This window comes from Aquarana catesbeiana, linkage group LG11 (assembly GCF_042186555.1).
Source record: "Aquarana catesbeiana isolate 2022-GZ linkage group LG11, ASM4218655v1, whole genome shotgun sequence".
Taxonomy (NCBI): Eukaryota; Metazoa; Chordata; class Amphibia; order Anura; family Ranidae; genus Aquarana; species Aquarana catesbeiana.
In genome coordinates this window covers 102467688-102692862 of record NC_133334.1, presented here as the reverse complement: position 1 = coordinate 102692862, position 225175 = coordinate 102467688, and the positions used below count along the sequence as shown (strand labels likewise).

At 40.7% G+C, this 225175-nt stretch overlaps 1 protein-coding gene across 1 annotated transcript; it reads left to right on the top strand.

Moving 5' to 3' along the window:
- The first annotated feature begins 60852 nt into the window (after nt 1–60852).
- On the top strand, nt 60853–209705 carry LOC141112208 (uncharacterized). The gene is made up of 50 exons (XM_073604803.1): nt 60853–60955; nt 63614–63875; nt 65932–66046; nt 69400–69490; nt 72793–72908; nt 74872–75088; nt 78250–78375; nt 79560–79677; nt 81427–81565; nt 85829–85939; nt 87467–87536; nt 88928–89065; nt 91659–91823; nt 93180–93274; nt 94047–94173; nt 95455–95710; nt 99024–99073; nt 99249–99337; nt 100215–100366; nt 101144–101282; nt 103649–103759; nt 110868–111047; nt 113856–114095; nt 115410–115566; nt 118515–118643; nt 120718–120865; nt 125320–125366; nt 125502–125699; nt 130140–130178; nt 139341–139949; nt 147859–149679; nt 157390–157560; nt 162965–165510; nt 174727–174901; nt 175730–175977; nt 177367–177550; nt 181436–181634; nt 184326–184501; nt 186168–186237; nt 186339–186451; nt 188497–188528; nt 193173–193350; nt 195377–195481; nt 196821–196861; nt 199545–199664; nt 199787–199882; nt 201162–201290; nt 203046–203085; nt 206704–206827; nt 209354–209705. The coding sequence occupies exons 1-50, from the start codon at nt 60880–60882 to the stop codon at nt 209589–209591; spliced, it is 11316 nt and encodes a 3771-aa protein (XP_073460904.1). The 5' UTR covers nt 60853–60879; the 3' UTR covers nt 209592–209705.
- Nucleotides 209706–225175: the final 15470 nt, after the last annotated feature.

The window sequence follows — 225175 nt, the reverse complement described above, 5'->3', positions numbered from 1 at the left end:
CTAAGTCACAAAATGAAAGCCTCTCTTCCATATTGATGTTCAAGGTTAGATAATTATATGTAACTGGTAGGATGTGTTCTGGGAACATGTGGCTGGATGTCATTCAAAGTTCAATAAGGGATCCTCTAATGCAGGGGTGTCAAACTGGCGGCCCTCTAGCTGTTGCAGAACTACAAGTCCCATCATGCCTCTGCCTGTGGGAGTCATGCTTTTAACTGTCAACTTGCAATGCCTCATGGGACTTGTAGATCTGCAATAGTAGTTGAAAAAAAGTAGTTGACACCTGTTTTCTAATGGAATATAAAGTGAGACCAACCCACATATAAGCAGCTGAAGGTTCTGATAAAGCACACTAGTCATGTGAAATTAATCACCTGCTTCCCCCTTTGTCAGTGCCATTGTTTTGATCTTTCTGGAATAAATCATAATTGCATTGTGTATGGCCGCGTGGCCATCCTTCGTCTTTATACACATGTTTCTGCTGCAGTGACAGGGCGTGCACCCCTACCCATCAGCTTTTTACCTTGATTGCAGTCTTGCCTACCCACTTGGAGCAGCTGAACTTGTTAGCCCACATATAAGCAGCGTGGAGCGAGAGTGAATTATGGCATATACAGCATATCAAGCATCAAGCATAACTGGAAATCTCCATGGGAGAGGTTCTCATATCATCACGTATAGCCTTCATATAGTTTGTAACGTGACACCCTATACCTTCCCTTTGTTGGCAGCTAGATCCACATACGAAAGTTCATCCAACTGTTTAGTATGTAACTCATAATTGCCCAGTGTGTGAGCCATCAGTTTTGATTTGGAAAAGTTTACAAGCCATATAACATTCAAATAGCTAAAGTAGTACTTAGCCATCATGTGGGTTTTGGAATATCCAAGCTGTTCTTATAGAAAGTGATGGTCTATAGGTCCATATCCAGAGGAGCCATGGTCCCTTAAATGGATGGAGGAGATAGGGGAGGAGGTATCTCAAAAGCTGTCATAGGAGCAAGACTGGAAGCCTGACCAGTTTCGCCAGTCACACTTCAGAGGCAAATGTCACCCATGCATGTGAGAAATGTTTGTAAATGTGCTTAAAATGGCCGCCATTGGCACAAAACAGACAAAAAACTTAAATTCTTTCTTCCCTCATGTATGTATGAACCGACAGTTCCCTCAGAATACAATTTAATTTTTTTTCTTTTTCTGTCTTGAGGACACATTTTATTTGTTCCTTTCCAGCCAGACTAACCCAAAACCCCATCACACTGCATGGGTAAACCCCTGAGTACTCAACAGTGCCTTCAAACCCTTCCCTTTAAAGGACCACAACTCAAATAGTGGGGAAATATACTTGTCATCCAGGACACACACCTGGTGTACTGTACAACACATACACACAGACTTTATTGAACTTTATGGAATGCTGTCTTTATTCTACCTTACCAACTGTGTATAGTGATAAATACCATATATATTAAGAATTTTGTACTATCTATTTTACATATTTTATGATTGTGAAAACAATTGCAGATTACCAAAAGTGCACTGTTCCATACCATAAAAATGATGGCAGCGCAGTGTCATAAATCAAAACAGTGTAACAATCAACAATAATAAATATACTGATAATAATACTAAACCCTCCACACAATAAAATAAACTTCTACAGTGAAAAAGTATATCTGTGAAAAGTCCCTTAAATTGAAAAGCTTCCATAAATCAACCTTCTATATTCTTCAACCTCTTGAAAATGTAACAAACTTCAGCACTGTGTCCACTTACCAGAAGTATGTGACCTTACTACTATTTCAGGTCTCTTAGCGGGGTATCATCCCACTATTGGTTTGGTTCTTTCTCCAACTCACTGCCGTAAAACAACATCTTTCTATATGCCAACTCAGAGTTGATCCTAATTATTGCAGTTTTTAGAATTTGCAGCCATATTGTAAAACTTGCAGTAATAGTAGTAAGACTTACCTGAATCTGGTGAATATATCAGAAAGGTTTGCAAAACTGTTACAAGGCTTTCCTGAATTGAGAACAGGCCATTTTAAAAGAGCTTACTTTCAAAAAAGGTTTTGTATCTGCTTCTCTGAATTCTGCCCAGAAACTGTTTCATTATTCCATCAACGCTTCCCACTTCTCCCTACTGCCACTTTGCACTGTTGCCAATTTGCAGGAAATTACAGAAAGTGATGAAAAATCTGCAACAGGGACATATACAACAATAAAAAGCTGTTCTTGCCTTCTCATATTCTTTTATTTCTGTCTCTGTTGTTCTAGGAGGTCTCCCTCACTTTCTGTCTGATGAAACAGTTGCCTTTGAGGGGGGGCGTGGCCGGCCGTGGAGGTGAATGGGCGCACACTAGCTAAGCTCCAGGACACTGATGCTCCCTGACGCGACTAGCAGCGACCCAAACGTGCCAAAGACACAGCACAAACCTGGAAGGTGAAGGTAACAAATCTCTCTCCATGGGGAAGCGCAAATCGCAGGAGAAACCCCCCAAATTAGGGGCTTTTCTCAGTCCGGCCGGATCTCCCAGGACAGAAAATGGTGCTGGCTCCTCCTCCTTCCCACACACAGGCAAGCAGGCAGCTCACTCTGAGGTAAGGGAGAGAGGAGAGATTACTCTCCAGCAGCAACAGCATGATAATGAAGCATTCCAGTCTGATGTATCCAGCCTTGTGAGACAAAGAAAAAGGCTGTCTGAATCAGAGGAACATGTAAGTCATATTAACATTGACTGTGACTCTGTAGTATCTAACAATCCTTATGAGGAAAAACTAGATTCCTTCCCAACCTCAGGCAAAGCAACTCTAGACACAGATATGAAAGAAATGTTAAAGTCCCTAAGAGGTGCAATTCAGTATGACATGAAAGCCTTTATGCAAAAATCCAAATTGAAAATGGATGAAGTGGGGGAAAGAGTAGACTATATAGAGAACAAAATAACTGATTTTACTGAAGCACATAACGACCATTTTGAACTTGAAGATGAACCTAAACGACTAAAATATAAAGTGGCAGACCTGGAAGACAGATCTAGACGCAACAACATCAGATTTTGTGGTAGTCCTGAAAATGTCAAAAATAATGACCTGAAACAATTCTTGCAAAAAATTATCCTAGATCTCATCCTCACACTACCAAACTAAGAATTAGTGATCCATAGGGCCCACAGGCTGCCGAAACCACCGCGTTACCTGAAAAATTGCAGAGGGACGTGATTGCCAAGATCCATTTTTTCCATGTAAAATATATGCTCATGCAGTTTGCAAGACATCATGCACCGCTCCCTGATCCCTATGCAGGGATAATTTTATACTCTGACCTCTCCCAGGCAACCATTCTGGCGTGAAAAAACCTGAAATCGATCACTAAAATATTGCGCAACCACAAGATAATATGCAAGTGGGACTTCCCCACTAAACGAATGATAGACAGAAACAACATATCCTACTCAGTCTACAAGATCGAAGACGGCCTTAAGCCTTTGAAATCATAGGGCCTGCTCCTCAATGACAAAAAAATCACTTCCAATAAAAACCCTCCTGAAAAAATTACATTCCAATGAAATATTAGCCATGGATGAATTAACTTCTTTTTGACCTCAAAAGGAAACCCTCATGATCCCTATCCCTCCAAAGTTGTCATTCATTGACCACCTCAGGTTTTACGTTAATCAGGGATACCTCATGTTCCCCAGCTCCAGGCTAACCTATGCCCCACAATAAAAGTGCAATTTGTGATGCACACAAAAGTTGCTTGACAACTCATTAGTTCTTACATGTTCTATCACGTTGTGGACCATGAGTCTCGTTTTCTCACTATCTAACTTTACAAGAATCTTCTGCTGGCCTTTCCTTGGTATGGAAGTTACACCACCCTTGGATCTCGTATTAACTTTATGGTTCTACTACTTTTAGGATTTAAGCTGTACACTGTAACTACATGAGAAATATCTCCAACATGGCTAATCTCAACCTTTTGTCACTGAATGTAAAAGGTATTAATATCCACTTTAAGAGGAAAGCTCTATGGAGTGACACTTTAAAACTTGGCAGTGATATCCCAAATTCTCCCATCCTAAATTCCCTCACATATTTTCATCTAATAACCGCAGGAAGAAAAAAGGAGTTGTCATGATCATTAAGGATTCTGTTTCTTTTCAGCTTATCGATTCCAAAATATATTCTCAAGGAAGATATGTCATATTGGTTGTAAATATTGAAAACTCGATACTGACAATTGCTAATGTCTATGCTCCCAACAAAAGTCTGCAACAATTCCTCCAAAAGGTCCTTAGAATAACGAAAAAAATCCAGAAAGGTAACGTTGTAATATGCGGAGACTTTAATGTCTCGATGGATCCCCTTATGGACACCACTAAGGGGATTCAATCCATGAGGACAGGATTGAAAGACATCTTCTCCCACGGAGATCTCCATGAACCATGGAGAAGTCTTCACTCAACTGAAAAGGACTATACCTTTTATTCAAATGTTCATAAGTCCTACAGTATACTTGATTTTTGATTTTTTTCATCACTGACAGAATTCTTCAACAAAAAATTACAGACGCCCATATTCATAGTATAACATGGTCCAACCATGCCCCAATTTCAATGATTGTTGACCTAGGGCAACAAACTTCTAACTCCTCGCTTTGGAGAAACAATACTTAAATCCTATCTCAGGGGGAAATTCTGACGGTGATGAAAGAAAGACTAGAAGAATTTTTTTAACTCAATGATAACGACTCCATGTTTCCAGTGTATGGTGTGCTCATAAAGCATATGCCAGAAGATTACTGATCCAAATGGCCTCTAGGGAAAAGAAATGAAGAACATATGCGGTAAACAACCTGCTAACTACCATTTCTAAACTTGAAAAAGAACATAAAGCCTCTTCTTAACAATCTCCCCTTCTCCAACAACTTAACAATACAAGGCATGAACTTCGAGTGATACTAATCTCCAACACTGAAAAATATCTTAAATAACTTTAAACAAAATCATTACTCACAAGGGAACAAAGCGGGTAAATGTCTAGCTTTTCAATTATGCCATAGACAGAATAAGCAAAAAATACAGAAATTAGTCCACCACAACTCAGGGAAAGTCATATACAACCCACAGAACATAGCAGACATGTTTGCAGAATATTATGAAGCCTTATATAACCTAAAGATGATAAAAGCACTCCCTAACCTCAAACATTGGCTATAGCTCAATTCCTAAATGAGATTAACCTCCCTACTATAGACTCTTGTACCCTGGAAAGGTTAAACGAACCAATATCTGTAGATGAAATTAACAAAGTCATCCAATTCTTCCCAATGAATAAAGCTCCTGGGGCAGACTGATTGTCCCGCGAATGTTTTAAGGCATTTGATAAAATTCTGTCACCTATGTAAATTATTTAACTATGCTGCGAATAGGCACTCATTCCGCAAAGAGATGCTTGAAGCTGTTATTATTATGATTCCAAAAGGATTAAACGCAATTTTGCGGAACTCCTCCAGTTTCCTTCTGAGTATGTCCTTCAACCACCGTCGTCAAAGTGTGACTCAGACTCACAGCATTTTCTATGCTCTGAAATCTAATATGCTTTCTACCTGAATGCCCTACAACAACCATTTCAAAAATCAAATGGCTGAACTTCCATCTGCAGATGAATGAATTGTAAACAAAACAGTTGCGGTGTTGCCCTGTTTTTTCCTATGAGTCCCATTGGACCTGGGAAGCCCTTCATCTTTTGCTGTTACATGCCTATCACCCCTGCAGGGGTACAAGGAGCTGGTTAGTGGGAATCCTTGAGGGGGATCACGGAAGTCACCGGATATTGATTTTAGCACAAGAGTCACGTATTCTTATGAACACTTTGCCAATCTGGAGCTTCACTTCTATTTTTAGTTCCTAATATTTTTTACATTTTATATGGAATTGTTGTTCACATTTATATTTGATATTCCATATAATATTGCTTTTTATTTTCACTGGAGTCGACACTTATCACGTGGATTTTTTACTACACGCTTTTATATTATCATTGTCAAAAATTTTTTTGTTTATATATTTTTCTGTTTACTTACTGTGGGTCAGCAGGGGAAGATTTTGATGGTTACATTTTCTCTCACTGCAATTAGACCTTTTATGTCACTCCTATATACACTTTTCAATTATGTGTAGTGTTATTATGTTTATCCGAATAGGTACTGAGACACATATATTTTCATAGTTTTGTTTCACTTTTATTATGAGGTTCAGGTTTCACATGGTTTCAACACTATACTTTTAGGTGTCTAGGACACATACCCTATAGCAGTGATGGCAAACCTTGGCACCCCAGATGTTTTGGAACTACATTTCCCATGATACTCAACTACACTGCAGAGTGCATGAGCATCATGGGAAATGTAGTTCCAAAACATCTGGGGTGCCAAGGTTCGCCATCACTGCCCTATAGGATACCCCGTCTTAGGGAGCGCCACTTACCCCAACCTTTTTTTACAATTATCACATTTCACCCTCCTAAGGAGGTGTGACCCAGGGGAGGCTGCATACCGGTTCTGTCTTAAGCACGGGAATTTTATTGTTTTTCCATCTAATGTTGTATGACACTAGTAATAATTATATTTATTAATTATTATTACTAGTCAACCAACATTACAATTCTTCTATAGCCTATGGGCGGAGCATTTGACCATAAATGTCCGCTCACGGCGACTGCTTCCTCGAATCTTTATGTCAAATCTTTTCTCTATGTCGAGTAATCTTGGACTAATAGAGTTAGGTTAGGCACATTTAACCTTTTTTGCTATATTCTCTATAATGTCGAATCTTTTCTCTCTATGTCAAATCTTTTCTCTCTATGTCGAATAATCTTGGACTAATTGAGTTAGGTTAGGCACATTTGACCTTTTTTGCTATTGTCTCTATAATGTCGAATCTTTTCTCTCTATGTCAAATCTTTTCTCTCTATGTAGAATAATCTTGGACTAATAGAGCTAAGGTTAGGCACATTCGACCACAGGTTCGATGGACACAGATCGCTATTGTCAGTGTCATGTCGAATCTCCTATCTATATTGAACTGTTGTCACAACGAAAACGAAAAGAAAGCATTTGTTTATGTCGGATCTTTTGGTTTTCGGATTCTGCACGTTCGTTATCGTTTGTTAAAACGATAACGAAAATACCCAAATTCGGACGAAAATGCATTCGGATGAAAACAAATGCACATGTCTACTACTAACTACAGGCCCATTTCATTACTTAATTCTGACCTAAAAATGTATGCTAAAGTTCTAACCAACCGATTACTGGAGTTAACACCCTATGTTATTGAACCAGACCAAGTAGGGTTCGTTAAAGGATGACAAGGCCCTGATAGTACCAGACGAGTGATTGACTTGATCATTCATATAGAACACAACCTAATTCCTTCTCTGCTCCTAGTTGTGGAAGCAGAGAAGGCATTTGATAGGGTTCATTGGGGCTACATTGCGGAGAACCTTAGGAAGTTTGGATTCTCCGGTTTCATTTACGAAGCCATAATGTCACTTCATGTGGCAAAGTCAGCCAGAGTATTCACATCAGGCAACATTTCCAAAAGTATAACTTTGACTAATGGAACCAGACAAGGCTGTCCCTTATCACCCATTATTTTTTCATTAGTAATCAAACCCCTTGTGATATCTATAAGATCTAACCAATATCACTGGACAATGAGGTCATAAATAAGGTCTATTCACAGACGACATCATCTTAACATTATCCACCCCTAACACCTTCCTAAGTGAGCTTAGAAATACCCTAGATGCCTTTGGATCAGTTTCCTATTATAAGATAAACCCTAATAAATGTTAAGCCTTACCTATGAATGTTCCACCAGATCAAGTTAAAGATTTGCGGCAAGAATTTATGTACAACTGGGATAATCCTTCTATTTCTTATCTGGAAATCCAACTTACCTACCCCCCAACTAAACTGTATGAGGTTAATTACCCCAACCCTTTAGACCAAATCAACCAAGATATCCAATCAATCCAAAAAAGTCACTATCCTGGATGCAAACATTTATACTACTTTCCGATTCCAATACAAGCAACAGAATTCACACAGGTTAACTCAAAATTAACCAACTTGATCTGGAAGAGAAAAAAAACAGGATTGCTCTATCGATTATGACTATGGCCAAAACTAAAGGGGGTATGAATCTCCCCGATGTTCGTCTCTATTATTACACTTCACTATTAGATCAAATGAAATACTGGTTTGTACACTCTAATGATAAATTGTGGTTGAATATTGAACATGAGATAACTGGCCAGACTGCTGGTTGGAAGCTAAACAGTGAGGACCTTGAGTGGAGAGTGAACAGGTTTTGCTTTTTGACTGCTGCTGATTGCTGGGTTGCATTTTTAGGTTCTTTTTGGGGCTTTCCTTGTAGCTTTTTAACACCTTTTAATGACACTTTTTAAACAGCTTTTTTTTTCTTTGCTTCCTTCAGCCTACTAATTAAGGGGAGTGGTTAATTGGTCATAGGTGCTTGAGGCCTATATAACCTTGTGTAGAGAACATCTGAAATTGCCAGACTGCTGGTTGGAAGCTAAACAGTGGGGACCTTGAGTGGAGAGTGAACAAGTTTTGCTTTTTGACTGCTGGTGATTGCTGGGTTGCATTTTTAGTTTTTTTTGGGGGGCTTTTCCTTGTAGCTTTGTAACACCTTTTTCTGACACTTTTGAAACAGTTTTTTGAAGACAGATTCTGGTGGTAGAGGACTCAATTATTAGAAGGACAAAGAGGGCAATCTGTAACAAAGACCTGAAGCGCCGAACTGTATGTTGTCTACCAGGTACTCGGGTTTGGCCCATCACGGATCTTGTGGACAGATTACTGGGAGGGGCTGGGGAAGACCCAGCTGTTATGTTGCACGTTGGCACCAATGACAAAATCAAAGGCAGATGGAATGTCCTTAAGAACAATTTTAGGGACTTGGGAGCTAAATTGAGGAACAGACCTCCAAGGTAGTATTCTCAGGAATACTACCGGTACATAGAGCCACACCAGAAAGGCAGAGGGAGATTAGGGAAGTAAACAAGTGGCTGAAGAGCTGGTGTGGTAAGGAGGGATTTGGGTTCCTGGAGGACTGGGCCTACTTCTCAGTCGATAACCAGTACTATAGAAGGGATGGACTGCACCTAAATGAGGAGGATGCAGATCAGCTGGGAATGAAGATGACCAAAAAGTTAGAGTGTTTTTTAAACTAGGCGACAGGGGGGAGGGTCCAGAGGTAGAGATAGTCAGTGCGGAACATATTCCAGAGGGTAGTATTGGGGGCATTAGTGATAGGCTGACCAAATCACATAAACCCAAGGTAAGTATAGTAGCAACTCCTAGTTGCAATCTCAGAACACCCATTAAGAGGATAATATGCGACTGGTCTAAACTAAGTGGAATGGGATTTTGTGGGGATTTCAGAGACCTGGTTCAACAGCTCTCATGATTGGCTGCAACCATTCAAGGGTATACCCTTTATCGCAAGGATAGAGAGGGTCAAAAAGGGGGAGGGACATGCCTATATATCAAGAATAATGTACAATGAATGTGAGAGATGACATCACTAAGGGAGCTAGGGAGGAGGTGGAATCCCTATGGGTAGAGGTCCAAAGGGATGAAGCTAAGGGGAAAATAATACTGGGAGTATGCTATAGGCCCCCTAACCTGAGGGAGGAAGGGGAGACAGATCTCCTATTACAAATTGGATTAGCAGCAAGGATGGGAAGTGTTATCATAATGGGGGATTTTAATTATCCAGTTATAGACTGGGTGGAGGGAACCACACATTCATCTAAGGCTCCTCAGTTCCTAAATGTCTTGCAGGTCAATTTTATGGCTCAGATGGTAGACGCACCAACTAGAAATAAAGCGTTACTGGATCTACTGATTACAAACAATACAGACCTGATCACGGATGTGGAAATACGGGGCAATTTAGGTAACAGCGATCACAGGTCAATTGGCTTCAGTATAAATCACACAAATAGGAATCATAAGGGGAATACAAAGACACTGGATTTCAAAAGCGCCAACTTCCCTAAACTAGGAACCTTGCTAGAAGGCATAAATTGAGATAAAATCTTAGGAACAAAGAACAAGGAGGAGAGATGGGTTTGCTTTCAGAGCATATTAAATAAGGGCATTAGCCAATGCATCCAGTCGGGTAATACATTTAAAAGAGCAAACAAAAGTCCTGGATGGCTTAACCCCAATGTAAAAATGCATATAAAAGCAAAGGAGAAGGAGGCCTTCAAAAAATACAAGGTTGAGGGATCATCATCAGCATTCAGACTTTATAAAGAATGCAACAAGAAATGTAAGGGTGCAATAAGGACGACAATAAGGACGGCTAAGATAGAACATGAAAGACACATAGCAGAGGAGAGCAAAAAAAAAATCCCAAGAAATTCTTTAAGTATGTAAACAGTAAAAAAGGGAGGACAGACCATATTGGCCCCATAAAGAATGAGGAAGGACATCTGGTTACAAAGGATGGGGAGATGGTGAAGGTATTGAATTTATTCTTCTCCTCAGTCTTCACAAGGGAATAGGGGGGCTTCAGTAACCAAAACTGCAGTGTTTATCCTCATGACACATCACAGGAAGCATCTCCATGGTTAACAGAGGACAGAATTAAAATTAGACTTGGGAAATTTAACTTTAATAAATCACTGGGACCAGATGGCTTGCACCCGAGAGTACTTAGGGAACTCAGTCATGTAATTGCCAGACCATTGTTGCTAATTTTTACTGATAGTCTTCTGACTGGAATGGTACCAGCTGATTGGAGAAAAGCCAATGTAGCATCAATATTTAAAAAGGTCCCAAAATACATCCCTGGGAATTACAGACCAGTTAGCCTAACATCAATAGTATGTAAACTCTTGGAGGGGATGATAAGGGACTATATACAAGATTTTAGTAATGAGAACAGTATCATTAGCAGTAATCAGCATGGATTCACGAAGAATCGTTCTTGCCAAACCAATTTAGATAAAGGAAGGCCCGTAGACATCTGGGTTTTGCAAAAGTATTTGACACAGTTGGCATGGACCACAGGGTGAGTACTAGACATGTGCACACTGAAATATTTTGTTTCGGAATTTCGTTTTCGTCTGAAAAAAAAATTTATTTAGTTACTCCCGAAATTCGTTTTAATTTATTTTGTTTTCGTTAAAAATTGCATTCGTCCGAAAATGCAAATTAAGGGTCGAATCTGTCATTGAAGGCTTATGGTGTCTGTCGAATGTTCAAAGAAGATTCGACGGAGCAGCTAAACTGTACGACGCCGTATAGTTTACCTGCTCCGTCGAATCTTCTTAGAACTTTCAACAGACATCATAAGCCAAAGTACGTGTGTACTTAGTTCTAGCTATTTTACTGCTCCTCCTCTTTAGTTACAATCAGCCAATAACATTCATCATCATCATTATTTTTATTTATCTTTTTTCCCCTACATCGAATCTTTTCTCTCCTACGTCAAATCTTTTCTCCCCTACGTCAAATCTTTTCTCTCTTTGTAGAATAATCTTGGACTAACAGAGTTAAGGTTGGGCACATTCGACCACAGGTTTGATGGACACGGATTGTTATTGTCATCATCATGTGGAATCTCCTATCTATATCGAACTGTTGTAGCTACGAAAACGAAAATAAAGCATTTGTTTATGTCAGATCTTTCGTTTTTCGGATTCTGCACTTTCGTTATCGTTTGTTAAAACGATAATGAAAATACCTGAAATTCGGACGAAAATGCATTCGGACGAAAACAAATGCACATGTCTAGTGAGTACATGGATTGAAAACTGGCTACAAGGGCGAGTTCAGAGGGTGGTGATAAATGGGGAGTACTCGGAATGGTCAGGGGTGGGTAGTGGGGTCTCCCAGGGTTCTGTGCTGGGACCAATCCTGTTCAAGTCAAGTCAAGCTATATTATCATTCCACTACACGTAAGAACATACAGTAGAATGAAATGTCGTATCTCACAGGGCCACAGTGCTACATACAAATTAAACATAATTATAACTAGATGTACAAAGAATAAAAACACAGTGAGGAATACACATCTGGGAACTACGCAACTGTAAATATACTATATGTTTCCAAAAGTCTTTGTAGCAGCAAGTGTTTATAAAAGTGTCTAGTGCATATTCAAGAGTAAAAAGGAGGGGACGTGAAACGTTCCTGATCACAAGATATAGGAACAGAAGAGGTTTCAAAGAGGATTGGAGTTGAAGGCTCTCACAGCCTGGGGGAAAAAACCTGTTGGACAGTCTGACAGTCCTGGTTTTGATACTCCGGTACCTTCTACCTGGTGGCAAGAGCTGAAAGAGACTGTGGGAGGGATGGGTAGGATCCCTCACGATACTGGTAGCTTTTCTAGAGCATCGTGTATGGAAAATGTCCAGGATGGAGGGGAGAGAGACACCAATAATCTTTTCAGCCGTCTTCACTAGCTGCTGCAGGGTCTTGCAGTCAGCAGAACTGCAGTTCCCATACCAGACAATGATGCAGCTGGTCAGCACGCTTTCAAAATGTAGTAAGGACGGGTGGAGGGAGACTGGCTTTTTTAATGCGGCGGAGAAAATATAGGCACTGTTGTGTCTTCTTGGTTAGTGACGTGATGCTGGTTGTCCAGGTAAGATCCTCTGAGATGTGCACTCCCAGGAATTTAATGCTGCTTTCTCCACAGTCAAGCTGTCGATGGTCAGTGGGGAGTGATCAACAGAATTTCTCCTGAAATCCATCACAACCTCCTTTGTTTTATTTACATTAAGGAACAGGTTGTTTGTACTACACCATTTAACCAGTTGTTCCACTTCCTCTCTGTAGAGCGTTTCATCATTGTTGCTAATGAGACCTACCACAGTTATGTCTTCCACAAACTTGATGATATGGTTGGAGCTGAACTTGGCAGTACAGTCGTGGGTCAGCAGTGTGAAGAGCAGCGGGCTGAGCAGACATCCCTGTGGGGCACCCGAGCTCAGTGTAGTAGTGCTCAACGCGCTGTAGCCAACATGGACTGACTGAGGTCTTCCGGTTAAAAAGTCCAGGATCCAATTACAGAGGGGCAGGTTGAGGCCCAGCTAGTTCAATTCAGTGATATGTTGCTGAGGAATTATTCTAACATAAGAGTCTTTCTGTTCTAAGTGGGTAAGGGCCAAGTGAATAGTAAAAGATACTGCATCGTCCGTGGAATGGTTTGGATGGTATGCAAACTGATATGGGTCCAGCGTGTTTGAAAGACTGGACCTAATGTGATACATGACTAACCTCTCAAAGCACTTCATCATTATTGGAGTTAGTGCTATAGGACGATAGTCATTCAAACAGGACACATGTGTCTTTTTTGGCACTGGAATTATGATGGTGGATTTAAGACATGTAGGGACAACCGCCTGGCTCAGCGAAATGTTAAAGATATCTGTAAGGACATCTGTAAGCTGTACAACACGGTCTCTCAGGACACGTAGCCTTCCGTTGGTTAAACCAGGACAGGGTCTTCCTTACGTTGGCTGGAGAAAAGCAGAGCACCCCGTCGTTTCGGGATATGAGTAGTTTTTGTGAAGGTGTTTGGTTCTGCATTTCAAACCGTGCATAAAAGTGGTTGAGTGCATCCGGGAGAGAAATATCATTATCATTGGCCTGTGGCAGGGGCTTGTAGTTAGTGATGGTCTGGATGGCTTGCCACAGGGCCCATGTGTCTTTGCTGTCACTAAAGTGTTTATTAATTTTTTTAGCATATTGTTGTTTTGCCTTCTTGATGCCATGAGACAGATTGGCTCTTGCTGTTTTGAGAGCTGTTTTATCTCCTGTTTTATCTCCTGATTAGGGATGAGCTTCGTCTCGAACATCATGTGTTCGGTCGTTCGCCGAATTATGAACGCTATGGGCCGTTCGCGCCAAATTCGAGTGGCGCGTCACGGCCCATAATTCACTGCGGCATCAACCCGCATGCTTGGCCAATCACAGCGCCGTGTGTACAGAGAACCGTAATTGGCCAAAGCAAGGGAAGCTTTGGCCAATTATCGCTCAGGGGGTTTAGTACATGCCCCACACTATATAAGGCCGCCTGCACGTCAGCCCTATGTAGTGTGTAGCAATGAAGAGAGATAGATAGACAGAGAGACAGAGTCATTTGATTTAATTTAGATTAGGCAGGTCGAGTCAGTTAGCTGCACTTAGTGTATCTATATGCATCCCAGGTGTTGTGTATATATATAGATAGATAGATAGATAGATAGATAGATAGATAGATAGATAGATATACACTGTATTCAGTTTAGCTAGATCCGTTCCTGTTATTCTCTTCCTAATATACTGACAGACAGGCAGGTGTTTTTACAGTATTTCCAGTTAGTGTACTGTGTACCCTGCACAGTTGCACCTACAGTATAGTTACCTGAAGCCAGGTGCTTGTGTGCTTCTTCTGATACTATTAATAGCACGGGCAGGCTCTTGAAGTATTTCCAGTTAGTGTACTTTGTACCCTGCACAGTTGCACCTACAGTATAGCTACCTGAAGCCAGGTGCTTGTGTGCTTCTTCTGATACTATTAATAGCACAGGCAGGCTCTTGAAGTATTTCCAGTTAGTGTACTGTGTAACCCTGCACAGTTGCACCTACAGTATAGCTACCTGAAGCCAGGTGTTTGTGTGCTTCTTCTGATACTATTAATAGCACAGACAGGCTCTTAAAGTATTTCCAATTAGTGTACTGTGTAACCCTGCACAGTTGCACCTACAGTATAGCTACCTGAAGCCAGGTGCTTGTGTGATTCTTCTATACTATTAACAGCACAGGCATGCTCTTGAAGTATTTCCAGTTAGTGTACTGTGTAACCCTGCACAGTTGCACCTACAGTATAGCTACCTGAAGCCAGGTGCTTGTGTGCTTCTTCTGATACTATTTATAGCACAGGCAGGCTCTTGAAGTATTTCCAGTTAGTGTACTGTGTAACCCTGCACTGTTGCACCTACAGTATAGCTACCTGAAGCCAGGTGCTTGTGTGCTTCTTCTGATACTATTAATAGCACAGGCAGGCTCTTGAAGTATTTCCAGTTAGTGTACTGTGTAACCCTGCACAGTTACACCTACAGTATAGCTACCTGAAGCCAGGTGTTTGTGTACTTCTTCTGATACTATTAATAGCACAGACAGGCTCTTGAAGTATTTCCAGTTAGTGTACTGTGTAACCCTGCACAGTTGCACCTACAGTATAGCTACCTGAAGCCAGGTGCTTGTGTGATTCTTCTGATACTATTAACAGCACAGGTATGCTCTTGAAGTATTTCCAGTTAGAGTACTGTGTAACCCTGCACAGTTGCACCTACAGTATAGCTACCTGAAGCCAGGTGCTTGTGTGCTTCTTCTGATACTATTTATAGCACAGGCAGGCTCTTGAAGTACCGTATTTATCGGCGTATAACACGCGCCGGCGTATAACACGCACCCCAAGTTTAGGAGGGCATTATAAGGAAAAAAATTTTTAAGGAAAAAAAACTTACATTTAAATGTTCATCAATGCAGCCTTGCACAGCGTCCATCTGCATGCTTGTCCAGTGTCATTTGCAGCCTTGCAGTCATTTGCAGCCTTGCAGTCAGCAGCCTTGGTGTCATTTGCAGCCTTGCAGTCATTTGCAGCCTTGCAGTCAGCATCCTTGGTGTCATTTGCAGCCTTGCAGTCAGCATTCTTGGTGTCATTTGCAGCCTTATCAGTGTTCATGTGATGCCTTGCAGCTTTTACAGTGATGATCTGCAGCTTTCTGTGTCCATTTGCAGCCTTGCTCAGGCTGCAGTTAAACTGCAGTGACTTTTCATTGACACTGCAGTTTGAAAATGGCACCGCCGGCACCGAAATACACAGAGCCGGTCCTCGGCTCTTCTCGGCGGCTCTCGTTCACTTTCGGCTCCACTCGTAGTCCCGCCCGGGATGGGCGTGAATGTGAGCGGAACTATCCGAACCTAGCCGAGTACACTCGGCTAGGTTCGGGCGGCGCTCGAGTGAAGCCGAAAGAGGCCGAGAAGAGCTGAGGACCAGCTCTGCGTATTTCGGGGCCGGCGGCGCCATTTTCAAATCGCGGTCGGCGATTTTGAAGATCAGTCAGTGGGGGATCGCAGGGGATCGGCGTATAAAACGCACCCGCGATTTTCCCCTGATTTTAAGGGGAAAAAGTGTGTGTTATACGCCGATAAATACGGTATTTCCAGTTAGTGCACTTACTGTGTAACTCTGCACAGTTGCACCTACAGTATAGCTACCTGAAGCCAGGTGCTTGTGTGCTTCTTCTGATGCTATTAATAGCACAGGCAGGCTCTTGAAGTATTTCCAGTTAGTGTACTGTGTAACCCTGCACAGTTGCACCTACAGTATACAGTAGCTACCTGAAGACAAGTGCAGGTGTTCTCATACTAATAATACTACAGGCAGGCAGTTGATTCTGCTAGCTGCAGTATAATCGGTATATATATATACATCCCAGTTTTGTGCAGCTACATCTCACTGCAGGCCAATAGTATGTCTGGAAGGCCAACAAGGAGAGGCAGACAGTTACAAGCCAATAAAAGAGGGCAAGCAGGCTCTGTGTCTAGAGGCAACAGTGCTGGTCGTGGACACGGTGCATCCTCATCAGCACATGGCCGTGGGACACGCTTGGCCTTTTTTTGAGCTGCAACATGTGGAAGACTTGGTCGAGTGGATGACCAAGCCATCCTCATCCTCCTCATCCTCTCTCACCCAGGCTCAGGGTACTTTGTCTGGCAAAGCAGATGCCAACGCGGCCTCTTCCCTCAGCTCAATGGCATCAGTCACTCCTTCCCTAGCCCCACCATGTCCTCCTGAGGAGTCCCCCGAACTGTTTGACCACAGTGTTGGGTACATGCTCCAGGAGGATGCCCAGCGTTTTGAAGGCTCCAATGATGGTACTCAGCTAGAGGAAGGCAGTAACATGAGCCCAGACAGAGGGGGTGCCCAAGAAGGACAGCAATCTGGCAGTCATGTTCCCCCTGCTGCAGCATACTGCCAGGTTTGCTCCAGTGATGAGGAGGGAGGGGATGATGAGGTCACTGGGTGCCTGATAGGAGAGAGGAGGAGGAGGCACATCACCAACGAGGCATCACACCGCAGAGCTCTGCATGTGCAGGGCGCTGCTGTCTCTGCGCGTTATTCCAAAAGTTCTTTGGTGTCGGCATTTTTTGAGACGAGTGAGTGCATCAGATTGCACCGCTGCTATTTGCAACATATGTCTCAAGCGTATCTCGCGTGGCCAAAACATCTCCCGCTTGGGCACCACATGCTTGACCAGACATATGTTGACCTGCCATGCAGTTCGTTGGCAAGCATACCTAAAAGACCCACACCAAAGAACAAAGAGGACCTCTCCTTGCTCCTCATCAGCTGGGATCTCCAACCCCACTATACCTTCAGTCCTCTCTGAGACCTGCACTGAGAGGAATGAAGGTGTAGAATTAGGTGTGTCACAGCCAAGTACTTGCGGGCAATCTGCTATCAGTACACCGTCAGATTGTACCAGGCAAATTTCCCTGCCCCAGCTGCTGCACCGCAGAAAGAAGTTCGCTCCAAGCCATCCACATGCCCAGCTGTTGAATGCTAGCTTGGCTAAATTGCTAGCACTTCAACTGCTACCTTTTCAGTTGGTAGACTCTGCCCCCTTCCGTGAGTTTGTGGAATGTGCGGTTCCTCAGTGGCAGGTTTCCAAACGCCACTTTTTCTCACGGAAGGCGATTCCAGCTCTCTACCGACATGTGGAAGGCAATGTCTTGGCCTCGCTGGACAGGGCGGTCAGCGGTAGGGTGCATATTACCGCTGACTCATGGTCCAGCAGGCATGGACAGGGACGTTACCTAAGTTTCATGGCGCATTGGGTGACTCTGCTGGCAGCTCGGAAGGATGCAGGACAAGGTGCAGTAGTGTTGGAGGTTGTTCCGCCACCACACCTCCAAAATGCTACTACTGGTGATTCTGACACACCTCTCTCCTCCACCCCCTCCTCTTTTTCTTCCTCCATGGCCTCTTCCTGTGCTTTGTCCTCGGAACCAGCGGTGCTCCGTAGGCGTTCAAGGGGCTACGCAAGTACGCAGGCCAAAAGATGCCATGTGGTGCTTGAGCTGGTGTGCTTGGGGGACAGGAGCCACACTGGGGCAGAGATTCTGTCAGCTCTGCAGGGGCAGGTCCAGAGGTGGTTGACACCATGCCAGCTTAAGCAAGGAATGGTGGTTTGCGACAATGGCACCAACCTCCTCTCCGCCCTCCGACAGGGACAACTGACCCATGTGTCCTGTTTGGCTCACGTCCTTAACTTGGTGGTGCAGCGGTTCTTGGGAAGGTACCCGGGCTTACAGGATGTCCTGAGGCAGGCCAGGAAAGTCTGTGTGCATTTCCGCTGGTCATATAATGCCAGTGCTCAGCTGGCTGACCTCCAAAAGGAATTTAACCTGCCCAAGAACCGCTTAATCCGTGACATGCCTACCAGGTGGAACTCAACGTTGGCCATGCTGCAGCGGCTGCACATGCAGCAGAGGGCCATCAATGAGTACCTGTGCGACTATGGCACCAGGACAGGGTCAGGGGAGCTTGGGTTTTTTTCCCCACACCAGTGGGCCATGATCAGGGATGCATGCACTGTCCTGTCACCATTTGAGGAGGCCACGAGGATGGTGAGCAGTGACAGTGCATGCATTGGTGACACTGTCCCCCTTGTCCACCTGTTGGAGCACACGCTGCGTGGAATAATGGACAGGGCACTTGAGGCAGAACAGAGGCAGGAAGAGGAGGACTTCCTTAGCTTTCAAGGCCCCCTTTATCCAGACAGTGTTCCTGCGTGCCCGCCGATCACACAGGAAGAAAACGAGGAGGAGGAGGATTGTGTCAGCATGGAGGTGGAGCCTGGCACTCAGCATCAGCAGCAGTCTTTAAGTGATCATTTACAGTCCCAAGAAACCCATGGACTTGTACATGGCTGGGAGGAGGTGGCTGCGGATCATGTCGTCCTTAGTGACCCAGAGGACTCCGGACCGAATGCCTCAGCAAACCTACGCTGCATGGCCTCCCTGATCCTGCAAAGCCTGCGTAAGGATCCTCGTATTCGTGGTATCAAGGTGAGGGATCGTTACTGGCTGGCAACCCTCCTTGATCCACGTTACAAGGGTAAGGTTGCGGACCTTATCTTGCTGTCGCAGAGGGAGCAGAGGATGAAACATCTTTGGGAGGCCTTGCAGAAAGGTCTGTGCAACGCGTTCCCAGAGACTGGGAGGTTACAAACCCCTGTTCCTGGACAAGGTGTTGCTGAGGCTTCGGTCAGTCAAAGAAGGAGCGGTGGAGAAGGTGGCCATCTGACCGATGCGTTCAGACAATTTTTTAGTCCGCATCCCCAAGGTATGATCGGTTCCAGCAACCACCAGCGTCTGTTTTACATGGTGCAGGAAAACCTAGGGGCAAGATCTGACTTGGACACCATTCCCACCGAAAATCCTCTGGGTTACTGGGTCTTGAGGATGGATCACTGGCCAGAGCTTGCACAGTATGCAATTGAGCTACTGGCCTGTCCTGCATCCAGTGTTCTTTCGGAACGCACATTCAGTGCTGCTGGAGGCTTTGTAACCGATCACAGGGTGCGCCTGTCCACAGACTCGGTCGATCGGCTGACCTTCATAAAAATGAATCCGTCTTGGATCACCACCAGATACCAAGCACCTGATGCTGATGTAACAGAATAATTTTTTTTGAAATGTCAGATTCCTTCAAGACTCCCTATGCTGATGCTGACTGACTATCCTGTTATAGTAAAAAGTGGATTACGCTAACTTTTGTGTATAATAACCACCATAAAGTGTGCAAACTGTGTAAAGTAAACAATATTTCTATATTGATCCTATAATGAAGTGTTTTTCTCTGCCATGTATATTGGTATATTGATGTTTTTCTCTTTTTTTGGTTTTATATCAAAATACTTATCTTTCACATATATTATGTCTGATAAAAATGTATCTAGGTGAAATATCTTATAGTGTTACCAATCACTGTATAAAGTGCTAGTGCTAACAAAATATTAAAAATATATAGGTATATATATAAGTGAGAAATAAACTGAAAACTAAAATCATACAATGTGCCAATATTACTTCATTCATTACTTCATTCATTTTTCAAAAAAAAAAAAAAATTCTGAAAATTTTCTTGCACTGTGCAGCACATATATACATTGATATGGGAATTTTATGAATGAAGTAATATTGGCACATTGTATGATTTTAGTTTTCAGTTTATTTCTCACTTATATATATACCTATATATTTTTAATACTTTGTTAGCACTAGCACGTTATACAGTGATTGGTAACACTATAAGATATTTCACCTAGATACATTTTTATCAGAAATAATTAGGGTTGTCCCGATACCACTTTTTTAAGACAAGTACCGATACTTTTTTTCAAGTACTCACCGATACCGATTACCAATACTTTTTTTTAATGTCACATGACAGTTTTTTTGGGGGTTTTTTTTTTACAATTTTTTTACAATTTTGTTTTTTGTTTTTTTACAATGCTTTCTTTTTTTTTCTTTTTTTAGGGAGGAAGGGGGTGGATGGTGTCTGTGTGTTTTTTATTAAAATTTTTATTATTTTTTACAATAATTTTTTTTTATTATTTATTGCAATAATTTTTTTTTTTAATCAGCCCTGTTGGGGGGCTTTGTGAGATATCAGGGGTCTTAATAGACCCCTGAAATCTCCCCCTTGAGACAGAGAAAGAAACCAAGGATAAAGATTCCCCAGTTCCTTACTCCGCAGCCTCAGCTGCACTGAAAATAAATGGAGAGAAGACAGCGGCTCCTCTCCATTCATAAACTGAGACATTGTAATCACAGGAGATTACAATGTTTCAGTTATGTGAATGGACAGAGTCAGTGATCACTGACTGTTCATACATCAAAGGATGGATGACATGGAGAGCAGCAGAACGGAGGGGGACATGGAGGAAAACTGGAGGGGGACAGCTGCAGAACGGTGAGGGAAAGCAGCAGAACGGCGGGGGACACGGAGGAAGAAAGGAGGGGGACAGCAGAATGGCGGGGGACACGGAAGAAGAAAGGAGGGGGACAGCAGAACGGAGGGGGACATGGAGGAAGAAAGAAGGGGGACAGCAGAACAGAGGGGGCATGGAGGTGGACTGGAGGAGGATGCAGTGACAGTCAGCGGTGATCGTGTGTGGGGGGAGTTACAAGCACCGATGTATAGATTTCACTAAAGCAGCTGAAAGGGGGAGGGGAGAAGCTTGTAACTTCCCCACTCACCAATCACTGCTGACTGTCCAGGTATCGGGTGAAGTATCGGGAGCATTTGCCCGAGTACAAGTACTCGGGCAAATGCTTGGTATCGGTGCAGATACCGATACTAGTATCAGTATCGGGACAACCCTAGAAATAATATATGGGAAAGATAAGTTTTTTGATATAAAGCCAAAAAAAGAGAAAAATATCAATATACCAATATAGATGACAGAGAAAAACACTTCATTATAGGATCAATATAGAAATATTTTTTACTTTGCACAATTTGCACACTTTATGGTGGTTATTATACACAAAAGTTAGCGCAATCCACTTTTTACTATAATTGCATTCCACTATTTCTTGGGTGGACCCACATGATTGCAGCAAACTAGATTGATAGGTTATTAAAACTGAGTTTTGCGCCAGTAACACATCTTATTGGACAACTATCCTGTTATGCTGAGTGACTATCCTCTTCCTCCTCAATGATCATGCCGATAGCTTGTAAGAATATTTTTGGTTCTGGTCGCCACCACCAGTGGCTAAGGCCCTTTTTTTCTGCCCCTGTTTAACAGGGACGTGTATTTACAGTTTTTGATGCAATACTTTGCAGCAGGGCTCATTTCTGCGCTCCAACTAGAGTATCTGTGAGGGGTTGCAGTGTTGTGGCACCAGCACTAGTGCCTAAGGCCCAATTTTTCAGCCCCTGTTTAACAGGGGCGTGTAATTACAATTTTTGATGCAATACTTTGCAGCAGGGCTCGTTCCTGCGCTCCAACTAGAGTATCTGTGAGGGGTTGCAGTGTTGTGGCACCAGCACCAGTGCCTAAGGCCCAATTTTTCAGCCCCTGTTTAACAGGGGCGTGTAATTAAAATTTTTGATGCAATACTTTGCAGCAGGGCTCGTTCCTGCGCTCCAACTAGAGTATCTGTGAGGGGTTGCAGTGTTGTGGCACCAGCACCAGTGCCTAAGGCCCAATTTTTCAGCCCCTGTTTAACAGGGGCGTGTAATTACAATTTTTGATGCAATATTTTGCAGGAGGGCTCATTCCTGCACTCCAACTAGAGTATCTGTGAGGGGTTGCAGTGTTGTGGCACCAGTGCCTAAGGCCCAATTTTTCTGCCCCTGTTCAACAGGGACATGTAATTACAATTCTTGATCTAATATTTCACAGCAGGACCTGTTTCTGCGCCCACCAAGAATAACTGTGAGGACTTACAGTGTTGTGGCACCAGTACCACCAACACCACCACCAAAGGACCAATTTTTCTGCCCCTGTTCAACAGGTGCATGTAATTACAATTCTTGATCTAATATTTCACAGCAGGGCCCGTTCCAGTGCCCACCAAGAGTAACTGTGAGGACTTACAGTGTTGTGGCATCAGCACCACCACCACCATCACCAAAGGTCCAATTTTTCTGACCCTGTTCAACAGTGGCATGTAATTACAATTCTTGATCTAATATTTCACAGCAGGGCCCTGTGAGGGCTTACAGTGTTGTGGCAACACCAACACCTAAGGCCCCAATTTCTGTAGAGTATATAGGGCAGGCCCTTACTTTCAAACATCCAACTTACAAATGACTCCTACTTGCAAACGGAAGGAGACAACAGGAAGTGAGATGAAATCTACCCCTAGGAAGGGAAATTCTCTCCTGTAAGAGTTAATATGGGAAAAGCGTTTCTCCTCTCCACAGATGCTTTATCACCAATCCTTGTTTCACTAAAAACCCCACATTGTCAAAAAAAATTTGTCATTGGGACAGAAAGTGAGGTGAAATCTTCTGAAGAGGTGTACAGACAGCAAAACAAATGTCACAGGGGTGATAACCCTTCCCTATATTTTCCAAAAAGCTTAAAATAGATTTTTTTGGCTGGAGCTACACTTTAAAAATGTACCAGTTCAAAATTACAAACAGATTCTACTTAACAACAAACCTACAGTCCCTGTCTTGTTTGCACCGCCTGTATACTGCTGTTCAGACTATATAGGGCCTGGGGGCCCCACACCTTTCCTTTTTTTAATTTGGGTGCGGGGTTCCCCTTAATATCCATAAAAGACCCAAAGGGCCTGGTAATGGACTGGGGGGTGGGGGGTACCCATGCCGTTTATCTTACTGATTTTCATCCATATTGCTGGGACCCGACATTACATTAAAGCCGCAAGCAGTTTTAAATGACTTTTTTTCCTTTAAAATAGTCATTTTGTGCAGGGACTGTTCTAAGCACGGGAAACACGCGCCACTTTACAGGCATACTATAGACACCCCCAGGTACGATATTTAAAGGAATATTTCACTTTTTTTTCACTTTATGCATCATTAAAATCACTGCTCCTGAAAAAACGGCCGTTTTTAAAACTTTTTTTTGCATTGATACATGTCCCCTGGGGCAGGACCCGGGTCTCCAAACCCTTTTTAGGACAATACCATGCAAATTAGCCTTTAAAATGAGCACTTTTGATTTTGAACGTTCGAGTCCCATAGACTTCAATGGGGTTCTAACGTTTGTGCAAAGTTTTGGTCCGTTCGCAAGTTCTGGTGCGAACCGAACAGGGGGGTGTTCGGCTCATCCCTACTCCTGATCTGAATACCTCATCTCTACTGTCATCCATGGCTTCTGGTTGGCACGTGTGGTAATAATCTTGGTGACTGTCACATCATCTATGCAATTTTTGGATGTAAGCAGTCACTCTTTCAGTGTACTCTTGTAAGTCTGTATGATTGTTGTAAGTGGCTGCCTCTTTAAACATGTTCCAATCTGTGTGCTGAAAGCAGTCCTGCAGTACTGGGGTAGCATTGTCTGGCCATACTGTAATTTCTTTTTGAACCGGTTTTGCAAGTGTAAGCAATAGTTTGTATGCTGGAATTAGCATAATAGAGATGTGATCTGAATACTCAAGGTGGGGGTGGCGTTCAGTCTTGTATGCATTTTTCTCTGTTGTATAAACACAGTTCAATATGTTGTTTCCCCTTGTTGCAAAATTCACGTTGGTAGAACTTTGGCAAAACTGTCTTTAAGTTTGCATGATTGAAGTCCCCAGCAATAATGAAAAAGCCGTCAGGGTTGTTTGTTTGATGTTCGCTGATAGAGCTGTAAATTTTGCAAAGCGCGTCCTTAGCGTTTGCATATGGGGGAATGTAAACTGTGACAATAACAATGGCTGTGAACTCCCTCGGCAGATAGAATGGTCGACACTTCACAAAGTTGATGTTTGTGTATATGGCCGTTACCCAAAAGACTTTGGCAATCGTAGTTATGTTTTAAAGTAGTTTCCAGATGACTTTGTGATAAGGTAAGACTTCAATTTACAAATACCGTACTGGTGACCCCACAATAGGGATAAAACTTTTTTGTGGAAGGGAGTTTAACAAGACTTGTGGCCACTCATTAAAATTAGAAGAAAAGAGGTTTAACCTTAAACTACGTAGAGGGTTCTTTACTGTAAGAGCGGCAAGGATGTGGAATTCCCTTCCACAGGCGGTGGTATCAGCGGGGAGCATCGATAGTTTAAAGAAACTATTAGATAAGCACCTGAACAACCACAACATACAGGGATATACAAGGTAATACTGACATATAATCACACACATAGGTTGGACTTGATGGACTTAGTAGTTTACTACCTAATACCAAAGGTGAATATACCCAATTTCCTAACACTCAAATCTACCTTATCAGCCTGGAAGTTTGTTCTAGCCAAATTACAACCAATAAGTGACCCAGCCTACATTCCAATACCATTAAGGGTTATTGAATATTGCAAAGCGCGCCTTAATGTAACATCTTGGGTTAAACAGGGAAACAACTTTTTCATAACTTGCCTGATGCTCATAAGACCCGAATTTCGAATAAGCTTAGTACTAAAACTTACCTCAAGAACTTTAATCCAGAAAGGTACAGTATATGGAAATTCCTTGCGAAATCTGGGAATTCTTCACTTCTAACAAAGGCAGGAATAGAAGAGGCATCTCTCTTTTTTATAAACTCCTCTCATCCTTTCCTCACCAAATCAAAACTACCAATATGATTAAATGGGAGAAAGACCTTTCTCAAACCTCACCATGGAAAGCATGGCGGAAAGCCGTAATGATTAACAGCTCAGCAACATCATGCATTGAGCACTGGGAAAACTCCCAAAAAACATTAAACGGTTGGTATTTGACCCCGGACAGACTTTCCAAGATATTCCCCTCCTCACTCTCCACATGCTGTAGGTGTAATACTCATACTGGCAATTTAATACATACACTATGGGGTTGTAAAGCTCTATCTATTTTTTGGAAGATAATTTCCTCCTTTATCGCATCCTTTACAGGAAATGTAACTGCACTCACACCAGAAATGGCATTATTAGGATTAAACTTATGCCGCGTACACACGGTCGGACTTTTCGTCTACAAAAGTCCGACAGCCTGTCCGACAGACTTCCGGCGGACTTCCGGCGGACTTTCGGCGGACTTGCAGCAGACTTTCTAACGAACGGACTTGCCTACACACGACCACACAAAAGTCCGACGGATTCGTACGTGATGACGTACACCGGACTAAAATAAGGAAGTTCATAGCCAGTAGCCAATAGCTGCCCTAGCATGGGTTTTTGTCCGTCGGACTAGCACACAGACGAGCGGATTTCAGGGTCCGTCGTAGTTACGACGTAAAGATTTGAAGCATGTTTCAAATCTAAAGTCCGTCGGATTTGAGGCTGAAAAAGTCTGCTGAAAGTCCGGAGAAGCCCACACACGATCGGATTACCAGCCAGCTTTAGTCCGTCGGCGTCCGTTGGACTTTTGTAGACGAAAAGTCCGACCGTGTGTACGCGGCATTAGACCTGTACCTGCTACTTTGTAGGACTATTGTTGCCAATATCTTAATAGCCGCAAGACTCACTATAACTAAATTATGGAAATCCACCTTAGCTACTAATCTGTCTGATGTTATTTTGAGACTGAATTCTCAAGCTCACTATGAGCTATTGTTAGCGCATATAAATTGCTCCACAGCTAATTTTACAAAAGTTTGGCAAGCTTAAAATTTTCAGAAAAATACTAAGAACTATTAAAGGTACTGTAATTGGTAAAGGTATCTTCCAACCACTCTTCTTTCTTTTTCTTTCTATTATATTAAGCTACAATCCCTTGTTTACAGTAAGTTCCCTTAGGGGTAAACAGGGAATTAATTAATGTCTAAATACCCTAATAGTTCTCAGTTTGATTACAGTAAATTATAGTAGATGAAAAACTGTATTTTACCTTCTACTGGCATGATCAGACTCGGATCATCACTTCCGGTTTGATGTCAGATGTCACAGCTGGTTGCCGTATGCCACGCTCCAACGCGTTTCGTCATCACAACTTATTCTTGAATAAGTCTCATGAATAAGTCATGATGGGGCCTGGCTGTACGGCAACCAGCTGTGACATCTGACGTCAAACTGGAAGTGACGATCCGAGTCTGATGAATCAGTGAGGATGAGATACAGATCGTACACCGTGTGTCCGCTGTGACCACAATTTACCACCACTTGCTGATAACAGGAGAATTGTTTTTATGCTTACTTTTCCTAGCAGAACATTGCCTAAAGAATCACACTGCCTTCTTCCCACAGTGCATCCTGGTGCCATATCTTTACCAATTAAGCGACGCACATGCACCTGGCCATCCAAATGGTGTAAACATGATTCATCAGACCAGAATACCTTCTTCCATTGTTCGATGGTCAAGTTCTGATGATCACATGCCAATTGTAGAGGCTTTTGGTTGTGAACAAGGGTCAGCATGGGCACCCTGACTAGTCTGCGGCCACTTAGCCCCATACGCAATAAACTGCGATGCCCATTTTTGTTTGCTTCCAACATAACTTCATGGACAACATGTTCATTTGCTGCCTAATACATCACACCAACTTTCAGATGTCATTGTATCAATGGTATTCACATAATCTGTCAGTGGTCATAAAGTTATAACTGATCAGTATATACAGTGCTTGAAAAAGTTTTCATGGCCCTTGACATATTCCACATTTTGTCATGTTACAACTAATAAGAAAATTTATTTTATTGGGATTTTATGTGATAGACCAACACAAAGTGGCACATAATTGTGAAGTGGAAGGAAAATGATAAATGGTTTTCCAAATTTTTACAAATAAATACCTGGAAAGAATGGCGTGCATTTGTATTCAGCCCCCTTTACTCTGATACCCCTAACTAAGATCTAGTGGAACCAATAGCCTTCAGAATTCACCTAATTAGTAAATAGAGTCCATCTGTGTGTAATTTAATCTCAGTATAAATACAGCTGTTTTGTGAAGCCCTCAGAGGTTTGTTAGAGGGCCTTAGTGAACAAACAGCATCATTAAGGCCAAGGAACACACCAGACAGGTCAGGGATAAAGTTGAGGAGAAGTTTAAAGCAAGGTTAGGTTATAAAAAAATATCCAAAGCTTTGAGCATCTCATAGAGTACTGTACAATGTATCATCTGAAAATGGAAAGGGTATGGCACAATGGCTAACCTACCAAGACATGGCCAGTGTCCATCTAAACTGACAGGCCGGGCAAGGAGAGCATAAATCAGAGTTGCAGCCAAGTGGCCCATCATAACTATGGAGGAGCTGCAGAGATCCACAGCTCAGGTGGGAGAATCTGTCTACTGGACAACTATTAGTCGTGCACTCCACAAATCTGGCCTTTATGGAAGAGTGGCAAGAAGAAAGCCATTTTTGAAAGAAGTCTCATTTTCAGTTTATGAGAAGACTTGTGGGGGACACAGCAAACATGTGGAAGAAGATGGTCAGATGAGACCAAAATTTAAATTTTTGGCCTAAAAGCAAAATGCTGTGTGGTGGAAAACTAACAGTGCACATCACTCTGAACACACCATCCCCACCGCGAAACAAGGTGGTGGCAGCATCATGTTGTGGGGATGCTTTTCTTCAGCAGGGACAGGGAAGCTGGTCAGAGTTAATGGGAAGATGGATGGAGCCACTGAGATGAGACTGGGGCGGAGGTTCACCTTCCAGCAGGACAACGACCCTAAACATACAGCCAGAGCTACAATGGAACGGTTTAGATCAAAGCATATTCATATGTTAGAATGGCCCAGTCAAAGTCTAGACCTAAATCCAATTGAGAACCTGTGGCAAGACTTGAAATATGCTGTTCACAGATGCTCTCCATCCAATCTGATGGCGCTTGAGCTATTTTACAAAGAAGAATGAGCAAAAATGTCACTCTCTAGATGTGCAAAGCTGGTAGAGACATACCCTAAAAGACTTGCAACTGTAATTGCATCAAAAGGTGGTTCTACAAAATATTAACTCGGGGGGCTGAATACAAAATACACTCCATACTTTTTAGATATTTATTTGTAAGAAAATGTGAAAATCTTTTATCATTTTTCTTCCACTTCACAATTATGTGCTACTTTGTGTTTGTGTGTCACATAAAATCCCAATAAAATACATTTATGTTTCTGGCTGTAACATGACATATTGTGGAAAATTTCAAGGGGTGTGAGTACTTTTTCAAGGCACTGTAGAAATATATGTATTCAACCTTAAGATAAGTGCATATAACTATGTGCATCATCAGTGCACAAGAGTCAGTGTGACAAAATATACCATCATTACAATTCTTCATTCAAACAATTCATTTTATTTAGTTCTAAATATGGAATGAAACTCTGCCAATCTTTGTAATCATTCATCTACAAAAGTGCTTTTTTTTGCTCCACCAAACCACGGTATCTTTCAGGTAGAACAAACTTACCAGTTTTTATGGACTTTTACCACTAAACATGTCATATACACCTAAACATACTGGTTAGGTTACACATTTACTGCTCCAGATTATCCAGCCTTCTAAACATTTCATATACAGCTCTGAATATATCTATATAACAATCAAAAAAATTATATGATTTCATACCATAAAGTGAGGTGCTAACTCGGAAGAATCCACAATGTAGGTATACCAAATGCCAAAGACTTCCAGCCCTTCATATACATCCGTGTGAGATGACTTTATATCACCTTTCACCACCAGGATCACCAGACCGCAATAAAAACATAAAAAACATTATTCTAACCTTTTCCCACTTTATCAAAAGTTAAAGAAGGAAAGTTTGACTGGACATACAGTAAACAATATCTGCTAAAAAATATTATATTATACCATCATGAAGGCTGTGCAAAATTACGCCTAGTCTTCTCTCCCCTACAGTACTCCACATTATAGCCTCAATTCTCAAAGTTGTAAAGTGTGTGCTATTTGCCTTAATGGCTGTTATTTTTAGCCATATGGCTATCATTTTCATCCCTCGTTGGTTTTATTTGCTGGAGATAGTAGTCATTGTGGGAAATAACTGTGTTTATAGCTTAGTGACTGGAGCTTTATTTCTTCAAATTCCAACTCCAGAACCGGAAAAGCCACTAATTTAATTTTTTTCATTGCATCGTCACACCCAACAACATGTAACTAAAAACACTGTCTGACCACAGCTCCATATAAAACTAGTTCATGCTGTCACCATTACAAGGATAAATAGTGCACCAGATAGCGCACGTAACTCCTTAGTTGAAGGAAAATAAAAGTACTAAGTTTACATTATACTACATGGGGAATGCTTGCAAGAGGGTACCAACATTGTCCTAGTCCAAAGTGGCCCACAAATGTCTCCAATTTTGTGACAGCTACCTCCAACAAGGTTCTGAGGAAGGGTTAGAACCACTTAACGCATCAGAGAGTAGCAGTTAGCCCAGTTCCCCCATTGTAGATTTTGTGGAAGCAATGATGAATCGTCAGAATCTTGTAGAGAACTTGATTATTTCCAGCCAGCAGTGAACAGCATGTAAACCTTTTTTTAGTTTCACTTCATAACTTCGTACTTCCTGTTCTCACCCTAGGTCCTCACACATCTGTGTAAATCTGCAACATATAGATATTCTACACCCATGACACTACTTATTCATAAAATGATATCAATACTTGGAACTTGATATCCTCTTTGTGGTTTTTTTTATCTTGATCAGTCTTGCATTAGCCTGGGCAGCAGGACAAACCACAAGGATCAGTGTCTACAGTAGATACACTCACTGCCACTTTATTAGGTACACCTGTTCTACTGCTTGGTAACATAAATTGCTAATCAGCCAGTCACATGGCAGCAACCCAATGCATTTGGTCATCTAGATGTGGTGAAGACAACTTGTTCAACCTGAGCATCGGAATGGGGAAGAAAGGGTATTTAAGTGACTTTGAACGTGTCATTGTTGTTGGTGCCAGACGGGCTGGTCTGAGTATTTCAAAAACTGCTGATCTTCTGGGATTTTCATGCACAACCATCTCTAGGGTTTACAGAAAATGGTCTGAAAAAGAGAAAATTACAGTGAGCGGCAGTTGTGTGGACGAAAATGCCTTGTTGAACTCAGAGGTCAGAGGAGAATGGGCAGACTGGTTCGAGATGATAGAAAGGCAACAGTAACTCAAAAAAACACTTGTTACAACCAAGGCATGCAGAATACCATCTCTGAATGCACAACGCATCAAACCTTGAAGCAGATGGGCTACAGCAGCAGCAGACTACAGCGTGTGCCACTCCTGTCAGTTAAGAACAAGAAACTGAGGCTACGATTTGCACAGACTCACCAAAAATGGACAATAGAAGATTGGAAAAACATTGCCTGGTCTGATGAGTCTCGATTTCAGCTGCGACATTCAGATGGTAGGGTGAGAAGTTGGTGTAAACAACATGAAAGCATGGATACATCCTGCCTTGTATCAATGATTCAGACTGGTGGTGGTGGTGTTATTGTGTGGGAGATACTTTCTCGATTTGGGACTTTAGATGAGGCACATATGCGGTGTGCCTCCATCCCTAAAATGTATGCAAAAAAGAAGAATATGGCAATATTAAAACCACATATACAGTCAGTACAATAATTCATATTAGCTCCACCCACACATAAAATACAGGTGTGGCATGGGTAAAAGATTGCATAAGTATGATATTTCTAAAACAGTTCAATAATACATTGCATGGGGTAAATTCATATATATACATGTGACATATAGACAGCACCAGCAGCAGGAGTATGGATGTAGGAAATAAAACCATAATTGATAAATAAATGAATGTCAGAATTAATAATCTACTGCAGACCAGGATCAATGTGTCCATTGTGTCCATTACAGACACAGGTCAGCATCACTTGTGCCCAACACGTTTCGTGTAGAGACACTCCTCAGGGGCAGATGCTCAAATATGTCTGCAGAGTATAAAGAAAAAAATGATGACATAGGTCTGGTTCAAATTGGTAATATAGAGATAAGGCAAATTAGCCCGTCTTAAATACTTACAAAGGGTCCAATACGGTAAAATGCTGCGGCCATGTGATCAGAGTCCCAAAACAGTCTCCCCTGGGAACTGAGGCAAATGCAGCCGCGCACAGCAGGGAGCATGCAACAAATCCTCCCGATGACCCAAGACACAAAATGCTGGTGCATGAGTGGAAAGCTGCGGTGGCCTGTGAGGGCAACCTAGAGTGATCTGTAAAAGTGTAAAATAGAATAATGTGTAAATGATGTGAAAAAAAAAAAAAAAAATATATATATATATAAAAATATAAAATAAATGTAAAAAAGGGTGTGTATTGACTCAATAAGTGAGCTTAATAATAATAATGTGAGCATTACTAAAGTTACATAAATGGGTGAAAAAAAATACTAATGAATAGTGAAAGCAAATGTTGAAACAAACAAAAAAATTGGCAACAGTGATAACCAAAAGAGGAAAGAAACACCAAACAAAAGTGACAAACGAATGTGGATGACCTAATAGGTGACTTACGTGTTGGAACAAGGCTGGAAACGGGGGAGTGCTGAAATGCGATGTGGTATCTGGGAAGTGTAACAGCAAGATTGTGACAAAGGAGGCAGCTTATATGCACCACGCACACGTGCACGCCGGCTTTTATCAGCGTCACAATAGCGTGATATAGGCAGGAAGGGGCTCCGGCGAAGGTGGTAGGCACCGCCCTCCGCAGAAGCCTATATTCACTGCCAGATCAGCTGGAATGGGAATCACGTGCGCTGCGTGTTGACGTCAATCATGATGCCACACGCAGGGCAGGATGCATGGCGCCGATGCTCTGTAAGCATACACCCACTACCCCATACTGCTCCCCACTCTAGGTTGCCCTCACAGGCCACCGCAGCTTTCCACTCATGCACCTGCATTTTTTTCGACGGTTTAGCAACTGGGGTAGGGAAATTTGACTGCTACAATCGGATTTAGGTATACCGCTAGCAGATTGCCCACAAGTGCTTGGGACACCTAATTCTACACCTTCATTCCTCTCAGTGCAGGTCTCTGAGAGGACTGAAAGTATAGTGGGGTTGGAGATCCCAGCTGATGAGGAGCAAGGAGAGGTCCGCCTTGTTCTTTGGTGTGGGTCTTTTAAGTACTGTTGCCAAGGGACTGCATGGGAGAATAGAATAAGGCTTACCTATAGGTAGTGGAAATATCTCCTAAACGTGCGCCTTTTAGGAGATATTTCACTTGTAGTGCGTCAATGTCATCATCGGCACATGCACTGTGAAGAAATGGAGCACCATGCCGTTTCTTCCTCCAGCGCGTGCAGTGACTGACGGCTCCCGCACGCATGCGTGGGAGTGACGTTACGCAGCTCCGGCCAGTCACAGAGCCAGAGTCCTTGGCCCCGGAAGGATGAGGGGTGAAGATGGACGCAGCCTGCTCAGGGGACAGCGCGGGCTTCATTTGCAGGTAAGTATCGTATAATGGGCTAGTATACTAGCCCATTATGCTTTTCATTTGCAGACCTTGTGGGGAGAAAAAGAGGAAGTAAAACCCATCGGGGTTTACTTCCTCTGTAATAGCTGGTTTTGTTCAGGTTTTGTTCAGGGGAGAGGAAAAACAGTTTGACATACCTGATGCTCCGCTCCCCCAATATATATGCTCCCCCAGGCTCAAGAGGTGGACTTTCCAGTGGTATTATTAGGCTATGGACCCTGCTTTGGTATGATATCAGGACCCTAGACTGCTGGAATGTGGGGAAGAAGAAGCTTTAGGGACTGGTCTAGCTTCAGGGAGGAGTGGAGTATTGGGTAAGTAAATCTTCTTTTTTGGTTCCCTAAGACCAAATTGAGCAATTAAGCCTTGCAGTGCAGGCACTGCCCCACTTCATGGGATCATTTTTTAGTTGAGTTGGACTTTAAGGGTTTAACCCTTTTAATTTCTTGAACATTTAAAATCCTATTTTCTGCATTATAACACTCATTAAAATGTCTGGTCACATTTTCTGGGGTGATTTTTAGCTGATTGTTCCTTTAAATGGCACCTTGACCCTTGTGTGGTCCAACTAATAATATGAGGCGGAAAAAAATTTGCATGTAATTACATAAATATCAACACTGATTACAATTATTAAATGTTCTATCTAGGTACCTTTTATCATCTACAATCAATCTAATCTTGCTTCCTCTTAACATATATGTAGTGCTGGTAGATTTTTAATCTACTACTGATAGGTAAATTTAGTGGGTTACTTGTTAGGTGAAGTTAGATTTGCCTCTGTTCCAGCTTGGCTGAGTTGCATGTAGTTCCACACTGCGCCAGTGGGTGTCGTTGTCCCCAGGGGCCGGTGTTGGAAAGGCAACGTGTTGAAGCGTATGAATGCTCCTCTGTCCCAGAGACAACTTGGTTGAGGTGGTCCTCCGAGTTGCATTCTGGGAGAGGGTATTTATGGGGCAGACGCCATGTTTAGGGATTCGTTTTCAGCCACCTGCTGGCCCTCCTGGCCGACAGGTATGCATTAGGAATACCTCCTCGTGGTCCTCCGTTCCAGAGGCCCATGTCGCTGCAGCGAGTGGGTGGGCCCAGAAGCCTGTCTGGGGCCTACCACAGCGGCAGAGGAATGGTCCTGAGCTGTCTATTCTGAGAGAAGAATCTGGACAACTGAGGAGATCCCAGGGGAGGACCCGTCATGGAAAGATCATGCAGAGTGCTGGTCTGGAGAGGGGCCTGGTGACTCAGTTGGAGGACGTATCCTGAAGTATTCTTACTGCATAGTACTGCCGGGTTGGCTTAAAGGTTCAAGTGCTGTGTCTAATATTCATCGTAAACCATTACATCCTGTGGCAGAGGATGGTACAGTTTTGTTCCAAACAAGTCTGTGGCAGAGACTTTTGTTCGTGCTACGTACTGGCTGCTAGACAAGTGAGAGAGGCCTATCCAGGCGGGCAAAGATTTAATCCCACAAGGGGAGTGCATTCAACTACAAGTGTTCAATTCCTAACAATGTACTAAAGAATACTACGAAAAGGTATTTGAGCTTCCCTACAACTTTCCTTCTACCTCTTTCCTGCTACTTCCTTTATTACCTGTTCATTAAAGCATTGGAAAAAGATACCCAAGTGTTTGGTGCCTACATTGTCCGGAGGTAAACTCAACGGGACCCTAGACCTGGTGCCGGTGAAACAGAGGTTGCGAGAGTGAAGGTAACAGCCTGCTTTAAACCAGCAGCTCCACCGTGAGTTATTGCTACATATACACACAAGGGCATTCTTTTACCACACTTAAAATTACCCTTAAATTCTTGTCAGACTCAAATAACTAGGGAATAGATACCTACAGTACCTGTCGGGGGTGCCCTTCTAGACACAATTCAAATCTTTTTTTCAAAATGTTAGAATAAACATCATTATTATGTAATATTGGAAGGTATCTTTCAATATTCCTCCTATTTTTTTCTAAAATAGTAGAATTTATTCTGTAGAACACAATCCTGCCTTTTACAACCCCAATTCCAAATAAGTCAGAATGCTCTGTAAAATGAAGGGCTTTTTTTCTGCGGGAAAGCAAGGGGGAATGCAGTTCCGGCACCTCTGGCATTGAATGTATGTAATGTCTGGCAGGTGCTGGAGGGTCTATTGCTGGCTGCTGGGGGATCTGTTATCTCTGGAGGGGATCTATTGTTGCAGGGGGACTCCTGTTGCTGGTGGGGGATATAATGAGGGAGGAGTCTATTGATGCTAGCTGCTTGGAGAAGTATTGTTGCTGGGGGGAGGTATTGCTTTTTACGGGAGGTCTATTGTTGCTGGGGGGATCTATTTCTGCTGGGGGATCTATTGTTGTTGGGGGATCTATTGTTTGTGGGGTATATTACTACTGACTGCAGGGAATCTATTTTACTGCTTTCCTTGTTATCATTAAAGGGGTTGTAAAGGTAAAATTATTTTTTTTTTAAAATAACAAACATGTTATACTTACCTTCACTGTGCAGCTCGTTCTGCACAGAGTGGCCCCGAACCTGGTCTTCTGGGGTCCCTCAGCTGCTGTTTCAGCTCCTCCCCGCAAGCATTCACCACCTTAATGCGAGCTCCCTCGCATGGTGGTGAGTGCTTGCGGGCGCGCTCCCGTGATACAGCCGGCGGCTATAGCCGCTCGCTGTATCACTCGGCCCCGCCCCCCGGCGCGCCGCGTCATCGGATGTGATTGACAGCAGCGCGAGCCAATGGCTGCGCTGCTTTCAATCCATCCACTGCAGCCAATCAGCGACCAGGCTGAGCTGCAGTGGAGATGACGAGAACGAGCAGCGAAGATTCGAGGCATCAGGTAAGTAAAACGGGGGGGCTGGGGGCGGCGGTATTGTCAAAAGTTTTTTCACCTTAATGCATAGAATGCATTAAGGTGAAAAAATTTTTACCTTTACAACCCCTTTAACAAATTCCATACAATTAAAATAGCACCACAAAATGATACTTTGTTCTGTATTTTCCAAAAGTGGTGATACTGGGAGGTGGGTAGGGGGTGGAACTAAGGGACAGTGCTCAAAGGTGGGTAGGGGGTGTAACCAAGGGACAGTGCTCAGAGGTGGGTAGGGGGCGGAGAAAAGTGGTGACTCAGAAGGGGGGAGTACCTGCACCTATTCTCTGAGAAAAAACCCTGGTAAAATCTATATAGAAATAGAATACTTTGCAAATCTCATAAACCCATATTTTATTCACAATAGAAAACACATTAAATGTTTTAACTGAGAAAATGTACCATTTTAGGAAAAAAATAAGGTAATTTTGAATTTATTGGCAACAACACGTCTCAAAAAAGCTGGGACAGGGCCCTGTTTACCAGAGTGTAGCAACCCCTCTCCTTTTAAAAACACTCTGTAAACATCTGGGAACTGAGGAGACCAGTTGCTGGAGTTTTGGGAGAGGAATGTTGTCCCATTCTTGCCCAATATAGGATTTAAACTGCTCAACAGTTCTGGACCTTCTTTGTCACATTTTTCATTTAAAGGTGTGCCAAAAATGTTTAACTGATAAAAGGTTTGGACTGCAGGCAGGCCAGTTAAGCACCCAGACTCTTCTACTGTGAAGCCTTGCTGTTGTCAAGGATGCAGTATGCAGTTTAGCATTGTTCTGCTGAAATACGCAAGGCCTTCCCTGAAAAAGACCTTGTCTGGATGAGAGCACAGGCTGCTCTAGAATCTGGATATATTTTCAGCATTGATGGTGTCTTTCCAGATGTGCAATCTGCTCATTCCATATGCACTATTGCACCCCCATACCACGAGAGATGCAGGCTTTTGAACTGAGCTCTGATCTGGCAGACATGGCACCTATGGTTGCCAAAAAAATGTTAAATCTTTGGCCAAATTCATCTGACCACAGAACAGTTTTACAAGAGACAATTTTAACCATTTGACCTTTTGACCATTTGACATTTGACATTCGTGATACGGCACTGCATTACTTTAACTGACAATTGCGTCATGAGACACTGTACCCAAAAAATATTATGACATTTTTCCCCACAAATATAGCTTTCTTTTGGTGGTATTCGATCACTGATGCTTCTTTTTTTTTTTTTTGCCTTATAAACAAAAAGGTCTACAATTTAAAAAAAGCAAAAAACAATATTTTTTATCTTCTGCTATAAAACATATCCAATAAAAATAATTAAAACTGATTTCTTCATAAGTTTAAGCCAATATTTATTCTGCTACATGTTTTTGGTAAAACAAAGACTCAATAAGCGTATATTGATTTGTTTATGCAAACTTTATAGCGTCTACAAACTATGGGATTTAGTTATGGAATTTGCATTTATTTATTTTTTTACTAATAGTGGCGGCGATCAGCGACTTATAGTGGGACCATGATATTGCACAAACTTACACTTTTGACACTTTGCGGGAACCAGTGACACTAATACAGTGATCAGTACTCTAAATATACACTGTCACTGTACTAATGACACTGGCTGGGAAGGGGTTAAACATCTAGGGCAATCAAAGGGTTAATTGTGTGTCTAGCCAGCGTTTTTGTGTACTGTATGTGCTGTTTTGCAGGAACACAGAATCCATCACTCCCCCTGTCAGAAGGGAACTCTGCCTTGTTTACAGATCCCCGTTCTGTGTAGTTTACAGAGGATCGGCAGACATTGAGTGCCTGGCACCCGCGGATTGGCTTCTACTGTGAATTATCACAGAAGAAGCGACCCACCACGCAGGTGGAAGTGCAGTATCACATATATACAGTATCTCACAAAAGTGAGTACACCCCTTACATTTTTGCAAATATTTTATTATATCTTTTCATGTGACAACACTGAAGAAATGACACTTTGCTATAATGTAAAGTAGTGAAGGTACAGCTTGTATAACAGTGTACATTTGCTGTCCCCTCAAAATAACTCAACACACAGCCATTAATGTCTAAACTGCTGGCAACAAAAGTGAGTACACCCCTAAGTGAAAATGTCCAAATTGGGCCCAAAGTGTCAATATTTTGTGTGGCCACCATTATTTTCCAGCACTGCCTTAACCCTCTTGGGCATGGAGTCCTCCTCCACTTCTCCACGACGACATCACAGAGCAGGTGGATGTTGGAGACCTTGCGCTCCTCCACCTTCTGTTTGAGGATGTCCCACAGATGCTCAATAGGGTTTAGCTCTGGAGACATGTTTGGCCAGACCATCATCTTTACCCTCAGCTTCTTTAGCAAGGCAGTGGTTGTCTTGGAGGTGTGTTTGGGGTCGTTATTATGTTGGAATACTACCCTGTGGCCCAGTCCCTGAAGGGAGGGGATCATGCTCTGCTTCAATATGTCACAGTACATGTTGGCATTCATGGTTCCCTTAATGAACTGTAGCTCCCCAGTGCCGGCAGCATTATGCAACCCCAGACCATGACACTCCCAGCACCATGCCTAACTGTAGGCAACACACACTTGTCTTTGTACTCCTCACCTGGTTGCCGCCACACACGCCTGACACTATCTGAACCAAATAAGTTTATTTTGGTCTCATCAGACCACAGGACATGGTTCCAGTAATTCATGTCCTTAGTCTGCTTGTCGTCAGCAAACTGTTTGCAGATTTTCTTGTGCATCATCTTTAGAAGAGGCTTCCTTCTGGGAAGACAACCATGTAGACCAATTTGATGCAATATTGACCAATATGGTCTGAGCACTGATAGGCTGACCCCCCCACCCCTTCAACCTCTGCAGCAATAGTGTCAGCACTCATACATCTGTTTCCCAAAGACAACCTCTGAATATGACTCTAAGTACATGCACTCAATTTCTTTGGTCGACCATGGCGAGGTCTATTCTGAGTGGAACCTGTCCTGTTGAACCACAATATGGCAATCTTCTTATAGCCTAGCCCACATTTATGTAGAGCAGCCATTATTTTTTCAGATCCTCAGAGAGTTCTTTATCATGAGGTGCCAAGTTGAACTTCCAGTGACCAGTATGAGAGAGTGAGATTGATAACAGCAAATTTAACACACCTGCTCCCTATTCACACCTGAGACCTTGTGACACTAACGAGTCACATGACACCGGGGAGGGAAAATGACAAATTGGGCCCAATTTGGACATTTTTACTTAGGGGTGTACTCACTTTTGTTGCCAGCAGTTTAAAAAATAATGGCTGTGTGATGAGTTATTTTGACAGCAAATTTATACTGTTATACAAGCTGTAGACTCACTAATTTATATTGTAGCAAAGTGTAATTTCTTCACTGTTGTCACATGAAAAGATGTAATAAAACATTTACAAAAATATATGATTGGCCCAGAGAAGATGGCAGCATTTCTGGATCTGAACAGAAGGAGGGAACTAATGCGCAAAACCAAAGTGAGCTGAAGCAATTATAAATAAAGAGAACAAAGAAGCCACCAAACATAAAAAAAGTGTTCCCTTATTTTTTTAATATTTCTTGATATAAACCCTGTTTTGTTATATAGACATAGCAGGAAACCATTATATTTTGTTCTCACTTAACTCTGTGAAAAATCTGTCACTGGACCGTACCGCATATTTTATCCCTGAAAATTGTTATAACACAATCCCCACAGGGGTATTAATGTACAATGACAAACCCAATTATGTGACATATGTATTGCCTGTTAAACCTTATGTCTTACTCTCAATAAAAAAGTTTGTAAAGGAAAAAAAAAAAGTGTTCCCACACAGAAAAAACAATATGATTATAAAAGATATGTGACGCTAACTAAAGTGCATGAAAAGATCATAAATAATGTGATATGATTAAACATAAAAATAATGACAATTCTTCGGTGTGACATCAATACACTAACAAAATCAAAGTGATAAAAGAATCCAATAAGAGTACATAAGTCCAATAATACTCTAAAAGTGCATAAAGATGAAAAAAATCACAAAAAACAAAAAAATGTAAAAAGTCGCACAAACTGAAAAAAAGTTGCATATAATGAATAAAATCGCATAAAGTGCAAAAAAGATCCAATATGAATGCATAAGTCCAATACTACTCTAAAAGTGCATAAGAGTGAAAGAAATCACAAAAAAACAAAAAAATTGGAAAAAAATTGCATAAAGGGAAAAAAGTCGCATATAATGAAAAAAATTGCATAAAGTGCAAAATAGTGAAAAAATGCTATAAAAATAGACAAAAGTGCATAATCCAACAAGTGCAAAAAGATTCCAACGTGGGTGAAGTAAATCTTCATATAACAGTTTGTGCAAAGAACAAAAAGTGCATGTACAGAAAATTCAGATTCTTCCAATTATCAGCAATGTTCAGATATGGCTTCTTTGCATGATAGAGCTTTACTTTGCATTTTTGGATGGCATGGGAACTGTGTTTGCAGTCCGTGATATTTAGAAGTATTCCTGAGCCCAGGCAGTGATGTCAATCACAGAATCATACCTGTTTATAATGCAGTGCCATCTGAGGACAGGAAGTTCACACTGTGCACAGAGATTTCTCCAAATTCTCAGAATCCTTTGATTAAAAAAAAGCATTTATATCATAAAGTGTATCAGAACTAATAAACAAGAAATCATCTATATAGCATGTAAACAATTTAATGTGTTCTAAATTGGTTACTAGCTCCAAATATGTGGTGCACTTCCACCAACCAATGTATAATTTGAACAAAGAGGGAGAAAATGTCAAATGTGACAAAATTACGAGTGAGCAAATAATTCAAAACTTTAATGGTAGACTCCTTGTGTACATTAGAGTCGATTGATTGATTTTTTGATCAATTTTCTAAAGTCTGAGAGAGAAGAATTTTGTCAGCTTCATTCATCACTATCACTGATTGTCACTTTATGTATACTTTGCAAAGTACAGCAAAAGTTTATAATTTAATACTATTTAAATCAATAACAACAACAACATTGTACACAGGATTTTTAACATGGCCTAGGTATTATGTAGATGTGGCAAGCATAAAGATTGTTCTGTTTTAGTGACAGTGTCATCCACTTTACAAGGGATTTCCTAAAACGTGTAGGAGTTTTACTAGGCACATTTTTTAATGCAAAAAGCTGCTGCAGTTAGCAGATGGCTTGACCTGTACTCTGTAAAGGTAGCTGTTCAGCAGGGATGATGAGTAAGCTTACAGATATATAGAGAGGTGTGCCGGTAAGGCAGTATTATAAAATGATCATAGCAAAATTACACTATACGTGCAGACAACCACAATACAGTATGACATTTTTTTTAATGCATGATAGAATCCCTGACAACAACTCTTCAATTTACTCCACTAGTCCCCTCTAGAATCTATACACGTTTCAGTGATCTTGTTTCATGATGATTAACCACTTCAGCCCCCGGAAGGATTTACCCCCTTAATGAGGCCATTTTTTGCGACACGACACTGCGTCGCTTTAACCACTTCAGCCCCGGACCATTTGGATGGCAAAAGACCAGAGCACTTTTTGCGATTCGGCACTGCGTCGCTTTAACTGACAATTGCGCGGTCATGTGATGTGGCTCCCAAATAGAGCTCAATTTTGGTGGTATTTGATCACCTCTGCGTTTTTTATTTTTTGCGCTATAAACAAAAAAAGAGCGACAATTTCAAAAAAACGCATGATTTTTACTTTACTTTTACTACTGCTATAATAAATATCCCCAAAAAATATATAACAAAAACATTTTTTTCCTCAGTTTAGGCCGATACGTATTCTTCTACATATTTTTGGTAAAAAAAATTGCAATTAGCCTTTATTGATTGGTTTGCGCAAAAGTTATAGCGTCTACAAAATATGGGATAGTTTTATGGCATTTTTATTAATAATTTTTTTAGTAATGACGGCGATCAGCGATTTTTATTGTGACTGCGACATTATGGCGGACAGATCGAACACTTTTGGTGCTATTTTGGGACCATTCACATTTATACAGCGATCAGTGCGATTAAAAATGCATTGATTACTGTGTAAATGTGACTGGCAGTGAAGGGGTTAACCACTAGGGTGCGCTGTAGGGGTTAAGTGTGTCCTAGGGAGTGATTCTAACTGTGGGGGGGATGGGCTATGTGTGACTTACAGGGAGCTGTGATCAGTGTCAGTGTCACTAGGCAGAACGGGGAGATGCTTGTTTACATCAGCATTTTCCCGTTCTTCCTCTCCGTGAGACGATCACGGGTATCCCCGTGGACATTGAATTCACAGGACCCGCAATCACACTCACGGAGCTTGCGGTGGGCGCGCGCGCCTGCAAGCCGCTTCTTAAAGGGCAACGTACAGGTACGTTAATATGCCTATACGTGCCCGGTTAACTGACAATTGCGCGGTCATGTATTTCTGTACACAAACAAAATTGATGTCATTTTTTTTCCCACAAATAGAGCTTTCTTTTGGTGGTGTTTGATTACCTCTGTGGTTTTTATTTTTTGCGCTATAAACAAAAAAAGAGCGTCAATTTTGGAAAAAATAACAATATTTTTTATTTTTTGCTATAATAAATATTCCAAAATTTAAAAAAAGAAACAAATTTCTTCATCAGTTTAGGTCAATATGTATTCTTCTACATATTTTTGGTAAAAAAAATCGCAATAAGCGTATATTGATTGGTTTGCCCAAAAGTTATAGCATCTACAAAATAGGGAATATATTTATGGCATTTTTATTATTAATGTTTTTTTTACTAGACGGTGATCAGGAATTTTTAGCAGGACTGTGACATTGTGGCGGACAGATCGGACACTTTTGACACTTTTTTTGGGACCAGTGACATTATTACAGTGATCAGAGCTAAAAATAGCCACCGATTACTGTATAAATGGCACTGGCAGGGAAGGGGTTAACACTAGGGGGCAATCAAGGGGTTAAGTGTTCCCTAGAGAGTGATTCTAACTATGGGGGGAGTGTACTGATAGGGAGTAGAGAGACAGATCGCTGTTCCTGATCACTAGGAACAGATTATCTCTTTCTACTCCCCTGTCAGAACAGGGATCTGTTTGTTCACATTGACAGATGCTCGTTTTGTCTCTGTGGAGCGATCGCAGATGGCCGACGGACATCGCGGCCACCGGCCATGTGCATCAGCTTCGGCGCCTGCTATAGCTGTCAAAGGGACCACCGTACAGCTACAGCGATTCGTGCAGTTGAGCCAACCTGCATAGTATAACTGCGACGGCTGGTTGACAAGCGTTTAACCACTTGCTTACTTGGCACTTATACCCCCTTCCTGCCCAGACCAATTTATAGATTTCATCGCTGTCACACTTTGAATGACAATATGTGCGGTCATGCTACACTGTACCCATATGAAATTGTTATCATTTTTTTCACACAAATAGGGCTTTCTTTTTACCACTGGAATTTAAATTTGTTGCTAAATAAACGAAAAAAAGACCAAAAATTTTGAAAAAACCCCCAAAAAGGTAATTTTTCTCCTTCACTGATGTGCTCTGATGAGGCTGCACTGATGGGCACTGATAGGCTGCATTGATGGGTACTGATGAGGCAGGACTGATGGACACTTATGCTGTCAGAGAACTCACACAGCAAGCACCCGTCTCCGTACAGCAGCTGCCAACCCTCGTTCCGCTAATGCCAATGTGCATGCACGGAACCGTAGCCAGAGACAAATGAGATCCAGAGTGGGCGTGCACAATGGCACCTCCATGTGAATGCGCGCGCCAATGTGCTAAGGCGCTAATGCGCATGCACGCACTCACGTACGCTGCCGCAAATCCTGGCACATAGCACCCTATATAAACAGAGAGTCTGCCTAGCATCAGTGCTGGATCGTCTTCAGCTTGTTCCTGTGTTACTGTTGTTACTCTGCCTGATTGACCTTGTTCCTGAAAACCCGGCTATCTCCTGACCATTGTCTTGGATCTCCCCTGCCTGCTGAACCTGCCTCTACCTGCAATACTGACCTTGGCTTGACTTATGATTACAGCTCTGCCTTCTGATTCTGTACCCCGATGCCCCTCTGTTGCCAACCTCTGCCTGTTCCTGACTACGGTTTTGCCTTCTGATTCGGTACCCCGCTGCCAGCCTGTTGCTGACTCCTGCCTGTTCCTGATTCTGCAGTTGATCCTGATCTGGCTCCTGCTGAACAAGTCTGGTGATCAGTTTCCACATCTCCTCAGCAGAGGTTCCTGTATCTCCAAGTTCCAGCCTCCTGCCTGCAGGCACCTGCACCCTTTCGTTGCCCTCGCACTCCCTGTACCCACCACCAGGGGTGCTTGGACCGGAACCATGCAAGAGGCCACCCTCATCAATTTGGGCTCCGCTGTAAGGTACGTGACAGCTGCACAGATGGGCACTGATGAGGTGGAACTGGTGGGCACTAATGAGAAGACACTGATTAGGCGGCACTGGTGGGCACTGTTGGGACTGCACTAATAATGTGTAGATATCCCTTTTACACAAGCCAGTTATCAGCTCTCCTCCGAGGAAAGGAAAGCCGATAACTGACTTGTGTTCACATCGTGATCAGCTGTGATTGGACACAACTGATCACATGGTAAAAAGCCACTGATTGGCTCTTTGCCTCGATCTGAGAACAACTGAGGACACAACGATCACAGAGCTCGCTGCCTGCGAGCTGTAGTCGGCACAATCGCAATAGGATGACATAAGATGCCCTCCCAGAATTGGCTGGCTGGCTGTAGCCTTCATTCGCTTATAGCTTGGTCGGCAAGTGTTTAAAGGACGTAAGCCCAAGAACAAAAATTTAATATATTGCAGCTTAGATGTGTTAGCTACATTAGTTTATGTTTTAGGGCTACAGCCATTATCAGCAAATACCAAGAATACCTGTTGATCTTAAGTGAATGCTGTGTCTTCGTCACTTTCTGTGAGTTTAAATGAAAGCTCAAACGATGTTGTCTTTCTTCTGTCAACTTCTAATCCCTCTCATCCACATTTCATAGAAATGAAGAGAGAAAGACATGCATGTTTGAAGTTCAGGCTTGGCAACAACCATGACTTCCTCCATAGATACAAAGGATTGATTGACGTAGACACCCAAGGACAAGAATTGAGGTTTGTGCTGTTGCTTTCCTTATTTAGGATTGTATATTATGTCTTTCAGTATTGAAAAGGTAGTAGTACTATGTTTAGAAAAAGGTTTAGTTAAGCCACAGGTAATAAAAGTAATGCATTTGTCCTCTCAGTTGTGTACTATCCATGAATGCAATATGTGTGGTGCACACAGGTCCCAAGGATGGGGGGCACTGTGCCCTCACACATTGCACAATATGGGGAGATGCCGGATCCCTGTCTTTTTTTTTTGGGGGGGGAGAGTTGAGTAGGCCACACATTACAGTTAATCCTGCATTGTGCTGGAGGTGTAGCCCAGTGGGAGCCGAACGCCTCAGCTGCCAGGCATCTATACTATACTACCAAAGTTACTTAACAGCTGTCAACTAGAGCTGAAGGGATGTCTCATCTGATCCTCTCCCCCTGCCACTCCCCCAGCACCCAATCTTTTTAGTAGCACCCGCTGGTTACGTAGTATAGACATAGCCGGCAACTATAAGGTTTCATTCTCATTGGTCTCCTTCCCCAGCAGACATGCTATTAACTGTGATGTAACCGAACTTCAAGAAAAAAAAATCTGATTAGAGTTTCACGAACCCCCCAACTTTCTATTCATAATACATGGAATCTAAAGAATGAGGGTGCTGTGACCATTGAAATATAGCATATTCACTTTATTAACACATTTTTTTTTTTAAATAAATTGCATGTATACTGTATATTGCTCCTTAATTTGTACCTATAGAAAAGTATGCTTTTTACATATCATGTGGATATAGTTGGGGCTCTTATTTCACCAATAATGTGTTTTTAAGAATGGGTATATTACTAATGTGTATATACAATATTTCAATAATCACAGCAGCCTCATTCTTTATATGCCGTTGCCGTGTATTAAGAATATCATTTTTTTTTGTGGGGGGTTTAAGCTCTAATTAGGCTTTTTGTAGTTGGTTTACATATTAGTCTTTACCAGGAGCTTCTACCCCACTTACTACTGATCTCTAACCTCTGCGTCACTCAACTCTGACCTTTGTCTCACTTAAGCCTTGTACTGATGATTGGATTTTCCGCAAACTAAACCTTAGACTTTTGTCCGAAGGTGTGTGCCTGGATTTTGTCTTGCATACAAACGGCAAGGAATTGTCGGCCAACAAACACGAACATATTGACGTACTACGTGTTTTTTCAGCTCTTTAGCTCCACCCTTTAGACTCCTTCTGCTAATTTCATGTTAGTAAATGTTTGGTGAGTGTTGATTCGTGCTTTTCATTTTGTGTTTTTCATTTTGCGCTTTTCATTTCGCACTTTTCATTTCGTGCTTTTCGTTTCTGCAGTTCGTTTCTGCAGTTCGTTTCTGAACGGCCGTTCGTCAACCAGACATGTTGCGGAATTGGAGGAGATAATGTGTTATTTATTATTGGCTTTGGAGTTATTGCTTTGACCCAAGTCCAGTCCAGGAACTGGAGGAGGAGGAGTTCTTGGACCAAAAATTGGTTTCTTTATTAATCGTGACCAATTCTATCATATGCCTTTGCTGCGGGAGCTCCAGGAGAATAATCCAGATGATTTTCAGAATTATCTCCAGATGACGGACCCCTGCTTTCAACAACTCTTGGCATTGTTGACGCCCTATATAAGGAAGCAGGACACATGCATGAGGCTGTTATTTTATTTTTCGGTTGAATAATAATGATTTGATTTGGTATATTTTCTATATTTTTGCATAGAATGCAGTTTTTGGTTAAGTTCTATTGGCAAATAGTATGTCTAATTTTATTTGTTTTCTTTTTTTAATGCACAATAAAAAAATTGTGTAGAATAATACTTGGCTATGTGTTTTACTTCAAATGACAGTTTGGGAGTAGGCAGTTACATTTAAAAAAATGCAATGTAAAATTGATAAGGGACACCAACATAGTTGTATCTTTGATCTTAAAAACTACGGGATAATGGTGTTGTGATAACTTGCCCAAATAAAATAAAAAAAGCATAATAATAATATTCTTGATATCGCTAGAAAAAAAAAGCCTTTGAAAATTCGTTTGCAATAACTCCATCAGTATCACCAGCAAAGCAGATTCATTATTATCCCATTAAAGAAGAAGAGAATTGTGCGCTGCATTTCGAGATTTCATAATTTGCCACGTCACGAATGTTAATTCTCCAGTCCAAACGCTAGTTTACAAGACCGACAGCATCTGGCTCGTCCTTGCTTCCGAGCATGCGTGTTTGTACTTTGGACTTTTGTCCGACGGACTTGTGTAAACACGCTCGGAGAATCCGAAACAGACATTTGTCCGCGGAAAATTTTAAAACCTGCTATCCAACATTTGTCCTCGGAAAATCCGACAACAATTGTCCGATGGAGCATACACACAGTTGGATTTTCCACCAACAGCCTGTCATCACACATTTCCTGTCGGAAAGTCACAACAAAATCCGACCATGTGTACGAGGCTTTACTTATGATCTCTGACCTCTGCCTCACTTATTACAGATCTCAGAACTCTGCATCACTTACTATTGACCTGTGAACTCTGCATCACTTACTACTGACCTGTGAATTCTGTATCACTTACTACTGACCTGTGAACTCTGTATCACTTACTATTGACCTGTGAATTACTTACTACTGACCTCTGAACTCTGCGTCACTTACTACTGCTGCTTACTATCCTGCTTTCTGCTTCTATTTTAACAATTGCCAATATTCAGTACAATAAAACCCACACCAAATTTTTACTGCGGCATGCGCAGCTTTCTTTCCTGCATACAAGCCCCATTACTTTCTATGTCACTGCTACCCCATATTTTACTGTGGGATAGAATGCTACATGTTTAAGTGCAGTGTCCTGCACCCTCTGCTCTCCCAACGCCCGCCCCCCAGGGGGTGCAATTTGTCAGTGCCAGGTTAAGGTCATTCAGTGCCCAGGGTGAAAATGCCAGAGTGACATGGATGCGTCGGAGTTTCAGGCTGCACCAGATCTCTGTTACAGCCAGATCATGACACAGGAACCAGACACAGGAACAATGTGGTCCATGTTAGGAGAAAGAGGCGGATTCAGGGTATAAACCAAGATAACAGTTGGGCAAACAAGGCAGAAGGTGGTAAACAGGGTCCAGAAGGCAGACCAAAATCACAACAAAGAAGCAAAAGTCCAGAGGCAGGTCAATAGGTATGCTGGGTTATACGGTGAGGCAGATTTAGCAGGTCGGGTCTCAGGTAAGCAAGGGCAAGCTGATAAAAGCTCAGTAACTTTCTTGTGCACTGTTTCAGTAATTTAAGCCCTAGGTGCCAATATTAGTGTTGCATGTGCACTCTAATTTTTGCTCTGGCACATACTAATGCATGCGCCTACTTGCTTGTTCACACGTGCATAAGCCCAAACTAGTTTCATTCTACTGATGTAAATTCAACCTTCTTTACAGCAGGGCTGGAGTGTGAGAGGAAGAAGCAGTACAAGCAGCCCGTTTGTGTGATGACAAGAAGCATGTTGATATGGAGAGAAAGAGTGATAGAAAGATGAGCTCATTGAATGATAACATTCTGATGCACAGTGGTGTAGTGGATAGCACTCTCGCCTGGCAGTAAAAAGGGTCGCTGGTTTGAATCCCAACCACAACACTACCTGCCTGGAGTTTGCATGTTCTCCCTGTGCCTGCGTGGGTTTCCTCCGGGTACTCTGGTTTCCTCCCACACTCCAAAGACATGCTGGTAGGCTAATTGGCATCTGTCCAAAAACTGGCCCTGGGTTGGGTATTGGGTATATGAATGTGAGTTGGGGACCTTAGATTGTGGGCTCCTTGAGGGTAGGAACCAATGTGAGTGTGCGATGTATGTGTGGAGCACTGCGTAAATTGATGGCGCTATATGGGTACCTTAAATAAATAATAATATAATAGATGCACATCTTAATGAGACACAATGTAGAGGGATAGGGACAATTGTAGACATGCACCCACACTCACTCAGGATGGACTGGCGTCTTTATTCAACCTTACTAACTATGTAACATCTGTAGCAGAGTACCTCTTTATTCAGCATGCTCAGATGAAGGTGTAGGCTTCTTTTACTCCTTTTCACATAATACTCTGGACTGCCACTAGCTCCTGGATTCCTGGACATGGCCAAGGAATATACAGTATACAGTAAATGGCCCTGTTTCCTAAAATCTGCAGCTCAACCCCCCCCGGTCGGTTGGTGGCACCCCCCACACACCCCCGCTCCCCGTTGGGTCACTCGCACTACCCATCTCCCCCCCGCACACGGGCGGTGTTGATTGGTCAGTTATCCAGCCACGCACTTACCCCATCTAGTTTGCGGACGGGGAGCACTCCGGTGGGTGGCAGCTTCCATCGGGTCTTCTCCTCCTCTGCATCACGGTGGCTTCTGCCATGCATCTCCTCCCTCCTCCTCCTAGGTGTTCAATAGGATCGCCTGTCCTTTCAGCCAATCGGGTAATATATATTCGCTATTGTCACACAACTGGGTGGGCTCGGAGCGGAGTGCTCTGTGCCCCGAGCCCACTATTTTTTGAAGCGTATTATAGCCACCGGTGCCAAAAATTTAAATTAGGGGGCCGGAAGCATGGATGGGGGGGGCGCCCATGGACAGGCCGTCGCCGATTTTTACCTGGTAATCCAAACAGTAGGTCTGTTGTTTTTCAAAAGAAAAAGCTCTCTTGCAGTTTGTATCATTTACAGGGATGCGGTAAATCATTTAGCACTGGCAGGGGTGCTTATAATGATCAGTTTGTAATGGGGCATGTTATTGGCTGAGTGTTGGTGCCAAAGAATATAAGTCCCTGCCCCGCTTCTTCTTTCATAGAACAACAACAACCCACCTGCTGGTATCCCTCTACCTCCGCCATGTTGTGCCTACCTCAATGCTAGAGGCCTTCCATTTCCATGACACCCCCAGCCATTAGTATTTATATTCAAAAGAACGGAATGTCCACAAAATAGATATAAATTCCACACTTTACTGATGTTACTTCGAATGGCGGCAGGGACAAGTCACGTCACATAGACATACTATCCGGGGACATTTGACATTGCTTTGTCAATAACATATAGTGGATGAACTGCAGTGGTTATTATGTGAAAGCTGCATATAGCTCATCACCCTTAAGCCAGCTTCACCATTTGCATAGTCTCATACCTTCCCTGGGTCATTAGTACTCACTCAGAGGGCTCTGACTTGCCATAGGCTCTATGTATCCAGCTCATGAGTTACAGAGACAGGATCACTGCAGTTCTACCTCTATCTTCCATACTTTTCTTCCAGGGGCTCCAGGGGGATAGAACTCACTGTAAGGAACACTTGGACTGGCCTGAAAGGCCTTTTGCAACCTGCTCTATCCTCCACCAATCATAAGAGACAGGATGACTACAGGTGGCTCTTCTGGGTGCAGAACTATCTCCCTTTGCCCTCTCTAGGGCCTTTACACTAGCTTTTGACAACTGCATGCCGGCGGGGTATCTGGCCCCCATGCCCCAACTGCACTAACGCTCCTCCCAACCTGACTTATATATGGGAATTGACTCATTCATGACATCTTTACATGATGGATCCTGCTAACAGGGGCCTAGCACCTGACTACACTAGTCTCTGTCAACACACACTGTTGTGAGACAGAGCCACCTAGTGGCAGACTAGCTAACTGCACCTGCTTACAAGTTTTTTTTTAAATTTATGTGAAACCTTTATACCAAAAGAAAAAAAAATCTGTTTGTTGCAATTGCTTATAAAATGTTAGCTGGATTTTAACACTGTCCACACCGCAGGGGGATAATACAACAGCAAAAGAGGAAGAAGTTCAGCAGCATTTATCAGCTACAGTTCAGGTTACACGTGGTTTTTGTGAATACATTTCATTTTTTTTTTAATGAATACACGGATGCATTCATTGGCGAATATTTATACATGGTTGGAGTTTGGCTTTAAACGTTACAAAAAAGACTGTGGTGCTATAAAGATATTTAATGAGGAAACTACTTGGAATAATAAAACCATATTGATAGGATAATGGGATGAGGCTCCATTTGTCACGCTGTACACTGAGTTATATAGAAATGGGGATATATGACAAGTAAATAGATTTTGAAGTTTACGCACTGAACAAACAGCAGCTGTGAATGCTTTGAAACGTAATATTATATTTGCTTAAGATGTTGTATTATAACCAGTCAATTCCAATAGAATACCCATGTCTGTTTTAGACTGATTATAATGAATGCTGAAAAAAAACCCAAAAACTTGTTTATCAGGTTTGGCATTGAATTTATATATCAAATCACAGGTATTAAAGAGGTCATCAACAATTATATGTTCCTGGCATTGTATAATCGTATTTCTACAGAATTATAGGTATTTTACCTGATCCATTTATTTATTTATTTAAGAAATGGGTGGCACCAGGATATACAGATAATAATGATAACCTTGCCTGACGATTAAAATAACTATGATGACTCTAATGAAAACATAGAAACGATATAGAATATGGGGCACATTTATAATTGAGACTGAATAACGCTAAACAGGACTGCACACATTACGGCTCGCATTTTACAGCCCCTTTATAAAATGTAGACTGCAGTGTGCAGCAATGAGAGCTCAGTGACTGGAGGAGAGCTGGTCATATGTCTTTTACAGGTCATATTTAAGGCTCTTCTCCTGACATATTTATCTTAGGGACAGAATCATTTTAAAGCCAAAAAGCAAACAATATGCAGTCCCATAAGTGGAATCCGGGTATCAAAATGACTCATATTGTATACTAATGTAGATTATTTACAGAAACTATAATTATAAAAAGTTGAATCTTCAACACATTCAGGTGACAAGATGTCTAGGCCTTTCAAATGCATTTGGGAAAATGTGTCATTAGGCTCCCAAGGGCCATTTGAAAGTCCTATATAACTTGTAGCAGATGCTGGGATTTTTTTATTTATTATTTTCCTTCACGATAGCCAACTTAGTACCGGACACTTTCACCCTCTTCCTGCCCAGGCAAATTATCTATTGTCTATCTCATTTCATGAGGCCCTAAAATGTGAGGATGGTACAAATACCTCCCAAATGACCCCTTTTTGGAAAGCAGACAGTCCAGTGTATTTAGTAAGAGGCATGGTGAGTTTTTTGAAGTTGTATATTTTTTAGTACAATTTTGTAGAAAATTAAAAAGTTGTCAGTTTAACAAGTTATTTCTCACACACAGCATAGGCATACTTATAATTACACCTCAAAACAAATTCTGCTATGTCTCCTGAGTATGGGGATATCACATCTCGGAGACTTTTTCACAGTCTAGGTACAAAGAGGGACCCAAAATCCAAGGAGTGCCTTTGGGTTTTAAAGAAGGAAAAATTGTGCATCTAATTTCCTGACTACCTAACACATGACTTTGGCGACATCATCACATGCAACGTGCGGGGGGACATGGAATCCATTTGAATCCTTTGGATACATAGCCTCTAACTGTGCATAGACATTCCACTACTTACTATATAATCTAAGGAATGTCAGGAAACTACACACAACTAACTATTAAATAATAGTGACACTCTGGCTCAGATTGGTCCACATACTCTAGGGCACATTAACCACTTGCCGTCCAGCCTCTGTCATTATACAGCGGCAGGTCGGCACGATCCCGCGAACCGTCGTAGCTGTATGTCGGCTCCTTTAAGCGAGATAGCAGGCACGCACACGCTGCATTGCGGGGGTGCCGATGCTCGTGGCTGGCGGTCGTGATGCACGAGAGGCAGAACAGGGACGTGTGTGTGTAAACACACAAATCCCTGTTCTGTGAGGAGAGGCAGATCGTGATTTCCTAATAGCTAGGAACCATGATCTGTCATCTCCTATAGTCAGTCCCTTCCCCCCACAGTTAGAACACACAGTCAGGGAACACAGTTAACCCCTTGATCGCCCCCTAGTGTTAACCCCCTCCCTGCCAGTGACATTTACACAGTAATCAGTGCATTTTTATAGCACTGATCGCTGTATAATTGTCAATGGTTTAAAAAATGTGTCAAAAGTGTCCGATGTGTCCGCCACAATGTCGCAGTCCAGATAAAAATCGCAGATCACCGCCATTACTAGTAAAAAAAAAAATAAATAATAATAAAAAAGCCATAAATCTATCCTCTATTTTGTAGATGCTATAACTTTTGCCCGAACCAATCAATATACGCTTATTGCAATTTTTATTACCAAAAATATGTAGAAGAATACATATTGGCCTAAACTAAGGAAAAAATTTGCTTTTTTTAATATTTATTATAGCAAAAAGTACAAAATATTGTGTTTTCTTCTAAATTGTCGCTATTTTTTTGTTTATAGAGCAAAAATAAAAAACGCAGAGATGACCACCATGGTGGTCACAGCGATCACATGGTACCAGGGCGGTGCATCACCGTTCCGTACTCAGATGGGATGACACCAATTCACACCCCAGGGGGCTTACACGAGGAGCCGATCTGGGAGGACGAACAGGTACGTCCTCCCAGATCAACGCTTGTCCCATCCAACCATTTATGAACAGTGGCTGGGTGGGAAGTGGTTAAAGACATTTTTGCACAATCACTTTTGTTTTAAAATGGACCTGAACTCAAAACTGAAGATCTGCTATGTTGTATGGAACATCTAGAAATGATAATTGTTTCTAAGTAGTGACCAGAAAAATCTACTTTTCCTTTGTATATGAACACTTCATAACTGTATAACTGTAGTGTAAGATAATTTTAGATCCTATGTACCTGACTGCTTGTCTCATGAGATTTGGTGATGGAACTACTGCTCACTGCCTACTGTTTAGAGAACTTGCAGGAGAAGAAGCTGTACCTGAGAGCCTGCAGTGTACTTGAGAAAGGAGTGCGCATGCACCTCACAGACTTTGTGCATGCTCCGAAACTTGTTGTGTTCCCTTGCCAAGCGCTGATGTCACATGCTGTTTCCACGAGTCCCTCGTTACCTCTCCCTTACAGGATACAGCTGGCTTACTCTCCGGCTCCTTGTGGCTCACGGAGCTGGGACTTGGTACCTCCTGGAAGTATGCCTCTGACGTTCATTACTCTTTGCTTCACTGTTTAAAACACTTCACTCAGAGTCGCTTTTCTTTTTTTGCTTTTCTATGTTGATGTTGACAATTTCATGCTCCCAACTTTATGGGAACAGTTTGGGGATGGCCCCTTCCTGTTCCAACATTAATGCGCGCCAGTGCACAAACAAGGTCCATAAAGACATGGATGAGCGAATTTGAGGTAGAGGAACTTGACTGGCCTGCACACAGTCCTGACCTCAACCCGATAGAACACCTTTGGGATGAATTAGAGTGGAGACTGCGAGCCAGGCCTTCTTGTCCACATCAGTGCCTGACCTCACAAAATGCACTTCTGGAAGAATAGTCAGACAATCCCATAGACACACTCCTAAACCTTGTGGACAGCCTTCCCTGAAGAGTTGAAGTTGTTAAAGCTGTAAAGGATGGGCCGACTCAATATTGAACTCTACGGACTTATGCCCTGTACACACGGTCGGATTTTCCGACGGAAAATGTGTGATAGCACCTTGTTGTCGGAAATTCCGACCGTGTGTGGGCTCCATCACACATTTTCCATTGGAATTTCCGACACACAAAGTTAGAGAGCTTGCTATAAAATTTTCCGACAACAAAATCCGTTGTTGGAAATTCCAATCGTGTGTACACAAATCCGACGCACAAAGTGCCACGCATGCTCAGAATAAATTAAGAGACAAAAGCTATTGGCTACTGCCCCGTTTATAGTCCCGACGTACGTGTTTTACGTCACCGCGTTCAGAACGATTGGATTTTCCGACAACTTTGTGTGACCGTGTGTATGCAAGACAAGTTTGAGCCAACATCCGTCGGAAAAAACCCATGGATTTTGATGTCGGAATGTCTGATCAATGTCCGACCGTGTGTACAGGGCATAAGACTAGGATGGCATTAAAGTTCATGTGTGTGTAAAGGTAGGCGTCACAAAACTTTAGCTAATTTCGTGTATACACATTCAAAGCATAAAACATCTAAAGCATCAGTATAACATTAACCTCATTAATCTTTTCATATATAGTATGAAGGTACAGAAATACTATAATGTGAGCCAGTCACTATCATTTATCAAACAAACACTAATCTTTATGCCCACTAAATATGTCCTGTGTCTCTGAATTCATGAAGTAGGAGCAGAAAGGTTACATTCTCTAAAACATGCAGTAGTAAGTAATCTAGTCTTTGTACCTCTATTAGGAATACTGAGTTTTATTAATGTTTCCCCTGTGTGGAAGATGAGAGCAACTAATATTTTATATAAATTCACACGTAAATAGGAACAGCATGTTAATTGTGAATAGTAGTGGCTTTTTGTTTTTCCACTTTTTTGTGTCATAACAAACAAAACAAACAACACAAACATAAGAAATAAACATGAGAATGCCTAAATATTTGTAATTGAAACAATTTTCTGGGCACAGTGGTGCATTATCTGACAGAAATGCAGGGGTGCCAATATTTTTGGCCATGACTGTAAGTCATAATTCAGTATTACATTTTGTATAATGACAACGCACAGAGCATCATTAATATGTTTCAATAAAGCAGTGGGTTGATTTACAGTTTTAAGGACATGATCTGATTTGAGTGTTGTGTGAGGTTTTAACCCTTATATATAATCAGTTATGCTGTGATGGGCTGGTGCCACTATATATAGTTACAGTATTATAATCTTGATGTTTTATAGAATTAATTAAATTTCCACTTAATCCACCAAGAGGGATGCTCATACCAAATTAAGTGCCATGGTAGAGTGAAGGACTATGTAAAGTATGAGCCCTTATCTAGAATCAACTAATATGACAGAATAATTTGTAGGGAAGGGTAAATACAATATCTCACAAAAGTGAGTACACCTCTCACATGTTTGTAAACATTTAATTGTATCTTTTCATGTGACAACACTGAAGAAATGACACTTTGCTACAATGTAAAGTAGTGAGTGTACAGCTTGTATAACAGTGTAAACTTGCTGTCCCCTCAAAATAACTCAACACACAGCCATTAATGTCTAAACCGCTGGCAACAAAAGTGAGTACACTCCTAAGTGAAAATGTCCAAATTGGGCCCAAAGTGTCAATATTTTGTGTGGCCACCATTATTTTCCAGCACTGCCTTAACCTTTTTGGGCATGGAGTTCACCAGAGCTTCACAGGTTGCCACTGGAGTCTTCTTCCACTCCTCCATGATGACATCACAGAGCTTGCTCTCCTCGACCTTTTGTTTGAGGATGCCCCACAGATGCTCAATAGGGTTTAGATCTGGAGACATGCTTGGCCAGTCCATCACCTTTACCCTCATCATAGGTGTGCACAGCCTATTGCATTAGGGTGTGCACCTCAAAGCTCAAACCTGTGTGCATGTGTATATACTGTATACTGATGGTGTCAGTAGAGCAGTGTACAGTGTCAGTAGGGCAGTGCATGGTGTCAGTCATTTTTATTTTTGTTATTTTATTTTTTTATTATATTTTACATACATTTTTTATAGTTTTTTTTTTTTATTTACAATTTTTTGTGGAAGCACTTCTAAGGGGTTTTGGTGAAATATCAGGGGTTTAAATAGGGGGAATTTGCACCACACAGGGTGATTAGGGTGTGCCCAGGCACACCTGGCACACCCTGTGTGCACGCCTATGTCCCTCATCTTCTTTAGCAAGGCAGTGGTCATCTTGGAGGTGTGTTTGGGGTCATTATCATGTTGGAGTACTGCTCTGTGGCCCTGTCTCCAAAGGGAGAGAATCATGCCCTGCTTCAGTATGTCACAGTACATTTTGGCATTCATGGTTCCCTCAATGAACTGTAGCTCCCCAGTGCAGGAAGCACTCATGCAGCCCCAGACCATGACTCTCCCAACACCATGCTTGACTGTAGGCAAGACACACTTGTCTTTGTACTCCTCACATGGTGTCCGCTACACACGCTTGACACCATCTGAACCAAATAAATTTATCTTGGTCTCACTCACTCACTCACTCACTCTCCCACAGGTCATAGTTTCAGTAATCCATGTCCTTAGTCTGCTTGTCTTTAGCAAACTATCTGCTGGCTTTCTTGTGCATTATCTTTAGAAAAGGCTTCCTTACGGGACAACAGCCATGGAGACCTATTTGATGCAGTGTGCATCGTACGGTCTGAGCACTGACAGACTGATCCCCCTCCCCTTCAACCTCTGCAGCAATGCTGGCAGCACTCATGCATCTATTTCTGAAAGACAACCTCTGGATATGATGCTTAGCATGTGCACTCAACTTCTTTGGTCGACCATGGTGAGGCCTGTTCTGAGTGGAACCTGTCCTGTTAAAGTGGAGTTCCACCAAAAAATGGAACTTCCACTTTAAGTGCAGGGGACCCCCTGACATGCCACATTTGGCATGTCATTTTCGGGGGGGTGAGCGGATACCCTCCTTTTAAGAGGGATCCAGCTCCCACTTCCTCCTGGGGCACTGCGGAGCCGGAAGCAAGTTCACCTCTTCCCCCTCCCTCTCAGCAATCATCTGGGACACGTCACAGGTCCCAGATGACCGGCCAGTCATAGTGCACAGCACGGCTCGCAAATGCGCAGTGCGTGCCTGGCTGTTCAGCCACAGCCGGGTGCAGGCAGTGAAAATGCCGGCGCCACAGAAAGGAGGGGGAGAGGAGCGCAGCTTTGTTCACCCACATTGCTGGGCCGTGGGACAGGTGAGTGTCCGATTAATAAAAGTCAGCAGCTACACTTTTTGTGGCTGCTGACCTTTATATGGGTGGAACTCCGCTTTAAATCGCTGTAGGGTTTCAGGGTCTTTTCAGTCTTCTTATAGCCTAGGCAATCTTTATGTAGAGCAACAATTCTTTTCAGATCCTCAGAGAGTTCTTTGCCATGAGGTGCCATGTTGAACTTCCAGTGACCTGTGTGAGTGAGAGCGATAACACCAAATTTAACATACCTGCTCCCCATTCACACCTGGGATCTTGTAACACTAACGATTTACATGACACCAGGGAGAAAAAATGGCTAATTGGACCCAATTTGGACATTTTCACTTAGGGGTGTACTCACTTTTGATGCCAGCAGTTTAGACATTTATGGCTGTTTGTTGAGTTATTTTGAGGGGACAGAAAATTTGCACTGTTATACAAGCTGTACACTCACTACTTTACATTGTAGCAAAGTGTCATTTCTTTAGTGTTTTCATATGAAAAGATAGAATAAAATATTTACAAAAATGTGAGGGGTGTACTCACTTGTAAGGTATTGTAACTATTAAATTAGTATGTTAATTTCAGTTGTGCTTAGACTTTAACTGCATCCTTCATTATTGATTTTAATAAGGTAAGACCTGAAAATTATTAAATCACCCCCTTGATGAATAGGGAAACAAGTTAAACTCTTTCCCTGTGTACCTTTCTAGGGCTCCCTGCTTTCATACCCCTTCCATGTTGACAACTGATCCAGAAGCTCAATTGCACTTGGCACTTCATGATTTTCTTCAGCATAGGAGAAAGTTGGGCTTTCTTTAAAAAACCCAACTTGATGTGAAAATTCTCAGTGTCATTCACTGGTTATCCTTCCAGTATCCAGTTACTCAAGTAACATGGCAGCTATGGAAGGCTTATGTCACAGGTTCTTATTTACTTCAGGTACTTATATAGCACCTTCAATTTATGCAGTGCTTTACATATACATTATATATTCACATAAGACCTTACCCTCATGGAGCTTACAATCTAAGGTCCCTAACTCACATTCATACATACACATACTAGGGCCAATTTAGACAGGAGCCAATTAACCTGCCAGCATGTCTTTAGAGTGGGGGAGAAAACCGGAGTATCTGAAAGAAACCCACGAATATGCAAACTCCAGGCAGGTAGTGTTGTGGTTGGGATTCAAACCAGAGACCCTTTTGCTGTTAGATGAAGGTGCTAATCACTACCCCACTGTGCTGTCCCATCTTATAGTCAGTAACAAACATTTACAATTCAAAAACCCTCTTCAAATATGATCATACGTACTCAAAATGCTTCCATTTGCTTGCAATATTTTTTTTTCCTGGTACAGAAATTGGAACAAGTCCATCAAGGCAGTGACAGCTGGGAAGCGTTCTTGTAACACCACCTCATTAGTCACGTATACTACATAGCACACAACATCCCAGCACACCCTGCAGTACTTTGAGTACTTGAGTACTTGAGTTAAATAAATTGTATCATTTGAAAATAACGCATATTTTGTTAATGGTGTAAATTTGATAAAAAGTACAAAGGAAATTTCTGTAGTGTGTCTTCAATCTTTCATGCAGGGTCTCTATATCATTTTTTCAATAATACTCTTTAATACATACAGCCGTTATCAAAATCAAAAGAAAGAAGTCCGGACAACTGCACTACTGGTACAACCGTTACTGAAAACTGACCAAAAAAAACAAACAGAATACATTAAACAAGCAGTGGAGGGGTAAAAGACCAGATAACAAATTTCACGCTAAACTAGCACTTAATCAGAGCGTGAATTGCTATGAATAAGCGCTAGTTTAATGTGAAATGCGTTGGATGGTCTTTCAACTGTCCACAGCTTGTTTGATGAATTCTATTTGGTTTGACAAACAGTTTTTAATAAGAGTGGTTCCAGTAGTGCGGCTGTTAGAACTTCTTTCTTCAGATCATTTCAGCTGTGAAATGGGCCGGCACCTATCTGTGTAATAGTTATAGATTCAGACAGATTAACCTGGTGTGGCGATTCTTCCCTTACTGTTTTAGTTATCAAAATCTATTTATTTTTCAATTTTTAAAAAATTCAAAATCACAAATGATAATATGATGAAATAATGATAAAACCCACATAACATAAAACGATTGTTAACAATAATACACCCTGAGAAATATAAATACTAAACTGTGTAAATATTGGTTTAGATTATTGTACAAAGGGAAGTTGAATATTTACAGTATATACGTAGAAGCTTTTTTAAATACCGTATTCAGGGTAGAAGATAATAAATGGTCATAAACAAGACATTTCTGCAATAGAACAAATTATGTAAAGAAATGATGCCTCTTATTTGCGCAATGTGAAAGCAAGTGCAAATGATCTTTTTTTTTAGGTCACATTTATGTTTATTTGCTTTTTTCAAATGTAGTACAAATTGTGCTACAAAGTCATATAGCGAGTTACAGAAAGCAGAGGGCTATATGGAATTGCGGAATGAGAAGCGATGGTTATATGATCATTTAAAAATATAAGTACAAATGTTCAAAGAAAGGAAAATACCAACTGCATATATAAGACAAGGTCAAACAGGACTGTATTATTTCCTCTAACAGAAAGGTATATTACATGGGTTGAAATAAATGTCTTATTTTAGTATGTAACTTATATAGGAAATGTGGTATTGCATTAACTATTGGCATGCTCTGAAATTGATGTGTATCAAAGGTCTGACCAGCAGTTACTTGGTTAAAGAAATAAACATCTCTCAGAAGATCCCTCCCAGACAGTATAATATAATAAGAAAAAATTCTGTTTACTCTGATTGTAAAGATTGAACCTTTCCCTGCCCCTCCTGGTGTGAGGTCACAACACGTCAAATAATCCTATAAATACCAAGAAGTAACTGTACCTTATATTCCTGAAGGAACATCACCCCGGGGGCATACAATGGGGTTTAAGACTGCCAGCTTGGTGGTGCTGTGGCTGGCATTGGCTCTCTCAAGCGCCTTTTCTATAAAATCAGGTACATTACATTTTTTTTAACCTACCCTCTATTTGCCCATCATTTACAATGGGCTAAGAAAATTATTTTAAAAAATGGTAGGTGATAACAAATTAAAAGTATGGCATTGTGGATGTAAAGTGATTGGGATAGACATAGGAATATGTTGTGATGTTCACTCTGAAAGAATTTTATTTAGGATGTTCTGGAGGTTTATATCTTCTGACATTAAAATATTGTTGGCCATAAATTCCTCAGTTTTTACAAGCAATACAAGTAGAACATCACTTGTGAGTATGCGTCAATGATCTAGATCTATAGGCATCTGGTGTCAGGCAAACATTTTCACAGATTTCTTCTAACACCCTGGTAATTTATATAATATAAATGAAAAAAAAATTTGAGACGAGAAATACTTTATTTAAGATCATAATATCAATTGTCAATTACAATGCTGATATGACTAACAAAAAAATGCTATAATAAGATATGTATGTAAGAAATATGTTTTATTGTTAAGATCTGATGAACATAAAGACAAATCAAAGAGCAAAAGGTCCTAAAATGCATCTGGTTGAATTATTGTTTTTCTTGTATGGTTTTCTATACCAAGTAAGAATTGTTAAAGTGTATGCTAAGCCAACACATTTTTTGCTTAGTTTTGGATAGAATAACTGAGGGTTAGAGTGCCTAGTGGGTTTTTATTGTTATGTTTGATGACTATTGTCACTGGGCCAGGAAGTGATGGGAACTGTCTACGAGAAGAATTCTCCTCATTTGGAGAGATTTCCTCCTAGGCCTCATGCACATTAGGCTTTTCTGAATGCCTTTTTCCTAACAGGAGAAAAGCAGATGTTAAAAATGCACCTGAAGCCAAGTTTTTCAAACATGTTTAGGCACGTTTTGGCACATAGAGGCACATCAAGCGTTTATGCATTAATTTATTCCATTGGCCAGAAAATTAACCTATTCTGACTATTTAATCTAATAAAAGTTCAAGCGCTAAATGTGCCTAGCGTTTACGTGCATTTAGGCATGTCAGACATTTTTTCTGCCTAAAAGCTCTTCTCCTGAATGTGATTTTGGTGCATTTAGATTTCTGCCCCTAAACAGCCCTGACTCAGGCATATACACATAGACTAACATAAAGGGGCGTTTAGGGGCAAAAAAAAAGTAAACTGCCTGTAAAATAGGTGTTTGGCACCTGCCTTGTGCATGAGGCCTTGCTTCCTGCTGTGTCCCCAGGAGAGTAAGTGAAGAGAAATCTCCCTAATGGGACACAGACAGCTAAATAAACCTCACAATTGTTCTAACCACCCCATACTCTACCCAGAACTGTAAAAAAATGGCTTTACATATATTTTAAGCAAGTCTAGTCATTTTCCATTTCAACTGAAATTGGATGCTTGTTTTTTCTTTCTGGGATTACCGCTGTACATGAAAATTGATATGATGCCTCATTCATTAAAATATAATTGCTCTTGATTGGTAATAATCTCTAAGTCCTATATATTCATATATCTTTATATAAATAGATGGAATTAAAAGAAAACCGGTAACTGAGAAGTATGGAGGCTTCTATTGCTGACATCTCCTTCTGAAATTTCTCGCTCACTGCCTGATACTCAATACTTTCTGACCTGACGCTGACGCTGACCTGGAAAAAATATGCAGTATTAGAAGTATCAGTAGTTCTGACTTCATCCTGACTGTCCTAATCTGCATGCTTGTTCTGAGTTAGTGACACAGGAAGTACTGATGTCTGAAACAGCCAGGCATCATTTTAATAATGAGGTCTGCAATGGCAGCCTATGTGTTCCTGTAAGTTGTACATAGACCTAATGGGGGGGAGGGGAGGCCAGGTTAATGCATGTATTGATTATAGAAGATGCCTATGTACACTAGTTTCAGTTACTCTTATGGAATATACAATTTGTATATATAAGTAAAAGTCAAACAAAATGTATTTGTGTTTTAAGGCTTTAACAGAGACAAGGTAAAATGCAGTTAGATGTTTGAAAACTCAAAATGAAATTTTCAGTATGTTTGGCATCATGTCTCACTGTATACAGGTTTCTTAAGCAAATTGTTTTTTGTTAATCTGTTGCAAGGATTCTTTTTTTGATACCCTTCCAGTAACAGCACTATCTGTTGCTGGCTGACTGTGGTAAGCCACTGCCTTGCAATTAGGCACAGCATTGTCAGCCTGCTGTGTACAGACCATTAAGTTTGCCTTTGGGATTTCTATCCGATAACTTGCAGCGGCAAACTGAAGGAGTGGACTCAGCAGGCTGACAAAGCTGCTGCTAATTGTAAGGCAGTGACATAGCATTGTCAGCTAGAAACAGCAAGTACTGTCATTGTCAAGATCTCCAAAAAGTACCTAAAAGAAAATTGATAAAATGATACCAAACATAGTGAAAGGGACATATTTAGTGTGCAACTTTTTATAGAGAAGAAAAAGCTGATATTGCCTTCATTATTAGCATCTTCTGAATAGACGTACGTATGGAGGGTTTGTCCAGAATAAGTCAGTCAAGAGCTGTCAGTTGGTACCACAACCGTGATATTGTTACATGATATGGCCACTTTTCACTAATTCTATTGCCCTGAAACTGAATGTTCACAAGCTTTGTTTATCTATTAGCAGTTCTAACCACCCATACCATCTATTAACAGGACGGTTACGCAACCATGGTCATTACGTCTGCAGTACATGGGGAAACTCTCACTTCAAGACATTTGATGGGGACTATTACCAATTTCAGGGGAAATGCAGCTACAACTTAGCTTCAGACTGTCGGGACGCTTATAAGGAATTCTCAGTGCACATCCAGCGGTCAGCTGACAGAGATCACCCATTCATAAACAAGATCACCGTTACTATCAAAGATGTCGTCGTTCTACTGCACAGCAGTTTTGCAGTGGTGAATGGGGATGCGTAAGTGAATGCTTGTAGTATTTTATCTTTGTTTTTGCTAAATGTAATAATAATAATTAGTTTTATTTCTGATTTGTGAGAGTTTTAAAAAGTTGTACCTGCTTTGATAAAAAATTGACTTCTCTGTCTTTATATAGACAGGCCACATAAATCATGATTTAGGAGAAAAGGTGTAAGGAAGGAATTAAACGGAACATTATTTGGTTATCTAATTGATTGTTATTCCTGCTAGCTATTACTTTTACTAAAGTCGATGACACTTTATTATAAAACAGGAATATTTGTAACGTAAATCATTCTTACAGGTGTAATTCTTCCTCTGGGCTGGCAAAACTAATTAAGCTTTTCTAAATCCATCATCTGTTCAACAATATCCATAATTCTTGGCAGAATTGCATTCTGGGTAAAGGAGCTGTTTGTGAGGACCAGTGTATGATATGACATTTGTACAAGGTGTTCTCCTGGGTGTGGTGTATTAGATAAAGCAATTAAAATGAGGTTCCTTAATAGATAGACCAAGCCTTGTAAGTAACCTAGACCATATGGTAAGCACTATAAGGTGTAGTCCTGAGAGAAGTCATAAACATTTATAGCAGTTTCAATTACTGGACATTTAAATAGAAATCTACCCTTTTGTTCTGAATCATCCATTCTCAAGAACTGAAGTGAACTATATTGCAAAATCAGTCAGCCAATGTTTATAACTATAGAAAGGATTGGAAATTGAATACTAAACCGCACTGAATTTTGTAGAAGTAAGCTTAGATGTACTTGCCCAATATTTGGCAAATGAGAAAAAAATAAATATGATATCAACCCTAGTTTGTAAACATTGCATACTAAAATAGTTGTTAAATATTATTCTTTCAATAGTGTTCAGACTATAAAAGTATTAATAGAGTTTTCACTATGAGTTAAATCATATGAAACTACAGCTAATTCATGACGAAAGGTGATTTGTTCTATGCATCCTAGCTCTGTATATTTTGTTACAATAGTACAGTTATACACACCATGTTTGGCAAAGGTCATTATGCTATATTATAACATTTCTTCTGTAAGGCCTGATTCACACCCATGCATTTTTAGTGCTTTATGCATTTTACAAATTTGCACTACAGTCCATTTAACATGGTTTCCTATGGAACACGTTCTGTAGAGCAAATCTGCAGAATGCAAAAAGCACAAAAAATGCATAGGTGTGAATCAAGCCTAATAGTAAATTAACTAGGATTAATAAAGGGGAATTCCAACTTATACCATGCTGTTTTCAAACAACATAAATTTAAAAATCCTCCTCTGTTATGTGCATGTAAAGACAATGAGGTTGTTAGAGAATATAAAATGAATACAAGTAAGTAAGTTTTGGAAAATACTTTTTTTTTTAATTTGTTTTTAGATCTCACTACTTTTAACAACTGAAATTTGATTCACTAGAATCTTAGACTACAATATGGTTATGGGCCATAGTTTTCATAACTGCAACATTTAGTGAGTTGCGGGATTATGGCAAAATTTCACAATTTTTGTCAAGTGCGTTGAAGTCAATATAAAGGGCAAACTTTATGTTGTTTTTTTTTTTTTCATTATTTCTTTTTATTTCACAGAATAAAAAAACACAGTGAAAGAAGAAGTAATAAAACCTTTGACAGTACACAAAAAAATACATAAGAAAAGGAAATAAAATATAAATGCAAAGAATACTTCACACTATACCCCCCCCCCCCCAAAAAAAAATAAAAACACCCCACCCTCTAAATAAAAAAGTTGAATTTTTTTTTCAACCAAATTTCACCAAGTCTCTGTTTTGCTGCAACATCAATTTCAACATAATCATGTTATCCCTAATTAGAATATTTCTCATTGACAGCCTATTTCAAGCTAGAAACACAGACACTTAAAATCCCCACCCATTTGAGTTCAGCTTTACATCTTTAGAAAGTAGCTCATTGAGGAATGTTTTATGTGATTGTGTTGCTTATTCTTTACACACTTTCAAATTATTCGTAGAAAAATAACCTTGCACTGAATATGTTCTAATTACTGTATTTTGCAGTGTTAAGACACCATACTACAGTTTTGGGATCCTCATTCAGAAAACGGATACATACTTTAAGTTGTATACGAAGACAGGTTTAACCCTCATGTGGAACAAAGAAGATGCAGTCATGGTGAGGAATCTTGCTGTACAAATCCAAAAAAAATGCCTTCTGCTTTCTCTTATAAGGAAGAATGTCACTGTAAAACATCCAATCATTTTCTGTCATCTTTTGTTATTGTATTATAAAATACACCTCCACTTGAACCCCAGTTGAATTACATCTTCTGCATTGCTGATTCAAAGGTCGGTTACTTAGAACATTGAGCATTGATGGTCAGTAACCCCCATCAAGCAATCACATCTCAGTATTCATCAGGCTTCAGTTGTGAGAACTATGAAAGATGATCCCGTGTAGGAATTAGTGAACATTATAAAGGTTGCTTTCCTAATGGAGCTGAGAATTTTCATTTAATAAATTGTGTAAATATTCACCTCAATTATCCAATTATGTGAAAAGCAAATTCCTGTTCAATTTGAATACCCAGTCACGTGCAGCTTTAAAAAGGAAACAGAAATTTGCCATTGACTTGATTAGATAATTGAAGTAAATATTCACACAACAGCTATACCTACATAGAATTATTTGATATTAAATGTGTTGCCAGGAAAACATAGAAAATGGTTGTTCCTTTGTATATTATAGATTTTAATATTATTTGCTTACCTGATAGTAAATATTCACACCATTATTGAGTAAACTATTATTGAGTCTTAACTCCTTTAGTAAAGCAGGATAGAAGTAGTCAGGGAAGAGAAGGAATGCACGGAAATAACTCTTTTTCAGTATCTCAAATCTCAGTATAAATTCTTGCACAAACATTTTATTGTGACAATGCAGATACAAGAAGTACAGCCAAAGAAGCAATGCAGAAAACAACAAGGAGGATGCCTAATGACACATCTGAATAATGGGGACACAGCCCCTGATATGCCAGGAGGTAGCTGAAAGTCCAAGTTAGATTCATATTACCACAGTTAGTTTCTCATTGTCACTCAAATCTCATAATCCCAACATAGACATACTTTTTAAGTCCTATTAATACCCTTTTTTGGTGTGGGAATGCCTGTGACCATAGCTATTGGGTCCAAGAGGTACAGGACTATGTGAAAAGGATACAGTGATCAAGTCAAGTAATATAACATGAAGGTGAGGGCACCCCCATAGTTACAGGGTCTCACGTTGGTGAAACAGGACATGTGGATGATGTTACCTCAGTAACCATCCATTAGGGTGGGTATCCAGTAACTAATAATGCCCTTTTTTGGTGTGGGAACTCCTGTAACCATAGCTAATGGGTCCAAGAAGTACAGGACTATGTGAAAAGGATGCAGTAATCAAGTCAAGTAACATAATATGGAGGAGAGGGCATCATTATAGTTACAGGGTCTCATGTTGGTAAAACAGGACACGTAGATCATGTTACCTCAGTAAACATCCATTAGGGTGGGTAACCAGTAACAGAGGAAACCCGCAGGCAGAAGTAGCAAGTAGAGAAAAAGAGGAGAGGGACTCTTTGGACAGAAAAGAAGGGAGGAAGGCTGTGGTAAGGGGTAAAGAAGGTTGGAGGGAAATGAAGAGTGAGAGATGGGAAAGGTTGGAAAAGGCCCCTGGGGGGGTGAGCTAAAGGATGCACATACGAGCTCCGTGGACAAGTGCAGTGTACTAACAGGGGGAGAGTACGGTATCTCAGTATAAATTCTACTTCCTCCCACCCCTTCTATCATCAGAGTAAGCAAGTGTTAAAAGGGATGGTCTAGTAGCCCATAAAAAGAATAAAAAGAGTTGAAGTGTCGGTAAGAATGTCCATATTTTACTTTATGGCATCATTTTTAGTACTCCTGTACACAACTGCTCTATAATCTTAAAGTGATTGTAAAGTATCACCTTGTAAAACAACTATTCAGTTTAAAATAGAAATGAAATGCAAAACATTTTTGTATAGATATAAAAAAAAATTTAAAAAATACCCTTTTCCCTTTTTTATAAGTGATCACATTTCCTCTGTTCTCAGCTGCAAAAGAGCTTGGGGGAGGAGAAGCAGCAACACTATGAGCTTCCCAGTGAATGGCTGTGCAGCGGGAGAGTGTCAAGTCTGGTCATTGGTGGAGAGCATACTGAGTTCCCAGTATAGCTAGAGAGCTGACCACGCTGTGCTCACCTGCTTAGTGTGGTCAGTTTTAATAAAAAATCAAGGGGACTAGCAGGAACACCAGGGATGTCACACAAAGCAAGCAATACAAAAAGAACAGGATACTTTATCATACAAGTACATGGTACAGCAGGCATATATCAGGAATATGAAGTTTTGGGTTAACAAAACTTTAAAGCTGGATATACACATTCAGGTTTTATTTTCATTCAACCAGCAGGTTGAACAAAAAAGAAACTGACAGATCCCTGCATCTTAGTGAACACAATATACAGAGATATGGGACATCATTATAGACACTGACACCCGTACACCAACACAGGTTGAACTGGATGGACTATTGTCTTTATTCAGCCTTACCTACTATGTAACTATGTAACACAAACAATATTGATGCAGGGATCTCTCCCTCTATTGTACTCTGACCATGGGGATTCCCCCCCTCCTTCTGGCAGAATACACAGATCAGTGCTGCAGCTATTGGCTGCAAGTGCTGATCGAATGCTAGTTTTTTAGCATGACCGCTTGGCAGAAGCCAACCATTAGACTGGCTTCTGTTGAACAGACAGCAGTACAGACAGACCAAATTTTTCTGGTTTCTGCTATTCTGGCTGATTTTTGGTCTGTGTATACCCTGCTTTATACAGACTTCTTTAAACTGTGGGACTTTTTTTTTGCAGAACTGCAAACAGCTGTCAGTTTTTAGCTGAGATGATACTCTGGGATTTTTATACTCTGAGAAAGACTGCAATAGACATAATGGGGTTTAATATCAGCACTGGTCAGGATAACCAGCAGCTCTGAGGGCCATAGCTACAATACTGAGACCGCTAAATATGTTCTTCTCATTGCACAACCTGCAAAAGGGGATCTGTGAAAAGAGAGAACAATTCTGAAGTTTGTTCCTGTACTGCCAATGTCAGATCTTCTTGATTGAAAAAATGTCCCAGGGGGTACAGGGCCAGCGTCATCAACAACCTGTGCAATCTTTATTAATTAATAATAGAATACTGAATTTGTGTTATCTTCACAAATGCCAACAGATTTTCTATGTTTAAATTTCCTCAACATCCCCCCTAATGAGGAGCCCCTTAGTAGCTGCATGGGCTGCTAGGGCTATTGTTACATGACTCCTATTTTGCTTTTATTATAGTCAATTGTGATATACAGTAACTCACATCTACCTGGTTTAACCAAATGTTCAGACCAGTAACAATAACTATGAATCTGTTGTAAAAGCATCAGTATAAATACTGTGTCGCCCTCTGTACAGGTGGAGCTGGATCCAAAGTATAACAACCATACCTGTGGACTGTGCGGTGATTATAATGGCAAACCTATATATAATGAATTTTTTGATGAGGGTGAGTAATCTGGATAGATGCCAGCTCATTGCTGTATAACTCTCAGTCTTCTTTACATTAGTAATATTACTGTTTTAATACATGCACCACAATGAGCAACATAGAAAGTGTCTCCAGCAATTAAGCACACAGAATCAGTATTCCTTTGTTACCCTTGTTAACCTGATTGTAATTGTGTTAAACAGGTGGCCAGATGCAGTATTATGTTGTTTTATGTTATACGAAATAAAATATAAAGTATGTTTTGTTATATCACATGTATATTCATAACAGGATTTTTCAATATTCTGCACTATTATTACATAATTACATAATGTAAAGATCAGGGTTGTCATTTAACCTACAATAACTAATCAAATTTTAGATCCCATTCCATGTCATTTCCCGCTACTAAAATATGATTATTGGCCCAGTTTTTGAAGGACATTAGGCTTCATTCCCATGAGGCGGATTCTCTGCCACGGAGTCTGCCTCTGTCCGCCAGCTCAGCGGGAGATCTCTCCATTGATCTCCACTGAGCCGGCGGATGACAGGTCCCTCTCTGCTCACTGAGCGGAGAGAGGCTTGTCGAGCACCGCTGGTTGCTATGGAGAGATCGGACAAAAACAGACATGATCATCAGATCTCACCCAATCCGATCCACCAGGGACAGATGCGAACGTAGGGCCATCCGTCTGATTTTAGCGGATCGAACCGGGTCGGATGTCAGCGGACATGTCACCGCTGATATCCGTCGCTCCATAGACTAACATGGAGCGCCCGTTAAGGTCCGTCGACAAAACTGACAGGCGGACCTGAATGGTCCGACATTGTGAAAGGGGCCTTAAACTTCACTGCTCATTAAACTATTATTGTTATTGAATAAGCCTCCAGGTGTACTAAGTCACAAATCTAGTAAATTCAAACTGAATATACAGTATGACACAGAATGCTGCATGTCAAAATGGTTAATCGACTGAAAGATACAGAAGACTGGAGCTGTATGTAACACTTTGTAACACTTTAAAAAGGAACCCTTTTCTGTAGAAGTGACATTATGCAGCTGTAGCTGTAACATTATGGGTCCCAGCAACACAGGGTGTACATTATTATCTGGTGGTATAATGATTTTTATCACATACACTAGCAAATGTGTAGGAAGGTTTGTGCAGCAGAGATGACTGCCACAGTGGAGTCAGGGAGATGAGGTGGGTGGGAGGAATGGAGGTGCTGTGACTGTAGGGTGAGGTTGATGGGGGCTGTGAAATACAGGTCAAGAAGGGTGGGAATCGGGTGCTGTGAACCGAGGACAAGGTAGGTGGGAGGTAGGTACTGTGAGCAGAAGGAAGGCATTGTGACTGGGGGCAAAATGGATAAGAATGGGGCACTGTGACCTGGGCACAAGATGTGGCGGAAACTCTTTTGAACCAGAGGTAAGGTGGATCAATGGGAGGTGCAGTGACCAGAGGGAGAGAGGGTTGGGTAAAAGCTAAGTGCTGTGACTGGGTGGTGAGGTAGATGGGGTGGAAGTGCTGTAATAGAGGGGTGAGGGAGAGGGTGCTGTGACTGGGGGGGCTAAATTGAAGGGGGAGCCATGACTGAGGGGCCGAGGTAACTGGAGGGAGGCCACTGTGACAGAGGAAGTTGGAGTGCCGTGATAGGGGTTCTGTGACCATAGACGAGATGGGTTGGAAGGAGGATCTGTGACCTAGTGAAAAAATGTGTATGGAACTGGGAATGCTGTGACTGAGGGTGGCAAGGTGAGTGACTGAGTGAGCTGTGACTCAATAGGGGAAGTGGGGGGGGGCACTGTGATGGAGTGGGGATGAGATGGGTGTTAGGGGGGTGCTGTAGCAGAACTAGGCACTGTGACATATGGGGTAAGGTGGGTGGTGTGATAGAGGAGAGAATGGTGGGTGTGAGTGGGGAACAGAGAGAGAAAGGGGGGGGCGAGTGGGTGAGGGGGCACTGTGACCATGGGGTGGTGGAGTGGTGCCCTGCAGTGGAGTGCCCAAGGTCATGGTGGCCCATCCACCTTGTGATTACAAGAAGGTGAGGTAACTGTGGAGGGATCTGCAATGATGAAAGGAGTGAGGTGGCTCTGGGTGGTGCACAAGGACAGGGAGATTGAGGAAATGGCTATAGAGAGATGCTGGGGGTGAGGTTGTCATGGAGGGATACTCTAGCTCCTCCTGTTGCATAGGCATACTGTCTTTTAACTCTTCTCCCTGCTCCTTGGTAATCTGTCAACACAGAAGGATGATCACTATTTGAAATCAGAGTCAGCTGAGGGAATAGAGAAACACCTGACAGCTTTCCTCCTGTCCAACCATCTCCTCAGCCTGCTTTGTGGCTTCCTTTCTCCAGTAGTGGGTGCGCAGGGATTGGTCAATACAACCAAGTGCTAAGTGCAGGCTAATGAGGAGATGGCTGCACAGATGGAAAGCTGTCAGGCAGTTTGTCACCCTCTTGGCTGACTTTATTACTGAGAACACTGATCCTTCTTCCGTAATCACAAACCAAGGGAGAGAAGGCTTCTGGGGGTCAGGGAACTGTGAAGTGGATGAGAGCAATTGGGGATTGATGTAAAGCAGAGGAGGCGAGTGCTTGGGAGATATGTAGGGATGTTACAAAGCAGAAGAGGTGGGGAGAGGGAAAGCACCAGGGGCAAAATCCCCCAAGTGGCAAAGTGAAAATCTAACATTTTAAAAATAAGGATATGTACTTAAGGCATGTTCATTAGATCGCTATGAAGTAAAAATTAAGACAATGAATTTGAATGACATTTGTTATCTTTTTGCAGTGGAGCCCCTTCTTGCATAGTTTAAGTACATCTCAAGCTAAAAAGTTGAATTTCATTTTAAACAGAGTAGGGTCTCTGCCTTTTATGGGTTGTTATCTGTGTCAGTAAGGGAGAGATTTTTACTTTCTTTCTGTCAGGCCATCAGGAAATCTCTCCAACAGGGACACAGACAAAAACACATTTTTAGAGTGCGGAAGGCTTAGAACCTCTGACAATGTTTTTCTTGCTCTCTGTGTCTTCCTCTCCTGGTAACACCTGCATCCTTTATTTCTTGTACGGGAGGAACACAATCAGGAAGTGAGGGAAAATCCCCACAACAGAGTCAAAGCCATAAATAAAATCTTAATAGAAATATAAACTGTTTTTCACTTTATCTAAAGCTAAAATAGCAAATGGTTGGAGGTAGGCTTTAAGTTCTTTCATTGTACTGTAGATGTTTGAATCAAATACGTATTTGTTGTAATGAGATCAGCTTAAGGTGTGCATTGGTAAACATTTGGTGATTTTTTCTTGTCCACAGACATGTATTACAGTCCTGTATACTTTGGAAACATGCAGAAAATTTATGACCCTAGTGTTGTCTGTACCGATGTAGATGATACTCAGCAAAAGGACATATCCCATTGTTCCCAATATGTAAGTAACAGTCTCATGTCAATATTTTTGCAGTGCAGGTTCCATACTCTGGAAATTAAATGGGGCTATAAACATATGTACATTTAAATAGTAAAGTTTAACAATGTCCTTTGGATTTTGAAATGTATTACGTTTTTTTTTGTTTATGACTTAAGTTGTCTCAGAAGCTTTCAGCGTTTTTCTTTCTTTCTATTTCTGCCTTACTATTAAATACAAATTTTCACATTTTCAATACTTTTATTGTAAAGTGAATCTGAACTTTGGTCATTTGGGGCAAATAAATAGATTTACTGAATATCCTGCTCCTTCTGCTGCTGGCAGTTACCTCCTACACTTTCCTTAGAGCCCCAATTGCCTGACCTATGGCCCTATGCCATACCCAGTATGTCTGGTTATTAGTGAGCATTGCTCCCACAGTGCAGCACGGGATGTCTATGTGGTCAATTGTTATGATGAGCACTGCCTTATAAGGGTGGAAAAGGTTCCTTTACCACATGTAAATTTTTACCCAGAACAGACCTGGAACTTATATTTGGACTTAATTCATGGAATATATCAGCAAGGTTTATTCATTGATCTGTGTCCCCTTGCAACTTCCCTGCTGCAAACTTTGACCTTGGTTAAGTTCTGTTGGTGGATGGTGTCTGAACTTACATAGATGAAGGATGTCACTGCCTCAACCCCTCCATGACACCGTTTGGTCTGGCCATTGGCCAACTGTGCCTGAGCACTCTCACATAGCAGTGGTCACATACTGCCCCTTACCTGTAAGCCCTGGTCTATTTGAGCAATGGAGTGAGCACTGTGATAGTGTGAAGAGAAGGAAATGTAGCATAGATAGGTGACTAAATCTTTCTGGGGGAGCCTGGCTAAATTGGTAAAATTACATTGTCCCTCTAAAAGAAACCTGGGCTTTGCCAAATAGGGGAAAGCAGCATGTTCGCTTTAAGGCCCCCCGTCCCAGAAGCACACACTTACCTTTCCTTTGCTCCCCTAATACTATGTCAGCTTCCAAGAACAAGGAGCAAAGACCCTGTATAAGATTTATATCCCTTTAGTTGGAGCTCACAAAAGGCTGCATACTCTATCATGTGGCAAAAAGTGGAAAAAGTCACATGTTCCCCCATACCACAAATGTCTGGTGCTCCCAAAAGATTAATGGAGCAAAACTGATATACAAACAATCTAGCTGTTTTGTCCAGCATGTATATAGCACAAGTTCATGTTAAAGAACAACTCTGCACACAAAAAAACTACCCTTGCAATGCCCCCCACCCCACACTACAAGGGTTAAATGTGTCCTTTGGCTAGGGGCAAATAAATATGGTGTGATACTTAACTTATTATTTTCTCCAGCAAGGTCCCTTCAGCGGTGTGAACTGTCCTGAAAAGCTTTCACTCTAAGGTGCTCCCGGTCTAGGCCACACTCCTGCCTCATCCACATACAATGCAAGGTTTACAAGCCATGCATTGAATGTGATGATGCTAAAGGACCACTCACAGCCCTGAGCACTGTACCCTTGCAGTGTGGAAGCCCCACTAAAAGGGTTCTTATTCTTCCAGACCAGAGTTGAACTTAAAACTAGTTCAAAGCATACTTTATTATCACACACTTAAGTGTTTCTATCTCTCATTGTTTGTGTGTCAGCCTTATTTTCACAAAGTATATCTTCCATTCCATTCTAAATTCGGTTAGCTCATATATAGTAGAAAATGGTTTCCATTTCTCTCCTTCTAGTCATTATTATAATAAATACATATTCCCAAGTATATCCTGAGGAGGAATGAAGCCATCATGGCTCAGGCACTAAGAAAAATGTATGTTTTCCCATAGCGACCAGTCATGTCTCAGTTAATGCTTTCTCAGAAAATCTTAAATCTGATGGGTTGATTATGTAACACAAACATCTCCACCTGTCATCAATCAGCTGCATTTATTTCAACATTGTGCTTTTTTTTTAAGCGCTCGGTATGTGAAAAACACCTGGGACATGCTGCATTTTCCAGCTGTCAAGATCTACTCAATGTGGAAGCTTACATTAATGCCTGTGTGCTGGACATGTGCTCCTGTAGCCAATCCCAGGATTCATTCTGCCTATGTAGTACAATCAGTGAATATTCCAGGCAGTGTTCACATGCTGGAGGTCGCCCAGAAACCTGGAGGACTGACAGCTTCTGTCGTAAGTATGCTTTCCACAAAGGCTTTTAATTGCTGAGCATCAACAGCAAATGTTCTTGATGCATTTAGTGTGAAACACGTCAATATCTTTGCTGTTGATTCTATGCTCTGATTGAGAAGTGAGCACCTTGGACCTGATTTTGTTGTGAATTTTGTATGTCTGAAAGACAAGAGTTGCCACTGCAGCATTGCATGAGAAAGCTGATCTCCTTTGTGGCAGCAGGTTTTGGCATTACACTTTAAACAGGTTGCAGTAGTTTGTCAGTAGACTCATCTACTCTAGTTCTTTTGGTCCTAAAAATAAATTACAATCTTTACAGTTCTCTAATGTGTTGTTTCAGGGTAAGCTTTTTTTATCCCAGCAGTCACAAAACCTTGAGTTTGTTTAAATGAGGAAAGAAAAATTGTGATGACTAATATTACAGGATCAAAAACCAAATAAAATAGATACTGCTTAAATGCCCAAATCTGTTATCCCAGCTGAATGGTCACAGTGTTTGTGGGTGCCAGTCAAGTTGAATACTAGCTCATCAGACACATCGAGGACTACAACAACATGGCACCTGTCCACACACTGTCAAGGCATATTATAAGCTCCTCTTTTAAAAAATGGCTTCAGCTTGGACTCCTACCCATGGGTGTACCCCCTCTAACATTAGAGGGGTTTTTAAACTAGACAATGGGGGGGAAGACAACGGGGGGGGGGGGGCAGAGGCAGAGTTAGTCAGGGGGGAGGGCCCAGAGGTAGAGTTAGTCAGTGCAGAACATATTCCCGAGGGTAGTATTTGAGCCATTAGTGGTAGGTTGACTAAAGCACATAAACTGAAGGTAAGTATAGTAACAACTAGTTGCAATCTCGGAATACCCAATAGGCGGATAGTATACAACCGGTCTAAACTACGTGGCATGTTCACCAATGCCAGGAGCCTGGCGGACAAGATGGGTGAACTAGAGATACTGTTGTACGAGGAGAATTTGGATTTTGTGGGAATTTCAGAGACCTGGTTCAACAGCTCTCATGATTGGCTGGCAACCATTCAAGGGTATACCCTTTATCACAGGGATAGAGAGGGTAAAAAAGGGGAAGGGTATGCCTATATATCAAGAATAATGTGAATGTGAGAGATGACATCACTAAGGGAGCTAGGGAGGAGGTGGAATCCTTATGGGTAGAGCTCCAAAGGGATGAAGCTAAGGGGAAAATAATATTGGGAGTATGCTATAGGCCCCCTAACCTGAGGAAGGAGGGGGAGATGGATCTCCTATCACAAGTTGGATTAGCAGCAAGGATGGGAAGTATTATCATATTTGGGGATTTTAATTAACCTCCCTGGCGGTATTCCCGAGTCTGGCTCGCGGTGGAATTTCAGAACCAAAAGCAGTAACCCCGAGCCAGACTCAGGATCGCATCGCAGGATCCAGGAAGATCTTACTTACCTTGTCCCCTGGATCCTGCGATGTCTCCCCGCAGTGTGAGTGGCTCGTCCTCCGCTCGATTCATCACAGAGCCGGGCTCCATTCCCTGCGTGCGTTGCGACGCACAGGCACGGAGAACGGTGCCAAATTAAAAAAAGTGAACTTGAAAGCGACTTTTCCACCACTCTAACTCAGTGGGGACAGGGACAGATTTTCTGTTAGGCACTGTAGGCTCCTGTCTATAGGAAACAAAGACAAATAGGTAGATTATCCTTGAATAGCTATTGGCCACACATATTCAATCATCATAAGTAAAAATACAATCCTCTTATATGAGCCTATTTTATACAACATACTAAGCCAAGAGAAATGACAACATGCTCTGGGTTAAAAATGGGTACTGCTCTGGCAGCAAAAGTTCTATCTGACCTTCACTAGGATTGGTTTACTAAACTTTGAAGTGAGCTGAACTGAGGTAAAGTGAACTGAATTAGTCCCTGATATACTGAAACATGTAAAATGCAATATAATAAAGTTGTGTTCACTTTACATATACAATCCTGTATAGGAAAATCTAAAAAAATTAAGATTTTGTAGGTTTAGTTGTTTGAAGTGAAGTACACACTAGGTTCAATTAACCATAGTAGGCCCATGTTCACTTTAGTTCACCTAACTTTACACTTTGGTAATTTAGGCTTAAATTCACTTTGCTTCAGCTCACTTTACACTTCAGAAATTTAGGCTCCAATACATTTCACTTCACCTGACTTTACATTTCACTTCACTTTACACTTTAGTAAATTAGGCCTGGGTTCACTTTGCTTCACCTTACTTTACCCTGTAGTAAATTATGCCACAGTTCATATGACTTCACTTTACACTTTAGTAAATTAGGCCTGGGTTCACTTTGCTTCACTTCACTTTACACTTTAGAAAATAGGCCCAGGTTCACTTCACGTCACACTTCAGTAAATTAGGCCCAGGTTAACTTCACCTCACTTTATACTTTGGTAAATTAGGCCCGGGTTCACTTCACTTCGCACTTTAGTGAATTAAGCCCAGGTTCACTTCACTTCACCTCACTTTACACTATAGTAAATTAGGCCCAGATTCACTTCACTTCACCTGACTTTACACTTTAACAAATTAGGCCCAGGTTCACTTTGCTTCACCTCACTTTACACTTTGGTAAATTAGCCCCAAGTTCATTGTACTTCACTTTAGACTTTAGTAAACTAGGCCCAGGTTCACTTCATTATACTTGACTTTACACTTTAGTAAATTAGGCCAAGTTTTACCTCACCCTCTCTCACAAAGTATGAGGAGCACCCTTTCACAGGATTGACAGTTTAAACCTGTTTACATCTACTTAGAACTTTGGAACATTTGGACACAAACAAGATAAAGCTGGCAACACACACGCACATATTTTCATCTGTTTGATCAAAAAAGTGAAAGCGTATGCAAGCCAAAACATACTTTTTAATTTTAAATACCATAAGGAGGACTATTGTTACCATTTTAGATTAGGGATTAGGAGTTTTCTATTCTGTCAGTAAGAGTGTGGCCGGAAGGAAATCTCCCAAAATGTGAAATTCTCAAATCTTATTAATATTGTGATTCACAACTTGTGGACTTGTGACCCATTTGTGTTTTATATATATATATATATATATATATATATATATATATATATATATATATTAGTGATTGGATCATGTAAAAATGTATTTATTCTTTTTCTAGCAAAGCAATGTCCTGCCAATATGATTTATCATGAGAGTGCCTCCCCCTGCAAGAACACCTGCTCACACCTAGAGATACACAGCTTGTGTGAGGAGCACTACATGGATGGCTGCTTCTGTCCTGAAGGTGAGTACCATGTGGCTGATATACCAACTACATGGTCACACTGTGCTGTTCTTAACAATGTAATATGCAATATCTTTCGTACCTCTCATGATATCTACGTTTCAGTGGAAAGAGATCTTGCTTTTAGTATAGTTTTTTTTAACATGTAACTTTCTAGTTTCCCCTGGTACTAAAAAAAAACTAAGAAAAAGTAAATGTGAAGCATTTTATTTTATTTTGCCCCAAAACCAGAGGAGTCTCTGTAACGTTTTTGTTGGGAAATCTCTCTAACTGGGGCAATAACAAAAACACATGTTTCAACAAAGAGGTGAATGGTTCTAATTAGTGCTGAACTGCACATACCTGGGTTCAGTTTGAGGCAGATTCAGCGAATATGACTAAAGTTCAGGTGCAGAATCTGAACCCCATTAAATTCAATAGGAGCTGAATGTTAAAAGTTAATAATGATCATTTTCTAGGCTGGTTACTGCCAAGGAAAAATGTACCAAAGCAAAAAAAAAAAAACAAAAAAAAAAACTAAACTCTGTTTAGAGAGAACAGTAATTTTAGTAAAGCTTACAGTGAAACATTAAAAATTCTAAATTCCATTTAATTACCAGTCTGAGAGATGCCTTGACCCTGCCTGTGAAATGGCACATCTGTGCGATGTATACAACCCACTACAGCAAATGACATTTACATAAAACAAAAACAAAAGCCCCTGGTGAGGTCTGTGGGCAGGGGCCTATCAGAATCTGGAAGCCCCTTTTAATTATAAAGGGCCCCTCAGATACAGCCCCCCTATGTGAATCAGTAAGGGAACATTGTATCCCTACTCATTCATGAAAAAAGGTAAACAGTAAAAAAAAAAAAAAAAAAAAAAAAAAAAGCCCACACACATACACAGATTTTGACAAGTCTATTGATAAAATTTTAAAAAATCTCAAAAAAGTCCAGTGATGTACATCCACCATCAATTGCATCATCCAGCGATGTACATTGATCCAGGTCAATTACAATGACCGCTGACCCACCAGAAGAAGAAAAAGGAGATCCTATGCAGTATAGGGGAGGGGGATGAGAAACAGGGTAGGGAGGATTAGGGAATTTGAAACAGAAATTTGTATTAAATATTATTATTGGCATTATTATTTGGTTGGGTCAAAGGCTTAGGAGAAATGACTATTTGTTTTCGTTGTTTTCAGGCACTGTACAGGATGACTATACTGATAAAGGATGCATTGCGGTTAGTGAATGTCACTGTAAACACAGAGGGACTCTGTATGCTCCAGGCGAAAAAATGCAGAATGAGTGTGATGAATGGTAAGCATTTCTTGACAAACATCAGGAAAAAAGTTAGATAATCTGTTACTTAAAAGAAAAAACTTCCATAAGGTTTACATTGCAGGCACCTACAGGTGTCTACACATGTCTGTAGTGGCCTCCAAGTCCCCACCACTATAGCCAACTCCCGGGCCCTTCTGACCACCTTGGCCAATGGGAAAATGTGGTAGGCAGGAAAGGACTTACAAACATCAACACTACCAGGAAGTGTCTAGTCACAATGGCCTAGGCATCTGCTACAACTGTAGGATTTAGGATGGTGTATAGGTATGTGTGAAAAAGATACCTGCATATTATGCCTGACAAAAGTTTATTATTACTTTATATCCACTAAGGCCCTTTTCAAATGGGTGGACTCTGTTCTGATCAGCAGGGAATCCACTTACAGATCCCCTGCTGATCAGAACAGAGCAGGTGAATGACACATCCGTGTTCGCTCAGTTTTTGCAGAGTGGACATGGTCAGAGCCCGCTCTGCTCTTTGGGTAGCCAGGTGTAAACGGACTCTACTACCCTCCAATGTGATCTGCCTAAACAGAAGGGGAAGGATCCCCTTTAGTTTTTTTGAGCAGACTGGCAGGTGTAAATGGCCACAATTCCATTTACAGTACACTGGCCTGTCCATCTTATAATGTCCGCCTGAAAAACTGACAGGTAGACCTGATCGGATCTCCCGTGTGAAAGGGGCCTAATTGCTAGGTGCATTATCTGCACACTATTACAAAATATAATGTTACACACACCAGAGCCGACATGTAAGTAAATGTTGTGTGAAAAATAATTCCTAATGTGCATATTTTCAGACATCAGCTTCTCTGTTTCATAATGTTCAGCATTTGCTACTTAAACTGTATTGCCCTGGATGTCCCTTCAGCCATTTTACTTTTAAAGGGAGTGCAAAGGAGTTTTGTATATAATTTCTTTCTTTATTTATGGTCAGGACGAACATATATACAAAATAAGTACAAGATACAAAAATATTATATATTGCAAATATAATATAGATAAAATATTTTTGTAATTTTCTTTATGAACCAGAAGGTGAAGCTTCAGGCTCCTTTCATTGTTTTACAATTTCAGTTTGTTTCTTTGAAGCAAGAAAACTATTATACACAGACCTCAACTACTTATGCTGAAATTTACAGATTGCGTCGGAAACCCATTGCAGTGACTCGTCACTGACCAGATGAGCTGTCTGGCGTTTCAGGTTTCTATTAGACAACTGGAGCCTCAAGGCAGACAGGTGGTCCTGGCAGTGGATCTCATTACAGATCTAACAATCTGTAGTCTGGGCTAGCAAAATTACATAATTGCATTGTGCATAATAACCGATGATGAATTCCTAGAGCTTGCTTTCACTCGTACCTGTAAAATATACGTTTATAGCTGTCATGATTTTTTTGTATCAGAGAAGCATTGGCCCCAGCTGTCTCAATTTTTTGAGCAAAACATTGACTTTCAATTACAGGTAGCATAACATTCCAACAAACAAATATTTAGGGGATGTGCCCATAAAGGCTTCAGTTTTCCTGTTGCAGTGGAATGCATATTTCAACTGATAATGCATATTTCGGTATTACATACATCAGATTACAGTATTTAGATCCATGATAACCTAAATTTAAAGAATAAACTGCATCTATTTATGCCTTCAACAGGTTATATCTTCCATGAAATATATAAGCTTGGCTTCACTTACAATATCATTAAACAAGTATTTCTGTTACAGCCAGTGTATATCCGGAAGATGGAACTGCACAGACCATGCTTGCCCTGGATCTTGCTCCATTGAAGGAGGAGCCCATATTGCCACCTTTGATGGGAAGTCCTATACCTTCCATGGTGACTGCTACTATGTGCTGTCCAAGGCAAGGAACTTTTTAGTTAATCTTTTGCTCAGTTTTAAAAGCGACTTGTTTATTAAAGTCAAAATATCAAGTACAATAAAGAGGACATGAAATAGCTTAGTTTGGCATTGGCAATAGTTACGGTTATGAGAGAATTTTCTAACCTCCAAAAATGATAACTTATACTAGGTTGAGATTGTATGATTTCTCTGTAAATGTATTCCATTAATTATTTTTGGTCTTTTCTGGATGGGTTAACAGCTTTTTTTTAACGTGAGAATTGTTATTTATTTAGATTGTATTTTATTATTACTATTTAAGATTCATCTTATACAAACTATTCTAAACATTTAATACAATGGAAAAAAACTCACGCAATCTTTTTAGTCACAATAAATAGCAAGACATTATGCACAAATGATTGGTGCACATTTAAACTTGAATTTTCGATTAAACTGAACTGTAAAATCAACTACAGGTTAAATGACCATTATCACTATAAATACTGTAATTATGATTATTCGATGCAGTTCATATATTTAGTGCAAATATAATACTATTGGTGCAATTACTCCAACACTTTTGATGACTTCTGATTGAAGTTTGCCCAACTCTGTAGATTAATCCACATGGAACTGAAGAGAAAGGCATGTGAAAAATGTTTTCATATACTACATAATTGCGAAAAAACATGCACTGTCCCTTTAAATCAAAGGCGATTCCTCAATATTCATTCAAACAAACATGATAAAACTTGTGTAATGAATATAACATAATCAGAATGAAAAAAATCAAAATGAAATTACAATTAATATCCACAATAATCATCACCATGCATGATATTAAATCTCATAAAAATGAATAGTCCATAGTCCATAGTAATGCATGCCTGAATAAAGTGCTCTATGCTTGTAAACCACTGTAGAAATAAGTGCTCCAGTGCTGAAAGGTGTTCCTCAAATAAAAAGAGCCTCTTACCAGACCATAATGATTTTGAGTTACAGAGATCAAATGCAGCTTTGGTATCTCAAAGACAAGAGCGACACTCTCACTGTCAAAAATGTCTTTGGGATGATTGGGATGGATGGGGATAATACACTTCTCATATAGAAAGAATCCTCCGCTCCAAAGTGGATTCTTCTATAGATTCATGGCCCCGATGCTGTAAAAGGATCTGCTTTTTGTCAACACTTCCGGCTTATGATGTGAATGTTGAACATCAGGAGATGGAGCTGAGAATGTGACAAGTTCTTTCTATATGAGAAGTGTATTATCCCCATCCATCCCAATCATCTAAAGGCGTGAGACAGTGAGAGTGTCGATCTTGTCTTTGAGATACCAAAAGCACATTTAATCTCTGTAACTCAAAACCATTATGATCTGGTAAGAGGCCCTTTTTATTTGAGGAGCACCTTACAGCACTGGAGCACTTTTTGTCTACAGTGGTTTATGAGCATGGAGCACTTTATTCACACATGAATTACTATAGACTATTAGTATTATGAGATTTAATATAATGCATGGTAACTATTGTGGATATTAATTGTATTTTTTTTTCATTCTGATTATGTTATATTCATTACACAATTTTTATCATGTTTGTTTGATTGCATATTGAGGAACTGCATAAGATTCAAAGGGACAGAGCACTTTTTTGCACAATTATCATCTGAGTCTGGTATTTAAGACATAATAGTTGCAGTAGTCTCCAATATTCTATTAACCAAGCACAAGAGTTTTCTTTTTAATTTTATGTTTCATATAATGCATACAGTAATATTGTTCATTACAGTTGTCTTTTTAATAGATTCTTAGCTAGTTAGAATGTTGAAAATATTGTACTTCATTTTGTTAAAAACTATTAGGAGATTTTCTTTTTAGCAGAAGACTTTGCATATTCTCTTCTGCTAAAAAAAAAACTTTCCCTTTTTCCTAACATTTTAACATTTAATTTTTGTACACCACCTGTGGCACATGAACAGTGCAGTGTACTATATGTTCCAGGCAACTAGGTGTCAGGGACGATATAATTGCTGTGAGCATGCACAGGAGTGATGCCATACTTGACCACCTAATGGCCAAAGAGGGGTGACATGGGACCTGATATAAGTGGCAGAAAAGATGGTGAGGCCAGTGGACAGAACTGTAAGCAGCAGATGAGGAAGTAACAGCATCAGTAAACAGCTGCACTGTACTTGCACATTATGTCAGGTGCCATAAAAATATCCACCCACTTTAAGTTAGGCAATAGGAGGTCAGATTTTCTAAAACAACATTTTCTAACCTAAGTTATCATCTGTTCTTTCCTTTCCTACCATTTTTACTAATGACCTAGAACAAGTACTGTCTGCATATATCAGGTGTCCAAACACTTTACTGGCTTCATGAATAAGTTGGGTCAATGATTTACTATTTGGTAGAACCAAGATCAGAGTGACAGGTTGAAGCTGTTATTTTGTGGCAGATATATGTAGATATTGACTGGCAAAATAAATAAAACAAAAGACTATTTTCTTGAAAGTTTTAGTTTGCAATTGTGATTGCAGTGGTCATGGTCACTGGGTAAAATTCTCAAATCAATTTTAACTCAGTGACACATTGCATTGAAATTGAACAACAAATTAAAAATGTGAAAGGTGAGTTTTACAAATGTTCTATTTAAAGGATCAAAAACAGAGTGATCTATATGGAGGTACCTGGGTATTACACATTGCCATAACACAAAGGCACTATATAGAACACAAGAATTCAAAGTCAGGAATAATATACACAAATACCATTGTTTGGTTAAAGAGCGGCACATATTTATGATCCCTATCAATCATCAAAAGTATATTCTAAGGCCTCATGCACACGGGATGTTAAAATAACGTTATGAAAACGCCAGTATCTTTGCAGTGATTTTTTTAAACTTTTTTCAGCTTTTTTCAACGTTTTTGCAATAGCGTTTTTCCACATTAGCGTTTTTTAGCATTTTTTTTTTATTCAAATTTTTTTTTTTCAATGGATCAAAAACGTTAAAAAACATTGGTGAATGACGTTTTTGAGCGTTTTTGAGCGTTTATCAGTGTTAGAATGTTTTTACAGCTGAAAAACGTCTCTCAGAACCCACTGGTCCTGGGGTTTTTTTTACAGCTTAAGGCCTCATGCACACAGGATGTTAAAATAACATTATGAAAACACCAGTATCTTTGCAGTGATTTTTTTTTTTTTACTTTTTTCAGCTTTTTTCAGCGTTTCTGCAATAGCATTTTTTAGCGTTTTTCCGCATTAGCGCTTTTTAGCGCTTTTTTAGCTTTTTTTTTCGAATGTTTTTTTTTCAATGGTTTAAAAACGTTAAAAAACATTGGTGAACGACGTTTTTGAGCGTTTATCAGCGTTAGAGCGTTTTTACAGCTGAAAAACATCTCTCTGAACCCACTGGTCCTGGTTTTTTTTTTACAGCTTAAAAACGCCTATGCCATTTGCAGCTCAAAAACGCCTAGGTGGGCATGAAGCCATAGACTAACATAGACAAGCCTTTTTAAGCTGCAAAAAACGCTCAAAAAAGCGGCTGTAAAAACGTCCGTGTGCATGAGGCCTAAGCGTGACTTATGTATGAATATAATACTTAGATTAAAGGTAGACGGTGTATTGCAGCAAATGCTTAAAGACAACCAGTCATTGATTCACAAAATTCAACAGAACTTAGCGCCTTAAGAGCAATTTACAAATGGGGGGGTGAAACTCCCTAATGTGGACACAGACAGCAATACAAAATTCAGAAAGCAGAAAAAGGAAAGCATCAAAAGTAGACCCTATAAACGACAGATTTATTTTATTCAGACTCTTGTATCATAGAATGCCAATGCTTAACTGGCATCTGGATCACTCATACTAATTAACCCCTCAGAATCCGTTGAATTTTATCAGTCCAGTAAAAGCTTCATTTAACTATAACAAGGTCTGATGAACCTGATTGAACCCCCATCTGAGGATTTCTATGATACATGAAATGAATAAAATGACATCTTGGCTCGGCTTGTTAAAACATTTAAATATAAATATACTTTCCTATCTATTTACTAAAGCTAGTGGCATAAGGATTAAAAATAGTTAATTTAGAGAGCGTTTAGTTCTGCTTTAATGCAATGTGCCACAATGCTATGGTCTGGTCTGAAGGGGGCCTTATATTCAATGCTTCTTTGCATACAGTATATGCTTTGTATATAATACAGTAATAAGAACAACTATTTTTCCTGAACAGATTAAAATTTATAACTGTGTTACTTGTTACTGCTACAGGGTTATAGGAATGAATCCCATGTGATCTTGGGGGAAATGACTGCTTGCAGTTCCTTGGCGAGAGAGACCTGTCTCAAGTCCATTATACTCCTAACAGATAACCTGAAAAATGTGAGTATATCAGTTAGTTTGGATAATAGCAACATAAAAAACAATCAATCATAAATCGCGCTAATGATTTCAAGAAAAAAAATAAAGAAACATGAATTCTGGGCACCCCATGTTTGCTCCCAACACCACCAGAAGTTTGTCCAAAAAAATGTTAATTTGCAGAATTATATTTAAGAGTAATAACCAAAATGAAAAAATGACCCATGTCCCACTTGTGATTCTATCACTGGTGGCAAGCTGGCAGCTTACAAGTAACATGATCACTACATCGAACCCTTATTTGTTTCTACTGTGTCTTCCCCTTGCTTGCCGAAATGCTGCAAAATCCCACTCACTATTGAGGGTGCATTGTATAGCTTTGCTGTTGATACAGTTAAAGCATTTTTTTTGCTCTCCTAATGATCTTGTCACTGGTGAGCTCTCACCAAGATGGCTAGTCTGACATGGGATGTAAAGTAACCCTTTCAAGTATGTAAAGGACCCTTTAGTTTGTTCTTCTGGTAACACAGCTACAATCTCTGTTACCACCGCTGCAATTTTCTTGGATTCTTCTTTTATCAACCATCTTACATCTCATGAGAGTCCACATTGCACTGCCCATGTGCTGTACAGTAAAAAAGTAAACAGTTAAAGGAGCTTATCTGGCAAGAGGAATATATAAAGTACAGAAAAAACCTCTACCTACTTGCAATGTATTATATTTGGATAATTTTAAAGAATTCAGTTGTAATAATTTATTATTATTATTATTATACAGGATTTACATAGGGCCAGCAGTTTACGCAGCACAGAGGTGGCATTAGGGGCATGTTTGTGTATGCTGAAGCAGCTCCAAAAATTCTTCCAGCACTCCCATCAATGCATAGTTATAATTCAACATTCCTGATATGTATCAGAATTTCACCTGTCCTCAAGTCTTTGCAATTGTCTGGGTGCAAAAAGCACTACTAACAGAGGCCACTGTTCCCAATACTTTGTTGTTGTTCTGGCTGCTGAGGCTCTCTCAGAGTTGTTCACTTAGGTGGACTGATATTCACCTGACTAAAGAAGTGATGCTGCAGTTGTATGTGGGTGGGAAGAGAAAGGAGTTGCAGTGCGAAGAAGCGTGGGAATAGCTAGACCCTACTTTGTCTAACAAACCATACACCATGAAGAAACACCTCATTTATTGACCATACCCACTAAAAGTAATAATAAACAGCTCTTTTATTTATTACTAAAAGGTGTATTAATGAAAAGCTTTTCTTTTTTTTTTTTTGGTATACTTTTTCTTTCGGTTAATAATTTTCATTTTTTTTTTATTGCCTGTAGAATTCACAGTACATGATTTTTTTGGAGGTTTGTTAGGTTGTTTATACCAAGAACTCTGGGCTTCTAGGGGATTGAAGGTTAATACAACTGCATAGAGTCAACTTGTAGATCAACCATGAAAAACTAAAACATCAGGTTAGCTAGAGATGTCCTAAAGATGACCTTCTATTGGAACTACTGAAAAAAATAATGATATTTTTTCATTCCTTGATCTAGGTGGTGACTTTCAAGGCTGATGGCACAGTTCTATTGAATGAACTGAAAATAACACTGCCTCATGTCACAGGTAATATCACATGACAATGTATACTGCAACAACTGTGTTTATTAAAACATACTGCACTGTATTACAGCAGTTGCCTTTGTCAGGCAAACAGCTAAATATTCACTTGAAACTGATATATTTTAAAGTCTAAATTCACCCATTTTTAGGGTGTAACACGCAACATGTTCTTGTTCCGCCCATCATCTCCTCACTGCCCCTCTCAGCGTGACAAGGGGTGGGGGATCCTCTCCCTGTACCCACTGTCAAATTTTGAAAACAAAATGGCTGTGCCAGGCTCAGCCCACACAGCTAAATCATTCATTTACAGGAATCTGTGAATGAAAAAGCTACAAGTTTCGTCCGCCACCGCAGCAGACTAACATGTAGTTTGAATGATCAGCATGCCCATAGTTCATTCACACTGCCTACAGCTCTGAAAGGACATCCTGTTCAGAGGTACAGGCAACAGAGCTGTAGGCAGTGTGTCCAGGAACCTGATATTGCACCTGCCATCTGCTGATTGACGGTGCAGTACTTTGCAGGCTCTATTTTTAAAAAATAATAAATGTGCCTTTTTTACCTTAAAAATGATGTGCATTCAGGTGAACTTAGCCTTTAACTTTTTTTTTTACTCCCAAGGAATTTGTCTGTTCAATCGTTTTTGTGATTTACATACCTCTGTCACACTGCACAGCCAGGCGGAAGACATGCTTACTTTTTGGTTTAGCAGTGCAGCTTCCTATGGCACCTCTACCGCCAACCTGCTCATTATACAATATTCAACATTGTCACCTCTGTCCAATGATCAGGGAGCTGATGCTAAAGGCAGGAATGCTGGACCAGGAAAAAGTAAAGCTGAATTAGGAATTAGTATAGCATATTTCCCCACTGTCTTCCATTTAGAGGACCTGTTTCACGTTTGAAAAACCAGTATGAATGAAAAGTAATGTGAAACGAAGCACTACAGTATTGAGTTTAATCAATCCTTGTTTGTGTGTTAATTCTTTATGGCCCATGTAACTGAGGATGTGGCAGAGGTTTGTATATTACCTACATACTCTATACTGAAAGGTGTCCCTCTTTCCCATCCCAGAAATTTGGGAAGTATGAGCATAGGCATCTTCCTCGCATCTTCCTGACTATACTGTAAGTGTAAAAGTGGCTGCGCAAAAAAACAAAAACAATAAACATACTAGAATTTGAAAAGTGTATTTAAATGTATGCAAGGAATACCATTATTTTTATAGAGATATCACATGTATATTTATGTTAATATGGAAACCTAGTTTTTACAAAGAAACTCCTACACATGAGGAAAAAAGCAACATATGTATACCGCTAGTTTACACCTAAAGTATACTGTATGACTAGTATGGTTATTTAATTAAGTTTTCTTGTGCTTTCCTCTACAGCCAGTTTCTCCATCATGCAGCCCTCTGGTCCTTACATCATTGTACAAGCTGCCTTTGGCCTTCAGATGCAGATTCAGCTGCAACCCATGATGCAGCTATACATCACTATGCAGAAATCTGCCAGGGGACGACTTCAAGGTCAGTTGAAGAAGACTTGTCACCTATGGACAGCAGTGCATGATAACTACACCGGACCATACTGCATGTTTCTATATATATATATATATATATATATATATATATATATATACATACATATATATCCATATTATAATGTTTTAAATATGTCTTCATATAGGCTGATATAAATATCTTTGAGTGTAAACAACTAATTTATTAACATAGAGAAAGCTCTTTATTTTCATGCTGCAAGTTCTTGGTTACGAACGCTGATGGGGGTATTAACTGATAACATTTCCATTATACAATTTTACCCTCAGAGAAGAATATTTCAGTTGACTTTACAGACTGCCTCTGTCCTGCCAAAAAATTGGTTAAAATAACTGGAATAAAATCTTTATGACATGGCAATAACTAAAGCATACACATGGGAAATTTCCTGAGCACTCTTTGAATTCACAGATAGTGTAGAACACCATTTTAGAGAGTTCAGAAAAATTGTAAAAAAGTGTATCTAAAACCCTAAATATATATTTTTCAGTATGTTTTGGTGTCAACAGTAGCCCATACAATGTATGTACTATAGATAGAGGGCGCTAATAGGCTAGAAAAATGTTTAAATAGACTAGTACAAAAAAAAACTCAAACAAATGTGTTGAATTCGAAAAAAAAAAAAAAAAAAAAAAAAACATAGCAATCACAGTGAATGAATAGGTTGAAAGAACAAACAAAAAAGTGATGACAATATTAATGATAAATTGTCCCAATCCAATGCAGTGGCGTCACTAGGCTCGGTGTCACCCAGTGCGATAAAACATGGTGTCACCCCCCCACTCCAACTATAGTCGCCCCCCAGTATAGACCCCCCTCCACTAAGTAAAGACCCCCCCGTCAGTGCAGACCCTCTACGAAGTATAAACCCCCTCCATCAGTATAGACCACCCCCCTCGGTACAGACCCCCCTCCCACAGTATAGACCTCCCCCTCCATTAGTACAGACCCCCCCCAGAACAAACCACCCCCACCATTAGTACCGACTCCCCCCCAGAACAAACCACCCCCCTCCTCCATTAGTACAAACCAGCCCCCTCCATTAGTACAGAACTCCTCAAAACAAACCTCCCCCCTCCATTAGTACAGACCACCCCCTCCATTAGTACAGACCCCCCAGAACAAACCACCCCCCTCCATTAGTACAGACCACCCCCCCTCCATTAGTATAGACCCCCCCAGAACAACCCCCCACCATTAGTACAGACCCCCCCAGAACAAACCACCCCCCACCATTAGTACAGACCCCCCAGAACAAACCACCCCCCATTAGTACAGCCCCCCCAGAACAAACCACCCCCCTACATAAGTACAGACCCCCCCAGAACAAACCACCCCCTTCCATATGATATAGCTGTAACCAGCAGCATAAACCAACCTCATCAGCAAGCCCCGCCCCCCCACCCCACAACATCTCACCTCAGGCAGCGGAGGACATCCCCCCCATCTCAAGCCGACACCCCCCGCCCGTTACCTCACCAGATCGGGCGGCTCAGGTGCACAGAACACCCGGGCAGAGAGGAGGAGAGGAGAGAGACAGACAGAGTGCAGCCGCACCGCCCGGGTGGAGAGCAGCTGCACATCGAGACAGGCTTGGGCAGGAGTCAAAGACAGAGGAGGAGGAGAACACATGGCAGGCACGGCCGCGGCGCTGGAGGTGTGTCCCGGCTGAAGGGAAAAAAAAAACCTGCCAAAGGGAGCCAGGGCTTTCATTACCCTCGGGATGGTGTCACCCCTCTAGTGGGCGGCACCCGGTGCAGACCGCACCCCCCGCCCCCGTCTAGCAACGCCACTGATCCAATGAAGTATTGCAAACTAAACTGAGTGATATCTTCAAATTATGTTCAAAAATGTGTGCCAAGTTCTTGCCGTTGATAGAAAGAATTCCATCACCAAATAAGAAAGATTACACCATGAAGTATAAGATATCTGCTTACCAGATACCAATGACCCCTTTACTTAAAAAGAGAGTCACTAGCGCTTGTGCAGGATTGTGCCTGCTCACATGGAAGGCTGAATACCCGGATGATGTTTTAGGCATGGATCTCTCCCGTCCCACTCATTCAAGACAAGGATATAGGGAAACAAACAAAGTCTCCATAGCGTAAAACCATTTAATATAAAATTGAAATAACATAAAAAACGCCAAATGGCCTCTTACATTTGAAGGTGCCCACCCGGTACTGGGGCTGTTCGTATATCAGGGTAGATTGGTATCATGGACCCATCACATTGCCTCGTATGCGGCGTGCGTTCCACCCAGTACGGATGTACCACCAGAGGATCCGGATGTTGGATGACGAAGGGAACACACGTGACCACGTACCGCTCCGACGTACGTTTCGTTGTGAACGTTCATGTGCTGACACAGGATTGCTGCAAAGATCTGTGACTGGACCAAGAGGATTTCCAAAGCATGATTAGGGTTTTATCAATGGGACTGTTAAATGCATGAACTTTTACATAGCAGTTAATATTTTTGCAATGAACGTAGAAGAGATATTTATTACAAAGTTGTGATACCAGGAAACACAGTAATGAACTAACACATGTTTTGCAGGTCTTTGTGGAAACTTTAATGCTAAGGAGGGAGATGATTTTAAAACATCGGGTGGTCTAGTAGAAGCCACAGCATCTGCCTTTGCCAACACATGGAAAGCCCAACCCAACTGCCATGATGTGTCAGACCTGATGGATGATCCCTGCAGCCTCAGCATTGAGAGCAGTAAGACACTGTTTTTCATCTAATTACTACCAAATATCCATTCCAGTGCAGGGTATGGTTTTAGATAAACAGAAGTCTAACTAATGCCCAGAAATTCCCGCTGAGTGATCAGTAAGACCTTTCCCTATGCTGAAATTGTTTTTTGACCATAGGGTTCTCCTGGTTGAGATTCTAAGATCCCACATTTTACCTATTCATGTAACCAGCAATCTCTACGTGAAATACCATTACTTAAATTGAAAAGAATTAGTTAGCATACCTTGCAGTCTATGCTGTGTATTTAAAATAAAGACTTGAAACATTAATAGTAAATAAAATGACAACACAAAGTGTAGTATACTGTATACTGAAAAAAGAGTACACTCTTTTTATTTATAATCTTATTGTTGGTTGGGTGTCAGCCACTCACTGTCCTGATACCACCAATCACCAGGCTGTTTTTTATAGGGTTCTAATATGTTAAATGCATATAAAGTATTATGAAAAATATTGTTGTTGAAATAGTCTGGTGTCAAAGTCTCTTTTAAACGAACGAGAAGCTTATGTGACAAACCAAACACTCTCATGTCTCAGTTGCTTGTAGAAAACAAGTTCTGCCCATCAAGCTCCCTAATAAACCCAAATAGGAAAACATGTTGCCTTATGGGTCAACTAATACAGGAGAGTTTTCTACTCTAAAAAGGAAATTCTACAACCATTTCTATTAAAACAGAAATACATTTCATACAATGGGATTCCCACATCTTTTACAGTCATAGACAGGTCTGTCTATTGAGCCTCCACAACAGGCCTCTGTTCTATTTGTTTGTAAATTACATCAGTCCAAGACTTCTATTCCAAAGAAAAGACGCAACATATTCACCATTGAGGCTTTAGTCCAGCAAAAGACCTTGGCCAAAATCCCCACCTAGAGACCACCAACTCTGACATTTCACCACTCAAGACTTAATGGTAGTCTCTATGACTAAGCCTTGAGTGGCAAAATGCCTCAGCCGGGTGGTCTGTGGGCGGAATCGCTAGAATGAAGCCTTAATGTTAGTTACATTATCAGTGTGCACCTGTTTCATCTATTCTTTGGAGTGGGCTTGGAGAACAGACGACTCCCATTCAACCAGCACCTGAATTCCAGGAAACAGTGTGCAGTGCCTTGAGCAAAGAAATTCTGCCTGCCCCTTGAAAATCAGGAATTTATATTTCCTATAAGTATTAGCAGAAACGTTTCTCCATTCAGTTAGCAAATATCACATGCAGTAAATATGTCCAGTAATTTTAAACAGTAACGTTTTTCCTTTATTTTGTTATATTTTTACATGTTGCTCCCATGCATACATAATAACAGCACACCATTCTTTCTAGAAACCTACGCAGACTATTGGTGCTCTAGTATAGAAAAAGGCGAGTCTCCTTTTGCTAAGTGCCATTCAGCAGTAGACCCGGCTGGGTATGCAAAGGTGAGTGTTGTACTGTGTGTGGTCACATCTCACATATAAGGGTTGATTTACTAAAATAAATTGGATGTTCACTTTGCAAAGGAAGTTGCACTTTGCAAGGAACTTAGCCCCAGAGCTTAGTGAATGAGGTGAAGATTTGCTTCACCCTCTATGGAACACAGATGTAAAAAAAAAGAAAACTAACAGGGTGGTTATAACCCTCCCTTTTGACCATTAGCTACACTTTAAGGATCAGTAAGCTGCAATATTTTTGTTTTTATTTTCGAGTTACAGCTACATTTACATCTACATTGATACAGCTACATTTAAATAAATAGATAAACACAATTTTAGATAGATAGATAGATAGATAGATAGATAGATAGATAGATAGATAGATAGATAGATAGATAGATAGATAGATAGATAGATAGATATGTATGTTTTTGTGTGTGTGTGTGTATATTACCTATCCCCAGCCTTTCATGAAGTATTCATGATTTATTGACATACAACACTGAATATGACAAATTGAAACATTGAAAGATAGACCCTAATTAAAAGTGACTTTATCTACATATCAGTCATTGTAACAGACCAGAATCCATCTGGAGTTGTGTCATAAGCAAAGGATGCCACCTAATGTCCATATTTATCTATCTTTAAATAAAAAAAAAATTAAAAATAAGATATTGGAAAATCCTTATTTTGGAATAAAATGGCATTGTGTTTTTCTAAAAGCGTTACAAACTCATGCTTGCACTTACACCAATTTTGTTTCCATTTTGCACAGAGATGTCGTTATGATACTTGTAACTGTAAAGACAGTGAGAAGTGTATGTGTGCTGCACTCTCCTCCTATGTCAGGGCCTGCGCTGCTAAAGGGATCATTTTGTGGGGCTGGAGGAATGGAATATGTGGTAAGCACTGATTTGCCAGTAAATAATGTTACTTCAATAAACTAATTGTGACAAAAAGTTAACACTTTTGCGTGTCTTACTTAATAACTATACCTCAAGATTTTGCATTACCTCTACCTTTTAACTTTTGGCATGCTAATAATTTCTTGATTTCCAGCATTGTGTAGGTAGCACAGCTTAGATGAGATGCAAAACATTTTTAAATATTGTAACAATTTTCAGTACTGTACCAGGAACACAAATCTATCCTGTTTATAACTTGGAATGAGGTTCAGGTGTGCCACTGCTATCGGTTTGTGGAAAATCTATAGTATACGCAAAGTTTGCAAGTTGCAAATTTTTGGCTTAAAACATTGCATATTCCAGAAATTAGGAACAACTATGCTATGTGGTGCATAGCTTTTACCCCCGATCAGCTGAATCATAAAAGCTGATAATCTGAAGAAATGGATAACCCAGCACTCTTTCTATAAAAGGGTGGGCTCAGAAGCAGCCATATTGTAAGTGTGCATAGGAGCTTTTAGGGAGAGATGATAATTCTGTGTAATTCTTTTAAATGTTGGCATTGGCACATGTCTCCAAGTGCCTGGCTTCCCATGCCCTTTGTTTGACAATAGTATGGATATTATTCCCACAAATGGCCAAAATTGAATAACACGATTCTCCCTCTCACAGACTTCGGTAGGTTTTGCAACAAAGTTAGTGAACTTTGAGCAACATTGGGAACATTGTTTGTGAACTGAACCCCTATTTAACACCCCTTCTACATTGCTTCTTAAAACGGAGCTCCAACAACCCCACCAAAAAATGTAAAGTCAGCAGCCTCAAATACTGTAGCTGCTGGCTTTTAATATTAGGGCACTTACCTGTCCAGGGATCCCACAATGTCGGCACCCCAGCCAATTTCTCAATCGGCTCTCGGGTGCTGCTGCCGCCATTCCTTGTAAGGGAAACAGGCAGTTCCCTACTGCAGATGTGCAACGCGCACTGTGCTTCCTGAATGGCCCGGCAGAGGTGAAAGGAGGAGGAGGGGGGCGAACTTCCAGGGGACCTTGCAGCAGCGAGGTCTCCCGGAAGTCGGGATGGGTACCTGTCAAAAACAGGCACCCGCTCCCCCTCCCCCCCAAAAGGTGCCAAATGTGGCAACAGAGGGGGAGGAGGCAAACAAGTGAATCTTTCCCTCTTGGGTGGAGTTCCGCTTTAAGTACAGTTAGTATAATCAGTATATGAGTGTATAAAGTAATGTATACTTATTTAAAATATTATAATTCACTATTTCAGACAAGGACATCTCTTCTTGCCCATCAACCCAAGTCTATCTATATAACCTGACCACATGCCAGTCAACCTGCCGTTCCCTGGGAGAAGGTGAGAAAGCCTGTGCCAGTGGGTTTACTGCAGTTGATGGCTGCGGATGTCCAGATGGAGAGTTTCTGAATGAGAAGAACCAGTGTGTACCCATATCTCAGTGCTCGTGTTACTACCAGGGCTCATATTTGAACCCATTGGATGTCATCCACAAACAAGCTGAGCGTTGGTAAGTAAAACAATAACATTTATGGCTGCCATAAACTTGTGGTGACCAATCACAAATCAGATTTCGGTAGCTTACTGAGGGAAAAATAATAAATGATTACTTCTAATCAGTAGCTGTAGGTTACTATATGCCATTACTCCACAACTAGCCAATGAAGACAATTATACATGTATAATCTACACTGAATTTCCTTTGTCTTTTAGTTTATTTGCATGTTCTCCTAGAAACGTTAATTCTGCATTTCTTCCATTCAACAAACAGACATGATTTTTTCTTTGCCTACAAGTTTATCCATATGCAAATATAAATCTTTTATATATTGCCACTTACCAGTCTTTAGATGTGTTGGTTGCATTAGTTTCTTTTTTTCAATTTATTTTTCCCTATAGTTTCACCTGGTGATCCTGCCAGTAACACACTAGCATATGTAAACCCTCACCTGGAAAAACAACCCATTTAATTTAGAATAGAAATGAAAGGGAAAATATCTTTGTATAGATATAAACAAACATTATAAACACTTTTTCCCCTCTTTTTTTTTATAAGTGATTACATACCCTCTTTTATTAGCTGAATAAAAGTTGGGGGAGGAGAAAAAGCAGCACACTGATCTTCCCAGTGAATGGCTCTCCGGGGTGGGGGGGTATGTCAGAACAAGTCTTATAATTAGAGGAGAGCAGGCTGAGTTCCCAACATAGCTAGAGAACTGACCACAGTGTGTTCTCCCGCTTAGCTTGGTCAGTATTTAAAAAGGAAAGCAGAGGGACTGACAGGAACACCAGGGATTTCACACAAAGGATACAAAAGAGTACAAGTTACTTTTCATAAAAGTACATGGTGCAGCAGGCACATATCAGGAATATGAAATGTTGGGTTTACATACTTTGTAATGTCCTAGGATAAGCATTGTCACTGTACTGTAATTATGGAGGAGCAGTATTGTCACCCCAGGACATTCGATTTTTAAGACTACAGAACATTTCTTCTCATTTCTCTAACATACAACAGTGGGTTTCTGCAGCCCATAAAGGAAATCGGGAACATTGTAACCAATTATATTGTAGCACAAGCAGGGAGGCAGGAAGGTATCAGCTCACTTGACTTTTGGCATTTTTTTTAAAGAATAGATCTACAAAAATACTTTCAATGGTTTATTTACCAGACCAGAAGGGAGAAAATACGAGAAGCTCAGGGTTTACACTTTAAAATAAAAATAAATGATGTGCATAACAATCAACTAAATTGTAGTTTTCAGTAATAATGTGAAAATGATTTTTTCAATCATTGGTTGGTGTGGGGTACTGCACATATTTGTTTATACAGTAAAAATGTATTTTGAAAAAGCTTGTTCTCATAGAGCACTATTATGTATGTGTAAATAAAATATGTATTTAAAAAAAATAGAAATCAGATTAAATTCATATCATAATTCATATTTAAATATATAAAATAAATACACTGTATTTTATTTATTATAAACAATTAAACCCACCAAAAATATTTAGATACCAGACCTGAATTATATGCAGGATCTCACTGTTCCAAATTTTAGTAGTCTTATTATTTGTAATTTATAAATGGTATATATTTTTTAAATATATTTTTACTATTAATTATGGCATAGGAATAATTTGGTTGTTGCCAGATCTAAACTGTCCATGGACCTACATGGTTAGATTGAGGTGCAAGTACTATTTAACTATTTCTGATGCTTCCACTTGACTAGTTTTTTCATATGCATGCAAGCTAGGCTTGGTCAGGTGCATATGTTTATGTTCAATGAATAACAAGAGGTGTGGTTGCAAGATACTGAAAGCAATTACTTATTTAAAAATAGGAAAAAATAGCTACTTTACAAGGTATTCAAATGTTTCCAACATTTGATCTATTTTGCCTCCAGCATTGGTTAGGCAGGGGTGCCCAGTGGTGCTCACAGCTATAAAACTGTTACCTTAACCAAATATAGCCATACCAGCAGGCAACTGTTATCTTATGCCTATGTGTAATTTTAGAACTAACATGTTTTGAGGTTGAGTTGTTATTTTCATTTTAAATAGCAGGTTGTAATTATTTCTATAATAATTTAATAGCAGGAAACACATCTTTTTCTTCTATAATAACAACAACAGTATTATTTGCTTTATATGACAATGTCTGATGTTACAATAAAATGACATCCTAAAAGGATTATATGTTTGCATTTCATTACTTCCAACAGAAGTCCAAAAGGCACGGGTTTATTCCTTATTTTAGGATAGCCATGTTAATAATCCCTTTATGTGCTTATTGTACATCCAGATACACTTGTACATAGACCAAATGCAGCCTAAATTTACATTCATTTATCCTGAATGGTATAGGAGTAGGTGGGGGCCTGGTGTATGATACCGGAAAGCGGACTAAGTGCACATGGAGACTGAAAATGCAGCACAATGTATTAACACAAAATTCCAACAAGTTGGGCTAACAAGCCTAAACAATGCAGTCAAAGCAATTATAGGGGAGCCTTACAGCAGAGCATATACATATTCTCTCTACCGTAGAAGACACACTAGGCGGCTTACTGTACCTGGCAGCATCTGACAAAGTAGGAGGCTGTAGAACAGTGTAATGGTAGTAGCACCTGAAGAAGCAGATGTCCCCAATGATGGACACGGCTTGATGCCCCTACTCTGACCCTCCTTCACTGGAACCTCTCCCTATGCCTGTCACACTGGAGGAGATTTACTAAAACTGGTGCACACAGAATCTGGTGCAGCTGTGCATAATAACCAATCAGCTTCCATGTTTTATTGTCAAAGCTTAATTGAACAAGTTGAAGTTAGATTGGTTACTATGCACAGCTGAACCAGATTCTGTGTCCACCAGTTGTAGTAAATCGGCCCCACTGTCCCTAACCTAACCCACTCACACAATGAATGCCAATGCAGTGAGCCAATGCTTTTTATAAGCACGGGCCTCACTAAAATGGCCCCCAGGGTCATCCATGGTTGCAGTGTCCTACCGGGCAGCTGCTACCCTGATGACATGCATGGAGGCTTCTGAGGAGCAATTTTTCTCTTATCCTCCATTCTCCTCCTGTAGCAGCGATGCGAAACAGCACACCTACAGCTAGGAGGCTGTACTGAACCTGCTATTGCAATCCTATGTTACAATTGTATAACTGCATACATTTACAATGATTGTTCCACTCATGTACTAATTTAATTGCTGATAGTCCAGGGGGACATACCAAGACTGGATAGGGATATCACTGAATATAAACATGAAATACTAATGATGTATTTTTTTGTTTTCTTACTTTCTCAACCAGCACTTGCCACCATGGGAAACTTATTTGCGCTACACACTACGCCCCCGAAGGTAAGGACATATACTACGCATTATTATATTCAGTAAATTTTAATCACAGATTGTACATATACAGAAATCATAATCTAAGCCTTTGTGGTAAACAGAAAGTGCTCAGACATTTGTATGACCAAACAGAATCAGAACTTGTCCAGTTATTTTAGACTCATATAAGGTCTCTTTCCAGATTGTCCTGCAGGAAAAGTCTATTATGACTGTAACAAACAAAAAGGTGCCCCCATCCATAGGAGCTGCAAGACCATTGGTGCTGAATATGTAAGTGCCTTGTTATTTATGTATTTCAGAGCAGGGTAAATTTAAAGGGAACCTATTTTGTTTATTTATTATGGTCAGTATTAAAAAAATTAAGTACAAATATATTAATTTTTTTTACAGGTAAAAAATTAACATTTCATAATAATAATCAGAGTAATATTTAGTGTTCAGTTATTTTAGTTTTCAGATATACTGAAAGAAGTCTGTTTTTGAGAACTTAAGGGGGTTGCTTTACTAAAGGCAAAGAGGTTGTTCACGTTTGCAAAGGGATTTCCACTTTGCAGGGGAATTTTCCATTTGCTTAGTAAATGAGGTGAAGCTCTGTTGACTTTCATTATCCAATCCTATGCTAAAAAACACTGTATTTTATACATTTTTCTTGCCCGTGATTGAGTATTCTTTGCAAAGTGAATGTTCATGATGTTATCTAAAAGGAACTTAAGTGCAAATTCTTTTGCAAAGTGAACTGATTTGCTTTTACTAAAGGGAGTCACTTCTTATCAGCTATCTTAGTCCACAATCTAAATCAGACAAACTTTTAGCCACAATCAATGTGTCAATTGTCAATCAATCAGCGTCTGTTTTTGACTTAACCACAGACCTCTGGGAAACCTTTCTCATATAGTAAATGTTTATTTGTAAAACATATATATATATATATATATATATATATATATATATATATATATATATATATATGTGTTTAGAATGTTTAATACAAACATAAGATAACAGTTTAAAAAAATGAATTTTATATTAAAATAAACTTGACCCAAAACTATTATAGGTTCCCTTTAAAGTATATACACTTGAAAATGTTCAAATAAATGAACATTGCATTACATCGTGTTGGTATATATTTGGTTTGCATTAACAGTTCCAGACAGAGTGTATCTCGGGATGTGTTTGCCCTGATGGACTTCTAGATGATGGGGCTGGTGGTTGTGTTTCTGAGGCACGGTGCCCATGTATCCACAATGATGATGTTTACCCCCATGGGACTAAAGTCAAGGTGGATTGTAACACATGGTAAGTACAAAATTGAATCATTCTGTTTAGCAATATTTAGTCTTTTGCCAGATTTTCTTCCTCTGAAGATGTCTGTTAACCTCCCCCACATTCTTTAATTAATTACACATGGGAAAAAAACTGAGAAAGGGGCAGATAAGCTCTGCAAACCACTGATGGAATGGGAGAACAGGCTATGCACATTTGTATTGTAATGAAAGGGGGGCCCCTGTACATAGCTGATGTAATTAGGAGAAGGGGCTCTGTACACTTACAATGCAATGGACAGGAGCTTTCTGTACGCTCATTTACTGCTGATGCAATGAAAGGGAGCACTCTGCAGAAATTAAAGACAGGGCCCCAGTTGTAGCGTATGATACCTCAAGCATTATAGTGAACAAAGGCCTTCTATCGCTCAGAAACAGGGATAAGCCAAACATACTTAAGTTCACGGCATTTAGTAGAAATGAGTAGTGACGTTATCATGAGGGGACAGCAGGGGACTGTGGTCTCGAAGCACTGTTGCAGTAGTGAGGGTCCAGGATAAGGGATTTGAGTGATTATTGCTGGCTTCACAAGGTAAGGGGGGAAAAAGCCTGTCAGGATGGGTTGGGGGGGGGTTGATTGAGGGGTGGGCAAAAAATTCTACTAATTCATCACCAGAGTTTTCAAAAAAATTCTATCTCTATTTTTGTGTTGAGGAACTTGGGACAAAAATGATCTAATAAAGCAAAATTTATATAATTCAGAATAATTCAATTATTTTTGGATATCCATCTTATGATTGCTTTTTTTCAGTCTTTGTCAAAGTGGACGATGGACCTGTACCGATGTTGTGTGTTATGCAACATGTTCAATCTATGGCAATGGTCATTACATCACTTTTGATGAGAAATTTTATGACTTTGATGGAAATTGTGAGTTTGTAGCTGCACAGGTATGTGACCCTATAATTATAGATTTTAGCGGTGTGCCTGTTATACATAATGCATAGTTTTGGATAGATTTGGGAGGGGATAGAACCTCTGTTACGGTTTTAGTTTTGTCCATGTCTCCACTGGCAATAGTCACCCTTTTTTGTGTCCTAGTGACCATTATCATGAGGACATGATGATGGGCAATCCAAAAACACATGGCTGTAACCAGAACAGCAGGTAAGGGAAATCTTCCAATGGGGACAGCTCTTTTGGTAACAGCTGTCTAAGAGGGCATTTCTACTCATTTTGAGGAGATTTGCTCTTACTTTCTGTTGTTGTCGCCCCACTGGTACACAGACTACAAAAAATCCCTTAAGAGACATTTTAACCATTCATGTTATGTGACTGATTTCTGAATTATTTACACCTTTAGAGGTAGTTAATATTTAGGTAGTGGCCATTTCTGAAAAAACGTGGAAATGTTTTTTAGGAATGTTCTAAACACATAAGAAACAAACTCAGTTCCACTTTGAGGAAATTTCCAAAATAAAATTATGAACAAGTGCACTTATTTTTAAACATGCTTTTCATTTGTTGTTAATATAGATGAATGTTTTTTTTCTTCATACATATTCTGGTACAGTGTGAAATTACAGTTTATGGTGATTGTGACACATAATTTACATGAGAAATTTCAGCTGTCCACTCTACATTTAGTCTTATAAGGGAATTTTAAACTGAACTACATTTGATCAGTTCATCCCACTGCCCTAAAAAATCCCTTTTGAATGGGACTAGGATTAAAGAATTTGCTAACACAGTAGTGATTCGAATTGTGAAAGTGAAAACATTAGTGCAGTGTACTATTCCATTTAATTTTGTACCTAGGATAGGCACAGGTTGGGAGGGCAATACACTGTGCATGTATATAAAAAGTACATGTATACTGCCAATCAGTATTAACATCATTGTAAGACCCTGCTAGATCCAGGACGCAACAAAGTGCAGACTTTTAACCTGATTAACACTTGGCATCATGTCCACCTGCATCACCCTGGTGAAGATCTTCTTTATGTACATATAATGGTTCACAACATCACTCGACACACAGTCCAGGGCAGGGTATCTCAACCAGAGTTCCATGGAACCCTTGGGTTCCTCCAGGGGTTGTTAGGGGTTCCTTGAGCAGTAAGCAGGCTCTGTTTCTCAGAAAAGTTACCACTAGCACCATTGATCTTTTTAGCTATCTGCAAGGGGGTAACACTTCCCAATGTCCACAAGTGTAAAGAGCATTCTTCCCACTGACCATCACAATAATGTATCATGAGATGTAGATATAGTAATTTTTAGCAGGGATTCCCTGAGACTGGAAAACTATTTCAAGGGTTCCTCTGTGTTGAAAAGGCTGAGAAAGGCTGGACTAGGGTTTTGACAATGTTGTCAGTTTTAATGGTGATGTAGAAAGGTGGTAGATTTATTTGAATTCATATTTTTGGGATTTTGCAACAAGAAATTATTTTCTGCGCAGTGGGTTTATGCTAAGCCCCTCATTTGCATTTTTTTTCTCAGTTATTTTGTATGCATACATCCCCATAAACCTTGTCTACTATGAACAACACACCACACTTTGGCCTATGCTCCACCATATTATTTATCAATCTGATCACTGCCCTGTCACAGTACACAATGCTAGTTTAGGTAGGAGAACAACTGTCTCTAATTTGAATTGTGTTGAGTTGAGTTGTATAGTCAGCACTAATACTTATGTATGCGCACAGTGGTGGAGGTGAGAACACTTACTTAATGAATTCCATTACCAGTGCATGTGTGGTAGAACGGGTGCATGCACTGTGAATACTATTCCTAGCATATGCACAGTAATGGAGTAGACAGCATTTGTTGAATGAACCTCAATGCTGATGAATGTGCTGTAGTAAAACAAGTGCACAAGGGATACTACTGCTGGCACAGACAGAGTGGCTTCAAAGACCATTCATTCATGCAGAATGTCCAACTCACAGAACTAATACTTTTCAAATGAAACACAACTATCAAACATGCAGGGAGGGAGAGGATACATAGCTTGAAAGTGTTACAAATGTACTTTTTGTTATTGCTTATATCAAAATCAATATTAGTTTTTAATAGTAAGTTAAATTTAAAGAACGTTTTTTATTGAGGCACACATCACTGTATTTTCTCCAGATTACCAACCTACATCCTACTCTGTCTCTCTTACTAACTCTCCTCATCATACCAGTTTCCCAAATTTTTTAAGCTTGTATATATCCAGGGTGATTAATCACTTATAATATACCATACTCTATATGATGTAGTGCAATAGGAAAGAGATTGCTGCTTTTAACATTTAAAAATATATTTTTAGGATTATTGCGGTCCTAACCATTCTGCTGGCAACTTCAGCATCATCACAGAGAACATCCCATGTGGCACTACAGGAGTTACATGTTCCAAATCCATCAAGGTTTTTCTTGGGGTGAGTATCTTGGAAGATCATTATCCTGGTTCTGGAAGTTTTTGCAAAAATATGAGCAGGGAAAGACTCATGACTAACGCAAACTGAATTCCAGGCATCTTAAATCTATTAATGTAACCATTGTAAATACCTGAATTTGACTGAGTAGCAGCCTCATATTGTCCCTGTACAGCAAGGTGGGAGAAGTAATTCAGTCACAGGATGAGGATGGGGATACGACCAGTGAGGGTTACTCAACTGTAACAGAGAAATATCGGGTCTCCTCTCCAACCAGCCAGGGCTACAGTGTGGGGAAGAGCTGTGTTAATATTAAAACAGTACTATTAGAAATGTCATCTGTGTTTGTAGCTATTAGCCAGCAGCTCAGTGTTAATTGCAATTTTTCTCAAACATAAATGCATACCCTTGCTCTTACGTCTGAAATACTGTAAGTACCTATTCTTTTAACCACTTGCCGACTGCCTCACGCCGATGTATGTCGGCAGAATGGCACGGGCAGGCAGAATCACGTACCTGTACGTGATCTCCCTGCTGCAGGTGGGGGGTCCGATTGGACCCCCCCCCCAGTGCCCGAGGCGGTCGGCTTTGGTCTGGGAGCGATGAGAGATGAGGAGGAGGCCATCCATTCGTGCCCCCCCCCTCGCAATCGCTCCCAGCCAATCAGAATCATTCCTCTGCTGCTGTATGCTAAACAGCAGCAAAGGAAATGATGTCATCTCTCCTCGGCTCGGTATTTTCCGTTCCGGCACCGAGGAGAGAAGACTGGAATGTGAGTGCACAACACACACACAGTAGAACATGCCAGGCACACTTTACACCCCCGATCCCCCCGATCACCCCCGATCACCCCCCAATCACCCCTCCCCCGTCACATTGACACCAAGCAGTTTTTTTTTTTTTTTCTTTCTGATTACTGCATGGTGTCTGTTTGTGACAGTTAGTGTTGTAGGGCAGTTAGTATTAGCCCCCTTTAGGTCTAGGGTACCCCGCTAACCCCCCCTAATAAAGTTTTAACCCCTTGATCACCCCCCCGTCGCCAGTGTCGCTAAGCGATCATTTTTCTGATCGCTGTATTAGTGTCGCTGGTGACGCTAGTTAGGGAGGTAAATATTTAGGTTCGCCCTCAGTGTTTTATAGCGTCAGGGACCCCCATATACTACCTAATAAATGTTTTAACCCCTTAATTGCCCCCTAGTTAACCCTTTACCACTGATCGCTGTACAACTGTTACGGGTGACGCTGGTTAGTTAGTTTATTTTTTATAGTGTCAGGGCACCTGCCGTTTATTACCGAATAAAGGTTTAGCCCCCTGATCGCCCGGCGGTGATATGCGTCGCCCCAGGCAACGTCAGATTAGCGCCAGTACCGCTAACACCCACGCACGCAGCATACGCCTGCCTTAGTGGTATAGTATCTGAACGGATCAATATCTGATCCTATCAGATATATACTAGCGTCCCCAGCAGTTTAGGGTTCCCAAAAACGCAGTGTTAGCGGGATCAGCCCAGATAATTGCTAGCACCTGCGTTTTGCCCCTCCGCCCGGCCCAGCCCAGCCCACCCAAGTGCAGTATCGATCCCTGACACTTACAAAACACTAAACGCATAACTGCAGCGTTCGCAGAGTCAGGCCTGATCCCTGTGATCGCTAACAGTTTTTTGTTAACGTTTTGGTGAACTGGCAAGCACCAGCCCCAAGCAGCATCAGGTTAGCGCCAGTAGCGCTAACACCCACACACGCACCGTACACCTCCCTTAGTGGTATAGTATCTGAACGGATCAATATCTGATCCGATCAGATCTATACTAGCAGTTTAGGGTTCCCAAAAATGCAGTGTTAGCGGGATCAGCCCAGATACCTGCTAGCACCTGCATTTTGCCCCTCCGCTCGGCCCAGCCCAGCCCACCCAAGTGCAGTATCGATCGATCACTGTCACTTACAAAACACTAAACACATAACTGCAGCATTCGCAGAGTCAGGCCTGATCCCTGCGATCTCTGTTTTTTTGGTAGCGTTTTGGTGAAGTGGCAAGCACCAGCGGCCTAGTACACCCCGGTCGTAGTCAAACCAGCACTGCAGTAACACTTGGTGACGTGGCGAGTCCCATAAGTGCAGTTCAAGCTGGTGAGGTGGCAAGCACAAGTAGTGTCCCGCTGTCACCAAGAAGAAGACAAACACAGGCCCGTCGTGCCCATAATGCCCCTCCTGCTGCATTCGCCAATCCTAATAATTGGGAACCCACCACTTCTGCAGCGCCCGTATTTCCCCCATTCACATCCCCAACCAAATGCAGTCGGCTGCATGAGAGGCATTTTTATGTCCTCCCGAGTACTTCTACCCAACGAACCCCCCCAAAAAAGATGTCGTGTCTGTAGCAAGCATGGATATAGGCGTGACACCCGCTATTATTGTCCCTCCTGTCCTGACAATCCTGGTCTTTGCATTGGTGAATGTTTTTAACGCTACCATGCACTAGTTTTAGCGTATTAGCGTAGGGTACAGCATTGCACAAACTAGGCACACTTTCACAGGGTCTCCCAAGATGCCATCGCATTTTGAGAGACCCGACCCTGGAACCGGTTACAGTTATAAAAGTTACAGTTACAAAAGAAAGTGTAAAAAAAAAAAAAACACAAAAAAAATATAAAATAAAAAAATATAAAATAAAAAAAAATAGTTGTCGTTTCATTGTTCTCTCTCTATTGTTCTGCTCTTTTTTACTGTATTCTGTTCTGCAATGTTTTATTGTTATTATGTTTTATCATGTTTGCTTTTCAGGTATGCAATTTTTTATACTTTACCGTTTACTGTGTTTTATTGTTAACCTTTTTTTGTCTTCGGGTACGCAATTCACGACTTTGAGTGGTTATACCAGAATGATGCCTGCAGGTTTAGGTATCATCTTGGTATCATTCTTTTCAGCCAGCGGTCGGCTTTCATGTAAAAGCAATCCTAGTGGCTAATTAGCCTCTAGACTGTTTTTACAAGCAGTGGGATGGGAATGCCCCCCCCACCGTCTTCCGTGTTTTTCTCTTGCTCTCCTGTCTCAACAGGGAACCTGAGAATGCAGCCGGTGATTCAGCCAGCTGACCATAGATCTGATCAGAGACCAGAGTGGCTCCAAACATCTCTATGGCCTAAGAAACCGGAAGCTATGAGCATTTCATGACTTAGATTTCGCCAGATGTAAACAGCGCCATTGGGAAATTGGGAAAGCATTTTATCACACCGATCTTGGTGTGGTCAGATGCTTTGAGGGCAGAGGAGAGATCTAGGGTCTAATAGACCCCATTTTTTTTAAAAAAGAGTACCTGTCACTATCTATTGCTATCATAGGGGATATTTACATTCCCTGGGATAACAATAAAAATGATTAAAAAAAAATAAAAATGAAAGGAACAGTTTAAAAATAAGATTGAAAAGCAAAAAAATAATAAAGGAAAAAAAAAAAAAAAAAAAAAGCACCCCGGTCCCCCCCTGCTCTCGCGCTAAGGCGAACGCAAGCATCGGTCTGGCATCAAATGTAAACAGCAATTGCACCATACATGTGAGGTATCACCGCGAAGGTCAGATCGAGGGTAGTAATTTTAGCAGTAGACCTCCTCTGTAAATCTAAAGTGGTAACCTGTAAAGGCTTTTAAAGGCTTTTAAAAATGTATTTATTTTGTTGCCACTGCACGTTTGTGCGCAATTTTAAAGCATGTCATGTTTGGTATCCATGTACTCGGTCTAAGATCATCTTTTTTATTTCATCAAACATTTGGGCAATATAGTATGTTTTAGTGCATTAAAATTTTAAAAAGTGTGTTTTTTCCCCAAAAAATGCGTTTGAAAAATCGCTGCGCAAATAAAGTGTGAAAAAAACAAACAAAACACCCACCATTTTCATCTGTAGGGCATTTGCTTTAAAAAAATATATAATGTTTGGGGTTCAAAGTAATTTTCTTGCAAAAAAAAATAATTTTTTCATGTAAACAAAAAGTGTCAGAAAGGGCTTTGTCTTCAAGTGGTTAGAAGAGTGGGTGATGTGTGACATAAGCTTCTAAATGTTGTGCATAAAATGCCAGGACAGTTCAAAACCCCCCCAAAATGACCCCATTTTGGAAAGTAGACACCCCAAGCTATTTGCTGAGAGGCATGTCGAGTCCATGGAATATTTTATATTGTGACACAAGTTGCAGGAAAAAGACAGATTTTTTTTTTTTTGCACAAAGTTGTCACTAAATAATATATTGCTCAAACATGCCATGGGAATATGTGAAATTACACCCCAAAATACATTCTGTTGCTTCTCCTGAGTACGGGGATACCACGTGTGTGAAACTTTTTGGGAGCCTAGCCGCGCACGGGACCCCGAAAAACAAGCACCACCTTCAGGCTTTCTAAGGGCGTAAATTTTTGATTTCACTCTTCACTGCCTATCACAGTTTCGGAGGCCATGGAATGCCCAGGTGGCACAAACCCCCCAAAATGACCCTATTTTGGAAAGTAGACACCCCAAGCTATTTGCTGAGAGGTATAGTGAGTATTTTGCAGACCTCACTTTTTGTCACAAAGTTTTGAAAATTGAAAAAAGAAAAAAAAAAATTTTTTTCTTGTCTGTCTTTATTTTCAAAAACAAATGAGAGCTGCAAAATACTCACCATGCCTCTCAGCAAATAGCTTGGGGTGTCTACTTTCCAAAATGGGGTCATTTGGGGGGGTTTTGTGCCACCTGGGCATTCCATGGCCTCCGAAACTGTGATAGGCAGTGAAGAGTGAAATCAAAAATTTACACCCTTAGAAATCCTGAAGGCAGTGATTGGTTTTCGGGCCCCATACGCGGTTAGGCTCCCAAAAAGTCCCACACATGTGGTATCCCCATACTCAGGAGAAGCAGCTAAATGTATTTTGGGGTGCAATTCCACATATGCCCATGGCCTGTGTGAGCAATATATCATTTAGTGACAACTTTGTGCAAAAAAAAAAAAAAGTGTCACTTTCCTGCAACTTGTGTCAAAATATAAAATATTCCATGGACTCAACATGCCTCTCAGCAAATAGCTTGGGGTGTCTACATTCCAAAATGGGGTCATTTGGGGGGGGGGTTGTGCCATCTGGGCATTTTATGGCCTTCAAAACTGTGATAGGTAGTGAGGAGTGAAATCAAAAATTTACGCCCTTAGAAATCGTGAAGGCGGTGATTGGTTTTCGGGGCCCCATACGCAGCTAGGCTCCCAAAAAGTCCCACACATGTGGTATCCCCGTACTCAGGAGAAGCAGCTGAATGTATTTTGGGGTGCAATTCCATATATGCCCATGGCCTGTGTGAGCAATATATCATTTAGTGACAACTTTTTGTAATTTTTTTTTTTTGTCATTATTCAATCACTTGGGACAAAAAAAATTAATATTCAATGGGCTCAACATGCCTCTTAGCAATTTCCTTGGGGTGTCTACTTTCCAAAATGGGGTCATTTGGGGGGGGGGGGGGTTTGTACTGCCCTGCTATTTTAGCACCTCAAGAAATGACATAGGCAGTCATAAACTAAAAGCTGTGTATATTCCAGAAAATGTACCCTAGTTTGTAGACGCTATAACTTTTGCGCAAATCAATAAATATACGCTTATTGACATTTTTTTTACCAAAGACATGTGACCGAATACATTTTGGCCTAAATGTATGACTAAAATTGAGTTTATTGGATTTTTTTATAACAAAAAGTAGAAAATGTCATTTTTTTTCAAAATTTTCGGTCTTTTTCCGTTTATAGCGAAAAAATAAAAACCACAGAGGTGATCAAATAACATCAAAAGAAAGCTCTATTTGTGGGAAGAAAAGGACACAAATTCGTTTGGGTACAGCATTGCATGACCGCGCAATTAGCAGTTAAAGCGACGCAGTGCCAAATTGTAAAAAGTGCTCTGGTCAGGAAGGGGGTAAATCCTTCCGGGGCTGAAGCGGTTAAGAAAACCAGATAAGGTGCCAGTTTGGTTTAATTAAAGAAAAACCTAAAGTAGATCTAAACCCTAACTTGATGGTATTTAGTTTGCTAAAGCACTTCATACATGAACAATTGCCATTGTTTTTTTTTTTGTTTTGTTTTTTAACTGTCAGCCCTGTTGGTTTCCGGTAGCCTCTTTTAACCAGGTCCTATCTACACACAATTACTCCAGCATTAGCTGCAAATCATTGCTCTGTTCCAGCTTTTGATTGTGAAAGCATTTGACCATGCAAGTGCAGTATGTTTAGGCATGGCTACTCATAAGGGTTGTTTTATAGGAGAGAGTAGATAACAATATCTGCTCCCAGTTATACTCCACTAGTATCTGCACACCTCAGCCCATTCTTTAAATGTAAACTTCAATGTGGAACCTAAATGTCCCATTAAGTTCTTTCTGCCTAATATACACTTATTATAGCACAGAGAGTTATGTAATTGTAGAACAGCCAGTCGTTTGGCCACATGATCAGGCTCTCCTCCTCATTCTATTGCCATTTAGTTCTGCTGGGCTTCTGCCATCTTCTGACTCCTCAGTGCAGTGCATGTAAAACACCAGCTGCACTGTATTATTGTGTGGAACTCTCTTTAGCAGTACAGCCATGCTGTTTTTTTCTTTTAAATGTATCCCATATTCCAAACCAGGGTAGTGAAAGGTTGTCAATACAAGAGCCCACCTGAAAGACAGCTGTTGCCCTATAACAAGAAGTACCTGAACAAGGACCTGCATGACAGGATCACTAGGTATTAGTTTTTTTGCAGATCTGGTGATATGATCTATTGTTTACACAGTTCACCCCTGTCTGGGTTACAGAGGATTTTCAATTAGTGTAAATAAGACCAAAACTTTATTTCAAAGGCAACAGCAGAAACAGCAATTGGAGAAGTTTGTTGGTGACCTATAGTGTGGTGATATCTATTTTTTTGAGTATCCATACTTTTAAATTTGTTGTATGTATAACTGTGAATTGCTATTTGTCTTGGTGTAAAAAAAAAAACAGCATAAAAATTGAATGTTAGTAAAATCTCACCCCAACAGTATTAGTTCTATTAAATGCAGGCAGACTTGTTTGAATGAATATATATAATAAAATAAAATAAATTAAATATTTTTTGGCTTATCTCAGGATAAAGTATTAAAATTATCAGATAAAATCTTAGTGGAAACTGAAGGCCAAGGTGGAAAACATGTGAGGTACCTGACCCGTGAAGTTGGTCTTTACCTGCTCATTGAGGCAAGCAATGGTATTCTTTTGATCTGGGACAAAAGGACGACCATATTCATCAAGGTGTCACCTGCATACAAGGTAAGATTGTATTCAGTATTAACTGTTAAAATCATTGTAAAGGATATTTTTTAATAACAAACATTTTATATGTACCTGCATTGTGCTATGGTTTTGCACAGAACAGCCCCAAACCTCTTCTTGAGGTCCCCCGCTGGCAATGCTGGGAATGCTAACTGTCACATGTGCTTGTGCTATCAACCAAGCAGAGGCTAAGATGGCAGTCTCATTGGCTGAAAAGGTTAGGTGGGTTTAGTTCTGCTTTAAAATAAATGCAAACCCTAAGGCCTCGTTCATATCATGGCACAGAGAGGTCAGTTTTTCTGCACACGTTCTGCAAGGGCACAAAGAAAGCAATGGTTCTCTATGTTTCCTGTTCACACCACAATACTGGTATCACATGCAGATTTTTTCTGCGCAGGAATCTGCAAGGTGTATAGTTTTCTACATGGGAAAAAAACTGACATAACATCAACATTGATGTGAACAGAGCACACATGAAAACCGATATCTACATGCATAAAAACTCACTGAAACGCACGTGAAATCTGTTGTAAACTGATATAAACTCATGTTTCTGCAAGTGAAATCTGTGTGGTTTTCCCATCAGTTCTCATCAGTTTTCATGCACATATGGTGTGAAGGAGCCCTTAACCCCCCTAGCGGTATTCCCGAGTGTGGCTCGGAGTGGATTTTCAATACCAAAAGCAGTAACCCCCAGCCAGACTCGGGATCGCATCGCAGGATCCTTGTAGAGGTTACTTACCTTGTCCCTTGGATCCTACGATGTCTCCCCACTGTGATCTGCGAGCCGCCGTGTCTCGCTCGATTCACAGTGCTGAGCTCCGTTCCCTGCGAGCGTTGCGATGCACGGGGACGGAGTTCGGTGCCAAATTCAAAAAGTAAAACACACAGTACAGATACAGTATACTGTAATCTTACAGACTACAGTACTGTATCAAATAATTACACATCCCCTTTGTCCCTAATGGTTTCTCCAGTGTCCTGCATGCAGTTTTATATTATAAAAACTGTTCTTTCTGCCTGGAAACTGGAGATTGTCCATAGCAACCAAAACTGTCCCTTTACATCAAAAGTGGTTTTAAACCAGCTAGAAAACAGCGATAATAAATTAGAATCACTTGCAGAATTGAGCGATAGTGATTTGTGGGGAAATCCGTCATCAAACACTAAAAGTAACGAAAGCGACAATTCTGCAACTGTGCAAATTTCAGTGTTTTTGATTTGATTACATTATTGAATAATTTTTATTATTATTATATTATTATTTGTTATAAATATTTATAGTTATTTATTATATTATAATTTTTTATTTCGTTTTTCAACTTTATCATACCCGGGGAGTCTACTAGACTCTTGTTTGGACAGATTTAAGTGAATTATTCCTAAGAATTACAGGCCTATTATATAAAATGCCAAATTTCTGTGCAAAATAATTGTACCGCTTTCAGCATCAAAAATCTGAAATAATCATACTGCCAGGGAGGTTAATGAATGACATTTAGTTGCACTGTGTACCATCAACAAATGCCATTTGAACCTGCTTCCCGCCTGACCTATAGTCAAATGACAGCCATGATCTTTCCCATCCTCATATGATGTCCTGCAAAGTGTATATAAGATATTAGTGATTTGGTATACATATTGTACTCCCCTGCAGACTGACCATTGTACATATCTGGCCAGTTGGCCCCTCTGTTATTCCTGGAGGACATACCAATACGTCATCCAAGAACTCAGTTAGCAGCTGTGCTTCACATACTGGCTGGTGATCAAGGACACCCTGCTTTCTTACAAACACTTATCGTTGTGTAAGAGGAAAGAACGCATCCTGACCGCCAGCTGGCACCAGTGCAATTCAGTAACAATTCCAATTATAGTAAAATTCAGCCCTCCATAGTATATGCAAGCCCCATCCTGAACCTGATCTGGCCTGTATATTAATCCCTCACCCCCTTTATCCTGCACATTTGTGCATTCACCACTTCACACTTTCATCCACCCACTGTATATGACCTATACATTAACCCCCTTCAACTCCTGATCCTTCTGTGCATGACCTATACATTAAGGCCCCTTTCACACTGGGGCGGGGGCGGCGTCAGCAGTAAAGCGCCGCTATTGTTAGCGGCGCTTTACCATCGGTATTCGGCCACTAGCTAGCGGCTGAGAAAGGGTTAAAAACCACCGCAATGCGCCTCTGCAAAGGCGATTTTCCGGCGGTATAGCCGCGCTGTCCCATTGATTTCAATGGGCAGGAGCGGGGAAGGAGCGGTGTATACACCGCTCCTTCCCCGCTCCGAAGATGCTGCTAGCAGGACTTTTTTTCCCGTCCTGCCAGCGCACCGCTCCAGTGTGAAAGCCCTCGGGGCTTTCACACTGGAGAGACAGCAACGGCTGTTTCGGGTTGGTTTGCAGGCCCTATTTTTAGTGAAATGGCGCCTGCAAACCGCCCCATTGTGAAAGGGGCCTAAGTATAACTCTTGCACCCTTACCATCACCAGTAACTGGATACAATATATCTTTGCTCCATTCTCTGCTATTCATGTGTTTATCTTTCTAAAATGCCAAATTTTTAAGCATAATGCAAGTGATGGAAAATAATGGTGATGCTGTATGTGACTTTATCAATCGTTTTGTGTTACAGGGATTTTGTAATTTTTTGAGCCTAGATTTGTAAAAAAAAAGTACTATTACATGTCAATCAATAAAGCCATCAATAAAGAACCAACTGAGATTTTGACATTGTGGATTTAACATTTAATCACAGCATATATAACATTTATATACATTTATATTTTTCCACAGGGTAAATTGTGTGGCTTGTGTGGAAACTTTGATGACAATTCACAAAATGACTTTACAACCAGCCACTTGTTACAAGTCAATGATGTGCTGGAGTTTGGAAACAGCTGGAAAATTGACTCTACCTGTCCTGATGCAACAGAGGTGATCAACCCCTGCAGTAAGACCCCACATCGCAAGTCCTGGGCTGAGAAGCAGTGTGGACTAATCAAAAGTGATGTCTTCAAAATTTGTCACAGCAAGGTAAGAAGATCAGAATGGAGTATGGAATATAATACCAGGTAAATTAAGAATTTGTAATACCAATTGTAAGAGTTCAACTGCAGGCACTTTTTTTTCAAAATTTCAGATAGATTAAGGAATGGTAAGAAGCTATCTCATGTTTTATTGACGTTTGTGGACTCCTCCTCTCATTTCCTGTCTCAGTCGCAGTGTTGTCACTGGAACAGAGGGTTAGGGTAAATCTTTTTAGTTTCAATAGTTTTTATTGCTATATCAAAAAGAACAGAAAAATTGCAGTCATATAAATATGAGATGGTCAAAAATAAACAACAATGCTGTTGAATTATCTATGAAGAATCTTAACTTCAAGTATTACATATAATATGTATCTAAATGACTGTTACAAAGGATCCAACTCTAAAAGATCATATCTTCAAAAGAATTCAACCTTAAGAAAGACATCTCCAAAGAGGAGTGAAGAAAAGTTCAAAAAAGAGAGAAAAGAAAAGAGAACAAAAAAAAAAAGGGGGGGGGGGTACACAATATGCAAGCAATAGAGAATCAATTAAAAACAGTTCGATAAATAATCTATACAAGGTTTCCATATCTTGTCAAAAGAACATTGTTTGTCCAGTAAAATTGCTGTAAGACGTTCATTAATCATTATAAATGATCATTTATTTTTTACCAATGTAATGGGAACAGAAGGAGATTTCCAGGAGTTGGCTATTGCAATCCTAGCAGCAGTAAAAATTAATGCTATAAATTTTCTCGTATGTATCCAAGAATGTTCAATAAGGTATCCCAATAATGCTTATTTAGAAGATTTTATTAGGGTAATTTTGGTCAAGGAATTTATTAAATTATAAATTCATATAGAAAAGGGTAACTTTTAAACAGAGACACAGAGAGCAATAAAACAATAATTGGAGTTCTAGCTTTTCTCCATTATACTGAAAAGTAGAGTGCTTGTATTGCAATGTGTGTCTTTTTTAAATCCGCCTTAATTTCTGCACTAGAGTCACTTTGGGGGAGACTTACTAAAACTGGGGCACACATTGGTTACTATACACAGATGCACCAGATTCTGTGTGCACATACTTTAGTAAATCTCCTCCTTGGGAAAATCACCCCAATGGGATAGCAGAAAGCATTAAAACTGGCAAAGGTTTTAACCCTTCCCCACTCTATCCAAAAGTGAAGACACATTTTTGCTGGATGTTTTTAATTGCAATAAATATATATACTAAAGTTTAGAACATGCTTTAGGTTGAAATTAGGATGTTAAATTCTATACACATTAAAGTCATCTGACAATTGTTACTGTTGTGATAGGTGGATCCAATACCATTCTACGAGGCCTGTGTGACTGATGCTTGCACCTGTGACAGCGGTGGAGACTGTGAATGTTTCTGCTCTGCAGTAGCTGCCTATGCCCAGGAATGCACCAAAGCTGAAGCCTGTGTCTACTGGAGAACACCAGACATATGCCGTGAGTAAAGTATTACAGAGGTCAGGGGTGGAACCTCAACTTTCAACCTCCCTCTCTTCTTTGGGGAGGTGTTATAAGATCTGTAAGGTTTTTATTGCTATCTCTGTATCCATTAGGGAGATTTTCTCTCATTTCTTGTCCTGGTAAACACACAGGAAGTGAGTGAAATAAAATGGGGCACAGAGAGTCATTATTATTATTATTCAGGATTTATATAGCGCCAACAGTTTGTGCAGCGCTTTACAACATGAGGGCAGACAGTACAGTTACAGTATAATTCAATACAGGAGGAATCAGAGGGCCCTGCTCGTTAGAGCTTACAATCTAGATATTAACTTATTGCCCTTCTTCAGCCTCCTGAGAAAAGTCGCCATAATTGTGCTATGTATTCCTGTTGGAGCAATTAGCCTTTCTTGCTGTCTTGGCAACTACACTGAAATTTACCCCATGAGGTTACAGGCAACAATAAAAACCTCACAGAGGTTCTAACTTTTCCATTTTCTATCCAAAACAAAAAAAAAGTTTTGTCACAGTTTGGATTTAATGTAGATTTCCGGTTGCAGCCAGCCCACTAACAAATCCAAAAGGCAATGTGACCTCAAATTAGCATACAAAACATAGCATTGTCAAAATGAAGGGGGTGACTTAATATTAATGATAATAATAATAATAATAATAATAATAGTAGTAGTAATAATAGTAATAACATTTAAAGCGGGGGTAGGATGCATTAAGGCATTAAAGTGGTTTTCCACCCAAAAAAAAAAAAAAACATAATTTTTTTTTTACTCACCTCTAAATGCCTGTTGCTAGGTGGTCCCTCGTAGACTGCCTCCTTCAGTGCCTAGGCTGGTGACATCACTTCCTTCTCGACGCAGGAAGGGCTCAGCTCTACCCCTCCCTCTTGTCAATCATATGCGACACGTGACAGGTCCCATATGATTGTGCGGCTAATCACGGCGCCCGCAGTAGTGCCGCCGAACGGAGGCGGGACATGAGCGGGGCTTCGATCCCCCACATTGCTGGACCCTGGGACAGGTAAGTGTCTGATTATTAAAAGTCAGCAGCTGCAGTATTTGTAGCTGCTGACTTTTAATTTTTTTTTTTTTTAAGGTGAAAAAACACGTAGGTTTACAAACCCTTTAATCTCCTCTTCTCAAGAGTGAGTAAATTCAGTTCCTCTAATCTTTCCTCACAGCTGAGCTCCTCCATGCCTCTTATTAGTTTGGTTGCTCTTCTCTGCACTTTCTCCAGTTCCCCGATATCCTTTTTGAGAACTGGTGCCCAAAACTGAACTGCATATTCCAGATGAGGTCTTACTGATTTGTACAGGGGAAATATGATATCTCTCTCTCTGGAGTCCGTAGCTCTCGTAGCCTCCCTGGCGGTTTTCCCGAGTGTGGCTCGGGGTTAAAATTCAGGACCGTTAGCGGTAACCCCGAGCCACACTCGGGATTACATCGCAGGATCCTGGTGTGGCTTTACTTACCTTGTCCCCGGGATCCTGCGATGTCACCCGCTGTGTCTGCGGGATCCGTCCTCCTCCGAAGCCTCTCTGTGCCAGGCTCCGTTCCCTGCGAGCGGCGCGACGCACGGGGGCGGAGCCTGGCGGCAAATTCAAAAAATTGTAAAAACATAACACATACAGTACTGTAATCTTACAGATTACAGTACTGTATGAAATTATTTCACATCCCTTTTGTCCCCAGTGCTCTGTCCTATGCCCTGCATGCAGTTTTATGTTATATATACTGTTCTTTCTGCCGGGAAACTGGAGATTGTCCATAGCAACCAAAAAGTGTCCCTTTACATCAAAAGTGGCTTTAGACCAGCTAGAAAACAGAGATAGTAAATTAGAACACTTGCAGAATTGAGCGATAGTGAATCATGGGGAAATTTATTTTATTATTATTATTTTTTTTTTTTTTTATTATTTTTTTTTATTTATTATATTATAATTTATGTTTTTGTGTTTCAAACTTCATCATACCCGGGATATCTACTAGACTCTTGTTTGGACAGATTTAAGTGTGTTATTGTTAAGAATTACAGACCTACAATATAAAACGCCAAATTTCCATGCAAAATAATTGTACCTCTTTCAGCACCTAAAATCCGAAATAATCATACCGCCAGGGAGGTTAATACAAGAAAGGACTTTTGAAACCACAGCTTGGCATTGCATGCTATTATTGCGCTTATGATCTCCCAGAACCCCCAGATCCTTCTCCACTATTGATTCCCCCAGTTGTACTCCCCCTAGTATGTATGATGCATGCATATTCTTAGCCCCCAAGTGCATAACCGTACATTTATCAACATTAAACCTCATATGCCACATAGTCGCCCAATTAGACAGTGCATTGAGGTTGGCTTGTAAATTGGAGACATCCTGTAAGGACGCTATTCCACTGCATAGTTTGGTGTCATCTGCAAAGACAGAAATGTTACTTTTGATCCCAGAAATGTAGCCCCCCCGGGACCGATAACGTGTCCAAGGAGGTTTCAGAAGTGGGAGCATATACCTGCTGGAAATAGATACCCCCCCTCCAAGAAAAACACTACCAATAATGTTGGGGTGGGGGGGGGGGGTGCTGGATTAGAAAAAGCGGAGTTTCCCATTTAGAGTAAAGTTTGTATGACTTGAAAGACCATCCATGCTCTTCAAACTGTAGTTATTATAGTATATATTTACAAATACTATGGTATCTTTTGAAAGTGGAACTTTTGAAACTGATATTATTGAAACATATTGCAGAATATGACTTATCCTTCCTTCAAGATCTTTAACTGCCAGTAATCTGAAATCCTAACCTTAATGGATGTTTAATACTATTAAACAACATACACAATCCAAACTCAAATACTAATATCAAAACTGCATAGTATATCATTATAAACTATTATAACTGTGTTTCACCCACATAATGTAATTGTTTTCCCTTTAGCTGTATTTTGTGACTACTACAACCCTGAAGATGAATGTCAGTGGCATTATCACCCTTGTGGCAACAACATAAAGACCTGTCGTTCCATCAACAATGTCTATACTAATGTCACCGTTACCTACCTGGAAGGTGAGTCTCTCAGAACTATAATATTATATACCAATTTCCATGACATATTTACAAAAGGCTATGGTAGAGGAGCTTAAAGTTGAACTCAATACAGATATAAAAAATTCACAATGTCAGCTTATTACATTGTTAAAGTGTTACTAAATCCACAACAGTAAAATCAGTCTGTATATGCCGTAAAGCATGCTTGTTATACTCACTGTGGAACCTAAGGGGTTAATCCTCTGTATTGTGTAAAAAGGCTGCTTGATCTTGTATGCACAGATCCTCCTCTTCTTCCACTGACTTCAGAACATGTCTGGATAATACAGAGCCTTTGGAGTCAGGCTGCACATGCTCAATTTGGTGTGTGTTGGTAGAGAATTTTTTTTTCTTGGGAGAGTGCATGTGATCAGCTCAGGGCCAATTAAGGCCCCTTTCACACTTGTGCGACTTCAAAGTCGTGTGATTTTACCGCGATTTCGTGGCCGCGACTCTGCCGTGATTTTACCGTTATTTTGCACGATTTTGCCGCGATTTGGGATAAGTACTACTTTGTATGACTTTACAGGGTTGGGGTTTACAAAAGCTACTTGTGCTTACAGCTTGTGCTTACAAAGTTGTACTGAAATCGTGTCTATATTATTCAGATACAATTTGCATGCTACTTGAGGGTTTAACATTGAGGTCTATGGACATCAACTCGCATGGAAGTTGGACCAAAGTAGTGCAGGGACTACTTTGAAGTCGGCACGACTTAAAGTCGTGCCAATATGAATGGTAGTCATTGAAAATCATGGAGAATGACTTGTCATGCGATTTTGCAGTACAAAATCGTGGGACAAGTCGTATAAGTGTGACAGGGTCCTAACACTGTCCAGACAGAGGGTTAGGGGGCCTGTATCCTGATAGGACAGCTCAGTGCAGTATGAAAACTCTTCCTACAAGTTTTACCAGGAACTTGTAGAAGTCACAAGACTGCTATATACAGCTGATCAGAAAAGGTATTTAGCAGTTTATATTTACTAAAAAAATTGCATTTACATGTTCTGTGTACTGTGTGAGACCAGATATAGTGAATGCAGGCTCCTGGGTTTACTAACACTTTAAATATACTTTTAAATGCTTACTGTGTAAATACAGAAATTTGTTTTTCACAATATTAATGTTGTATTTAATGAGAGATAAATAACAGATCACCAACATTGTTTTAAAGATAGTTTTTGCAACTATGTTTTAAAATGTTTCTGCTTAGAAGATTTGGACAAAACATTGAAGGAAACTTCTACTGACAATGTAAGGAGATATTATTTTCCTGGCTGTCATGGTGAATGAATGGCTTCTGCATTTTCTTAATCACTGCCTCCAAATATGCAGATTAAGAGTTGCTTGACCCAGACCAGTGTTCTAAACTATTAAAGCCCAGATCCAGGCAACTATCCTTTTCAAATAAAGTCAGCAACGTTATCCTTCGTATATATATCTCTTGAATAAAGGTTTCCTTTAATGCAATCTGTATTCTGCTCCTTACAAAAATGAATTTCTAAGTTACACATTTTGAAAGTGACCAATGCATCAGTTTTTGCTAGGGATCTGTGATGTGCGAATGGAAGCAATCAAGATTTTACGGTAGCCTCTGTGCGCTGTTAGATAGAATAGCAAGAGGAACAGCATGGGTTATCCTATATTGTAATTGGCTATTTTCTGAGATTTAAGCCTGGCACACACTAATACCCGCTGGTTGAATGAAAAAAAAACTGACAGCTCTGGTCGGAGCCGCTCTACTAATGATCTGACGTTAGTACAGCGATCTCCCCCCGCTGAGCTGTTGTGTTCTGACAGGGGGATGGCCTCCATGCCAGAACACTCTGGTCAGTGCTCTCTGCCATTGACTGAGAGAGCTGATCGGGAGCCGGTCAGCTGCTGGTTTCCGGCCGAACAGCTGGCTTTTGTCGGACTGGCTAACATACATATGAGCCGAATGTCAGACAATTTTTATTGAACCAGCTAATGTCTCCCGATATTTAGTCTGTATGTACTAGGCAGTAACCAGCATGTTACATATAACTAACATTATATTTTTACATTTTGTTAGGCTGCTACCCAAAATGCCCTGAAGACAAACCTATTTTTGATGAGTCAAAGAAGATTTGCGTGCCGTCAGAACTATGTGGTTGTTACATTAACAATACCCACTATGAGAATGGGGATAAAGTGCCCAGTGATAAGAATTGTCACTCTTGGTAAGATGCAGTGTTCATTTTGACACCACATTTCAATTTAGTTTTAGTCATAGTCTTGTGACTAAAATGCCATTTTAGTTTTAGTTGTATTATAGTAATCTGAATTGTTTTCGTTTTAGTTGTATTTTAGTGGACTAATATCTCCTACAGTTTAGTCTACTAAATCAAATGGGTTTTGTTAAATGGTGATGCATTATTTAAGCATTTCTCTAGAATTTTTAAACTTGTTATATACTCTTGGAATAAAAATCTAGTAACATGTAGTGGGGTTTGGGAAGAAAATGGGAGTGAGGGAGTGGATTGGGTAGAGAACTGGTCTAGGGAGGCTATTATTTTACACAGTGCTACCTTGCTGGGAGGGGAAACACTCACCAAGGGGTTTGCAGGGCATTATTCCAGAACTCCCAGGCAGCAGGCAGACAGAGGGGCTGATTTACTAAAACTGGAGAGCGCAAAATCTGGTGCAGCTCTGTATACTGTAGAAACCAATCAGTTTCCATTTTTTTTTTTTTTTTTTAATGTCAAAGCTTAATTGAAGAAACTGAGGTTAAAAGATAATTGGCCATCATGCAGAGCTGCACCAGATTTTTCACTCTCCAGTTTTAGTAAATCAACCCCATTGGGAGCCTGCATCTCTCATCCAATACAGGGGGCTGAGGAAAGCAGAGCTTCAGGTGGATAAACGTCCCTCCCTTATATTTTCGTTCCATTTTCTTTCGTTCACGAAATTTGGAATTGATTTTTGCCATAGTTTTCATCAATTGACAAAAATGTTAATTGATTTTCATTTACTTCACTGGAAACATCCCGCTGACGAAAACTATGACAAAAATATTTTCATCAACAGTTTAAGCCCTGGTTCATATTGGTAGGATTTGACATGCGATTTGACATTTGTCAAATTTGCGGCAATTGCACAGTCCTAATTGGTGCACCGATTTCAAAAAGTAGTTTCTGTACTATTTTTTGCGATTTTGAGCTAGGATTTTCTGTGCAGATGCAGAAACCTGCACAGATGTCTCTGAAACCGCAGCCGAAATTGGGACTGACATGCGGGAGTGAAATTGTGCGAGTTCAGGTGAACTCGCACGGCTTCATTCCCGCAGCTCAGCAGCTTAGTGTGAACCTGGTCTAACACTGGTAAGACGCATGATCTACTGTGGAAGGTGAAAGAAAAGTTTTTACATTTAAGAATAATCAATTCCTCTGTCAGTGCTGTATTTGGTAGACTATACAGGAGATAGTATAATTTAATTTTAATGTATAAAAGGAAACTAAACAATAGGTCAGCAAGTAGCCTTTAAAGCGGAGTTACACCCAATGTGAGAGGTGGTCTTAAACGAAAGACTACCTCTCCACCCTTCATTTTTGGATATTTTTTTTTTTAACAGTTACGTTTTTATTCATCTCCAACGGAGAAAAGCATTTTTGGATATTTAAAAAAGAAAATGTTACTTTCTAACCTACCTTTTTTTGGAAGTACTAAGAGTACGTCTGATCCAGCCGGGCCGCGGCCGAGGAAGTCACATCCTCTTCTGGGACATGTGTGTGTTTCAGAAGACAAGCTGGCCATTGACAAAGCGCCGCGGGACTCGCGCATGTGCAGTTGGAAACAGGCAGTGAAGCCGCAAGGCTCCACTGCCGGTTTCCCTTAGTTGGAATGGCGGTGCCTGCATCCGATCCGATGGGCGGATGAACATACATGTTTATGACTGTGGGGATGTTCAGGTTGCAGATATATCCAGCACCAGTCTATCTTCAGAAAGTTATATATTGTTTTGCTAAAAAAAAAAAAAATCCAACACAAGTGTTCACTTCACCCTGAAAACAATTGGTTAGGGGCAGCTGTTTTTTTTAAATGTTGGGGCACAGCAGATCAGGATTAACCAATACTAATCTGATGTCTATGGCTATCTTTACCATACTTGCACACAGTACTAATGTCTGAACATCAGTTTTCCTGTCTGAAATTTCCTGCGTTTATTTTGGCGAGTATTTGTGCTTATCTGCACATATTTGCACATACACTAGCATAATAAATTCTAGCTCTCAGAATGCAATTCTAACCTCTTCAAATTTGAAAAAAATACTGACCAGTAATGCAGATTTCTGTACTTTTTTACTCATCTAGATGCATCGCATGTTTCCGAGTCTGTGTGTACAGGCACATTGAAAACAATGGGCTGCATTTGGATTTAAAAGAAAAGCCTATATGCTTAAAAACAACACTGAGTATTCAGGCAACAGTGTGCAAGAGGGATTAGAGCATTGGTGCCCAATCTGTGGCCCTCCAGCTGTTGTGGAACTACAAGACCCGTAGGCATTGCAAGCTGCTGACAGTTACAAGCATTACTCCCAAAGGCAGAGGCATAATGGGACTTGCAGTTCCCCAAAAGCTGGAGGGCCACAGGTTGAGCACCCATGGTTTAGAGGATCTTTTTTTTTGCCCAGTATAAATTAAACACTATTCAGTGGCTCTCAGGGAAGATGTGAACTGCAACATCTTCTTGTTATCATAGAGCAGTGATGGCGAACCTTGGCACGCCAGATGTTTTGGTACTACATTTCCCATGATGCTCATATACTCTGCAGTGTAGTTGAGCATCATGGGAAATGTAGTTACAAAACATCTGGAGTGCCAAGGTTCGCCATCACTGCCAAAGAGCTTTAAGAGATAATGAAGGAAAACTCTGCCATTTACAAAACTCCAGCGAGTTCCAAGGTCTGCCTAGTTCCTGTAGCAATTACATTGGAGTCTACTCTCTCTGCTGGATTTTTCATTAATTTAATGTTATTGAGATTACAACAGGAGAGGTGGAAACACCCAAAAACCAAAGGATGGGTGATTTTTCCTCTAGAATGATGAGGTTTTTATAGTATTTCTAATGGTATGACAGAAGTAGTTCAGTCATCCAGTATCAATGATAAAGGAATATATGTTGGGAGATATGAATGTGACAATAGTTTTTAATATTGTGGCAACTTGTAAAAGTGGCTTAAAGTGAAACTAAAAAAAAATATTTTATACAACATCTAATGTGGGCCCTATTAACTATTTTTCATAAAAATGTTTTCTTTCTATGTTTTTTTTGCCTCCTTGTAACATCTTCCTTGAACTAACTGTTTAGAATGAACCATGTTCTTTGGTTTGACAAACAAAAGAGCAGTACAAAACGAATTATGGACTACACATCCTTCAATTTGATATATACCGGTATCTCTCTCTCTCTCTTTATATATATATATATATATATATATATATATATATATATATATATATATATATATATGTATATGTATATATATGTATATGTATATATATGTATATGTATATATATATGTATGTATATATATATGTATATATATATATATATATATATATATATATATAGTTGTGCTCATAGGTTTACATACCCTGGCAGAATTTATGATTCCTTGGCCATTTTTCAGAGAATATAAATGAGAACACAAAAACATCTATTTCACTCATGGTTAGTGTTTGGCTGAAGCCATTTATTATCAATCAACTGTGTTTACTCTTTTTAAATCATAATGACAACAGAAACGACCCAAATGGCCCTGATCAAAAGTTTACATACCCTGCAACGTTTGGCCTTGGTACAGACACAGAAGGTGGCACACACAGATTAACATGGCAATTAAAGGTTAATTTCCCACATTTGTGGCTTTTTAAATCACAATTAGTGTCTGTGTATAAGTAGTCAATGAGTTTGTTAGCTCTCACATGGATGCACTAAGCAGGCTAGACACTGAGCCATGAGGAGGTAGACTGTTCTTTTCTACCTCCTCATGGCTCAGTGTCTAGCCTGCTTAGTGCATCCATGTGAGAACTAGAAAACTCATTGACTATTTATACACAGACACTAATTGTGATTTAAAAAGCCACAAATGTGGGAAATTACCTTTAATTGCCATTTTAACCTGTGCGTGCCACCTTCTGTGTCTGTACCAAGGCCAAACATTTCATGTAAACATTTGATCAGGGACATTTGGGTAGTTTCTGTTGTCATTATGATTTAAAAAGAGTAAACACAGTTGATTGATAATAAATGGCTTCAGCCAAACATTAACCATGAGTGAGAAAAGTTTTTGTGTTATCATTCATATTCTCTGAAAAATGGCCAAGAAATTTATAAATCCTGCCAGGGTATGTAAACTTATTAGCATATATATATATATATATATATATATATATATATATATATTTTTTTTTTTTTTTCTTATAAACCAAAGTTTAGTGTCACTGTAAATATGGCATGTGAAGTGATATCAATATTATCCTGAATAGTGAACTAAGTAGCCAATTCTAGCGTGTTCTTTGTAAGCAATCTATACAAACAGGGTAACTTCTGCTTATTAGAAGTCCAGTAAGGTAGGGTATGTTGTTTACCATAGCTCAGTTACCATTAAAAAAATATTTTTTCATTTTTTAGTGTATGTACTCCAGAAGCAAAGGTTGAATGTATCTACAACCAGTCAGGTAAAGTCAGCATTTATTTTATAGAAGCACCAATATTTATACTGTACATATTTATGATATCTAAGGTGAACAGAAAGACTGCATTGCAAACAATTTCTGTTGAAATAAATGTTTTATGTATTTTATTGGTTGCAGCATGCGTCTGTATTATCAATGGCATAGTATATGAAGAAGGAGAAGAAATATCCAGAGAAATAGAGTCTGGAATATGTTATATAATAAAATGTGTGAATGGCACACAGGTAAAAGTGGTTGATACTATCTGCGAGAGTACTACACCTACCACTACATCCATTACCACCACTACTTCTGTACCAACAACAACAACAACAGGTAATAAATTGAACATATAATTTAAAGCATAACTAAAGGCAAAACTTGTTAGATTTGGATAGAGTGGGGAGAGACTGGAACACCTGTCAGCGGGGCTTCTGATAGAATTCATGGGGCCCCGTACAGCCTACCTGACGGGGCCCCTCTTTAGCCCCACCCCTGGTCCCGCCCCTGATCCCTCCATTAGCCCCACCCCTGGTCCTGCCCCTATACCGAGAAGGCTAGAGTATATAGACAGGCTAGAGTATATAGACAAACTACAGTATACAGACAGGCTAGAGTATACAGAGAGACTAGGGTATACAGATAGGTTAGGGTATACAGACAGCACCCCCCCTCCGCCACCACCAATTTAACACAACTAGTGGATAATTGAATGAGATGGAATCAGTATACATAGGTTTACTTCTTCTGAGAGATACTAAATGAACACTCTAACCACCATGACCACTTCAGTGATTTGAAGTGATCAAGGTGGTAGGAGTCAGTATGTGGGATGGCATGAATATACTAAGGTGGTCTAAAGGTTGGCTCCTAACAGGGAGGGCTACACAGAGATCAAAATTTGTCCGATCCCTGCTAAACTGAATTTTGATGTGTGTGTACCCAGCTTTACCTAATTGCTTGCTTTAGCTGGCTTCTTCGAGTGCTGACTGGTTCCCCACAGTGCCCGTGTATGTTTTACTGACTATCCTCAATTGCTCACACTCCAGCCCCCTTATCATACCATACAGGGTTAATGTTCCTGTATGGTATATTATGAGGCTAAGGTTTTGGTGGAGGAAGAGGGCTCTGCAGCTGGCTGGAGCATGGAAACAGGTAGGTGAAAGAGTCTATTCTCCCCCCCCCCCCCCACACACACACTGCAAGATTGGACTTTATTTAATTTCCTGGAGATGGGCTGTATTATATAAAATATACAGTATCTCACAAAAGTGAGTACACCTCTCACATTTTTGTAAATATTTTATTATATATTTTTATGTGACAACACTGAAGAAATGACACTTTGCTACAATGTAAAGTAGTGAGTGTACAGCTTGTATAACAGTGTAAATTTGCTGTCCCCTCAAAATAACTCAACACATAGGCCATTAATGTCTAAACCGCCGGCAACAAAAGTGAGTACACCCCTAAGTGAAAATGTCCAAATTGAGCGCAATTAGCCATTTTCCCACTCCAGTGTCATGTGACTTGTTAGTGTTAGAAGGTCTCAGGTGTGACTGGGGAGCAGGTGTGTTAAATTTGGTGTTATCGCTCTCACTCTCTCATACTGGTCACTGGAAGTTCAACATAGCTCCTCATGGCAAAGAACTCGGAGGATTTGAAAAAATTATTGTTGCTCTACATAAAGATGGCCTAGGCTATAAGAATATTGCCAAGACCCTGAAACTGAGCTGCAGCATGGTGGCCAAGACCATACAGCGGTTTAACCGGACAGGTTCCACTCAGAACAAGCCTAGCCATGGTCGACCAAAGAAGTTGAGTGCATGTGTTCATGCTCAGCGTCATATCCAGAGGTTGTCTTTGGGAAATAGCCATATAAGTGCTGTCAGCATTGCTGCAGAGGTTGAAGGGGTGGGGTTCAGCCTGTCAGTGCTCAGACCATATGCTGCACACTGCATCAAATTGGTCTGCATGGCTGTGGTCCCAGAAGGAAGCCTCTTCTAAAGATGATGCACAAGAAAGCCTCCAGTTTGCTGAAGACAAGCAGACTAAGGACATGGATTACTGGAACCATGTCCTGTGGTCTGATGAGACCAAGATAAACGTATGTGGTTCAGATGGTGTTAAGCGTGCGTGGTGGCAACCAGGTGAGGAGTACAAAGACAAGTGTGTCTTGCCTACAGTCAAGCATGGTGGTGGGAGTGTCATGGTCTGGGGCGACATGAGTGCTGCCGTCACTGCGGAGCTACTGTTCATAGAGGGAACTATGAATGCCAACATGTACTGTGACGTACTGAAGCAGAGCATGATCCCCTCCCTTTGGAAACTGGGCCGCAGGGCAGTATTCCAACATGATAACGACCCCAAACACACCTCCAAGACGACCTCTGCCTTTCCAAAAAAGCTGAGGGTAAAGGTAATAGACTGGCCAAGTATGTCTCCTGACCTAAACCCTATTGAGCATCTGTGGGGCATCCTCAAACAGAAGGTGGAGGAGCGAAAGGTCTCTAACATCCACCAGCTTTGTGATGTCATCATGGAGGAGTGGAAGAGGACTCCAGTGGCAACCTGTGAAGCTCTGGAGAACTCCATGCCCAAGAGGGTCAAGGCAGTGCTGGAAAATAATGGTGGTCACACAAAATACTGACACTTTGGGCCCAATTTGGACATTTTCACTTAGGGGTGTACTCACTTTTTTTGCCAGGGGTTTAGACAATAATGGCTGTGTGTTGAGTTTTTTTGAGGGGACAGCAAATTTACACTGTTATACAAGCTGTACACTCACTACTTTACATTGTAGCAAAGTGGCATTTCTTCAGTGTTGTCACATGAAAAGATATAATAAAATATTTACAAAAATGTGAGGGGTGTACTCACTTTTGTGAGATACTGTATGTATACACATTCTTTGTTGTTAATGCTCAAGTTTATGAATATGTTAGGAATATACTGGGACTTTTCAGGTGCTACATAAATATATTCTACATACACATATATTAAAAAGAAAGATTTTGTGAAATGCATCTGTGTGTAGTACCTGAAAAGTCCCATTATATTCCTAACATATTCAGGAATTTTGCTTTCACTTTCACCAGACCTGTCCTGCTGAGGTACAGTGCAAGTTTACAGCACACATTTGTACGGAGGCAGAACAATGGTGACTCTCAGGAGAAGAATGCAATCTGTCACCTCACCTGTTATCTTGCCTTGAGTAGATCTCAGGTGTGTTGTCCTGCCTGATCTGTCCTTCCCGAGGAGGGGGGAGGGAGGCTCGGGTGCTGACAGGAACACAAGTTCACTCCTCTCTTATCCATAGACCCGAGGGGTGTCTTATCTGAGCAGCGGTGATATCCAGGCTCCTGGGGTGACGCTCTCCTCCTCCCTCAGTCAGCCCTGTGCAGTCACAGACTTTTTTTTTTCTAAACTCTGTTCAGATTGCCTGGGCCCGGTACAACAGGGCCAGTTGTACTGGCTGATCAGCGGCCCTGCCTGTCAGATTTTTATTGCTGTCTGCGCCCCTGTCCTGTTTACTGCTATCACTGAGAGTGAAAGAAAATCTCATATTCTGAGTGGTCAACAGAACAGGAATAGAGGCAGAATCTTCCAGTGGGGACACTAGTACTGGTAACCCTGGTGACAACAGGGGATTCCCTCACTTTGGAGGGATTTCCTCTCACTTCCTGGTTTGGCTATGCCACAGGAAGCACAGGAAATCTCCCCCCCAAAAAATGAAAGGGGTTATAACCCTTATTCTATCCAAAATGAAAAACAAGTTTTACCTTTACTTTAAGTTGTTCTTGGCTTCATCCCTCTTAGAGGATGAAAACTAGTTTGGGCTACAAATGGTATATCAGCTGCATGCGCATCCAGTGTGTGTAATCAAAATGTATGTGTCAATTAGTGCTGCGCTATAAGCCAAAACAATATACATAAAACATCATGTGTATATGACATAAGTCAAGCAAATCTGTATAAGCAAATAAAAAAAAAAAATACAATTGAAACAACGTAGCATGGATGATTCAACAGTTCATATACAAAGATTACAGTCCCACAAGTCCAGAAAAATCCAAAGTAAAGTTATATCCAAAACTTCGAAGTGACACCATCACCAGGAGAACCCCATGGGTGTAAGCTCACCTCACTGTAGGGCCCCAAATATGGGGCAACAGAAGCCTTGTATTGCCCAAAAGTGGTAAATCAGCAGCTGCGGATGGTTGTCTTGGATTAACCAGTCAGCATAACACAGAGTACTATCAGTGTTTTTATTTTTGGACTTCCTTACATGATTTGCTATTCTTATGTCATATACATTTTATGTTTTATGTATATTGTTTTAGCTTATAGTGCAACAATAATTGACACAAACATCTTATAGAATGTTACAGAGCTTTATAAAGTCCTCTCATATATACAAAAGTAGAACATAGGGGGAGATTTACTAAAACTGATGCAGACAAAATCTGGTGCAGCCAATCAGCTTCTAACTTCAGCTTGTTCAATTAAGCTTTGGCAATAAAACCTGGAAGCTGATTGGTTTCTCTGCAGAGCTGCACCAGAATTTACATTTTCCAGTTTTAGTAAATAACCCCTATAGTGTTTAACAGACATGTGGGAATGCACCATTTAATGAAAAATCATATCCTTTTTTTTGAGAAATCAGTTCCATCTAGCACAGTCAACAGTTGCTACAACTATTTTGTAAGTTTTTGAATGATTCCAGTACTAATATCAACATTGATCTATCATATTGTTTCTGATCTGTCTTTTTAGTCACTACCACATCTACAACAAGCAGTCCCCCCTCATCAAGTAAGTTATTATCATTGATGAATAATTAAAAAAAAAAACACCTGATCCAGCGTGTAAATATGAATTATTTTTTCCCTCCTACTGCATAAGTGTTATGAGGGAACAGAGTGGTTTACAGAATACTAGGTCAGTAACACTTCAAAAGCCATGAATGACATTTACAAAAAAATTAATAATGGTGGCCTCAAATCTACAGTAACAAAGACCCCACCAAAGAAATGCTGCCAGCAGGACCTAGAGGTGTTTGCCCAAGTGCTGAACTATTTTAATTGAGTTAAGCTCTGGCAGCTTTTCCCCCTTACTGCCTCCCATGCATTGTTGTTCACCAGTGATGTGCCAATAAGAATGTGTGTGGCAGATCAGAGAGAACAAGCTCAAACACTATAAGGCTTTGTCTGTATAGAACAACTCAGTATTTGGTTAAAGAGGAGGCAGTGGAATTTGCTGCAAGTATGTACAGACACACTCTACCAGCATTGTTTTTCAAAGTGGCATTTACTTTAGGTATTTAAAGATTAAGATTATTATCTGACTCATGAAGCAGTAATAACAAAACTGTCCACCACTGTGCCTCAGTAACTTCTCTGTACCCCTTCAACAGCCTTGGGTACCCCTACATTATTTACTGGTGCCTGGCTATATCAGCTTTCTAGCAGTACTCGCTCCTGTTGCATCTGTGACTGGTTTGATTGTCTTAGCTTGCGTCATTCCTTTAGGATGGAGAGCAGGTTTTAGGATGGCAAAGTGGATGAGATTAATGAACACATGCTTAGTGATCTCCTTTGTGCTGAATAAACCTAGCAGTGATCAGTCTTGAGTGAGATGGGGCCTACTGTATCTCTATACTGTATGCACCATAACCAAGAGACCTCATACTGTTCTAATGCGTGATTCTGAAGTGAAAATGTGAGCATAACACACTGGCCGCATGAATACCTAGAGGTCCTAAAGCAACCACGCCCCTTAATTCTGGGAAGTATTGTAAAGTGTACTAAGGGAGACCCAAGTGGAAAGGAGGCTAAAGTGATCCTAACCAAAGGAGTAAAAAAGCTGTTGTGTTTGGAGGTGAGAGTTCTGGGAGCCTTAGGCCCGCTGTAGATGGTTTTGAACTATGTATGGGCAGGCTAAGTGTAACAAGTTGATAGTTCAATCTACTTGGGTACAGCCAACCTGCCAGATTTACTTGTGATTATCACTAGCAGCTGCTATAGCCATTGGAATTATCACTGTCTTTTCCCAGTGAGGACGGCTTCTGCCCCCACTAGAAGAATGCAATGTCTCGGTGGGAGGGATTCCCCTGTCAACACTGTCTGTGTTCATGGGGGAATCGTGCAAATTTCTTTCCTGCAACCCGTGTTCTTAGAGGTTTTTTTTTATCTTAAGAAAGACAATTGATAATTTTTTTATTGGTTTATTATAATATATCTTTCTTTCATATGCAATATTTGTATTAAACTTTCGCATAAACATACAAATGCAACCAACCACTTCAGAAAGGTTCCTTTAAGACAATCAGGTATGCAACAAAGAGCTCTGAAGTGTGTAGTAACAGGTATAACAGTTCAAAAAGGCTTTCCAGCCTTGTAATCAGGAGTACAAATGAAGGTTCACAACAAAATTAGAACAAAATTAGAAGTGATAACAGTCTATGACAACAGCGTTAAACCAAGACCAAGGGTGGGGAATGAGCCCATGTAAAGAAATGGAACAGGCTACTGTGGGGTATTGGAAAGGAAGGATAAGGATTAACAAGAAAAGTAGAAAAGAAGAGGGGCAGGGAAGGGGAGAAGGGCAAGAGGTAGAGACGGTCAAGGGCGCTCTGTGTTTTAGTGTAAGGACCTCATCCAATTAGTTTGGAAAGGTGGTGTTTAAAGATTTGTACTATCTTGGATGGGTTGCTAGTAAAGGACTGTTTGCCTGTGCGTAGGCAGTATGGTTTAAATACTGAATCCAGATTCTGGCGGCTATCAGGGAGTCCTGCTTATTTGCCTTGAGATAGAAGAGATGTTTTGTGCTTTGAAGGGATTTTTCAGCATGATTGGTAGGAAGTAGATCAATGTCTCTCAAAGTGGAGTTTAAAGGGGAACAGAGGAATTGCTGGGTTATCACAAAATTCTTGCTCTAGATGAAGGTGTCGAGCCATCCGTTCTTTCTTAAGCGAAGAAGCTAGATGTATATTATGACCCCTAATTACTGCATTGTGCGCTTCCCAAAGGGTGAGGGTTTCGTGTCAAATATTCTATAATGTGTAAGCGGATAAAGGCCTGCTGGGGCGCATTGGAGATAAGAAATCAATTTAGACTCCAGGACAGATCTGCTTTTCTTGACATTAAAGAATAAGTCTCCTTTTGTGAGGAAAAAAAAAAATAGCAAATACAAAGAATAATATTATGGCAGCCTGGAGGTGTTCTGTACACAGATAGTGTACAGGATGCCCCCCCCCCCAATGTAATTTGCTACGTAATGGCTGAGAGCATGTCTGTATCTGCTATGGGGAAGTCTAATAAAGCCGGGAGCTCGGTACGGACTTGTGGTAGGGAAATGTAATTTGCTGCTTGTGTGATTGGCTCACTGATTTTCCCAGAAGTCTGCAAAGATACAAATCACGTTTTAGGAAACCCCTGCAACAAAAATGACATTTTTGGTGAGATGCTCCCAAAGAGAAATCACATCTAAAGGGATGCACACCCTGCCATTTTCCTCATTAGAGCCCTGCAGGTACAGCCGCTGATTGATAATTACAAAACCAGACTTTTGGCATCCGATACTCCGAAAGGGAAATCATATCTACAGGCATGCCGACTGGGCCGGATTTCCCAATAGGGAAAACTGTTTGCAAACAAGCCATTAGCCTGAAAAAAATTACCTCAGCCATACATACACTTTAAGTTGATTTTTAACTATTATTTTAAATTGTTCTCAAACATGTTAAAAAAATGCTTTGATAATCTGATCAGATTTCAAAAGCTTTATTTTAACACGTGTGAGAACAATTATAAATGAAAGGTAAAAATCAACTTAACCACTTGACCTCCGGAAGGTTTCACCCCCTTCAACTATTATTCCCTTTAACTATTATTTTGAATTGTTCTCAAACATGTTAAAAAAACGCTTTGATATTCTGATCAGATATAAAAGCTTTATTTTAACACGTGTGAGAACAGTTATAAATGACAGGTAAAAATCAACTTAACCACTTGACCTCCGGAAGGTTTCACCCCCTTCATGACCAGGCCATTTTTTGCTATTTAGCACTGTGCTTCTTTAACAGGCAATACACACACACGTGTGTTTGAGCTTTGGTTTGGGGAACACACGCTAATGCAATAGGCTGCACACACCTATGAGTGTTGTACTGTATGTCTAACTATATATATTAATAAAGAGCAATATATTACAGCAGTGCGGTATTATCATGCACTTGCATCTATATATATGGTGCATACATTTGTGTTGCAGCCGTGGGCTGCTACCTGCTATGGTCTTGCTGCGTGCGGCATCAAAACACAGGCGCAGCAACACGTGACCACCCACCAATACTGCTTCAGAATTCTCTGCCTATAGGCTCCTGAGATGTAAATCCAGCCCTGCATGCAGACCTTGCCATTTTCCTCATTAGAGTCATGCAAGTGCAGCAGCTGATTAATAATTGATAATCACTCCCATACAGATTAACTCTGAACATGGACACAGACAAACAGCTATTTCTTCAGAATACCAAGAGGCAGAAATCTGCAACAAAGTTTATTAAAATTACTACAATGTATTTCCCAGAGGGGAATGTTTTTTTTTCTCAACAAAAGTGGCATTACTCTTTAAGGAGAGACTGATCAATACAACCGAATTATCCATCCATGAGATCAGGAGTATTGAAGCCAATGTTATTGAGGGAAGCAAAGCATGAGACATGGAAATATGATCAGTGTGAGAAATGGATTTATGGGGGTGACAGTAGAAAGAGTAGACTGAGAGTAGAAAGTATAATCCTTAGTGGTAGGATGTAACTCTCTCCAGTAGTAAACTAGGGAATACTGGGCCAGTAGAATGTGAAGATGTGTTGTCTGTTGAGGGAGACCAAGTTAGGATCTTCAAAGAAGAAGTGAACACCCTGTTGATGTTTGCAAACCAACTGCAATAGGTGCCTGAAAAAAGAGAGCTGGTTGGAATGTAGTAGGATACTATGGTAACTTCCCTATCCTGGAGCAGACATGTAAGTACCACCCAGCTGGGTCTTTGCTTTTCTGGATAAGTGAAAATTGTGAAGGGCTATGGATGGCAGCAGTAGCTCCTTCTTCTGAACCTGGGCATTGGCCTGGAATACCTGTGGATATCTAGCACTAAAGTATTTTGGGACTAAATATTGTCAAAAATGTGTCTCTTGGAGACAAAGAATAGCGGCTTTCATGGATTGCAACTGGTGGAACACCATAGTGCGTTTATTGGGGGAGTTAAGTCCCTTAAGTACTCTAAGAATCGCTGCGGTATGGATGGAAAGACAGGCTAGTGGAATTGCATAAAGAAGTGGTACCTACAGCAGGAGTTGAGAGGTAGCGGGGGAGAGGGAGGTGAGAGGGGGAAATAGCTGGGAGGGTAGAGGAAGAATTGAAAGAAAGGAAATAAGCCTGTTATAGAAATTAACATGAAAAATTGTACCACACACAGAAAAAAATAAAAAAGGGGAACCAAAAATCAGGTTTCAAGGCCTAGCAATGTACTGTGTCCATGGAGAGAGGGGGGTGTCTCCCCAGGGGCAAAAAAAGAGGGTTACAGTGTTCCTCCCACGGTAACCATCAGTGGACTGGGATGTAAAGAGCCAAAGTATGCATACTATGGGATTGGCTATACGTTAACAACCTCATGATCCAACATATGACAGGCAGAGGCCAGCAATGAAGTTACAGAGAAGGGGGTAAGATGAGCATAGATTGAGTAAGTGGGATAGCAATAGGGGGAGAGGAAGGAGGGGCAGGCAAAACGTAAAACATATATAAATCATGAACCGTAATTGCCATATAAACAGTGCAGGAATAGCCTGCACCACTTACAAGATACAAAACAGGGACCAGACAAGCCAGGCCCTCTACTAAGAGGCTCGGCTCTCACAGTCCCTACAAGGCTCAATGAGTACATATGAGAATCGTAGCCCTGGAAGGTAATATGGGATTTATTGTGGGCATGGAGAATGCTTTGTTTGGAAGAAAAGAGAAGAGAAACTTCACGATAATATCTCGTGTTGGGCCCGAGGTCAGCTTCCTAAACGGTGCTCTGTGAATTCTCTCAAAAACTCCAAGCAGTCAATTGGAATTTAAGGGTGTTAGCTCTTGTATGAGAGCCATAATGGTAGACTGCAAATCAATTACAGTCTCTGGGATACATCTAAAACACAAAATAGATCTGCAGGATCTTTTTTCCAGATACTCTAGTTTGTAGTGGAGTGTAGCATTTTCATCCCTTAACTGCTCAAGTTCGTTGCCATGTGCTATATGGAGACTATAGCGTCGCCCATCCTAGCCTGCAAATCCTTCATTCTCTGGGATAGCTCTTTAATTTCTCTTGTGAGGAGCTCAGAAATCTCTTTTGATGTGGATTAGAGTGCCTTCTGGAGCATTTTGTGTATTTGATTTAGTAGGTCTGCATAAGTGTTGATGTCCCCATGAAGGGCAGGGCAGCTCACCTTGCTGTCTCTGTCTTCATCCCTCTGTGCGGTGGAAATGGACCTTGGGGAAGCGGCTGCTCTTGTTAATGAGCATCTTTCGACCTGCAACCCGGACCAGTGTTTCTTTAATACAGCGGCGCCAGAGCATTCCCCCTTGCTTTTGTCAGTGCCATGTGGAAGGGCAGAGGTTTAGGGGTTTAAGAAGGTGTTGAGGACCATGCTAGGTTATGCCCATCTATGTCCTGGCACTGAATAGTGAGAGAGTGGAGTTTGCCTAAAACACTGCCATTGGTTGCTTCGTGCATGTGCCACATGATAATGTTTTTTAAATAAAGCTTTATTCTTATAGCACCCCAGAGCACCTTTCTGAATGAGCATCGCCGCGTAGCACCATGCACAGCAACACGCTCATGTGTGTTGTGGTATGGTACACTGCCACAGTTGCCGCATGCATCATTTTTGGTTCACTGGGATGTGTTGGTAGCCCATTCAGATGAATAGGTTGCCCTAATGCAATGCTTGTGAACATGTGACACAATGGGGTTAATTTACTAAAGGCAAATAGTCTGTGCACTTTAAGTGCTCTGCAAGTGCAGTTGCTCTATATCTGAAGGGAACATGCAAGGGAAAAAAAAAACATAATTTTTGCTTGCACATGGATGATAGAAATTAGTAGAGCTTTCCCTCATTTCAAAGCTTCCCCTCAGATCTAGAACAAATGCACTTGCAGGGAACCTCAATGCACATTGACATGTGTGCATTTAAAGGATCACAGTGGACCAAGCTGGTGTGAATAAAGAGCTACTATGTGACATACAAACTCAAAAATTTTAGTTGTGCGCCTTCAGTTTTTCTAGAATTTAAATATATGCATTAGAAACAACAGATTACTGTCCATGATACTTTTTTAAAATTTGCATTAAAAATTAAATTTTCAGGGCCAGCTTTTTGGGGTGTTCCCCTCTTTTTGGTCCGAATAGTATTAATACACAAAGATTTAGCAAAATGTTAACTAGGAAATCAGTTAAAATATGGAATCAAGTGGGATATTGAATCAGAGGTGAAAGTAAGAGTCAGAGGTGAGAATTGTCATAAAACTGTTTGATAGTTATTTAGAAAACTGAGGTCCCCATTTAGCCCATTATCTCATGTGTCTCATGTGTCAAATAGAATTATAATTCATAGTTTAAAAGTTTCCCCTTTCTTAAAGTTCCCTTTAAAAACCAAAGCTTTCATGCCTTCCATACAGTGGTCTGGTTGTGAGAAATGATGTTCCACAGGTGTGCAACAATAATCTTTGTTATTTTCTTTTATGCTGTGCCTGTGTAAATTAATTCTTTTTTGTAACTCCTATCCTGTTTTGCCACTATAATGCCCCTTTCAGGTGGTGGTTTCCGATCAGGTCTGCCTGTCAGTTTTTTAGGCGGAGCTGATCAGAAGGTTCATGGAGCCCTGTGGATAGTTGGGTGTAAATAGACTTGTGTCTGTTTACACTCGTCTACCTCTGGGTCCAATCAGGTGCACTATAAAAAGGGCTAAGGGCTGTGTCATCGTCTATTTTGGTGGACCAGATCGCATGCAGCCTGATGTAAACAGACAGTGGGGTCCATTTACACCTGGCTGTCCATAGAGCTCAGCAGCATCTGTCCATGTCCGCTCTGCAAAAACTGAGCAGACACGCATGTGACAACCGTCCCGCTCGCTCCGATCAGCAAGGGATCAGCTCACAGATCCACTGCTGATTGTAGCTGAATCCACCCTGTGTGAAAGGGACCTTGCAGCCTTAGTTGCATTTTTTTTTTTGCATTGAATGAGGTACACCACATTACTGGAGGAACAACTTTATGATCTTGTAATACTGAAGGAACATGCACGTGTGACCCTTTTTAGTTGATTGATTTGGTTAAATAGTTTGCAGTGTTTGTTGTTGCAAGGTTTGGTCCCATTGTTTGCATCTTTGTAATCAGAATCAAGTTTCCTGCAGTTTTATTGGTTGGGTGGTTGCCTGAAGGCCATCATTGGAGATTTTGCAATATTGCAATATATCTTCTGTTATGATGGACCGCAGCTGTTTGATTATCTTTCTTATCCCTTCTAGTGCAGGACTGCATGTGGTTCCTAGAAGTACATAATTACATGTTTTTTTTTTTTTTTATGTATTGTAGGATGTACTGTTTATGCTTGTACTGATGGTTTTGTTCCCATAAAGTTCTTATGTAAGGATTCTGCTAGTATACTGAGATGTTTATTTCCATATTGCTTCGACCAAGAAGAAGGGAACACCCAGACAATTTGTCCACAAAGTTTAAGTGTTAGTGCTCACTTGTTCTTGTTGCAAGTTCACTAATACAGACATCTCAAGTCTCCCGCAAGATGCGGGACACTCCCACATTTCTGCGGCGGCTCCCGATCTCCCGGGAATGATCTGTGGGGAGGGGGGAACAGCTGTGAAGACCGGCTCTGTCCCCGCAGACGTCTCTGCAAACAGCTTCCGCTCCTAGCATCCCCATCAACACTAACCAAGCTGTCCTTGCATTTAGGGCTCCGGCTGGCGGCCATTTTGTGGTGGACCAAATTGCATTGATTTTAATGGGAGAATTCTCAAACGCTAGAGAACAAACGTTATTCTTGTGTTGAGTCTCCGACCATTTTCTTAAGAAAAACACCTCCTCACAGCATAATAATTATATATATATATATATACACACCTATACACATTGTTTGTTTATGTGTCATGTTTTTTACTTTATATATATTTACATATATATAAAATCTACTTTGAAGTAAAAAAAATTAACAAGTGTATATGCTGACATCTCACAAAAGCCCCCCCCAAAAATATAAACTACTAACACCACTCTCCCCTGCCCTACCAACACTGTCCACGGCCCAACCCCCTCCCCCCAAAAAGCATTGTGAAAAAAAATTAACAAACAAATTAAATTGTAAAAAAATCAATTATTAAAAATAAAAAACTACTGCCACCGTCCACTGCCACATACCACTCACCCCCTTCTCCATAAGCACTGTGGAAAAATATTAAAAAGGTGAGTTAAAAAATATTTTGCCGCGGGGGGGGGGGGGGGTGTCTGGGGGTTGTGGGCGCAAAGCGCCACCTCCCTGAAATGAGTTTTTGCAGGTTGGGATGACTGCTAATATGACTACAATCACCTCACCTTATACATGCCATACAAACCTTTTAGGCAGCATTGTTTTAGCTTGTTAAATTTGGAAATTACCCCCCCAAAAAAACTATTATGTTTTGAAACCCAACACACAATTTTAAGCCAGTCTTGGACACCCCACACCAATCTAAGCTCATCAGCATACCTACTAAACAGACACAGCCATGAACACTACGGATAAGTTAGGTCAGCGCTATAAAGGGTAGAAACGGATGTGAATGAACTATGTACTAAAACATTAGAGCATGTGATAATCAAACACATATTTTAAATAAACAGTGTACATTTTTTGAAATGACCTTTATACTTTGTCCTTCACAGCCTGTGTTTATGAAAAAGTATGCCAATGGACCCAGTGGTTTGATGTCAGCAAGCCAGATGGTCCGAACGATGGAGATTTTGAAACCTATGATGAGATAAGAAAACATTACGAATTCTGCAGTGTGCCTGAGAATATTGAGTGCAGAGGCGCTAATGGAGCCAGCTTGGATGAGTTACAACAGAAAGTTCACTGCAATGTATCTTATGGGCTAATCTGCCGGAACAGTGAGCAAGCTCCATTTGACACCCCCTGGCAGAAGTGCTTCAACTATAAGGTCCGAATGGACTGCTGTGAGATTGTGTGTGTCCGGTCATCAACTCCAACTACCACGACTCCTACCACCACAACTCCTACTACCACTACAACTTCTACTACTACCACCACCACCACACCCACTACTACAACTCCTCCCACCACCACTTCTACCACCACTCCTACTACCACCACGACTCCTACTACTACAACACCTACCACCACAACTACTACTACTAGTACAACTTCTATCACCACAACTCCTACCACCACCACTACTACTACTACTACTACTACTAGAATTCCTACCACCACTACACGTATAACTACTGGAAAATCAACTTCTATGGTTACAGGTGAGTAAACTTTGTTTTTCAAGTTGTACCAGTAAATTAAAAACAAAATTAGTCAATGAGAAATGGTGAACTTTAAATAACAAAGGACATTTGTCTCTGTATTAGATTTAAAGAGTGCTAGAAGAGTTTTATTCTGCAATAATCCTAAAGATGTTACTGGTTACAGTTCCCTGGCATAGGTCCAGTTTCCTGTAGCTGAAATATTACATTATTTCATTAAAACATGTGTTATTGATATACCTGGATAGTAACACTGGGAATGAAATGTAGTATTGCTTTTGGTTTTCATCACCACTACATTCCAGGACATGTTGGTATTTTTTTCCTGTTCACCTTTTTTTTTCAATTCCAGCTTCCCTTTGTACCTATATACCAATAATGTTCATCTGTTGCAGAAAAGAGAAAGCATTCTCTATCTTCTAGGACAGGCATAACCTCAGCCTCCAGTCTCCTAAAGAAACCCCTCCATTACCCATCCTGGTATTTGGTATTTGGGAAGGGAAAACTGTTAGGGTCTCAGGAAGAAGTTCACCAGCTGACCTCATTAACACCCATCCTGAATTTGCCCTCCTCCTCTATGAGATTGCTCCCTCCAACCTGTGTAGTTTCATGCTTCTCCAATGCAATCATTATCAGTGAGCTCTATTCTCACTAAATACACAACCATCAATTGTTTTGTACCTTACCTTCATCTTGCATACATCTTTCATTTGACAGAGTGTGCAGGGGCTGAGTGAACACATAACAGACTATGTGGAGCAGAGCTGTAGTATTGAAAACAGGAGAAGTGTGTCCCTGGAGGTCTTTGAAGCTCACCATACACTATACAATCTGATTGTACAATCTCCTTTAGATCTGCCATCAACTATGTAGAGCAAGGGCCTGTCTGATTGGATATGGAATGATTGGATAGATAGATGTGTCTTCCTATTAAATAGTTTTGGTAAATCTAAAAAAGATTGTACAAAGATTGTACCATTAGATTGCATAGTGTATGGCCACCTTTATACACCTAAAATTAACGAGTCATGCTTACGGTTCCATTAATTGTCAATGGCACCCTAAACATAGAAGCAAGCACACATTTTGCTACATGAAATTATGAGCAATAAGCGCAGCAAAATACGCAGTAAAAAAGTGCAAATTGCAACACGCCAAAATGTCCCATATGCTACTTTGCCTCATGTTGGGTAGTCCATTGAAAGCAATGGGCTGCCCTATGCATGTTGTGGGAAAAACAAGCCAATAAATATGTACTCCAACTGCACTAGGTGTGAATGGGGCCTGAACGTGAAATTGCTATGTTTACATCCATGGTCCCCCTACACAGAGATGTGATCGGGGCTTGACAGCTGAGTTTCTCTGTCTACTCCTTCCTATTTACTTGTATAAAGGTGGCCATACGCTATTCAATTTGATTGTACAGTCTCTGTAAAATCTCTTTTAGATTTTCCCGAACTATGAAAAAGGAGGACCCACCTGAACACTCTATTAAATTTGTATCAAATTAGGCAGGCCCTTGCAGTACATAGCTGATGGTAGCTCTAAAGGAGATTGTACAATCAGACTGTATAGTGTATGGTCACCTTAAAAGGAAGTAGGAAAGTGGGTGGAAATAAAACAAGAGGCGGTATAGTAATGCAGAGGTGTGGTCCAGACAGGTAAACACGCCCTGTTCTGTGATGCGGTATGGCAGTGCTAGAAAGGCTAGGAAGCTTCCTGGAATATCAAATGATCTACAGAAAGTTGTGGAATCAGAAAGCATTTTTATTTTTATTCTAAACAGAAAGGTGCACATATAAAGCTGCCATGGACCAGGTAAAAGAGAGATAAGCACATTGGGATGGCTTGGGCAGAAAATACATTTGAAAAGGCTTCTATGCTTTATAAAAGGTGACATTCTTGCCTGACTACTCAGCCTTTAATAATTACATTTAGAGTCCAACTCATCTTTGACAGGTAGTGTAATCTATACAGAAGTACCTGGGTACCCTAGAATTAGTAAACCCTAGTATAAAATAAAGGTCCTCCTATCAATTAAGCAAGATCTATGTAATGACATTATATAGACATAAATATTCTGCACACTTTTTGCATCAATACAAGATAGGGCATCAGAACCCTAGAGATGAATTTATTTATTCACACCCATGAGGGGCTGAGAGAACTGTCAGTGTAGGTGGAAGTGCTCTGGGGTCTCAGCTCACAGTCTACAATGATCATAGTACAGGCAACCACACTAAGGCTCTGTTTCCACTAGTGCAACTTGTCATGCGACTTTAGACACAAAAAGTCGCATGACAAGTCACAGCCCGTTGATTTCAATGGCACCCATTCCCATCTATGCAACTTTGGAAATCAGCGACGTGTAAAAGGTGCCTGCACTACTTTGATGCAACTTTGATCCAGAGAGCGTAAAGTTGGATCAAAGCTGCGCTCAAAGTCGCACTCTAAATCGTGCAACTTTGTGGTCGCAATAGTGCAAAGGTAGACTAAGGCTCCACTAGTATGAATTGTCCTGTGACTTTGGACACAAAAAATCGCATGACAAGTCACAGCCAATTGATTTCAATGGCACCCATTCCCATCTATGCGACTTTGAAGATCAGCGACTTTTAAAAGGTACCTGCAATGCTTTTATACAATTTTTGATGCGACTTTGATCCAGAGAGTGTAGAGTTGGCCCTCCTTTCCATGCATCTGGCCCCCTAATCTACATGCAGGGTGCCAGACGCATGGATTCAAATGGGGTTTTTTTTTTAAGCACATGATTAGAGCCCGAGGCACTAATAGGCTTCAAAAAAGGGTGGGCTCGGGGCGCAAAGCACTGTGCCCCCAAGCCCATCCAGTTGTATGACAATAATGAATGAATATTCGCTATTGTCACACTGATTCTCCTCCCAGACAATCAGGAAACGGGTCTTGAGACCCATTTCCTGATTGGCCAAAAGGAGAAGCAATCCTATTGGCCTAGGAGGAGAAGAGAGGAGGAGGGAGCAGACGTCATGCAGGGGAAACTGCGCCACCGTGAAGCTGAGGAAGGAGGACACAGTGTGAAGCTGCTGCCCAGAGAAAGCCTGCGCCATAGATGGGGTTAGTACTTGGCTGCTGACCGTCTGACTGGGGGGATGCAGAGACCTGACCGGCCGATCCGCAGGGGGGGTGGTGGAGGATGAATCCCCCCAAACTTTACCACCAGCCGCCACTGCACAGAATACATCCCTTCCCCTGTCAGAGCTAAGATATGCCTTGTATACATAGGCATATCTCAGTTCTTTGTGTTTTACTGATCATGGGTCCTGGTGGACATTGAGTGCCCGGCATCCATAGATCAGTTTCTGCTGTGAATTATCACAGCCGTGCGAGTGCACCCCGTTCCGGCATAAGTCCAGAATCACACGTATATGTATGTATATATATATATATATATATATATACATATATATATATACTGTGTATACATACGTGATCCAGCCCACAGCTGCCGCCCTCTAGCAGTAAAACTGCTATAGGGTGGATGGCAAGTGGTTAAAAAAAAGGTCCAGGTTCTTTAGATATCCTGAAGGTTGTCATCTTTTTCAAAATTATGCTTTCGGTGGGTTTCAGATTCCGGGGCTGCATTTTTAAAAAAAAATAAAGTAGTTCTAAGAAATTTGACATTCACACAACTACTTTTAGTAAAAAGCAAAAAAAAAAACTGGGGAAGGCGGCATCTGAATGAATAACTAAACTATGAATTAAAAACTGGGGGTTTTTTTGGACTTCTGGATCCTAAACAACGAAAGGACCGACAGACGCAAATATCTGTTTTGAGTATCGATCTGTGTTTTTAATTACATTTTAACTGAGACTTCTACTAAATATGGTATTGAACATTGTGTAAAGTATGAAAACACAAATCAACGTCTAAGCAAGATGACATTTTCCATTTTTACCTTAAAAAATAGATAGATAGTGAATCTGGCTGCTGTTTCTTCATGATATCATTGTGTATTGGATCCATGTTGGATCCATGTATGGACAGCTTTAGAGATTAAGAAAAAAAAATTATTTGAAAAAGAAATAAGTGCCATTTTATATTTTTAGCCTTCTTCTGGATCATCTAGGCGTAAATAAGAAAAGTGAATGTGGTGAAAATCTACTTTGCATAGAAAATTCAAACACGGGCAAATAAAAAACAGTAATTTTGCTTGCACATGATTGGATGCTGGAGGGCAGCACAGCTTCACCTCATTCACAAAGCTAAGGAAAACTCCCTTGCAAAGTGAAAAGCCTATTTACCTTCAGTAAGTTAAGCCCCCTGTCTCTGAGGTGAAGGAAGAAAAGTTACCTGCTAATACCTGCAACAGCCTCCTAAATCTTTTCATTATGGCCAATTCTCAAGCTGTTCCAAAGCTTTGTCACTGTTCCCAATACTACTGAAGCTCCCCACTCTGCTTCCTAATTATTGCACAATTTATATTGGCCTTCAGGGCTGCCCATCACACTTGTAGACCAGTAGGCAGTGGCAAAGCTATTCATTCTGTCACATCACCTGCCACCAAATGCAGCGTGTCACTTGCCACCATCGCCTGTCACCAGATGCAGCGTGTCACTTGCCTTAAAGACAACTCTTCTCTTTGCCTCATCCCAGCGCTATGGCACCTGATCTTGTAAACCAGCACATGAGGATAGAACAGCAGTGATGCTATTTCTCTGCTTGCCCGCCGCCCCTCTTACAGTGCAGCCTTTGCGTCCCAGCTGCATAGAGGCCATGGACCGGCACCAAAACACAGCCTGGGGGTTGGGGACCCCCGACCTAGTATGACCAAAAGAATGCCAGAATCAGTACAGTAGTGGTAAGTCTGCTCTATGCAAGTCTTGCATTCTGCGAGTCAGGGCCCAGGCAAAGTTCCTCCCCACAGGCCCAAGGTGGGAAGCACTGCAAGCAAGCCAATGGGAATTTGCAAAAATGCAAACACATGATGTCCCTCTCAGTGGCGAAGTGTAGCGTGTGTAGTGCTGCAGCTAGAGCTAATAGATCATTGGGGACGCACCAAGCGCACTCTGTTCACTGCCGGAATATCAGCCTCAGACTGACTGACACAATTCTATACCACCAGGCAGCACTGAGCACAGAGGGAGAGGCGCCCGTATATGGGCGGGACCATGGGCGTCGCTCCTACTGTGTTCAAAGCTGCCTGGTGAGGTGGGTGGGACTACGGGCACCGCTCCCGCTGTGATCAAAGCTGCCTCATGGGGTAGGCAGGACCACAGGTGCTGTTCACACTGTGTTCAATGCTGCCTGTCGGAATAGAACTGTGTCAATCAGTCTGAGCCCGCTGCAGTGAACAACATGAGCTCGGCGAGTGCCCAATGATCTATTAACCCTTGCTGTAGCACTGCACTCCAACACTGAGAGGGACATCATGTGTTTGTATTTTTCGTCAAGATGCCCCTGACCCCCCCTTATCTACGTCCCTGTCTGTATTAGATCCTTTTCAGACTAGTTAGTTGCATTACGCATGTTAATATTGTGCATTTTACCGCACATTGCTCTAACACACAGACCTAGGTACTATCTTTCTTTAAGTACAAATACCATTGTGTGACCCTTTGGACATGGCAGGGGCCACATTTGAGAACCTATTGTGACTAACACTTACCCAGTCTTTTTCTCCCCAGCCTTATTTCCCCGACCTACCCCTTTCATTCATTAGATTTCAGTTTTGTAATTATTGAAGCTCAGTGTCACATGGGCATTACCTAGGGCAGTCTGCATGTATATATAACCTGCCTAGCAGCACTTACTCATCCAGACTGACATCCACCCATCAAGGCTTTTTGATATATATGTAACTCCTACTCCTGAAGTCTCTTAACCACATACAGACTGCCCACCTCATTTGGGCGGTCGGCTCGTACAGACATAGCGGAATAGCTGTACATCACTTTCTTCTGCAGGGTCCAGGGAGTGTCCCCCCCCCCCAACCACTCCCGCTGTGATCTGCTGATTGGCTGTGTCCAATCATAGCCCAGAGCCTTGTGTTTTAACAAGTGTGTACAAAACCATTGGTTGTGTACATTATTGTTTATTACTGATATTTGTATCACAGTTGTGTTTCGTTTTATAGCATTGACTGATTTGGTCTGTAATATTTATGTACATAGTTTCATACATTTTATCTGCTTTAAGTGATATATAGGGCCTCATATATAGTGTGGTTTCATCATGGTAATTTATTATAGTAACTATAGGGGAGTGCTGGACCATCTACTCACTTTTCTTCACACTTTACAGTCAATAAGAACACTACCAGGTATACAGCGGCAGACCCTAATATAGATATTGGTCACGTTTTTCTTCCATTGTAGTTTTTTATATGTCATTTTTTTGCATAATTAGTTTGTGCGCACATAGTAGTGCAGGGGATCAGGCACTTATTTACTAGTATAAAACAAGAAATAAAAAAAAATGTCAACATTTACCATAGTTTGTAGACGCTATAACTTTCACACAAGCCAGTCAATATACACTTATTGGGATTTTTTTTACTAAAGGAATGCAGCAGAATACATTTAGGAATACATGTATGAAGAAATTAGATTTTTAACTTTTTTTATTGGATATGTTTTACTGCAGAATGTAAAAAAAATAGTTTGTGTTCAAAAAATTCAGTCTTTTTTCATTCATAAACCCAGTGGTGATCAAATACCACCAAAAGAAAGTTCTATTTGTGTGAAAAAAATTATATAAATTTCATTTTGGTATAGCGTTGCATGACCGTGCAATTACCAATTAAAGTAGCACAGTGGTGACTACCAAAAAAATGGACTGGTCATGAAGGGGGTAAAACCTTCCGGAGCTGAAGTGGTTAAGAGAAACACTGAGTCAGGGTACTATGATGTTTACAGTAAGCTATGTACAGCATCCTGCTGGCCCCTCCCCCTAGTCATGATCTGTCTGCATTGCATAGAGAAGCACAGAGTCTCAAAAACTGGGCCTAAAGGTATGCCATTAAAGTGGAAAGGTTTTAAGTAAACATTTACATTTTTCTTTAGATTGTGTTTTCAAAGGGACAAATGAATCATTTAGAAATCAGATGAAAAGATTAGAGTAACATAACACTTTTGGTAGTTAGATTGTGCACCTTTTATGGAATTTCTTCACTTCATCAATTAGAAAAAGAGGTACAATATACAAACTACATATCATTTTCTGAACAAGAAGTGAAAACACAGTAAGGCATAAAGTACAGAAAGAAAGCTTTGAACAGATTCAGTAATCATAGTTCTTGTATCCCTGTGACCACACTTGTCTGTGGTGATAACCTTGTAGCAGAGTTGGTATGGATAGTGTTATAACCCTTTCTCTTTTTTGTATGAATGTGTGGTGTGTGAAAAGGCTGGAAGAAAGGTAAATGAAATAACATGGGATCTACTAAGTATTGTAGAGACAGGCGTGTCCCAGAGTAAAGGCAGTCATAGACGGAGCGAGTTTGTTTCCTGCAACCACGGCTTGCTGGAAAGAAAATCATTTGATTCCCCCATCAACACTAACTGCATCCCTCCTGCAAAGCAATTGTGTTCCCATTTCCGCCAGTACAAAGTGATTACTGCAAGCAGCTATAATAGCTGCTTGCAATAATCGCATGTAAAATCCGAAAAGCTGTTTGTACCCAGGTTTATCAATCGAGCAGCTTGGGTACATTCAACCTGCCCATGTATGCTTTGAATCTTGGCCGGTCCCTGCTGAACCGGCTGAGATTCAAACCGTCTATGGCTGGCTTTAGTCAAAGAAAGACCTTTCTGTTTAGTATAAATCTTTCTCTATATGATCCAGGCCAGTTTATGCAGAAGTTAAATGATCTACATTGTTCAGTAATGTAAAGACACAACTGTTATTACATAATTATGATTTGTGTTTCAGACTGTTCTTACTGGACAACTCCAGCAACTAAAGCAACTGAAGCAACTAAAGCAACTAAAGCAACCGAAACAACTAAAACAACTAAAGCAACCGAAACAACTAAAACAACTAAAGCAACTGAAGCAACTTCAACAAGAGTAACTATAGATATTAAGGATTGTTCATGGTCAGAATGGTTTGATGTCAGTTACCCGATATACGGATCAAATGGAGGGGATTACGAGACCTATGAGAACATCAGAAATGCTGGTTTTGAGGTGTGTGAAAAGCCAGAGAATATTTCCTGCAGATGGGACAAATTCCCAGATTTACCACTGGAACAGGTGGGGCAGAAAGTGACCTGTGATCTCTCCACAGGCCTTGTGTGTCACAACATAGACCAGGCTGGATCAATACCACCAAAGTGCAACAATTATCAGATCAGTGTCTACTGCTGTGTCAAGGTTGTGACACCTGGCCCAACTAGCACACCTGATTTACCTACCACACCTCATTTATCTACCACACCTTATTTATCTACAACACCTGAAGCAACTTCAACAAGAGTAACTATAGATATTAAGGATTGTTCATGGTCAGAATGGTTTGATGTCAGTTACCCGATATACGCACCAAATGGAGGGGATTATGAGACCTATGAGAACATCAGAAATGCTGGTTTTGAGGTGTGTGAAAAGCCAGAGAATATTTCCTGCAGACAAGACAGATTCCCAGATATACCACTGGAACAGCTGGGGCAGAAAGTGACCTGTGATGTCTCCACAGGCCTTGTGTGTAACAACAAAGACCAGGCTGGATCCATGCCACCAGTGTGCTACAATTATCAGATCAGTGTCTACTGCTGTGTTAACGTTGTGATACCTGGCCCAAAAAGCACACCTGGTTTACCTACCACACCTCATTTATCTACCACACCTGATTTACCTACCACACCTCATTTATCTACCACACCTTATTTATCTACCACGCCTGATTTACCTACCACACCTGAAGCAACTTCAACAAGAGTAACTGTAGTTATTAAGAATTGTTCATGGTCAGAATGGTTTGATGTCAGTTACCCGATATACGCACCAAATGGAGGGGATTATGAGACCTATGAGAACATCAGAAATGCTGGTTTTGAGGTGTGTGAAAAGCCAGAGAATATTTCCTGCAGACAAGACAGATTCCCAGATATACCACTGGAACAGCTGGGGCAGAAAGTGACCTGTGATGTCTCCACAGGCCTTGTGTGTCACAACAAAGACCAGGCTGGATCCATGCCACCAGTGTGCTACAATTATCAGATCAGTGTCTACTGCTGTGTTAACGTTGTGATACCTGGCCCAAAAAGCACACCTGGTTTACCTACCACACCTCATTTATCTACCACACCTGATTTACCTACCACACCTCATTTATCTACCACACCTCATTTACCTACCACACCTTATTTATCTACCACACCTGATTTACCTACCACACCTGATTTATCTACCATACTTTATTTATCTACTACACCTGATTCATATACCACACCTGATTTATCTACCATACCTGATTGGTGTAGATCAACCACCGAGCTACCCACTACAACTAAAGGTACAACAACAACCACCGTGTCTACAACCTCAACCACCACTACAACTTCGACTACTACAGAGACTACACCACCAACCACCACTGAGAGAACAACTCCTACTACTACTACTACTACACCATCGACAACTACTACTACTACTACTACACCTACAACTACAATTACTACAACTGAAAGTACAACAGCCACATCCACCCTATCAAGCACCACAGCAACTGTTACTACTTCTCTAACAACAAGTAAGTTCAGATTTTGCAGCCTTTTCATGATTGTGGCTCAGACAGCATTAGGGTTTTTAATCAGTTATTAGTTTCTGTACAAATCATTTTTGTGCATTTATATTGCAAGTAGAAATTTTGAGGAAACATTTAATAGAACTGTTTAATTACTGCACTGCAAGCTTCCTGCTTGCAGTGATCAATGTATAAACTTTCAGACAGAAAAATAATAATATGCTTACTGCATCAAAACATTCACAAGACAAGGGACCAACAGGGAAGTACTGGAGCTGTTGTATTCTGTGTTTTCTTTCTGCCATCATGTACAGGTCAAAATACGAATGGTACTGCTCGTTGCTGATTTGTACCCTGTATATACTGTACATATTTAGGCTTGTATAGACAATAAGAAGCCATGCTGCTTCTTAAAATGGACAGAGAAGGCTACTTTTGGCAGAGAAAGGGAGGATTGTCAATCACAGAGACCTTAACTTGGCCATACGCCTGTAGAATTTTGTTTTAAATCTTTTTACAAAACGTTTTATCAATTTTCTAATAGTTAGTGGGGTCAAAATGACAATTGTTTCTGACCGTAGGGATGAGAAAATTCACAGGAGCAGGATGGAACAAAAATATACCTGTGAATGTGGTTTTTGTTTGGGAAAAATCGTACATATTTTAATGCGCATGTTCTATACACAAAAGAAACCTTTTTTAAATGTCTGTGATTCCATTCAAGTAGTAGGTCTGGACAAAATGCTAAAAGCTTTTGAACAAAATGTATGAACTCAGTGATGGGAAGATCGAATGCTCAGACAAATGACTTTTCAGAATTTCCGCACAAACAACAATTACTGGTGTATGGCCAGCTTTTTACTCTTATGCCCCGTACACACAAGCGGAATTTCCGTCTGAAAAATCTTGGATGGTTTTTCCGAAGGAATTCCGCTCAAGCTTGGCTTACATACACACGGTCACACAAAAGTTCTCTGAACTTTCGACCGTCAAGAATGTGGTGATGTACAACACTACGATGAGCCGAGAAAATTAAGTTCAATGCTTCAGAGCATGCGTCAAATTGTTTCTGAGCATGTGTGTTTTTTTGCGCGTCAGAATTGCATACAGACTAACGCATTTTCGGATAGGAACTTTTTCCAACTGAAAAATAGAGAACCTGCTCTCAATCTTTTGCTGGCTGGAATTCCGCCAGCAAAAGTCCGATGAAGCATACACATGGTCGGAATATATGACCAAAAGCTCACATTGGACTTTTGCTAGCGGAATTTCGCTTGTGTGTACGGGGCATAACTGTTAAAGTAGCTTGATCACTTTTGTGATGTTGGAGTTGAGACATTTAGCAAGTATTACCAGTATGTTGTTCAGAACAAGCACCTATGCAAAGCTTAGGAGTAGTGATGTGTACATTTGAGAGATTTCATTTCTCTGAAATTTTGGTAAAAATTTTTCGATTTTGGTGACATTTTTCCATGGGGGTTAACGGGGTTCTAAAGGATTTTTTTTTTCCTAAAAAAGGTTTACCTGCTTTTTACCTCCTTTTCTGGGATCACCTGCTGGTGCTCTCTGCTCCTCCACATCTGCGAGTGCCTCCATAGCAAGCCAGCTCCAATGGGGCACTTGTGCGGGTACGCTCCTGAGCCAGTCTGTGTGCGTCCATGAACACAGACAGCGCGGCTCGGCCCCCCCCCCCACGCCTTCCTCACAGGAAATTATACACAGCAGCGAGAGCTAATGGCTTATTCTGCTTCCTCTGTGTCCTGTGAGAAGAGAAAGAGAAGAGCGCTGCTGCAGATGGGCACAGCGCTGGATTGCGAATGGATATAAGTACAGGAAATGCATTAAAGTAAAAAATGTCTTAAATTTAGAACCACTTTAAATAATGGAGGCCATGGAGAATCCAAAATGTAGGTTTGTAATGAGCTTTAAACTGCTCTTGAGGGTAAGAAGCTACTCTTAACTATCCTGAACCTGTTCTTCAGATTCCTTCTTGATTTCAGGCCCAATCTATTTATATCCATATGCACTGTTTTCATGAGTTTCTTTTTTTCCATTTCACTTCACACAAATCCTCTTAATTGTTGAAATTTAAAGGAGAAGTATGGCCAAAGCTCTTTTGACTATTTTTCTCTTATGGGTGACAGAAGTCCACTTATTTCTAAAACTAGAATGCTAAAGCCCACTGTTGGCTGTCGTCAGTCATGCGGCCCAGGAGCTGAATCAATCCCGACTTTACAGTCGGAATCCACTCAGATGGCTGTACAGGCAGTTGGCTCAGCCTCTCTGCAAGCCACTGGGAGACTGAGCCAGCCTCTCCCGCCCCTTGAACAGCCCAGGCGCTCTAGTGTGAACTTCAGGGGAAAAGCAGAGAGCTGCTAACTGACAGTCACCACCTCTCTGCAGACTGAATACAGAGAACTGAGCAATCAGTAGTTTTTGACCACTCAGTTCCCGGCAGAAGTGGTGGGGGGCAGCTGGGGTCGGTGCTGCAGTCAACTAGGTGAGTATGAATGTTTGTTTTTTTGGATTCCCAAACTTCTCTATTAATAAAAGCAGCAAATCAGCAGCAACTATATTACATGGTTCATCTCCCTGCTACCACACTGTAGCATCACCACACATTACTTGATTAATTAATTGGGAAGCAGAAGAGCCTTGCAGTAACAACCATTGGAGATAATGAAATAACTAAGACACACAAGTAAGGAGGCGGATTTCTTGGAAATTAAGAATTATTAAGAGAAAGAATGATGTCCGTGCAAGAATTAAATTACTGATGTGCTCCTGATAGTGCCCCTGAGTGTTATCTCCCTGATAAAATAATAAATATAAAACACATATAGAAAAGCGTGAACAATAAATATGTGACCTAAGTAAATTCTTTTCAAAATTTTTGTGTCTTTTTAACTCCATTCCACCTGATATACACATTGATAGGTGTGAACACTCAATATACGATCAAAAGAAAGTATTTTCAACAAATCTTTGGGGCCTATTCATAAAAAAAAAAATGTGGGATGAATGTGATGAATTCTGACCGTATTTAGCATAATACAGGGATTTTCTATGATGATCAGCTCTATCTAGTGGCCATAATGCAATATTTTTTATGAAATACCTCAGTCAGGATAAATACCGCATTATGGCCACTGGATTGAACTGATGATCATAGGAAATCACTGTATTAAAGTGGACCTTCGGTCATTTTTTGAACTTTCCATCTATTAAATATTCTGCCCTTGTTGTTTTAACTTTGGATAGTAAAACATTTTTGTTTCTGCTAGTAAATACTGTACCTCTTTCTTGTCTGGTCATTAGCCTAGGCTTATGACAACATGCACAGCTCGTAAGAGTTTGCCAGGAAGGGGGGGGGGGAATGAGTCATAAGAGGGCCAATGAGAGCTGCAAGGCTGCAGAGCTGGAGGTGTTCCTCTGTGTGTCTGTGTAAATCCAGGAAGTGGACAGGCTGCAGCTTCAGCTGCTCATAGTTAAAATGGATGCAGTCAGACTTAGTGGAGGGAGATTTCTGCAGCATATTTGGCAACTCAAGAATCACAGTATATATAAAATAATATGCAAAGTGGTTGGAGGGAAGCTTCAGAATGGCAAAGATGTTTTTATTGCAAATTATGTGAGCAGACTGCAGTCCCTCTTTAAACAATTCACAGTCAGAATTTATCTGCTTGTCACATTCATCCAAAATTTTTTATAAATAGACCCAATTATGTCTTCTTTCATTAATTCCACTTCACATGCTTGCAACTTCATCTACCAAAAATTGATAACAGGCTCAATGTTTAATTTTCTCTTGCAGATCCTTTCTGAATTCCTCCCAAAGAGACGCTCTCTACCACCAGTCAAAGGTCAATTGGAAGTTTGCAGCAAGCATAATAATACTCGTATGTAGCATTCTAGCAGCATGCGAGCAGATGACTAACTGCACACAGATCTTTGTTTAATGGTGGAGAGCGTCTCATCTGGAGGTTTTAGATTAAAAGGATTTGTGGTTTGAAGAACTTATATGCAATTTTTGCATTTTCAAAATAGAAAGGCAAATGAAATGGTAAGTTTGTTTTCAATTTTGGGTGAAGGTAGTTGCAAGCACGAGGAGTCAAATTAATGGAAAAATACACAAAGATTTGTTGAAAAGACTTTGTTTTGATCATAGATTGATTTTTCACACTTGTCAGTGTGTGTATAAGGTGGATTAAACACTTTCTACCTACCCTGTTTCCCCGAAAATAAGACCTATCGTGATTGTCGGTGATGGCTGCAATATAAGCCCTACCCCCCAAATAAGCCTTATTTTCGGGGAAACAGGGTAGTAAAATGCTTTCATGAGGACAGCAAGAGCCACAAATAGCAGTAAAAATCTGACAGGTGTTCCAATCCTAGGTCAACTTCAACCACCTCCCATTTGGGCACCGCAGGTAAACGGCCGGGCGGGAGCTTCCTTGTTCTGGGAGGACATACAGGTACATTCCATTGTGAAAAGAGGAAGTGAAAGGAAATGCCTGCAAATTAAGAGAATCCCTTGGGGCCCACCAGGTCACCAGAACTAGTGTCCCCTCCATTACTTTTCAAAAAAAACCTCAGATCTCATATTTACACTAAAATGCACTAATAAAAAAAAAAAAATAGTCATTTAAAAAAAGAATTTAAAAAAAGTCCCTTTAAGAGCTATGAGCAGAAGTGACGTTTTGACGTCGTTTCCACCCTGCAATGTCATTGAGACGGTGGGGGCCATCTTCCCCTCACTCGTCTCCATGCCCAGCTAGTGACAGCATCCGATTGCCTCCGACGCTGCCGACGGCTCCGGTAAGCAGCGGAGGGCACTGGAGCGCAGCGGGGGGCCCTCTCCCGTCGCGGATAAAAGTGATCTTGCAGCGAATCTGCCGCAAAGACCACTTTTATTTAGAAGCGGACCGCCAGCCAAACAAGAGGATACCGGGGTTATGGCAGCTAGCTGCTGCCATAACAATGATATCCCCCTTCAAAGTAAGGGTATGTATCGGCGAGCGGTGGTCCAGAAGTGATTATGGAATAAATATAATAAAGAGTTGTTCAGAGCTTCATATCATGCCCACATCCCTAAATTGACAATAGAACATAGATATTTATCCCTCTATATGGGACTGTACTGGCCATATGTATATATGAGAGACTTTATATATAAAAGTATCAAAACTTTATTCATACAAAAATTGGTACATAAAATGAATAAAATAATTCTTGTGCGGCCAGATCATACATATACCATTCCTAAACTAATACATATGAGGAAGGCCTGCTTGATTCTGTCCAAAGACAACACTTGAAGTGAAAACAGAAATACCCAATGCGTTTAAAGTGTTATTTTTTTACATTCTTCATCAGGGGTATAAATATGCAGGACACAAATATTCTACAATAAAAATATAATTGAGTAGGATGTCAACATATACAATAAATGGTAAGATACTGCATGTTCAGTACTAACCTTCATACATGTATTGTACACACAGCCGCTTCAATAAAAATTCACCTAACAGGAGCTTACTGCTGTCTTTATATGAAGACTCCCACTTGGAATGTTGGAGCTACTGGCGCTGGCCACTGGCCAGGACCTTGTGTAAAATTTTGACCCAAATTTTATCCTTCACACTATGGGGGAGATTTACAAAAACTGGTGCACATTGAATCTGGTGCAGCAGTGCATAGTAACCAATCAGCTTTTAGATTTTGTTATCAAATCTTAATTGGACAAGCTGAAGCTAGAAGCTGATTGGTTACTATGCACAGCTGCACTATATTCTATGTGCACCAGTTTTAGTAAATCTCCCCCTTTGAGTCCATTTAAGAATTCTTACCAAGGCACTATAATATAGGTGGACAAGCCCAAACCCCCCAGTCGTTTAGGACTTCAAAAAGTCAAATAGGATATTTTAGGTTTTTTTTACAGCCATGGGTAATCCATGGGTAATCGGAAAAAATTTTGCAGATTTGTTGTTCACAATTAGCAATGTGTGTATCAGTTGGATAGCACAATTTTTTTTTTACCTGGTAAAATGATGTCATCAGGACAGAAAGTGGAGGTAAAAGAGTCCCCAACAGGACATTTAAGACTAAAAAAAAAAAAGTTTTGTCTGGATGTACACTTTAAAGCAGGGATCTTCAAACTATGACCCTCCAGCTGTTGCAGAACTACACGTCCCATGAGGCATTGTAAAACTCTGACATTCACAGACATGACTAGGCATGATGGGAGTTGTAGTTTCTGAAAAACTGGAGGACCATAGTTTGAAGACCCCTGCTTTAAAGGATAAGTTTACCTTTTAGGAATAATATTAAATGCACATATTTTTGCAGAAAAAAATGTGCATTTATTATTTTTTTCTTGAGGAGCCTAGAAATATGTGATCAGTGAATCACAGGTGCAATGTCCAGGTCCTGCATACTCTCCCTCTAGCTTTGTGCCCATACCTCTGTAAGAGCCAGTTCACACCGAGGCAGCACGACTTGCAGCGAGACTTGCAGTGCGACTGCCTCAGGTAACCTGCACACGACAGCAGCGGCGATTTGCAAAACGGCTTCTACATAGAAGTCAATGCAAGTCGCCTCAAGTCGCCCCCAAAGTAGTACAGGAACCTTTTTCTAAGTCGGAGCGACTTGGATCGCTCCTATTAGAATGGTTCCATTGTACAGAACTGAACGCGACTTGTCAGGCGGCTAAGTTGCCTGACAAGTCGTCCCAGTGTGAACCGGCTCTGAGGTTTTCAGTTACAAAGCTGGAGGACGAGTGAATGGACTACGAGGCTGCTCATCAGTGCCTTCGCAGTCCACTTAGAGCTGCAAGCCATCTGCCATAGTGGAAGACTGGACTTGTAGTTTCTTCATTCTCAGATTGCAGTGAACGAATGATGCGGCTGCGCAGACGGAGCCTCGCAAAGCTGCACCATTTTTACAGTGAGACAGCGGGTGCGGGGAGCAGATCTCCTGCCTGCTGTCACAGTGAAAGGGGTGAATGGAGTGAGCGGGGTATGATGTTATACCCTAAACCCTTTAGTCTTTAAGTGCTAAAGATTAAAAACCATAATCCACATCAAACAATCATATATCCTGTTGTTAAAGTCATACAGGTAACTTCTAAATTCTAATTATTTTTATAGGTTGCAGCAAATATGAATGGTCATTTAGGTTTTTTTTTAAATAATTTCCACAGTGGACACTTCAATAATCTCACATTTTTAAGATGGCAAACCTCGTGGAAATGATCAGCTTTTCAATATAAGTCTTTTTCTGCCTACAAAAATATTAGGGACACAGATTATGGATTTGTAGATGTATTGGCTCTTGAAGTTTATATTTCACATTAAATTGTATAGGTCCTGACCGAGGCTTACTAGTCTTGTGCATAGTCCCCACTTTCGGTAAATCCCTCCCCAAATACCTACAAAAAAAGCAAAAAGAGCAGCACATTGCCTGTTTTGACTCATGTACATAATATGCAGCAACTATATGTTCTCAACCATATACATAATATATATAATAATATACATACAGTACATATACATAATATATATAATAATATACATACAGTACATATACATAATATATATAATAATATACATACAGTACATATACATTAATGAATATATACATGCATTATATAAATATACATGCTAACTGTGTTCTGTATTTTTGAACTGGTTTGTAAATAACTCATTATGCCAAAAGCGTACACATCCATTCCAACTACAAGCAAAGTAACTTCTATCACTACTACTACAATTACTCCAAGCACCACAACATGTACCACAGAGGAACCTGAGGAAACAACACCTGTTACCTCAGAAACTACTACAACTACTAAAGTAACTACTACTTCCACTAAGCCTACTTCAACAGGTAACAAAACACTTTATTACATTTCATCCTATTTCTGTCTCTATGTACTGAAAAGGACAGCTTGTCAATGGAAAACAAGTGCAAACAAAATGTCTGCATGTGTTACCACCCCTCCATTCCAGAGTTGCAGTTTCTGTCAGGGTCATTTTTGGGAGCGACAAATGCCTGCGTCCCCATGGCTATGCGCATTGGTCCCATTCTCCAATCCCTATGTCACTGCTAAGTCCTATAGTGACATAGGGGGTGACACATCTGGAAGTTTTAAATGTTGAAGACAATTATGGAGGCTGCTTTGCTGGAGTGGAAGGGTGGTCGGACATACTGGCCTCCACTAGAGATGAGTGAAACATACCTGGGTTTAAGCTCGAGGCAGAATCACAGAACATTAACAAATTTATGGTGTCAAACACAAACCCCATTCAAGTCCTTTGGAGACAAATGTTAAAAAAAAACGTTTCCAAACTGTGGCCTTTTGCTTGCCTTTACCTGACCCTTGGGGCACCATTCATTCCAATGATACAAGGCACTATTCCTTCCACTGACATCAAAGACAAGGGACTATTCCTTCCACTGACACCAAAGACAAGGGGCTGTTCCTTCCACTGACACCATAGATGTGGAATTAATTCACCCACTGACACCAATGATGGGCACTATTCCTCCCACTGACACCATTGTTTAATCCAACTGGCCAAAGTCCGGCCCCCCTAAAGTTTGAAGGACAGTAAACTGGCCCTTTGTTTTTGAAAGTTGGGAGACCCGTGATCTAGGTCAATAGGAAAGTGGTTGCCAAACAAATGGCATTGGCAGACTGGGCACTGCCCTGGGGAACATGTATTAAAGCAAAACATTTAAAAAAAATCTGTTTGATGGGGAGCAGAAATTTCACTAATGCTTTAAGGGCAACATTGAGAATGCAAATAACATGCCTGGGGGGGGGGGGGGGTGCCCTTAACCTACCTGTAAAGTAGTGCATCTGTACATTGTATGCAGCCTATTACATTAAAACTGACATCTTAAAAAAAAATAATGTAGCTTAAAGAGGAAGTAAACCCTCATGGGTTTTACTTCCTCTTTTGCTCCCTGCATAGTCTGCAAATTAAAAGCATAATGGGTTAGTATGCATTGCATACTAGCCCATTATGTGACACTTACCTGCAAACGAAGCCCGCGATGTCTCCTGTGCAGGCCGTGTCCATCTTCGCCCCTCTTCCTTTCGGGGCCGCGGACTCCGGCTCTGTGACTGGCCGGAGCCGCGTGATGTCACTCCGGCGCATGTGCGCGGAAGCTGTCAGTCATGGCACACGCTGGGGAAGAAACGGCACGGAGGTCCGTTTCTTCACAGCGCATGCGCCGATGATGTCATTGGCGCACTACAAGTGAAATATCTCCTAAATGGCGCATGTTTAGGAGATATTTCCACTACTTATAGGTAAGCCTCATTCTAGGCCTACCTATAGGTAGAAGTCACACACAAGCGTTTACAACCACTTTAAATTGCCTGCAAATGACAGTACCCAACTACTTCATTCTGATTGTAAACAAATGGCTAGGGATTCCTAATACAGATGTTAATAAGAGACCTTCACACATAAAAAAAAGGCAAAGATGAATTGGACCCTGCAGCAATTCTTGCCTGAAGGCTTCTATAAGGTAAGTATAAAAACAAAAAGAAGCATAACATGCAGTGGGGGAACAAAGTGAGAAGGGGTTGATTGAGGGGAAGAACAAAGTCTTGAGTGGAGCTTTTATACACCATTCCCAGCTACATTTTTTTTACTGTTGTTTAGAGTAGGAAAGGGTTATAACTTCTGTCATGCTTTTATTGCCATCTGTGTCCCTGTTGTGGGGATTTCTCCTCCTGGAAAAATAGAAAGCAGTTAAAATTACATTTAGGCCATTCCATTGTTTTAATTAGAAAAAATATTTTCTGAGATATTCTTTTTTAATATTGAAGTACAGTAGATGCAAATTAACCACTTCAGCCCCGGAAAAATTTACCCCCTTCCTGACCAGGTCATTTTTTGCAATACGGCGCTGCGTCGCTTTAACTGACAATTGTGCGGTCGTGTGATGTTGTACTCAAACAAAATTGATGTCCTTTTTTTCCCACAAATAGAGCTTTCTTTTGGTGATATTTGATCACCTCTGCGTTTTTTTTTTTTGTGCTATAAACAAAAAAAGAGCGACAATTTTGAAAAAAAACACAATATTTTTTATTTTTGTTATAATAAATATCCCAATTAAAAAAAAAAAAATGTTACCTCAGTTTAGGCAGATATGTATTCTTCTACATATTTTTGATTAAAAAAAACCCCAGCAATAAGCGTATTGATTGGTTTGCGCAAAAGTTATAGCGCCTACAAAATAGGTTATTGATTTATGGCATTTTTATTATTATTTTTTTACTAGTAATGGCAGCGATCTGCGATTTTTTTCAGGACTGTGACATTGCGGCGGACAGATCAAACACTTTTTTGACACTTTTTTGAAACCATTGACATTTAACCACTTGACGTCTGTGCTATAGCCGAATGACGGCCACAGCGCGGACCTGAATTTCCGGGAGGCCGTCATATGACGGCCTCCCCTGGACGCGCGCGGAGCGCGCTGAGAGCGCTGTGATCACCAAGTCACTGAGACTCGGGTGATCACCGATCCGAGTAAGGGACCAGTCCCAGCCCCTTACCATGTGATCAGCTGTCAGCCAGTGACAGCTGATCACATGATGTAAACAAAAGTTCTATAATCGTTTTTTTTTTTTCCTCATGCTGACAGCGTGTGGAGAAAAAAAAGCCAATCAACGGCTCATCTGCAAGGGACATCGGTCCTGAAGAGGAAGAGGCAATTATGCCTCATCTGTGCCACCTGCAATTGCCACTTGACAGTGCCCACAGTGCCCACCAGTGCCACCTCAATGCCCACCAGTGGTGCCAATCAGTGACACCTAGCAGTGCTGCCTATCAGTGTAACCGATCAGTGCCCATTATTGCCACCCATCAATGCCCATCACTGCCACCCATCAGTGCCCAATACTGCCACCTATCGGTGCCCATCAGTGCCGCCTCATCAGCGTACATCAATGAAGGAGAAAAATTACCCGTTTTAAAATTTTTATAACAAAATATATAAAAAAAAAAAAATTTAAAATTCGGTCTTTTTACATTTTTTTAACAAAAAATAAAAACCTCAGAGGTGATCAAATGCCACCAAAAGAAAGCTATTTGTGGGGAAAAAATGGTAAAAATTCAATTTGGGTACAGTGTTGTATGACTGTGCAATTGTCATTCAAATTGCGTCAGCGCTGAAAGCTGAAAATCGGTCTGGACAGGAGGTGGGTTTAAGTGCCAAGTAAGCAAGTGGTTATACAGCGATCAGTGCTATAAATAGCCACTGATTACTTTATAAATGTCACTGGCAGGGAAGGGGTTAACACTAGGGGGTGATCAAGGAGTTAAATGTGTTCCCTCACTGTGTGTTCTAACTGTGGGGGGATGGGACTGACTTGGGGAGGAGACCAATTGGTGTTCCTATACACTAAGAACACACAATCTGTCTCCTCTCCCCTGACAGGACATAGATTTGTGTGTTTACTGCTCTGTCACAAGCGATCGCAGCTGTTTGGCGAATATCGGGCACACACATCGGCTGGGCACACACATTGGCTCCTCAGTGACGCGGCGCGCGTGCGCCCCCTATACCCCTTAAAGCGATTCGCGCAGGGGAGCCATTCTGCCCTGTCAAACGACGGCATGCGGTCGGCATGTGGTTAAATCACTAAAATCTCATGTAAGCTTTAGCATTGTAAAACAATATCAAAAGTCAGGTTCAACATGTTTCAATCTGCAGCTGTCATTAAAATAATACCTGGTGAGTTTGGCGTGAAGGTCCTTGTGTAGGCACTTCCTGTTAGAGGATGAGAGCACTCTCTTCTTGTCTACCAATTGTTCTCATGTTGTCACTATGGCAAATAATCTCTTATTGTATGGGTATGATCCACTGCTGTCACCTTAGGAAACATTCCTTGATAAATGAAGTGCAACAGCTGATGGCGTACAGACATGGAAACAAGATATGGCTACAAAAAAAGTTGCAAAAGGTTTGCAGTACTAGCATGCAACAAAGGATGAAAAAAGTGAAAATAGTATTTTATGAAAAAAAAAAAGCCAGTTTGTGACATAGTGGGGTTGATCTACTAAAACTTGAGAGTGCAAAAAAATCAGGTGATGCTGTACATTTTAGCCAGTCAGCTTTTAACTTCAGCTGGTTCAGTTAAGCTTTGGCAATAAAACCTGGAAGCTGATTGGTTCCTATGCACAGCTGCACCAGATTTTGCACACTTCAATTTCAGTAAATCAACCCCAATGTGCTTTGGCAAGCAAAATGCCATTCAGTTACTTTAATCATGACAATAGGGGTTGGGATTTATAAATATTGTGTTCGTCATGTCAGGCCACTTCCACACTAGCAGACCAGTTAGGTCTGCATGTCAGTTTTTCAGGCGGTCACAATCGCACCCTCTAGTCTCCTCTATGGAGCTGCGGGTGTCAATAGACATGTGTCCGTTGTCACCTGCCAAAATCCGTTCTGATTCTATCTGCAAAAAACAGACTGATGGGGATCTGTTCTCTATCCATCTGGTGGTTCGGATCGGATGGCAGTCAGGTGTAAATGGACAGGCAGTCTGTTTACATCCAAACTCCCTTAGGGTCCTTTCACACTGGGGCGGGGGCGTTGTCGGCGGTAAAGTGCCGCTATTGTAAGCGGCGCTTTACCGTCAGTATGCGGCCGCTAGCGGGGCGGTTTTACCCCCCTGCTAGCGGCCGAGAACGGGTTAAAACCACAGCAAAGCGCCTCTGCGGAGGCGCTTTGCCGGCGGTATAGTCGCGCCGTCCCATTGATTTCAATGGGCAGGAGCGGTGAAGGAGCAGTATACACTCCGCTCCTTGACCGCTCCGAAGATGCTGCTGGCAGGACTTTTTTTACCGTCCTGCCAGCGCATCGCTCCAGTGTGAAAGCCCTCGGGGCTTTCACACTGGACTGAAAGCAGCAACACTTTCGGGTCGGTTTGCAGGCGCTATTATTAGGGCAATAGCGCCTGCAAACCGCCCCAGTGTGAAAGGACCCTTAGAGGAGATTGGGCTGTGTCTGTGTCTGCTCTGCATAAGTGGAGTGGACACAGACCATACACTAGCCTTCTCACCAGGGATCAGCGAACACATTCCCCACTAAGCAGGCAGACTCCAATGGAGCCCCCCCCCCCATGTGTAAGGGGCCTAAGTCAATATTATAAAGCTGGACTTTCAGTAGGTTAAAATAGTTTGAACACAAAATGTATCTATTACAACTGGAAACATCATGAATCTGAGTGTGTTTTACTAACTTATCTTTTGATTTCTTACAGCTCCTACAACGACTACAACTTCTGTAACCACAACCACAACTGAATCCACAACAACAGAAACCCCTACTACAACTGAATCCACAACACCAACAACTACTACCACAACTACTACAACACCCACCACAACCACAACTGGATCCACAACAACAGAAACCCCTACTACAACTGAATCCACAACAACAGAAACCCCTACTACAACAACACCAACAACCACTACTACAACTACTACCACAGCTACTACAACACCCACCACAACCACAACAACAGAACCCCCTACTACAACAAAATCCACAACACCAACAACTACTACCACAACTACTACAACACCCACCACAACCACAACCACAACTGGATCAACAACAACAGGAACCCCTACCACAACTGAATCCACAACAACAGAAACCCCTACTACAACAACACCAACAACCACTACTACAACTACTACCACAGCTACTACAACACCCACCACAACCACAACAACAGAACCCCCTACTACAACAAAATCCACAACACCAACAACTACTACCACAACTACTACAACACCCACCACAACCACAACCACAACTGGATCAACAACAACAGGAACCCCTACTACAACTGAATCCACAACAACAGAAACCCCTACTACAACAACACCAACAACCACTACTACAGCTACTACCACAGCTACTACAACACCCACCACAACCACAACAACAGAACCCCCTACTACAACAAAATCCACAACACCAACAACTACTACCACAACTACTACAACACCCACCACAACCACAACTGGATCCACAACAACAGAAACCCCTACTACAACTGAATCCACAACAACAGAAACCCCTACTACAACAACACCAACAACCACTACTACAACTACTACCACAGCTACTACAACACCCACCACAACCACAACAACAGAACCCCCTACTACAACAAAATCCACAACACCAACAACTACTACCACAACTACTACAACACCCACCACAACCACAACCACAACTGGATCAACAACAACAGGAACCCCTACTACAACTGAATCCACAACAACAGAAACCCCTACTACAACAACACCAACAACCACTACTACAGCTACTACCACAGCTACTACAACACCCACCACAACCACAACAACAGAACCCCCTACTACAACAAAATCCACAACACCAACAACTACTACCACAACTACTACAACACCCACCACAACCACAACTGGATCCACAACAACAGAAACCCCTACTACAACAACACCAACAACCACTACTACAACAGCTACTACAACACCCACCACAACCACAACTGGATCCACAACAACAGAAACCCCTACTACAACAGAATCCACAACACCAACGACTACTACAACAACTACTACAACACCCACCACAACCACAACTGGATCAACAACAACAGGAACCACTACTACAACTGAATCCACAACAACAGAAACCCCTACTACAACAACACCAACAACCACTACTACAACTACTACCACAACTACTACAACACCCACCACAACCACAACTGGATCAACAACAACAGGAACCCCTACTACAACAGAATCCACAACACCACCAACTACTACCACAACGACTACAACACCCACTACAACCACAACTGAATCCACAACACCAACGTCTACTACAACAGAAACCACAACCACAGCTACTACAACACCCACCACAACCACAACAACAGAACCCCCTACTACAACAGAATCCACAACACCACCAACTACTACCACAACTACTACAACATCCACTACAACCACAACTGGATCAACAACAACAGAAACCCCTACTACAACAGAATCCACAACCCCACCAACTACTACCACAGCTACTACAACACCCACCACAACCACAACTAAATCCACAACACCAACGTCTACTACAACAGAAACCACAACAACACCAACAACCACTACTACAACTACGACCACAGCTACTACAACACCCACCACAACCACAACTGGATCAACAACAACCCCTACTACAACAGAATCCACAACACCACCAACTACTACCACAACTACTACAACACCCTCCACGACCACAACTGGATCAACAACAACAGGAACCCCTACTACAACAGAATCCACAACACCACCAACTACTACCACAACTACTACAACTCCCACTACAACCACAACTGGATCAACAACAACAGGAACCCCTACCACAACTGAATCCACAACAGAAACCCCTACTACAACAACACCAACAACCACTACTACAACTACTACCACCACTACTACAACACCCACCACAACAACAGAAACCCCTACTACAACAAAATCCACAACACCAACAACTACTACCACAACGACTACAACACCCACTACAACCACAACTGAATCCACAACACCACCAACTACTACCACAACTACTACAACACCCACCACAACCACAACTGAATCCACAACACCACCAACAACCACTACTACAACTACTACCACAACTCCAGAAACCACTACAACATCAGGAAAAACTAGCACAAATACTGCAACAACCATTACCACAACAAGACTTCCTGGCTGCCCATTTGAACCTCATCGGGAGGTGAGTAATCTTTTCACTTTATATACATAAAAACAAATGCTATATAAAATGTATTATAAATATTCCACGGTTGTGTATCTGTGTTATCATTTATTATTCCTCATTATACCACTCAATAAATATATGACAAGTGTTATAGATGTATTGTTAATGTTCTTCTGTTCTGCTTCAGTGAAGACCTGCCCCAAAATCTACCAACACACTTGAGGCTTAAAAAAGGGGCTTTATTAAAGTGTCAAGAGCCTCTGAAAAGCCCAGGCTGTGCAGCTGCCACCACTTAAGGCTGCTGGTCAAGCTTCACACTCCCCCCCACCAAAAGTCCTTTGTCCCACAAAGAATCAGTATTTGTACATCAAAAAGTAACCAAACCGTGTACATGGCATTAAGTAAAAAAAACGAGTTCAAAAATTAAACACTTTGTTTTTGAGGATAAACTTATTTTATAACATCTTACAAAAGGTGTAGGCAGGGGGTACTCCCACCAAAGTGTGTCGGGAAATGGGCATAAGAAAGTCTTTTCTCTGTGGTGACGACTTCTTCCAAACCGTTCCCTGGTTACCAATCTCTTGGCCCTTTGTTAGTGGATTTAGATGCCTCTGATGTAGAATGTTCCTTTTTAGGCTCAAGGGTTGGTGGAGAGAGTTCTTCCACCTATCCGATTGGCTCAGCTGAGTTCCCCTCTTCTTCTCTTGCCTGAAGCACAAACTCTGGAGCTTCAGGCCTAAGAGTTCTCGAGTAGTTTATGGGATCTTGACTTTGGGGATAATCCATTGGGGCAGCTCTGGGGGGCAGAGCTGTCCTCTGTATATAACACAGACAGGAATGATAGTAGCTTTCAACTTCAGCTCTCATGCATGGCAAGTAGAACCACCTTTAACCAGCCTAACCAGTCCTTTCTGGTTCCAGGTGACCATGTTTATCTTGGCCATCTATTTATCATTAGCAAGGCTGTTAATACTGTAATTATATGCTTTTTGTGAAGGAACCATCGCTTCATGTCATGCTGTCTTGCAATTGTAACCAATCCCACTCTTTGTGATTGTTTGTCAGCAGTTCTCTGGGCAATATCTTTCTAAATCTTTCAAAGGCAGATTACAGATGGGACCTGCTTCTTGGTCCTTCCTCAAGTTTTTCTTGGTGGTAGTAGACATGTCTCCATCTTGTGCTTGAGTTAAGTTACAGTAGATCTTTGGGACACCTGCAGCAGTGAACCAATGTCTTTGGCCCCTGTCTGTCTTTGGGGCTTGGATACCTTCTGGCTACAGCTAAGTCTATTCATCTGTGGAGGCCTCAATGCCATGTGGACTTCAGGGTGTCAGCATCTCTGTTTCCCAGTCCTGGATGGTATTTCAGACTGAAGAGAAATCCTGATAGAGCTGCTACCCACCGATATCCTGTAGTGTCTAGCTTGGCTGCCATAAGCAGGTAAGTGAGCCGATTATTGTCTGTCTTGATTTAAAATTCTGCCGCATACAAATATTATTTTTTCTTGTATATGGCTGCCCACTTCAAGAGGGGTATATTTTTTATTACACCATGCACAATTTTTCCATTGATAGTGGAACTGTATCTGAGCATCAGAGAGATACACCAGAGAGAGAGAAGTGAGTTGGTCCAGTAGGCAATTTAGGAGAAGGAAAAAATGCAACAGGAAATATCAGGATTTCCTATTAATGCAAGGAGAAGCAGTTATGATATAAATCATTCAGATTATATTTCCACTTCACAAGATGAGTCTGCTCTTTACATAGTTTTGCTTCTACTTGCTATTTTGATCTGTTTTTTTCACTAGTGAATATTAATCATTTCTCCTGGAAAGACACGGAGCAGCACTTTCCCAGTACTTGGTAGAGGCATGATGTGTCTGACACTAGAATAGATATCACTCATGAATCTAATTCCTATGAGTTGGATTTTCGTGATTTATGTTTATTACATGATATTAGCAAATTAGATAGTAATAGCTAGATTTAACACAAAAATAACATCTACCCAAAGTTAGGGTCCATTAAATCCATTATATCTAAATTCAATCTTGATTCTACCCTATACAGGACAGGGTTGAGTAAATGGTAATATTTCAGAAGCTTGTGAAACAAGATCTAGTTGCAATAGCTAAAAAAGGTGAGTATAGTTACAACCCATTGGAAACAGAATCTCAAAAAATGTGGGATTCTACGTTTTCTTAGGGTTAATCCAGCTATCGTTATTAATAATGCAGACAAGGGGGCTGATGATTATCAAGGTGAATTTTTGTATACCCCATGGTTTAGGTTTACAGGCTTAAAAACATCTTTTGGACTGCTATACTAAATATTTAGCTGATTTGAATCACTTTTTTCTTAGAAGCAGTCACACAATGCTGAATTTTTTGTTGTTTGACAATTTTTGCACCTTGAGGCTGCAATTCCCCACATCAAATTCACAGGACAGACTGTGACCAACTCTCAATAGAGCCGGTTCACACAGCTTCGGGGTGGCCGCGGAGCGCACTGGAAAAGGGTCCTGTGCGTCTTTGGCTCTATTGCAGGTGTGAATTCTTGCAAAAATTCAGACCTGATTTGCAACTGAAATGGTGAACAGAGATGCACCTGACCCCCTGCAGTGACCCATGGCCGCTGCAAGTGTTAACCCAGCCTCAGAGACATGGTGCTTCCAAGGGTGAAAAGTTTGCACCAACCTATGACAACCTTTATATGGGTTGTTAGGAGGAGTACCATGTCTACAGAGATGCCAGCCATTTTAGAGGCCAAGCAAGGTTCTTTTCTTGTTACAAAGACAATGTGATTTTCATTGTGCATCAGGAGATACCTTTAACAGAATTTATGGAGTACTTCAATAATTAGTTAGGCTGGGTTCATACCAATGCAAATTGGACGTGGGTTTCCCCACATCCAATTCGCATGACAGAAGACTGAGACTTGAGTGTGAGTCAGGCTCCATTTTAGCTGTTTGAAAGCTTATTAAAACCAGTCAGATCACTCTTCCTCTATTGATTCCCATAGCTTTCTAGGCCTCTTGACTTGATGGGCCTGGTCTGATGACTTTAAGTCATCTTCCTCCTCTTCGTTACTCAGTTGTTCATTGAGGGATTGAACTGCCTTACTGATTCCCTCTACAAACTTTCAGTAGTAGGAGAAAAATCTCAGGAATGGTGTCTCCTCTTCCTGAATTCATTGTAGCACTTTCTCAATTCGTTCTTTCTGCTCTTCCAGTGCCCATACAGAGGCAATAATATCATCTAGATATACAAGCTCCAGACAGTCCTTGATGCTTCCTGTTGTACTTGTAGAAAGCCAGCGGGCTAGTGAAGATGGTTTTCTCTAGGTCCTCTGGTGGTATTCGCTCCTCAAGTTCAGAATGCTAAACCACTCTGCCCAATACAGACATTGCAGAATGTCTTCTATACATGGGGTGGCGTACTGGTCTGGAATGGTCTCTTGATTGAGGATCAGTCATAGGACAACTACTTGAGTTCAATGTCCTAGAGTTTTAGATCTTCTAATTCTGCAGAAGCAGGTGTTTAAGCTGTTTGTCATAAAAGTCTGTGTACAACAGGGACACTTGTGCACCTGGGTAGAGAACGGCCCTGTAGATGGCTTCCGCTTAAACAGGCACTATGGGAAAGGAGCCTCCAGAAAACTTTTGACCCACCAGTATACACCGTACAGAGCCTTTAAGTTGCAAACCAATTTTACAGCAAGTGCTCTCAGACTGTTGGTAATTCTTTGCTTCCTCAGCACTTAGGGATACCCCACTCCTCTTGGGCTTGAGATAGGCTTGACTCATCCATGTTTTAAAGTCCTCTTACCCTGACTGAAAGAAATTGAGATTTTAACAAAAATACAAAATTACAATGCCACAATGCAGTATTTATACAGCATAATGGTAACACAATCCAATAACCCAATATTTATACACTTACTAAATAGATAGCCAGAGGCCTAACCCCGAAAAATCTGAGTCCTAGCCCACCCTACTGGCAGTAGTGCTAAACAGTAGTCCTGCTGGCATTGGGACTTGTTGTCTTTGGTGGAGCACTTAATACTGTTTTGTAATCCCAAATGGGTAAGAGTGTTTCCAAAGGAAAAGGGTCAATTGTAATCCTCACAAAAGGCAACACAATCTTAACAGGCAACTGAAAAAGTTAGTGGCAGGAGGGCTCCCACCACAGTGGCAGATTTTTGAGTCCTCTCTACAAAGGTCAGTAACAGGCACCGCCTCTGCCCAGATCAGCATAGTCTCTCACCAAGATGAGCGAAGAAGCTGCAGTCTCTCGGATCAGCTGAATCCTCACACAGGCAGCCCAGCAGTAGTAGCAGTCTCTCAGCAGCCCTGCACACCATGTACTTGTCCAGCAGCAGCCACAGTCCCCCATGTAGCCTTCTCAGTGCCACCTTCTACTTGGACCGTGCAGCAGCCTCTGAGTAGCGCAACACAGATCCTTGCTCAGTACAGCTACCTACCCAGCAGCATAGAACCTCTATTGTGCCTCTGCACAGCTCACCTTTCAAAACCAGCCAGGCAAAGAAGGCATCAGGCACTGCAGCACTGTGGGCTTCTCTGATTCTCTCCTCTTGCTTTCTCCCAGGAGCCTGTGTCCAGCTCAGGCTTTCTTCACTTCAATCATACTCTCTGTCAGGTGGTGGGGGGGCTTACAGCCTCCTTTCACTGCTTTCCCCATCCAATCCTGTGGCTAGAGACCGCCAACAGCAGTGGGTGACTTTTAAATAGCCTGGGCCATGTGGCTGCTGCCCCTTTAAGTCCATTAGCTGGGCTTTACAAATAAGCATTTTATTCAACAGAACAGCAAAAAAATATAATTCTGATATAACAATATGCTGTATAACAGTATCATTTTTAAGAAAACAGCAGTCCTTGGGCTTCAGTCAGGTGGCTTAGCCTAATCTGAGATGATGCCATCAGCCTGATGTAGGCTGAAGGAAGCATTTCCTGTTTCTTCGCCCCAGCAATCAGACTGTACATTGTAACTTTGTAGCAAGACTCAAGGTAAGAGGCTACAGCAAGGGGACTGATCTTTGTCAGACATTTGTCAACACAAACAAAATCTATACAAGTACCATGATTTAAGTACTGTGTTATCTCTGAGCCAGCAGCTCAGTCCAGGAAGTAAATGCTGACACTGGATAATGCCCAAACAAAGATGGTCATATCCTTCCGGAAATAAGCATAGATAAACACATTTTAACCGCTTCAATACAGGGCATTTTCACCCCCTTCCTTCCCAGACCAATTTTTAGTTTTCAGCGCTGTCACACTTTAAACGACAATTGCGTGGTCGTGCGACATTGTACCCAACAAAATTGACATCCTTTTTTCCCCACAAATAGAGCTTTCTTTTGGTGGTATTTGATCACCTCTACGGTTTTTATTTTTTGCGCTATAAACAAAAGAAGTGCGACAATTTAAAAAAAAAACACAATATTTTTTACTTTTTGCTATAATAAATATCCCAATTTTTTTTTTAAAAAAACAGTTTTTTTCCTCAGTTTCGGTCGATACGTATTCTTCTACATATTTTTGGTAAAAAAAAAAAATCGCAATAAGCATATATTGATTGGTTTGCGCAAAAGTTATAGCGTCTACAAAATATGGGATAGATTTATGGCATTTAAAAAAAAAAATATTTATTTTTTTTTTACTAGTAATAGCAGCGATCGTGATTTTTTTTCGTGACTGCGACATTATGGCGGACACATCGGACACTTTTGACACATTTTTGGCACCATTAACATTTATACAGCGATCAATGCTATAAAATTGCATTGATTACTGTATAAATGTGACAGGCAGGGAAGGGGTTAACCACTAGGGGGAGACGAAGGATTAAATGTGTTTCCTAGGAGAGTGATTATAACTGTAGGGGGAGGGGACACACAAGGGGAGGAGACCGATCGGTGTTCCTCTGTACTGGGAACACAGGTTGGTCTCCTCTCAACTGACAGGACGTGGATCTGTGTGTTTACACACACAGATCCACGGTCCTGCCCGGTTAACCGGCAATCACGGGTGCCCGGCGGACATCGTGGCCGCTGGGCACACGCACCGGGTCCCGAGCAACGCCCGGGAAGTCCGTCGGCCGGGAAGCCCAGGCCATCATATGATGTCCACCCAGGATGGGAGATCCCATCTGTGGATGTCATTTTACTATACGCTAGTAATGAAGTGGTTAAAGCAGTTGTATACCCTTAGAAAAAAGAACGAGGTCCCTGTATCGCAGGCCGGTCCACGCCGAGGGAGCTGACATTTTGCACTCGACGTGTCTTCCGGGTTCGTGGCACCAGCGCTGTGAGTGGCCGGAGCCGTGATGAGTCTTCTTCCTGCCAAGGCATACACAGTGCATGTGCCTCTGACATCAGCAGCTGCATACAAAGTGAATATCTCATAAACCGTACAGGTTCAGGAGATATTAATTTTACCTACAGGTAAGCCTTAATATAGGCTTATCTGTAGGTAAAAATTTAAAAAATGGGTATACAACCACTTTGAGAGGGATGCCATGGAAAAAGATCAAATCTCCAAGTTTGACTGAATCTGGAAACCCTGGATCACGCACTGTTTACCACCAACTTTAGACCTAACTGTCCTTGTGCCATGGTAGTAATCACCCCACCGCCCCTACTAAGCACTGCGCTGGCGACCGGACCATCTCCATGGACTCACTTCCTTTCTTCCTTCTCTCTCTCTTCTCTTTCCCTCCTCTCTGGACGTGGAGCTCCCCCCACTCTGTACAATACAAGCTTCATCTCCCCAGACTAAACCCCATCCTACTGTCCCCAGATATCTTTACCTTATTTGTATCCCAGCTGTTACTTTTTGTATTCTTACAATGTTCACCACATTAGTCCAGCTACAAGTTTATCCTACCACCTACTGCAAACCCATGTTAGCTGGTGGACTGCACTATACCATGCTTCACCAACTCTGTTTACGCCTGATTGTGTTGGTTTAATTCTGATCTCTGTTATCCTATGTAAACCTAAAAAACCTCCTTAACAAGTAAAGACATTTTAAGAGGGAGTGCTGTGGTCTTTGTGAGAGTTAATACCTGTAAGTGCTACCCACACATATATACTGTATATACATATTGAATATATTTGATGATAGGTCTACTTTAAATTACAGCTTGGTTTATATAAAACACCAGCTACTGGCGATCAGATATACACTATAAAAACATATTATGTTGCCAAAACTTTTTGGGTACCTGACCATCTTACCTATATGAGCTTGTTGGACATCCCATTTCAACCCATTTCCTCCCATTTCAAATCTGTACGAATCGATAGTTGGCTTCCCTCTTTACAACTAAAAAATCCTCCCTCTTCTAGGAAGGTTTCCCACAAGATTTTGGATTGCGTTTCTGGGAATTAGTACCCACTCTGCCAGAAGATCATTTTTTGATGTTGGACAAGAAGATATGGCTTATGCTTGGCATTGGTCAAGGCTTTATGCAGGTCACTCCACTCCCAACTCATCACACCAAACAGACCTAGCTTTGTACAGTCATTCTGGAACAGGGGGTCTTCCTCACACTGTTGTCACAAAGTTGAACACACAACTGTCTAAAATGTCTTTGCATACTGTATTATTAACACTAACCTTCCCTGGAAATAACTGAACTAATTTTGAGGGGTATCCATATTCTTTTGGCCATATGATTGTAAGTGTTGGTCAGGTGTCCACAAACTTTTGCCCAATATAATGCATACTGCAAAGGTTTAAGAGTTTTTAAACAGGCTTTAAGTAAAGAGGTCTGGCTATGATGAGTGTCAGTTTTACAAACACCGCTGATTTCCTGGCCGCTGTCTTCATTAAAAGGACACAATAGGTTACCTCTAGTAAGCCCTATTTAGCCTAATGAGGCTATTTGCATAGAAGGCTGCAATTGTCCATTAGCAAATACAAATAATAGTTCATGCTTTTTCTAAAGCTATGGAGGCTTTCATGTCCATGTGCATTTTTGTGAATATTCCAGGTAAGTTTTTTTGTAGTCAGATAATATTTTAGACTTCTTATTTGTGTAATGCTACTTAAATAAGTAGGAGCCTGTTTATAAAAAAAAAAAGCATTTTCCCATCCATAAGAAATATTTTCTTGTATTTTGTCAATACGATTATATCCTGTGATTGTCAGCTCAATCAAGTGGCCATAATGCAGAATTTTCAAGCTTGAGGTATTTCAGAGAATTAACTGCATTACAGCCACTAGGTGGTGATTACGGTCATAGGAAATAATCATACTAGACAAAGTACAGGGAAAATTTAAGGCTGGGCAAATGCTTGTTAGATTCATTTAGCAAATTTTTATGCATATTACCCCACATTTTCAGTAAACATACAAAAAGCAGTTACACAAATATAAACTCTCAATTGCTGCACTAGTAATAGAAATTTTCCAAACCTATTTTTGGATGACACTCTTACTTCTTCTTAATATGTATAGCATTAAATGTATTTTTTTCCCTTTGATGTACAGAAAATTGTTTAATTTATAACACATTCTGAAGTTAAACCAAAGTCACAGGGCATCTTCTTCTTTTGACCAATTATTTTAAATGGTAAAATCCATAGGGGTGAATAAAAACTGTAGCTGCTGACTTTAAATATATGGAAACGTACCTGTCCAGGGAGCCCGCGATGCCGGCACCGGATGGCGGCACGGGACATTCGTGCTGGGGGGATCTGAAGGATGGAGGGGGAAGATTTTTTACTGGGGTGGGGGGGGATTTGTTAGGGGTTAATCATGCAGGCTAGTGCCCAATTTTTTTTTGAGGGGTGGGAATGCTGACGCATAATGCTCATACATATTGAAAGGAGGGGGGAGGGGGGAGGGCGCAGTTTGCCATATTTGTCCTGGGCTCCAGGTGACCTTGTCCCGGCACTGGGGGAGATTGAAGAGAGCACAGCTCGACCTTATTTACTCAGCTCAGTGAAGATTCACTTTGCAAGATGAATATTCAGTATGATAAGTCAGCAGCCTAGATTCCTTCATTAAATCGACTTGTATTGTATTTTATGGCTGTGGATTCTGGGCTACTTTCCTACTTTCCCTGTCCTGTATCTAATGAATGCTGCAAAACATATACAAATTATGCCAATGTCATCCAGCACAGTGGTATATTAGATACTATTATATAAGAATTGTTTTTTGATGAATATTTCACAAATACTTACAACCCTTTTGTTTTTCCAGCATAATGAAACTTGGATGCTGTGTAACTGCACCATGGCAAGATGTCTTGAAAACAACACAGTAGAGATCATTGAACTGAAGTGTGAGCCCCCACCTAAAATAAAATGTGCCAGTGGTTTAGAACCAATAGCTGTACCAGACGATGACTTATGTTGCTGGCACTGGGAATGTGACTGTAAGTGTTTTTCATTTGGATCATATCAGTAACTTTTCATCATTTGCCTACTTAATACAAATATACATGTAGCGTTACCCCCGTAGGGGCTGCTGAATGTAGTGGTCCGTCTGTCACCCTACCCAGCCAGGCACACACTTTTCACTCGTTCAGAGACATGAAAGCAGTCCTTGCACTTGTTGTTTATGCTTTATTGGGGGAATTTAACTTGGATAGGAATGGGAAACTTATGAGATGCCCAGGTAATCAACAGTCGATATTGGGACCAACTATATACACTTCTGTATATATACTCTCCTCTTCTCCTCCTGCACTTCTTGCTTGCAGACTATCACTTCTCCAGCACATCACATTCTTCTATTTCCTGGACTAGCTAGCACTGTAGGCCTGACACTGGCTCAGCCAGGCCTAAAGCAGATGCCCTTTGCAGACAGGGACCACGGGCCCCTATGGTGTAGCAAAAATAGAAAGTTCCAGTTCTAACTGTCCCTGTGGCTGCTGCTCCCAGCACCAACTCTTCAGGCACTCCCAGCCTGAAGTCGTGAAGCAAAGGCTCATGGCCCTGGCATGTGTACACCCCCTCCACTGCCTCTGCAGGTAAAGAGGAACAGCTGGTTTGGTGGTAAAACTGCCCCCCTTCCTAAACACTAGTGTGAACAAACCCTTAATCAGTCTGCAACGCAATAAAGAATATAACATCTTCCAACTCTGCCTTGAATAAGTGATTTTATTGATTATAATATCAAATTAAAAAACAAAGGATTACTATGTACAGTAGCAAAAATGTGTTTTATTTCAATAACTGTAAACTTTTATTCTGTCATGAAGGTGTTTGCATGGGTTGGGGTGACCCCCATTATATCACATTTGATGGCACCTACTATAGCTATCAAGGTAACTGCACCTATACTCTAGTGGAAGAGATTACAAAGAAGATTGATAATTTTGGAGTATACATCGATAACTATGATTGTGCAGCTCGAGACCGAGTATCTTGTCCACGTGACATCATTGTCCGTCATGAATCTCAGACAATACGCATTGCTTTAAAGACCCCGATGCCTATCAGCTTACAGGTAGGATGTATATGTATTCATTATGTTGGTTGAAAACCAGCATTCCTACTATTTAAGATTAATGGAAACTAATAATAATTTGATATGTGATGCAAAGCACCTGTATTTTTTATTTTTTTTAACCAAATAAGGGCAGCAAAAACAATTTTTCATTATGACAAACAGATTCATTTTCAACCCCTTTATTTAATAAAATACTGGTAAATCTTAAACAAATCTTAACATGCTGTTAACATTTCATGAGCGCTGGGAATCCTAGCTTAAGGTGGGTTGCTGCTATCTGAGTCTTGCTGATTTTTCTAAGCAAAAATGAGGCTTACTAACCATTACTTCTCCATGAGTATGTTTAAAGCGTAAACATTTTTTTATTGCTGCATGTTTCCTTGCTAATCAGTTTCCCCTCTTCATCTTCCTGGTGACCATTGTCAAGCGATGAGATATCTAAAATTTTACAGCTGTCAAATGCACAGGAGGAGAAGGGAAATTTTCCAATGGGGACACCCATTTCAGTGACAGTCTCAGAAGGGCTATTTCCATTTTTAATACATTTTTTTCACATTCTCTGTTCTGTTTCAGAACAAGAAGTGAAAGAAAATCTTCCACAGGGCCAAAGATAAAAAGCACAACAGGAGGTTTACCTTTCCTTACTCTAATCAAAAATAAAAAAAATATTTTAGCTTTAAATACACTTTAAATATATTTCCACTTTTGCAACCACATTGGCATGACAGCTACTTTATATTTGTTACATGGTCTCATTCACATAGCATAACCTAAAAAAAAAATAATAAATAAATAAAGCTTGGATTTTACTTGTTTTTTTTTTTCCTGAGAACTCCAAAACTGAATTTTTTTCTCTTATGCATAAGGGGGTGGGAAGTTAATGTTTACCATAATTAATTGTTTACCATAGTTACCTCTATCTGTACTCTGCATGCAGATCTCATTGTAAGTTGTAAGCTAGATTTGAACACTGTCTGTCCTAACAAATGGTTCAAAATGTAGAAGCTTGGTTTCTATATTTTATGTTAATGAGGGGATACTCACTGGGGGAGGTTTACTAAAATTGCTGCATACAGAATATGGTGCAGCTGTGCATAATAACCAATCAGCTTCTAGGTTTTATTGTCAAGGCTTAAAGAATATGTAAACTCAACATTTCATATTCCTCATATGTACCTGCCGTACCATGTACATATATAAAAAGTATCCTGTTCTCTTTGTATTGTTCCTTTGTGTGAAATCCCTGGCTGGCAGTCCCTCTATTTCTCAGTTTGGAAAATTGGTCCCTTCCTTAGGACACTAGATCATACAGTTCTATGCAGCTACTACTGCCAACTCTCATAATAAAAACCTTTATACATTTCTTATTTTGTTCTGTTTATCTAGGTTTCTGTAAACAATGAAATTGTAGCAACCCCCTATAAAAAGTATGGAGTGACTGTGTATAGATCTGGAATCAATTATGTGGTCGAAATTCCAGAATTGGGGGCTAATATCACATACAATGGCATGGACTTCTCCGTCAAACTACCGTATCGTCTTTTTGGACACAATACACAGGGACAGTGCGGTAAGCTTCTGTTGGGATCTACAGTATATTTGCAAAATAGATGAGAAGAAGCATTCCATTTAAATCCTAACTATAGCTATACCCACTCCAGTATAAACCTATTCTTACTACCCTGTAAAGCAGAGAAGTCTATACTTACCTATTCTGAAGGTGCTTTGGTCCAATCATATGATCTCCCCCAGGAAGGCTTCAGTGAAGAGAGACCCCTGACGATGGCTGCAGAGCCTGGGTGATGATGTCACCCAAAGGCTTACTATGGGGCATCTGTTGTGAGCTGTCCCTCCTCGGCACTGAAGTCACTCCTGCAAGCTGATCATGTGACTGGACTGGAGTGTCCTCAACATAGGTAAGTATAACCATCTTTCCTTCACTGGGTTGTTAGAATAGGCGTAGAATGGGGGTGAGGGCAGGTTTAGGTAAAGTTAGGATTTGACTAGAATGCTACTTTAAACCTTTTATTTTCAGTGGGAGATGCAAATTTCTTACTTTCCCTGAGAATCATTTACTAAAGGCAGTTTTAAACCCAAACCTATTTCTGAAAGAGGCTAGGATAAGCCAAACAGTGTGTGATTGTGTTTCACAATTTAAGACAAAAATTATTAAAATTTCAACATATTTCCCATGTAGAGGTCATCATTAGCAGAGTGTATACAAGTTTAACATGTTCCTAACTGCGTTTTAGATATGTCTTTATTTTGAAGTCATATACAATAGTATGTTTAAAGCAGGGGTCTCCAAACTTTCTAAACAAAGGGCCAGTTTACGGTCCTTCAAACTTTAGCGGGAGCCGGACTGTGGTCAGTGGGAAGAAAATGTCCTGGCGTCAGTGGAGTAAACAATGCTCCATGATTGGAATTAGGGGGAGTAATAGTGTCCCATCATTGGTGTCAATGGGAGAAATAGTGTCCCGTTATTTGGTGCCAAAGGTAAGAATAGTGTGCCATCATTGGTGTCAATGGGAGAAATAGTGCCCCATCATTGGTGTCAAAAGTAAGAATAGTGTCCTATCATTGGTAGCTATGGGAGGAATAGTGCCCCATCAATTGTGTCAATGGGATAATTAGTGGCCCATCATTGGTTTCAATGGGAGGAATAGTGCCCAATTATTGGTGTCAATGGGAGGAATAGTGCCCCTCAATAGAAGGAAAAGTGTCCCATCATTGGTATCAGTGGGAGGAATAGTACCTCATTATTGGTGTCAGTGGAAGGATTAGTGCCCCATCATTGGTGTCAGTGGGAGGATTAGTGCCCCATCATTAGTGTCAGTTGGAGAAATAGTACCTCATCATTGAAGTCAATGGGAGGATTAGTTCCCCATCATTGGTGTCAGTGGGAGAAATAGCGCCCCATTGTTGTCACTGACAGGAACTATGTCAGCAACAGTGGGGGGAATAGTGACGTAAGGGCTGAATAAAAGCAAGCAAGGGGCCGCATCCGGCCCTCAGCCGCAGTTTGGAGACCACTGGTTTAAATTAACATGCTAGAAAACAAATAATGACAAAGCATGTAATGAAGGTGTCTCAAAGTGGCGGCCCTCCAGCTGTTGCCAAACTTCAGGTCCCATGAGGCATTGCAAGGATGACAGTAACAATCATGACTCCCACAGGCAGAGGCATGATGGGACTTGTAGTTCGGCAACAGCTGGAGGGCCACCAGTTTCAGACCCCTAATGTAATGTGATAGTGTAGGGGTTGCAAAGGGGTTCACAAGCGTCTCTTCTAGTAGATCTTTGTTTAGATTAGGCACATTATTTGATTGCTATGGAGAAGCAGCATTTTAATCCTATATGAAAAAAATGCGCCGCGCCTAGGGGTGTAACTGAATAACTGTAAATCTAAGTACAAATCATAGATAATAAAGAGTGCAAATCAAATAGAGCCAAATAGAGCATTTTAATCCTAGTACTGGAAGTGTGTTAGGGCTACAGAATACATCCCCCATTCCTCATTATTTATTTTATTATTATTTTTATTATATTATTTTAGTTTAATATTTTAAAACTATTCATATTTAAAAGAGAAGTATGGTCAAAGCTCTTTTGGCCATACTTCTCATGTGGGTCACAAGAGTGCACTTACTTGAGCATTCCCATGATCCAGAATCAGCCGACAGCAGGCTGAATTTTGCTGTTGGTTGATGTCACAGAGCCGCGCCAGAGTCTGGAGGGATACTGTTGTGATCCAAACCGATTCCTGGCCACAGCTGGCTCAGTCTCTCAGCGTGCTGTCTCCTCCACAGCCTGTCACTCCAGTGAGCACTGGAGGGGCAGAGCACAGAGCGGTGATTGACAGTCACCACTCTGTGCTCAGACAGTCACCACTCTGTGCTCAGACAGTCACCACTCTGTGCCAAGACAGTCACCACTATGTGCTCAGAGTGGACCTTAAAACTCAGCAACCAGCAGTTACATGATCGCTCAGTTCATGGGCTTAGAGCCAAAGGAGGACAGCTGTAACATCGAACATACAGTATACATTTTGTGAAACCTCATAAATCTGGTTGGTTGATATTCTGATTCCATTTGTTGTGATGATGACTATCCCTTGCTGAGACCACTATGCCTGGCCTGTATATAGCAGAAACAATCACTGTAGACAATCTTCGTCAGATAGCTCAACTCACCAGACACTTGAAATCTACAAATGTCTTTATTGCATCCAGAGCGCTGAGACAAAACAATAAGATGCGAGATGCGGTAGACTTGATATAGAAGTTTAAGACGGTCAAAATGAGTATTGGCTTTCCTAGCTCCAGTGTGTGTCTTGAAAGGAAGTATGAAAAGGCTCACACAAAAGGAAAATTAAATTACATCACAATAAGGGGAAGGAAAATACAGAAAATTAGTAATACCAACAATGGTAACTAGGTGGCAGGATAATCAAAAATTATTGACTAGAAACAACACAGGCTGTATACACAAATGGCATCACATTTTCCATGTACTGCTGAAGGCAGTACAGTTGATATCATTCTGTGTATAATTTGAGACTGGAAAAAGAAGGTATGTGAATTGTATTCTGATTGTGACTTTTTGATTTTCCCATATATAGCATAAAGCTAAAGGTTTCACACCAGAAAAAAGTACAAGTAAGGTCCCATGCACACTGGACCTTTTTAAAGCTGCGCCTAGAGGTGTCTGTCTTGTTTTTCTCTGCTTCTAAACACCCCTGCATGTTAGCCTATGGGGTTGATTTACTATAGTGCAGTTTCACTCTGCAAGCGCAGTTGCTCCAGAGCTTAGTACTGTAAATGAGCAAAAGCTCAGCTGACTTCCATCATCCAATCATGTGCAAGCAAAAATGCATTTTTTTTCCCGTGCACGTGATTGGGTACTTTTTGCAAAGTGAAGCTTTACTAAGCAGTGGAGCAACTGCACTTTGCAGAGTGCACAGTCTTTTTGCCTTTAGTAAATCAACGGCTATGTGTCCATGCACATTAGAATTAGAGGAGTTTAGAGGCAGCGGCAGTTACAGATAGAAGAAAAAACCCACTGCCAGTGCATCCAGGAGCAGTTTTGCCAGAAAAAAAATGCTTCATATGTGTAAATGCATGTAAACGTGTGTTAACACTAAACAGGTTTAGCGATTGAGTGTTAATTTCAATGGGCATAATAAATTATTATTCTGGCCAAGGAAATTAATTAACGCCTGAGCACTTGACACGCCTAAATGCGTTACACTCATTTACAAGCATCAAGTGTTTTTTTCTGCCAAAACACCACTGCCAGGAGGAAAGGCATCCAGGATAGATCGCAAAAACGCTCAGTGTGCGTGAGGCCTCAATAGTAGAGTTTCATACTGGTTTGGGTTAACAAAGTGCAAAAGACAGAACTACTTACTACAGAAATACTTGTGATCTGCATCTGACTGTATTTTTCTTACTTAGGTACTTGCACCAACAATCAAACAGATGACTGTCTGACAAAAAGCGGTGAAATTATATCAAACTGCGAAGTTATGGCAGATACTTGGGTTGTAGAAGATCCAAGAAAACCTACATGTGGCAGTCTGAAGCCCACAATTCCACCCAAAGTCACAGAGGCTCCTTGCAAACCATCTCCACTGTGCGAACTCATCTTGGGAACGTAAGCATCTTGGGACCTGATCCAACCTATAAACTGTCTAATGCAATAAGAGGCTTTCAGCATTGGGCTATTAAACGACAAGGGCAGGGCTTCACTATGACGGAGGACATAGCACTGGGTCAGAGCTGAAGTCAAAAAGATAATTTGTGTTTAGTGTGCACCGGGGATCAAAATGCTCCTTACTTACACAGAAATTAATTAGCAAAAGTATAAGCAGGCACCATTTTTATGTATGCTGTTAGCTTGAACACTTTTGTGACCTGGTAGGTTCAGTTTGAGCACTTGTGATTTATTTGCATTAATGTTAAACTCTCACATTTTGCCGGTTTCATGAATTCAACTTGGCAAACAAACAAAAAGAATACAGGCAGTGTTCTTAAAGAATCCATAGATTAGACATTCCCTGCTTTGTGCCTCAGGATATAAGGAAGGGTTCTGAAGGCCTTAAAGAAACCCAGCACATCACCATTTATTTCAACAAGAATCTTCCCATAGGAATATATGTATATTTAATGTATTGCATGTTATTTACCTGACAGAGCCTCCCTCGTGCAGACATCCAAAAGCCCCGAGACAGCTGCTTGCTGCAGCCATCTTGTGATCAAAACACAAGAACAAATGGGTGCGCTGGATTCAGATTTTCTAAGGGCTCATTCACACCAGCAGCTGCATTCCAGCGAAGTAACTGGTGTGCGGTTCTGACAAAATTAGAGCAGTTATGATCCTTTTTTCCCCCCATAACAAACTTTTTGGAAATGTCACACAAACATCTCATAAAGTTCAATTGCCAGCCGCGTGGTGCGAGCCAGTGGAGTGTCTTGTAGTGCGTTGCACTGAAAAAAGTACTGCATGCACACCACCACAACACAGTGGCGTGAACCGGCACATAGAGAGAACAAGCCATTTTGCCTTGTCATGCAGTGGGACTGCGCTGGAATAGCACCCAACACAGTCCCACCACATATGGTGTGAATGTATCTTAGGGGTCACTGAAATTTTAACTGGGACCACTTGATCTGGTTCAGGAGCACCCCACAAAAAGAGGATCACTCTCAGGAAAAATGGAAAGGACCCAATCTTAAATGTGATGTCAACAGCCTCGGCAGATTCAGAGCTGACACTCTATAGCAGTCTTTCTCAACCTTTTTTAACATGGGGGAACCCTTAAAATACCATTCTGGTCTCAGGGAACCCCTGCTAATAATTCATATATCTACAGTGCACAGTAAATTAGTGTGATGGCTACTAGGAAGTATGCTCCTCCCTTTTGTGGTAATTGGGACGCCGCCCTTACAGATAGCTAAAAACATCATTGTTTTCAGTGGATACTCAACTCATCTAGAAGGCAGAAGTTGCTTGTTGCTGAAGGATCCCCTGGAAACCTCAGGAGGAACACTATGGCTCCACAGAACCATGGTTGAGAAAGTCTACTCTATTGTATTCCCCTGAGCTCCTCCCCCAGCAACTACATAATAGGTAAAGACAAGGAGGAGCAGAGGACCTGGGCCAGCAGAGAGAGTAATGAGACACTCCCAAAATAGGAGAGGGCTATGATGTGCAGGGAGGAAGGAGGCTGTGCTAAAGAATTAACTAATCAATTTTTCAAGCAAAGTCAAAGGCACATTGCACAGGAATAAGAAATATTTTTAAAAAGGAAAAACTCCACAAGTAACAATTTAAAATATTGCTGTTATTGACAGGGTAAAAAAAATATACATATATAATGGTTTGAAGTCAATTTTGTTTTATTTTTTTAAGTTTATGCAAATTTATGCATTTTTAACAAATGCAATTGTTATTTTATAAATGCACATTTAATACATTTTGTGCATTTGACACAGGATTTCTGGAACAATATGGATTTTCTTTAGAGAGAGCACAGCAAAGGTTGCTTCAAGTTGAACTCCAGGAATTCAGCCACTCTCTAAAGGTGTGCAGGCATACTGGGGGTTAAGTCTGAAGAGGTGCATGCCACCTCCTGGACTTATCGATTTTTTTACATCTGACAATTTTATGTTGGCTCCAAGAGTACACACTCTCTGGGCACTAAGAGGGGAGGCTCTGTCTTCTCCACACAGCATCCCTGCTTTCCCCTCCCCTCTGCTGCCCATTCACACAAGGCTTTTTATTGTATGAATGGGTTCACCAAACACAAAGTGCTCTGTGATTTGGCAGGAGGGGGCACAGCAGTTGCATTTGACTATGCAGCTTCAGGAGCTGAGACCCAAAGGTCCAGCATTGCGATAGCTTTACTCCGCGTGTTCCATAAAGTTGTAAATAAAAGAGATAAGTCTACAAAGTGACATGCACCTCATTGTACTCAACTCATAGTAAGTCTGCATATATTACAAAGTAGCTGAATTCATGGAGTTCCGCTTTAAGCTGTCACCTTTTAGATACTGTCTCTGATTTAGAAAATTGGATAGAATTGACTAAAAATTGACTAAAAACGTGGGATACTGACTTTCTTTTATTTAGTTAGTAAAGACTTTATTTTACTAACCAAGCCAGCATCAGTACAGTATAGTAGTATGCAAACAGAATAATTAATGTTATTTTCTATGAAACAAAAGAAAAATAGCACCATTTTTTATTAAAAAAAAAAATAACTTTTTTATTATCAAGCATTTGTTTAAATGTTTTCTCATAAACCAGCATAATTCTTTAAACCTTCTGTTTTTTTTTCTAAAGGACATTCCAGCAATGCCACAAGGCTCTGCCTCCAGAACATTTCTACCAGGCTTGTAATTTTGACAGTTGCCATGTACCCAACTCCAACATAGAATGTAGCAGCTTGCAGCAATACGCTCAGCTCTGTGCAGATTCAGGAGTCTGCATTCAGTGGAGAGATAAAGCTTCAGAATGTCGTAAGTTATCATATTTAGTTATCTGTTCTATGACACCACACAGCTTATTATGTGATTTGTACTTATAACCAGGGATTGGGCAAATTTCCCTGGGTTCTGTTTTTAAACAGTTTTGAGAAGTTTTCGCAAACTCTGTGAACTTTGTGTTGAAAGTTATTGAAGTCTATTGGGATAAACCTTGATATTTAATTTTGACCCTTTGAAGGGTTAATACCCAGGGGTGGCTCCAAATAATTTTTTGGGGTGTGTGTTGAGTATAAGTGGGGAAGCCAAATCCCTGCCCCTGAATCCTGTGTTATAATAAATTCAGACATAAAATAAGAGGGGTGGGGGGGGGGGTAGAAAGAGAGAGTAGAGAGATAGGGATGGTGGGAGGTAGAGAGAGAAAAAGAGCAGGGGAGGGACAGATGGGGGTCCCCCACATGAACACAAGCTAGGGCTGGGAGCAGGAATCTGAAGATGATCCCACACACAACCTCTGATGCCATGACCTCTGGGGAGGGGACTAGCGGTCCAACTAGTCAAAGAAAAAAGAACTGTATACCAGTCAGTCACAGCTAGTATGTGATCAGTGGGTGGAAGACAAGGAACAGGACACCCAAAACATTTGACACTGTGCATGCAATTCGCGTCATCATTTTGACATGGGTAACCTGAGTCTTCTCCTGGCCTGACTTAGTCAAATGTGGCAGCGAGTAAAGGGGGGAGGGGGTTATTTCAAGTGTGAGTTAATGTACATTATTAGCTGAGGACCTGGGGCCTGATCACAGGAATAGGCTGCACTGCAATGTGAATGTAATGGTGGTTTGCTATATAGGCAGGGGACAAAAGTGTTATGGGGTGCTTAAATAAATTGTGGGGGTGTTATAGAACACTCAAGCACTCCCATATAACCACCACTTTTAATAGGCAAGCTATTGTCATACAACATGCATGGGGAGCCAAATTATTGGCTCTTATGATTTAGCTGACTGGGGCAAATGCTACGCACTGATTTGTAGGTTGTTTCCTGTTTCTGACTGCAAACATGCAAAGTTTTCAGCCAAATGTTTGTGAAATCCCCATGATTTAATGCAAATCCATGGCAGCAGCAGACCCAAACCTTAGCCACACTTATAACCGGGTACAGTATATAAACTAGGTAAAAGCGTAATAAAGCTGAATTAAATTTAAATATAGCCCCCAAATCACTTGCCATAATATGCAAGAAAGTACAGTGATTTTCATGAAAAACTACCTGCTAGCAATTTTTGTTACTGTACATTTAACTTTTTTTTCTACCCTAAACTGTATTATTCCAATTATCTGTTTATAGTGCAATTATTTTCCTACGAGTAGCACTGTTCTGGAGCCCACAATCTGTAGTCATTCCTGCCTTTACCTACCTTTTTCTCTGACACAAAAACATAAGAGGAAACATACTGTAAATAGAAAGTGGCGCCTTTCTTGCTACTTGTGTGCATAAATGTTGGATGCATTGTAGAAGTTCATTGCCTCTCTCATTCATACATTTTTTTTTCCTTACACATCTCAACCCATCAATCTGAAAAGTTTCCTTTGGCACCTAAGATGAGAAAGGTGCCACTTTTCATCTACAACCATGAACGTTGTATTATTTCTTAAATTCTTTACAATATATTTAGAAAAAAACATTTATTTCTTCCAGCTATTACTTGCCCTTCACACAAAGTCTACAATGCATGTGGAGCAGCTGTACCACAAACATGCCAATCTACGTAAGTGTATAGTACTAGTATTTTATAGGAAGAAGGTCTTATTTTGGATATTTTTTAAATATTTTGCAAAAAAACATGATGCAAAATTGCTTATCTTTTAGTCCGGAAGAGATTGAAGAAATGAAGGATGATAAACGTATGGTTGAAGGGTGCTTCTGTCCATTCGGTACCAAGCCTTTCAGTCCTGCTGTGGATGTCTGTGTATCTACCTGTGGTAAGATATCTGCACTTTTCTACCTTTTAAACTTCTTTAACCACTGTGAGATCCTGTAATATGGAATTCCATGCAAACAATAAGGCATTTAGATGAACACTTATTTAGCCAGCATTTTTATCTGTGACTTCAGCATTACAAACTGAATTGGAGTAGAAATGCACACCTTAGCATATGGCTTATGGAGGCATGGGTCATTTTTTGGCAAAGTTGGAGGAAGTTTATTCCATATTGTATTTGTATAAAAAAACTCTTTTATTAGCTGGAGAAAGTCCAGCCTGGTATAACATGTAGACTGACAGCCTGCTTACTTTTTTAAGAGGTTTATGTTTATTACGTTTTCAGTTAAACAGGCATCTTTCTTAGTTAAAACAAGTGTATATGCCTTTAATTAAAGCGGAAGTAAAGCCATCTATTTTCCAGTTTCCAAAAAGTTTCATTTCACGTGCCCTAAATGTAACACTCCCATTAGTTGTGCTGTCAACCAAACTGTCAAACCATCCAATGGCTGGTGTCATAGCTGATCACATGTGCAGCATCATGACAGTTGTGGATTAAACAGAGGCAAAGATGGCAGCTTCCTAGGCTGAAAACGATAGGGGGGTTTACTTTAAGACAAGGGCCAAGAAGAGTCCCGGTCTCAAGATACTGAGGGGCACTAAGGTTTTCTGTAAATTCATTGCCCAGAAAATAGAGGTTTGTTGCTGCCCCCTGGTAATAGGTAAAAAGGTCATCATATTGCTAATAAAGTGTGAAAACAAAAAAATAATATCACAGAACACGCAAACTCTTAAAAGTTTAGCTCCCTCAATCCTCTAGTCCTTTCTAGCTTAAAGTAACACTGGCACCCCAGAAAATATTTTACTAAGTTCAGACTAAGTCCAGTTTTAGGGTAAGATCTTTTTGAGGCACACCGAACACATACATATTGCTCTATGCCTAGGCTTTGACCAGCAAACAACAAGGAAGCAGTGGGCCACTGGTAGCAGAAAGGAGCCCAATGTTGTTAAGGTTTTTTCAGGGGTGTTAGTGTACATTTTGGCTAGCAGGGAAAAGAGGGTGGGAGAGGTCAAGTAAGCTGAACAGCCATAGAAGGTTTATTATTATATAAATATACATTCTACATAAAAGCTTCACAGAATAGGTGACTCTCGTAGAGTATTAATATAGTAACTGAAGCAAAGGATTTTTGGGGAGTCTCAAGCTCCAAGCTCTGATTGGTGTTTCATATATTGTTATAGGAAATATTGTCAACATTGTACCAGTCTTGCTTTTTCTCCTCCTCCCCCTGCCAACAAAAACACATTGTTCTTGTGCATTTTCCTGACCATCAGAAGTCTTGAAGACTCTTTTGGGATGACATTAGTAAAGTAGAGTGCCTGCATGTTCACAGATCTCTAGCTATATGGATACCAAACAAAGTATAATACAAATCGTTCTCTAGCTTAGTCCACAGAGGCAGCTTTGAGGTTTCAGAATAGCCATCTCAGTGTTAGATTCCTGCACAGTTCTACATAGTATATCCTCTTCTCCAGTCCTGGATCAGTTCTTTAACCCAAAAGACAGAGATAGAACAGAAGAGGAACGCACAAACATACTTCAACCACTCAAAGACTTATTCAGAGAATTTGGTTCTAACATGCATGGTCGGTATGCTCAAGCATGCAGGTTTATGTCTATGGTGAAAGGAAGGGGAAGTGCCAAGATGCTTAGGGGGAAATATTAGTATATGATCAGAATCATACAAAAAAGTATGTTGTTTACAAAAGAAAAATCAGAATCAATTAAAGTTCATAAAACATAAGGGTTTTTATCTGGACTTGGTTGTCCTATAGCTAGATTTCCGATGTATTCAGTTTGTGTTCTTGCACATCCTGTTAATTAATATATTTTATATAAATTACTTTATAAACTGTAGGTTATAGTAATGTCCACAAAGTGATATGGTATGCTGTATACTGTACGATAGCACAGTAAACGTATGAATAGTTGTCTGTAATTGATATTGAAGCTTAATGCTTCACTGACAATCTTGTTTGTTTCAGGATGCGTTGGACCAGACAATCTGCCAAGACAGGTATGATTTTTATTTATACTTGCAATTTTACAAAAAATATTTATGATTCCACAGATTCTCATGCTGATAGTCTAACAGACATTTCAGTTATTGCCGGTTCACACTGGGACGACTTGTCAGGTGACTTAGCCGCCTGACAAGTCGCGTCCCATTCTGTACAATGGAACCGTTCTAATAGGAGCGACGCAAGTCTCAAGTAGTAGGAAAAAGGTTCCTGTACTACTTGAGGTGACTTGCATTGACTTCTATATAGAAGTTGTTTTGCAAGTCGCCGCTGCTGTTGTGTGCAGGTCGCCTGAGGCAGTCGCGCTGCAAGTCGTGCTGCCTCAGTGTGAACCGGCTCTTATGCTGAAAGGTTGACCAAGGTCGACTATAATTACCTAATTATATAGTCAGGTTGACAAAAGACATATGTCTATCAAGTTCAACAAAATGAAAAACATAAATTAAAAACCTGCACCCTCAGACTCCGAAATGAACCATCAGATGATCCAAAGGCAGATAAAAAAAGAACTAGATTAGAGAATCTACATACCTATAATTTAATGAGAGCTTCAAACAAACATGCAAGAGTCCAAGGTAATTTAGTGATAAAATTGATTCAAAGCAAAATAAAGCCAATGCGTTTCAGGTCTAAACACACTCCTCCTTCATCAGGACTTAAGACTTTTGACTGCGTGTAAATGGACTAAGCAAAGCAGATGCTTAATAAATCTGCTTTGTGGTTTACTGCTTGGAACAGTTGCACAAGGGCAGGCTGTGCTAGTATAAGTGAATGTAAAAAAGAAGCTCCCCTGAAACACTTTGATTTTATTCTGCTAAGAATCAATTTTTTTATTAAATTACCTTGGAATCTTGGAGATTTGTTTGGCACCCTCATTGGATTATATCTGTCACAGATGAGGTCTGGATAGCATCTATGATCTGGGGAGAGGGAAGAGGGCAGTAAAACAGGTGGTGAGCTAAGCCAGAACATTAGCCCAGGGTTCAAGCAGAGAATAATGGGGGATGCTGTATTACTGGAGACTGGGACAGCGGAAGCTTTTATGGCCAAAACCATGGAATACATTTGGTCTGAGAAAGTCATTAGTCCAGATGAGGAAGATAAGGACTCAGTGGAGGAATATAGCTAGGAGAGCAGTACAGTCCACAAGTGTACTTATCCAGTCTGGTCAGAAATGGAGTTTGGGGACAAGTCTGCAGACACTGATCGGTCAGCTAAAGTGCCAGAGAGTTCATCTCAGCTGACAGGAGCCCCACAATGTAAGAGCAAGACCCTGGTTAGGCTAGCGGGGGAGGGGGGGTAAAAATTCCAGTTAGAAAATGACTATAGTAGTAAGGACCAGTAATCTGGCTCCAGGCCGGGTTGCCCCACCGGAGTAAAAAAGATACCTGACAGCGGTAAGATAGCAACACTCCCTGTAGGGGATGTACAGCAAAGGTGAGTATGCAAATTGGATAAAGAAATAAAGTGATGAAAAATCATACAATAATGTTATAATAATAAAAAAGTTTTTTTAAAAGAAAAAAATATTAATACAGCCCCTTCACCATATGTAATAGTATTGGTAGGCAGACCTACCCTGATTACACATACATTACATGTGAGTGAGACCATACATGATGCCCTGCACAGTACAACTTCTCACTCACTTGCACCCACCTCAGTGGTATATAATATTACACCTGTGAAAAGATATAAGTGATGGTGGCCTCTAGGTAACCGAAATTAACAGTAAGCATATAAGTTACCATATATGAGTCAATGAGCAAAAATCGTTTAAACCTTGAGTTAATTTTAACTCTTAATCTATTTTGTAAATTAATTATTTATAACAGTACATGATTAGTAGGCAGTCCATATTTGTGAAGAATTCTTCAACGTAGTGAAAAGTAAAAAATCAACTCAAAAACGTGACTTGAGTGCATTCAACGTCCTGGTGACTTGGTGACTTGGTGCTCCCCCTCAAGGATCCCCACTCACCAGATCCATTCACCCCAAAGGAGTAATTCGCATACAGATGTGGCCTCTACGATCTCCCTGCCAGCGTAATGGATGGGTTTCCCGGGGTGGTCCTCCACATACACAGGAGAATGGAGCTTTGTTACTCATATGGAAAGAAGGAATGGTGGACTCCCATGTAGTAGTTAAAAATTATATTTATTCCAACATAAAGTTCTTCAAATAAAAAACTTCAAAGAAAAATACTACCGACCAGCGCAGCTGGCTGTAGTACTACAGCAGCAAACAGTATATTTGGATATACACACATCAAGGGCAGAGGTAAATGGGCTTGATGTGACTACCGCAAACCGCTCAAGTGGGTAAATATAGCCAAACAGCCCGTACCGCAAGGTGGAAGTAAACCGAGCGTTTGCGCTCCACCTGCGTTCCACCGGCCTGGTTTCGGAAATGACATAGCGTGCGTGGCGCCACGCACGCTACGTCATTTCCGCAAACCAGGCCGGTTTAACGCAGGTGGAGCGCAAATGCTCGGTTTACTTCCACCTTGCCGTCAAGTCACGTCAAGTCACGTTTTTGAGGTGATTTTTTACTTTTCACTATGTTGAAGAATTCTTCACAAATATGGACTGCCTACTAATCATGTACTGTTATAAATAATTAATTTACAAAATAGATTAAGAGTTAAAATTAACTCAAGGTTTAAACGATTTTTGCTCATTGACACGTATATGGTAACTTATATGCTTACTGTTAATTTCGGTTACCTAGAGGCCACCATCACTTATATCTTTTCACAGGTGTAATATTATATACCACTGAGGTGGGTGCAAGTGAGTGAGAAGTTGTACTGTGCAGGGCATCATGTATGGTCTCACTCACATGTAATGTATGTGTAATCAGGGTAGGTCTGCCTACCAATACTATTACATATGGTGAAGGGGCTGTATTAATATTTTTTTCTTTTAAAAAAACTTTTTTATTATTATATTATTATTGTATGATTTTTCATCACTTTATTTGCATACTCACCTTTGCTGTACATCCCCTATAGGGAGTGTTGCTATCTTACCGCTGTCAGGTATCTTTTTTACTCCGGTGGGGCAACCCGGCCTGGAGCCAGATTACTGGTCCTTACTACTATAGTCATTTTCTTTCTTCCACCCGCCTAAATAAGCCTTAGGGAGCGCCATTACCCCATCTATATACATATTCATTTTTGAAGCACCTCCGGGATGTTTCCTTAGGGGGGCCGCATACCTTTGTCCTAAGCGCAGTCATTATACTTTATTTTAAAAATTCCAGTTAGGTTACTATCTGCAAGTTTTACCTGTGCTTGCTTGGGTTTCCTTCCACACTCCAAAGATGTGCTAGTAGGTTATTTGCTTAAATTGACCACATTTTGCCAGTGTGTATGTGAGATAGGGACTTTCAATTACAAGCTCTTTGATGGCAGATTAATTAAAAAGTAAAGTGCTGTGTAATTGAAGGTTAATTATAAACGCCTCAAATAAATAAATGAGTGGTGATCCTACCAGCCTTGGCTACTTCTTCTCAAGGGAGAATAAATTAATTTAATTTTACTTTATAACTAAGGTCCTCAATGTTTTTTATTGATTGAACTCACTGAGGTCAGCTGTGTAAAGCCTTCACATTCCTTGTGACAATTCCCGGAGGCAGAGATCAAAATATCTGTAGAAATAAGCACAGTTTGAAAGTATTTTCTAATATATGGTAAATAACATTGCCTTTTCTACTGCTACAGTTGGAGGCTGCAGTGTGCAGTAAAAAATAACAAGTCACAAAGTGCAAAAGTAAAGCATATTCCAACTTGATCTCATATAACATAATTAAAATCTCCTGTTCTCTTAGATTTTTGACCTAGACACATATTTGAGTGTGCCTAATAGTAGATAAACCATTGAATACAAGTTTTCATACAAGCATTTTAAAACAAATCTGAATACCACACTGTTTAGTAGAATTCCAGCAGGGTGGAATGGCAATATTTTATTAGACCATGGACTGTTTGTGTTAGTCTGTTTAAAGGAGATGTAGGGCCAAAGCTCTTTTAACCCTCTTTCTCCTGTGGGTTATAGGAGTGCACTTAGTTCTGCACTCCTGTGACTCAGATTCAGCTGACAGCGGGCTAAGGTCCACTGTCGGATGACGTCACTCAGCTGCTCTAGACTCTGGAGGGGTCCTGAGTTTAATGTCAGTATCTGCCCAGATTCCCAACCGGCAGCTGGCTCAGGCTCTCAATGAACTACTGAGAGCCTAAGCCAGCCGTTCCTTTCCCCTCCACAGCCCAGCGCTCCAGTGAGCTCTGGATGGGACCAGAGAGCCAGTGACTTCAGCTCACAGAAGACCCAGAACTGAGCAATCGGTGGTATTTGATCGCTCAGTTCTGAATTCACCTGATGCTGCATCCACCTAGGTGAGTATGTATGTTTGTTATTTTGAAATCCTGCACTTCTCTTTTAATAAAAGCTGAAGGAAAAAATGAGAGTGGAATGTTTTCATTTTTAATACTCTAAACAAATGACAACTAGAATCTGCTTGTTGCCATGGGCATTGTATCAGCCTTTCCCTACTACCAGTTTTTTTTTTTTATTAATAAATTAGCAATTATGTGACCTATGGTTGAACATTCTTATAATTTTTGTTATTCTTCACTACAGTATGGAGAGGTGTTCCAGTTTGACTGCCAGGACTGTGTCTGTAGAGAAGGTGGCAGTGGCATCATTTGCCAAGAACATAAGTGTCCCATGCTGAAGACTATCAAGTGTGAGCTAGAAGGTTTCTACCCCATAACTCAGAACAACCCTGATGATGTTTGCTGTCAGGAGACTTTTTGCAGTAAGTTCTGCTTATATTTTATTTTCTGCCTTTCTTCCAAGAAAAGTATAGCCTTTTAATGGTATTGCCCCACACTACATATCTTTAAGGTTCACCCAACTAAGATCAATCAATCTCGTATCCCCAGTCTCATTAGTGAGGCATATCTGCTGCAGTTTGAAATTTCCCAGAGATTTTCAGCTGTATGCAATAATCATCAGTCAATATTTATGGGTACCTAAAGGATATGTTTAGACAGTTGTGGCCATCTCTTCACAGTTACTGTGTATTACATATTAGCTGTGACAGCAAAAAAAAAAGAATTAACCTCTTCCTTTTAGTTTGAATCATAGACAAGGAAACAATCGTTGTCCAGGCAGCCTTCACAACTGGGATTGTTCCAAAGCCTATTCTCACTAAAAGGCTGTATTAAATGGACACAGTGCAGTAACCTTGTAGAAAGGAGCTGGGGTCACTCAAGTGTGTATTTAGACTAAATGTTACAAAATATTAGACCATGGATCACAGACGCGCATCTATTATGATATATATATAATATATATATATATATATATATATATATATATATATATATATATATATATATATATATATATATATATATATATATATATATATATATAAAATTATTTCAAATCCTTAGGGCTAGTGTTGACATGCTCAGAACTGCTTCTCTCTCTCTATACAAGTATATGGAAATGCAAACGCAGTTTGAGTCAATTGCAAGTCAGAAGGAGGTCAACTACAGGTAAATGCACCTGTCAATGAATTCTGATCAATCTCAGAATTGTCTCAAACTGATACAAAATGCATGCTGCATTTGCCCAACGAAGCCTGTTAACGCAGGCCATTAGAAAGTTAAAGTGGTTGTAATCTTAAGACACGAAAAATGAACAAAACACATCCCACTATAGTGTGTACTAGTCTAAATACAACGCACGGAGTCTGATTTCTCCCTGATCTCTCTGCTATCTGCATCAGTCACTGAAAAGACTCTAAGCTGACACAACAGTCTGGAGATAGATGGATATCCCCCTCCAGAACTCGACAGGTGACTCACAGCCCAGCTCTCTATGCTTTTTCTATGAGCCTGTTAGAGGGGGTGAGTCCCTTTCCTCCACTCAGCTATCACATTACACTACAGCTCCTTGCTCTAGCTCTGTAGTGTGTAACGTTAGATCCCCACCCCCTGCTTTCCAGAGCTCAGATATACTGTGTAAGATGTATGTTTTAGAAGGCTGTAGAGGAGAGATCACTGCAGATTAACAGGTACAACTTGTGCACGAGGATTTGTATCATCTCTGCGTATCTCCTGAGTCTAGTCACTTCATTAGGTAGATGTAATGGTTTACAACCATTAAATGCAAATAATTTTTAGGTTTATAAATATGTTTAATATATGTATCATAAAAAATCTAACATACAACATGGTAATCACATACTTTTGTTGATTAGGAGCTTCCCTATTTGAAAACGATTCCCTAACTTTTATCAGCCATTTAAAGCTCATTACATCCTAAAAAAAAACAGTTCTCATTCCCTATGGACTCAAACGTACTTGGCCAAACTCAGTGACATGTCCTGATTTTCTCTAAAATTTGACAAAGCTACAACTCGCAATTTCGCACATCAATATTTGTTACCAAAAAACATCAATACGTTAAGGTCCTGAACCTGGAAAATCTTTTAAATCAGGTCATTTTCATTAAGAGTTCTTCATTAAAGATTTTTTTCAAACATTTCCAACAAAAGAATAACAATGCCCAAAAGGCTCATATGAAAAGACACATAAACAGGGTTTCTTCAAAACATAGTAAAGAAAAGTAGGAAAAGCTTTACAAACCTGGAAATCTGAATAATAATGAATAATCTATCAAGTGAAATGGTCCCTGCTACTTCACATTAGTTCCCCTATGAATATGATTCCCAGTGTTTGATGAAATTAGGCCATAAATGTCCTCTAGTAATATTTACTGAGATCACAATTTATTTGACTGACCCTAACTATTGGATATTTGTGTTGCAGAGTGTGACCCCAGTAAATGCTCAAATAAATCTCCCAACTGTCAACTTGGATATGAAGCTATCGGTGGAATTCCAGAAGGACACTGTTGCCCCATATATCAATGCTGTAAGTTGAAAATTGATATTTTATGTCATTTTTGTTGCTTGCAGGGGGTAAAATATTCACATATGCATCTATGCCATCCATATAAAGGGCATCTTTTGATTACATTATTCATATTATTGCCACATCAATTTCCTTTTAAGCTCCAGACATTAAAATGTACTGTATAAATTTTTTTTGACGTTTTACAGTAGTCGCAAGAAAAGGAGGTGGTAGAAAAGTTTTAACAGAGACCTCTGTTCCATTGACAACGTCTGAGTGAGGATTTTCATCTTACTTTGGAGATGCTTTAGTAACATATTTCATGTCACATCCTCCTGAATATGGTTATAACATGTAATATATTACTAGGGGTGAACCTTTAGGAAAAAAGGTACATTTATAAAGCACAGCAATGTGCTTTACAAATCTGCTCTCCATTACAAATTGATCCTCTCTTTTAAAGAAATTGTAAAGATAAATAAAAAAAAAAAAAAATAATAACAAACATGTCTATACTTACTTTCTCTGTGTGATGGAATTGCACAGAGCGGACGCCAGTGCTCCTGGCCCATCTTCTCTGTCCAGTGCCCCCATGGGAATCGGCTTCTTGTTCGCTCCTGAGCCTCACTGCTGCATTTATTGACACAGGCAGCGAGACTCTGCCCCCCCCCCCCCCCGATCCCTAGTCACTGGCTTTGATTGACAGCAGTGGGTGTCAATGGCTCCCGGTGCCCCAGCAAAGCCAGCGAGACCCAGAAGTAAGGGGAGAGAAGAACTGCAGACACTCGAATGAGGGCTCGGGTAAGTAAAAGGGGGGTTGAGGGGGGATGCTGATGCCTAAACATTTTTTAACTTAGAAATACATTAAGGTAAAAATTGTTTAGGCTTTAGAACCACTTTAAAGCACTGCTGAAATAGAAAATATATTAAAATGTATGTAAAGGCATTTCTTTTGAAGTTATAGAATGATTGGGGAAGGTGTAAATCCTTTTCTCAAATTTTTATTGCTTTTTCTGTCCCTGCTGGTAGATTATTAGCTCTGTTTTTCCTGGTGATCTCTGTCATTGTGACACACAGTCAGAGGAAATCCAAAAATTCGGAGTTGTCGTCAAAGTAATAGATGAGGGAAAATAAGTGAGGACACCAGTTTCTGTAACAAAGTTCCATTCTCTTTGGGGAAGTTTCCTTTCATTTTCTTTAGCATCTCCAGGACAGGAAGCAAAGAGAAATCTCCTCATTTTCGATAAGGGCTTTAACCCTTCCTTATCTAAAACTAAGAAAAAAAAAGTTTTCTCTTCACATACACATTAAATACAGCATGTTGTGAATGTATAAAAATAACTGCTGTGCTCTTTTGCAGCCCGGAAGAAAGTCTGTGTACATGGAAGTGCAGAATACTTGGTAAGCTTTTTAAAAATATTAAACAACCTGGTGACAAATAAAGGCTAAGTTCACCTTTGGTACATGTTATATTTTACACCAATGTTTAGGGTGTAACATGTTCCAGCTTGTGCCCCGCTCACCCACCTCACCCCTTTCACTGTTACAGCGGATGGGGAAATCTCTCCCTATACCTGCTGTCATATTTTTAAAATGGCGTGGCTGCGTGGGGCTCTACTCGTACACCTGAATTATTCATTCACAGGGATCTGTGAATGAAGGAACTACAAGTGCCGTCCTCACTGCTGCAGACAGCTTGTAGTTCTCAATGAACTGTGAGGGCACTGATGAGCATCATTCCTAGTTCATCTGAACTTTCTCCAGCTTTCTAACAGAAAACCTATAAAGAAGTACGGATAAGAAACCTGGAGTAGGTGTCTGCAGGAGCTACGCAGGTTCCTGTAGGAAAAAATAATAAATGCACATTTTTCATTTTGTACTACAAATGTGCATTTATTATTTTTACCTAAAAGGTAAACTTAGCCTTTAACTCATTTGTATGCTGCTGGACACCTGTGCTTACTTTAAAGCGGAGGTCTGCCGAAAAAAAAATATTAAAAGCCAGCAGCTACAAATACTGCAGCTGCTGACTTTTAATATATGGACACTTACCTGTCCAGGGAGCCCGCAATGTCAGCAGCCGAAACCGATCTGTCCGTCGGCTCTCGGCTGCTGCCGCCGCCATCCTCGGTAAGGGAATAAGGAAGTGAAGCCGTGCGGCTTCACTTCCTGGCTCCCCACTGCGCATGCACGTACCTGCTGTGTTCTGGGACCTGTGTGTCTCCCAGAATACAGCGGGGGAGGACAGTGTAGGCGCCGGAAGTGGTGTAGGTCACCGCAAGCGCCGCGGTGATCTATGCCAGGAAGTGGGAACAAATACCTGTATTAGACAGGTATCTGCTCCCTCCTCCCCCCTGAAAGGTGCCAAATGTGACACCGGAGGGGGGGAGGAATCCAAAAAGTTGAAGTTCCATTTTTGGGTGGAACGCCACTTTAATATTCAATTATGTGTATAGGTATTAGTGTAATGTTATATGTGAACAAATGCTAAGTAAAATACTGCCACACAAAGCATTTAAAACAACTACTGGTACACATTTACCATCTGCATATAGCTTTCTTATGCATTACTTCAAAGGGATTCAGTTTTCAAAGGTAATCAGTTTTCAATTAAGCCTCCTTATTTACCTAGATAACCAATGCTTCTGGACCATACTGTATGTATGGAGCAGCATTGTCACCCTGGAGCATGACTACAGAAGACCTCTTCCTCTCCATAACAGAAGAAGCTGGAAATCATGCAGCAGAGACAGAGAGCACAGGAACTTATCAGCTCAAAATAATTTTGTTAGAATTTTTGCACTTAAACACCTAAATCATGGGTGCTCAACCTCCAGCTGTTGCGGAACTACAAGTCCCATGAGGCATTGCATGGTAGAAGTCGTATATTTTGCCTATTGTAGGGCTTTGAGTTGAAGGATAGCAAAAACGATTGCTGCGGTGAATGTCAACAAACTCATTGGTACAAGTTTCATGAGGCATTGCAAGGCTAACAGGTACAAGCATGACTCCCAAAGACAAAGGCATGGTGAGACTTGTAGTTTTGCAAGATCTGGAGAGCCCCAGGTTGAACACCCATGACCTCATTTAAAATGCGAATTTTGAATGGTTCCTAACTAAAAAATTAAAGGATCTGGGCAAAAAACCTGTTAGCCAAACAGCAGCTGCATCACTGAATAGCATGGATGGAGGAATCACTTAGATTTGTTTCACCCAGCCCACAGGCTGAACAAAAAAATTTGTATATGTAGATAGCATAACATTGAAATTCATTGTTACGGTATACACAATTTTAGCACAACTTAAAGTGTTACTAAACCCAGTAACATGAAAATAGTTCATCCACATCCCCCACAGTGCCCACAGCTTATAAATCTTCTTTTTACAATAAAATACTGGCACTATATACCTTTTTGGATGATCTGTATACCACGGTTACATGATAAACTGCACAGTTTCTTCAGTGCTGAGAATTCAGGAAGGAGGAGATTTCCACTGTAGCCTGTATACGCCCACATGTGTGATGTCAATACCATGTGACCTGACTAGCTCTGAGAACAAGTAAATGTTCTCTCCAGCATAAAAGACACAACTGAGCATGTGCAGGTCGACTACCCTGCCTGTGTTAGCTGGGCTTCCCCAGATAGACAATGCAGGGAGGGAAGTATCTATGCATACAGGATAAAACAGCCTTTTTTACACAATGCAGAGGATTAAACCCTTAAATTCCACAGTGAGTATAACAAGCATGCTTTGCTGCATATACAGACTGATTTTACTGTTGTGGGTTTAGTAACACGTTAATCAAGAATGCAGCATAATGAATTGGCATCCATTGTAGAATCTAGTACGTCACTATGGGGGGGGGGGACGGGGGGGGGGTTAATGAATTACCTGGAGGAAAAGCTTAAAGTGAGTATCACCATTTTGGTGATATCCACCAATAGCCTGTATAACAAGGAGAAGGTAGGGGAGAGTTTGGAGTTTTACACATTCTAAAAAGAGTTTCACTTTACTACATACACTTATACTTTACATTACCTATATACTGTACTTGTATTGATATGGTATTCTCTCTCTACAGCCTGGCGCTCCAGTGCTCTCTGACAAGTGCCAGACCTGCGTGTGCGCAGACAATGCCACTACAGCTCCAGGAGTTGAGATACGATGCACACATGTGGCTTGCAGTAAATCATGCCCACTGGTAAGTAGAGTATATTAACATTTACACAATATAACATGCCCTGGACTGTCTTGTGTGAGTTATGATTTTTATAAACATGTCTGTATGAAATATTAACAAATCATATGTTTTGCTTATTCTAGGGCTTTGAGTTGAAGGAGAGCAAAACCGATTGCTGCGGTGAATGTCAACAAACTCATTGCGTCATCAATGACGTTAATGATTTGATTCTGTTGAAGGTATATAACTCTTAATATTGTCTAATTTTATCTTCCAATACATACATAGAACAGTTCAACTAAATCTTTCTTGTTTAGCTGGCAAAGTCCATTTCAAAATCATTTCTTCTAAGAACATCTTAACTTTGTTACAATAGTTTCGTCTATGACTTGCACAATACTTGTGAGGGAGAATGCCAGTGTATTTCCTATATTACGTCACTTAAACTGACTTTTTTTTTTTTTAGAACGCTAGAATGACAAAAAATTATTTTATCAGAAAAGTGCTGGATAAGAAGTTCTGAAATTGTTTTTCTACTGTAGTGCTTATCACCGCCAGCAATCTTAACAAATTGCTTAGAAAATTCTATTTGGTTACCCCTTGTAGTAACACATAAACCTCAAAACTTTTAAAATAGATGAATGCAAAAAAATCCCCCCAAAAAACATTGCTTAAATATTTAGACCAGTGAATTCATACATAAATTGCAAGTGCTTAAAATAAGTGACTATATACTGTATATCAACAAATGTCCATAATAAATGACAAAAAAATCTTCAGAAAAGTGCAAGCATGCTGAATAAGAAGTGCTTAAATAGTTTTTCTACTGTAGTGCTTATCACTGCCAACAATCCACTCCATGTGAATTGTACCCCAGCCCCAATAGGTCTAAATTCACCAGATAATGTTGATCTCCTTTAGCTTATGGCAAAAAAGGTCTGTGGAGGCTTTTCCACAGCTCCACTGTTCGTGGCTACTTGTCTCCTCTTTATACTGCTGCTCTCACACAGAACCCTGGTAACGGTAACAACCCTCATGCATGGAAAGGGTCAAAACAAAAAGGATTTCATAGCGCAGAATGTCTTTATTTTTATCTTTAAAAAAAAAAACACTTAAAACCACTCACACTGACCCAGGGATCAAATGAGTATTTATTTCCTATGATCACAATCTCCATCTAGTGGTCATAATGTGGTATTTTCCTAGTTCATGCTATTCTTATGAATGATAAACACCCAGCAATGAAAGCAAATATCGATTTTGCAGACATTTGCAGAACAATTGTACATGTAATTTTACAGGATGTATAGCCCTTGTGTTTTTTTTTTTAAATGTACCCCATTGTGTTATGAGAAATAATTTTCAGGTGTGATAGGCTCCTGAGAGTGTTTCAAATACTGTATATACAGTACTTGTTACTTATAGCTTTTTAGGTTTACGGCTCCTTTACACTGTTTTTTAAGAATCTCCTGGAATAATTGATGATAGTATTGCTAAACCATAATTCCTGTTTTTCAGCATAAGGAATCATTGCGTGCAAAAAATAACAACTGTACAATCTACAGCTGCAATCAAATCAAAACAAGTTTCATCTCATCCACCTCATATATTACTTGCGCAAACTTCAAAGAAGAAGAATGTGAACCTGTAAGTAGTGTGAAAATTCTTGCTAGAGCTGAACAATGACTTACTTATTTTAACGCGCAGACAGGGCAGAATATACAGTGAAGCCTTACCCTGCTGCAGCCTCTTTCTCCTCTCCATTGATCCACTGCAACCTCCTCCTGCTTTGTTGGGAGAGAGTTTGCCTATGTAAAAATGGAAACAGTATTACTGCTTAACTGTGATTGGCCATCACAGTGATCAGAAGGCACAGTGCCACTCTGATTGGCTCTGTGCATTTCACCTATGATCTCTGCTGTCTAATGATGGCAGATTATAGGAAAGAGTAAAGAAAGGACTTTTTTTAAACCTCTAGTGAAAAAAAAGCTCCCCCTAATGGCTGTTCTAGGGCATAGGCCCTTATACAGATGGTTACCATACTAACATCAACAAAGTAACAAGCAACATTAGAGGGAACACATGCCATACTCCCATGCTATATTCCCAAACCATGGGAGTCCTCACTTGGCTCAAGTCCAATAAATAGCAAGCCTATTTTATGTGATGGTTGCATTCAACAACCCATCACCCAACTAAAACCTTACAATTGAGTTTAATTCATTTTTGCACAATCAAGAACCCTACCCTGCTGTGACATTAACCCTTTTCCTAACTCTCCAACCGACTATTACATCAGGCTCTAAGCCTGATGGGAGGCAGGAGGGTGGGACAATTTCTTATGGACACGTGTTGCCTTTTGGTCCCTCGTCATCCTACAATTACTTTACTTCCTCCCTTTATCAGTCCCTACTCAGGGCTGTCTTGCCTGCTTTAAGTCCACCTCACCATCACTGTTTGGTTTTACATTACCTATTAGTGGATTTCCCCTAAGGCCTTGTACACACAGGCTTCATCTTGTATAAGGTCAGTGTGTACAGCAAGAATTTTTTGAAAAGCTGGTTCTACAGCTCAAACATTTTTTACCTTCATGCATTCCTTGCATGAAGGTAAACAATGTGTAGGCATCAGTATCCTCCCTCACCCCCCCTCATTTACTTACCTGAGCCCTCATTCGATCCAGCACTGTGCATGTCTGCAGCTCTTCACTCCCCTCACTTCCGGGTCTTGCTGGCTTTGCTGAGCATTGGCTCCCAGTGCTGTCAATCAAAACCAGTGATGGGGGGGGCAGGGCTGAATCCTGCTGTCTGTATCAATGGGCTCAGCAGTGGGGCTCGGGAGCGAGCACACCATAGTGCCCCCATGGGGGCACTGGACAGAGAAGAGGAGCCAGGAGCGTCGGCGGGGGACCCGAGAAGAGGAGGTTCATGGCCGCTCTTTGCAATTTCATTGCACGAAGCAGGTAAGTATAGACATGTTTGTTATTTTTAGTTTTTTTTTTTTTTTACCTTTACAAACACTTTAATCTTCATGCAGGCTTACATTTCAATTAGTGCTGAAACTTTTTGAAATGTGCCAGCAGCATGACAGCCAGCACTCCTATTAGGATCTTAGTTTAATACCCCCAGACTAGGGATGAAAAGCTTCAAGAAAGCTGCTAATCTATTAAAGATTTGTCTGAAAGCTTTGCAAATACATTTAAAGGCTTGCTGTACACATTTCTGTTATGCAAGATGACGCCTGTGTATTCATGACCTAATTACTTTTTTTCTGAGCCTTGCTGCAATTTCAGAGAATCTATAAGAATGTTGCCAAAGTACTACCCACTGAGATGACAATGGAGGTTATATTGTTTATGTTATTGAAATGCCTTTTTGAATACATTGTATTGTATTTTTATAGGACACAATTGAACTTTTACCTGATGGCTGCTGTAAGATATGTAAGTACCTATTCAATTAAAGTTCTAAATAAATAGAAATAGCTGTTTAAAGTACAACTTTTCTGCATCATTCGGTCTGCCTGCAATGTGGGAGTAAGCTAGGGACAATCCACCACTGGTTAGGAAGATAGTAGGGGTAGCATTATGGAGAGGTAGCAGTTGAGGAGGAAAAGAGTAGGTTTCCACTTACAGGATATCTCTGCTGTCAGCTTCCTGGAACTATCTTCCACTGGAATTCTGTGATATATAATTGTCTGATATATTACTTTTGGAAATTGCCTTGTGGATAAACAGTGCCCTCTTCTGCCTGAAGAAGTGTATGACCTGAACATATGTGGTACCATTGCTGTAAATGTCCTTATTTCTTTAAACAATAAATTTAAACAGTCAATTTCTACAATATAAACAAAGTATAACTAAAGGCAACACTTTCTTCTTTTAGTTTTGGATAGAGTAGAGATAGATTAGAACACCTGTCAATTTTTATCGCTGTCTTTAATTGTGCTGTTTACTATTATCATTGAAAGTGAACGTAAATTTTGGGTTGTCCCCAGAAAAGTAATAAAGGGGAAATGTTCCAATGGGGACACTAGCTCTGGTGACCTGGGGGTCCCCAAGGAATTCCCTTAATATGCAGGGATTTCCTCTCACTTCCTGTTTGGCTTCGAGACAGGAAGTGAAGGGAAAGCTCCGCAATGGGACAGAAATGGTGAAAAAAAACCTGACAAAACTGACAAATTAACCCTCCCTTATTCTATCCAAAATGATTAAGAAAAAATACCTATAGTTCTACTTTAAGTATCCATGCATGTTTACTCAGTTGTTGGGTACACAGGTTAGGGCTCCCCTACACACATGTCAGGCTTTTTTGCTATCTGTGTCCCTATTAGGGAGAGCCATCCATTTGTCCTTCTTACCGTTATCACCAAGAGAGAAGGTGAAAGAAAATCACAAATTTTGCATTGTCACCAGAACAGAAATGGGGGTGTTAACCACTTCAATTATTAACTAGCAGTTATCAGTGTGCAGAGAATCAGTGTGTCAATAGCAAATATTCATTCGCTAATGTCACACAATTGGGTGGGCTCAGGGCCTATTAAAGCCTCTGGCTCTAATCACGTGCTTCAAAAAAAATAAAAAACCCTCATTGGAATCAATGCGTCCGATGCCCTGCATGTAGATAAGAGGGCCAGATGCATGGATAGGGGGGCAGCGCTCCTGCGCCCCTAGTGGATGAGCCGCCACTGCCCTCATGACTGCCTCTTAACTCATGCTTGTTTATACTGTTTTATGTGTCACTATATCTGTGCACCTATTGAGCATCCCCTTGCTTGCTCCTACTACTAATATTGCTCACCTCTTAACTTTAGCAATATGCCTATGTGCTTAAGCATTCCTTCAAGTGCAATATGGACTGCAACAAGTGCATTTTGATTCAGATATAACTGGAGCTTTGATTTAATAGGGATGATTCTAGCTACATATATTTATTTTGGTTTACAAGCTGCACATTTATGCTATAGCAGAGCCTTTTAAGTGCACACAGTGGGTAGTCAAAACAGCCATCCCTTTTGGTTTTGATTGTTAACAATACCTTACAAGCCATATGGCCAAGGGAGGCTGTCTGGCATACCTAGTGTGGTTCAGGTGTTTGCCTGGACGTAGATATGTCACAAGACAACATCGTCTTTGTTTTTAAATTATGGTGAAGGGTTTGTTTGTTTTTTTTATACTTAAAAGTGGTTGTAAACCCCATTAATGAAATCTGACCTGGGTACATATATCTGCAGTGTTTACTTATCGCTCTCCAAACCTCTAAGTCCTGTGTATTTCTGCTGCTCCGTTCCTCTGTTAACAACATGATAACTTATGACAAGTTCTCTGACACACAATATAAAATCAGCTGGAAATTTGTGTCAGGGAGGGGACTTAGAGATAGATTAGCAGAGAGCTGGTCTATGTACAGTACAGCTCTGCACATTCCTTCGTTCCTCTGCCTATGTGGAGTGGGGGTGTGTACCTTTCCTCCAATCAGCTCACACACAGTGTATGTCCAGACTCCCCTCCCACTGCTGAAACAGGAAGAAAGATTTCTAACATGATGTGCACTTTCTAAAGAATATATAAAGCTGAAGACTACAGATATACATGTAAAACTTTTGTAGGGAGATTTTCATCTCTGTGTATCATCTGAGGCTGTTCACTTTACTGGGTATAGGAGAGAGTTTACATGCACTTTAAGGGCTATGTATTTTGTCATTTATTTTTGATATTTGTGATAATAAAGCTGATTTATTGTATACACTTTGGTGTTTCTCTTAAAATGTATTATGCAGTCTGTTCAAAGCTGCTTGAGGAAGGATTGAAGTAGAACTACAGGCAAATCTTTCTTTCTCATTTTGGATAAAGCAATGGAGTGTTGTGACCCCTGTCAGATTTTTTTCGCCATCTATATCTCATTGCGGAGATTTCCCTTAACTTCCTGTCCCATAGCCAAAATTAAGGGAATTCCCCAGGTCACCAGAACTAGTGCCTCCCCATTGGAAGATTTCCCCTTTTCTGGTGATAACCCAAAATGTGTGATTTTTCTTTTACTTTAACTCTCAGTGATACTAGTAAACATAACAAATAGAGAGGGTGAATCTCACTAACGACAGCATAGACAGCAATATCCCTCTATCCAAAACTAAAAAAAAAAGTTTTGCCTTTAGTTACACTTTAAACCACTGTCTTATCAAGAGTTCTTTCTCTGGTTTACTCTGTGAGTCCCCCACACCCTGTGGTGGTGAGTTGGCATCAAGTACTGCATTACATGATTATATCCATCTAAAAGGAAATGTTATCTGTTTAGTTTAATTACTGTTTCAGAACTGACACAATAATCACATTAAAGGGAATAAATCAGATTGGTTCCCATTTATAAACGGGGCTAAGTTACTACAGCCCAGTAACATGTTACACCTGTATATAGGGTGTAAGATGTTGCTGTGCTGCAGTCCCCTGATCACCCGCTGTGACAGTGGGCAGGGCATCCTCTCCCTGCACCCACTGTCACAATTTTAAAAGCAGCATGGCTGTGTGGGGCTCCTCCCACATAGCTGCATCATTCATTCAAAAGAGTTCTGTGAATGATTGAACTACAAATTCTGTTTGCCACCACAGCAGGTGACTTGTATTTCTCAATGAACAGTGAAGGCACACCTCCTGCAATTCAGTAACTGTCTGGCCATATGGGAGGAATGGGCAAACAGCTATACTGAGTGTCTGCAGGAGCCTAGCATTGCACCCATGATCCACTGATCGCGAGTGCAAATGCTTTACAGGCTGCAATGTAAAAAAAGTAATAAATGCACATTTATTACATACAAAATAATGTGCATTTTTTATTTATTCTTTTTTTTTTTTGCAGGAGGTAAACTTATAATTTAATGATTAGTTTTACTGTTCCAGGTGATATTTTCCACAATGGCAGCCAAAAAAGCATTCTCATAACTATAAATAATGATATATTTGGCAAATAAATTTTTATTTTATCTTTGTATTTTGATGCTGTTGTTTATTTTAGCTAACTTGTCCTAGAATGCCTCTGAATAATATGTGATATTTTTCATCATTCAGGTATTCAAAAGAGCAAATCTTGTGACCTGTACCAAGAATATAATTACATGACTTTCAATAACTGCCGATCAATAGAGATGGTGAAGATATCGCGATGCGAAGGGACCTGCAACACCTATTCAATGTAAGATCTTAATTCTACTAAATTGGCAATTTGTATATATTTAAATGAAAATGACTCTCCTCTTAAAATATAAATGCCAGCAAAAGCTTTCCCAGCAAAGAGGCAAATACATACTTACCTTTCCCAGTGATGTAGAGGATGGCAGAAGAAATCACTGAGAGTTATATCGGACCAGGGGATTGACACTCAGAAATGCCAGCATCTCTACAGACTTTCAAGGACAATGTTTGCTCAACCAAAAATCAAAGCTTGAGCTTGGAAGGAAGACATAACCAGAAGTGCAGGAATTAAAAGGAAACAAAAGCATTCTTACTCACTTATGTAGATGCAGCATCGATCCAATGATGCATCCATTCACCGCCAACTCTACACCAAGAATTAAGCGATCAACGATCGCTGATTGCTCAGTTCTCTGGCCCATTCTAAGCACAGATATTCAGTCACCGGCTCTCTGCTCTGCCGATCCAATGCTCACTGAAGCGCCGGGCTGTGGAAGGGTTCGGAAACTGCTTGCTCAGGCTCTCAGTGGTGCATTATTGTCAGGATGAATGCAGAGCCTGGACCAGCTCTGTGACGTCAGCTGAATCTGGGTCACGGGAGAGCAGAACTAAGTGCATTCCTGTAACCCACAGGAGAAGTATGGTCAAAAGAGCTTTGGCTATACTTCTCCTTTAACAGTCTTCATACTGTATAGTGAGACTTGCTAGTCACAGCAGCCACACATGGCAAAGAAAACTAATAACATCCTCTATGCTAGCAGATTTTAGAGTGTTAGTCATCTATTAATACACCTTTAAGGCCTTGTGAACTTTTATTGAAATCAACGGGTAGTTCATAAAGGTAAAAACCGATTCAAAATGTAAACTAAACATGCCATGAGTAGATTACTCTTTCTGAGCTTAGTATTCGATTAAAGTAAGCCAACTGAAAATTTCTGACAGCCAAGTCAGCTAGTTGGAGTTGGAGAATGACAGGACTCAAAAGTACGATGTTTGGGACTTTAGGCCAGAAGACTTGCGGGTGAGGACAATAAGACATATGACCTTCATGTGCAACACACACCCAACGTGCTACACTCTAACCTACTTACTGCCTTCTCCTAGGAAATTCTCTTCCACGTTACTTTTAAAACTGTTCATATACATGGTGATTTTCAAAAATATCTTACAATTTATAAAAAAAAAAAAAAGTCATAATAGGAAAATTCCAAATGAAAAAGTAAGTCTATTAGACAGGATTTTTCAACTTACTGCCTACAGTAGAAAACTTTATGGGGTCTCCCAAAATAGAGGGAAAGCTGTCACCCAATCCATATGGAATGATTAATAAATTGTGCAAAAATGGTGTTTGGGCATCAGATATACAGTGGACATACAGGTATTGATTTACCTAAACTGGTGCAGCTGTGCATGGTAGCTAATCAGCTTCTAACTTAAGCTTGATCAATTAAGCTTTGACAATAAAAAAAAACTGGAAGCTGATTGGTCTCTATGCAGAGCTGCACCAGATTTTTCACTCTCCAGTTTTAGTAATTCAACCCTACGGTGTGGCTTTTCACCTTGAATGGAAAATGCAAAACCAACTTTAGTGAAAATGCATAGAAACTGTGGGGGAGATTTACTAAAACTGGTGCACAGTAACCAATCAGCTTCTATGTTTTATTGTGAAAGCTTAAACATTCTGAAGTTAGAAGCTGATGCACAACTGTACCAGATTCTGTGTGCACAAGTTTTAGTAAATCTCCCCCTATATGTCTTGTCTGTCTTCCGTTTAGCAGCATTTAAAGGGTCATGATGTTCTATTGGAACTCTAGTAGAATGTATACAATATTTAAACGTTATTTTAAATATACAATATTTAAAGCTGATTTCCAGGCAAACAGGCAAAAACATAGATGAAACGCGTATAAGGACATTCCTGAGATTTACACAGCTCTGTTACAGAGCACATACATGTCTGACAGGGCTGGGGATTTGATTTTTCTCTGCTGCAGATGGTAACACTTACACATCTCCTTCTCACCACCACCCTGTGACTGGACAGTGAAAGGAGAAGTAGAACACTGATGAACACATCTCTATGGCTCTCTTCTTATGAGCATTAACCTTGAACTGCAGCACAAATGATAAGCCCCTTGTGCTGCTTCTCCTTGCCCCAGTCTGAGCTCTGTTTTACAGCAAGCTGCGATAGACTAATACCAAACCAAATTCAAGTAATTACACTGCTTGCATTTAAAAAAAAACATGCTATGATGTACTAATGAGTTCAGGGGTGTATTCATCAGTTTCTTTTATATCTACTTTTAATTCAACTTTAGAAAAGCTAGTAAAGAGTGGATATATAAAATGTGTACTCATTCCATGGTTTTATAAAGATATCGGCATAAAATGTAAACTTCTCAAAGATGATCCCCTCAGAGAAAAACATAGCCTGGGCACCTTATCATGTACTACAACGCTAAACATGTCCAGCTTGCTTATGATGAATGGTCATACTCAACTCTACCAATTTCCATCCATCTTCCAGGTACTCCGCAGCTGCCGGGGAAATGTCACATAAGTGCACCTGTTGCCAGGATGTGCAGACCGCCAATAAACGTGTGACGCTGAGGTGCGAGGATGGAAGTCTAGTGGATCATGATTATGTTGAGGTGCAAGATTGTAACTGTGTCAACACTGAGTGTGGATTGCCCCAGACATTGGAAGAACATTCACCTGTCCGAGCTCGCCGCTCCGTACGGAAAAGCAGACAAACTTTGACTTAAACTACCTGTACACAGGCAAATGTAACTTAACTATACTGCCATGTCTATAACTTTCCTGTATGTAAACTGAATTTGTTTGTCTTTCCTCTTTAAGAATAAAGCATTTATATCATATGATGGTCTTCTGGTTGATTTGTTTTCTTAAAATGTATGCTACAATTATTAGAACAAGTTATAACATGTTATAAATAAAAAGAAGGATTTGATTGTCACCTTCCCATGTAATAAAGAGGGGGGGGGGGATTCCCCCCTTCTTCAGCCTCTTAGTAAAGCAGAACCTTTGTTCAACGAAAATTGCTATAAAATAGGGAAGAGAGTTGCCTCTTCTAAAAATAAAAATCTCTCTTGCTTTTAGGATTGCTTTTTTTTATTTTAGGGCCAGTTCACACCACAAAAAATGCACTCCAGATGCGTTCGACGTGTTTTTGCTTTCGGTTCTCATCACAAAAACTCACTCTGGATGCATTTCTGCATGCGCGTTGTTGATGGATGCATTTTCAATGTGTTCCAGTACATTTTTTTCCCCTCTTGGTTTTCTTTTTTTCCCCAGGGTTTTTGATGCATTTAGATGCACCGGTGCTCTCTGGTGCATTTTTGTTGCGTTTTGGAGCGTTCCAGTACAGTTCAGTGCAGAAAAATGCAGCGAGTTCTAATTTTTTTACTGAACTGGAACGCACTACACTGGTGTGAACTATGCCATTGGAACCTATATAACCTACTGTCCATGCGTTTTTGATGCATAAAAAAAATGCACTGGACTGCTTCTGACGTGAACTGCCCCCCGAGTGTATACCGCCTGCTGAGTATGCACAGTGCAGTTTATACTCCTGGCTCATTCCCTGCATTTCTAAAATGCTGAGATTGGAGCTGGGTGCTGGAACAAAGCATGTGCAGTGGTTGCATTATCAATGGCCCTTAACTGGCCTAAATGGAACAATGGGAACTCAGAGAAAGATAGAGAGAAGATGACAATTTCTGTAGATAGAGTAAGAAGGAACAAGGAGAGACAGTTATGATCTGTCAGTGCTGGAAGGGGGAAAGCAGACAAGTGAGTCTGCCATAATAAGTAAGTATGTTGTGTATAATTGTACATTATGGCAAGAGCTGCAGAACTATAGTTGCACTTTAAAAGCAGCTGGTCCTCAGTCAGTTTTTAAGATCCACCCCCACCATGTGAATGAGTAAGGGGTACATTTTTGGCGTGGGGTTCCCCTTAAAATCCATACCAGACCTGAAGGTCCCCACTTCTTAACAACCAGCTTTTACTGCGCTCTGATTGGGCAAAGCTTTGCCCAATCAGGGAGCAGTGCATTGCAGGATATTTGACATTTTTGCTTTATTTTATTTTTCTCAAAAGCCGGGTGACGGCAATTGTAAACGTGAGTCAATTTAAATGTGATTTGATTTGTTTTTTTTCTTTAAAAATTTAATTTTTGCTGCAGCATGTTCTATGCATACTACAGATGCCCCACTTTACTGGCATACTAAGTAGACCCCCCCCCCCCCCCCCCCCAGGCACTATATTTACCAATTCAATACAGGGCACTTATACACCTTCCTGCCCAGACCAATTTTCAGCTTTCAGTGCTGTCGCAGTTTGAATGACAATTGCGCGGTCATCCATCACTGTACCCAAACAAAATTTTTATAATTTTGTTCCCACAAATAGAGCTTTCTTTTGGTGGTATTTGATCACCTCTGCGGTTTTTATTTTTTGCTAAACAAATAAAAAAAGACCGCAAAATTTTGAAAAAAAATAAGTTTTGCTTTTGTTTCTGTTATAATATTTTGTAAATAAGTAAGTTTTCTCTTTCACTGATGGGCACGGATAAGGTAGCACTGACAGGCACTGATAAGGCGGCACCGATGAGGTGGCACCAATGAGCGGGCACTGACGGGCACTGACGATGGGAACTGATATGTGGCACTGATGGGAACTGGTAGGCGGCACTGATGGGTGGCACTGATATGCAGCACTGATGGGCATTGATAGGCACTCATGGGTGGCACAGGTGGGCACTGATGGGCACTGAAAGGCTGCAAAGATGGGTTTTTTATGGGTGGCACTGATAGGCGGCACTGCTAGGCACTGAAGGGCACTGATAGGTGGCACAGAAAACAGCAATTAGAGCACCACAAAAGTGTTGTAGCGTGGAGACAATAATCCACACATTCTTGATTAACAATCTTTTTAATACCTGCACAATCACATGTACATTTAGAAAAGGTTTTTAAAACAAACCAACATGTTTGTTGTATAACAATTTTTGGGGTCACATTAGAAAAAGTAGAAATGTCCATTTAAGATAAAACAGGCATGTTTAAAATGCACAAGAAAGACACAAATCTTGAACTTACAAAGTTCACATTTGGTAGAACTTGAAGACAATATCAGACATAAGTATTTACAAACTGTGTTTGATATTGCGTTCAGATGGGGTGAAGTCACCCCCGGAAAAGCCAAATTTTGAAGATGCACACAAATAGCCGAATGTCAACATGTGCTACCTGCCATCACGGGGGATCAAGGGACGTGTTTTTGGGGGTGCAACCCCTTCCTCTCAGCTACTTTATTATTGAGGAAGGGGTTGCACCCCCAAAATGCGTCCATTGATCTCCCGTGATGGCAGATAGCACATGTTGACACATTGTGTGCCTCTTCAAAATTCGGCTTTTCTCCAATTTGACAAAAAATGTTACAAAATTGTAGCACACCAAAACCAAAAAACAAAGTGATTTGGAATGGTTTTAAACTCTCCCCAAAACATCAATGATGTTCTTATTTTTTTGAAGAACATCATTGATGTTTTTCTTGATGTTTTCCAAGTCCCTATTACACCCCATGATCTCCCCGATCAGGATCTGTGCACTTTCCGAGGTGAAAGGATCTGGATCCACAACATCACGATCACCTAAAAAGATAGAAACCAAAAAAAAACCCATGTATTATAAATATGTCGGCATCCATCTCTTACCTGAGCCTGTGGTCGCAGACACTCACCTGCCGTGATGCCAATTTCCACCACGTCTTCCTCCTCCTGCTCTTCTTGTCTTGGGTGCATTTCCCCTTCTTCCAGAGGTGGGGGGTCTCTGGTCTCCTCGCATGAGGGGTGTCCTCCGAGTCTTTTCTCCCCTATGTAAAAAAAAAAATGGTATACTTAACACAGATATTTGATGGCAGAACTATAAATATGAAACATTGCTTGGAAGTGGGGTACAATTGTCTGTTTTGGCAGAGTTCCAAGATGTAGAATTTTTAGTGTCCTTTGTCAAGCTTCAATACTTTACCTGTTTTGTACAAGCTTCACAGATGGAGTCACCCCTATAGTATACACTGGAGCACCTGTGTGGGCCCCCTAATAAAAAGGGTGTTCTTGTGTCCCACACTAGTGCTCCAGCGTCCAGATGTGTAAACAGCTGCTGAGTGTCCTCTCCTTACACAGAATCTAGTTTGCATTTCATTCTAGTAACAAACCCATCTACACAACCAAATTAGTTTCACACAAGCAGGCCCTAAAAAATGTGGGCAAATGCATATGGCCAAAACAATGGTGTTTTATAGGCCGAAAGAAAAATATTTGATACGAACGAATAATCTGCCCACGAACCTGAAAGTTGACATTTTAAACTGGATAAAAGTTAAGAAAAGCACATGGAGCAGCACAAACGTAATAAACATAAAAAGAATAGGAACACAGCACAACTACTTACTTTTTTGCAGCACTCTCCAGATCTTTCTGTACTGCTCGTGCTCTCTTAATTTTAGGTCTGACCACCGCTTCCTGAGCTGATCTTTCGATCGATGTACCCCGAAATTCCGGTGCAGACTTTTGACCACTTTCGCCATGCTCCTGGCCTTTCTGACATTGGGGTTGGGGTAAGGTCCATACTTTCCATCATAGTCGGCCTTCTTCAGGATTTCGACCATCTCCAACATCTCCCCAAAGGACATATTTGATGCCTTAAATCGTCTCTTTCTGGATCGGGACGTTTCTGCCTCCGGGCTTTCCTCCTCCTCGTTGCTGTAATTAGCACACACCTGCTTTGACTCCGCCATGTGCTCTTCCCCACTGCGACGAACAAGAAGGGGCAGGGAATAGAGTAGAAAGAACGTCAGGGGCGGGCGGAGTTTCACGCATGCGCAGTGTCTATAAAGTGTAACACGCGTGTGTAGTACGTACGATCTGTGAGCGGAGGAAGGAGTAACGGAGGCACAGATCGTGATTGCGAAGGTAAGATTTAACATTGGGCCTATACTGCTTCTAGATTGAGGTCTGTATTTGCACAAGTTTAGAAGACTTTAGGCTGACATTAGGGTTTGTTTTGTGTTGTGTCTTGCAGTGAAAATGGATATCTTGAAAAATAAGGACTTTATGCCAATCTTCATTGATATGTTCAGGGAGCTGCCCTGTCTATGGGAGATAAACCACCCTGAATATAAGAACCAAACAAAAAGGAAGGCAGCGCTGGATAATTTGTTGGAATTTGTGAAGACGGTGATCCCCACGGCAGACATCACCTATTTGAAGATCCTGATTGGTGGCCTGAGGAGCACTTATCTAAGGGAGCACAAGAAGGTCCAGGATTCCCAGAGATCAGGAGCTGCAGATGACATTTATGTCCCCAGGCTGTGGTACTATGACAGACTGCATTTTCTGGCAGGTCAGACTGAACCTAGGCCAGCACTCTCCAGTCTTCCTTCCACACTTCCTTCCCCCCCAGCTGAGGCTTCAGACGCCCAACCTGGGCCTTCCAGGCAGCAACATGTGGAGGAGCCCAGCTTGAGCCAGGTATAGCATTCCTCTAAATCTTCATGGTTGTCCAATCAATGATGTTAAATATATGTTAGTTTGGAGTACTAATTTATGATTGTGATTGATGATGCAAAAACTAAAAGCATGTCCCTTTTTCATACACAGGGAAGTCTCAGCCAGGAGGTGGCTGGGCCAGGCAGGCTGCCTGATATCCAGGTCCCTCCCCTACACCTTCAAAGACAAAGTGTCAGGAAGAAGAGTAACCTGGAGGAGGCTGCCATAGGCCTCTTTTGGAAGGCTACAGAGGCCCTGAGAAGCCCCCACAGTGTGGAGGAGGACTTTGCTGGCATAACTGCCTGCAAAATGATGCAGATGGAGGAGGGCCAACGACTCCTGTGTGAGTCCTTAATTTTGGGAGCTCTCAATAAGGGGTTGAGGGGCCAAATAACATGTGCTACCCACATTTGTAACCTCACACATAGTCCTCCTCCTCCAGGTCCTACTACTCCTCCTCCTCCTCCAGGTCCTACTACTACTCCTCCTCCTCCTCCTCCAGGTCCTACTCTTCCTCCTGCCACATCTCCAACACCAGAGCCACAGCCGGGAAGGAAGCGTGGAAAGAAGACCAGAGAGTGATGACCCTGGGTCCAGTCTGGTCTGGCAAAAGATGCAGGCTCTTGTAGTACCACAGCCTGGGGACATAGATGTCATCTGCTGCTTTCCGGATCTCTGGGACTTCTGGACCAGACTGCACTCCCTTAGATATGGACTCCTCAGGCTACCAATTTTGCAGTAGAAGAATTGATGTCTGCCCTGGGGGTCAAAGGCTTCGCCAATTTATGATGTTTCTCCAGCGTTGCCTCCCTCTTTGTTTGGTTCTGAGCCCTTAATAAAGGAATTTTTGTTTCAATTATACTCGCCTATGTGTGTTTTCTTTCAAAAAGGACAGTTTGTGAGGATTCAGGTACATTCCAAAATTTTAATGTGAAATTAACAAGGGACACTAACACCAAACAATCTCCTTGAGATTAAATAATACAAGATATCAATGGTGTTGTGGGAACTTGACACACAAAACACACACAAAAATATTCTGGAGTAAAAACCAAAAAAAAAACAGCCTTGAAAAAATACAAACCCAAAAAAACAAAAAAACAATTAAGCAGCCTTGAAAAAAAATTTCAAAAAATTAAAAACAACCCCCAAAAAAATTGGTCAGATGTGACAAATCCAAATATATTGAGGGAATCCCGATAAAGAAAGAAGTTTGTGAGAAGTCTGTGTGAATATGAGCAGCAAAACTACTTCATTCTTCTCACATTATAAAGATGAACAGAGTGGGGCAGGAGGCGGAGCCTAGCGGAGCAGACATGCATTGTTAGAGCTCCGCACCGCTGAGGAGAGAAGAGAAGGACAAAGCGGAGCCTGCAGGCTCAAAAGGTATCCATTTGAACCTTTTTGCCCCAGGGAACAAACTGTGAAAGTTTGGGCAGGAAATATGGTACTGGGAGGAAACCGTGGCAGAAATAAAAATCATAAACATAAACAGTGTAGCGCTAAAGTAAAAACCTCTATGTGAAAAAATTATTTTATAAGAGGAGAAAGCTATTCCACGGTTAAGTAAAGAATAATCTAATCTCGTCTCCAAATTACTTAAATTAGGAAAATGACTTTCAAATGTGTAGTCTAATGGCATACGAAACACTTATTCATCAGTGATAAGAGAGGCAAAAGAGAATATAAATGGTGAAGTATGATAATTGTGACAAATAATGTGGTAGCTTAAAGTGTCCACATTCCTAAAGGAATATAAATAACAAACTTACTGATAATAATAGTAAAATGTCCACAATTTAAGTAGGAGGTGTGGCCACCAAATAAGTCTGGAAATGATCTAGTCCCAATGATATATCATGTAGATAGAGCGAATTCCATACAATGCAGATGGTACATTAATATCTCCTCCGTAATAATCCGAATCAACATAAGGGATAAGGTACTCTTACCGACTTTGGTGGACTCACAGGCCGTTGGCGGTGAGTCAAAAAGGCTTGCACTGTCTTAAGATGGAAGACAGTATAGGAGTGGACCATGTGCTGGTAAACCTCTTCCTTCAGATGGAGGGCCAGGATCCTGCCCGGATGTTCTAAATGATCACCGTCCTTGTCAGCATTGGTAAACCATGTATAAAGAAAGAAACAAGGAGCCTCCACATGGTGTAAATCCAAAAATTCAATTGGCATTTATTTGATCAGTCACGATCATCAAACAATCCATAAAAATATAAGAAAAGTATAGTAGAATCGATTCCAGTAAAAAAAGGGCAAGCGTGGTGTGGGTGGCTGGGTACAGCAAGGAGACCCGACGTGTTTCGTCTGAAGAGACTTCCGCTGGGGTATATGCCATCCTGCCACCACCACGCTTTTATACAAATACTAAATTAGTAACCCATAAACAGCTGATTACAGCGTCGCGCGCTCTGACTTCCTGGATACCTGGCGTGCGTTCCAATCACGGTCATGTGTTTCCACATATTAGCCAATCAGGGGACAGATCCGCCTCTACCAACCAAGCCTCAGTGTGGGTAACCTATCCTAGCACGCTCTCAGTGAGCGGAAGTGTGAACTCACCAGTTATCCGCCCATTGTAAATCGTCACCGCGTATGACGTGCACGTGACCGGCGTCACGTGATAGCGTCTGACGTATCATTGGATATACCTCATTGCGTCAACCCGGAAATAGGAACACATCACTAAGGCCGTTGGAGCGCGTTTGCGTTCCAAATGGATTATCGAGGACGGAAATGGTTTGAATAAAGTAAATACGGCATACTACGCAGTCCGCCATAATATTAAAAAAAAATTTTAAATCTGAAAATAAATTTAATATGTTGAAAAAGTTAAAAATTTTTCAAATCGGATCAGGGAGTCAGTATGCATAGCGAAGAAAACTATAATAAAACATATGTGTTGTACATCTTGGTTCCTAGATATGAATATAAGGTAGGAATAGATATCTAAATTCATATCCGATCACAAGGCATATAAAGCCAATGTGATATTAACCAAGCAATGAAGCATGCTAAAACGCACACATATTCATAATTAGCAAACTTAATTTACTAAAAAGTAAAAACTAACTATAACCAGGACCTGATCATTCTGACCAAAATAGTAAATAAAAACTGCACCATGCCTATTGCAAGCTACGTCAACTAAAATATCTCCAAACATGACCTAAAATAGTCCTCAATCCAGTGAGACACTCTTAACACCTATATAAAATAAGACTTGAAAGGACCAGTGTAAAGAGGGGGACTTTTATTTATGATTGATTACTAAATGAGTTGATGTCCCACTCCACATTAAGTCCATGTGGCGTAAAACATCTTAATTGATGTATCCAGAAAGTTTCAAGCCTTGATACTCCTCTTACGCAAGACTCACCCCTCCAATGAGGTGTGAACTTATCTATTATTTGGAACTTAGTACCAGTGGGGTCTCGATTGTGACATAGTAGGTAATGATTGGGCACACTATGGTTAGTGCGTCCTTTTTTAATGGATTTAATGTGTTCATTAACCCTTATGGCAAATGTACGAATGGTCCGCCCCACGTACTGTTTCCCGCAAGGGCACGTAATGAGGTACACAATGTACCTAGTCGAACACGTAACAAAGTGTTTAACAGAGTATTCCTTCCCAGTAACGGTTGATCCAAACGTCTCAATCTTACGGGATTTGTGTGTGTTATATTTACACACCCTACATTTTCGGCAGGGAAAAAAACCTTTCATATTCTGAAAAAATGAGGGGACAGAGGGGGGGTCAGTTATGTTGGGCGCAATCTGCCCTCTCAAGGACATGGCACCTCTATAAATCACCCCTGCTTGTTCTGGCAAAACTGGTCCTAAAACAGTATCGTTTTTTAGGACTTTCCAGTGCCTGTGAAAAATGTCCTTGACCTGTCTGTGCTGGATCGAAAAGTTAGTAAGGAAAGACCATTTATGTTTGTTTTCTGAATTACGTTTAGGTTGTTCCGAAATAAGTGAATTCCTGTCCACTAAGGAAACATTATGAATCACTTCATCTATCTCTGATGCATTGTAGCCCTTATCAGTAAATCTGGACTTTAAGATATTAGCTTGATCAAAGTAGTCGGTGAGTTGTGAACAGTTGCGTCTAATTCGCAACAACTGGCTCCGGGGAATGGATCTCAGCCATGCTGTATGGTGGCAACTATCGATCGGAATGTATCCATTCCGATCGGTGGCCTTGAAAAAGGTCTTAGTAGTAAGGTGACCGTCAACAACCGCGATCTCAAGGTCCAGAAAGTGAATAGTCGACCGACTAGCTTCATAGGTCAACTCTATCCCAATCTGATTATTGTTCAAAGTACCCATAAACTCATCCAGAGATTCCATATTACCTCTCCATAGGAGGAGGATGTCGTCAATATACCTGGCCCACAACACCAATTGTGGTGGGTCCAGGGTATAGACGACATCCTCCTCCCATTTGGCCATAAAAATATTGGCCAGGCTGGGGGCGAACTTCGCCCCCATAGCCACCCCCTTTTTCTGGAGATAAAACTCTCCGTCGTACCAGAAGTAATTGTGTTTGGTGGCAAAACACAATAAGTCCATTATGAACCTCTTCTGAGTACCCGGAATTGTACCATTTCTGGAAAGGAAAGAGTTAACTGCTTTAAATCCTAATTCGTGGGGTATACAAGTATACAACGCCTTAACATCAGCTGTGGCGAGAATAAGATCTTCACTATAAGTGACACATTCAAGTTTAGCAATGGTGTCTTTGGTATCCTTTAAGTAAGATGGCATGGATTTCACCAGCGGTTGGAGAAAGAAGTCAATATACTTCCCGATACGGGACGTTATTGAATTGATGCCGTTAATAATTGGGCGGCCAGGAGGTTGTGTAACACCTTTATACTATACAATTTATAGTAAATTATAGGAATACGCGGGGCGACTGGAACTAAAAAATGTCTCTCCTTATTAAGAATTCCGAGTTGAGAACCAGTATCTACCAAATCAACTAAACGTTTCTTAAACTCAGATGTAGGATTTTTAGTTAATTTTGAGTATCAGTGTCACCAAGAATTTTGATCATCTCCGTGTGGTAGTCTGCTTTGTCAAGAATGACAATCCCGCCCCCCTTATCCGCTGGACGAATGACAAGGTTTTTACGCTCACAAAGGGTTTTGAGTCCAATTTTTAAGTTGGGGTCATTATATATTCTCCTATCTGGTAGTTTATCTAGGTCTTTGAGGACCAAATCCCTGAAGACTTTAATAGATGGTGCCACCGGACAAGGAGGGTTGAACAGCGATGGGTTAGCAAGGCCTGAATGTACAGCATGTGATGTTATTTCCGTGGTCTGAGGTCTAATAGGATTGGACATGATGTATCTCTGGATATTCAATTTCTGATGTATTTGTGCACATCTATGAAAGTTGAAAATTTATCTAATTTTTTTGGGGGTACAAATTTTAGACCCTTATCCAGAACCGATTTCTCAGCTTTGGTTAGTTCTACATTGCTTAAATTAAAAATACCACTGTCTTTTACACACGTTTTCTTTTTCCTGGCGCGCCACCCCCCTCTGGAGCCGCGCCAGGATTTGGATTTCTTAAATGGCTTTCCCCTTCTTTGTGAAAATCCCCCCGTGTGGAGGGGCCTGGTAAATTTTGATTATAATAAAATGGTGATCTAATATGGTATCCATCATCCCTATCTGAATAGAGGTATCTGGAACCATGATCATCATTATATCTTCTTTCTCTAAGAGGTGAGAACCTATTCTGCGTGTGAACTGGAGTTCTTTGGGAATATTGGTAATCCAAATATTGCTCATAATGATCGTTATTTCTTCTCCACCCATTCTTGTAGTCACAGATGTCTCTCGTATATTTCTTTTGTTTTTTTGACCCTCTGTTCTCGCTCTTCTTTCTCTAAATGGTCTTTGAGATTAGTAGAGAGCGAATTATATTCAGCTGGCTTTTTATGTGGGAGGAGTTTATCTCTGATTTCCTTAATTTCTGTGTCCAAGGTTATCTTCCTTAGAAGTTTCCTTTCAATCAGAAACCCCAACAAGGAAATACCCGCCTCATTAAAGTAATGAAATCAAGATTCCAGGTCAGGCTCTCCCTGTTGGGGGTGGATATTCCACCTTAAACCTCTTGGGACCAAGCGCTCCTTTGAGTATTGCTCAAGGAAAGCTATGTCCCATTCCAGGTGAAGTTCTGATACCATCAGGTTTTTCAATCTAAGGAATAGCCCTCCTATTTCAGAGTCACTATTCAAGGGTGTAAAAACGCCTTCAAAATTGAATGTACGATTATTACGATAATCGAAGATGTCCATTATTTTTATAAGTACTATAAGCCTTCGCTTATGTCAAAAAATGGAGAAAGGCAGCAGTAGTAAAGTCAGTAAAGTCAGAAATAAAAATCACCTCACAAAGAGCTCACAGGCACTCACTGCAACTAAAGCAGCTCCAGTCACCTCACAATATACAGCATCAGGGCGCTCTCACAGACAGAAAATGTCACAGCAAGACTCTCCATTTGAGTCAGATACAGAACAAATCCTCTCACAAACTTCTCCACAAGCCTCCTCAGCATCCCCAGTAATGTTATTACAATTTGAAAAGATGCTTCATAAGGCTTTAAAACAAACCTCAGACCAAATAACAAATAGCCTAATCAAAGAAATAAGAGAGCTGGGAAACCGCACCGCAGCCTTAGAAATAAAAATGGATGAAATTGAAATTACAACCCAAGAAAATATAACAGAATTGGAACAATTAAAAAAAGAGAATTTAATACTTCAAACTAAGCTTGAAGATTACGAAAATAGAGCCAGACATTCAAACTTGCGCATAAGGGGAATACCTGAAACTGTGACAGACCTGCAATCTACTATTACTGCTCTATTACAAGAACTAAAGCCAGATATCCCTATTGAACGTTTAGAACTGGACAGAGTACACAGAGCCCTTACAGCCAAAAAGAAAGATGGACCCCCACGTGATATAATCACAAAATTTCATTATTACAGAACGAAAGAACAAATACTAATTGCTGCAAGAGAAAAAAAGGAACTTAATTTTCAAGGACACAATTATCAAATTTTTGCTGACCTATCCCAACTTACTATTACTAAAAGACGATCCATGAAACCCCAACTAATGGAACTGCAACGCCACAACATTATGTATCAATGGGGCTTCCCCTTTTCAGTCAGATTTAACTACCAAGGTACAATTTACAGAAGCAGATCAGCAGATGAACTACAACAAACCCTTTTAAAATTAAATCTGACAGAACCCACAAGCAGCAACACTCCCACACGCAGAAGAATGGCATCATCTTCACCTTCAGGCAGCACCCAGAAAATTTCAGAACAAAATGGGAATCATCATTCTCACAAAAGAGGCCGTTATGCCACATCATCCATGGACCAAGAAGATTCAATGGACTGACATCCTAACTCCTGATATCTCTTCATTTATTATACTAAGAGATGGTTCTCTATAAAAAACCTATATTTATAACTGAATGTAACTGCATTCTGATAGTCACACACTGTGTGGGATCATGTTACATTCCAGTTATATTTCTTATTACTTCTGATTCATATAGCCTTAGAATATATAAGTGAAATAAGGAAATTCTTGTTCAGTTATATATTATCAGGTAATAACAATAGATTTATTACTTTTTAGGACAAATATGTTCAATAATCCAGAAGTAATGGAAGCTTTTTCTTTCTTTTCTTAAAACAAATATATTATTACCTTCCTAGAATTATGTTTTTGTTTATTCTAATCTGAAGCAATACAACCTCAATTTTATGAGTTAACATTTCTAAACAGTTGCATATGAATAAAATATGTAATTGTTTACTCTAAAAGGGTTAAAATCCCAAAATAATTCAAACTATCTTCATCAATACCAAAGTTATTAACAGTACCTTTCTAACTGAATTATTTAGCCTAGGGCAAAACTAACCATATACAACCACCCTGGAATAAATAATTTCAATAAAAACTATATTCTGCACTCCAATTAATGAAACATCAATTTGATGTCTTTTGACATAGCACTTCTCTCCTGTAAGCGGAAGATCCGTGTACCCCCATTAGCCCTCCTCATTCTCCCAACCATATTATGTGGGAGTGTGACGAAGGCACTTATTCCCCAGAGAGAGATATTTATTCTCTTTCACGGGTAAATTGTGATTACTTGCAAAAAATAATTTATACAATGTATCATCTAATCTCATATGTTTTTTGTTTACTCTTTACTCCAGAATTCACTGGTTTCTTTTCTATCTTTTCATCTCTTCGGTCCACACAGGTTGATCTGCGCAGTCAGCTCTGCATAACAAAAAGTAAGTCAAAACTATTTGATCTGTTGCCATGGCACCACTGAATATACTCTCCCTGAATGTTCAGGGAATAAATGTCCCTCAAAAAAGGACCAAAGCCTTCCGTACTTTCCATAACAAGAAGGCTCACATAGTATGCCTCCAAGAAACACACTTCACCAAAGATTCTACTCCAAAATATATTTCTCCTTTTTATCAACAAATTTACACGGCTTCTGCCTGTACCAAGCAAAGGGGAACTCTAATTGCATTTCACTGATCCACACCATTCACCTTATCAGAAATTAAAGACCCAGAAGGTAGATACCTGATACTCATGGGTTATATAATGGATACAGCAATCACGGTGATTTCCTACTACGCTCCTAACAAACAACCTACACCATTCCTCTCACATATATTACAAGTGATTAATACACACAAAATAGGAACAGTGATAATGTGTGGGGATTCGAACCAGGTCCTCCTCCCATTTCTAGATAAATCGCCTTTTACACCATTCAAAATAACCTCTAGATTACCTTTTTCTCAACTTCTTTCCAAATACAATCTGGTAGATTCATGGAGAGAAAGTAACCCAATGAAAAAGAAATTCACTTATTTCTCGCACCCTCATCAAACCTTCACCAGAATAGATCATATTTTTCTAACAATAGGAATGATACCAGAAATTATTGCATCAGATATAATTCCGATTCCGTGGTCTGACCATAATGCAGTATACACTACTATAGCCTCAGCCATACCAAAAGCGCATGACCCAACGTGGTACTTACCGGACATAATGCTCAAACACCCACTACATCAGATGGCCATTGAACAAGCTTTAAAGGAATACATATCAATTAATAATACAACAGACATCTCCCCAATAACACTGTGGGAAGCTCATAAGCCTGTCTTGCGTGGTACAATACAAAGACAAATGGCACTATTTAAATGGGAACGCAAAAATCTAGCAAAAAAACTAGAACTCAATTTTAATGCAGCCTACATATCATTCCAAGATAATCCATCTCAGAGTACAAAATCTCATCTGGAAAAATCTAGATTGGAATACGATCTATTTCTCACTGAGTCAGTTGATAAATCCCTCAAACGCTCCAAACACAATTTCTACATGAATACAAACAAACCAGGTACATATTTGGCTCGGGCATTAAATTCAACTAACAAATCTTTCAAACCAATACGTTTGAAATTATCAAAAAATGTTTATACTTGTAATCCAGTTAAAATAGTCCATAAATTTCACTCACATCTCGCAACTTTATACAAGACAAACAATGAATTTAATCCTACAGAGGCTGAATCCTTCTTCTCAAAAATAACCTTACCTGAGTTATCTCAGAATCAAAAAAGCAGTTTGGATGAGCCTATAACTATAGATGAAGTTGCTAACGCCATAAAAGACCTAAAACTTAACAAAAGACCAGGCCCAGACGGCTACTCGGCTTTATACTATAAAACATTCTCAGAAATACTCTCTCCCATTCTCACTGAAACTTTTAACAAACTTCTAGATGGACATTCTTTTCGGCAAGAAACACTAATGGCAATTGTTTGTATGATCCCAAAACCCCTTTCTGATGATACTTCCTGTGTGAATTATCGGCCTATCGCTCTGTTAAACCTTGATATTAAATTATTAGCAAAAATAATAGCAAAACGCCTCAATAGCATTATAGGAAAATTAATACATAGAGATCAAGTAGGCTTCATGCCAAATAGACAGGCAGGCGATAATATACGCAGGGCAGTGTTATTGGCACATATTGCTAAAAAACGGAAAATCCCTTTATGTTTTCTATCTCTCGATATTAAGAGGGCATTTGACACAGTATCCTGGCAATATATGCAATATTCATTACAAAAATGGGTTTTTGGACCCCACTTTTTAACATGGATCAAAGCATTATATAATAAACCCAAAGCCTATATAAAATATGCTGGATACAAATCTGATGCCTTTAATATCGAAAGAGGTACCCGACAGGGTTGCCCATTATCTCCCTTATTATTTGCCCTTATACTCGAACCCATGGCCCAATACATCAGAACAAACCAAACTATAACTGGCATTGAAGTAGGAGGTATCACACACAAATTATGTATATTTGCAGACGATATATTACTTTTTCTATCATCACCACAGGTCTCTGGTCCTAACTTAATACCAGCTCTTGATGGATTTGCAGCCCTATCCGGCCTTATGATTAATCCCAAGAAATGCCTAGTGCTTAATATTTCACTCACAAACATGGAATCAATCCCATATCTTGGAATTCATTTAACAGCATCTCATTCTGACTTATTCTCAACCAATTATCCTCCTGTATTAAGACAGATCATAAATCTAATAAAACAATGGTCGCAACTTCCTTTATCCTGGATAGGGAAGATTAATGCAATCAAAA

Excerpts from the sequence above, each read along its gene's own strand:
- LOC141112208 (XM_073604803.1), top strand. The coding sequence starts at position 60,880 with ATGGGGTTTAAGACTGCCAGCTTGGTGGTGCTGTGGCTGGCATTGGCT. Across the intron at positions 99,338-100,214 it reads AGACCATTGGTGCTGAATAT|TTCCAGACAGAGTGTATCTC; the intron begins GTAAGTGCCTTG and ends TTGCATTAACAG. Across the intron at positions 103,760-110,867 it reads CCATCAAGGTTTTTCTTGGG|GATAAAGTATTAAAATTATC; the intron begins GTGAGTATCTTG and ends GGCTTATCTCAG.